Source organism: Phoxinus phoxinus (assembly GCF_949152265.1).
Source record: "Phoxinus phoxinus genome assembly, chromosome: 18".
NCBI lineage: Eukaryota > Metazoa > Chordata > Actinopteri > Cypriniformes > Leuciscidae > Phoxinus > Phoxinus phoxinus.
Window position 1 is genome coordinate 10,372,457 of NC_136893.1, and position 258,552 is coordinate 10,631,008.

A 258,552-nucleotide genomic window follows, 5' to 3' on the forward strand; every position below is an offset into this window, starting at 1 on the left:
TACCCGCCGCAGAATCACCCTGAACTGGGACATCATCCATTTGACTGATGGACAGACATGGGAAAACTGAGTATAACAGTTTATCTAGATTTATTTTTGTTACGATATTCCTTGGAAATGTTAGCCTAAATGTGCCGTTTCACGAAATTAAGTTGCATTCGTTCAAGTTTGTTCAGATGGTTGCATTAGTTTTATTAGCCTAGCCTACTGTATAGTAATGGTTACAGTTGTCTTTTGTGGCTTTTCATTAATAAAACACTGCTTAACTTTCGAAGACGAGGAGCTGTTCGAACGTTCATGGTTAGGCAAGTTATTAATTTCCATAAATTTCAGCAAATGTTTAAAGGAAGCATCAGGTTCTTTAGCATATTTATTTTTTACCATGTATTGAGATAGACTGGGCTCAAGATCCTAAAAATAGATGTACAGTTTTGCATTGCAGTTTACTGTTTAAAAATATGTTTGCTCATTTGGTAAGAACAAGAGTTCTTTACACATGCGAAGATGCATTGTCTTTAAAGATGTTTTGTAAATTGAATATACATGTTTGGTGTAATATTCCTGCAGTTTGAAAATATTTTTATATGTAAATGTTCACAACCTGTTCGAAATTTTCACTGATAAAATTCAGATAACTGGTCTTACAAGTCTCGTTTATTTTAATTCACTAATTAGCCTACATTTTGTCAAACTTAATTAAGGAAAAAACATTTATTTGTAGCACGAGAGTACAAACTTATTTGTTTGATTTGAAAATAATATATAATATATGTGTAAATGCTGTTTGTACATTGCAAATAATACATTATAATGACAATTTGCTAGATAATCTAAATTATGGAGTAAGATCATAATTCTATTAATTCCATAACACACTTTGTAGCTAAATGGCTCCCCCTTCTGGCCTTTGACACATTATCTGTAACCTATATGTTTCCATAATAACAGTTCATATACCGTTTTCACTGCTTGTGCGTAGATTTAATCTAAATACTTTTTATTATGTGAAAATAATTATTGATATTGATACAGTAAAAGGCAGCTTCTCTTGACATGCTTGAATAGCCTACATTTATTGGGTTTTCATGCAGGAAAAGGCATGAGATATTGTAGTTGACATAGCCTAACTCATATATGTGTCCATTCTATGGTATTATGCTGATATTAGTCCATTGAACCCAGTGGACCACCAAATGACTAATTTGGTTAGTCATTTGATGTGCAAGACATGAGCACGTTTACATGCACACCAGTACGCTGATAATTCGCAAATATCAGCTTATTGAAATAAGTTTTCTCCGTATACATGCAAACCAGTAACCTGAGAAAACCGCGTTTACATGACTTTATTAATAAAACAGGTAATGCCCCTGTGTGACGCCAAAACAGTAATTTGCGTATCTGACTCCCGAGTATTTCATTTAATGTCGGTTGTGATGTTTGCAACAAAAGTCGGTTGTAGCTTGCAAGTGCAACATCACATGTCAGCGGGAAACTCTCAGCTCATATTCCACTCATGCAGTAACAGATGCAGCGACTAAACCACTTCTGCTGCCAGAGATGAGAGCACGTTTTTATCATTTTCTGGGTCATGAAAGAGTCTGCGTTTGTGAAATATTTCCTTCTTCCTTTCCTACAAAACGCTCGCTCTGTCTGGATGTGTTTAAATCTGATCTAAGGATGCGTTTCTGTCACGTAGGCTATTACACATGCGCACTTCAGAAAGCAGGTTTTGAGTTTACATCATGCCGTGCGATATCGGAGTAAGAGGCCAACAACTACCTTTTGTCGACCGGTTTATGCTTAACTAAGCCGTTTATGACCTTACTCCGATAAAAGAAAACGGCTACCGCGTCTACATGACAACGTGCGTTGTCTGCTTATTGAGCATATAATACCATCATTTTATCTTCACATAAAACGTCAGATTCAAGCTGCTGCTTTGGTTGAACAAAGTAGATAATTTGTTGTAGTGAAAGACGGAGTGTCAGAATCCCAAGGATAGAAAAGGCTCTGAAACATGTTGCCATGGTGAGGAAAGACTTGTTACTTTAACAGCTACATTTGAAAGAGTTTGATGCTTTGTAAGTGGACTATAGCTACTGGACCATGGTCTGAGAAGCAGCCAAGCAGTGTGTCCATCCATAATTTCCCTTAAAGGCATCTGAGGCCTCTTTCTACAGCTATATTTGATTAGTTCAGAGGCTGTAATGACATTGTATGTGTTTGGTTCCCCCATCACCTCCAGTAACTTCCCTGCGGTGATCGGTTGTCTGGCAGAGAGGTGTACTTTGGCCTGCAATGACTGGTGGGTGGGCAGGGGGGTGAAGGTGGGCGGATGTGGGCACAGGGGTCTTTGGGCTTTATTTCACTCAGAGTTTCTGTTCTGCACACACACTTCCTGTTTTCACAAGCTGGGAGCTCAATGGTGCCGTGCATTTTAGAACGTTGTTATCATCACAGCACCACCACAGTCAGCTTTTAGATGTCTGAAAAGACCTATAAATGTCTGTGCAGATTATTAAACGGCATGTGGCTAATTACCTGCAGTTCTATGTCCTAGATTCAATAGTGTTTTGATAAATGGACTAGAGATTGTACTCTATTTGGATGCTAAGATATTGTTTTTCATATAAATGCATTACAAATCTTTATCATTTGGGGGTTTATCACACTGTTTTGTTAGGGCGCCACTTTTAATATTTATTTGATGCAAGTTTGTTTTCAAAGCCTTTTACTAGGCATCTGCTTTGTGAAAAAAGACATGCTTATTTTTGACTGAATGACTGGTGCTTTTTAAGTGACTTCCCCATGGACCCATAATCGTAATTCGCTGTCAGTGGCATCCAGAATTAGAGCTTCCTTACTCTCTGATATGAAGACACGTCTGACCGGTTTTTATTTAAAAATGAGGAAACAATAGGTTAAATTATTCAGCGCGTGACTTACAGCATTTACACATCATCACGTGATAATTGGTGTCGAATAACATTAGTAAAACATGCTCTGAGTCTGCACGACACAATTTACATTTGGCTTATGGACGGAGTCGCTGCTCGCGTGACAACGCCTACAATGAAAGACTGACTGTATCATGGGCCAATAGCATTCGAGTATGGGCTGAGATTAAACATTTAATTGGTTGAGCTACTAATGATTACGCCCCCTTCAGTCTCTAAACAAGACTCGGCCCTGAACCAAAGTTCGGATGTATATGAATTGAAACCTGATTGAAACGTGAACGACTCTGTTTTTGGCGAATCGGTTGAGTGAATGATTCAGTGACTCACTCATAACAGTTGTCCACTCCCCCTACTGGCGTAAATTGTATTGCAGAAAAGATTACCAAACGAATCAGTGAATGAATCTTTTTGGTGAACCGATTCAAACGTTTCTATTGGACTGCACATGATATACAATTTTTGGACTGGGTTTTAGTTTGTTTTGAATATCTCATGTATACATTTAATTATAAATATTGGTTTTCAAACGAAAACAAGAGACGGGTTTCAATCGAATGCAGCGTGTCGCGCGCGTGGAAACCATACTGTAAAAAATGGAAACAGACCTCAGAAGATGAGGAAGCCAGACTGTGATGTTCTGAGGAACAGAGTTAGGGACCGTTACGATTGTTTCAATTTTTTGTGAAAAGTGAAAACATTTATTATGTAGCCTATGCATGAAAGTTCATTCAAAATTATCATTTTTTTAATGTAAAGAAGGAAATGCTAATTTAGGTCGTAAATCACTAAAACGTTTTTGATGTTACTGTGCTTTCTCCCAACACACTGAATGAAGGATTTGTATGACACGCAGACATTATTTATTATCAGTATTATGCCGTGCATGACAACAAGGAGAGAGAGAGAGAGAGAGAGAGAGAGAGAGGGTGGGGGGAAGCAAGAGAGCGCGAGAAAGAGGAAGAGAGAGAGAGAGAGACACTACAACAACTATGCCGATGATCCCTACGAGTTAGGAACGCGCTGCTCAACGCGCACTGCAGACGGCCACTTTACCACCTCCAATCACTAAAGAATTATCAACACTTCTGCTGTCATTTCGCGCCTCAAATACTGGCGTCTTGACCGAAATTCACGCCCCGGCAGGATATCAATTTTCAATGTCAAAGTAAAGGAGCATCGCTGATTCTGAAGATGGAGAAATGAACCACCGGTGACGCTTAAAGGTAAGTTCACGCTGTCATATTTTGTCTCATGTTTCCCATCACGAGAGTATGAAAAGAGGCTTATTCGTGGTGGCTTAAGCAAAGATGTGTTGACACCTGCCATTTTAAAATGGATCGTAAATAATGGGATTTAATTGTCGCTACGACTTTATACTCGGCATATATTATCGACAGACTCATAGTGCAAAATAGAGTGTAAAATTTGTGAAATTGCTATGTAGATGTGAGATGATGTGCGCCACGTTTCTCGGATATTGGCCCTCCGGCCGGCTTTGTAACCCTAGACAGTCTGACAATTCATCACAGAGCTGCAGTGTGTGCTACAGACACATGCACAGCATTCATTACATATCGATTCATATAATATCTCATGTGAGGAACATCATGCCTCTGTTTATGATTACATGCATTTGAAATCTGCTTTACGTTTACTTTTTATTTTTGCTCATATAAACTAATTTATGCAAATAAAGGAACTGTCTGCATTTACAAAAGATTAATACTGTTTACTTTGACTGGATTGAGTATATACTATAGTATGCACTATAGTTTTCTTTTCCTTAAGCAGGTCATTGGGTTCATACATACCACGTTACAGCTGGTATTTAGCATATAAATATCGTTTAAAAATATAATATGTTGTGTGAGAAGAGAAAAAGTATAAATATACCACTAATTAAGACATTATAAACTTTACATTTGTATAACATGAGCCTCAAAAATAATATATTCAAAATAAAATGTGAGTCTCATATGCTGCTTATTTAAATATTTTGTAATGCAGTATATTTATACTTCTTCTCTTTTCACAGTTTATTAATTTTATTTCTTGCGGTATAGTGTTACAACAATTTGATAAATTGAAGTTGTAGTGATCATAGAAACAATTCCTTGCCATTACACTTTATTTATTTAAAATTATTCAGTTATTTACTCTTTTACTTTCGCATTGGATTGCTACTAACCATGATAAAGTGATATTAAACATTAGGCTATATAATATATTTTTAGTGAGCTTGTGCTACAAATTTACAAGCAAAGTGTCTTAATAATTATTTATTATGCAGCATATGTTACACGCTTTCTCTTCTCACTGAATATTAATGGAACGTCTTGAGGTCACTCCCTGCCTCTCTGCAACTGGTTCAGTGGGTTGTAACAGCTAGTAAACGTTTCATGCATGTTCTTTCAGTTTTTTCTGACTTGATCTGTGGTAAAGTGCCTATCTGTGTTCAGCAGTAGATGAGTTTCCTGCACCATGCCGCCGGGGGTCTACGGCATGCAGGATGTGTGGGAGATGGAGGGTCGGCAACAGGTCAGCATGGAGTTCCTCCTCCCCACTGGGATCTACCTCAACTTTCCCGTAGCATGCAGTGACACCATTAGTGCCATCAAGAAGGTGAGGAGACCTTCTTACCAAATGTAAACACTAAAAATGCAAGTTTGTAGACATGGACGTAATAGAACATGGGTAGCTGACAAATAACATGGTAACATTGCTAAAAAAGCAAAGGACAAAAAAGACCACCACAAATGTGCTCCGTACAAGTTTACAATAGATTAAATAACATTCTTCATTAAAAAAATCATTACATTCGCCCTAAAGCTCCTTGGCAAGTTCATGAGAGAAATGTCCGATTTGTGAATTAATCTTTTCAATTAATCAGTTGATTCGGTTCACAAATGGATTCGTTCATGAGGGTGAGTAAATGTTGAATAGACAACTTCTTTAAAGGGGTGGTTGAGTATGATTTCACTTTTCTAACTTTAGTTAGTGTGAAATGTTGCTGTTTGAGCATAAACAACATCTGCAAAGTTACAACATTCAAAGCAATGGAAGATATTTGCTTTTAAAGAAAAGGACTATAACAAACGGTTGGTAGGGACTACTCGACATTCCTCCCAGGTTAGTGACATCACCAACCCTAAAATTTACATAAACCCCGCCCCCGGGAACACGGAGTCCATGTTGAGAAGAGGAAAAGTTGTTGTATAAGAGTACATTTGTGAGTCAGCTCAAACTTTAGCATCCATCTTTTCTAGGGCTGTAACGATTTACGATATTAAACCGAAATCGCGACACTCAGATCCACGAACCTGTGTCGCGGTATGAGAAGGCAGATTGCGATCGACACACCCCTTCCCAGACTTATCTTTCTCGTCCAGAATAGATCCTAGGGCTGTGACGGGGTCTTTTACATATTAGGTATGGGAATTTCAAGCAAAAATAATATTCGAAGATCGCTGGGTATCATTTGATTATTATTCAAAAATCGCACCTCTCCCCCACACGCACACACACGCGCGCGCGAGCACACACACACACACACAAGCAAACACCAGAGTAAGTGTGCAAAGCGCGCGGTGTTTGCTTGTATGTGTGTGTGTGTGTGTGTGTGTGTGTGTGTGTGTGTGTGTGTGTGTGGCACCGGCGCGCGCGTGAACTGGAGCTCACCTCATAAACGAATCGAAACTTAGAAAGCTTGAAATACTTTTACTTGATTTAACGTTAATTCAAAACATAAAGAAATGGCGGCTTAGGCTAATTCGTAGGAAGTGTGCATTTCTCTATATAGGCGCGTTCACTTTGTGGCAAGCGTTATTCCTGCGCTTGAGATGCGGGTCATGCGGAATAGGCAATATATTATTTGTGGTTTACAGCACAGACAGTAAGCCTCGGTTACCTCAGAAGAATTTTTAACATGCTCGAATCATCTCCACAATGGAGTATAGTTCTGTTTGTTTTTCAAAAGTATTTTGTTACAAGAAAACAGAGTTATAGCTTTAGCTATTTATTTATTTATTTGGCTTTTAAAATCCTCCCTCCTCGCAAGAATCTCGGTTTGTATCGAATCGTGGGTCAGAAATCGGGATACGAACCGAATCATGGGTTTGCTGTATCGTTACAGCCCTAATCTTTTCACTTGCAATAGAAAGTCAGTCTGTGTGCATCTTACAACAGTTCCTATACGAGCGATTTATAGATTATCATGTCAGAATATCCTAGTTGAAGATAGTTAACTCCACATCAGCAACATAACTCTGGGGACATCAGAGATGTATTATACATCTTGTGAAAAGGGCATTTACCCCCCCCCCCCCCCCCCACCTTAATAAGAGGTCATAAAACTGCACCCGTAATAGTTAAAGTAATACATATTAATAAAAAAAAAGTAAAATGCTGTTTAAATACTTTTAGTTAGTTTTAGTGTAACATGTCACTTTGCAGGATATTATAAGAACACAAAAGTATGAAGTTTGAACAAATGAGTTGGCACACAATAATATAGGCCTAATCAATATGCTTTGTAAAACATAAGTCACTACTGACAAGTTGTCATTTATCTGCTTAACAGACTATTTCTGTGTTGGTTACTGCTGGTTTAGCTGTGGACCACTATAGGCATGATGTTCGCCATCCTAAAATGCATGTTTGTTCTTGTGAAGCTGGTTGACTAAGGACGTCTTACTGGTTAAGCTGGTCAGGAAGCCTACCAGCATACACAGCATATGCTGCTATTAGATGCTCTGCAATAAAACTAAATGAACCGACTGCATTCAGACCCATTGAACTCATTAAAGTCTTGATTTGTGTCCTTAGATGGTGTGGAAGAATGCCAAGATCGAGCCTCTGTTCAGTGCCCTAAGTGATCCGGATGCCTACGTCTTTACCTGCATCAACATGACCGCAGAGCGGGAGGAGCTGGAAGACGAGCAGCGTCGCCTGTGTGACGTCCGGCCGTTCTTGCCAATTCTCAGGCTGGTGGCACGGGAAGGAGACAGAGTGGAGAAGCTCATCACCACCCAGATCAGTCTGCTTATAGGGAAAGGTTTGTGTCACACTGGTCCTCATCTGACCTCAGAGCTGTACGGGCGTCTCACAATGAAAGCAGCTTTGACTTTACTCAGTAGCACTGCAGCAGAATGATGTGGCTTTGGCAGCTGTCCAGCAGTTAAGAAGAATTCGTGTTTCTTTAAACTTGATTTGAAACTGATTTGAAACGTCTGGTTTCTAAAGATCTCCTGATCTCGATCATTTCCCTGTTTATATTTTCTTACCTTGGGTGGTTTTGTTAATGAATTTAAGAATAAGGACGTGTCACACAGTCTTTCGTGTTTCCTTCTGCCTTCTTGGACTTAGCGCCATCAAAAAATATGGGTATTTTCTCCTCTCTTTTATAAGTCATTTTATAAGCCCTTTTTTTTCTACAACACTTTCAGAACAGATTTGCAGCCCATTTTTATTTTTGTCACAGAGAGGTCTCACTCTATGGTAGTTTTATTATTTGTTGCAATTACTTTCGGAATTCAAAATCAAACGGTGACAGCACAGTTTTAGCATTCTGACTTTATTCTAACTAGCTAAAAACCTTGTCTCCACAGGTCATCATGAATTTGACTCCCAAAAGAACCACGAGGTGAATGAATTCCGAACAAAAATGAGGACGTTTTGTGAAGAGCGTGCTCAGGTGCGCCAGATGTTGCCATGGTATCAGTGGATGGAGTACAACTTCCCATGTGACTTGGAGCCATGCTCTATAGTGGCGCAATCTGGGAAATCACGCAGTGTTAAAAAGATCCTTGTCAATGTGAAGTTTGAGGGCAGTGAGGTGAGTGTAGTCATATTTTACAATTTTATATTTTATAATTATTTAATGCTACAATTTAACCTTTGGATAATTCATTACTTCAGTATAATTCTATTTAGCTTCTTTCTATTTGTGTTGATAATGTAAAATTGAGCATGTTATGTAGCCTTTGACAATTTAATCCTCGCATGCAAAACATGCAAAAGTCTAATTTTAGACTGACATATTTTCTGCCTTTGATTTCACAAATCGTAACAGTCAGGAGACATTTGACACGGTGATGATGTCACTGCAGCATCTGCAGGCACACATGGGTCTCACTGACCCAGTTTTCCAGAGTGAGACCTTTGATAGTATTTATATGTGTTGTGTTGCCTGTCAATCCCCCACCCACTCAACGTGAATGTTATGTACCTATGATCTTTAACTTTGTAATGAGTCTGAACTGAAGCGTGCAAAAAAAAAAACTCCAGCAACACTTGTTTTTATAATGCATGGCATGGATCAAAAGCCAGACTGTTTCGACATCGCATTTGCAGAGAAAAACAATTGCTTTATGAGTAATTAATCGTACTATTGTGAGTGCACTTCACACTATCCACACCAATGATTATGAGGGAGTTTTCTTCGTTTTTACTATATCTAGAACATGTTTTTTCCAAGTTTTTTGAACCAAGGACCGCTTTCATAACACAAACTGTTCACAAACCCCAGAGAAGTCACTGTTACCATGGAAATGAGGATCATGGCAACCATGACCACCCACTCCCGTCAAAACATATAGTCTCCCCACACTCTCAATCAACTTGGCAGTCCTGCATTCTCAGTTTTTTTGTATATTAAAGGGATAGTTCACCCAAAAATAAAAATTCTGGAAAATAATTTACTCAGCCTCAAGTTGTTCTAAACCTGTATGAGTTTCTTTCTTCTGTTGAACAAAAGAAGCTATTTTGAAGAATGTTGGTAACCAGACAGTTGATGTACCCTATTGACTGCCAACTATGGAAGTCAATGGGGCTAATCAACTGTTTGATTAACGACATTCTTCAAAATAGCTTCTTTTGTTCCACAGAAGAAAGAAACTCATACAGGTTTAGAACAACTTGAGCCTGAGTAAATTATTTGCATTATTATTTTATATTGCTGGAACGGACGCTCACTTGAATCACTTTTCAGGGAGTTTTCTGAGAAATGCTGAACTTGAGTATAACTTCTAATTGAATGGATTTCATATTTTAATTTGTAGGAGAGCTTCGTTCTCCAGCAAGATCCACATGACCTGCCGATGGTTCTGAAACGGAACGCCCTGAGAAAGAAGTCCACTGTGTTTCGATCAGCAAAGCAGGAGAAGCCAGAGGACTACACTCTTCAGGTTAACGGGAGATTGGAGTTCATTTATGGAACATATCCACTCTGCCAGTTTAAAGTAAGTCTTTGAAAATCAGCATCTTCTCGACCTTTACAGTATTGTCTTTAAAATTGTCTACATTCTTGATTAATTTAGTATATGCGCTTCTATGCAGATGCAAATTAGCCCCGCCTCCAGTCAATCACACGAGCTCAGAGATCCACACATTGCGTGATTGTCAAGTCAAGTCACCTTAATTTATATAGCGCTTTTAACAGTATGGATTGTTTCAAAGCAGCTTAACAGTGATAATAGAAATTAGCGTAACAGTGAAGTTGCGAAGATCATTAGTCATTCACTTAGGGGCCGCTAACACGACACCGTTCTAACAGAAAACCCTTAACGCTTAATCCGCACAAAAAGTGCCTGGTGTCTCGAGAACGCACTCGCTGAAATGGGTGGCAAGGTAGTTTGTGACATCAGAGACACCAGTGATTTGGAAATGTTTTTGAGACTGTTATTGGTTCTCTGCAGTTTAAAGCTAAAATACTCAGCAGTGGTGTTGAGTTATGAATTTGCACATGGTTTGTCTTAAATCATAATAAAAAAACACCACATAGACATATAAACAACATTAAAAGCTTGATTTTAACCACAGGGGGACTTTAAGGAAGAACATAGCAAGTTGGTATTAAGCTCTCTGTAAAGTAATGCGCAGTCATATAATATGGCGCTTACCCTCAGTGATCCAATAGCAGCCTTCAAATACGATAACAGATGCTGTTTAAATGCTCTGAATTTCTTTTTATTCATCATTCTAACTTTTTTTGCCTCATGTAACTGATGGGGAAAAAAAAGATGATTCCATTAAATACAATACTACTCAATCATGAATAACATAATAGGTATGTGATGGGGACCCGAGTGGTCACTAAGGAGAATCACACCATGATGTAAGAACGGGAACGATTTTGTAGTCCAAAAAGGTGTTTATTCAAGCAGATGAATATGGTTAAACAAAAACAGATTATCTATTCAAACAGTCTAAAAACTAGAACTACTGTGTACTAAAACAATACAAACTCTCCTCTGCATCTAGGACATAGTTTCGGTGCGCTCAGACAACGCTTCAATAACCTAGTTTAAATCTCTAATACCATGATCCGTCCTTCAATCCTCCCTTCCACTAATGACGGCTGACCCGCTTGATAATTCGAACATACCATTTTCTTAAAATTAACCCTTGCCTCACCATATGATTAATAAATAGATACACAAGATGATTAAGAACAAGAGTTAAAACTAATAAATAAATACTATAAACAAGACGGATAAAACATTTCCATAAATAGCTAAAATAAGCACTCCCATGTAGTTCGTACTTTATTTAAGGCCACGCCCCCTCAGCTAAAACATTAAATAAAACTGCAAACCCCACGTAATTGTTATAAAATGCACAGGAACAGTAAGCACACAGTAAAACAGTGATGGAAGACACCTTCCAGGTATTTAAAGAACATTCAGAAACTGTATTTGAAATGAATAAGTATCACTATCAATATATATACTGATACAAAAATATAAGAAATTACATTTATTTATTTTGACTGATTTTATTTGACATGCTCAACACGGACCGGTTCGTGTTGAAGAGCCGTTAACAAAGTTATCTATTCCCATAATGTTCTTTCTCTTAAATATAAGTGAGTGTAAATGTCAGCGTTATCTATATGACTAAAGAATTGAAGTCTGTCGGGTAAAACAAGAGCTTATTGATGCAGTTCCGTCAGTCTGCTATTTTATTCTAACCGTTACTCTTGATAGGAGGCTTCCATAAATATCTAGTTATACGCTTAAACTGAGTTTAATGGTGCTACTCAAAAATATTTCGTAATGTGTAAGTTGTAAGTTGCGTAAGTAGCAGCCGGCCCCAGACGAGCAGATATAACCCAGCTCTCAGATGTCTGCTTCATGTCTTTTTATATCTTGCCTTATTGATTTGCAAGTTTTATTTCATTTTGCTGCAATGTAAAGAGGCCTTGATTTGAATTCATCGTAGAACTTCACGGCTCTGAAACCGTTGTTGATTTAGAAACTGCTTGTACCTACAAAGATGAGTCATACATCTCTACCAGCCTTCAAAACATCAACTACGTTGAGGATAATGTGATTTCAGCTGCATTACGCAGGATCTGACGATGATTAGTCGAGGAGTACTGGATCTGGTCCAGTCTTTATTAGTCTACATTTTGGAAAACAGGAACTGATAAAACCATCTGTACCTCGGCTGCCATTTCAGTCGCTTTCCATCTATGTGTATGTTTGCTTTACCTCATTCAGTTTTGGGGAGTTTTTGTCATTATTTTGATTGTGAAAGTGGAGAGATGACAAGAAATTATGGGCAGAAGATGGATTTAGGGCACGATTTGTACCTGTGTTTCCCATAACACAGTGTCTTGAGCAAATGAGCTCTTTTTTTCTTTATTTTATGGTCTCTTCTTCTTTTTTTTCTCACACAGTATATTTTCACATGTTTGCACGGAGGTCTTACACCACATCTGACTGTGGTGCATCATTCAGCCATCATCAAGTACCAGGAAGAACAGGGTGGCCTCAATAATCAGGTGTCCAGAAGCCGTGCTCAGTCCAAACCGCCCCCGCTGCCTCTGAAAAGGGTGAGATGGCACTTTTACACCGGAACACGATCTGTTATTAACAGGGGAACTACTTGTCACGTTTCTTCTTGTTAGCTTGTGTTGTAGACTTCAACCTCTGTGAACTCGATTTGCTGTGCGACATACTTGAAATCATTTACCCATGGTCAATTTTTGGCCATTTGTGACCCCTTCATGGAAGTGGTTTGAATTAATGAGATAGAGCATAAATGTTTATCTGTCCTAGTTGTATAAGCTTCTGGAATTTAAAAAGAAACAATGTAAATAATTAAATGTTGCAAAACTGAATATTTCATCAGCAAGACAATAAATAGCTCAGCTGTTTTTAAAACATTTTCACACTAATATTGCAATTCGTAAGAATTTTTGATTTTGGTTATGAATTCATGCATTCATAAGTTTTCATATGATCTAACGCCCCACTGACGGCTAGATTTAGGTGTGGACCTTCATGTTTACGTTTTTTCAAAACTGTACGTTTTCATACACATTGCAACATACATATTCGAAATGCCATCTCGTAAAATAGTTACTTTTTCTTGTGAGAGCATGCTGACATTTTCAAACAATAAAGGACCATCATTTGACAAAATGCTTTGTTGCTAATTTCTGTCATGTTGTTTTGGGAACTATGGTTCTTTGTAGTGAATTAGTTAAATTGGGAGATTTCATTTAAATTTACTTAAAATTAAGTTGCCTTGCCTTGGTTGTAAAAATAAACTGTCGCATGTATTATTCAAGTTATGTATTTATAAAGATATTGCTCCCTAAAATAGCTTCAATATAGTTTACAATTTGTTAGCAGTTTGTAGTGAAGCTAACAATTTCAATTTGCTAACTTAAGTTTCAAATCAACTTCCTCAACACTACTAAGTACGTTTATCCTGTGGTTTGCCTGATGTATATGATATTTCGATATTAGATGAAAGAGTGATCCTGAACCAAATTCACCGCTTTTACATTCGCAACATTGGATTCATACACATGTTAGTTCCTCCTTCTTTTGGTTTTGTTTTCTCTGTAACTGTTAAGCATGCTGAAATGCATGCACAGACGTACCTCCCACACTAGCTTTTTAGTTTGCAATAAAAATATGCAGAAATGACAAAGAAAATATGTGTTTAAAATGTAAAAAGTACTGTGTATATTTTATTCTCAACAGCAAAACACATCTTCGCTGTGGTCTATCCAGGAGCCTTTCCATATATTCCTTCTACAGGGTAGCCGAGTGAATGCGGATGAGGGCATGAAGGTAAAACTGCTTGTTTGTTTGTTTGCATTTGTATATTGTTTGTGGGATGCGCATTATGTTGTTTAGCGTCTCAACTGTGGCAGGTAGTGAGGGGTGAAATCATGAATGCTGTGGTCATGTGACCCTGACCACACATTTCCCATAATTCATCAGAAGCGGTTAAGTGAAACATCAAAACAGGAAGTGGGGAGTGACTATCTGACTTTACGGCTCTCTCTCTTGGGCCTAGATTCTTAGAAAAGGCCAGCACTGTTGCTTATGTTCACCACTTGCATCTCCTTTTTGCTTGTCGGAGAAGTCAACAGACATACGACGGTTGTTTCTATTTTAAAATATTCATGAGAAAAGCATGTAGGCTGGTCAAAACAATTTTTTCAATCTAGCCTGTAGCACAATTATTGCAGTTGTGTACAATGTTAAATACATTTGCATAACAAAGCATTTTTCCATGCAAAAACCTGCATGTGTTGTAATTTGTTTTCAAAGAAAACTGTTTAATAAAGAATTTTTGGCTTTCATCAATGTAAGAATGAAAGTTCAGACTTTTGAATTGATGCGTATCAATATTTCTCTGCCGCTCAAGACATTGTGCTCCTTTTTTAGTATTCTGTTTGCTTTCTTCTCAGTATTTATTTTTCGCCAATTTTTGCTTGTCTCTTGCCAAAGAGCTCTGAATCGAGATTTGTTTTAGCACCTTTATAAGTTTTGTTCTCGGGCATATTCTCTGTTTCAGTCTTAAAGGAAGCATTCACGCATTTTATTTGTGCCCTGCTGTAGTAAGTGAAAACTGTGGTGGCTTTTAAACGCGGTTATGACTGAGCTAAATAAGGATAAGGATTGCGTTCTAAACTTCTGGGCTTCTGGTACAGATAAAGGAAAGTCACTTTTACTACCTATATTTCTTAGATTTTAATTTTTTATTTATTTAATTTTGTTAATTTTCTGTCAATGGGAATGCCGTTAAATAAAATGACTGTAAAGGACAAAATAATCCATAAAACAACAAAAATATAAAACTGAACAATTAATTGAATAAAATTAAAACGTGTGACAGCTTGACATGTGTGACCGCATTTATTATTTACTATGTAGTTGACAGTGTGATGACATTTTTTTTTTTTTGTGTGGTTATTTGTTTACCCAACATCTATATTAAAAATATGATCATTTTGTAAAGTTTAAGTTTGGATAGAGTTCACAAACGTTAAATTGTTATAAGTATAAATTATAGTTCATTTAAGAGGGTTTTGAACTTGTTTTTTCAAACAAACAAACAAACAAACGAAACCACTGCCAGAGAAAACATATTCCTTGTTGTGACAACTGAGCTGTGTAACAAGTGTCTCTCCCTAACTTGCTTTTCTTGCCAGACACTCATTTACTTCCTCATAACTCATTCATTCATACATTCCTTTCAAAAAAAATTTAAATAAAAGAAGTTCCCTTTCCTTAAAACTGTACTCTTTAAGGAGATTTGAAACTAATTTCCTGCTATGCAATCATTATCTTTCTCTCAGCTGGTGGTTCAGGCTGGCCTCTTCCATGGCAGTGAGCTCCTGTGCAAAGTGGTGACCAGTAATGAGGTCAGCGTTTGCTCTGAACCTGTATGGGACCAGAAATTAGTGTTCGACATCAACGTGAGTGACCTGCCTCGCATGAGCCGCCTCTGCTTTGCCCTCTATGGCGTCATCGAGAAGACCAAGAAGCGCCCTACCAAGAAGAAAAACAAAAGAGCGGTATGTTTGTTCATTTCAACAGAAAACGAGTCACTTAGCAACCAACAGGCTGACTGACGAGAGATGAGACACATAACAGATGCTATACTTGACATGCATGGATGCCGAACACGTTCCCAGTGAATGTTGTTTCCAAGTCAATTGCACATACACATCATTGCTAATATAATCAGATGCTGTGGTCCATTGCATTCTTAATGTGAGCAACCCAAGTTAAACATTAGGACAGAGCAGCTAGTTGATGTCAAATCAGAACTCATCAGCCCGTCTCTTCATGGCCTGTTCTCTGAAAGATAGCGTGCATTGTCAAAATTCCCAGGTGTCAAAGTGTGTGTGTGTGCGTGTGTGCGCGTGTGTTTGTGTGCATATGGTGGTGGGCTGCAGTGGCTCAACGCCAACGCATCCACTTCTGCTTTCAGTGTTACTTCTCTTTCAGCGAACTAGAGAAGAAGTCCACATGGGTGTAACACATGAAGAGAAAAAAGTCTCCTGTTATTATCGCATTGTACTGTTCTGACGGAAACAAATGTTTGACCATCTTGAATTTGAAATGTGTTATGTTTGGCTGATGAATCTTATGTAGGGTGACCACCATCAAACAAACCAAATCTGGGACATGTTACCAACACTAAAACATAACCTGATAACTGTTATATAATGTCTATTTAACTTAAAGGTGCTCTAAGCGATCTCGTGCGTTTTTTAGGCCAAAAATACCGCAAACATCTCCTCACTATCCGCTAGCTGCCTGTCCCCTGAACACACTGTAAAAAAACGCGGTCTCTGCAGAGAGCCCAAGCTCCACAAACAGCAGCAAAAACAAACTAAGCAATAAACTGTTCCAGCCAATAACCGACTAGAATGATGTGGGGTGGGGTTTGGGGGGTTATTGCGGGTATGAGGAGGAGGGAGGGTCTAGCTAGCCTCCGTTTTGTTTGATAATAATTCAAACATCAACAAGAGGTTACGCCAACCGAGATCGCTTAGAGCACCTTTAATAAAAACATTTGTATTATTCTGCCTTTCAGCTGATAAAAAATACTTTGTTCTTTAGTCCCTTCCAAAAAACACCATTACATAACAATGTAACATAACATGTCTTTATATTTTACGTGCCATTTCAATTCAACATCACTGAGCCCAAAAGCACCATACATCAAGCATCATGCAGATAACTATTTTTGAAACTATTTTTTAAAATCCAACAAAATAAATAATGAACAAATAAAATATAAAACAACATGAAATTAGTTAATTGACAATCTTATATATTAAACCAAAAACTTTCATATTTTTAGAAAGGATGGAAATTACTAAAGCAGGCAACAAGTTGATACATTTTGCCCAGTCTTTACTAAAATAACATTTTCTCTTTTTTTGTTGCCATTATGCCGCCTTGTAAAATTAGAATTTAGCGAATTAGCCTATCGATTTGTTTTCTGACAGGGATCACATGAACGAATCACCGCTCCACATTTAAATAATTTTTTTGTCAAAGACTACGCCTTGATTAGATTCAGAACGATGATCAAAACACAGATGGAGTAGATCGAGTCCAACAATCCTAAAGCTTCAGTCGTTTTCTCTTCATGTGTTACGCTTCATTTCATTTGGAAACATTAAGCAGTTTTGATTTACACGTTTGATGATTTACACGTTTGATGATCACGATTTTACATTTGAGTGAGCAATATTCTATGGCCCTGTCCCAAATGTTCCCAGGTGATTCTGTCAGTATAAATCAAGTGTACTTCAGTGCATTTTGAAGTATATTTATGAGAAGTACATAAAAAGTAGACTGAAAGTATACTTTCTTATGTTTAGTTTTAAAGAAGTATACTAATAGCACACTTGAATAAAATTATTTTTCATAAGGGATATTGATTTCAAAATTTAGATTCTTTTTACATTTTAATTATTTCTAGATTGTTACTGAATATTTACAATAATAATCCTTATTTTAAAATGTATTTGCTAAAGTTCAAACTTATCTACGTTATTTATAAATAATTTCTTCTGAATCATGTTTAAGATTTAATAACGTGTATTAATATATCCCGTCACTGTAGATTTAGGCGACATTTAATAGATATATTGATAATTGAATTGGAATTGATTGGAATTTTTTGCTAAATGTTGTTAAAATGGGCAGCTATTTGCAGCAAGCTTTTATTTATTTAACCATATTACTTTTACCTCTTATATTTGACTAAATTATTATTATAAATAATTATTAATATATTTCATAGCATTATATTGGCTCAACAATTTCATGATTTCTTAAGCGTTCACAAACCCCTTCTAACAATGTGAATGCAGAAATGTCCTTCTGCACAAGTAGCAGCTCTGAACTTGAAAACTGTACTACACTCACAGTCATACACAGGAAGTATTAGATTTGTGTTATCCGTATATTGGAAATCACTGCTGCTGACTGTTACTGGAATATTTGGTTAGTCAGTTAAATCACCTCCCACAGCTGAAATATTAGTGTACAGCATTGTTTAGATGACAACGTCACCTCTCCCACATTAAATGACTGTTGTGTTAAATGCAATGTCAATATGGTTAAAATACCTCCAAATGACTCCTTTTTCCACAGGACTGCCCGTTGGCCTGGGTTAACACGATGGTGTTTGACTACAAGGACCAGCTGAAGACTGGAGAATTTTCCCTGTCCACATGGCCATCAGCCCCAGGTACATCAATAAAAACAGTAGTTCATGTTATTTACAGCTACTTTTTTTGGTTTGACCTTAAGTCACTGAGATATTTTAGTGTATCTGCAGTACAGAGTCACAGGAGTGATAAACTAGTATTGCTGAGAGTTGTCCAAGTTCCCTTATTTTGAATAGTTAGGCCTATTTTTGATCTAGGGACCTAAGTTAAGGTCTAAACAGGTCAATCACTTTCATTTTCAGATGATAAAGGTGATTTGTTGAATCCTATGGACACTGTGGAGAAAAATCCAAACATTGACAGCACGGCTGGTCTCCTGATTCGCTTTCCCAACATCAGACCACACCCCCTTTATTATCCTCCAATCGAAAAGGTGATTTTTTTTTTTTTGTGGTTCTCCTTAATAGTTGTTCTTCTCATAATGTCGTATGATATATACGTACATTTATGAAAATAGTGTACAAATGCTCAGTCATTATCTGCCTATTATTTTCAGCTGAATGAACTGGGTCTGAATGGTGAAAAGGTTGTTGCTACTAAAGAAGAGGTGAGAAATAGCATTCATTGGTTTGTTAGAGGTGAATTATGCAGATCTATTATGAAAGGGAAATGGTTACTACATTAGAGCCTGTATGTTTGTCTACAACACTGTTAAGAGGAGTTGTGGTTTGCATTGAAAGCATTGAACTTTTCCAATGATTTGTTCATAGCGCTAGAGATGCTAAAACTAGTTTAGTAGTCTTTAATCTCCAAGGAAATTGACTTTTCTTTCAGCACATAAAACTGAGAGAGATCGTAGACAATAAAAACTACACAGAGTTCTTTGAGGATGAGAAGGAGCTTTTGTGGAAGTTACGTGGAGAAGTGAGGCAGCGATACCCTGAGAGCCTCTCCAAACTCCTCCTCATCACTAAGTGGAACAAACACGAGGACGTGGCTCAGGTAAGATGAACCACTGGTTCCTTGGGATATAATTCTTTATATTATATAAATTAATTTATAATTCTATAATTGTCATTTTCTCAGTCAAACAAGTATCCAAAAAAGAAAAAGAAAATAATTAATAATATAAAATAATATACAAATTTTTTTGGTTAAATTCTTTCGATTTGCTGCCTCAGGATTAATTTGCTAATTCTTTACCACCACCCAGAATGCTTGTTTTTCTAACTTTATGGATTGAGAGGCTGTTGTACACTCACTCTGCCTTTTTTTTTTTTTTTAAGATGGTTGGTTTGTTACGGAAATGGCACGAATTGCCCGCTCTACATGCTCTAGAACTTCTAGACTACAGTTTCCCTGACCCTCATGTCCGCTCCTTCACCATCCGCTGCCTCAGGAACTTACGGTGGGTGGCACTGCTTCTCTAATCATCACCTTCTCTTGAGAGCTTTAAAAACAGAGAGCATGTCTCTGTCTTGCATACATGCGAAAATCGAAGGAAAAAACATCTTTATTCATATTGCTTTTAACATTTGTAGAGGCATTCAAATGGCCCTTGCAGTAGGGATGTGACAGTGAGGACATTTTTCCACCGTTTAATCTACATGTGACAACACCGGTTATGCCGGTATCACCGGGGCGGGTTGGGGTTGTTTTGGAGTTTGGAGTTTTTGAATTCCAGTGGGGCCGTGCGCATTTTACTTTCACTTTCGAATTAGCGACAATTGCTTGAATGGTGTGTTTATTATTCTTTAGGATTATGTTTGCATTGTCAATTAGCTTTGAGTTTAAATCCACAATATTGCCAAATAGGTGCTTTTACATTTCACTTTGAAACTAAATCTTCCGCCATTGTCTTGTTAGTCAGCTGGCCTCACTTTCGTCACATGATAAATTAATTCTGACTCCTGCTGCTGATCTGTGCTGCTACTCTCGTTCTGCTCATGCTGAATTGAGCAGACACGTTAAGTTTTTATTTGTAGTGTCTGTTCTCTAACTGAACTAAATTATTTTTATACTATAAAAAAAATCTAAATGAGGGTGGGGGGCGGTGCCACGGTCGGCAAGTGATGTAATCGATGTGTGACTGAACAGTGTAGCACCGGTATCGCCGACTATCGCAGCCAAGCCTATCTTGCAGGTGTAAATTTTGCAATATTGTATTTATCATTTTTATAGTTCATTTTATTATTAATATACTGCCATAAAAGAAACGTTCTCTCACTTTCAACAGATTTTTTTCTTAACGTGTAAATATATGTATGAACACAAAAAAAGAGACATAAACTGAACAAATGTCAGATATTTGACTAACAGAAAATGAATAATGAGTCCCTGAACAGACCAGGGGCCAATATCAAAAGTAGCAGTCAGTATGTGGTGTGTTCACCAACTGCTTTCAGTACTACAGTGCATCTCATCCTCATGACATGGACTGCACCAGACCTGCTTTAAGATGTTATTCCAATCTTCCACCATGGCAAGTTCTGAGGGGACATGTGGGCTGCATCCGAAATCACATACTTCCCTACTATATAGTAGGCGAAAAACAGTATGTCACAAAAGAAGTATGTCCGAATTCACAGTACTCATAAAAGAGTAGGCAGAAAGTACCCGGATTACCTACTACTGAAGTGTGCATATGATGGACATTTTACTATCCCACAAGGCCACGAGTGAGGATTTGTGAATAACAGTGAAGCAACGTAACTGACGTAATAAGGGCAACATGGGTATGAGTGTGTGATTTCAGACACAGCCATGGTTTGGCACTGCAAGGGTGATCAGCTGTCCTTTCTGTCTCCACTGTTAGGTGACATTGCCGTTTAATGCTCTGTTCACATCTGCAGTCCTCATGCCTCCCTACAGCAGGACTATAGCATGTTCAAGCAGGTGGTCAGGAACCCTGGGCATCTTTATAAGGTCTTTCTCAGAATCAGTATAAGGGTCTCTTTAGTGTCCTAAGTCATTGGAACTGTGACATTAATACTGTTTATTTACTGTTGTCTTGTGAATTGAGCCGTGTCTTAATTTGATAATTAAGAGTTAACAGTGATTTATTTTCTGATTGTTAAATATGGCTTACATTTAAAATAAAATGTAATTACATCTCATGCATGTGTGTGTGTGTTTTTCTCAACAGTGATGATGAACTCTTTCAGTACCTCTTGCAACTGGTTCAGGTTCTGAAGTATGAATCCTACCTGGATTGCGACTTGACCTGTTTCTTGCTGGAGAGAGCCCTGGCCAACAAGAAAATAGGTCACTTCTTGTTTTGGCACCTCAGGTATACATCCACCTCCTTATAGTGCTCTACAGCGATGCGCCCCCATTCCTTTCTGTGTAATTTAGGCTTTGTTTTTGCTTTCTCTAAAGGTCAGAAATGCATGTGCCCTCAGTCAGCTTGAGATTTGGACTTATTCTGGAGGCTTACTGTCGCGGGTGCATCTATCACATTAAGATCTTGATGAAGCAGGTTTGTTGCACTTATTCCTTATGTGAAAAGCAAATTCATTTATCTAGCGCACGAGCTCTGACCAGATGTAAACAACTAAAACTTTTTATTCTCAGGGCACTTTTTGACACTTGGGACCCAAACTTAGCACTTGACTTGTTTTCTCAGTTACTCATTCTGGTAATTGTCACTTTGTGTTGTGCCTTTTCTTGTAAGAAACAGCGCCTGATCTTTCAAGCACATAAATATACATGTATAAAAATAGTAAGGGGTAGGGGTGCTACGTCTTTCTTCGCAGCAGCAGAATATATCTTCTTTGAATGTTTAATAATAGCCAAACCACTGGAAGGAAGGGGAACTGCACTTTGCTGCTCAAAGTTTGCAGCTGTTTTTACATACCTTCTCAAATATAGATTATCACACTTCTGTTAAATGCCAGATGCTTTAATTCAGTCATATGGATGTGTTCATATGGATTTGCATAGTATATACTTATTGTCTACTCCTTCTCCTATAGAACGAGGCTATGAATAAGATGAAGGCTCTCAATGACTTTGTGAAATCAGGCAGTCAGAAGGCGACCAGGATACAGACTACAGAGGACATGAAAGTGTGCATCAAACAGGACACGTACATGGAAGCGCTCTCTGAGGTCGTTTGCCCTCTCAACCCAGGCATCATGCTGTGTGAACTCTGGTACCATTCACGTTGTTCTCTATAAATATGTTGAATGTTAAAAATGAAAATGTAAGTCACTGCAATGAAGATATGATATGATGCTGGTATCTAGAATTATAAAATAACATTTTAATTTGATTATCATCATATTATTATCATCTGATTATTGTTACTGGGTTGTCTTAAGAGATTTTTAGAGGTTGTTGTGTCAGGTCTTGTAAATAAATGATAGTTCTCTTGTTAAAGGGATGGTTCACCCAAATTATTCTGTCATCATTTCCTTACACTCATATTTTTCTAAACCTGAAAGATTCTCTTTAACACAATAGAAGATATTTTGAAGAAGACCAGTTTCTGATCCACATTAAATATCTCCTTTTGTGTTCAACAGAAGAAAGAAACTTATATAGGTTTAGATTAGAACAATGAGGGTGAGTAAACGACGACAGAATACAAATTTTGAGTGAACTATCACTTTAACATGCCACAGATGGCGTGTGATTTAGCTATGTAGATTTAATGATAACACTCTTTCCAGGTAATCTCTCATTATGCATTTTTAAGATTTTATAGTTTGTTTCAGGTTTCTAAGCTGTAACTGAATCTGCGACATGATGTAATATTACTGATCATTTCAATCATTTTAATTCAGTAATGCAACTAAATGATCATATGCGTTGCATACAAGTCACGTACAAACAGCTACCAGAAAGCGAAGAGCCTATTTTGCAACCATGTGTGAATGTGTGCTGTTTCTTGATGCTAATCTTTTTTGTTTCAGCGCTGACAAGTGTAAGTTCATGGACTCAAAGATGAAACCTCTGTGGCTGATGTACAAGGACAAATATGAAACTGTGGGCATTATCTTCAAGAATGGAGACGGTATGGATATAGAGCCATGGTGCCTAATTTTTAGCTTGCATTCAAAGCACGCACATCATTTTTTAAAAATTCTTCTTGTTTTTGCTTTTGTAAATTGGTGATTGAAAAACACTTTGACCCTTTTCTCTGTTTTTTTAGATCTGAGGCAGGATATGCTAACCCTTCAGATGATTCAGCTGATGGATGTTCTATGGAAAGCGGAAGGTCTTGACCTCAGGTTTGTATAGTTAACTTTGTTTCAACTTCGTCAAGCTGATAAATTTGCATAAAATTGAGTGTTATACAATGTATAAGCACTTACTAAATATTTATTTATTTATTTATAAATAAAATGTTTAAAATATTTTATATATTTATATATATATATATATATCATTTGTAGACTTTGACATATTTTAGGCACTACACTGCATTACAATAAATACTTTCCATTAATGTTTATTTATTGGGTTTCAGAATGCTGCCTTACGGATGCCTGTCAACCGGGAATAAAACGGGTCTCATCGAGGTGGTGAAAAACTCGGACACTATTGCAAACATCCAGAGAAACAACAGCAACAGTGCAGCCACTGCTGCCTTCAATAAGGATGCTCTTCTCAACTGGCTCAAATCGAAGAACCCAGGGTGAGCAGCAAACCCTCTAACCTTACACCCTGCCACAGCCAGCGTGGTGTGATCGCTGCAACTATGCATATCGTAGTGACCAATTTAGCATAATTTGTGGAATTTGCAGGAGCCGTGCACGCCATTTTCTATTCTCATACCTCACTTAGAAGGTTAAACCTCTCTTGGCTCATTTGACCTTTAGGCTTATATGAAACTGTAGTGTAACATCAAATGCAGTTTGGTTGCAGAAGGTGCAGCATTGGAGTCAATTTACTGTGCATTCTGTTTCTACTGCAGGTGTTTTCCACCAAAGTGGCTTGATGTGCATATTGTTTTGAGATAATAACAGCTAAGGAGACAAGCTGAGCACTAAGATGAAACCACAAAGCTTATTGCATTGTGTAACAGTCTCATTTTGCAAGTCGTATATCTTGTAAGAATGTGGAAAAAAATGACCTTTTCTGGAATGCTCTGGTTTAGAGAAGTCTGAGTATTGGGGGTCTTTTTGGGGTCAAACTAACCTTTGGCATCAGCACTTACCGGTATTTATATAGTGTACTTGCGGACATGACTGACCTTTACATCATTTCTGTGATGTTTTAGTATTTAGGCAACTGACAACGCTACTGTTGGTAAGTGTATGTGGCTGACCAAAAAAACAGCAACTCTCTATGATGCATGCATGATTTTTTTCTAAAGTATGCTGTTTATACATGACCTCTTGAACTCCTGAAACTAGAGTGCGATAGGTTATAGACATTGATGGTTGTCTGAAACGGATATATATGCCCTGTGGACATATCCAGTTCTGTTCGCTGTTTGTCCTCTTACTGTAAATGTTATGCTATGTCATAAATAATTATTTCCATCAGAGTATGGGACATTTTTGTCTTTAAGAAACGAAGGGAGACATACGGAATAAAATGCATTATTTGATGAGCTTGAACTATTTACTGTATCTGTGTCTAGGGTACAAATATAACCCTAGACAGTAGACACCCTGTAAATGCTTCTTCTTCTTTTTTTCTCGCACATTTTTAATTTAAATTTATTGCATGATTTTCTTAAAATTTCATGACTACAGTAAAACCACAGGACATTGTGTTACTTGCATAATACTGCATAAGATGTGAGTCTTTGATGGCTTGATGAGGAATTTATTTACTTGCCAAATGACAATTGTCACTCTCCTTTGGTGTTCATTTCGGACACTGTCTGGGTTATCAAAGACCATTAAATGACTTTTTACTGATATGAGAAGGTCAAATTGAGAGTCTTACTAGTATGAATTCTTATGGAATCTGAGCTGATGTGGAAAGAGGGCTCAACAGGAAGACACATCACATATTCACTCGGCATATTTAACGTTGAATGTCTTGATTGAGTCATATAGTGAATTGAGCTAAAGACTTCTGTGACTCAGCATGTGCGTGCGTGCGCGCGCGCGCGCGCGTGTGTGTGTGTGGATATACATACAACAAATACACCTTATTTTTATAAATTATTACATTTATTTTACATACGTTTATGTTAGTTGATGATAGTAGTGAGTTGCTATGATATTAAAGTTTAATTATGTGTGTATGTTTAGGGGTAGGGTTATGGGATAGAATATAGTTTGTACAGTATATAAATAATGTTTATGGAAAACATGAAAACCCAATGTGTGTGTGTTAATTGGTTACCAAACAGGAAGGAAGAATTAATGAGAATGGGTTATGAATTAAAATATTATTATTTCTATATTTTTCAGGGATAAACTGGATCAAGCCATTGAGGAATTCACCCTCTCCTGCGCAGGCTACTGTGTAGCCACATATGTTCTGGGAATTGGGGACCGTCACAGTGACAATATCATGATCAGGGAAACGGGTCAGGTAAGAATGAACTCATTGCCTCACAAGTAGGGATGGGTGTATCGATATAAAGTTTCGACACTGACGTTGAGTATCGAAAGTATCAATACTTATAAAAATATTGATACTACAGTGGGGTGGGTTTTTGCCAGTGATTTAGTTTATTTGACAAGAAATTTAATGCGTACAATATGCATTGAATTGGACGAATAACCTATGTTAGTGAATAATTGTGTAGTAGATGCTGCAAGTCATAAGCAATCAATCACAGAGAGCGTCACTCACTGCCGACAATGCATTCCAACAGGGCTGTGTTTCCCAAAAGTTTCATAAGAAACCATTTATGCTTTTGGAAATTCCAACCCTGAACAATGCTTAACAGAAGACAGGAAAACATCATATGTTATTTCACAATAAACTAATTGAAATTGTAGCCTACATAGTTTGTTCAATTAAATTGTTTTAAATTTAATGTTAAAAGTTCATACTGATGTTCTATTCTGTAACTAATGTATAAATCATACACTGTCATAATAAAAATAAAAATTGCATTTTATGGGTGCAACAGCCTGTCACTGGCAGTCCCTTATGAAAATGAACCATTACTACAGTGACCATAGTTCAACTAGACCTATAATATTTTGTGTTTTTCCATGGTTACCACTACAAGTAAACATTTTAACCATGTGTAAACAAAAAATTTATTAATAAATTCCAATTAAGGCATATTAGAGGTTAAAATGCCTTTCAACTATAATATTAAGTGGGTATCATTACCCATTTTACTCTTAGTAATTCAGTAATTGAAGAAATGTGTAAATTTTAACGTTCAGTTTAGAGGTATCATATCGGCGATACTGGCCTTGAAAGTATCAGTATCGTATCGAAAACAAAATAAGTGGTATCGCCCATCCCTACTCCACGAGTGCTGTGTAATCATAAATTATATCACAAGATGGCACCAGCCGTCCATATGAGTGCTTAACATGGGTTGCACTTTTCATTCTATTTCACATAATCAGGGGTTGCTGCAATTTTATAATAGTCTTTTCATTTGGAATAAATCATTTTGTAAGTTATGAATGATATTTTTTTCTGTATTGTTTGCAGTTATTCCACATTGATTTTGGGCACTTTTTGGGGAACTTCAAGAGCAAATTCGGGATCAACAGGGAACGTGTGCCTTTCATTCTGACATATGACTTTGTCCATGTAATTCAGGAGGGACGGACCAACAACAGCGAGAAATTCGAACGGTCAGTGCATATGTTTTATAAACAACTCAAAAATAATATGTAAATATAGTATTTATCTTAGTATTTATAGTATTTATGTTCAACACCGGTGTAAAACTGTCACACAAAAATAAGCTTTGAGCGATTACATATATATGTAACCGGATAATAAATAGTAGGGTTTGTTGGAAAAGAGAATATGTAAAATTCAGAACTGAAAAAGAAGTGTTCATGTGTGCTTCTCTTTGCCAGGTTTCGTGATTGCTGCGAACAAGCCTACAAGATTCTTTGCCGGAATGGGACTCTTTTTGTGAATCTTTTTACCTTGATGAAAGCTGCAGGACTCCCTGAACTCAGTTCTTCCAAAGACATCCAGTATCTAAAGGTAAGAATTACCTCAGGACCGAAGGTTTATTGTTTATTACTCGTGAGATTGCTGATATTTGTTTCTCTAGTGCTTTACAAGCATGAAATATCAAATCTAAAGGGAGGACAACTATGGGACAATTTTATATATCAGATTTGTTATTGGAATAAGACTGAAACTAATTTATTATTGACACCCAGACAAACACACTCTCCATTCATTGCTTTGCCCCCAAAATAATGAACATGCAATGCAGCAGAAGCAATGGCTAACAGCTGGTTCATCATCACTCCTCCATCATGAGCGTATACTATTGCTGATTTGCTACAACTTGTTTTCTTTTAATCAGGACAGGTTTTATACTTCATTTTGGAACTGATTCATCATATTGATCAGAGCCTATGCACCTCAGAGTTTGAGTGAAAAAATTCACTCAAGCCAATTCACCTAAAAAAAAAAAAGAAAAGAAAAAAAAGAGGTGCATAAGCTCAGATCAATGAGACCTAAGATCAATCAGTGTCAAAAAGAAATAATCACCTGTGTGTATAAAAAGATCGAATCTAATATTTTGCTATAACATAGCATAAGGAGAGATTTGTAAGCAATTCTCTGAGCGGGAACACCACTAGTGTAGTAACACATTTTTGGGGGGGAAGTTGTAATACCCTGTGTGAGCAAAGTCAGTACGTTTTTAGTCTCGCGTAGCCAAGCCTTCAGACTGACGACAGAAGTTCTAGGGCCTGATGTATAAACGCGTTGTATGCTCAAAATGAGCCTAGAAATGTGTATGCAATTTTCCATGCACATATCGGGGATTTAAAAGATAAACTAGGCGTATATATGTACTCGCCGTATGGACACTTTAGACCGCGCGTATGCACTCTTTTACTGGAGTGAGCGAAGTAAACACAATGATTTAAACTCTTACATCTGATATTGCCTACACATATGCCACTCTCATTAATGGTGTCAAGCACTGAAATTTCATGAAATCATTATCCAGAAGTTACAAAAAAAATATATTAATTTAAATAGACTTATTTATAGTGGATGTGCTGCTTTTGAAAAAAAGTGGCATGATGTGTTTTAATGTTTTAACTTGCGAGGATTGCTTGGCGCATGATAATTCCGCTTTGAATTTTGTTCTAAATGGCAGAACATATTTTCACACTAATAATGATCAATGATGCGCACTTGACTCCGTATAAGCAGATATAGGGTTAGCAACATAGACGGTATAATGACAGACACCGAATGACTCGGTGATCGAGTGGTCCATTGGCCGGTTTGAATAAATCCGATGACACAGGACACTTGTACAACCTCTGCTGTTGGTGTCGTGCACAGACAGACAGTAGCCTAATGTTAACCATTTTCGTGCTCTTCCCAATATTATGAGAAATACCATTGTATTCAAAAGTTAGAATTTGAAGAAAACGGTAAGATATGCACGTTTTTTTTTTTAATGCTTTGTCAGTGAGTCAGACAATAATTTACACTCACTGTTTCCTTTAAAAATATATAAACATCTCAAAATATGTTTACCTTATAGGCAAAATTGCATAAATTTGATTTGCCTAAAGCAATTAAAAATACTATTTGGCCAGTGAGAATAACTCTTCCCCGAAACCTTTCTCTCAAATGTACTTTATACAATTTTGATATATTTTTCTAAAACAAAGCAAGGATAGGCAACTGAATGATTTTTAGCAGTGTAATGTGACGGCACATCCATATCTCTTTGTACCGTTAAACATGGTATCACTTGGATGGGAATATGCATGGAAATTATATGCAAATGATGCATAGAAAAAATAGGTGTTGTAAGCTATATGGCTATTTTGAGGAGGAGACAGGGTGGATCTTCTGCTGACTGGGTTTTATAAAGGGACTTTTGCGCAGATTCTGCCATACACATGGTTTTATACTTCTGAAAACTTTTGTGCGTATGCAAAATCAAACTTTAGGATGAAATCTACGTAAAGTTTTAAACATGTGGAATAATGAACATAACTAGGCAGATACAGAATATGTTCAGCACTGGTGAAATTCCACCTTCATTGTATCTTTGTTCTTACAGGACTCTTTGGCACTGGGTAAATCTGAGGAGGAAGCACTGAAGAACTTTAAAGTGAAATTTAATGAAGCTCTGAGAGAGAGCTGGAAGACCAAGGTGAACTGGATGATGCACACTTTTGCCAAAGATAACAGATAAACAGCGCTCGATCACAAAGCGCTGCGGGAGATCGACCGAAACCCTCTTGATGCTGAGTTTTGATTTAAACCGATGCAGCTTTGAACAGTATATATGTTGCACTGCTGTCTGGCATTCATTGCATTATATTGCCGTGCAAAAGCAAAATGCAGTAACTAAACCGAGTTATGAAATTGAGTTAAAAAAAAAAGGTCCTGCGTTTTGCTTTTGCAGGGAAGTACATACATCAACAGCTGTTTAGCGAATGTTTACATCTGTGACATAATAGTAAATGATGTTATACATTTGTTTTAGTGAGACCAACTGCTTGAAAAGAGATTAATTTCAGATAACACGTGGTATTTGCGACACAATGCACTGGGAATTGAAGCTACTAATTTAACAAACTGTTGGCGTGCCACTAATTTACCTTGCATTCTGTCACACTTGTGTACCTGCACAAAGAGCAAGCGAGATTAATGTATTTATAATTTCTAACTGTGTACAGCATAAAATAAGCGAGTTGTTCAGAAGAAGAAAGCACTTTGAGTGTTTTCATATCGTTTACATTTTCGTTTCAGGATTTTTGTTGCTTTGTTTACATGAACGTGTTTGGTTGTACATATTCTTTTGTGTATCATACGTATATTTACATTCCTTAAAACAGTATTTTTTCATTTGAATTGTTTGTATAATAGGAAAATTGTCCACGAGGAAAAAGCCTTTGTATAGTGGTGTACATGAGAAGACGTTTTGTATGTCAGTGTAGAAATGAGCCTTAAATATTTTGTATTTGTGGGGTATTCTGTGCCTTTGGGATGAGACACAAGCCATCTTAAAGACGTGTCCAAAGAGTGTGCTTTTTGTTCAGTGAAATGTATGCATTGTACTACTGTACTATAAATCAGGGCAAAAGTGGAATATTGTTGCTCTGTAGAAAATGATGCCTGGTAATTGCGTGCCTATTTTGAATATAGAGTCAGTCAAGCTTGTTTTCTCTTCCGGTTCCAGAATGCATCACCACAGTATTCTGAATCTACTGCTACCTGGGTTTTCTCATCTCATGCATAAATGTTGTTTGTTTTGAATCTTTAAATGTCCTCTAGAATGTGAATTTTTAAAGAAGCGATAAAAAGGCAAATCCATCTAATCTTTATATATATATAAAGTCCTAAAAAACACCAACTGCATACAGTTATAATAATGGAAGGAAGATTAGAGGACTGAAAAACAACTTTAACATAGAAGGAATCCATGAATGAATTTTAGCATTTGTTAAGGTATTGATTAGCATCTATCGGATTACTAACCGAGTACCTTTCATGCTATGGTCTTGTCCAAATCAATATTATTTTGTTTTTGATTATGTACCATGATCTTTAGCCACTTCACAGTGTGAAACTCTGGGATCTTGAATTTATTGGTTTACTAATGTGTTATTTCAGTTTTTAAACATGAAACATGCAAATTTTTTCCAAGATGATTTGAGTTATGAAAATGTGCTATTCATTCTCATTTTTGCCATAAATTATTGATTCTGAAACTGATTTGTGGGTTATTTTTTATTGAATTGTTTTTTATATTTTTATGAACGGAAGCAGTGAAAAGGATCCAGACTTTTGGTTGTCTTTCTATGTGCCGTCTGTGGCTGGGAAATAATAACTTGGGCCATTTTTTCTTTACAACGAGGCCCAATTTACCAGAATTCACTCTACTGAATTTCCAGAATTCATGTTAGTTTGGGACAGGAAGTCAAATTTGTCTGATCAGCATTTGAATGTTATTACTGTTAGTGTTATGGAAATATACACAGAGATGAAACGGAGATAAAAGGGGAACTGGAAGTTCATGAGTCCTCAGTCTTTATTGTGTAATGAATGAGGCTTTCCCAGTGTGAAGAGTACAGTAAACAAGACTGCTGGGAATCTCTCAGTAACTAAAGGCCACAAAAACACTGCTGATAGCAGTAAAAACAATGAATTCAGTGCAGTTCAAATGAAGGATTTTCTGTAATATGGCATTAGTATTTAATCCTGAGAAACATGAATCTTACTTGGGCTACTTAATGGCGTATTGAAAACGATTTTACATATCAACAAAGCTTTAATACAGTTGTAATACAGTAATTGTTAACTCTGGAACTGAAAGGGGTTCATTAGTACCTGTCATGTTCACACTGTCTAAACAACTGCAAACTACAAGTTATTGAATAGTAGTACTTCATTATTATGCCATCAACGAGGTAATATACTGTGTAAGGTGTATGTCAATCATAGGAATATATGATGAAACCGTAAAGTCCCATGTTTCCTTTTGTCCAGTATAAAGAGAACAGGATTCAATTGATAACATAATGACAGCTGTTGAATATAATCAAAAGAGTTTCAGAGTACATGAGATGACCACAACAGTGATTTTTAGATAAATCATACAAAAATTGAAAAAATAAAATGTTTTTTTTTTTTTAAAGTGGTAGGCTACCACAAAAAAAAATGTGTGCTATTTTATTTTATTTTTTACATATATTGTTAATAATCTGTCAGTTGAGGCAGAGTGTCATATGATGTTTTATTCCTCATTATAATATAAAATGCTATACTATTATGATTACGTATGAAACATTTGATATTTTATTAAAAAAAAATTACATTTATTGTTCACGTTCTCAGAATGTTAGGACTTTATAATATAATATACAGGATACTATTTCTTTTTTTTTCTTTTCTTTTCTTTTCTTTTCTTTTCTTTTCTTTTCTTTTCTTTTCTTTTCTTTTCTTTTCTTTTCTTTTCTTGCTCACTGATCTCTAGTCGGATATATCCAGTGTACGGCAGCGTCACAGCGCCCTCTGCTGGCGACAGTGGCGTCGCGCTCCGGCAGGAACTGATTCAGCAGCGGCGCGTTTACGCTCTCGAGTCACTCCAGCGCTACCGACTGTCGGGATGTGACCCCGGAACAGGACGCCTCCTTATACACAACACAGCTCTCAAATACAACAAAAACGACAGAATCCTGGACCAGGAGAGGTAAGCCATCAAAGCGGAGGTGTTTGAGTTGGATGTAAAAAAAAAATACGCCCAAAAACGAGGGGCGAATTGAAGCGGGTTGGCTGTTTTCTGTTGCTAGCGAGCTAATGTGTGTGTGTATGTGAATGGGAATTGTGGGAACTTCATTCAGGGCTTTGTTACAGCCCCACTGTCCGGTTTGCCTATTTAAACACCCCTTGTATCTTACGCACACTAACTTTTCTCCTTTAAACACCACAGTCGTAGATAAATGAAAGTCTGTTTGACTGACATTCTTAATTTTAAAGATATATGAACGATTTGTGCGCGGGTTTTGCCACAGGAAGGGTGAAGAGGACTGGAGTGATTCCAGTCCGCGAACTGTCTGCTGTAGTTCAGTGTTTGACCGATACTTAAAAAAACGAATTGTAATCTCATTTGCATATTAATGACGTCGTTTATTATCTATACACTTTGATATAATTTGTTTTTAATGGGGGGAAAAGTGCAACACTTTTATCCTGAGTTCTTGTGTTTGCTTGTATCTGTTTGATATTTATAGGTTTGTTTGATTATCTTAGACTCATAGTTCAGAAAGAATCTCAGCCACTTGTACCATTTTATCATGTCTTAGTGGCAATGATAGTCTATTTTTAGTCTTTCCACACCCTAAACTCATTGTGAATACAGAATACATCTGTCAGCTGCAGTGTGGCTCACAACTGGCAGTCTGCCTGTAGTGGGCACTTGAACTACGCCAGGCTTCGAGAGCTGACGGGACAGGGCAGGGCCAGCTACTTGTGAACTTGGAAGTGAAACAGTTTTTCTTCAGTCTTCACATTCTCCTGAGGGATTCTAGATCTTTGAATCCGAGAGAGATGGTTCCCCTCCTCTATGGTAAAGGGGGGGCAGGTGCGGCTCATGGACCGCTCAACCTCTGCGTCCCAAAGGGAGATCATCAGCTGCCTTTGAGCTACAAGCTTAGGCATGGACTCAGACCTCCTGCCAAGCCAAGCTTCAACACATTTTGTGTTGTTGTTGGGGAGCCCAGCCCCCCTGGTGTCGCTTGGCATCCCCCTACCCCCTCTCCTTTCTGTCCCGTCAGACACAACACAAGCTGGGTCTAATATGCCTTACAGGCCTGCTCCTACATGATCAAGGCCGGAATTCAGGCTTAAATCAGCCTTGTTGGCTGCAAATGTGGATTTTTTCTTTTGCAATTAGCAAAATCCTCTTTGGCTCACTTTCTTTGACTTTGAAGACAAAAGCTTTCGTTTTATCTATTAACAATCTCAGTCCTTTTTGGGAAATGTAATATTAATTTAAAAGAAGAAAAATGTGTGTGTGTGCGTGCGTGTGCGTAAAAAATAATAATATATATATTATTTGTTTTAATAATTGTGTATTAATTGCAGTTCTGAATTGAGTTATGAACTTCTACCTGGTTTAAATCTTCAATTCCAGACAATTTAGCCACACCCTATGAGGACAGGGCTGACTTTCTACCTTGAAATATAGCCCAGTGTTTGAGCCCATTTAGTTTAAGTTTTCCTTAATCGTATTATGGAGAGAATTGTCTTGTCATTTCACGTAGCTGTATGTTTCCGACAGCCGGTGCAGAAGTGATCCCAAAGGGAGCTTCCCACTGCAGTGGATTTTGTATTGTGATTCATGACAAGCGCTCTGGTGAATAACAACCATCTTGTGAAAGACTTATTCTAGACTGATTTAAATACGGAGATGATGCATTGGCAAAATAAGCTCTCACAATCTTCAGTATACGGTTTAAACCACTTCACACCTTGTCATAAAAAGTAAATTGTGATTTACTTAAAGTGATAGTTCACCCAAAAACTCAGAAAATTCTGTCATCGTTTACTCGCCCTCAAGTTGTTCCAAACCTGTATGAGTTTCTTTCTTCTGCTGAACACAAAAATAAGATATTTTGAAAAGTGTCGATAACCAGACAGTTGATGGGCACCATTGATTTCCATAGTATTTGTTCTTCTGCAGAATTCATAGCGGTTTGGAACAACTTGAGGGCGAGTAAATGATGACAGAATTTATTTCTTGGTGACCTATCCTTTTAAATGCGAATCGAAAAAAGGTTTAAAAACGTATTTTCTGTATGATTTTGAATATTCAGGGATTGCATTGCTGGGTCATGCATTGCTAATAAGTTATGACCTAGTTATTTGTCATCTGGCTGCCTCATCTCTATTGTTGTCAAATATAGTAGCTATTGTTTCCACACTGTAAATGTGAACGGCTGGTTTCCCATCATATCTGCTGGCAATAATCAACTCAAGCAAGACTTCAAAGAAAGTCTGTACTTTGGTTATATTGGCAAACAAATTTAGTTCCACCATATTTTCTGCTAAGATCACCTCTAACTGTCTTTTATTTTATTATAAGTTGAGGGAGATAAATATTAACAAAGTCAGGAGAGGTCTGGTTTTAATTATAACCTGACTTACTGGATGCTGATTGGCCCGGTTAGTTTTTGGTCATGTAAGTGTATTTCAGTTTGGTCAAGGGTTGGTGAGCCATAAAACAGATCTTACTAGAACAGTGCCCTCTGCTGCTTCACAATTATCTCAAATAAAACTGAAAAAATGTTGCTGGTCAGGATGACATGTTCACTGACAGAAGTTAAATTAGTTTCGGGGCTTGGCAGTTGATCCCATCCAATAATTCTTCAAACCAGCAAAGGTTATGTAACTTCATAAGATCCATAGAAAACCCCACTGTGGCCTGGGATCTGTATACTATGGAAAACCATTTGTGCCAATTGTGTTTTAGATTGGCCAACTGTTAACATTCTGGCTGCAAATACAGCAGTTTTTTGTATTATTATTTTTTCTTTTAACTCAGGAGTTGAAACTTTGATGTATTGAGGGCATCTTTTTTGATGAGCTGAATTAGTTCTGGTCAACATAAGGATTTTGATTGCTTTTCATTCATTACAAGGCTAAAAGTATATAGACCCAAACACCACAATTTCTATTTCTAAAATCAATTTCTAAACCATGTGCATTTGTAAAGGAGTTAGTCCTCCCTATCTTCCAGTCTTCTGGGAAGGCTTTCCACTCGATGTTGGAACACGGCTGCAGGGAATTGCTCCCATTTCAACACGAGCATCAATGATGTTTGACACACTGCTTTTTGCATACTATACAGTGGGGAATTGTGCATATTAAGATATTTCATTCTGACCTTATGCAAAAGATGTTTCTTGAGTTGAAGATGAATTTCTGATGCATGATTTCAAACGCATGTGATGTTCAAACAATTGAGGAATCTTTCTCTGCAAGCTGTTTGTGAGGATTCAAATGACTTGATGAGTCTATAAATAGAACTGCTATCTGGATTGTGGATCTCCTTCCAGAGCTTCTGCACCTTCCCTACATGGATAGTGGCAGGAGTCACTGATGAATTAGATCTTTTGCAGTATCGCTGCTTTGACTCAATGTTATGACCTTGCAGACCAGTGAGAACTCCCAGTGACCGTACCAAGACTAAAACACTTTGACTTTATCTGCTTTTCTCCATCTTGTAATTTGAATTAAGCCCCAATTAAACTGTGGGAAACCAAATGACACTAATTTGAGCCTCAGTGCAGCCTGGGTCATGACTGAACCAGAGGAGAGGTGTTCTATATTTAGCTGTCAGCCCAAAGGACCCGTCGTCACATGATTTGACATCTTCCACCGTGAAATCAGGCAAAGTCTAAAATGACATCTGGCGGCAATAAAACTGATTAGATTGTTGTTTTCGCTTGGATTCTTTGTGGAAAAAAGATTATATTTAGGTAACATGCTGCCTGTCATTTGATGAGGAGTGTGTGTGGAATGTTTTAGATGTTTTTTTATTATTAGTTGTTTTTATTATTATTAGTTATTCATATTAATTATGTCTTCTAGGGATATCTTGTAGAATTTCCTACATGATTCCTATATTTATTCTCATTTAAATGTGCAGAGTTTCCCCAAATATAGGTTTGAGATTAATGTGATAAAATGCCAGTGCTTAGTAAAAAATATTTTTTTTATGTTTATTAAATATTATTGGTATTATGAGTATAATTGTATTACTCTTGAGTTTGCCTAGAATATACCGGTACATTTTTTATTATTATAAATAAATAATTAATTAAAAAACAAAAGTTTATTAAAATGTAAAAAGAATATTACCAACAGACATATATTTTATACTCTGTACATCTTTAACATAGTCTGGGAAATTAATAACAGTTTTGGGAACCCCATGGCTAAAGCATGTAAAATTATAGATTGCAGCTTCATTGTGAACAGTTTATTTTTAAAGCAACTCGCAGAACGTTATAGGTTTGTAATATTGGTTATATGCATAAGATATAACTTATATCTGTAAGTAGCCTATGTATTTATATAGTCAGATTTCTGATGTTCTGCATCCATAACCTCTTCTTTTCCAAATGAGTTTTTCCTAAATGTAGCAACCATTTTATATTTTTAAGTCATCTTGTGTTGTGTCATGGCTTGATTAACAAAGGATTTTGATAATGGTTTTTACAGTCTGTCATCCACATATTTCATGAAATCTGCAGACTTGCTCAAACAAAACACCTGTTCCAGAGCTGAGGTGTGCTACAGATCTAAAGCCCTGAGAGATTATGGGGCATTTCTTAGAGATTCATACGTTGGAAGTCTTAGGAGGGTGAAGTAATGGTGCTGTTATGCACAGGCTTTTCTTGGGTGATTGCGGCAGAGTTGAGCTGCAGTGAGTCTGCCTGCTGTCTGGTTTCCAGCAGGAAGGACAGTCATGATCAAAAGCGAGAGAGAGAGAGAGTGAACGGTCTCCCCCTGAAGGTGTGCCTGGTGTCACAGAGCTGCCGAGCTGCCTCTCCGGTCCCTCTCCTGTCTTTCATCTGCGAGCACTCCTCATCCCCCCACGGCTGCCAGCGAGACGCAGCAGAATAAAGTGCATGCTTTATTGAATATGAAGCCCTTTTGATGGCACGGCCCTTTGGTGACTGATGAGTCTTTGACTGTAGTAGAGGAAACGTAGGTTAGATATTTCGCCAGCGTCACCCGTTTCTATACCAATTTCTGTCTTAATTGCTTTTCCCGGCTTACATTTAAGTGCCTTCAGAAATGTGAGCTGTTAACACGCCAGATTGGCCATGGGGAGGTACTGTCATTCTTAAAGTCAAGGCCAGACAAATGTATCTGTCGTGCAATGAAGGGTTGGAGGCAGCTTTTCAATGAAATATAGGCTAACCCCACATCAAACAAGCTGTCAACATGTATTAGAGGCTCTTTGTGGAGATAAGAGGGCGTGAGACATCACAGGCTCTGGATGTCGCCAAAGGATTCAATCCGACAGATTCACAAAACCCCAGAATACATTTGATGTCATTCATTTTGCTCTATTGTCAGTGCCAGTCTGAGATTTTTTTTTTTCTTCTTCTCCCACATGACATTGGTGTGAGATGCATTATCGCATTGATTATGGATAAGATGGTATGACCACAGACTGTCTCTTTGTCTATTGTGTTGTGATGCTTTTCCTGGAAAATAACATTTGAAATCGTTTTGAAAATTCACTGTTGCGCTTAAGCATGTGGCTTTTTCGTCTGTGATTGTTCTTTTTTTTTTTTTTTTGCTCAAGGTCCTTAAAATTGTTTCACACTGAGTGTAAGTTTGAAAATAGGTAATTAGGAAGTGAGCAAGACGAGGGAAAGCTGGGAGCACTGTTAGATCTTCCATTAAATATGCACGAGGGCCATTTATGAGGCTGTCAACCTGCTCCATGATCTGAAGTGCGTTCAGACTTCAGACACTGCCATTCTCCTTAATTAGAAGCTCTCTGCAAAGGTTATGATGGGTTTGATATTTAAGCCAGATATGTATGCCAGTTTGTACAGGTAGAAATGTTTTTTTCCTCTCTATAACTTATTGTTCCATTTAAATAAATGGTAACACTTTACAATAAGGTTTCATTTGTTAACATTAGTTAATGTATAACTAACTTGAACTAAACATTAGCAATACATATGTTACTGTATTTGTTAATCTTTGTTTATGTTAGTTCATAAAAAAATACAGCTGTTCATTGTTTGTTCATGCTACTACTTCACAAACAATAACATGAAATTAACCAACAATGAATGTTGTATAAGTGCAGTTCATTATTAGTTCATGTTAACTAATGTAGTTAGCTAATGTTACTAATCAAACTTTATTGTTAAGTGTTACCAAATAAATGTTATGGACATGTTCATTTTTAGATCTAATTTGCTTTTTTTTTGGCCCTCATGCATTATATTTTAGTATGAAACCCAAGCAGGAATGTATTCAACTCACGAGTTCTGAAAATAAATGTGAGGTATGAATAATTGAGTACTCTCTTGCTCTGTGTGCGGTTGCTCAGCAGTGCGTCAGGAGCAGGGGGGATGAACCGAGAGGAAGCCCCTGGCAAGTCTCCTGAGGAGATGTACATCCAGCAGAAGGTGCGGGTGCTGCTCATGCTCAAGAAAATGGGATCAAATGTAAGTGTCAGACCCATGAGAATAAGACATCTTCTGATGGTGCTTTAAAGACGACATGAAATAGCATTCGTTTTTTAACATAAGTAATGTGACATTTCTGAGTGAAAAAATGTTCTGTGAGAAATAATTAGAGCAAGACATGATTGTGTCTGAGGATTAAATTACATCATTAAGAAATAAGTAATTGGTTAATATTATTTTTCCCCCAGCTGCACAATCGTCGTTACGTTTTATTGACTATGAAAACTTTTCTTTCTTTAAAAAAAATCTGCTTTGATTGATTAATAATGCAAAATAAGCTGATTATTGTTTTCTTTAAAATATAGAAACCAGCAATTGGTGGTAATACGGTGATCGTTTCATTGTTCCTTTAAACTGATTTAGTTGCATTTTAAAACCTCTGAGTAGTTCTTAACCAGACACTGGCATGGGTTTTCATTGCCATATGTGAATCTGTTTTTTTGTCCCCACCCTTCCAGCTGACACCAAACGAGGAAGCATTTCTGCGGAATTATGCAGGCGTGGTGCATAGCCAGATGAGTCAGTTGCCACAGCACCCTATTGACCAGGGTAAGTCAACATTTACAGCCTGAACACTGCTGACCAAACCTATGACATCACACCTCCACCCTTTACCACTAACACTCTTATTACTAAGGTAGCATTGAAAGATTAGAAGAATTATTGTCTTTCCTTTCCTGCTTGTTTAGAGCATCATTTGAAATGGTGTTATTAAAATGTCTAACTACTAGGGTAAGGTGACTTTAGATCATGAATATATTAGATTTTATCTATCTATCTATCTATCTATCTCTCTCTCTCTCTCTCTCTCTCTCTCTCTCTCTCTCTCTCTCTCTCTCTCTCTCTCTCTCTATATATATATATATATATATATATATATATATATATATATATATATAGAGTGTATATATATATATATATACACAAAATTGGCAATATTTGTTTATATTGGGACAATGTGATGCTGTAGATTGGTCCACAAGGGGGCGCTAGCACAACATAAATATTTCAAGTAGTCAGTTTGAACCCTACAAATGATATTTTCCTGTTTTTAACTCTGATCAGTTGATCTAAAGTTATTGAGTGAGTTAACTTAACTGTTATATGCTATAGTGAGAATGACACTGTAATGTTCAGTCTTACTAAGATGCATTAACTGAGCACCTTGTCATAGTTCACATGCTCTGTAAAATGTGATGTTTTTGACAGGGGAAAATTTATTATATTGTAAATAACATTAACATGTGGTGCATAAAAGTGTGGCGCACACATTTTGTTTTGATTAAATATGCATATAAGCCTGGTTGTAAAGTGCTCGTTTTGGAAGGATCTTTATAAATAATGCAGTAGCACAAGATGGATGGATATAGATGTGTATTGTGCATCTGGGATTGTTTTTGCTCAAAATCCTTTTTAAGCAGATCTTTGTGTGTGTTTGCTCCACTGTTATGAAATCTTCCATCGTTGGTGAGTGATTTTAAGATGTGATGTGTTTCTAGATAGAATAGAAAAATGGAAACGGCAGCCCTAAGATGAAAGCGATCTCTGTCTATCAAATGCAGTCTAATGAGGCAGAGATGAAAGGGACTTAATGAACAACACGCAATGAAGAACAATAACCTTTGTTTAATGCACAGACGAGGGCCATCAGGAATATGTTAGGGGAGCTGCTCCAAGATTAGTCCGTTTCCATTAAGAGAAACTGACATCTCATTCTCTGGCGTAAGATCTGTGTGAACCCTTAAATAAAGCATGTGCTAAAAAGGATAGAGGTCTGCTGAATGTGTTTAGTAGTAGTGGTAATAATCACTTATTTTAGTTAAAAGTAAATGGATAATGTAGAATCTGAGGATTTGGCTAATAGACCTTATTCACAGCAGCGCCGTCTTTGATTTTTAACGGGAATGAAACCCACATCTCTTCAGTGGGTTGTACTGTTATTTAATGTGTTTTTGGATTGTAATGCTGCCGAATCACAGCAAAAACATCTTTCCAGGACATTTCAGTAAACCAACAACTCTGGACAACATGAGCTGTGGAAAATTATAAGTGATAGGAGCTTTTTTTATTGAATCTATCCCTCACAGCCTCGCTTTCATACCTTTCACGGCGCTGCTCTGAATGATGACTATGTTGTATTGGTGCATATAGATGGCACTTTAGTTCTACACACTCTCGCGCTAATGCTTTCTCTTTCACATCAGGCAAAATAGTGCCGCATCTCGGGGGACTGTACCACAGTTGGATGAATTATTTACGTATCCAGCTGTCTCAGAGGAGCGTGTGTTTGCGTCCAACACCTTGGAAAATGAGTCACCCAGTGACTAGTTTAGCTTTGCAGATATGGCTTAATTTGCTTCTGATAATGCTTACAAAAAAGAAATGCTATATGGCTTTTTATAAGTATGACTGATCTGTAAGCCTCAGATTTCTGGGGTAACTTAAAGGGCTGCTGTCTGTATGTTAATAAGAGTCGTATAAGGATGGGAGTTCATCTGTGATGGGCACAGTAACACGTTTGTGTGCAGACGAACATACTGAATAGACTCGGACCACTGATGCTGACCATTTCACTTTCTCAATGGCTATTGTTCTCACATGTGAATAAACACTTCTGTGTTAAATGTTTTTTCTTTTTCCTTTCTCTCTTTTTGAGAGAGAAATGTAATGTTTGGCATGATCGTGCTATTCTGAATGCGGTCAGTTTTGATCTCAGCTGGACAGGTTTGATTGATTATTTGACCATGAAGGTGGGATCCACACCATATAACATAAATACTTGTGGATAGTCTCCCAGAACTACCGTGCTCTCCGATTTTCTTCAGTTGTGTACAAACCTGGTATGTTTACTCCTCCTGATGCTCCAAACCTGTTATTTTCCCTGTTTACTAGTCTACGGATTAAACAAATTTGCATTTGGGACCATCTAATTGGCTAATTACCATAGACGCATATTCTAAATTTTGTACTGCAACTTTAATCTCATCTAAGGCCTTGAAGTTTAGAGGATGAAACTGGATGGTGGTGTCTGGGGGAGGATGATGGGCGTAGGAGAACTTTGAGAGTTCATGCAGCTCAAAGCTTTATACCATGCCAAGCAGACTCATTAACACGCCTGAAGAAATAGATGCAGCTAAAATAAAATGATCAGGCAACTCTTTATTTATGCAATAATTAGGCGAATATGTGCATTTGGTGCACTGTTCATACAATTTTTATTTTTGTAATAATTAACTTTTATGTGCAATTACAAAATATACATATTAGACGAGAGGTAACTTGATCCAAAAGAAGCACGAGTGTCAGGCCCGTCTCTGATTGATCCTCACCATTGGCTGAAAGCCGACAATGAGGCTGTGAGAGAGCCTACCGCCCCTTTTGTGGATGCCTTGGGAACTGAACAACAGAGTGAGTACAGTAGACAGTTTCCATGGCGATGGAATTGAGTGTGGAGCGGGGTGGACAAGGGCTTCGTGGTGGTGTGTGGATGAGGGAGTGGAACAGGCCTCATTAGGGGACCTTCAGTCAAGCCGGATTGTTAATTACAGACGGATGGTGTGAGAACATCACGCTCACTCATTTGGTCCTGTCTGTGCGACAAAGCGCTTGAAAGGAAGCTGCTCTTTTACGTCCTCCTTTACAAGCTTTTATTGTCTTTGTTGTGTAAGTGCCTGCCCTTTAAAGAAGAGTTCAAAGCTATGCATTAGTTAGTTGTGTGTTATCCATCTTTTAGACCGACACGGCCGAGTCAACAGTCTTTTGTCTTGTCTGCTGGTATAATCCTCAGACAGTATAATCCCAGACTGCACTGCATCAGTGGACTGATGCGACACAGAGAGCGCTCTTAAGACCCTTTATCACTAAACCAATGAGTCATTGCCCAAAACACACAGAAAACATCATTTTCTCATAGTGTGTGAGAATAAAACGCCATTTTTTATTTTATAGATTTGATGATGGTTTGAATTAATTATTAAATGCTACATTGCTAAAATTAAAGAGGGTAAAAAAAAAAAATTAAAACTATAAAGGTTTACATGGGTAATTTCCTCTCAGGCTCTGGTATTTTAAGCCTAGCCTAAATATGTCCATTTTTGTTCATTGTAACTACAATCGGTTTGTTTGCCAGCTGTGGAACAGTGTTTTTAGGTGGTCCACTAGCACAGCATAATAATGCAGTAGATGTTATTAAACAGCCCTGTCGCCGTCCTGCTGTTCACATCATTATCCTCTTCTGCTGTGGCAGATTGTGACCCGTTTCTAATTGCAGTAGTAATAGTCTAAATGTCTATTTCCCCCGATAAGCAAATTAATGAGCCACAGAGCCTGCTTTAAAGACATTACACTGGCATGTGGAAGAGAGAAAGTTGGGGGTTTATTATAATAATGTTTTATATATATATATATATATATATATATATATATAATAATTATTAAATAATCCTGTATATTTAATTTTAAACATATTTCTATAAATATACATATATTTACACGAATACACTATATATAGGTGTGCGTATATGCATGTACACACACACACACACACACACACACACACACACACACGAGTAAGAGGATCCCGCCTCGAACTAAGTTAACATACGGAAATGCTACTTAGTGAAATGGATAATCAGTTGATGTCATTTCTACAGACTCTGATTCATGGTTAACAGTACAGATAACTTTAGCAACATCCGAACATGGTGTTCTGTTCCTTTGTTGGCCTTCATGACCTTAGACACAGTTGTCTTTCTTGTCTCACAGCTATCACGAGAAGAGAATAAAGTTCAAACTGACAATTCTCTTTCTACAAAATAAAAATCTTAATTTATTTGGTTGCATGAGCTAATTAATTACGAAACAAGTACATATTTATTCTCTGGAAGCAGGGCTAAACACTGCTACTGCATTCCTGACATGGGTCAGACCCTCAGTCACCTCTACAGAGTACAGACATTGCCTGTAACAGAAATAAAAAACCCAAAACAAAAACACGATGATTTCCAATTAATTATACAATACTATTTGTGTGTGTTACTAAAGCTAATTTGACAGCTAGATCTCTAGCACTGAAATGGAAATGAAAGTTTAGAGGGATGTCTGGGAGCGTGGCTACATTTGAGTTTTTGTAGATGTAGAAGTGTCTTGCACGATCCACACAGAATGGTGTGGGGGTGTATGTGTGGTTGTGTGTCAGTCCCACACACTCACTGCTGGCCATGTGTAAGCACACTTCCTAATGGCCAGTAATGCCTGCTATCGCAGCTCCTCAGCGGTGATCTGAATGCCATCATCTTTAATGCCCTGTCTGGTGTCATCATTGTATTGCTATTATCAGATGATAGCTGACAGATTACTATAGCTGTTAAACAGGGAAGATTTAGGAAATAACCTCTAATCATACCGTGACTGATTTAAAGGTCCACATAGTAATGTAGTTTGTCAGTGTTTAATCCCATTGTAGAAATAGTTTATTATACTCTTTTTTTTTTTTATATATATATATATATATATATATATTTAGTGTATTTTTTTTTTTGAGTAATTGTTAGATTTAGATAATTTATAGTTTTTTACTTAATGTAGTTATTTCAGTTTTTTTAGTGTTTTTATTTTACATTGAGGGGCAACCCACACCATAAAACAGCTTTTATTATTATCTATTTACTGTGATTTTTTATTTTTTTTTATTGTATTCATTTCTAAAAAATTACTGATTGTGTCATTAAGTTCATAAAATTAGAGCTTGTTCGTCTAATGAGCGTGTTAGTCTAATGAAGCTGTACCTATCAGAGATTTCACCTTCACAATTAAAGCACTATCCCTTCAGTATCATAGACCACAGGTGTTTTGTGATATGATAATGGATTAGGGTGAGTGTATTCCTCCAGGATTGTGGTTGGAGGTTATACAGGGCAGTACTGGAGAGAGGCAGAGAGCTGCTGTTCGTTCATAGGTGTTTGCCGCCTGCCGGATTGTGATGCAATCTGAATCTGAGCTGTTGCTAGGCGACGGCTCATGAGGGTTCTGACGTCTGCGGCGCGTTGGCTTGTGATCCTGACACAGCGTGTGTCGCAGGGAGTGGCGCGAACATAACCAAGGCAGGCGGAAGATGGCATTTTCCTCCACTGTCTCTCCATCCTCCTTCCGCTTAAACGCACTTTCAGTTTAACTGTGAGGATATTGAGCAGCCTGTCAGTTGTTATAAAGCTTCGTCCTTGATCATGATCAGGCCGTTACGCAAGCGTTATGCAACTGTAAAGATGATACAGGATCAAAGACATGCTGTTGATGGTTAAGTAGTCTCAATACTCAGCATCAGTCTCATTTTCATCATCACAGTTTGGTTTTATTTGGATTGCATCACGTGTCTATACAGTGGAGTCTTTACACTTTACTATTTTTTGAGGTGTTACATTTTCTCTCCTATTTCAGCTTATTATGCGGAGACATTTCCCTGAAGAGTATAAACGCTGATTCTGTGACTATCATTCAAAACATTGCTCTTTTTATATTAAGAGTATTTGTTTTATTCTGCTGTAAGCTAAAGCATCAGAAAGACTGAAATTAGACCCGTTTTCAGTAGAAATAGACATCATACAACCTGTGAACAGGGTGTGAAGCTTCGGTTTTTTCAGGAAGGTGCTAACACTCGTCTGAAGCTGTCTGGTCTCACTGTGTGCTAATGTTTTAATCGGCCAATAACCACATAAAACAGACTTAGAAGTTGTCATATAATGCCTAGTTTTCTGTGCAATACTTTTTAGTATATATTTTTGTATAGTTAAGTTTGATAAAATATTGCCATGGAAATTCAAAGTAAAGAACATCACGAAAATACACAGACCTTTAGTTAGGTAAAATGGCACCTTTGATGTTGAATGCGTTTCTTCTGCTTTTTGAGAAGTCCTGCTCATTTGATATTGAGGAAGTGGAGTGTCTGATTTGTGGGCTAGAGTACATGAAAGGCAGAGGAAATTAACATGCCGATGTTCTGCTTTCTGCTTATTAAGCTTTAGCTTGGTCAGTCAAAACAGTTTAGAATAAAAAAAAGGTCCATCACTGGGTTGCAAAACAAATGATATTGGGCTACATCAGCCCTTCCTGTGCCGCAAACTGCCTTTGACCTTCAGACGTCCAGCTGACCTAAAATAATCTGGACAGAGCTCACGTTTTGCTGTTTATTTACTACTGTTTACACATTTGTGGTATTGTTATTAATCCATGTTCATCTAGGGACAGCTGGACCTACAAATCCTGTTTGCCCGGTTTGCAGGGGTTTGTTTTCCATCCCCGGGCGGGATCGTTAATTCAGGATTGGAATTGATTAGAGCCTTCCCTTGATAAGACATGGCCCGGACCTGACTGAAATCACAAACGCTCTCGTTGCTTCTTTAAAAGCCGCACAGACTTCCTGCTATCCGCCGGTGACATTTTGATGTCTTTAAAGGACATCTCTTGCAGTGTTTGTTTTGGCTCACACACGGGTCTCTCGTATTTCAGATATGGACAGTAGTAGATTTGGTTTATGGAGGCTTTTGTCGCATTTCTTATCGGTGCGGCACAGAAAATCCTAAGCAGTGGTTGGTAATGTGCGTCTCATGCCGCATGCTGCAAAAACAGATGCTGATTTGACCCTGACGTTAAGCTGTTGATGTGAACACAAACTGAGGTCTATATGTATCTGCTCTGTATTCACAATACACATGAATGTGATCTACTTTGACTCGTATGAGTGGGATCATCATTATGATATACTGTGAACATCCATCCCTACAGTTCTCCAGGGCAGAGATCAGGGCATCTGGAGTATGAATGTGTGAAATATTGCTTTGAGGTCACTGGGGTCAGTGCTGTTAAAAGAAGGCTTATCTTTACAGATTTCAGACTTTAGATACCTTGGCACTATTCGAAATACATGTACTGAATACATGACCCACACTGGGTACGGTTTTCCACAATACATTTACCGGTACATTTATGCATTTGGTAGACGCTTTTATCACATTCAAGGTATACATTTTCAGCAGTTCATGCGTTCATTGGGACTTGAACCCATGCTTAAATGCTCATATTTTTATCAATTTATTAGAATTACATTAATTAAAAAAAATTTACTTTGTGTAAAAAACATACAAAAAGCAGATGTGCATGTTTTACTATTTTAAACAAATAGCATGCAGTATTCAGTGTATACTGCACAGCCATACATTTTTTTGGGAATGTTTGTAAGGCATTGTCTGAGTTTAATCACACGCCACAGCCTGTTTGCTCTTCAGCCATTATAATAATGTTTGCTGCCATTGGACGAGCTCACGTAATTTGCTCCGATGTGAAGATTACATTTTCCTTGCCTAACAAAGCTGTTAGGATAATAGCCTGGAGAGTGGCTGTATACAGTGCTATGTGCAAAAAGTTTTAAAATAAGTATTCTTCTTATAGAATTATTTCATTTTTGACTGGAATTTCTTTATAAACGGTAGTTATTTTAATTCTGTAAATCTGTAATATTTATATAATTACTTCTAAAAAGAAAAGTATATATGAATGATATAGTTGTTTATTTTTTTGCATATAATCTGTGAAAATGGAATAATAACAGTTGAAGGCCGGTTGAACCCGGTTATCGTCCGTTGCAGATCCTAACTCTGGTTTTGATTGTTTTGTCCTTATCCCAGGAGCTGAGGACGTGGTGATGGCCTTCTCAAGATCAGAGACCGAGGACAGGAGACAGTGACCTCTCGCCATGCCGAGTCACTACAGCTGAACACAACACAACACTGTTGACTGATGGAGAGGGCGGAGCCTGAGACGGGAGAGGGGCGGGGCTCTGCTGCATGCCAGTTGCCCCACTTCCCTTCTCTTCCCCATTCCCCTCTTCCTCCTCACACTAACTGTTACACTATCGGGCCCTGCGGCCGCACTACCTGGTGACTTACAGCAAACCAGTCAGAAAGAGTCCTGGCGGGTAAATATTTGATTTGGGGGTTTTTAAGTTTTTTTTTCATTGTTTTTTTTTCATCATGCTTCCGTAAAACTGGCGTTTTCTATTTGTTCCCATGAGAGACTTAATGGACCAAGAGCTTCATTTGTCTGGTCAAACTACGAAAAAATATAAATCGCATTATGGGTTGTTATTACAGACAATTTTGTATGTAGTTTCTTGTTTTACTGTCTACAGGATCATGCAGGTAGATTTTCTTTGTTTGTTTACTTTATTATTTTCAGGTTTTTTAAATTGTTTATTAGTTGTTCACATCATAATTTCATCCAAATAACATTCATGTTGTTGTGGAGGATACCGAGGCCCATACACAAGCACACACTAGCAGAACGGTGTACACGAATTACCTGATGTTTCATGATCTATTTTTTCGATGTTTGGATTAATGTGAAATTTCATAGATTTTTGTACAGAACGTGAGAAAAAAAGTAGAAAAGTGAACGAGTTGTGCCAACTGTGTTTTTATGTAAAATATTTCTAAAGGTATCTAATGAATGTCTTAGGTCCTTATTTATTTTTTCAATGTCTTATTTCAAAATGTAGACAAACACAAACCCTTTTAAACTTCAATTCTGATTTGTAACCGCATGTTTTAATACGAATGAAACGATAATAACCACAAATTTATATGTCAAATGGAAATCTCAGCCTTAAGCGTCGTCACAAGATGTGCCGTTCTCGGACACGAGTATGCGGCACTGTATATCTGACTGTGATTCAGTGGTGCTAGCGAAACACGTTTTTAGTTATTCTAATTGAAGACGAAGATGAATATGAGCTTGTTTTAATTCCGAGGACGCTAAACGTCCCACGATAACTTAATTGAAAACCAAACTTTTTCAATTTGATTTTGTGTTTTGGCCTCTGACCTTTTTGGTAACATTAATTCATGTTCGGTATTTAATGCGTATTCATGTTTTGTTAACTTGCTTAACATAATTATTGTATCCTAGTGTTTTGAAATGACGCATGCCTGCATTGTGATCTACGGTGTATATGTTCAAGTAGCTCTGTAATGGTCACAAGAGCCTCAATGTACACCTCTTTTTAATCTGTGGACGTAAGTCCTTTTATGGAAATGGCTTTTATAGTTCTCGCTAATATCAGCAATAAGTATTTGAATGTGTTCAGTCATCAAGGCTACTTACCCACGTGACAGACGCATTATCTCACCAATGACAGGAACGTGCATCTGGTTGCTTTTAACTGTAAATCCTTGTTTTGTCTATGCATTGTTTCTTAACATCAGAATCATACAATCGTGTCTTACATGCGTTTCAGGTTGGGTTCGTTGCCTTTCAGCTTTGCAACCATATGAATGTCACTCTGGATTCTTGTTTAAATCATTGACTTCATTGCATGTTGTCCCTACTCGCTTGAGCTGTTAAACTATTTAATGTGAATTGCTTTTTTTAATTGTTTTAAATTCAATTGAATTTTTTTTTTTTTTTTTTTTTTTTTGCCGAATGGCCGTCGACCTCGTCCTTTGACTTAAATGCGTCCAAAATCTATACCAACTGAACCATTAAAGGAGTTGAAAACTGCCTGTTGTATTGAAAGTTTTTGCTTCCAGTGGCATTTATTCTGAAATCAAGTATGAAAGATTGTGTTGTGTGTTTCGACACTTCTGTCTGTGTGAGATAAGAACTAAAAGGGAAATCTCATAATAAGGGCATATTTTGCTCCACTTTATGGAAGTCTTTGGAATCTGCTCTGGGATCTGATAAGATACCAGTACAAGAAAAACAGCCAAGGACACAACAGATTATGGATGAGCAAAAATGTTTTAAATGTAAATACACATGCAGATAGTTATGCTATTTGATAAGTGATACGTTTCTTTAAAACAAACTCTAATAAAACTCAAATTTGATCTGCTCAATTAACCCTGTGATGCATGATGTCCACTAAATAATATATAGTATTGCAATATTCATCAATGTATTGCATGTTTTATTATTTGACAGGAACAAATGACTTGCTGTTGAATTAAAATGAAATTAAAGTTTCAGTTTGGTACTCGCTTTTCAATAATTAAATGGTTAATCAGGTTTTCATCAATCATTTGTTAATTTATTTAAAATGGCCACAGTATTGTCTATATATGGAATTGAAACACTGGCCAATATTGTGTTGGAGGTTTCAAGCCTATATATGCGCACCTGGTGGCCAAGCTTCACTGCTTCACACAGAGTGTGAAGGTTGAATTAGCAGAGCAATGGAGCAGCTGTACATAAAATATTGCAATCCACACAACATAATAAGAGACCTATCAGAGTTCATAAAAGGACAAATTGTTGGTGCGTGTCTCATCTGTGACCAGGACAGCAAGTCTTTGTGGTGTATCGAGAGCTATGGTATCCAGGGTAATGTATACCACCACGTAGGATGAACCACATACAACAGGAGTGACTGTCGACGCAAGAGGAGGCTGTCTGAAAGGGATATCTGGGCAACCTGAATTGTATTCAAAAAACATAAAACATGTTTTGCTCTGATGAGTCCACCTTCTCTGACTTTCCCACATCCGTGAGTTACAGTGTAGAGAAGCCCCAAAGAGGCTTAACACTCAGACTGTTGCGTGCCCAGAGTGAAGCACAGCGGTGGATCAGTGATGGTTTGGGCTAAGATATCATGGCATTCCCTACTTGAGCTTGATGCGTCACTGCCAAGGACTACCGAACCATTCTGGAGGACCATGTGCACCTAATGGTTCAAACATTGTACCATGAAAGGGGTGGCGTGAATCAGCATGATAATGCACAAATACACACAGCAAGACTTGTGAAAGAAAGGTTTGAGGAACATGAAAGTAGTTGAACATCTCCCATGGCCTGCACAGTGACCAGATCTAAATATTTTTTAGCCACTTTGGGCTATTTTGGAGGAGATGGTCAGAAAACGTTTTCCTCCACCAGCATCACATAGTGACCTGGGGCCTCATTTATAAAGCTTGCGTACGCACAAAACGGGGCTGAAAACATGCGTACGCCAGTTCCTGCGCAAAAGGTGGGATTTATAAAGAAAAACTTGACGTGAAAATATGCGCACCTCCACGCAAACTCTGACCCATGCGTACGCACATTTTGAAGACAAAGCAGTTTGGCGACACTGATGGTGAGTTGAGGAACTGACTGCGGATAAAGGGAATTAACCCTTTGCAAAATGGCAAAATTAAGTTTGACATATTTCAATATTTACAATATTTACAAGTTGCTCAAAGGTCCCGGTTACAACAAAAAATACAAACTAGAAAAAAAAGTTTGTTGAGACAAACTTTAAGTTGGCTTGAGAAAGCCGGACCAGAGAGTTTGAAGAAGTCTAAAGTAGTTTGATGTTTAAAGTAGGTTAAAGTTTGATATATAGATAGATTAGTAAGAAAGAAAGAAAGATATATAAGTTAGTTAGTTAGTTAGTTTGAAAGATAGATAGATAGATAGATAGATAGATAGATAGATAGATAGATAGATAGATAGATAGATAGATAGATAGATAGATAGATAGATAGATAGATTTAGAATGGTAGATTAATTAAGTCTAGGGCTTCAGGGAGTTTAGTTTTGAGTTTTTGGCTTGAAAACTGAAAGTCAAATCAGTTTGAAAAGATATAGCACACCAAGTCAGAACAGTCTGAAGGTCTGACCCGAGTTTGGAGTTTGTAGAGTTAAAGCTCTAGGTTGAACAGGTGAAAAATTTTGGGTCAGAAGAATAAGAAAAAGAATAATAATAATAATAAGTTTACATAGGATTTCAGTAAGTTGGCTTTCTCAAGCCAACTTAATAACATTAAATCACCATTATGGGTCCTAAAGATACATACATGCATGTTTAGTTTAAAGACATAAAAGGAACTATATGCTGAAAGTACGTAAATTCAATTTCTTTCACTTCCATTCTTAAATGGATGTAGGCCTATCACTCATTGTGATAAGGTGTAAATGATTAAATCTGATCGCAAACACAAACACAAATTTCCTTGCTCCTTTAATATATGCATGGCTAATGAGGTAATTTGCATTGTCTATATATGGTTGAATATGGGCGGAGAAAGGGCGGTAAATGATTTTTTTTGCGTGCGCAAATTATCAGGTAGGCTGTGATTTATAAAGTGAAAATTGCGTGCAGGTGTGCGTACGCACGGTTTTATAAATCTGATTTTTTTTTTGCGTACGCCATTTTTGGCTTTTGTGCGTACGTACACTTTTAGTAAGGTTCCTACGCACCGTTTTATAAATGAGGCCCCTGGCCAGTTCCAAGAGGAATGGCTCAAAATCGCTCTGGCCACTGTGAAGGATTGTATCTGTTATTCCCATTATAAATTGATGCTGTATTGGCCACATTTGTGATTCGTGAATCTTGTTTCCAAGTAATAACATTTGTGATTTGGTATTACAGTTAATTTGTCCTTGAGTGCATCGTATTGTATTTAGAAGCCGTAGGTGAAGGTACAGTATAAAGGCTGCTGCTAACTGCAGATTGTGAAATGTTTCCCCATTCTGATTACATGAATTCCCCATATAATAACCAACATCTGCTCAGTGCTTCTCCCGCCATCTTCCACAGATGGTCAAATCCTGTGATTTAGAGGAGGCTGGCTGTGGGAATGAAGCGCCAGCTGCTGTGGAATTTAAATGGGTATGCATCATCCTCAATTGGATCACCATTTTCAGAGCATGACACTGATACACAGCTCCATCACCTGACTAGATGAATGCGTTCCTATCCCAGATCCATTAGACGCAAAGTGGTTTACCTCTCTGTCCCTTTCCTTCTGCCTGACACTGTGTGTGCATCTCAGATCTGTGAAATATGAAGCCCTGAAACATAACTTGAATATTTATGTCTGTTTTAAAAGTTGGCTAATGGTTTGAAGGCACACTGTATACTCGGAATAGGCCCTATGCACAGCTTCACTACTTCCTGAACTTAAGCAGGGACCTTTGTTTCCTGTCTGCCAGGATTGGCCAAACTGATTAATCCAGGTGTGTCTGATTATTGTTGTTGGTCAGACACACCTGGATTAATCAGTTTGGCCAATCCTGGCAGACAGGAAACAAAGGTCCCTGCTTAAGTTCAGGAAGTAGTGAAGCTGTGCATAGGGCCTATAGTGCCCAGGCTTTTGGCCGACTTGAGAAACTGTCCTGAAACTGTCTGGGGAGATATGAGTGCAAAATGAAGGCACACAATAGTGTCTATATCCATCTTTGAACCTTTTAAAGAACTTTTAATGGAGCATTTCTCTGAGAAACTAACAAAAGAAGACCCATAGCCTAAGCAGCGTTTGATGCAAGTATAAAAACTCATTTTATATTCTTATAAGTATAAAACAAATTACTTTTAAAATGTGTTTAAGTATTAATGCTTACCTTTTGTTTTATTCTTTGCGACGGTAGGCTATACTCCATTATGTCCATTCACACAGATAAAAGTTGAAATAGGTTAATAATGTAGGCTACTACTCAGTATTTATTGAGGATCGTATTACTTCCGGCTCCGACCGGATCATTGAATCAAGTGGTCAAATTCACAAAATCATCAATGCTATATTTGTGAACCGGTTCATTAAAAAGAATCGGTTCAAACGAACAATTCGATTACTAATCGGACAACGACGTCTCGATTTCTTCACTTCTAAATTACAAGGAGGAACTGCACGAATTTATGAATTGTGTTGAAGAAAAAGTTAGATATTATGCTATGGAGTGTAGTGAAGTAAAAGTGAAGTTGTAAAAGTACAAACATTTTAGAAATCTACTTGAGGAAAAAAATTGCCTACTGTCAAATGCAAAAACTCGCCTGTCAGTGGTTCCTCCAGTAACCCCATCATAAAGGTAAATACTATTACTATACTATATTACTTTATTATTACATATAGTTGGATAAATATTATACATATAGTTGGACAACTAAATTGCAATCTAACAAGGTCAACATAAAAGTGTTCATCTTACCATTGGAAACTTATAGGCCATCACTGCAAAATGTCATATTATTAGAGCCAGGCCACTGCAAAATGTCATATTATCTGTCCACTGGCTAAGCTTATTTATTAATAAGCTTGCGTTGAGAGCAGGATTCAACATGTTAGCTGAATGATCTCCTTCTGGCAATAACGGCACCACTTAATTCAAAGACACTTTCAAACTATCTGAAAACGCTGACATGCTCAGACTACTCCAGACTCCGGCTAATATGTTAACCCTCATTTCCAGACAGTGCTAATATTAAAGCAATATCATGCTCTGCTCACAGAGTCAGTGTTGGGGAAAGTTAAGACTCAGGAGAAGAAAGTTCAACACTGGCTACGTCTAAAATCGCATGCTCTCTTGAGTTTATTCACAAATCTGTGATGCATAACTAAAGTGATTTTGCTTATATATGGTTGAATTTTAGCCACATAAAAGTAATGCGTTACTTTACTAGTTACTTGAAAAAGTAATCTGATTACGTAACACACGTTACTTGTAATGCATTTATAAGTAACAAAAGTAAACCACATCTGAAGCTTTCTGTGATGAGTTAAACATTGCTTCTTTCACTCTGTCTGTCCTCTTCCTGCACGCCTCTTCATTGTTTTCAGCCATATACTTTACAGATTTGGCTGATATTAATGAGTCATATGTGGGTGGAGAGCCACTGTATTTTCACTCTGAAGCTCCTGTCCTCAAACTGCTCTCTGTTTAAATGAGTAGCCAGAATTGAACCCATACTGATTAATCCTGTGTGCGTCTCATCTCACTCCACCAGAGAAGTCTACATTCATTTGTGCCGGATCACAAAGAGCACACTAGACTGACCATCTGCTGCATAACTTCTTTTCTTCAGTAATTAAAAGAAAAATTTACTGTTTTTACATAATCACTATGCTGAATTTAATCTATTTCAGTTATCAGTTTTATTTGTGTCATTCAAATCTAGTTAGAAAACTTAAAAGTTATAGAAATAATGATATTACAATAGACAATAGATTTATATTTTATATATTTTAAATTATTATTTTACATGGTTTATTTATCCTCATTCAGCAGCAACTGTGCACGTGATGTACAGACATGCTTTGAAACAGCTTTCCATTTTTTTTTTTTTTTTTTTGACAGTGACCAATTTAGAAATTGTCACAGAAGTGACGCACGCACACATGAGATCATGCCATTTCAGGCTCATTTTAGCACATCCTATTTATATACAGATAATATAAGCAGTTATATGAAGCATTCAGGATGGTATCCATCATTCCTGGTGTTTTCATAATGAGTCCTGTCCACCTATGGCCTGTCTCCTGTTTTTGCCATCAGGATGTCCTCCTACCTCCACTGGAGGTTTGAAATGTGCGTGGGAAAATATGCATTTAATTGAAAAATAGGAAAAACAGTGGACAGGAGATATATAGGAGAAGTTATTGCCCATATGGCCACATACAACAAAGTTTCCTTTGAAAAATCTCTTATGTGAGCAATAACAATTGATATTTGTCAGGGCCAGTAACATCTCATTTAGCTTGTCTCTGCAGTTGCCATAGATACAGCAGATTGCATGCTAATTATGCAGCAGTCAGGCTTGAGTTTTTTATTAACCTGAATTTTTGTTCCAGGAACTCCACAGAGACACACTTCGACACGATCAGCTCTGGTAATGCATGTTGACGGATGCAGCATAACAGGAGATATCCTCATTAATATGAGCTGATAGGAGTATATGTTAGATCACACATATTTACTGCTATTATAAGATCCAGTGTGTGCGTTACTAGGCAATCTTTATATAGTCTTGAGCATTTGGAGCTTCAGGCACATAAGAAGATCGTGTTATGCCATCAGTGTCTGTCAAGATGACTAAATGTAACCTGTGCTTTACATGGATTAAAATACTTGGTCGGATAAGCATGATAAGCACATCACAACTGCACTCAGAAATTGAGAGGTGGGATGTCTCTTTATGGGATCATGTTTCTTCTTTGTGGCTCCTTGAGGGACGAGTCGAGTCCGGAAGCTGTTTTTAAGAGAAACTTACGGCTGAAAGAAATCTTTCCTTAGGATGCAAGACGACAAAAAGCTGAATAGGAAGTTTCCATAGCAGTGTATCTGACCTGAAAGTTATTTATTGTTTAAAAATACACACACACACACACACACACACTTTTTTGGAAGGTGATGGAAAGTCAGATTTACTCTGCTAAAATTATATTACAATTTAAATAATTTTTATCTTATGCTTTATTTTGTAAATAAACACAATAAGAGCAGCATTTAGTCAATATTAAAAGTGTATTTTTTTTATGGCTTTATGTCCTCGATTTATTTATATCTGCATTAGTTGTATTGTATTTGTACACATAGCACTTATTTTCTTAGCAAATAACCATTTTGAACTGCTTTTTGCAAGGGTGTTAAAAAAGGTAGGTTTTTTTCAGAGAGGTTAGCAATACAAGCTAGCTTTGAAAGCATAAGATCCCACCCTCCCTTCAGAGCCTCTCCAAAAAATAAAACATCTTCTAAAACACATAAACACGTACAGCAAAACAGCAAAAGTGTCACAAGAAACAGCGTTAAACTAAGCACATAACTTATCATATTACAATAATAATGAACTTAAACAACTTAAAGAGTGACCTGTACCACCTGACTGCTTCAGGTTCATCTCGGCATTGATAGTGTTGTCCTTGAAATGCATAAATTCGAGTCACAAACTGCTCAGAGTATAACGTCATGGGTTTCTATCTCTTCCAAATTACAGTAATTATAAACGCAGCATAAGCTCGTTGTTTTGGTTCAGGAGGAACTGTAAAAGGCGGCTGCTGTTTCGGTTGTGGTGCTCGATGACTGACGTCTGTCTCTGCATAGCATGAAACATGCTGATAACCTTTACGATGTCTGCGCGAGCAGGGTCCGCGGAGGTATGAAAATGCATACGTTGACAGGCAGGTAGGCCATCGTATCATTGCATTCAGACCAAATGTAATTATTGGACGAACATTTTATGGTAGGCTACTACGCCTTCCACAGACAATATAGGCCAACTTGCTATCATTATGTGAAGAGACTTTCAACTAGCATAACAAAAAATATTTCTGGAACAAATCACCTACCCTGCCTTTAGATGTAAATAAACACAATAAGAGTCCAGCATTTGGTTTATGCTATAAAAATTAAATAAGAACTACAAGTAGATCGGAGCAGTTCAGAGTACTGGAAGTAGCTACTACCTTCTACCTTTATTTAGCAGATTTTGAATGTTATACAAGCGCAAGCCGTGATGTTTTCCGCGAGCGTTTTAGAATCTGCTGATAGTGCTGGAGTTTCTTTGATTTAGTGCTTTATTAAGTGGATTGTCAAAATGCATATTTCTAGCTCTAACTTTTAACTGACCACGGCGGAGCACAAGAACGCCTCTACCTCTGGTAGATTGACAGCGTGGTTACGACATGGATTTCAGTCGACTGAACTAGAATCAGCAACTCTGCTTTCAGTCAGGTATACATCACATTGGTCCAACAGGTCGAACTGACCTTAGATCAGCTGAGACAGTTAATTAGGCCTCCCTCTGGTGAGGGTATAGGACGGGCATGCAGTGACTCAGCAGACTCAGCACAGCCTGGCAAAGCATCCATCACTCCACAGGCAGCGAGCGCTGGGAAACCTGCTGTTCTTTTGACTCTTGGCTGATGATCTCCTGCTGGGCACAGCCACTGCTCTGCTGAACTCTGTCTGACAGCTTCCTCCAAAACGCTTTCTTGTTGCATTCCTGTGCCATAGATGTTTTTGGCATAGGACGAACACAGCCTCTTTGAATCCTTGTAGCGTGTCGATGGGTAAATAATCGATCCAGCTGGCCACGTGCACCTTCTCCTGAGTAAATAATGGTGCAGCTCTGCCTGTGCTGTTGACCATTAGTGGTGTTTTTTTCTTAGCCTTGCATTATGAGTCAAAGTTCAGAGAGTTTGTCTTGAAGGAAATGAGACAACCGCATTCTTTATTGTATCACCTTCGGGTTTTGGTGCAGTCCCAGTGTCCCAGTTAATATGTCCCAGTGTGCACTTTGCTGTTGCATAGAGGTAAATGGGTACAGCATCTCACCTGGGGGTTATTTGTGTCCTTTTGTACCACAGTTGTCCTTCCTGGCTATCCATTTGTTTTCTTTCCTTTCCACAATCCAGTAATTTCCCAGATGTTTAAAATCAATACATTTTTCCTGTTTCACTTAATAATGCAATCACACAATTAAAATAGGTTTCAATGAAAGCAATTGGCAATGATTTTTACATTTATGCAGGTGCTTTTATCTAAAGATACTTAGTCAAATATTAGTATGTATTTCCTGACAATCAAACATATGACCTTGGCATTGTTAGCTAGCTGTAAATGGAAACAAGCAGTTTAATTGCACCTTAAAATAAAATCTTTGCCTTTTCAAAATGTAACCACTATCTTTCACCAGTTCACACAGTCAGTCAACTGTTCTCCACTTCCTGTAGTCTGACACCTGCAGTAAAACCCCTTCAAGGGATGCTAGCGCATGACTTATGGGATCATTTTGAAACTGGTATGTTATGCTATGCTATTCTACACTACTGTGTACCACCATTGGATTGTGAATCATTTTTCATAGTACCCAGATCCACAGACACTAAACTTAAAATTAACCAGCAGCTGTTCCCATCTTATCCTATAGCAGATTCCCAAAATACTTCTGTGCTTGGTACAAGAGTGCAACTGGAGACTTTTTGAGACTGGGCTATTCTGGACAGGTCTGTTCACTCTGTGGCGGTGTGACAGCGGGAATAAGGGAATTGGAAATGATGACATCTTTATTAGAGCAGACTATTTGTGGTGAGTATTGGAAGATCCAAATAGGAAATGCACTAATAGTTTCATGTGTTTAGGAATGACAGCAGAATGTATAGTGGTAATACAAATTATAATAAAAATGAATATAAGAAGACTTTTGTGTGATTTTATAATAATTTATTGGAAATTAGATGTCTTATTAAAAATAAGTCTAATACTGTAAGTTAAAATCTGGATGTGATTTGGAGAGAATGACTTTGACAGCACATCTCTGCTGCTCTTCAGTGTGAGCTATAATGTTTCTGTTTTTTCCCTGGTAGGGAAATATCCTCTCACCCTGCGCTGTGCTGACAGCCTCAGATGAATCACCCCCGTTTATTCTGCTGATGCTGCAGGTATGCGAGAGCCAGGAATTTAATATGCGGCCGGTGGGAGAGAGGAACTACGGTGCTGGAGAGGATCAATAATTGAAAGGTCACATAGAGTGGCTGAACTGTTGTGTGTGTGTGAGCTATATGAGGAGCTCATTGTTTTTGTGTGTGTGTGTGTGTGTGGAACATGGAACACAATGTTCTTATTTGCTGTTCTTATAATGTAGAAAACTAGACATACGACAGATGGTGAGATATAATAATTTTAAATCAAATAAACAAACAATCAAATCTGATAAAATCTCTTAGGATTTTATTTATTCCTAACGCTCATATACAGAGGAAAATTTGCAGTGATGCTATTTTGTCTGGAGACTTAATGGAAACCTCAATTATGTTTAATTTAGTTATCAAATTATGTTTTTTTTAGTTGGAGTTCATATTTAAATCTCTGGCTTTTGATTGCAGATTTGGCACAGCTGAAACAGTTTCTGATATTCTTGAGATCTCTTCAGAAACGATAAATGAGACTCATTACTAGGGCTTTTCTCAGTAAAAACATCTGAAAGCACTTAAGACTCGCCATTTCATCTCACTAGAGGAGCAATTTAGAGACTGAAGAGATTTCATATAGAGTACCATTTAAAAGTTTGGGGTCAAAAAGATTTTAATTATTTAATTAATACTTTTATTCAGCAAGTGTGCATCAAATTGATCAAAGTGACAATAAATGCATTTATAATGTTGCAAAATGTTTCTTTTGAACTTCCTATTCATCAAAGAATCCTGAAGAAACATTTATCAAGATTTCCACAAAAATATTATGCAGCACAACTGTTTTCAGCATTAATAATATATAAGAAATGTTTCTTGAGCTGTAGATCATTAGAGAATGATTTCTGAAGGATCATGTGACACTCAATGAAGACTGGAGTCATGATGCTGAAAATTCAGCTTTGCATCACTGGAATAAAATACATTTTAAAATATATATAAAAAAGAAAATTAGACAAAAAATTTTTTAAATAATATTTCACAATATTACAATTTTGACTGCATTTTTTATTAAATTAAAGCAGCTCTGGTGAGCATAAGAAACTTTAAACATTACACATATTACTATGCACAACATTTTTAGCGTTATATGATTTTTGTAATTTTTTATTTTATTTACCTCTTTTAACCCTTTCTGCTTGGTTAGCAATCTTCTCAAACTAGTCTCTCTGTTTTCACCTCTCCACCCAATATAGTTATTAGGGATATTAATATTATTCTTCCTCTTCCTCAGTCTGCATGAAAGCCTTTAAAGAAGAAACTGGTCTTTTTGTATCACGGTGAAGCTTTTTAACAGAGCCAAATCTTTCGGTGTGTGTTCAGGCTTGCAGCTGATACGTCTAGAGGCTGAACTGAGCATCTCACCCGATTATACCGTGACCATCTTTACCGATAAAACCCTGGATATATCTTACTTCAATTATATTACGGTTTGCTAGCCATCAGGGAGAAGCCCCATATTGCTTCCACAGGAAACTGTAACAAATCCAGCCACCCCTAAAGATGACAGAGGTGTTTATCCACAGCTTCCTGTGTCTGGGCAGCAGCTTTTCTCATATATTTTCTGTAGATTTTTATAAAAGAGGAAATCTTGGTCATATAAGTCTATTGGTGCAGTTTTTATTTAGAGTAAAAAAAAAAAAAAATTCATCTGAACTTTTTATATTTTGATTACAATTCCTTGGCGGTTGGGGAAAACGCTACATGGGGGTGTCAATTGAGACACTGAACACGCAACTGTTACGCAACTGTTCAAAGGTTTGGGGTCAGTATGATTTTTGTGATAAAAAAATATATATTAATACTTGTATTCAGCAAGGACACTTTAAATTGATCAAAAGTGGTTGCAAAAGATTTATAGTTCAAATAATGCTGTTCTTCTTGAACTTTCTATTCATCAAAGAATCCTGATTAATAATAAGAAATGTTTCTTGATCAGAATATTAAAATGATTTCTGATGGATAATCTGACAGAATCTGCAAATGACCAAATTGAAAAGTTTAAAATGATTGATGAACCTACAATAATAGTGCTTAGACATTTTTTGGAAGTTGCATTCAATATTCACTTAACTCAGAAATGCTACATTTAAGACTGTAAGTGTGTACTATAGTTTTGTGCAAATGTTCTGGTACCATTCTGTGTGTTTCTGGTTTGTGCTGGTTTCATTCCAGAGTTGCAGTGACCCTTGCAGAGCTGCAGTTGCAGTAATGGGCTCTAACCCGTTAAGGGCTTAACCTCACTGTCTCTTGGGACGGTCGTCTGCAGGTGAGTGATGGGGGTCTGTGTGTGTGCGTGTCTGCGTGAGTTTGTGAAGGCGGAGACATTGCCCCTGATCGCTCTCTGTTGTGAGGCAGAAGGGCATGAAGGGGGCTTTTACTTCAAGGGCATGATACGGCATGTCAACATATCACTTTTGTGGGGGTCAGAGATCAGTGTCTTTTAAACTCAGTAGTCAGTTCTTTTTATAAGTAGTCTGCACTCATCAAATGCTTCTCATAAGGAAATTTCCTCCTGCAGTCTGCACAAAACTAATAAAATTAGTGATGGGAAGTTTAAGGATTTTGACTACTCTCTTAGTGTTTCTGGTTCATTCTTCTATTGAATAAAAAGAACTGCTTGTAACAGTCATTCGGTCGACAATCAGGTTGTGCTGTATTTAACTCAATAAGAAAAAGAACCAGCTCATGAGAGTTATTACACTGTAAAAAAATATGTTTTTACATGGCTTTAACTCATCTAAATAAGTTAATCAATGTTAAAAAAAAACAAGTTATACAAAATTCAACAAATTTTTAAGTCAGTTTAATGAAATTTTAAGTTGAAATGAAAGTTGATTGTACTTAAAAATGTAAGGCAGCAACTTTGTTTTTTACAGTGAGTTTACCAATCGTACTTCACTGATTTTGATTTGCTAAAAGATCTAACGAAAATTGAAGAGCGAATCGATGTGACATAATTTCGAACAAAATCAGGCCAAAACGAAGTCCGTTTCAGGAATTCAAAACAGCTATCCAGAAAAGTTATGGTAAACACCTTAGAGACATTTTTGTTTAGCTAAAAAGAACTGGCTCCTAAATGTGCGGCCACAAATTTTGGCGGCAAAAACGGTCCATATTGACAAGAAAGTCTGAAGCACAGCTCACACAATTTCTGCAAATTTGTGTGACAACCCTGGTGGAAAAAAAAAGTTAAGTATACTTGCAGCCAGACTGATTATCAGTATACTTCAAGTGTGTTAATGATTAGTTAACTCTGTGCCTAAAAAACTGTGGACTAAACAAACAACCCGCGCCAACAGTGTAAAAGTATTCCTTGGGAAAGCCGCAGACTTGGCAACACTGCATTAAAGGAACTGAACGGAATTAAATATCAATAGGATAAGATTAAACTTGGAGCGTTCAGATTTCAAGACAAACTGCTAGCTACCTTTAATACGTGAAGAAATTCATATTATAATTTGTCGGTTCAAATTTTCACTCACAATGCTGATGCAATATAATTTTCAATTGAAAAAACATGCATTAAATTTGATGAGATATGTTTAAAAGTAATGTCAGCCATTTTGGACCTCACCACATCGTTAAACTGACTGAGTAGTTGTGGATGTCCTTCGCATAATAAACAAGTCAGAGCACATATACAAGATATTAGAGCAGGTCTAATGTAGGTCATATTCCAGTTAGACTTTTCTCCAGGGAAAGCAATCTTTTTTTCTCCAGATATAAGCACAAGGCATTGAGATTTGTCCTAATAAGACCTTGTGGTTTTAAGACTACAGCTCCTGTCTTCAGTTCAGTTTGACTCTGACGCACTCTGTCTTGTCTCTGAGGACACCTCTGCCAGGCAACAGATGAAAATGTTCTTCACAGCAGAGTAGCAACACCTCAGAAGAGAAGATCTCAATAATTGACAGGCCTCTGACAGCTCTGTCTCGCAGGTTGTGAGTGTGTGACATGTTTGTACAAGATGAGCTGCAACAAAACCTTTGAAATGCTAACCTAAAATATGATATAGGTCTATTTGAGCATAATGGTTAAATCATCAATCAATTATATGTGTGTGTATATATATATATATATATATATATATATATATATATATATATATATAGCCTATACACTGACGTTCGAAAGTTTGGGATAAGATTTTTTATTGTTTTTAAAAGAAGACTAATGCTCGGCAAGGCTGCATTTATTTGATAAAAAAAAATTTATATTGTGAATCGCAGTATATATATATATATATATATATATATATATATATGCAATCACAATATATAGGGGCCAAAGCTTAGAAACAAAAGATCACAGGGTCACAAAAAAACCTTCATAAAAGTGGTCCATATGATTTCATTTTTTAAATTTAAGTTTTATGGGAGAAACAGACCAAGATTTAAGGTTAATCTTCACCTCCAGTGACTTCGTTAACTGGTGCCATGTACCAAGTCATTGTGTTGTTGAGTCATTGAGATCATATATACAGTACCTCAATTCTGTGAATGAATCGTTCAGAACAGTTTAGTGAGTTGGATCAACCAATTCAATGACAAGTTCTGATTCATTCACAAATTGGACGTTGCTATTAGTTATTTTGATGCAATTTTCATTTTTGAGTGATCTGCTCCTTTAAGGAGTAAATGACCTTGTGCAGCAGTACAGACAGTTGATTTGCATTTAGTGTGAAGATTGGAGTGAACGAATCATGAATACCCTCTGTTTAATATGCATGAAATAGAATTGAGGCAAAGCTAATGACATGAATCTACCACAATATGGACTCGTTTTAAGGACCAGCATCTTATCGCAAATTGCCATGATTTAAAGGTTCATAACTAAAGAGTCAAACTATAGAATACTAGAAAAGAACAGAATGACAAACTAAATGTCAAAACTTCAAAGGTGTGAACATTTGTTTGTCCCTATGAACCAGTGCATCAATCTTTTTTAATGTGTTATTTGAGAAGTCTCACTCCAGTTCTTCCTCTCTCCTTTGTTGGCGACCACACACAAGAGACGGAGAGCTGAAAGCCTATTACACACAAACACTTTCTGCGGGGCACTGTTATCTGTTTCCATGTCTCAAAGCTAGTTTTAAAGACACCCACAACTGAGTCTTTCTCCTCTTTTGTGGATTCAAAATCAGGGCAGATTCAAGAACAAACATAGTCTCACACTGGATTTCAAAAACAAAGAAAGTCTAGAGTTAGGGAGGAAAATTGTGCCTCTATTATAATAATCCAAAGAGAATTATTGCACAAAAGAGAATTTGAAACTGTATAAAGAATGAGAATACACTATAGCACTGACAATAATGCAGGAGTTTTCTCTCCTGTTTGCAAAAGAGAGGGAATAACTACTTCCAATTAGACCAATGGAACTTGGAAGTGTTTGTGGAAAACTAGTTTCAGACACAAGATGGTTAGATATACCCTATATATTTGCATTCATATAATTAGAGATTATAACATACACTACTATACTGTTCACAAGTTTGGGGTTGGCAATAATTTGTTTAATGTTTTTGAAAGAAGTGTCTCTTGCTCATCAAGAAAATAACTGTTTTCTATTTTATTATATTGTTTAAAATGTAATTTATTCCTGCGATGGCAAAGCTGAATTTTCAGCATCATTACTCCAGTCTTCAGTGTCACATGATCCTTTAGAAATCATAATATGGTGATTTGATGCTCGAGAATGATGTTGAAAACAGCTGTGCTGCTTCATATTTTTTGTTATATTATGATATATTTAGCATTTTTGCGGAATATAATTATTAGTCTTAAAAAAGGTCTTGACCCCAAACTTCTGAATGGTAGTGCATTAATATGAATTAACATTTAAACATAAACTGGATTTCACATATTCATATTTCAAAAGCCAACATGAATTGATGAAAGAGGATTTTCAATGAGATGGAACTTTGAGACGAAAAGGAAAGTCTTTTCAGAGTGAATTTTGTGAATGCGAAGACGATTTTTTTTTCTTTGGAATAATGTCCACCAATGGCTCGTGCAACATGGCTTGCAATTGTGGTTATATTAAGGCTAATTTTCAGATTTTCTGTCCAGTTACAGGTGAGAGATAATCTTTATGTTTTTTTTTTTACCCTGAGAAAAAAAAAAGAAGGGTTGGATATGGTGCTGTCAATTATCATCCTGATGTAAAGGTCAACTGATAGCAACTCTCTTTATTCGATTTATTTATCTCACTTAGAGTGAGACTGGACAATATCCAAAGGTCACTTCAAGACAGCTGCCTTTTTACATTGCAAAGCACTTCAAATCAGTCGTCTTGTGCATCTTGACAGCTTTAACATTGTGTTAACGTAAAATAGTACCTGTATTCTGTTAGCAATGCATGTTTTTTCGTCCTCAATCACAAAAGAGCTCAGGCCATGACTGCCTATTCTGCAGTCTGTTACTATTGGAAACAAGGAAATAAAGATAGAGGCTGAAGCTTGGTATAAAAGAAGAGCAGTGGCATATCATCACTCTACTGAATAGTTCTAAATCCCATCGCCTCTGAAGGGAAGGCTTAACCTGAGGAGATGGAGACTTCAAGTTCTTGCTCACTTTGAGGCAGGGACGCTAAATCAAGTTGGGAGAATTGAGTGATTTCAGTCTGAGTATGGTGTCTTTGATGTTTTTGATGTCTTGAAACGTTGCATGAGAAGTGCTGTGTTTCCTTGTACTCTCATGTGGGATGACTCACTGATGAAATGGCAGAGAGATGGGGAAAAAAACTAAAAAAAGGAAAAGAACAAACAGATCACCATGTGAACACAGCCACAGGTGGGCTCAGCGAGCAAACAGATCATTTCTTGAGCTCCAAATATCAGGAGGAAATGTCTCATTTTATCCCACTACCAAAAAAGAGACTGGTCTTTCCTTTTAATTTTGCAAACCTGTTATTTTGTGTGTATGTCTTTCTTGTGATGCAAAATGTTTTTTTTTTTTTTTTTTTTGCTTATTTGGGGAGTGAATCACAATCAAGTTAGCAAAATATCTATTGAACGAACACTGAACAGATTCGATGACTCATGCTAATCAACGTCTTTCACTTTCTCTAGATGATAGCAATCTATTACCTTCATCTGAATGTGTTTCAGGAAGTACAAAGGTGTCAAGCCCTGTGACCTTTGTTCCCTGTCTTATTTTGAATTGATGAACAGTTGATTCTTAACATGTTTAGGATGTGTTGAATGCAGAAACATTTACATTGTCTGCATATACATATATATATATATGGGTAGTTGAATTTATTTAAGAGACAAACTAAAGCTAGGGTTAAATTATTATTTTATTTTAATTATTCATTTTTTATTCCATTTAGAAATTAAAGAGAGTTGCAGTCAGTATATAATAGAGGGATGCTGCATCCTGAAATGCTTATAATTCAAAATGTGAGAATAGTGTGGGCAATGCCATTTAGGCAACCACACTGACGTAATATCATCATAAAATAACTATAATGAGTATAAAATGTATAGGCCTATAGCCATCAGCATCTGTGGAAGCGTCCTTAAATATATCTGACCTCTAACCTCTCATGAGACAATCCATTCCCAGACTTATACTTCTCCATCCCCCACCTTCTGTCTGCCTTGTCTCTGTGTGCTGAGATTTAATGTTCTTTATAAACATCCTTCAAAAAAAGGAACTCAAAACTCATTTCTAATATTTATACCGAAATGATTGGATTAAAAAAAGCATGCTGTACCTCATTCTTGGAGGAGAAAAAAAATCAAGGTTTGTACGTGTGATTTAGCAATGAGTTCCATTAAAGATATCAACAAACTGAAGAAATTCAGCCTCTGTCAGCTGATTTAATCTTTTTTAATAATAATTACTAAATAGCTTTATTACAATATTTTTTATCTTCGATCCATCACGTTCTATTCTTCAAAATCTTGTAATGTCTTCTGAATAAACAGGGTAGCTGGATCGTTCCTGATATACTCACCATTTTTAAAGATGGAAATCATATTAGCTTTCTTTTATCACAACAGCACAATTAAGTCAGCATGGGTGTGAATTATAAATAATTGTACAAACATTGTCATTTTTGTCATCTCCCAAGTGCTGATTCCCTAACAAAAACTGTTCCAAACAAAATATGTTTCCTTGCAGACTTGAAATTGGCAATCATTTTAAAGGTTTTCATGTGCCCCAAGTTACGTCACCATGCTGTTTACTAACAAGAACTAGCAAAAGCTTGGTCATATAATACTGCCTTGACAAGCTTTTTTTGGTACAAGATTAGCTAGAAACTAGCTAACAATATCTCTCACGTAGGTCTACAACTTCACATTTGACAACATGTAGACCTATTTATGATCTTTCCAGCATGTGAAATGTCATTATCACTGAAACATCCCCTCTTAGTATAAAATTATCCAACAGAAATCACTATGATAATGTAATTTATCAAGTTGACACCCTCATACAAGCTAACTCTATCATTGACACGAAACCCATAATAATCACGGTCGATTAAGCAGTATTGGTGAACACTGTGTTTTACACTTACAGACACACATCGCATCTTTTTGACTAATCCACACCCTCTCTCTGTCTTGATGCAAAGGGCAAAGCGGGCGGCCCGCACTCCCACAATAACAGTCGTGACGTCAGCCCGTCACCGCTCCCGTTGGATGCAGCAGCGGAGAGAGAGAGAGAGAGAGAGAGAGAGAGAGAGAGAGAGAGACTGAACGAACCGTGATTGAAAGAGAAGAGAGCTGAACGGCGGTGGCGGCAGCCATCTTAAAACTACCGCACTAATCCGAGATATACATCTTCTGGATATTTTTGTAACACTGAGCTGAATCAGATTTTATCCAGCTTGAGGAGATAGAATAACATTTTTTAAATCGTTCGCTGTTTTTATTACGAAGACGGGATGCGGATCCGTGGGGCAGTCGGTCTGCTTTTAGGACTATTATGCGCGGTGGAGGCAGCCAAAGGTAAGATTCAAGACCTATATTTTTAATGAAAATGTTTAAGTGTATCTCTTAAAAAATATTCTTTGGTATATGACCATAATTCAAATAATTTTAAAGGTTATTAATGTTCCTGTGAGTATCCTCGGTCAAGGTTTCTTGACAATGATCTGAAATAATCGCTCAATATCAGTGTGTGGATGTTGGGTCCGTACATCGCTGCTTATTAAAGATCAATCTCTAACGTTAGGCTACTCTAATTTTCCGTCATGAAAAGAAAAGATGTCATGAAATAATTGCCGTGGCCTGTCAGCTGTGAAATGTCCACTCTCCCTTACGGTTCCGCTTCACTTGACAGCTATTTTTGAGTGTCAATCCTTTAAAACAACGATCTTTTGTGCCAACACCCCGTGGCCAAGAAGACTTCAGCCTACAGCTATTTGTGTAACGTTATATCATCATAATCGGAGCATATTGCTTGCAAATCAAATCTGTGTGCTTGATTTTTACCCCATTCTCAAAGGCGGTTTGTGGCATTTTTATCCGATAACAAGTTGTTTGTGATTGAACTGTTATACCAATCAATCAGTTAGTGTGTCCGCATTGCAGATCCTTTGTGAAATACTATGTGGTCTAATTTTAAAAATTCATCTTTCTGGCTCACGCGCAGCTAAATATGACTGAAGGACATCGCTGCAGGTGCACGAGCAGACATTACAGCAATGACACGGCTTAATGTGCGAAACATTTGCTTGTGAAACGCTGCCTTTCAAGAAATATCCTGCCTTGCAGTTACCTGGTTCATTATTTTTAAAGATACAAGTGCGATTTTGCTGTGAAGGTGAACTTTAATATGCGGATCTTATGAAAGAAATTGACCATTTAAAAGAGCGATATTGTTTGACTGTATACAGTACACGGGTCAATGACGTCTCTAGTATTTTTAGTCCAGATCAAATAAGATATACAAAAATTGTTTACATGCTTTTATGATGACAAATTGTTTCATTTTCTTGATTTAAAAGTCCTTTTGACGTTTTGTTTGTGAGAGGCAATGTTTAAAATTGCCTGTTGTGTACACTTGAGTGTTCAAGGTGCTATAGGGAAGTACTTTAGTACATTTTGTTTTATGGTTACACCACTTGACATTTTAGTCATTAAGTCATTTTTTGTACAAAATGGTAAAAAATTAAATAATATACCAACACGATTAGCCTACTAATTATAAAACATCTAAGAGCCTGTCATGTTTATACATAGCTACTAGTGTGTGTGTGTGTGTGTGTGTGTGTTGATTAGCGATTAGCCTAGTTGATTAGTGGTTTTCAATTGGTTTTGCTTCCAAATCCATGTTTTACATTGGACATCAAGTGGCGACCCTACACAGTACCTCAGTTTTTGTAAAGAAAGATGTCCTTGCAATCAAACAACGAATCCATTATTATTTATAACCATGACTTTCATTGCACAACAATAGGGAAAATAGTAATAAAATAGTAAAATTATGTAAATGCTTAAACGCAACAGAAGTGTGCTTTACCAGACCCTGGGACCAATATTGTATTAGTATCATCCATATTACCAGTGGCTAGTGAGACTGAATTCAAATTCTGTTGAGCTTGATTGGACGCAAGGGCATTGATGTCAACAACAATTAATATCTTTCTTAGGCTATTTTTTTTTCTAAAAATTGATAAGCTTAATCACCCACAACCCTATCAGAGCAGACCTTGCCACTGTCTTTCCTTGCCACTGGTGTTTCCATGCTTTATCAAAAATGTTTTCAGGCTTATGTGTTTAAGTTGCTTTGGAGTCAAGATTAAAATGAATTTGTAGTTCCTAAAAAAAATATGCCTAAAGCACATATGATGATTACTATATTAAGGGACTAGTTTTTCATCACTGGGAAATTGTGATTGCTTGACACCCAAAAAATGTGTCACTATTCAGAGTGGCACATTCAGAGGCAAGCATTTTTTCTCTTATTAGTTTGTATTCACATATTTAAATGTCCACCTCCACAGATGATGGCTGGATCCGAAATCGCATACTTTCCTGCTATATAGGCTAGTGTGTGACCGAATTCACAGTACTCATAAAAGAGTAGGCAAAAAGTACTAGGATGACCTACTACTACCAGCGAGATGCTGAAGTGTGCGTAAAATGGACACTTTACTATATCCTACAAGGCCATTTGCCATTTGTGAATGGCAGTGAAGCGATTCAACTGAGGATGATAGGTCACATAATGACAACATGGTGAATGTAGTACATCCGAATTAAATTTAAACCTAAGACATTCATAAAGAACATACTTTTTTAGTACTCGCAAAGTAAGTATGCATTCAAAATAAGTACCTACTCAAGAGAGCATGCGATTTCGGACGCAGCCCATGTCTCACTTACAGTGTTTATTAGCCTTAAATAACTTTATTACCCTTGATGCATTTGGCAGGCTCTCTTTAGGCTTTGTTTAAACACCTGCTCACTTCCCTGCTGTTATCAGTTTAATGAAAACCCCACCTTCTCACTGGATTACACACCCCTGCAAACGGCCATGAGATGTCTAAGAAGAAGTAATATTGTGTTCTTTTAGTGGCTGCCATATATGTATTTTTCAAATTATTTCTACAATGTTGCTCCTATAGTGACAGTTGGTGATTTGATTGGTACAAACTTTAAGAAACAATTGCCAGAGAAGAATATCCATATCCATAGTAATAGATCCCTTAAGCAGTTCACAACATTTCAGATTGAAGGAGATCTTAAATAAACAGCTTGTTCGACTCTTGTGTCCACTGGTCAAATTGTTTTGCTTGTTTCAATCCTGTAGCAGAATGTCTTAATTTACAGATGGCTTGATGGATAATTTCTCAGGATTCTTCTCATAGGAACTAGAACACTTTTGAAGTGTTGGTTTTGCAGATAGATAGATAGACGTCCATTAGCAGCTCTCTGCTTCGATGTAAGCTTTGAAGGGCCCATTAATTCTAGGAACTGTGGGAAGAGAATTCACACAGCATAAGAGGATGGATAAAATAAGCTGAGCAGACTTTCTCTCAGGAGGAGGTAGTGGACTCATTGTTCCTGTGATGCAGGGAACACACAGGGACTGTTATTGATGCACGCTGTTAGAACTTAATTAATTTTATGCTTTTAGAGTTTATTTGAAGTGTTTTGAACGCATTTGGCTGATTAAATTGTTATTTTACTTTGTCATCATATCTGTTACAGACATTCTGGGTTGTTTTGTCGCCCCTTTATAGTTTCTTTTTCGTGTTTTCACACCCTCTGAATGCAGTTGTTTAATGGCTGAGAACCCAAAGTTTCATATGTTGTGGTATTTATTCATGGAATTTGTACTCTGGGAAACAAAGAGTCCCTTGGCCTGTGAGCTTAGAGCCGCGCGCCGCAATAAACGCGTCACAATGCGCCCACTGTTAGACGCAACTCAGAATTATTTGACTTATGCACCAATCTTGAATTCCAAGTACTTTCTAAGCATAACAGTTAACAAAGCATTGCTCATCTGTTTTTTAAAAAATGCTGCATTTTCACTTTTGGTTCAGCCAGTGTGGTGGAAATTCACTTAGACAATCAGCTCTTAGTCATCGTGGCGGCTGGGCAGTCGGTGGTAATTTCATTACCCTTGGCCCCTTTGCGAGCTGAATTGAGTCAGTGATCTGTCAAGAATAGGTCATTACGTACTAAATATAAGGTCTGGCCGGTTGACTGCTATTGTTGATCTTCCTAAAACAACATGCTGCTTTTGAAGTAAACAGACCAAATCATGTGTCTGTGTTTGTATATTTGTGCTCTACTGAGGGATGTTCAAAACATTTTCGAAATGGAAAGGTTGATAGCTTAAAAACTAGTAAAAGTTTCAGGAATCTGACCCCAGTTTGATGTGTTTCTTAGGGGGGACGTTAACATAAAGTCCTAACATTTTTTTATTAACGCTTGCGCTAAAATGCATATTTAAATTGTTAAACTTCTAATGAGCACACTACCATTCAAAAGTGTGGGGTCAGTAAGGGTTTTAAGAAAATACTGTGGTAAATAATAAAGCTGAATTTTCAGCAGCCATTACTCCATTCTTTATTATCAAATGATCCTTCAGAAATTATTAGGCTAACATTGTGATTTCTTGTTCAATAAGCATTTCTAATTATCAAGGTTGAAAACAGTTTGTGTTGCCTAATTTTTTTGTGTAAACCAATGCATGTTTTCAGGATTCTTTGATGAATAGAAAGTAAAAAAAAATAATAATTTGAAATCTTTTGTATCAAATGTCACTTTTAATCAAATTAATGTGTCCTTGCTAAATAAAAGTAATAATTTTTTTTATTTTTAAATCTTTCTGACCCTGCTACTGACTGATTATGATTATTATTATTATATACTCTCTGTGATGACATGATATAATATTATAGGCTTATATATTATTGTCATTTATTTTATATAAGGAAAAAAATATAAAAATTAAAAACTGGTTCTTTGACAACTATCGGTAGTCAATTGTAATTGGATGAAACGTTTGTCATTAATGCTCAATATTACCAGTGTCACTGTAAAAAAAAAAGTACAATCAACTAGGATGTTTAAGTCATTTCAACTTAAATTACATAAACTGACTTAAACAATGAGTTGACTCTTGTAACTTAACTTATTTTGATGAGTTAAAACAATTTATTGATCATATCATTTTTACAGTGGTGTTTAAAGATAAATCTTTTTCTTGGTCACTCAGGAAGAAACAGAACAAAAAGATAAATAACATTCTTCAGTGCGCTAAAACTGAGACCTTAATGTAAACCCAATTGAAAGCCATTTGGTCGGTAACCCTACCCATAACATCATTACCTGCTTACATTTCAGGTCAACTCAGTCTACGCGCTGAATGCTCTGAAGAGAGCCCATCCATTCAGTGTCTGTCAGGGTTTGTGCTTTTTGTTTAGGCTGATAAATGTGGCCCTCTTCTATTCAGTGCCTCATCGCGTCAGCACCAGTGCTCCATGGGAACAGGTAACCAGAGAGTAGGTGTTACCTGTGTATAGAGGTCTGTGCAGCCCGGCCTCCGGAGACATGAAAAGCAACCCTGTGTTCTATGGCTACGGCTCATTTTCACTCTCACTGGGCCTTTGTGTGCTCCATACTGAGCTGTGATTGAGCACCATTCACACCGCCCTGCCCCCACCCTCATTGAAAACGCCTGGGCCTTGTTGTGCTGTAGCGACTGCTCTGGTGGACTAACAGATACTTCCTTGAGTACACACTGTGACCTTCTGCTTTGGCTTGACTATGAACCCTACTGTGAGATATTTTGGTCAGTAGAGCCCAGAGATTTCCTCTACATTTGTCTACAGGGTCTTAAACTTCAATGAACAATCAATTCCCTGACTGTTAAGGCCCTTTTCAATAGGTAGTGGCTTTTTTAAATTAGTTTGCAAACATTTAAGTGTTGCTGACTTGCTGTCAACCAACTTGACCAACTAGAAATGATCCAGAATGCTGCAGCCCGTCTTGTCTTCAACGAGCCCAAAAGGGCCCACGTCACTCCTCTGTTCATCTCTCTGCACTGGCTACCACTCGCTGCTCGCATCAAGTTCAAGGCATTGACACTTGCTTACAGAACGACCACAGGCTCAGCTCCCTCGTACTTTCACTCGCTCCTACGAGTCTACATCCCTACCAGAAGCCTGCGATCGGTCAATGAGCGACGGCTCGTGGTACCATCACAGAGAGCTACAAAATCACTCTCCAGAACATTCTCATTCACGGTTCCATGCTGGTGGAATGGTCTCCCTTCCCTCGTCCGGAATGCAGAATCCCTGACTACATTCAAAAGACAACTGAAAACTCATCTCTTCCGTGAGCACTTGACATAAAAAAAAAAAAAAAAAAAAAAAAAAAAAAACTTTTATCCTCCCTTGTTTGGCTTATGCTACTCTGAGCAATGCCTGAACTTTGTATTTTGAGCACTTCTTGCGTTATTTTTGCCTCTTCACGATGACTCGCTTGCTGTAGTCCTCAGTTGTAAGTCGCTTTGGATAAAAGCGTCTGCTAAATGACTAAATGTAAATGTAAATGTAGAAACATGTTTAAGTCTATGTATTAATGCATTAATGCATTATTAATGCTGCTCGTTCTCCCAGCAGAAAATAACAATGATTAACATTATAAATATTTACTGGCTGAATCATTATGAAAGATCTGAGCATTATCTCTCTTGGTCGTCAAGTAATTTGGAACATTTTTATTGGTGAACATTTCATTGCATGGCTCCAGACTAAAATGACTGTAAATGTGATATTACAAAAATACAAATTTGTTACATTGACTTAATTTAGTCTGCATTGGTGACAGTAGGGAAAATCCATAAGCGGATTTGTCAGATATTGTCTTGTTCGAGACGTTTTAGTACGCAATGATGAAGCCCTGATGTCCGATTCGAGAACATAAGAGTAAGTAAGAGTAAGCGCTTTTAAGCGTTATTAAGCGTTTTCTATGGGAGGAAAACATTTAACGTGTAATTAAGGCAAACGCGTTGCATACATATTCTGGGTTCTTCTGCTTTTCTGTACAGTGTGCTTTATTAGTAGTGTGTGTACTGAGTTTGGTCTTTTAATATCACTGTCTTAGAACATTATTAAGCCACGCTAGCAATTTAGAACCTCCCTTAGGCTGCGGGTGTCGTGACATCATTGCGTACAAAGAAGTCCCTTTTCATTGGCTAGGCGTCAACCAATAAAACGACTCCTTTGCGCCCTCCCCCTGCCCTCCCCTTGCCCTCCTTTCACTCTAGCTGCCACTGAGTTTGCAAGTGCACAAGATAGTTTTGCATCACGGTAATATATTGCAAAAATAGTTGTCAAGGCGCGAAGATTTGAAACTGCAGTGACAGTTTTGAGAAGTTGCAAGTGCCTAATTGAGGTTGTACTGCGAAATTGTGAATGTGAATGAATGAATAAGTACAAATATGTACTTTAAAAAATCAAATATGCGCTTAAGTTTGTCTGTAACTGTCACTGTATTTTTGTGAATGGCATTTAACACATTTGTGACTACTTGTCTGCAACGTCAAATTCAGAATATGGGTTTGTGACTTGAATCTCAAAATTCAACTTTATTTTACAGGTTTTTACATTGGAGCTGTGACTGTAAATTTTAGCGTTCAAGTACGGATATTTATTGTACAAGTTCTCAAATTCACATCTATGCTCTCGAGTTTTGCTACTCTTTTACCTTCATAAGCTGCTTTATAGTAGAAAATGAAGTTTCTGATGAAACGAGACACTGACGCTGTTTTTCATATCTAATATGGTAAAGCTGCTTGATTTTAAGCAATCTATTGTATAAGGTGCTATATGAATAAACTTGATGTGGCTTTACTACTGTGCTGAATTGCAGAGCTCATGCAAACATATCAACTTTGCTATGATCAGATGGTTTTTTATGCTTTATTTTAAAAATGCTTGCTGTTTTCTCAATTTTTTTACAACAGAATTTTTTTTTTCTCAACAGAATACCCCAGATCACATATTTCGAACGTAGTTTTACCCCTAAGCGAAGAACGAAAAAGAATTTCGCCGTGAGTGTAGGGACCTTTAGCATTGTGATTGTCATGACCAATGAAATCTATAGAATCGGCTGCAGGGCGGAGTTTGCACTGAACTGGTTTGGGGAAAGTTTATATATTTTATTTATATATGAATTTGTATACTTAGTAGAATTTATGCAATTTATTATAATTCAATAATGTTCTAATCTTTTAACTAAAAAGTGGTTTGGTTTGAAAGCCATCTCATTTGTTCTGAAGACGTCGTATCAGTCGTTCAGTGATTTCCTAGCAGGCCTTTGTATTGACATCTTAGGATAGCCCATTGTCCTGCGTTTTTCACATGAGAACGGGGTCTGCTCAGCAAAGACGCCAAACCACGGCTACAAATTTGGAATGATTCTTCAAAAAGAAGCCGTTTATAAGTCTCTTTCAGGAGTAACTGCAAATCCATCAAGTGTGAAAGCCTATCAATTTTCAAGTCTGCCAAGGTGTAGATCAGTAGTTATCTTTTACTACCACTGATAGATAGTGCTGGGTATCGATTCAAATTTCAAGAATCGATTCGATTCCGATTCTCAAGATCTTGAATCGATTATCATTATTCGATTCGATTCTATTCGATTCGATCTGATCCAATCTTATATTTTTAAAATCAAAAGTTTTTATTGTTCATGAACAATCAAGTTTTTGTATTAAATAACATTCACAAACATACATTAATGTTGTAAAAAAATGTATTGTTCACTCAATGTATTGATGTTAGATAAGGCATTAATGTTAATGAATGGTATCTCAATGTAGTTACCAACTAAACAGGAGATAAAACGTGTTTTATTTGACTTGACTGTCCTTTTATTTAATCCAAAACTGCGTTCATATTTAAAAGGCCTTTTAAACTAGATACAACCGCACACGATACCACTTTAGGGGCTGTTCACATATCGCGTTTTATGCGCGTGCAAATTCAGTGAGAAGCAATTCAATGTATCTCAACAGGTCATGTGACAAAAACCAGCGGCCTTTCCGTAACAACATGGAGAGCTCGGCCGAACAGCTGATCATAGGTAGCTGTACAGGGCGGCTTTTTATTTCTCATCTCAATGAATATATCTAGTAGTAAAGCTAATGCAAGGGCTAGAAATCAATTAATTATTTAATGATACTTCCTCGTCATCATGGAGAGCGCAGTTTGCACCGCTTTCTCCTCTCTACAAGCGCGTGCTTTCCCTTTGCGTCTGTCGTTGCTATGCAACCATGAACAGAGGCGCGCTTAGAAAACGAATTTGCACGCGCAAAAAACGCGCTGTGAACGGCTCTTTCCTCCTTTCTGGTCAACAAGTGGATTCAGAGAAACCGCATTAGCAGCGCCGCCGGTCGCCGTGTCTCAGTGTGTTTATGGGGAAAATGTAGGCCTGTTATTAAATCGATCCTCTGAGTTACGGATCGATCTTTAGAAATTAATATGAAAATCGATTCAGAATTGGTGAATCGATTTTTTCAACACAGCACTATAGACCTTGAATTGTGAAGCAGCTGTGTGCTCTGTGAGAACTCGCAGCTCGCTTGCACTCGAGGTGAGAACGGAGGCGTCTGCGGTGATAATTGACAAAGGCTGCGGTAGATCGCAATCTGGGAGGGATCACTGTCACGAAAGGTTTCTGGGCCATACTGACCGGAAATAGCTGTCCCTTGTTAAACCGTTTAAATGTGCCGTATGCACAGGACACAGGAGGAAGCCCGTATTGAAGCTTTCTTTCAGACGATGTTTTGTTGCCATATACATGAGCATTCAAGCCGTTCTGTCTTAACAGATCTTGAGGGATTCTAGCAGATGGATGAACAAGCATGGCTGACACCGTAACCTTTGACCTCCCCTCATCAATCAAATCATAATGCGAGAAACACACATTCTCACACTGCTATTGTTTTGTAGGTCTGCAGGTTTAATTCAGATCTCCAAGAATATAATTTGGTCTCGCTCACCATTTTAAGAAGCCCATTCACCAATGCGTCCCCAACCCCCCCCCCCATGTCAAATAATGGGCAAAATTAGGCTGTACAAAGTATGTCGCGTAATTGCTTGTGGGTTACTGAGCTATCAGCAAATTAATTGCTTCCGTTTGCCATTGCTGAAGACTTAGCCCTGTAGAGTAATGTATGCGTCAATAATTACAGGAAAAAGTCTTGTTCACTTCCTTTGGAGTGCCACCATTCAACAGGGGATATTTGCAAATCTGCCACAACATCGATGTGATATAATTAAATTTAAGTTCAAACTTATATAACTGCAAAAGAACATTGATAGGCTTGTGTTTAATGATATGGAAGTAAACAACATATTTACTACTAAAGCTACTGTTTGTAATCTTTTCCATGCTTTCGTCAGTCACAATAATGTAATGTCTTTGAATTATATTTGAAGGCTTTTATTGACAAAAATGTAGAAATGCGTTTTATTGGGATAAATTAGTTGGTCAAATAAAATGTAATTCATTTGATTTAGTTATTAACCGAATACATTTTTATGCTTAATTACAATTATTTGAATTATCTTCTCTATGTGAACTATAACCATTTAAAGATTAATGTTCCTTCAAAAATCAATCTAATATTCTGATTGAGTGCTTTCTTATTATTATCAATGTTGAAAACAGTTGTGCTGCAGAACATTTTTGTGGAAACCATGATACATTTTTGTTTTCAGGATTCTTTGATGAATAGAAAGTTCAAAACACATTTTTAAATGTCTTTACTGTCACTTTTCAACTTAAAAAAAAAAAATCTTAATGGCCTCAAACTGTAGTTTGATCATTTAAAAATTAGTTATTAAAAAACAAATATCAGCTTTCACTTCATAATAATGTTTACAATAATTCAGATTTCCCTTTTCTTGTTCCAAACCAGAGAAATGGAAATCAGAAATGATCTACTGGTGCCGGTGTATTCTCATAGCCGTCTTGCTGTAAACTTTTGACTTAAGCATATGACACCACCGCACTTTGTTAAGTCTGTGACCTTGTAAGTGAATGAAACGGGAGCATCTCATTATGGGATTAGGTGTCAGTGGGTTTACATGATGGCTAACAGGATTGCATGCCAGGCATAGCACAATAGTGCCTGACCCGGACCCCCCCCCATCTGTGCTCGGCGTGTGCTGTCTGGACAAAGCCACTGCAATAATATTTATCATCGATCGGATAACGTAGCGATAGCTGCACATGGTCTGCGTCCCAGTCGGTCACGGTGACGCAATCTGACTGGATGGCTGTGCTGCATAAAGCATGTAAAAGACTGTGACTAGGCGATTCTATGCTTGCCAACTCCAATATGTAGCTTGGAATGTGCTTGGGATATAAAGCCGGCGGCTTGTTCCGGATGCCTCCGCCTCACTGAGACAGACAGGGTTGATTTAGCCCCTTTGACATACATGCAAAAAAGACACTCAAGAACTGGTTAGTCTGAAGGTCTTCTTCAGTATTAGTCTATGATCTCCTAATCTTGGCTGCTGCTATAGGAGGCAGCTTCAGGCCAACTGCGTTTCCTCCTCATTCGGGCTGCATCATTAGCCACTAATTTGTGCCTGCTAGCATTCAAAAGATTTGATTACGGCTAAATGGCTTAATTTGCGGATATTATCCAAATGACTGTAATCTGGAGAATGGATGGTGGCAAACGGTTAGTGCATGTCAAATACAAATATTGTTGTCTGCTATTGTGAAAAGTAGGCGCTCTTTCTCGAACAACATTTTCCGTTAAAGGTGAAGGGTGGAATTTCTCTGATACGATTCCATTGTCACCCAATGGAATGATATAATATTTATAATATATCATTATTTTTAATATAATTATTATATTATATTATTGTTCTTTCCTTTCTGTTCCAGTCTGCTATGGGCTTCAGACTTCAAATAAACATATTACTCTCTGATGTATCATCCTGAATGAAAATGTATTGAACTGTGATCTCTGCGCACATATTTACTCCACTGTGCTCAAGTGTCAGTGCTGCTCGAATGCACCAGTTACATAACATTGATTTGCATGGCTTTCATGTATAAAACACTATGCTGCCCGAGTGAACATCCTCTTCAAACATCGACAAAATTGAGTGCGTTTCCATCTATAGCCATCTGTAGCCTTTAACCACTTGTCTCGACACTACTCCTCTACTCTCTGACTGTTGTCATTTACGAAATCATACTCTTGGTGTGTTGTCATCATTTGTGGCCTATTTATCAAACAATTCTCCCGTTATACGAGGCGTTCGTTGTCACAGTTGCTTTGTGTTGTTGCTGTGCACTGATCTAAAGTGTTTCTATGCAAAATGGATGTTAAAAAAACGCCAACTGGCTTCCTGCCGTCCCAAACGGTTGCCTTGTGCCAGAGCTGCAGGGCGCTTGGAAATGATATCGACCACATCAGAGCTCGTTCAGTAATCAGATTCATTCTCCGCCAGCCTGGTTACCAGCCCTTCCTCTTTGAAAGACGCTCGTTTAGTTTAGTTTATTGCACACCAGACGTCAGTGTGGGCTTTTCAAACATAAGCTGTTTTTAATGGATCATTAAGGGCTTTAAAGAAGTTTAAAGAAGAAAATAATTGCAGTTTGATTGGCAAATGTGTTGTTGGTAAGAGAAGGAGTGATATGTGTACCATATGTTTTTTGAGTGTGTGTGTGTGGGAGTGTCGCCAGTGTTTAGCAGGTGTTTGGCTGCTGTGTGTTTAGTGGTTTTCTCTAGCTGGGATCGCTGCCATGACTGAATGCGCTCCAAGAGGTATCAAGGACCCTTATTGAGATGTTCCAAAACAAAGACTCATTCATTAAATAGTCTTGTTGTCCATAGAGCATCTTTATAATTCACACTTGGTTTGTGAACAGGTTCTTAGCGAGGAGTATCTCTTTTTTATGTTAATATGTGATGATAACCATGTTATCAGATTGTTTGTTCCATGGCAGAAGGGTTTGTGAGTACAAACAGTTCTTTGTCAGTGTAAACCCAGCTTAACCTCACTCCGCTACAAATGTCCCATGTTGCTGCTTTGATTTACTTTCTATTACTTAGTAGGGCTTTTTAAGGCGTTTTCAAATTGTTCAAATCTAAGCGGTTGTACTGAGGAACCCAAGCCATATCTAGGGACCACAATATAATAAGCTGTTTCTATCCAATTTGCTAATTAAATTCCTTCCAGAAAAATGTAATTATTGGAAAAAACGATTTGTGAATAAGACTACAGTATCTTATGTTCAAGAGAACAAAATCATCACTTCCAGGAAAACTGGCGCAAAATAGAAATGGAAGTTGTAGTCACTTGCAAGGTCTCGGTCTCATTTCTTAAATGTAATAAAGTACTTGCACTTTTGCTAGCAGTCGGTAGATGACAGGTTTGCCATCAAAAATTTCGTAATTGTATTCACATTTTGGTGTTTCCATTTGAAGATTCTTCATGCTCTATTTCAAAAAAATATTTTTTGATCACCAAGGCTGCACTTATTTGATTAAAAATGCTGTAAAAAATACAGTAAAAACATTAATATTGTGAAGTTTTCTACTGTGATATGTTTTAAAATGTAGTTTGTTCCTGTAACGGCAAAAACTGCATTTCCAGGACCAGCAGCCATTACTCTTCAGTGTCACAATTCTTCAGAAGTCATTAAAATATGCAGATTTTTAGTTTTATACCATAGTCTGTCTGAATATTATATTTAGATGTGCAAAGCCATTTAATGCGCAGGTAGTTCCAAGTAGGGCTTTGATTTTTGCCCAAAAATCATTTTCGAAGTTTGTTTGTTTATTAATATTAATATTCAAATATTTATTAATAATATTTTGACCATTAAATGCCTTCAGTAAGACCTATATTGGTATCAAACTTAAGTTGTATATGTTCTGTCCAACAGAGAGCAGTGTATCAGTCAATGTCAATAGGCAGGCAATGATGTTTTCAGAAGAAAAACATACTTTTTTCTTACTCATGATTTTTCCCTGTTTCTTTGGGAACCCAAAGTGGTGTCACACCCGTTGCTTTTCAAATTGTCAGGAGTGTAGATTTCGAACTCCTCGTCAAGCGTGATAACGTCACCTACAGGAGCCCAGATGACCAATAATAGCCTTGCTAATGAGCTCGCGATTCCCAACTTCACCAGGCGTGAAAAAGCCTCGGAATCTGAATTGAAAACAACGTTTACAAGCAAACACATTTACAAAAAAATAATGCCCAGGTTTGAATATTAAAGGCTGCCTAATATTCGTTCGAATATCATTATTTTTTTTAAATATTCAAATAACGAAGTTCGGAGTCAAAGCCCTAGTTCCAAGTCAGTTTAATTACTGTTCTATATTAATGTGCTACTTTGAAACACACACACATACGTCACTTGCTCACAGAGATCGGAGATCACGCTGCTCGCACAGAAACTTGTTGTCAACGCTGCCCTGCAAATTTTATCAATGAAAAATGAGCTTTGCTCTTTTTAACCTAATTAAACTCACAGCTTCGTTGCTAGAGGATCTTTCTCTCGCTCTCTCTCTCTCGATAGGCTAATTAATTCAAATAAATGTTATAATTCTGTCAAATAAATGTACCGTAGTCGTACCGCTGACGAAAATAACCGTAAACAATGTATGATGTTCTCGGCCTGTTTTTCCGTTATTAGTAGCATTATGTCCCAGCTTGCCCTTTGACCATGTGACTTACCTCGGCTCTTAAGGTTTTATAAACCTGGGATTTTAAAGCAGATTACCAGGGTAGTCTGGTCTGACAATCTGTCCAGAGACAACAAGCAGCAGCAGCAGCACTCTTGGGTCACGTGAATCCACTTTGCTAAGACGATTTATGAAGCAAATTTCACAGACCATACCAAACCTCTTTACACTGAATACATATACAGCGTTCGAATCATGTGTTTGTAGCATTGATAGACATGTACCATCGTTGGTTCCTGAACCATGCAGTTTTAAATCACAAATGTATCGCAGCAGAAAATTAACAGGGTATAGAAACATGAAAATGAAGCGACAGTTCTGTCAAGCATACTATTTTCCTGAAGGTGTGAAATTGGATGAGGCGTGTAATGTGAACGGAGGTGAGCATTATGGTGTTATTGCTGTGGAGGTTATATCCTTCAATTAGTGTCAGTGATCAGGCTTCTGCCTGCGGGGTGAGTCGTAAGACGCCGGTGCTGAGAAACCGCGGTGAAGCCAATAAATCATCCGTATTCGCTCCAGCAGCTGCACAAGGAGCAGGTTTTTTTCCAGACAGCAATTTTCTGTACAGTGTACAGTATAAGGGATAGGAGCTGTTAGCACTGTGGATGTTGAAGAGTTCACATGCACAAGAGTCATAGTCTTTTTTTTATTTATTTTTATGTGTTGGCTTGAGCGATGAGGTGTTTTTCTCAGTCAATGCATATTTTCTTATGCATACATTTATTCATTTAGCAGGTGGTTTTCATCCAAAATGATTTACAAATGAAGAGAAACACATTTTCCTGAAGGAGCTAACAATATGAGCAGTGCCATAGTAGTCCCAAAAATAGTGTAACATTGTAATGTCATCATTTTAATGCATCTATTCAAAAAATGGTTCAGAACAACATGAGAAAATTACAAAAATGTTAATATTTTTGGTGTGAATCCCTATTTCTTTAAGCAAAACGATTCCTCCATAAGGAGATCTAGTCCCTGACATGAAAAATAAGCGATGTTAATTTGAAATTGTGTACTGGGATTCTGTATTTTCCAGTTATTATTCAGTACCATGACAATCTATTATATAATCATGATTAAGGGTTAGTTAGGGGTAGGGCTGCACAATTAATCGAATTTTAATCACGATTACGATTTTGGCTTCCCATGATCAAATTCGCATGATCGTGCGATATTTTAAATGCGTCATTCTGTTCATAGAACGCTCCATATAAAAGCTTTTTTTTTTGTTGCAATCTAGCGCTGGCTCCATGACGAGCCAATAATCAGTTGTTACCTGCACTGCATAGGCTATTAGATGTAGAAACCAGAATGTTTTGCCGGACTGGACAAAAGCGAAGCGAACTGGGCGAGATGAGACACAGTGTGTCTGCGCGCGAGCGATAGTGCGCGAGAGACTTCAAATAACAATGACATGGCTACCTTCCAAATAAATCAATAATTTGACACAAAATATTGATTTAAAAACGATTGTATTGCTTCCGTGTCCATGACAACGCTCTGTTTTTCATGGCAACGGTGTGTTATCAAGAAATAACCGACTGCATTCTACATTAGAATTTAACCAAGCCATGTAATAATAGGTAATAATAATTATAACAGAAGATAATATCTCTAGTCTATCCTTATAATTATTATAAATACAATGTATATAAAATATAAATACAATATATTAATAAATTATTTATTTTTATTTATTCTGGAGATGCACTGAATTTTGGTGAATAAGAGGACCGATTTTATTTTGATGCACATATTTGTACATTAGCAGGAAATGTAGCACAATATGGATGCAAAAAGTAGTTATAATTAGCCTATGTGACAAATCAACAAATAATCGTGATAATTGTGATCTCAATATTGATCAAAATAATCGTGATTATCATTTTGGCCAAAATCGTGCAGCCCTAGTTAGGGGTTCACTGAAGAGCTATGGATTTTTAGCTTCGTTTTGAAAGGCGTGTTTCTTAACAGCTGATTCAGTCATACTGCCATGATGAGATGGACCCTAGTGTGGACGGCATCAGTCTGCTGAGCTCATTTCCTTTCCCTGCGGCCTCACGGTCAGGTCCCACACACAATGAGATCAGCACTGCAGGAGTATCCCCTTTCTCCCAGCAACTGCTGATGTACTCACATTTCGGATGCAGGCACTGATTAGCCGTTGAAGTGAGCAATCTGCCCTTCACATCAACCTCTGCGTCCAGACAGCGCTGCCGCTGCTGCAGTGCTTCTGCAGTCTGAAGCTAAAACACACCGCATCTGTCCGCTCTGCGTTCAGAGCTCAAAGCCTTCAGTCAACACTAATGAGCGGCTGAGCTTCTGCGTTCTCTCAGCCCGAACAAACAGAGGCGACAAATGCCACTGCTCACTACTGCTGCGCTATGTCATTGTGGGATTTTGCGCTCTGCCTTGAAGCTAGCATACAGTTGTGCTGACACACAGTCCATCCTTACAGAAAACTGAAATAATTAGTTGTTGTCTGGGTTTGGTTTTATTCAGCAATAAAATAAACTTCTAACTTCCTCTTTATTTCCCTCCCTCCCGCAGTAAATAAGCACAAGCCATGGATTGAGACCACGTATCATGGTATCGTAACGGAAAATGACGACAAGGTTCTCCTGGACCCTCCGCTGATAGCCTTGGATAAAGATGCCCCGTTGCGCTATGCAGGTAAGATCCTCCATCTTCTGGTCTCTCATGAGGCTGTCAGCCATTTTGCTTCCTCATGCTTTCCAAAGGATAGTTTACCTACAAAAAATTAATGTTCTGTCATCATTTCTTCCATAAAAAGGGATTTATTTTTAAACATACCGGTAACTGACATAAAATGAAATGTAAAACAAAATATTTTATTTTAACTGCCAAGTTTAGTGGAAGTTGAAGTACAAAAATAACTAAAACTACATAAACTAAAGCTAAAAACAAAACGTAGTAAAAACTAGGCCTATATAGACAAATAAATAAAAAAACTTTATACTAAAAATGATACTAAAATAACATTGCATTGTGACAGTTGTGGCGTCATTTTCATCATGACCAACAATTTTACCACTAATAAAGTTCTATAAATAAAAATGTATAAAAGCACACACAACTTAAATGAGCTCTAGTAGATTTTTGACCATCTATTTGAAACACCATTGGTTCTTGTATGTCATGTGACCAAACATCATCATTGACATTAAACCTTAAATTATACTTTTAATGCCACCACTTTTATAACCACTAAAATTCACCTTTTGCACAGAAGATACAAGTTTGGAACAACATGAGAGTGACTAATATTGACAGAATTTTCATTTTTGAGCATTTTGTTAATTCAAATGAGTCAAATGACTTGCGCTTAATGACTTAAGTGACTTAAATTAAAGTCTTTTGTGAATTGGTTTTGAATAATTTTTCTCAGGCTCTTGTTTTTTTTTTTTTGGTTTGGTAATGTATAAGCTTTCCTACTCCCTTATTGTCAATTATCTTTACTAAAATGTGTTAAACCTTAAAATAGCTTTATAACAAACCATAATTGCATTTTGAATAAAAGACCTAATATCATCAGCGTGCTGTTGAACTGTACTGATGTGATTGGTGAAGTCAGGTCTTGTTGGTAATTAGGTTTGTAGATTCTTGCAGACTCTAATGCTCTAGGTTAATGGGGCTGTTTGTTTCTCCATACTTCTTGCCTTTATATTTGCTCATGTCTCTAGACATTTACCAGTGTATATAGTAGGGCAAAACTAAAGAAACCAAAACATCGGGTTCTATTGATCTCTACAGAATCCAGAAGCGAGATAAGATAGCTTTCCCCTTATCATTTTCCCACCTATTGCAGATAGTCAGTTTGGAGAGCCAATTGAGGTGTTTTTAAGCATGTTGGCTCTCATATTTAATCAGTACAGAAGAAGATAGGCAGTCCATAAACCCATCACTTTTTAAATTGCTTCTCTCGTTTGCCGGGCAGATGGTTGCCAGACTTCTAGAGCTCTTCTGATATCAAGATCAATGAAATTTCTTCATACTCTGCTCTTTTCCTGTGAGAGGGAATGTGCAGCGTTGGCTCTGGCCATTTTTAATCACTTAGAGATTTACTTTGACCTCATTTCAAATCTCATTATGCAGTGTTCCATTGTAAATGCACTCCCTCCTTTCTCACAGTTTTAGTACCAGTCCTTGGTAGTCTCCTGGTGCCCCTGTGAATATGGGACACGGCTAGGGAACTGGCAGCAAACATTTGGGAGAAAGATTGGTCCACATGCACTAATGTGGTTTACCTTGAGTTATTTGTATATGTCAATGCGTTTAGGTCATTATTCACCGATAACCACCCCCTCATGCCGCAGAACCTCATAAATGTATAATTCCTCTGATAGTTCATAAGGAATCATTTCAGCATGCTTTGTTTGTAGGAGCCAGCAGTGAGAGAGCAGACATTTGGCACACTGATTATATTAAGAAGCTCTATGAAATTCACTTTGAAGCCGTCACATGGCTGTGTGGGTGACTGCTGCATTCTTCTTAGCTTCTCTGCCAATACCGGCCCGCTCAGGACATGGTGCCATGCTGACTAACTCACTTTACTCTGATCAGGAAGCTTGCCAGAAGCCATACAGAACTGTTGTGACCAGGGCTGCATTAACAATAGGGCTAGGCGAGCAAGTAGGGGGCCCGTGATTGGCTGTGAGTAGATTGACTGGCCATCGGGGGCACCTGAACTTTTCCCGGTGGGCCGATCGGCAAAACCCCACTGCGCCCCACATATTAGTTATTTAGTGGAGCACTTGGGGAAAGACCAAAAGCCAAGCTAAGAAACCGCTACCGGATTAAACCGCGCAAGCATTCAGCAGTTGAAACGCTGGCGAACTTGACGCTTTCGCCGCTCTATTGAAGAGATAACCAGCGCAAGTAATTTGACTCATTTGAATTCGACACAAGCGCAACGTGAAAGGGATATTTAAAGGCTCTGTGGGGAACCTAGATGAAACCAAATAATAATAACAATAATTTGTTACCTTTATATAGCGCTTTTTCTGGGACCTCAAAGCGCTTTCAATATGGAAGGGGGGAATCTCCTCAACTACCACCAATGTGCAGCATCCACCTGGATGATATGACGGCAGCCATATTGCGCCAGAACGCCCACCACACACCAGCTTATTGGTGGAGAGGAGACAGAGTGATGAAGCCAATCAGTATATGGGGATGATTAGTAGGACATGATGGACTGAGGCCAAGGGGCAAATTTGGCCAGGATGCTGGGGTTATACCCCTACTCTTTTTCGAAGAACATCCTGGGATTTTTAATGACCATAGAGAGTCAAGACCTCGGTTTAACGTCTCATCCGAAGGACGGTGCTCTTTGCCAGTATAGTGTGCTCTTTGACAGTATAGTGAAAAGCTTTCAGATCAAATAGCTTAATGTAAACTGAAGTGTCAAAGTAAACCGTAACTATAAACAACGGTAATTTACAAGCTTTTCAATACATACAGTAAAGTGCCACCACTATAAAAATGACCATGCAGTTACTAAAGTTCTTGAAATATGACATTATGTTATTTATTGTTAATGTTATGCTTTTAATGTGTTGTAGTCTGGAATATTTTTATATTTTATATATAGAGATACAATACATTATATGATTTTAAATGCTAATTATTCCTGTGGTAAAAAAATGTGTGGCACCCAAATAGGCTACTATGTAGAGGGCCCTAACAAAATGGAATTCATAGCAGAAGCATTTTGCCCCCAACATTTTAAATATCTGGGGAATTTTTGTCGAAGATTTAGATTTATTTACCGGTAGTTTAAATGAAAAATGTCTCTAAAGGGTACAGTATCCCATCAAGGGCAGCCATGCAGCATCATGATTGATGTTCTGCTGGCTTTTTATAAACCAGCATCGAATTCCACTGCAGACATGATGTACTCTATCGAGAGCTCTTACATTCCTATCAGTGGAGGACTATTCAGTGCCGGCTAGCTGTCAATTTCAATATATCCTCTGACTTGTTATAAGTTTCAGACTGCTAAAACTTAAATGCTTAGACAGTAATGAAGCAGAAGCTTATCAAATAAACAATTACGCCCCTGCACTAGTCTTGTTTCTCACGTCCCAGCTGTTACATCTTCATCGATTGAATGAAATGAATTGAATGAATCAATATTCATGTGTTTGCTTGTTGGGAAATGGAGGACTATTGAAGTTGGCACTTGTCATGCGGGCTGAAGCGCCAGTCTGGGTTTTAGGGGAAGTGTGGGGATGTACAGTCATTAAATCCCCAGAATGCACTGATGAGGCACAAAGTTTCCACCGCATGACTTGCTCTGAACAGCAGAATCCTAATGGAAAATCTATCTCTAATTGTAGGGGTAAAAATGGGGTGGACGGGTCCACCAGCAGAGGCCATCGATAGGGTCAAACTGGACCCTTAGCGGTCGGTCAACCAAGCAAAAAAAAATAAAAATTTTTTTTAAATGAAGTTGGCTAAGTTGAGTACCAGTCAGGTACCAATAAATAAATGATAGTACCAAAAGGAGAGTTTTTGGCTAACCCTTATTCTTTCACACGGTTGAATCATTCATGGTTTTAACCCTAACAGGGACTCTATGGCTATTTCCACCTGTGGTCAAGGCTGTTTTTTGTGTTTCTGTGACTGTTAATGTGGACTCATCCAAGTATATTGTTTTGTGCTGTATACAGTCATACTAGGACTCAGAATACCATCAGAATTGGTACAAATGTTGCCCTCCCTTTTATTATATTTTTTAATTATTTAATAAACTTGATTAAAGAATTTTTTATTTATTTGGTTGGTATTATGGTTCCTCTGGGAAAAAAATAATCAGCAGTATTATTTACGTACATATATCTTTTAAAATATTTTAATTATGATGCAGATGTATTGATGAATCTGAGTTTTGAGTCAATTCACTGAAATGGACAGTTTGAACTGATTCATGAACATGAATACCAACTCAGTTTAGAATCAGAGACGTTATTAAACCATATCTGTCCTGATGCTCTCATATAGAGGTTATGACGCTCTTCAGGAAACCTAATAGCCGAGTAAAAAGCACATTATAATCATTTATATATTCCAGTGCTGTTTAATTTTATATCCTAGCAAAATGATCATAAATATTCAATCTGTACCAGCGCAAAAAGTCAAATGAGGTATTTTGAGTCCTCGACTGCTTCTGTAACATCTGTATTCTTTTTCTTGTCTCTGTGTTTCTGTGCATCTCATTCTTTCTCTGACTGACCTGGGTTTATCTTTTCTCCCTTCTTGTAGAGAGTTTTGAGGTGACCTTCACCAAAGAAGGTGATGACGGGCTCTTTCTACTGCCTTGTAATCCGTTTTATTAACCCACTAACGCAAATACAAAATAAATCGGCACTTCACACGGAAACTCCTGTCATGCTCTTTTAATCTCTTCCCAGTTCTTCTTCTTTTGATTTTTGTTTTTCAGTTTTCTCTCACCTTTGAATTTGTTGGAAATGAAAATTTAGCAACTGGATGACAAGTGTGATGCGGGGATAACAAAATCTAGAAATATCTATGCATGAGACATCCATTGAAGTTTGCAGATCCTAACAGTGCTTCAGCTCCAAAACTGAATAAATAAAGGGAAATAATGCTCCAGATTCTCGGGGGGAACGCCAATCCGAAAGTCTTAAAAGTGTGTTTTTTGACAGATCCTGTATGTAAAGTAGCTTTTAAGGGTTCACTTCTAGCACAGCAGATCATAAATCAAAGAGACTGATGCTATACAGGTTAGTTCCTGCTGAGATTGTTAAAAGATGCAAACTCTCTGCTGTCCGGTCTGTGGTGTGGTTTGACCTCTAGTTTGACCCTCTCCTCCACTAATCTGAAATACACAGCATGGCAACTACTGCTGGTTGATGTGGATGTCAAGCAAATGGATATTTCTAACCCCAGCTCTCATCCAGCCTTTAAGTTTCACTGCCTCTGCTACTCTCTTTTGTTTTATTGTTTCATTGTTTCAGTTTTTTTTAAAGGTTTGAGAGAGACAACATTGCACAGGAAGACTTCTTTCTCACCAAAATCTAGTTTTAAGGGGAATTTAAACTCCAAACGAGGGTTCTTTTGTTTGTTTGTTTGTATATTTGCTTTGATTTGTGAACTTCTGATCGAACGCTGGATCCGTCATAAATCCTCCTCATCGCCCCATGATTAACTTAACATTTTAACCTTGCTTTCTTGTTTAAATGTGTTACTTTTAACCAAAAATTAACATTAAACACCTTTTAAGTACTTTTTTAAAAAATATGTTATTTGTATGTATTAAATACAACCGATATCTGTTTATTGGTTCATATCATTTCCTTCCTGTCCTTGTATTAAGTATTCCTGTGAAATGCCTGTCCACATTCTGGGTTTCTTACTGCATGACTGGATGCAATGTGATCAAATGGCACCTTTTAACTCTCCCCTTCCACTTCCTAAAAACTCACCCCATCCCACAGTGCTTCTGGCTTCCTCCACAGACACCTTCACCTCCCACCTCCCCTCAGTGTTTAGATCCCTTTTGGCTGCCAAACCAACTTTGGCTGTTCTTATTTGAGTGTGGCGTGTTATTAGTTTCGTTGTGGGTTTCTTTTATCTCATGAACGGCAGCTGGCGCTTCGACTCACGGGTGGGCTTGACTAAACACACGTGTGCCCTTTGCAGGGGAGATCTGCGGCTTCAGGATTCACGGGCAGAACGTGCCGTTCGAGGCAGTGGTGTTGGATAAATCCACCGGAGAGGGCGTGATCCGGGCCAAGGATAAACTGGATTGTGAGCTACAAAAGGAGCACACCTTCACCATCCAGGCCTACGACTGTGGAGAGGGACCTGAGGGCGACAACATGAAGAAATCTCACAAGTGCGTATATTGTTTGGTTACACTTATTAATAAAAATGGAGAGTACAGGAAATGATGGGGGAATGAGCCAGAATTGAGTCAGAATGTTCCACATAAGCATCTTAGTTGTTTCAACGTGTCTAAACATATTCTAACACTAAGCTTACGCTACTTTTCCAAAGTTATGAATGGGTAAGATTTATTTAATGCTTTTGATTCTATTTGGCTCACAAAGGCTGCCGTTATCTAATGAAAAAACAGTAATATTGTGATATATTATATCAAATATTCTATTTGAATAATTTAACATGTAGTTTATTCCTGTTGCAAATCTGAATTTTAATCATCATTATTCTAGTCTTTAGTGTCACATGATCTTTCAGAAATCTTCTAATATGATGATTTAGTGCTATAAAACAGTTGTGCTGCTTAATATTTTTGTGGAAAAAATACTTTTTTTCCAGGATTTTTTTGAAGATTAAAAATAACAGAATTTCTGAAATATATTTGGTAACATTTTAAATGTCTTTACTGTCACTTTTGATACATTTAACACATTTAACGCAAAAAGACTCCAAATTTTGAATGGTAGTGTATGCTTTATTTATACATGAGAACGAACAAATAATTAATGAATTTTCATAAATCAAAACACTGTGGGTAAGTCAGCTATAAGTACATTTTTACATTAGTTGCCTACAAGATTAGCCATACACAACAACTTAATATTAATAAAATTCAGCACTGCAAAATGAAACAATTAATCAAAATTAATGAATCTTTTTTCCCCCCGAAAATTAAAGGCTAGAAACTTACCTAGAATGCATTAGACCCATGCGTTTCAATTTATCTTGCTTTTAATTTTATTTCGTTTTTACTTTTGGCTTTCAGTAGTCAGAGACCCCATTTGAAATGTCACATTCTTAGGATATCATGTTTCCCATATTACATCACACTGTGAATGACTGAATCCCATCAGATCATTCCTAAATAAATCATCCATCTGCTCAAGACCTGCATCACTGTCGTGCCTATTCCCTCTTGTCCGATTCTAGTTTATAATTCACGCTTTGATTTCCCCCAGGGCTACCGTCCACATCCGAGTGAATGACGTAAACGAGTACTCTCCGGTGTTCAAAGAGAAGTCCTACAAAACCACAGTGATCGAGGGCAAAAAGTACGACAGCATCCTGAAGGTGGAGGCCGTGGATGCTGACTGCTCTTTCCAGTTCAGTCAGATCTGCAGTTATGAAATTGTCACCCCCGATGTGCCCTTTTCCATTGACAAGGATGGTAAGTGCTGCCAGTCCAAATCTCCTGCCAAAACTCCAGCTTATAGACCTTACAGTGATATTGACTTCTAAGTCATTGTTATTCATGTGCCTATAAAAATTGATTTGTGCAAAGCAGGCATTTTAGTATCTGATGTCAGCCAACTGTCACCTTGAGATGTCCCCAGAACTAAAGCATGATCATTTCGGTTTGTCTTGCCTAGCATGTGAGATCATTGCTCGTCATTTTTCTTATAAACAGGCAACATCAAGAACACAGAGAAGCTGAACTACAGCAAGGACCGCATGTACAAACTCACAGTGACTGCGTACGACTGTGGTAAAAACCGAGCATCTGAGGACGTCCTTGTCAAAATCAACATCAAGCCCACCTGCAAACCAAGCTGGCAAGGTATCAAAGATGTCTGGGATCTTTTGTCCCTCAAACACAGCTGTATTTTGTTGTTTAAAGCTAGAACACTCAGCTATGCATGTCCATTTGGGAGCAGATGCAAGTACACAACTTTGTGCTTTGTTTCTTAAGCACCAAATTAGCATATTTGAATGATTTCTGAAGGATCATGTGACACTGAAGATTGCTGAAAATTCAGCCTGGCATCACAGGAATAAATTACATTTTACAAAATATATTAAAATATATAACAGTTATTTTAAATTGCAATGGTATTTGACAATCTTACCATTTTACTGTACTTTTGATGAACATAACGTCTTTCTAAACATTAAATAATCCTACCACTTCAAACTTTTGTACAGAAGTGTATATTAGGGCTGTCAATCACTAAAAATAATAATTTAATTAATTGTAAATGATATGAAAAATAAAAATAATTGCACTTGATCAGTATTTGCTGAGAAAAGCCCACAATGATTCAAAGATGGTGTGTTAAGCTAAAAAGTCAAAATGGTATTTATGGACGGGCCATGGGATTTATTATTTTTTATAGCCCTATTAATCACATTAAATTAGTGTCTAAATTGACACCCCTAGTATATGGAATGTTATAAAATAATAATAATAATAAATGATCTTTTTTGGTGTTTGATGTTGTTTTATGTTAACTAATGCAAACTTATACACCTTTTAATGTTAAAAATGTTTTAATATATGTACTAAATATTATATATCGAATGTTTTTCATGCTTTGTGTAATTTTAGCGTGTACACTGTACAGCCTTATTGCAAAGGGTTACCGAATACTCTTTGTGGGTCTGTTTTTGAATGGCACATTTTCTGTCTGTCCGATCCTGATAGGATTTAATAAGAGGATTGAATATGAGCCTGGCACAGGAAGCCTAGCCCTGTTCCCCAGCATGCACCTGGAAACCTGTGAGGAGCCAATCACCTCCATTCAGGCCAGCATCATGCTGGAGACTAATCACATCGGCAAGGGCTGCGACCGAGACACTTACTCCGAAAAATCTTTACACAAGCTCTGCGGTGAGTCCAGACATACTTATTATAATAGAGTTACGTTGACATCAAGATCATCAAATGTGCTTTATATAATTTTGAGTTAAGCAACTAAATTGTAAACTGTTTAAAACAAATTTACATAATCATATTACCTGCATAATCCCATAGGCACATGCTGAACCATAACAAGCAATAATTTGGAATCCTCTGAGTAACTGTTTGTGTGTTCATCCAGGTGCCAGCACTGGCACTGTGGAGCTGCTGCCTGCTCCCAGCACCTCTGCCAACTGGACCGTAGGCTTGCCCACTGACAACGGGCACGACAGCGACCAGGTGTTTGAGTTCAACGGCACCCAGGCCATCAAGGTCCCGGAGGGTGTGGTGAGCACCACCCTGAAGGAGCCCTTCACCATCTCAGTGTGGATGAGACATGGACCTGGAAGCAGGGAGAAAGAGACCATCCTCTGCAACTCTGACAAGACCGGTAATGACATTCACACAGGAAAAAAGCTCACAAGACTGAGAGGGTGATGATGGCTTTAATGTTTTTGTGTCCTCATCATCTTCAGTAGGCCCGTCAAAATCATCATGTTAACGCATGCAATTAATTCACTGTGTTAGTAACGCTGTTAACACATTTATTTAACTCTTTTCCCGCCAATGACGGAAATTTCCGCCATCTATGAGAAAACGCTTTCCGGACGGAAATTTCCAGCTTTCCGTGTTTCACTGTTATACAATAGGGGGCGATGTTACTCATCTTCTGAAAGAGTACTGAATCTTCTGATAAAAACACAGGAGAAAAAGAAGCAGAAACATGAGATATCATATGTAAGCAGATGCATATGTAAAATAACGCGATCATAAATATTAAACGGCATATAAATCAAAACTGCTTAATGTTAACGGATGAAATGTCGACCTATAGGACTGCTATAGGACTGTGAAGCTTTGTGGGTGTTGATGGACTCCATCTATGTTTTGATCATCGCTCTGAATCTGATCCAGACGCTTTTTGCTCAAAATGTTGCTTTATAAAAAAAAATCATGGAACTTACCTATGTACAAATGTTGATTAAAAAAAGAAAACCTAAAGCTAAAATACTTTCTTTTTTTTCTTTTTTTTCAAAGCAGAGGATCTGTTCTTTCTTTTGACATATTGCATGTTCAGATATTCATACAACAAAATATTCTGGGGCCCATGAAAATTTAGTGAAAATAATAAAAAATGCTGGCGGTGGCTGGCAATCATTTTTCAAAAACACTGACAGGTAAAGAGTTAATTTTGACATTATGACTGATAAAATTATGCAGTCTCCCCTATTTTATTGTGACTTTTAGTTTTGATTATACATTTTTTTATTCTTTATTATTATTATAAATATTATAAGTTTATTATTGTTGTTATAATTTATCTATTTATATAATTTATAAATATGTATTAAAAAAAAAAATTCTGGCATTTTATGTGGTATCCGAAGAAATAGTCACTTTTGAATTATATGGTGTAATTCATGTTCACACATATTATGATATTAGTGTCATCCACACAAATTGCTGACCACAATAATCATATTTATTATTTTGTTTTCCTTCCTTTAAAAATCATTTATTGCATTAACTAAAAAAAAAAAAAAAAACATATCTTATTTGGGAATATGTAATATGTAATTATATTAATTGGTTTTATGGTAGTGTCCTTGGAAAAATATCACTGGAGTAGCATCTCATAACATTTTTGAGGGTTGCTTGTAGTTGGTCTGTGAATTGGGAATCTCACACCATGATCTCACTCTCTGGTCATTGAAGCAAAATTGCCTGCGCTAGAAAAAGCTCATCTGCTGGGACTTATGTAAGGCTGATTACATCACAGTTATGCCCCCGTTTATGGGAAGTTGCTTTATTGTTTGCTGGGAGAGTGAGCAATCCGTGGACAGTGCAGCACAGTTTAAATTAAATCTGTGTGTGAAACTCACAAAATATTGTAACGTGCAATCTGTCATGTGATAAACAAGCATATTAACATGAATTATCATCGACAGAAGTGTGATTTTCATTCCTGTATATGTGTCTTCTGCAGAAATGAATAGGCACCACTATTCTCTGTACGTACACAACTGTCGTCTTGTGCTGCTGCTGCGTCAGGAGCCCACCGAGTCCGAGAACTACAAACCGGCTGAATTCCACTGGAAACTCGATCAAGTGAGTCAACTTGAGTCCTTTCAGAAGCACTCCGTTTTGAAAGACGCCCTTGTGTTTCTAAACGCTATGTTTAGCCTGCTAGATCAGCTCATGTGTTAAATTAGGGCATAAACATACTTAAATAAAACTGTTGCCCCACAAAATGCTCCATCCAAATGGTCCATGCGGCATGAAAATAGAAAAACTGCTGGCTTACACAGAATTAAATATGCATTTATTAGAAGAACAAATATGACCTCAGAGGATATAGATGTAGAAGCATGCATTTTAAACCGAAAGATTTAGCTTTTATCAACCATTGTCAACATTTCATTGCTTTCAGGATTGTCTACTTAATGTTGAATACTTTAGACTAGGATTTGTTTCAAAGAGTTAGGACAAATACAGTTATTTTTGGGAGGTATAACATATATTATAATTGTATATTGTAATATTTAATTTTCTTACCCAGTAAAAGTGCATCGTTGTACTTGAAGCTACTTAAATTGAACTAAGGCCTAATTCTGGCTTAATCTAATCCCTGTCTGTGAACCCAGGCCTAAAAATCCTTACTGTTTGTGGCTTTAGCAAGGTTAACTTGGGGTTTCTTCTCTCAATGTAAAGAACCATTTCAAGTTCTTCTGAATTCATTTGCACTGGTGCAATCTGTAGTTAAACCGAGGCCCTGATCCAGTCTCTCTCCTCCCAGGTGTGCGATAAAGAATGGCATCACTACGTGTTGAACATCGAGTTCCCAGCAGTGACTTTGTTTGTGGATGGTGCCACCTTTGAGCCGTTCCTGGTCACGGAGGATTACCCTCTGCATGCCTCCAAGATCGAAACCCAGCTCACCATCGGCGCCTGCTGGCAAGGTACACTCACTAATGATCTATTGATTCTCCCCACACACAATGATGTAACCTTAGGTTTAGACTTGACAGCTGCAGTTGAAATGTAAGCATGCTTTATTAGCAAGTAGTTTTGCAATTTGTAGAGTTGCCTATTTTATAACCCCAGTCATAGATGTAATTTAAAATCTTTTTACTAATGCCATGGATTAAATGATCTTAAAGACCTCATTAAATCAAACAGAGTTTTGTTGCTGTTAAATCAAATACATTTTTATTGAATAATAATAAAATTAATATTGATAATAACAACAATAATTGTAGTATTAATATTATATACTACTAACTATATGAATCCATTATTAAATACTACTAATATTTGTATTAATATTAACAATAGTAATTTAATTATTGTTATGATTATAATAATACTAATTATTATTATGAATTATTATTATTATTATCATGATTTAATAACAACCACAATCATCATCATGATTAAATAATAAAGATTATTATTAATATTATTATTAAACCATGATTAGTATTCAATCATCATCATACAAATAATTGTTAGTAGTAAAATTATAGATTTAAAAAAAAAAAATACATTTAATAAATTGAATTAAGTAAATACTTAAGTTATTTACATTTTTTTTAGTTTCTGGAAAATGGACAATAATCATTATTACATATATTGTGTGTGTGTGTGTGTGTGTGTGTGTGTGTGTGTGTGTGTGTGTGTGTGTGTGTGTGTGTGTGTGTGTGTGTGTGTGTGTGTGTGTGTGTGTGTGTGTGTGTGTGTGTGTGTGTGTGTGTGTGTGTGTGTGTGTGTGTGTGTGTGTGTGTGTATATATATATATTAAAAATATGTAATTATAACATACAATTTATTTATTTTAAAATACTTTACAAATGTTTGTTCAATAAAATGCACTCTAGAATACGAACCGTTTCATGGGGTCTTTAATGCATGACAATATGTATCAAGTGACTTTCTTTCCCTTGACTATATTGAGCCCTGGTCTTTCCCTGCTCTTCTGTCTTGCCTCCACAGACCTCTCAGGACATGACAATGATACTGAGACACTCTCAGAGCCTTTGACAGGTTGCCCAAGTCTTTCCTGATCACCCCAATATATCAACACGCACGTCTATTAACGGCCTGTGCATATACGGTTCTTCTGCAGCGTGACATATGGCTGCGGGAGGACCGTATGTGCTCAGCTGCAGTCTGCAACGGCGTAACATATGTAGCATGATGCGATTGAGTCGAGAGACGCCATGTCATAAACCCTGCCTCTGTGTTGTTCTTCATTTTGTTTTCTTAATTCATCAACCCAGCTCCATCTCATTTCAGTTTGCCTGCAGATCTGGAGAAGTACACACAGCAGACACACAATATATCACAAGCAAAACAAGTCCAACTGACCTTAGGGATCTGCATGTTTTTATGATAAACCAGAGGGTTTGGCTGCATTCCTTGCTGCGGTTTGCAGGGTTATTTATGCCAGTGGTATCAGTGCAGCACAGTGTCTCATTTCTCACTGTGTGACCTTGCTGCCTCTGCTTTACAGCATTACTCAGTCATATTATTGCTCCCGCATCCCTGTGTCCTTCAGACGCAGTCATAGTAGAAGAGGACATTATATGCAGCTAGAAACACACCAGTGTCGTTTTCATCTTAAAGGGACAGCTCACCCAAAAATGAAAATTCTGTTGTTTCAAACTGAAAATGTGGTTTCAAACGTATATCAAACAAATATATATTTATTTTGTAGAACACAAAAGTAACATTTTAAATCATTTTTACGCATACAAAAACATCTGTCAAGCTCTAACTAGGAAAAGTGGCTCATTTAAATAAAAAAACAATGCATTTTCATTATTAGTTATTGCGTTGGGTACGAACTAAGCTCGTCGCAGCATTTTGAATTTTGGATGTGAATTGAGAGCTAATTGTGAACTTTGAAGATAATATTATAATATACGTTTTTTTTTATTAATTTATTGTAAATTGTATTATAAAAAACATTTAATATACACTATAGTTAAAAAGTTTGAGGTCAGTAAAGCATTTTTAAAATTCAATTAATACTTTACAGCAAAGACATAATTTAACCAAAGAACTCTATTCCAAATAAATGCTGTTCTTTTAAACTTTCTTTTCATTAAAGAATCCTGATTTTTCTTTTTTCTTTTTACTGTTTCCACTAAAAATGATGCAGAACAACTTTTCAACATTGATGATAATACGAAATGTTACTTTTATGATGAGTTTTTGTCTTTTTGGAGCTTAACAGATGTGCTCACTATTAACTGCCATTCTATAGAAGTAGCAGCGCAAGGTTTTTCAATAAATTCTACCTGTATGTTCCATAAATAATTATCGCATACCACATTTGGAACAACACAATGACTACATTTTCTTTTGGGTCACCTATTCCTTAAATGTTGATATCAAGAAGGTAGTTCAAAACACACATTCCCTGCCAAAACCATTTAGAAATATGCAAATATGTGTAGAGTTATTCAATCATGTTGCCTCATTTTTAATGTGCCTCTTTGTGCTCGTTCCCATTCATTTGCCTTTTTTTTTTTCTCCCACCAAGAGTTGCATGAGGCTACAGGCCTAAATTAGGTCATCCATCATCCTGTGTGACACACTGGACGGCACCGGCACAGAACACATAACATGCATGAGCATCAGTCACACTGCCTGTGCACACTAAGCATGTTTGAGTTTAGCAGAGCATTTGTTTGGTATCTAACAGGTTCTGTCCCCCTCCGGGTTTGTATAGGTGGCAGCGCCCGCATGACTCAGTACTTCCGGGGCAACCTGGCTGGACTCATGATCCGCTCCGGCAAACTGGAAAACAAGAAGGTTATTGACTGCCTGTACACCTGCAAGGAAGGTCTTGACGTGCAGCTTCCAGAGGAAGTGGCCTCTGCTGTGAAGGTGAGTGGTTGTAAACTTTGAAGAACTCAAATCAAAGAATTGTTTGCTTCTTTTGGGCTGTGTAGATGAAGGTTTGAAGAGTCTGATGATCATGACACTTTGTGCATTTATAATCTTTGTGAAATTACTCTTGTGACTCATGGGTGTTCTGTAGTGTTATTTAAGTATATTATTTGTATACTATTATAGCATTTATTACTGTTTTGAATTAGCTTATTTTCAGTTTTAGTCATTTTATGACCCTGGATCACAAAACCAGTCACAAGGGTAAATTTTCTGAAATTGAGATTTATACATCATCTGAGAGTTGAATAAATAAGCTTTCCGTTGATGTATGGTTAGTTAGGATAGGACAATATTTGTCCGAGATGCAACTATTTGAAAATCTGTAATCTGAGGGTGCAAAAAAATCGAAACATTGAGAAAATCGCCTTTAAAGTTGTCCGTTTATGTTCGCGATTTGCTGCATCCACATTTACGGTAGGAAGTTTACTAAATATCTTCATGGAACTTGATCTTTAATTAATATTCGAATGATTTTTGGCATAAAAGAAAAATGAAAAATTTTGACCCATAGCTACAATGTATTTTTTGCTATTGCCACAAATATACCTGTGCGACATGTGACTGGTTTTGTGGTCCAGGGTCACATATTTGCTTTTAGCAGATCAAAGCTGGGCGATAATATAATTTATAGTTTGTGGCAATACAAGCAATCAAGCAGTTGAGATGTGCTATATAGTTAGTATATAAATCCTTCTACACAAGTGTACTGTATGTATATGGATAACGTTGGACATGGTTATATACCCAACTTTATATAAAGAGCTGGTCAGTAATATAGCTACATTTTGCGACAAATGGTTATATACCCAACTTTATATAAAGAGCTGGTCAGTAATAGATAAATTTAGTGACAAAATCCCGGAGATTTGGGATTTGCTATGTAGTTTATATCGCTTTACATGAGTGTATGGTATGTATGTGAATATATATATATATATACCGGTACATACTACATATAAATGCGTGTTTTTGTGTTTCTTTTTATTTTAGTTTTAGTAATTCTAGTATTCTAGTAATATCTGGTATCTAGTATTCTAGTAATTTTTAAGTTTACGCTTTTCCGTCTTATATTTATTTGAATTCAACTTACTTTCAATGACTGAAAATGAATTTTAAGAGTTTTAATTTGAGTTAACAATGACAGCACTGGTGCCCTGATGGATATATGTTTCTCTGTCCCTCTCTAGGTGGAGTTTAACCCCAACCAGTCCTCTCTGAGCCTGGAGGGAGATGACATTGAGAGCTTTGAGAAGGTCATGCAGCACATCTCGTACCTGAACTCCCGGCAGTTCCCCACCCCAGGAATCCGTCATCTGCGTGTCACCACCACTGTCAAGTTAGTTTCCGTGATTTCAATTCAGCTGCATTACCTAGCTAGCCCCACCCACTTTGAAATATTATTGGTCCAAAATAACTAGCAAAACAGAAAAGCTCATAATAAAGGAGAAGTGATCTTGTCATACTTCTTTTAGTGCAGTCGTAATGGTGAGTGCATTATGATTGATCTACTTCGTCATTCTATAGATGCTTCAATGAGGAGACGTGCATCTCCGTGCCTGACTCTGAAGGCTACGTGATGGTCCTCCAGCCAGAGGAGCCAAAGATCAGCCTCAGTGGGATTGATCATTTTGCCCGTGGAGCAGCTGAATTTGAGAGCACGGAGGGTGTTACGCTCTTCCCTGAGCTGCGTATCGTCAGTACCATCACTCGCGAGGTGGAGGTGGAAGCTGAGACCGAAACCGAGGGGGAGGATGATCCCACAGGTACGCTGGGAATGTGAGATTCACATATTTTACTGAGAAAGCTGGAGAGAGAGGAAATGGATCATAAAAGGGGGGTGGGGGGAAGTTGTAGGATAACTATAAGAAAACAGATTGACCGGGAATAGTTTGCAAGAGGTATTACTTGAAAGGACAGTTCAACTTAAAATGTAAGTCAAAGCAAAATGGGCTTCAATTACATGTTTAAATAAATGGACATGGAAAAGTGATTAAAGTGTTTCTTGGAGTAACATTTTGGAAGTTAATGCTTAACTTAGTGCTAGGCATACTGATGTTGTCACCTGTATGAGTCTATATAATGGATTCTGGGATGAAATGTGTAGCTTATGCTTTAGGAAAATAAAGTCCAAGAGGTTTCCTCTTAGCTCATGGTTTTTATTTCAAGATTTAGTGCATTGCAAGTATGGAGAGACGGTAAATGGATGGTGAAAAAGAAAGAAAGTTGTAGGGTTAGCACCATAAAATCCCCATTGACTGCAAGAGAAATGACTTACAGTGACAGTTCACCCATATTATATTCAAAACCTGTATGACATTTGTGATTTAAGCTAGAAAGAATGTTATACTGACTTGGAACAACATATTAAATGGAAATGCAAATGGTTAAACTGTTTCTTGGAGTACTCATTCTGATTCTGGGATGAACTGTCGAGATTATGCTTTAGGAAAAGACAGTCTAAGAGGTTTTATCTTGGCTCGTGTTTTTATTTGACATTTTAGTGCATTGTAAGTATTTCTTACAGGTTACTTTATTCCTCCTAATCAATATTTGCCATAGAATTGCATGGTGGACTTATTCTGAACATTCGAGTCTTTCCAAGATTAAATTCAATCAAATGGAGAGGCTCTGATCTAACTCACTGACGGATGGCTTTTTATTTTTGGCAGTGCAAGAGACGGTGGTATCTGAGGAGATCATGCATAACTTGGACACGTGTGAGGTGACTGTAGTGGGAGATGATCTGAATGGAGATCATGAGAGTTTAGAGGTGGATCTGGCCCAAATCCAGCAGAGAACTCTGGAGATGAGCTCTTCTAACGTGGGCATGGTCATCACAGGTACTCATCTACATCAACAAACAACTGCTATATAGTTGCACACGTCTTGTATTATATTTTTCTGAGTTTCGTTCACAGTAGTTTATATTCAGGATCTGGCTGATCTAGCTTCTATATTGTATTCTTAACAACACATGGTTAAAGTCTGACTCTGTCCACAGGGGTTAACACCATGGCGAACTATGAACAGGTCCTGCACCTGATCCGCTACAGGAACTGGCACACAGAAGCCTTGTTCGACAGGAAGTTTAAACTTGTATGCTCTGAACTCAATGGCCGTTACATCAGCAATGATTTTAAAGTCGAGGTATGGCTGAACGCACACTGTCCTCTATGTTATCATTTATTACATCCAAAATACTACAGTACCTACAGTTATGTCTAAGACACACACACACACACACACACACACACACACACACACACACACACACACACACACACACACACACACACACACACACACACACACACACACACACACACACACACACACACAACCTTATAGAAATTTGGGGTCAGTAAGATTTTTTACATTTTAATTTAAAAAGACATTAACATTTTTATGAAAAATGTGTATTGGATGTATTAAAAGTATGTATGAATTTGATCAAAAGACATTAAAATGTTACACAAGATTTCTATTTCAAATTGCCTAAAGGCTTTTCCCTTGAACGTACTATTCATCAAAGAATATAGAAAAAAAATTCAGGTTCCACAAAAATATTAAAAAAGCACAGGCTTTTCAACATTGATAATAATAAAAAAAATTACTTGAGCACCATATCAACATCTACGAATGATTTCTGAAGGATCATGTGACACTGAAGACTGGAATAAACGTTGCCGAAAACTCAAAATATTTCTGTTTTTACTGTGTTTTTTGATCAAATAAATGGAGCCCTGGCAAGCATAAGAGACTTCTTTAGAAAACATTTAAAAAATCTTACAGACTCCAAACTTTTGAATGGTAGTGTATATATTGAATTCATTAAATATAATTTATATAAAGTTTTTAAATAACTAGTAAAAGTATATATTTTTTATGATTAATTAAAGAGATTTGTTTTTATTTTATATATAGTTTTCACTATACACAGTTTTATTACATATATATATATATATATATAAATCCTAAAAGTCATTGATTACTTTTTAAGGGTACTGTAAATACAAAAATGCTATGAATAAGGCTATATAAAAATAAGCCAAATAAGGATTTGCAAAGACCTACTCTGTAGCAAGTTGTATTGTACTCTACTGTGCAGATGGCAGTTATGTGACCGTCTTAATCTTTTATGTAATCAGGTCAACGTGATCCATACAGCAAACCCAATGGATCATGCTAACAATGCTATGGTACAACCTCAGTTCATCAACCAAGTACAGCACGCTTCAGTGGACCTGTCTGGACACAACCTGATGAACACACACCAGGCCTCAGGTATTCCTTCTCCTCCCCTCCTCTGATCCATCTGTTCAGATTCTCTTGGAGATAAAGACGTTCATCTCTCACAGTATCTCTCCTAGATTATTGCACTAATCTCTCATTAAAGATAATCCAGATTTGGTAATCAAACGAATAATCTGTTTAATGTCAAGCTCAAAACTGAATTCAGTTTCTTTCCACGAGTTTTTCCTCAGCTTAAAGTCAATTTAAAAAGTAGGACGGTTATGGGGCGCTGTGTACTTAGCCCGTTTTTAATGGCGCGCTTTTAGGGATTATATATGAGTGCTGTCTACAACATCTGGACAGCCGGCGAGGGGCACCTCAGACAACCTTTTTTTGTTGTTTTTTTCACCCTAAATACCCAATACTAATGTCCCTCCACTCTTCACAGTTGTCCCCAGTGCTGCCACCATCGTTATTGTTGTATGTGTGAGCTTCCTGGTGTTTATGATCATCCTGGGAGTGTTCCGTATCCGTGCTGCCCACCAGAGCACAATGAGGGACCAGGAAAGTGGCAAAGAGAATGAGATGGACTGGGATGACTCGGCCCTCACCATCACCGTCAACCCAATGGAGGTGAGTTCTTAAAACAGCGCTCTTAGGGCACTCATACATAGTTAATGCAGCAGAGGGCTGAACCCATCAAAAACTCATTGCACTGTTGTAAAAATACACTGTTATAACCTCCTCCTCCTCCTCCTCCTCCTCCTCCTCCTGTACATTTGTCCACTAATAGGGATTTTCTATTTATTGAACTATTTGCAGTATGGTTATTGAAAGAAGTATTAAAGAACTATTAAACCAGACAATTGCATAGATATTAAACTCCAATATAGAGACTAGGGATGAAATAAACCATCTATTTTTGCAAACATGCCTTATATAGTGTGTGTGTGTGTGCGTGCGTGCGTGTGTGTGGTGTCAAGTAATTCTATTTTTATATATTTGTGTGCGTGTACATACACATTCACAGACACACAAACACAAATATATAAAAATAGAATTACTTGACACAATAAAATATATATATACTATACACACACACACACACACACACACACACACACACACACATATATAAAAATAGAATTACTTGACACACACATGCAGTTCAGGAATGCAGCGTGTGCTAGATCTACTTAATTTGCATTCACATAATTTATATTTTAAAATAATATTATTTCACTCACTAACGTAAAAAGGATTAGATATTTTATCTGTTTATCTGCATGTCATGTGACCATTAGCCAACATCAGAGAACTGTGCACATGCAAATGTGTTGTTAAATTATTAAAATATGACATTCAAATCTCAGGGGGTAAATATTTTATGTCTAGGGGGTTCCGCTGACAATAAAAGTTTGGCAACCCCTGCTCTAAAAAAAAAGAATTTGATTCCTCATGAGTCAATTCATTTGAATAAAACTACAGACATCGATTATGCAGTTTAAAGAACCTCCAATCGTCTTTTCCTCTTAGACTTACGAGGACCAGCACAGCAGCGAAGAGGAAGGAGATGAGGAAGAGGAAGAGAGCGAGGACGGAGAGGAGGAAGACGACATCACCAGCGCGGAGTCAGACAGCAGTGAAGATGAGGGAGGCGAGCAGGAAGACCAGCAGGGTTCGAGCAGACAGCAGCAGCTGGAGTGGGACGACTCGACCCTCAACTACTGATCCTCCCAAACACACAGTACACACTACTTTAAGATCACACACACTCACACACAATGACAAATCCACCCCTGCACAGTCACATCCCTCTGCCAATAGGGATGCCCATGTTCCCCTTACCTAAGGAGCCATGCGTAAAAACGCTGAAAACTAAACGATTATACCATATATGTACAATATAGATGCAAATATATCCGGTGTCTGTCGTGACAGGTGTTGCAGTCCGCTTCATTTCCACCCGCCGAGGCTTCCCTACCGACATCTTATCGTGGTGGTATTCAGTGTAGTATAGTATCACAGGTATCTCAACACAAGTTCCTAATTTATTGAATCTTTTTCTGTCCTTTCCGAGGGAAATCCCGGCACACATTTGCATTTGTGTTCGGACACATCCCTGCACTTTTACTTTCAAGTTGAGCTCCGAGAATGATTTAATGTATATTCCTTGCACCTGACGTTTTAGGGGTATTTGCTCGGGAAATTTAGAGGAAAAACTCTTTGATGCTTTCCGATCACTTTTTTTTCTTTTCTTTTTCCTCTTTATATTGCATGGCAAGATTTGCAATCATTGGTATGGAAGAATACAACTGCTTTTTGATATTTTGTAAATAAGATGAAACCATGTAATTAGTCAATGTGTTAGTGAAAGCCTAACCAACGGTCAGACACAGTACCTGCTGTAGAATATTTGTCAGATGCTCTTAGCATGTTTCAGAAACTTTTGGTAAATCTCATGCTCGTACAAAAGACGTCCGCTTCATAGACAGAAACCCATGACAGAGGCCGAGGTTTCCGTGGCAAAGTGTCATTCATTTTGTCTTTTCTCTTGGAGGTGGGTGTGCATCTTTTTGTTCCGTTCCGTTATGTTTCGTACTGTAGGTTGGGCGTGGAGTTGGTTCAGTGCTTCGGCTTTACATATGCTAATTCTAGCTGGGCTTGCAATGGTACAAATACTACACCAAGGCTTCAATGTTTTTAAATCCGTGATGTTTTGGGGACTAATAATCACATTCAGGTGATACAGTTGTTTTTTTCCCGCGTGGTACTGTATGTTGTACAGTTTAGGCACACTGCAGTTATTTAAGCCATTCTTAAGTGATAGTGCTTGTTTTTTCTGTAATAAATAGAGACCAATTGGAATCACAGTATGCACTCTAATGACCCAGTCTGAATAACATTTAGGAGTGAAATGACATGGAAAATGGGTGCGCTGGTGATTATCGACAATGTAAGCATTGCAACGTCAATTGCGTACTGTTTTAACAGACCTCTGTTGCTAAAACACTGGCGTAAGGTTTTTATTTTGCAAAATCAGGGTTACCCTACATTATTCTTGTCATTTTGAGGCCCCTAAAAGCATTAAGAGGGCTAATCTGCCTATCACAACGCATTGAAAGAAATGAATTTCAACTCTTAAAGCGTAAAATATTTTTGCAGTATGGTCGGTAGATTTTATTGTACATGGAACTGTACTGTAGAGTTGTGTAAAGATATTTGTTTACATTTGGTAAACTTTTATTCCTTTTTGGTGACGCTATCAATCTACTCCAGATTTGCAGGTCATTTCTCCTCGTAGTTGCTCTCAGATCCATGTCATAGTTTCGTTTTCTTACTTTTCTTACTGTGATTGGACATTTCGGGGACGCACCTTCGAAAATGGTCAGTTATCGGGGAAAATAATATTCTGTTCCCGTTGGGCTTGAAAAAGAATGTTAATTATTTAGGAGATTGTATATTGTTTAGTAAAGACGGACGTGAAGCTTTAGGGTACTTCATTCAGACCTCCTTTTTTTTTTTTCGTTTACATGCATGACTATTCTCAGTTTAAGGCCTAAGCTACAAGGCTTTGTTGTGATTGGTGGTATGAATATAATTTTATGTTATGTCAGAAAAGGTACAAATGCGGGAAGTTGTCAAGAAGGTCTATTTTTGTGACCCATGAAAGGGCGATGGGAGAATTTTTTTTTTTTTTTTTTTTTAGGTTTTAGTTTTTGTTAAATGTTTTGGTCATCAGGTCCCCCTCAAAATTGACAGGACCTTTTAAAGAGAGGTCCAGATTTCAGCTGGTGGAGTTGGGAGTGCCTTTTGCCTATCACAGCGCATTAATAACACAACTAACCAAACACTCATCCATGCCATTTTAGTTGTTGCAATTTTCTCATTTTATAATTATTTAATATTAGATTTCGTACAGGTATGGGGAAGTTGGTTTTATTTCATTTTCTGTTATGATAGGGATCAACAGCTAGTTTTATCAAGAGTGGGCGTTTTAATTGTCCAGCATAGATGTCTTGTGTTCATGTTGATGTGTAGAGAAAATACTGTAGGTCCATACTGTATCATCAATGAATATTGTACTAAATAATGTTTGAGGAACTTCCACTTCGAAAAGATGTACATTATTATAGGCAGCATATGTGGGTATGAGTTTAACAATATGTGTATAGTGAAAGGTGATCTTGAAGTGTATCTCCTGATGAGGGCAGCATGAAATTCACAAGAATCCGATACATAATGATTTCTCACACAAATGTAATAGTCTCTCACAGTGTATTCTCAACATACAATCATTTTGAAAATGTTTGATCGAAATGTTTGACCATTCCATGAGACCAAATTTAGTATAATCAATGTTTGTACTGAAAATCGCACAATTGTTTGTATCTTCCCTCCTTTCCCCTGATGCAAATATTCATCCGCAGTTTTTCAAGGGAAAATCATGTGAAATGTATTTCAAGCGATGTGTTTTTGTCATGTGGTTTTGACGATTTTAAGACACTGGCGACAGAAACTTTCCATAATCAATAACCTGAGTCTGTGCTGAGTGTGAATGGCTGCAGATGGTGAGTATGTAACAGAGCATTGTCTTTGCATGTATAACACAGATATAAACATTTCCTGTAACTGGCACATGATACTGGCGTAGAGGGGTCAGGAGACTGGTAATACTACTGAATCAAAGATTATCTGTCACAGATTTGCAGCCTTCAGTGGTCGTTGTTCACATTTTGAATTTTATTTTTTTGCTCTAGAAATGAAAATTGGGGATGTTGTAGAACTGTTGGATGCTGCCTTCCAGCTCATTCACTTTTCTATTATTCAGAGGAATAATTATAGTGAAGTTGATGCTTGCTCATGAACAAAATAAAGGATGAGATGGGAATAAAGTTGTGTTGGAGTTCAGATTATTTCATTTGATAATTGTTTGCTACACACAATTTCTGTCTATGCCCACTTTTACCTTATAGCACAAAAATAAATCATCAATAAATCGGTGTATATGTATGTGCAGTGTGGAGAACAAGTATTTGATACACTGCCGATTTTGCAGGTTTTCTACTTACAAAGCATGTAGAGGTCTGTAATTTTTATCATAGGTACACTTCAACTGTGAGAGACTAAGAGAGTCTAAAACAAAAATCCAGAAAATCACATTGTATGATTTTTAAATAATTAAGTTGCATTTTATTGCTTGACATAAGTATTTGATCACCTACTAACCAGTAAGAATTCCGGCTCTCACAGACCTGTTAGTTTTTCTTTAAGAAGCCCTCCTGTTCTCCACTCATTACCTGTATTAACTGCACCTGTTTGAACTCGTTACCTGTATAAAAGACACCTGTCCACACACTCAATCTAACAGACTCCAACCTCTCCACAATGGCCAAGACCAGAGAGCTGTGTAAGGACATCAGGGATAAAACTGTAGTCCTGCACAAGGCTGGGATGGACTACAGGACAATCGGCAAGCAGCTTGGTGAGAAGGCAACAACTGTTGGCGCAATTATTAGAAAATGGAAGAAGTTCAAGATGACGGTCAATCTCCCTCGGTCTGGGGCACCATGCAAGATCTCACCTCGTGGGGCATCAATGACCATGAGGAAGGTGAGGGATCAGCCCAGAACTACACGGCAGGACCTGGTCAATGACCTGAAGAGAGCACAGTCTCAAAGAAAACCATTAGTAACACATAACGCCGTCATGGATTAAAATCCTGCAGCGCACGCAAGGTCCCCCTGCTCAAGCCAGCGAATGTCCAGGCCCGTCTGAAGTTTGCCGATGGTCCAGAGGAGGAATGGGAGAAGGTCATGTGGTCTGATGAGACAAAAATAAGAGCTTTTTGGTCTAAACACCACTCGCCGTGTTTGGAGGAAGAAGGATGATGAGTACAACCCCAAGAACACCATCCCAACCGTGAAGCATGGAGGTGGAAACATCATTATTTGGGGATGCTTTTCTGCAAAGGGGACAGGACGACTGCACCGTATTGAGGGGAGGATGGATGGGGCCATGTATCGCGAGATCTTGGCCAACAACCTCCTTCCCTCAGTAAGAGCATTGAAGATGGGTCGTGGCTGGGTCGTCCAGCATGACGGTGACCCGAAACACACAGCCAGGCCAGTGGCTCCGTAAGAAGCATCTCAAGGTCCTGCCAGTCTCCAGACCTGAACTCAATAGAAAATCTTTGGAGGGAGCTGAAAGTATGTATTCTGAAAACTATTCTGTACCAAATATTAAGTTCTGCTTTTCTGATGTATCAAATACTTATCTCATGCAACAAAATGCAAATTAATTACTTAAAAATCATACAATGTGATTTTCTGGATTTTTGTTTTAGATTCCGTCACTCAGTTGAAGTGTAGGCTACCTATGATACAAATTACAGACTTCTACATGCTTTGTAAGTGGGAAAACCTGCTAAATCGGCAGTGTATCAAGTGTATAAATTTTTTGTTTTTTTTGTTTATTTGATACACTGCCGATTGTGCCGATATATATACTGTGCCGATATAAATATATATATACTATTTAATTTGATGACGTAATCTTTATATATTATTTATATAGTATTGCATTCAACTTTTAGTCGTCCGTGTTACAGAGTTTAAAAGCAGCATTAAAAATACATCATATTAACCCTCTACCATCTTCATACTTTAAAGTTTGAAGAAAATATAAATAGATATGTTTCCTTACCCAAAGGGTGTTTAATCATTCACCATGATGTTTCCCAGGGGATTTCATCTTTCAAGATGAAGGTGAATTACAGACCAAAGTAATGCTGCCACCTAGTGCTTGAAAACTGAAAAATATTCATATCTACTACCATTTATACAACTTTTCAATGCTGCCTAAAGGTCGAGAGCAGAAGGCCCAGTCCCAAATAGCACACTTCATATGCACTTACAGTCTTTTGGACATACAATGGCCGCCATGTGCACGTGACTGTGAACTGTGAAGTCCACGAGACCGTAGAGCAGGGTTCCTCAAATCCGGCCCTGGAGGGCTACTACCCTGCAGAGTTTAGTTCCAACCCTAAATCAAACACACCTGAACAAGCTAGTAAAGTGATGCATCCAAAATCGCATGCTTCCCTACTATATAGTAGGCAAAACAGTATGAGACAAAGAAGTTTGTCTGAATTCACAGTACTCATAAAAGAGTAGACTAAAGTACCCAATGACCTACTACTTCCGGCGAGATTCTGAAGCGAGCATACGATGGACACTTTACAATCCCATGAGGCCACGGGAGAGGATTTATGAATGCTAGTGAAGCGATGTAACTGATGCCGGTAGGTCACATGATAATGACAACATGGCGAATGTAGTATGTCCATATTACATTCATACTATAGACCATGCTTATTTAGCTGTCTTGAAGTAATCATTCATTAAAAATAAGTTGCTACTCAAGAGAGTATGTGATTTCGGACACAGTCACCGTCTTCAGAGACTTCAGCCCTCCAGAGCTGGATTTGAGGAATGCCATAGGGTGTCCCATTTGTCATTATAGGTTTCAGAAGGGTGCTCATAAGCTATACACACCCTTGATGCACAATTTTTATGTGTTCATCAAGTGTTTAGGGTGCCCGTTAAGGACAGCTAAATAGTTAAATGAAAAGTTTGACAGTGTGTTTTTATTTTATGTTAAATGGGCAGTGTGGAATTTTATAAAAAGTCCATAAATATTTACATATTAAATGATTTTCCAAAGATCACAATCCATTTAGTAATGGAATTCAAAGCCGTTTTTGACTCCTTTTCCAACCCACTACAATATGCAATGTAATAAAATAAGACAGTAGGTAATAAGACACTTGTTGTAAATACAGAAAAGGGAAAACACTGACAACTTTTTAGATGTTGATCGCCAAATATATTCAAAATACAGAATATTTACAAAAATAACACTGGTTAAAAAAGTAATGACAAACGAAAATTAAAATGTATAGTAATTACAGTGTTACTATCAAATATTAGTTCCAAAAGGCTTATTGGCAGACAACTTGATAATAAGATTCATAAATTACATTACAGAGGGTTACAAATTAATCAAGACCATTTTGAATAAAGGCAAACTTACCTCTCTGTATTCAGAAAATAAGAGCTATTCTAAAATGCGCTTTCATGTGTAAATGTTTACAACATTTCACTGAAAATGTAAACACTTTTTTTCACTGTACCCAAATAAGAATGTACGATCAAACATAAAATGTATACGGTGTATACAATACAAATAACTTTCGTGATGACTCCCGACATAGGTACTTTAGGTTAAGTGTCCAGATGATGTCATGTCACAAATTCTGTTCCTTAGTGTAGAAATTGCAACCACTGTTAAAAACAAATATAAAAACACACAAAAACTGTAAAACTCACAGAGAGCATTTAGGCCACGCTCACAAAAAAATTAAATCCTAGTAAACCAGACTTATGTATGGGTCTTCCCAACCCCAGAACTGGCCAATGCCATTATCTTATCTTCGGATCCTGGAAAGGAAAGATACATTTGACTGTTAAAAAAGGTCATTCTTAAGCATAAGTTGCTTTAATAGTAATAGTTGGTTGATTCTCATCTTACCCAGGCTTGCAGTCACCTTCTCAAAGTGGCTCAGAGTGGCACTAGCATTTGTAGCAAGAAATGCTTCATCCTCTGTTGTGAGCTGCACATTCACACAAGTTACAGGTATAAGAAATGTTTTAACACGCGAGTCTTGAAATAGATGCATGTCTGCAGGAAAGCATTTGTGTGTCAATAATAACCCTCTCACCTTCTCGCCAAGTTTTCTCAGAGCCGTGAGGATCTCCAATTTCTGCTGAGTGTACACATCTCGAGGGAGCTTGCCAACCATCACATCACGGTCCATCTGAATTCACAGTGTCATATCAACATATTAACACTAGTCTTTTGTATAGGTATTTATATATTTGAAAAATGTCAGTATTAAAAATGTTAATCACCTCAGCCAGTCTCGTTCTCAGTTGCCCTGGCTGCTTTTTAGCAAACAGCCGAATAACTTCAGGTGTCTTGAATGCCTGACTGATGGCAGCTTGGATCGCCTGATAAATATTTGCTGTCATAAATGATCTCAGCATACATAATTAGTCAGTCTAGATGACTTTTTACAGTAATAAAAACTGTCAAATATTCATACCTACAATTTATAAATCTTTTCAATACTGCCTAATGGTTCAGAGCAGTTTAATATTAACATATACAGTATGCTAATAATACAATAACACTTATTACCAGCTGCATTCCCCCCAATTCATCAACTAGTGTCATATTCCCAGACATCAACTTCTTCAATGACTCATTGAACTCGCTCAACTGTTCCAGTGTCTCTTTTTTGGTTTCTTCGTATTCCTCTTCTTCAAGCTCTTCTCTGCAATTAAAAAAAAAAAAAATAATTCTGTGCATGAAACTGAATGTGCTATAGAGAACTGGTGGGATGTCATTACCTGCACTCCTCTAAATCCTGGAGCTGTTGCATTAACCGGTCCAACTGTTCTTCCATGTTTTGTCTCAGTTTGGTTGTTTCTGATTTCCCCCGAGAAGCCATTCTTTATCTTTTTAAATAAATAACAGGCAAATATCACATTTTCAGCACCATCTATTAATAAAGAACAAGACATGTCCTTCTGTTACTACATATGAGAATGTCACACCTGTTATGAGCTGCTATCAAAATAGTTCTGATCTGATCAGTATTAGTATACAGTGTTGGCTGTATCAAGGTAAATATGGTTATTTAAGCTTGGTTTACCATCTTAAAAGGTCTAGTATCCCATTCATGAAATATATCACATTATTTTGCTTTATTCTATCTCTCTCTCTCTCTGCGCAGTTAGCTTAGCTTGCACTATATAAACAGAAAAAAATACGAACTGTGAGTCCTAACGGCGTGGTTTTAAAGTAGTAATTCTCACCCGTACTTTTTTCTTCAATAAAAGTCCTACTGATAAAGACAAAATTACAATAGGATATGTTTAAGTGCCTAAATCCAGTTTTGTTGCTAAGGTGTGGCTTGCTAGCACTATTATCTTCAATAGGAAAACCAATGGTTTTTCTGCGTAAACGCTGCGCAGAGTTGATTATCACGAACACAATACTAACTCATAGGAATTGCGCATGTCTGTTTACTCTACATAGACTGTAAAATAAGAAAATGTCTACAAGCGCATTGATAATTTGTCCCACACTGCTGTTTTAGTTGTCAAAACAATGGGAATGTTCGATTATTTTCAAGAACGTTCTGTTTGTCGGTCTTGCTGTTTGTCTAGAGCTTGTCTGTCGGTTAAATAAAGTCGGCGAAGTTGTTTTACTGGAGTTTAACCACTGCACTCAGCTAAATAGGAAGCTCGAGACTAGTGTGTTGAATTGGTAAGAAATAACGCAATATGGTGGCATATTATTACGCATATTTGTGGAATGGTGGTTTATTGTATAGAGTATCTTTCTTAAATCTTAAGGCGAGGGTCCTTTTAATGTTTCTTCTTTCCTTGTTCCCTGTGCAGAAATTACTAACGTTATAGCCATAATGCTAACGTTACCTCTTACTACATACACTTTTGAAACAGGAAATGTGGTTGTGATTTACCTTTAGGTAAGGTGACGAATAAATAGTTGTAATAAATGATATTTATATTCAGTGCTATGCATAAGTTTAGACACCCATGCTAAAGTTGACTAAAAAGAGGAATAAAAAATCATCTTTTGGAAATTGAACTCAATGCCTTAATTTAAAAAAATAGGAAAAATCCAACCTTTAAGGACACCAATTTTCTTTGTGAATGAATAATGTATCGTAAATAAATAAATGTTCTTCCTTAAAATACAGGGTGCATACGTTTGGACACCCCTATGTTAAATTCCCATAGAGGCAGGCAGATTTTTATTTTTAAGGGCCAGTTACTATATGGATCCAGGATACTCTGCATCCTGATAAAGTTCCCTTGGCCTTTGGAATTAAAATATCCCCACATCATCACACACCCTTCACCATACCTGGAGATTGGCATGGAGTACTTTCCATAAGATCATCTCTCAATGCAAATCAAACCAGCTGTTAGGCTAACTGAAATAAAACCATGCCAATCTCTAGGTATGGTGAAGGGTGTGTGATGATGTGGGGATATTTTAATTCCAAAGGCCAAGGGAACTTTATCAGGATGCAGAGTATCCTGGATCCATATAGTAACTGGCCTTTAAAAATAAAAATCTGCCTGCCTCTATGGGAATTTAACATAGGGGTGTCCAAACTTATGCACCCTGTGATTTAAGGAAGAACATTTATTTATTTACGATACATTATTCATTCACAAAGAAAATTGGTGTCCTTAAAGGTTGGATTTTTCCTATTTTTTTAAATTAAGGCATTAAGTTCAATTTCCAAAAGATGATTTTTTATTCCTCTTTTTAGTCAACTTTAGCATGGGTGTCTAAACTTATGCATAGCACTGTATATATATATATATATATATATATATATATATATATATATATATATATATATATATATAATTTATTAATAGTTGTAATAAATTATATATATATATATTATTTATTACAGCTATTTATTCATCACCTTACTTAAAGGTAAATCACTACCACATTTCCTGTTTCAAAAGTATACAAAATTATATATTAATTCATATTGCATTGTCTGATTTCAGAAAGGATTTCTATCTACAGTGGATTTCTTTTTCGGCGGACAGCATATTCCATATAATCAATGGCACCACAAGAGAAAACCAAACTGGTGCTACTGGCATGCGGGTCCTTCAACCCCATCACAAACATGCACCTGCGTATGTTCGAACTGGCTCGGGATCACCTTGAAGACACTGGTACGGTTTAAATAAAAAATATATTAATGTGACAATAGGCCTATATTATTTTTTTTAAATTCACCTGTTTTTGTTATCACTCATCGCATTTTTTTGTGTGATAAACGTTATACATAATTAGCATATATCTTATTATTTTTGTATTTCTTTGTTGACTTAGGAAGATACAGAGTGGTGAAAGGCATACTCTCTCCAGTTGGAGATAGCTATAAAAAGAAAGGTTTGATTGGAGCCCGTCATCGGTTAGAGATGGCTAGATTGGCCACGGAGAACTCTGATTGGATCACAGTGAATGACTGGGAGAGTCAGCAGTCGGAGTGGGTGGAGACAGCCAAAGTAGTTCGGTGGGAAAATCTTAAGATCATGTGCTTTTAGAGAATTACATTTTTTTGACGTAAAAGATAAATCTGTCACACCCTTTCTGTTTTGCACCTATTGTAGTACTTTCTATCTTTGCATAAGTTCCATGCCACATCTGATAATGTCATCTTGTGTGGTTGGACGTCATATTTGATGTGCTGCTACGTCAAAATGATCAACGTTTTATGCAGTCTATTGACATTAAATCAGATCATTTGGATCTTTTTTAGGCACCATCATGCAGAACTAATTTCCAGCGAGGACAATGACAATGATGACGTGGACACAGTGAGGTGTGGGAAGAGGAGAAAGCTGGAGCAAAATAAAAGCATCTGTCAGAGTTCTTATATTAACACAAATGCAGGTATGGAAAATAATCCACAGCAATCTTTCAAAGGATAAATGTTCCTATTGCTCAGTGCACTTAAAAGGGTGTGTACCTTAGAATGTCACCCTGTCACTATGTTACCTGACAACACCTGATGTACCCTCAGGAACAGGGTATAGTGAGTTATATAATAGTGTTTACACTATTCAACACTGTTCCAAAGAATTCCTCTACACGTGGATCACGTTTGTGAGAACTGAAGCAACGTGTCAAGAGGAACTGTCAAATGCTTGTTGTTTTAAAAAAAAATCTTACCTCAAACATTGGAACTGCAGTGTAACTTTTAGCTAAAATATACAGTAATTTATTATGCTGAGACATTCTAGTATGTTCTACATACTATGTCTTCATGTTTTAATAATAGTTAGTTACAGAACAGCCTAACCATACCATAATTACCTTATGGGGCTTTTGGAAAGGAGCACATATTTCAAACGAATCATGACTTTTAAGATCTGTTATAATTACAGCTGTCAAAATCACTAATGATGTGTATTATTCTCATAAATGTATATTTTAGACACCCCTCAACTGAAGTTTCTATGTGGTGCTGATGTGCTGGAGTCATTTGGTGTCCCCAATCTTTGGAAGCCAGAGGACATTGAGGAGATTGTGGGACAGTACGGTGTGGTGTGCATCACAAGATGCGGCAGTGACGCTGAGAAGTTTATTAATCAGTCTGATGTGCTGTACGAACACCGAAAGAACATCCATGTTGTTCGAGAATGGGTGACCAACGAGATCTCTGCTACCCATGTGCGCCGTGCCCTGCGCAGAGGACAGAGCGTGCGCTACTTGCTGCCCGACCCTGTGGTGCGGTATATCCGGGATCACAGTCTGTATAGCGCTGAGAGCGAGCAGAAGAATGCGGATGTCATCCTCGCCCCTCTTCAGAGATACACCAGCACTAACTAGACTGATGTCCTGCTGCTTTTGAGCTAGACTCTTGTTCTGTTTGATGGAAGGCTGGTGTGTTACACATAACGCGTGATCGACACTTGATTATAGTGCTTTTTGCTCTCTTGAACACATTTGGCTAGTGAGCATTTTGCATTTGATCAGGAGTTATTCAGCATGGTCAATAATGTATGATGAATTTTGTGAAATATTATTTGATTTGAATATGTTTGAATGTTTTTAAATTTTAGAACAGGAACTGTGTACGTTTTGACCAATTATATACCTCTAGATTATACAAAAATTATTTAAATATTTAGAACAATAAATGCTGTGCCATAACCAGTTTATAATTCTTATTTGCTCTTTTTTTATTTTAAAAAATCTATAATCTGTTATAGAAAAAATTATTGCATAACATGTGTTGAGGGTCATTAGAGAAGGTTGCGCTAGAATTCATGTGGCAATGCCACATGTGCTTAAGGACACTTATTTGACAAGTGAGAACATTTGCCTAAGCATTTAAACATTCAACTTTAAAAAAAAAAATTTATCTGAGAGTTTTCGGTGTTGAGATCTTGACATGTCTCATAGTAAACATGTAGAGGTACCGCAATTTGACAGTGAAGTGCTCTTGCATGTTTTTTTCTTTTCTTTTTTTTTTGTAACAGAACAAGTATGATCTTAATCTGGAGACCTTTTTTTACATCAGTGCTAATATATGAAAACCCTATCTTATACCACACATATACTGCAGAAATGTGGGAATTCCCCGCCAGGAAAAACGTGATTACTACAGAAATTCCTTTTAGTTGATTTTCGGCCATGCATAGTAAAGTTGTTTTATTTTCTGTTAAGAATAAGATCATATCTGCATCTACATTCACCCTCAGGCACATGTCTTGTCCTCGTGATCTGGTAAGATTTAGAAATAGTAAACATTAAAACGACTTGAGTTTCCCTGGTTCTTTCACTGATTGTGTCTGTCACTTTGATTGATTAGGTACATTTGCATATAATCAAAACATCGTAGCATTACGTAACACTCCCTTTCAAGTCACATTTTGATACCATGTAGTTTTGTTTATTGTGATCAGATTTGTTCAATCGATCGTGGTTTTTAAATGATGTCTAAAATGATTGTGTACAATAAATTAATAAATAATAGGCTACTTTTTAAGTGCATTTATTTCATCCACATAATGCCGCTTGATTAAATTTTAATTAACACCTATTCATCATCACATGCTCAAAATAGTACGTTTAGTCTCCATAGCCTATTTATCGTCTTCCTTTAAGAAATTCACAGTAACTTGACGTCCGTAATTTATGTTTTTTTTTTCCTGTGGCGCTCATGTGATTATGATGTCGTATATTTGTCATTTGACATGGAAAAATGTTTTTGTTGCAAAGAATTATTTCCACAAGACACAAGGAAGACAATGCAAGTGAACTTAACGAGAGTAAAGTTGATTGCATTGTGAACATTAATATTTTTAATGTAAAAAAATATATAATTTTTCAAACATATGTTCAAGAGTTTGCCTTTTATATAGCCAAACTAAACGTATGAACAGGTATTATTGTGATCATGTTTTTTTTGTGTTTTTTTTTGGGCAAACTATTAGCACACAAACACACCGGCCAGACACGTTTTTCTTTACGTAAGTAAGGCATGATGAGGTACAGCCTGAACTGAAGTGTGAAGAAACAAAGACATGCAAACTAGAAAGAAGGACCGCCCAATCAGCTCACAGCACATAAAATAGTTGGAATCTCATACCTTGCACCTTGATTTCCACTGGTATAGTTTGCAGACGTTTAACACAATGCCTGTAAGCCTCTGTGGTACATGGGACATGGTCAGCAATGTCAACTTTGAGGGATTCATGATTGCTTTAGGTAAGATTGGATTATTTTTCCTGTTAAAATGGATGATTGCTCTTATGTTCCTTAAATTGACATAGCTAATATACTATATAAATTGCAATATATTATATTATATTAATTATACAGTGTGTAAAGCATTCCCATTTGTATTTAATGTATGTCAAGAGTAATAGATCCTAAACTTTGTCCTCTCACAGGGATCGGCCTGTACACCCGTAAGATCGCCCTTAAGCTAAAACTTCGCAAAGTAATCGAGCAGGCGGGGGATCGATATGTTGTGAAGACTATCAGCACTTTCAGAAACTACACTTTCTCCTTCAGAGTCAATGAGGACTTTCAAGAGTTCACCAAGGGAATGGATGACAGACACTGCAAGGTAGGCCTATTACAAAATTGTATTATCATTTTAAAACGAATCTATCTATCTATCTATCTATCTATCTATCTATCTATCTATCTATCTATCTATCTATCTATCTATCTATCTATCTATCTATCTATCTATATATATATCTATCTATCTATCATCACACTTTATTTTAAGGTGTCCTTGTTACAGTGTAATTACACAAATAAGTACATTAATTAACATGTAGGCATACTAGGGGGTTATGTTTAGGATTAGGGTTTGGTTTAGGGATAGTTGTTTGGAATTATGTATAATTTACTGTTAGTTTATTTAATTTTTTACTAGTAAGTAGCCTAGTAGTTTATTTATTGTCTTTATTTTTATGTTTCTGACATTTCATTGTAGAAGAAAATGTTACAGCACCGGAACACCGACGTCCCACTTTCATCATTATTTCTAGTCTGTTTGATACAAATATTTGCTCAGCACACAATATGGGGGAAACACTTAATGCACTGTTTGAAACTTAAACATATCTATTTGTCTAGTCTCTGGTGGCCTGGGAGGGGAACAAGTTGGTGTGTATTCAAAAGGGTGAGAAGAAGAACAGAGGTTGGCGACACTGGATCGAGGATGACAAACTCCATTTGGTAAGTGTGAAATTAAACATCTTACACTATAAACTTCTGCATTAAACATTTATGAGCTGATTTCATTCATTAACCGACTAATAATCCGACCTCTCAACCTTTTACAGGAGTTGCACTGTGAAGATCAAGTCTGCAAGCAAGTTTTCAAACGGGTTATCTGAGGCACGCGGTGACGTTTACTATACTTGAAAATGTGCAATGTTGTACACAAAGTTGTTCACACATCTAAGTCATATGAGGCGAGAGCAAGAACCAAGAGTTTCAACTTGTGCCTCAAAACCTGACTAATCAATATCAAGCAGCGAGAGGCTTGCAGACTGAGGCAGGATGTCTAGGAGCATGATTTATAGTGCCACTAGAGGGCGCAATAAGACCACGAACAGAGCGAACTCGGGTCAACAGCAGTTTAGGCACAGGAGACACTCGCTGCATGTTGTCAATAGTTGTGCCACCATTGCCTAATCATGTTTACATGTACAAGAGACACATTCACAAACATTTAGCAATGTGTAATGTACTTCTGTTTTTCTTGCAAGCCATAATCATTGTTTCACAAGAATATGAATAATCAAGGCCGGGCCATGCTTAATTTTTAATACATTTTTTTAAACGTTTTGTAAAACTGATTTTTGTTATTTTTTATATAAAAGCTTGTTAAGCTTTATTTTTTGTTTATGTAATGACACCTAAATATACACACTTTTGTTCATTAAATTACTTAAACACATTGTTCAATTCTGTTACTTGAAAGTCATTTATTGTGCAATAAAATCTGAAACAAGTTAATAATATACATCTTTGTGTGTTATTTTCCACTATATGTTGTAATGTCTCTATCATGAAAAATTGCAATCAACAACAAATAATAATCAAATCATCATCAATTCAATCAACGGAAAATATTATTATTCAGTATTACTTTAAACAGATTATAATAGGTACTTTGTGTACACAATGCTGAGTAATCTTTCTGGTTTATGGCGTCTCATCTTGGGGATGATCAGTCAACAAACTAATCAGAATGATGATCAACTTTGTAAGTTTGTAAAGAAAAATATCAAATATATGTAGAGAATAATAATTACATCTCGTAAGTCCAAATGATACAATATATATTTGTTTAGTTATTTTTTGTTCAAATGTGAATATAATTGCTGTCATGATTAATCATTTTTAAGATATATAATAACTATTTGCGTTTCCATCCATTTAACCCAATTAGACTTGGTATTGAAGAAAACAAGTCTCTTGAGATTGGTTTTGAAGAAAACAAGTCTCTTGAGGTCGCCTTAGCAGTGAAATCAGTTTCCTGAACTGCCGCAGCCTGGAATGTGTCGATTTCACGTCACGTGATTCCAGATCCAAAATGGCCGCGTCGGTGTTTTGACGAATAATACTTTTGTGTTTGTTTCATTCTTAAAAGAAACCGAAGATAACTCTTCCCGATCGTAAAAAATCAGCCACGCGCGCTTGAATTTTTAATATAAAGATCTGAATAAGACAATCACAGCTTATTGATATTTGTTTTATGGTTCAGACTATGCACTTTTGGTGTTTATAAGGAAGCTAGCTGACTGGCTAGCAACATCATTAAGGTGAAAATTAAAAGAAAGGCAATGGAGCAGCTCAGTCCTGAAGAGGTAAGGCTATTTTCACACATTTTAGTGTAATTCCAGTCGAAACCGCTCATGTGATGTCAGGACTGTAATGTTTTTGTGTTTTATTAAAGGCTTATTGACTTGTCATTGTCACCTTTTTCAATCGCAGTAATGATGGGATAAGCTAACAGGACACAGGCTAATCAACAGCTCAGTAACGTTATATCCAGATCAAACGTGTTTCGCTCAGAAATATGAGGCTAAATGTCAAATCGTAATTTCTAGCCACTTAAGTGCCGATATAGACGTGGAATTAAACGAGAATAAGGTTATTTCCAGTCAGCTCGCTAGCTAGTGATACATGCAATAAACTAGATCTGACACAAGCTTAGACAATCTGCTTTTTTCTTCTTATTTTTCAATTTGACAATTAAAATATCACCCTTAACGTTTTTAGTCGCTGGGGAGCTTGTAACCAGTTGACAAGTTAAGATTTCTTTTGTGAAGCTTTTCTTCACTGGGAATCCAAAATGGCTGAAAGACTGTCGTGCGAAGAAATAGAATCATTTTGTACCAGATATTTGATAAATGTAAGTTTTTTAATTTAAAGTCGTGATAAAATATGTAATTATAGAGGTTAACTTTGCCAAATGTATGCATTTGGTTAAATGGTATCTGGTTTAGAAACTGAAATCATGCGCAACAAGCTATTGTCAGGCGTCAGGTCGGTATATTTATAATGGGGGAAACTATTGAAGCATAAAACCTTTGGTTTAACTTGAAGAAAAACCTAGTATATTAGGATAATTTGGTGTTTCAAGTGCATATTAACCAAATAGAGCTCTTTGTTCCAGGTTTTGGATAGTGCTATTTGGCATTGGTTGTTGTTGCTGTATGACACTGGTGTGCATTTCAGTCAATGCTTTGTGTTTTGTTGTTCTGCTGTAAATTAAGACCAAACTCGGCCCAGCTATGACCTGAAAAACACCTTAAACCATCCTAAGCAGGTTTGCTGGTCTCCCAGTCAGGTCAGACTGGTTTTCAAGGGGTTTAGGCACTTTTTGAACTGGTCATGCTGGGAGTAGGTTGGAGTTAGCTTAAATAATAATAATAATAATAATTCAAATAGATTAAAAAGATTTATTCTCTAAAATTGTTCTTACATTGTTAAATCATACTAAAATAGATGTCAACCATTTACCATTCATTTTCAAAATAAGTTGCTGTATTGATTAATAATTTAATTTATTCTGTATTTTAGCTCACATAAATATGAAACGGTATAGGCTAATTTTCAAAAGCAGTATGTCTGTGAACTGAGATGCATCATCTTTAACTGGCTCTTACCTTTTTTCAATCTTGATCCATTCAGTTATGTATGTCTTTGCCATTTCATTTCACTGACTATTTGCTGTAGAAGCTGAGGCCTTTAGTTTGCCTTCTCCTGCTCGTATGACTCACTCCACTGTGTAGTGATGATTCTTCACTGCTGAAAATACTGGTGATGCTTTAGCACGTTAAAAACGTACTGCTGTTTGCCTCAAAAGCATGTGTGGAACGGAATTCCCTCTTTGCTTTTAAAGATATGCCCTTGTGCTGTTATACCAACTAAAAGCAGTTGAGGTCAGATTTCAAACTTTTGCTCATTATTGATCTGTAATTAGATGACATTTTAATTACTCTTGTCTTGTTTAGATCCGTAGAAGGCGGCTGGCTCGGTTAGCCGGAGGACCGACATCACAGCCCAGCACCCCCTTGACATCCCCACAGAGAGAGACTCCTCCAGGACCCTTGCCAGGGCCATCTGGGGCTTCATCGCAGCCTGTCCCACCAGCTCCATCTCACTCTCTCGGCCTAAATGCCCAAATGGTCACCCCTGCCACTTCTCCTATGGGGGCCTCTGGTAAGTGCTATGGTGACTTTATCATTCGAAAAGGACTGTGGATAAAGATCCATCCAAAATTGTAATTATTAGATTATATAAGAAATTAAAACTTATTCAGCAAGGTTGCATTAAATATTGATCAAAAGTGACAGTAAAAAGTTGTATAATGTTACAGAATATTTTTTATAAATGGTGTTCTTTTGAACTTTCTAGTCTAGTATTATTGTTTACACAAAAAATATTAAGCAGCACAACTGTTTTCAACATTGATAATATTAATAAATATTAAATATTTCTTGAGCCCCAAATCAGCATATTATAATAATTTCTTAAGAATCATGTGACACTGAAGACTGCAGTAATGATGCTGAAAATTCAGTTTTGAAATCAGATGAATAAATTACATTTAAAAATATATTCACATAGAAAACTGTATTTTTGTTTAAATAAATGCATCCTTGATGAGCATACAAGGCTTCTTAAAAAAAACAGACACCAAACTTTTCAATTGTAGTGTATATTTGAGGGAACCAAAAAGTTTATAGACTTGCTATGTTTCCATTATTTTCATTTCAGAAAAGGCAAAGCAGATTGTTTACTTTCAGATACAGCTTTTTCAGTTAAGAGGAATTTTAAGGCATAAATTACGATTCTATGGTGCATCATCTGACAATAAATGGATCAATAAATGCAATCTTATACAGAATTATCCACAAATCTAGGTTTCACCTCTGCAGCATCTAATGTCATTCCTCTCAATATTATTAAGGGTAAATTTTGGGTGTTTTATGGACACAGTGCTTTTGAGCTGATATGCGAGTTGTATCTGATTTATTATAATAACATTTTACTGAGACTTTAATCTTTTCTTAGTGTAAAATGTTGATTCTAAGGGACCTATGTAACGTTAATAGCATAGAGGATCCAAGTGGCCTATTTGTAATCCTGTGTGGATGAAGCTTTAATGCCCAAGTTATATAGCATTAGTTGTTAGTACACTTGTGATTTAATCAATGGCCTTTTTTAAAATATTTTTTTTATCACTGCTGATAATATCAAGGAAAGTGATTTCTGCCTACTGTATCTTGCTGTGGAGAAATTGCACAGTCATGGAGGTGGGCTCAGCCTTGGCCAGGGTTTAACTGAGGGCACATAGACAGGCAAGGCTGATGGTGGCTTTTTGTTCTCATGGTGCCATGATTTCTTTTTTTGAAGTGTCTGTTAGCGTACCATGTTACCAGTGTTTATGTTCCTCTTTAGTTTCATTTTTCACAGAGTAAGGACCTTTGGGCTCTTAGTGTGTTTACACCTGGCAGGTTTGGTTCGATTGAAACAAACTCTGCGATTTCTCTGTTAGTGCGGTTCATTTGAATAAGTGTGAACGCTGCCATTCAAACCCAAGGTGCGCACCAAACAACCGAGACCGCTGAAAAGACGGGTCTCAGTATGCTTCCAAACTAACTCTTGTGCGTTTATACTGAAATATGAAAGCAACACGGACAACATACAGAGGCAAAATATGAAAGCAACACTCAAGCATACCTGTTTTTTCTCGTCATAGTCATGATGTTTTTCATCACAGTTTGGTACACGCATCAGAACCGCAGGAGATCTTCATTTGTGTGTGACAGAGGGATTCCTGCCGCGGTTTTGACTCCATTACATATTTTATAAGCTCTTCACAAGTTGTCAGCTCCATCATATGTACGCACATACAGCGAGTGCATTTAGCCCAGTTCCCTTGCAAAATATTGGTCATAAAAGCTGTTTAAAAAAAATATATCTTTAGGTTTGGTGTTAAAAATGACAGCGTGAACGCTAAGCGAATCAGGACTAAATGTATCATTTTCTTTTTGGTCCGGACTAAAAGAACCAAGAGAACCAAACTACAAGTGTGAACACACCATTAGTGTCTATGCTGTTAGCACACACTTCTGTAAATTCAGTCTGGATTATGTTTCTGTATTTAGACAGATAACGTCAACGTCACATGCAAATTGAGCTGTATTGGATTATTTGTTTCTCATTTTACCATAGATACATTTTTGTTTGTATCACACAGCAGATCAAACCGTATTTGTGTTTTTTCACTGTTCATTGATCTACTGTTCAGTTAAAATGTATTTCTGTTAAAGCCTTTATGTTTCCATGTTTAATTAACACGGAGCCTCGCTGGACAGAAATAGGAAAGTGAATGTGTTTTGTGCTGGTGTGTGTTGTCATTGGAAACAGCTGTCTTGTGTCCACTACCACACATTATTCAGAGTTGCATGAAAAGCTGTTATAGCACAAGCCCGCTCTCTGTTGTAGCTTCTTTTTGGAATGTACAGCATAGAGATGCAATCAATCATAAGACAGAAACCAGGTCCATTGCATCTGCTGCTCCATTAATATACTTTCTGGTTAGGTTTGTCGTTTACCTCTAACCCCAAATATTAAGTGACTGGAGGTAATTCACACCAAATCGGTTGACACACAGACAATTTGTTTTTGTTAATTATTTCTGCCTTTCATTATTTGGTGTTTTGTAAATATTATATGTCTGACAATGTCCAGCATTCAAAATGTAACCAACATTAATGATTCCATTGTAATAATAATAGCATTTAAAATTTTGACTGGTTCTTTTTATTATTATTTTTTACATTCATTCACATGACTCATTGTGCCTTCCTGCATCTCTTTATCCATTTTACCCGCATTAACACCACAGAGACTGGTGTTAGTCCATTTACACAAGGTAGAGTTCTTGCCTTAAAGCTTGATTAAAAGTAAAACAGAAGGCACATTTATAATTTTGTTGAAAATGGTCAGTGTAGCAATGTAGGAAGCAAAGCTCACACAGAAGTCACTTTCAACCCAAGCATCTCTCTGGTGGTTAACGCGGCAAATTTGCTTGACAAACCTGAGCCTGATACAAAATCTTTGTGAGGAAATCTTTTTGAAATTCCTATTGAAATGACCCAAAAATGGCAAATGTGATCACGCGTTTATATAACTCTCATAATACTCTTTAGATCTAACCACACACCCAGATTAATTTAATTGGTCCATTGTTTTAAAATGTACATTGATACACTGTGGTGCACTGGTATATGCTTCAAGAAGTGCAAATGTAGTTCTTGTCTTTGTTCTCTGATTCTATACTTGTGTTTCCACACCATGGAAGATATGGTGATTTGTAGACAGCCATTTTCATTGTATGAAATCGAATGTTTGACTGTTCAAGATTATGCTTCTTGGTTGAACTTCAACTATGCGGTTTGGTTTCCAGCCATGAAAGTTTTAGAACGTTTTTTGAGCTTGATTGCAGCTTAGCCATTTTTTTCTCTCTCCCATGACACAATCAACAGGTTTGTACTCAAACACAGTGCTTCCTTTTGTGCTCTCCATTACTATAGGGGTTGCTTACCGCAGCCAGAGCAGCGAAGGCGTCAGCTCTCTCTCCAGCTCTCCATCTAACAGCCTGGAGACACAGTCCCAATCCCTGTCCCGCTCTCAGAGCATGGACATTGACACAGCCTCCTGCGAGAAGAGGTGAGAGACAGTCTTGAACCTTTGTCCTCTCTGAACTCCTAATCAAAGATACAGCATGACGTAAGAGCTCAAACTGAGATTGTACTGGAGATGAAGTATTGTATCTCCCTCGCTGAGTGCCCGAGACCTTTTCAAACTGCAGAATCTCTCTACTGTTGGATTGCAAATGCTCCATTTCTCTTTTGTACTACAGCCACATAATCCCTCAAGTGCATATAAAGATGAATACATACAGCTGGAAATTTTACTCATTAAGTTAACCCTTTTGATATCATTAGTTGCATAGTTTTTGTGTCTTCCATTTTGTAACATGCAGTGCTAAAGTTATATTGTTTGGCATTTGAGGATTTGAACTGCTACTTGAGCTGGATTTAATCTTTGTGGTCTTCAGCATGTCCCAAGTAGATGTGGACTCAGGAATTGAGAATATGGAGGTGGAAGACAGTGATCGCAGAGAGAAAAGGAACCTGGCTGAAAAGGTAACCAGTAAGCCATTACTTATTATCATGTAATGGCCAATAACTGATAAGTGGCAGATATTAAAATGTTAAACTATTTAGTCTAAATAAATTAATAGTTAAAAAAACTCATAATTTTAAATGCCATAAGTGAATTAAGTCATCACAACATTTTAATGTACAGTAGGAAAAATTTAAATTTTCTCATTATGGATATTTATATCATTTTGAGATTTGCTAAAAGTTACATTTAACATTGGTGTTTTTAAAAATGTACTTGCAAATTGAGAGTACAGCAGATTGGCTGTAACCATTTTAATTTAAGATTTTGGAATATTGTATGACAACTGATATGATACCAATATATAGTGCATGCCTAGAAATATAAAGATCTAAAGCAGTGGTTGCTTTAGATCTCCTCAACTAGAGGACAAACTTTCAAGTGTGCTGCACGATGACTTAAAAGTATTCAAATGAGTGAACCACTGATCTGATGTGTTTGTAACTAACAAGTTGTGCTGAATTAATACTTGCAGGATTCCTCATCCAATCCTGATGTCTCTGAAGAGCAGGCTTTGCAGCTCATCTGTAAGATCTTGCGTGTTTCCTGGAAGGACCAGGACCGTGATGTCATCTTCCTCCCTTCACTTGCTGCTGAATTCCAGAAGAACCCTATGGATGGTATGAACCGAGAGCGACGGAGGGTGTAAGACAAAGAGTTCTGCTTCTTTTTCTCTAATTGATTTGCATTTTCGTGCTTTCTTCTAGTTTACTCTGACTTCAAAGACCTGATCGGACAAATTTTAATGGAAGCTCTCATGATGTCCACCCGTTCACGTGACTGTAACCCATTCGCCAGCTTGACCGCCACATCTCAGCCAATTACCACTGCCAGATCCCCAGACCGTCACTTGACTCTCATCCCACCCTCCAGCCAGAGCGGCAGTCCCATGATGCCCTGTGCTGGTTCATTTGGTGCCAGCTCTCTTTCCAGGCAAGTGTGACATCTCTAAAATGAATAATGTACCCCCCTAAATGTCCACCTACACCCCTTTGTCTCACATCCTTGATTTCTCTTTAAATTTCCTACTATTTTCTGTGTTTCCTCCTTCATTTTCATCCATGTCTTTGTTGTTTTCAGTCTTTACGGTTGTAGCCCAAACCCACTAGCTCTGAACTCTGCCAGATTGGGTGCTCCATCTGTCCCACTGGCTCCTGCAGCCACCCTTCCAGTTCCCCTCAGTCCTCCAGTCTCTCGCCCTCCTGCCAGCCTTCCGTCTCCCTCTCCATCCGTCCCTTTGCCCACCTCCCAGAGATACAGGCCCTACTCCCTTAGCTCATCCATCCCCATAAGCCCAAGCCCCAGATCTGCTCCATCTGGAACACTTACGCCCCCTTCAACTTCAGGTATCCCCTCCAGCCCTTCCCCCAGACACCATAACAACCAAAGCTCCATGCCTTTACCCTTCCCCGCTGGCTCCCCCAACACTGTGGCCAGACGGACTGCACTTGCCGCCCGGATGCCCTCTAGGTACCTTTTTCACCCTGTTAGATGTGAAGTTACATTGACTTTGATTTAGATTTAGCCTATTAGTCTGCTTTTTCACACACCAGGTAACCAAAGCACTAATAAGCTGATAATCATTTTCATTTATGGGCAATAACAATAAGTGGCAGATATTAAAATGTTATAATATTTTGCTAAAATAAACTAATAATAAAAACTAAAGTAAAATCATCATTTTAACTGGCATAAGTGAATTAAGGCATCACTACTTTTTTTTATACAATATGAAAAATCAATATTCATTTTAAGATTGGCTTAAAATTACTTTTAACAGTGTTATTTAATTATAGGTGTTTTTTAAAAATGTACTTTATAGCTTGTATAGCAGGTAATCTGTGTAAAAATAGAGAAAATGAGCATCCACAATATCAGCTGATTTTGGAACCGTTAGATGAGAAGTTGCATCTGTTTGCTTTTTTACACACCAGGTAACCAAAGCACCAATAAGTCGATAATTATTTTTTCTTGTTATGAGCAATAACAGAGAAGTGGCAGATATTAAAATGTTTGTCAAAATAAATGAATAGTAAAAAAACGAAATACATTTTTTAAATTGCCACAAGCAAATTAATGCATTACATTTTGATGTGCAATATGAAAATCGATTTGAAGACTTGCTAATAATGACGTTTAACTGTTTTTTTCAATTACAGGGATTTCATAAAATGTACTTTATAACTTGTTTAACAGGTAATCTACATGTAAAAGTAGAGATGTAAATGTAAATATCCACGCTATTAGAGCACCCTATTAGATGTGAAGTTGCATCGACTTTGTGTTTTCATTCAGTCTATCTATCTGCTTTCATTCACACTCTGTGGCGGCACCAGCCCTTTCTCCCTCCTCTTCTTCGCCCTGTCCGACTTGCCTCAGGACAGCAGTGATGAAGAGCTGGAGGAAGAGGAAGAGGAGGATTTTTCAGGGGTTCAGTTTGGGTCCAGGTATCAGTGCCAAAGTGTGTTGCATGCTTCAGCGTGCTGCCTGGCCACTAACAACAGCCCGCTGTGCCCGATGTTGGCACTGGAAGGGCAAAAAGAGAGACACACCAAATAGTGGAGTTGAAACATGTGATGATTGATGTCATCAGGTTGACCAAATCAGCATTTCTCTTGCTTTTCTTTGCTGTCAGCTTGAAATTGTGTCCATTGCACAATAATTTTTTAGGCCCATTCAGCTCACAGCAGAAATGTGAGCCAGAAGACCTTTAAATTTCCACACAGATTGTCGGGCATTCAGATTATGCTAGCTGACTGTATAACAGAACTAATGAGAGCCAGATGCCTGCTGTGGAGTGTTGTCTCACCCTAGAGTTCACTAATACATGCCGTCTCATGACCAAAGACCTGCGGGGGGAGCACAGATATCAGAGGCCTGCTTTTGTTGATCTCATGTCATACGTTTTTAGTGTCATTTACATATGGTATTAACATCCATCTTAAGGGATCCAATGACAAATGGTCAGCGCTAAATATAGGTGTAAACTGAGTCCAAAACATTTTGTGTTCCAATTACTCAAATCACATTGGTAGGTAGTTTGAAATGCATGTGACCACATAATATTGGTACGTTTCATGGGAAACCTTGAAATATCAGGGATTTGATATTTTTTTCTTTTTCTTTCCTTTTTCCCTCTTAAGCCAGGAAAAGTGGATTTATTTATTTTTTGTTGGAAATATCTATAGTAAATGTAAAATACATGTAGGTTTGCGTTTCAATTTTAGACTAATTGTACTTGTCCTTATGGATACTTTTGTACATGTAGTACATAAACTACTGGTGAAAATGTTGGGGTCAATTTTTTTTCTCTTATTCTCACTGAGGCTTTATTTATTGGATCAAAAATAATGTATTTTAAAATGTAATTTATTCCTGTGATGCAAAGCTGAATTTTCAGCATTTGGTACTCAAAGAACATTTCTTCTTATTATCAATGTGGAGAATTCAAAATAATAGCATTTACCGGTATTTTAAATTGAAAGATTTTGTCACAATGTAAAAGTCTTTATCACTTTTGATCAATTTAAGGTGTCATTGTTGAATAAATGTATTAATCATTTATTAAAAAAAAAAAAACGATTGACCCCAAACTATTGAATCGTAGGGTAAAACGGGGTAAGATATGATTTATCAGGCTCTGATCACCAAACACTGCTTGCGTTGTGGGGTAAAGTTTGTTCTAACCATTGCTTGAAATAGAGATAAACCTTCATTTATATCTGATGTCATAGCTGTTCTAAAGATACTCATTTTGAAAGGTTGGTGGCTAGAGAAAAAGGGAAACATTTAATTATGAAAGACATCTCTCTGGGTGGCTAAAGCAATGTGGTTTTGGTTATTTACTCAGTTTGGGTTTTTCCCAGAAGGTTAATCTACAGCTCTTTTATTGAAGGGAGTGTTTATTTCTTATAACGTTCTCTTTCTCCCTCTAGCCTGGGTGCATCCGGAGGGGGGATGACTAGTGACTCAGGTAGTGACCGCTTTACCATAGAGTCCTGTAAAGAGACTGAGATGCTCAACTACCTCATCGAGCGTTTTGACAGTGTGGGAATGGAAGAGAGGAAGGCCCCAAAGGTAGTTATGCACACATCTCTACAGCATTATTTCTGAATTCAGTTCCCAGGTGTCGCATCAGAACACAGGCATCAGGCATCAGAATTATGTTCTGGTATAACAAGAGTTACAAGGAAATACACCAGCATTTAGCGCCTCATCAGAACACATTTGCCATTAGGTCAGATGAGAAGTGGAGGTGTTGAAAATGTGAAAGCGAAAGACAAAACATGTCTTGTCAAGCCTAGGGTAATTCCCTCTGGTGTGATTCTTTCATGTTGTGTTCTGTCGTTGTATCACCGTATACACTAGACATGCATGTCAAAAGTAATTTGCTCCTATTTTAATCAATTTAGCTGTCTACACTAAAAGCGTTTCAGCACTTTGCTTCACAAACCACCTCTTTCAGTTTCTATCTGTCTGTCTGAAATTAAATGTGCTTAAAATTGAATTAAAATGCTAAATTTGATATTACACTGTGGGTGTAAATGAATAGGCTTGGACTTGGTGCTGATAATCCAATGTACAGGACAATGGTGACACCAGAATAAAAATATTCATGATTCTGAAAAAACTGAATTAATTTAGACGAATATGCTTGCACTCTGTTACTGCCCTGATATATTTAAAATAATGTAGGCCACTTTTTACACAAATATTCCCCCATTGCATTATATTCAACACTATATGTAATGTTAGTACTGACAATAAAACAGATTTTTTTTTCTCACATTGTGGGTGAACTATCCAACATACATATTGTAGCATTTTTGTATTGCGATATATTATGACACGATATATTGTTTCACCCATACTAATTTATCAATCTTTTGTTTCTAATCATATATATTTGCAGTTTTGTAACAAAATAAGAATAATTTTATAGCAAGTTCATTTTTATCAGTAAAGCTCAGGTGATCAGTTTCTACTAGTAAACATTCTGAGATGACGTGCAGCAGCGACAGCTTCACGTCGTTGCATCACAAACACATCATGGGTCATTTCCTGTGTAGATACAGTGTATGCTCTTCTGTTTCAGATCTGCAGCCAACCAGCTGTCAGTCAGCTGCTTAGCAACATTCGTTCCCAGTGCATTTCCCATGCTGCACTTGTGCTTCAAGGTGCCCTCACACAGCCCAGGTCAGTAACAGCAGCCTTTTTCAGTGCACTCTGTTTCTTGAAGGTGTTTTCTCACTAGAGCGCTTAGTGTAGATTTGACCTTTGGAATTCAGTTTATTGTAGCTCACCTCTTTAAAAAGCACGGACTTGATCCGTGACCCTCTACCAATGACATAATTTGGCTCATAAAACATTTCTAATAGCTTCCTGTCTATGCGTGGTTTCATTTTGTATGTGTTCAACTTTGACTGATTTCTGGTGCTTTCTCCTCCAAACTCATTGTTTAACTCATGTAGTAAATGTCAACTGCTGCTATTACAATGCTGATGAAGCAAACATACTGTGTGAAAAGAGACCTGGGGAGAAGGAGAGCAGAATCAAGCTCCAGTTTAAACCAAGTGTGAAAATGAGTTTGTTGCATGATGTGCTCTGTCAGTTTTAATTCACACAAGCATAATACATTTTAAATGAGATTGCCATCTCCTCCCTTATCTCTATGCTCCCAAATAGGGCCCCTCTACAGGCATCCCTGCTGGTTCCCTACATGCTGTGCCGGAACCTTCCGTACGGCTTCATCCAGGAGTTGGTGCGCATGACTCACCAGGAGGAGGAGGTGTTCAAACAGGTGGGAGTTGCAGCAGATTATGGAGACAGCTGCATCATTTTACTTTTGAAGCTTAAGAGGCCTTTATTATTGATGGCAAACTCATAGTGATGTTACACATATTTTCAAATGTTTCATCTGTTTGTTTTTAGTGAAAACGGCTAAGTATTTAAAAATAAATAATTTTTAATTCACGTTAGGTTTAGTGATTCCTGTGTGCACACTTTAGACATTGCATTAGATTAAAAAACATCAAACCAACTTGCATTTATTTAAATGAATGAAAATGCACACTTTAGAAGCAAAACATGTTTTTTTTTTTGAATGTTAGAATATTGTCTCACTACTGTTCAAAAGTTTGGGATATATATATATATTAGAATAAATTCCTACTGGCCCCAAACTTTTGAACAGTAGTGAGACAATATTCTAACATTATTGTTAGAATCTTAGCTGAAAAAAGTGACCGTAAAGACAAGACATTTATTATGCAAAGATATTCAGTTAACATAAATTCAGTTAACATAACAGGAATAAATCACTTTTTCAAATATATAAAAATAGAAAACTCTTATTTGAAATTGTGATAATATTTCACAATATACAGTTTTTTGTATTGTAAATAGTACTGTATTTTTGGTCAAATGAATGATGCCTTGGTAAAAGCATAAGAGACATGTTCAAAAACATTAGTGGTAGTGAAAAAAGTAGTGTATACTTTTCAAAATGAATTCTCTGTGCTTGTCAAATGAGGAACCACACCTGTGGTTGCTCTGCAAGGGCAGCTGAACTTGAGGGGAACTGACTTCATGCATCGACTAAAAATCACCTTGTTTTCAGCTGGTTGAAAGTTTATCTTAAATGTCTAGGAAGTCAATTTAGCTCAAAGAAAAGGTATGGCACTTTTGTCTTGAATGATCAATGTTGTTGTTCTTTCAGATCTTTGTTCCCATTCTTCAAGGGCTTGTTTTAGCTGTAAAAGAGTGTTCTTTTGACAGTGACAACTTCAAGTTTCCTCTGATGGTAAGAGAGCACTTGTTCTTTTAAAATCTTAATAACTGTATTATCAGGCATATGAGGACCAAACAAGCTCCCTTGATTTTAGGGCTGCACCAGAGTTTTATCGATTCGTTGTTGCAGCCCTACTTGATTTATATATTAACACTGTTCGATATCTCTGACCTTCCAGGCATGTTTCACACAGTAAACTGCCCTGCTGAATCTGTGTTTCTTGTCTATGACGTTATTATGATATTATATTGTTTTACAGGCTTTGGCCGAGCTCTGTGAAATCAAGTTCGGGAAGACTCACCCTATATGCAATTTGGTAGGTTTTGTAGGAGCTTTCGAACTCAAGCCAGTCAGGTTATGCAGTTCACTTTTAATATTGTCTCTCTGTGTGTATTTTTAGATCACCTCTCTGCCATTGTGGTGTCCTGACCCTCTCAGTCCTGGGACAGGAAGAGAAATTCAAAGACTATCCTTCCTCGGAGCGTTCTTCAGTCTTTCTGTGTTTGCTGAGGATGACGTAAGGCATTTCACTCAGTTATTTAAAACAAATAAGAATGATACAATGTGTAGCAGTGATGAATAATGATTGTTTATTTTTATGTCCGTTTTGCTGTTCTTTAGACTAAAGTGGGAGACAAGTTCTTCTCTGGCCCTGCCATCACTGTAGAGAACACCCGTGTGGTCAGCCAGTCACTGCAGCATTATCTGGAGTCTGCCAGGGTGAATGACCATCATATCACATACTCATAGATTTTTAATGAGCTGCTATAATATTGGGGGGATATTCTTTTTATAGAGCAGAGGTGAAAGTGGACGCTTCAGTTTTTGGTCTTTCTTATATGATTATAAAAAGTATAATTTCATATGAATGAGGTGAGATTAAGAATGTGCATTTATTGTTAAGTTGTAACTGTTAGATAATAATTTAGCATTGGGTAACATGACCCTCATATCTAAGGAGTAAATTTCCCCCAGCTGACATTAGATTTTCACAGAATTTATAATGAAATATTTAGAATTCATTTGGAATATTTCCATTAAAATATTACATACCATTTTCTCCAGAAATAATTTGCACCAGGTTAAAAATTGGATTGTGGACAGAAAAGAAACCCCAGAAAAGTTGCATTGCTGTATAAATTGGAACTTATTTCTTTAATACCGGTAAATAAAACGAAAAATGTACAAACATTATAAACACCATAAACATGTATTTTAGTTCCACAGCAATTTAACGTGTTCAAAACAGAAAAGGAATGAAAAATATAAGTATAAACAAACATAATTTGACTATGAGGGTAAAATTCTAAATCAAATAATCTTTGAAAAATCCACTCATTTAGTGGTGAGTAATGTATCTAATTCATGGAATTATTTTGTAATTAAATATAAAATTGTTCAGTAATTATTCCCTCCAAATAATAATAATATTACATTGACATAAAACATTTGTGTGCGCTGATGTTGCTTCTCCAGGGAGATCTGTTTAAAATCCTGCACAACATCTTATTAAATGGAGAGACAAGGGAAGCGGCTTTGAGCTACATGGCAGCTCTGGTTAATCGCAATGTGAAAAAGGCTCAGATGCAGGTATGTTTGCTCAAATTTTTCAAAACACATTCATCTTTAACACATTAATACCACATTATATGATTATTTTCTCCCCCTCTCTTTCTTTAGACCGATGACAAACTGGTGTCCACAGACGGCTTCATGATGAACTTCCTGTGGGTGCTGCAGCAGCTCAGTATGAAGATCAAGCTGGACACAGTGGATTCGCTCTACATCTTCCACCCCAAGTGTCGGCTGAACCTCGGCCGTGAAGAGACCCGGCTCAATGCCACGATGGAGGACCTGAAGAGCTGGCTCACCGAGCTGCGTGAGTGTGGGCTCTGTTCTGGAACAGACAAATCGCTTTAGACGCTCAGTTTGAATTCAGACAACCCATTTACCGTTCCTCCAATTCCTCCACAGATGAAGACCCGTCCAAGTTTTCAGAGCCCAAGTTCCCTACAGAGTGCTTCTTCTTAACGCTACACGCACATCATCTGTCCATCCTCCCTTGCTGCCGGCGCTACATACGGAGACTGAGGGCCATCAGGGATCTGAACAGGTGCTTTGCACAGATTCAGTCCTAAAAACAAACTATTTGTTAGCAAAATCATTTAGGGTAATAGTCCACTGTGAAGTGCGCACTAGTGCAAAAGGGTATGTGAAGGGCACATCACGGCTGCGGAAATGGTGTTTATAAGCTCTTAATTATAAAAGGACGGATGGACCTCAGCCTCGTAAACTTCACGGCCAAGAGACCACAAGTTTTGTTGTACTTTTATTATATTGCGTCACTTTGGTCATTTTACGGTAGTGCTTTTTACATTTTCAAGTGTGTAATGTCGCTGTTTGAGCAAGAAAAAGGCCTGCAAAGATTCAAAGCACAAAGTCTACTCCAAAGGGACTTATTCTCTATAGCAGTGCGCACTGTTTCTGAACTCCCTGAAATGACTCCATCTGTAGGCTTGAGTTTTCTTCCAGAACGTACATCATATTATTCCTCATTTAAATAATTTACGCCCAAGGCATATTTAAAAAATGGGGCAAGGCCTGGTTGAGTTCTGCTAGTAGTGTGGCAAAACTCGTGGTTATTGTAACATTTCTGATACGCGCTCGAAGCGGTTGACCAGTCCCAACACACTGGTTCAGCTGACCAATCAGAGCTCACTGTGCTTTTCGGAAGGAGGGGCTTAAAAATGACAGCGACTATACAGAGTTACTGACAAAATGGGAAGAGAAGTGCTGCAACAGTGTAAAATGTGATAAATAATGGGTTTTTTTTTTACATTTAAATATGAAAACCTATTCTAGTAGATAAAAATAAAATATAAACCAAGACTTTGTAAAAAAAAAAGAAGCATACTATGGCTTCTAAGTTAAATTTTAATCTAAAAGATTGATGTGAATAAGGTGATTCTCAAAGTGGAAAATGTTGCTGCTTTCCTCATTGCTTATGTCAGATAGCCTGATCATGTATGTGACTCTTTGTTGTCATAGTTTGTGAAAAAGCCCTTAATCTCTCTGATGAGACGGGCTAATCCTGTCCTATGCCTCTTGCAGAAGGTGTTTTCTTGCAGTCCTATTGTAGAGCAGATCTTAAGTCATCTTATGCCCACAATGTCAAAAATATCAGCTCCTGTGCTAGTGCTGCATCAGTGGCAGTGTTTCAAGTCCTTCACATTTTAGATATAAAGCTCTGGAGTAGGCTGCTCACATTGTGTATTGGCCTCATGATGCCTGGCAGATCAGAACCACGGTGACCCCTGCTGTCAGCAGCAGGTACAACAGTTAGATGGCCAATAATACTCTCTGTGGAGTTTTTCTTTTTTTCTTTAAGCTGTCAGACAAGGTAATTTACACAAGGCTGAATATGTGTGTGTGTTTTAAAGAACTGTGGAAGAGCTGAAGAACAGTGAAAACCAGTGGAAGGATTCCCCGTTGGCTAGTCGTCATCGGGAGATGCTGAAGAGGTGTAAAACACAACTGAAGGTGTGTGCTGTTGTCTTTATTAACAAAAAAATAACATTTATAAAATAGTTTTTTAAAACGCTTGGGAGCAAAAAGTCATACATTCATTGGTGCAGGAAGTGTACAGTATAATTATTTTTCAGTATACAGTATTTTTTTATGAAAATAATTTACGATTCCATTATTGCTTATATTAGTAAGATCCCTGTCCTGTGCCATATGGTACTTAAATGTACCTACTCTATCTTTTTAAAGTTTTGGGTCAGTAAGTTTTCCCCACAAAGAAATGAATACCTTTCTTCAGCAAGGTCACATTAAACTGATCAAGTAAATGCCGTTCTTTTGAACTTTTTATTCTTCAAAGAATCCTGTATCACTGTTTCCACAAAAAAGAAGACTGGAGTAATGACTGCTGAAAATTCAGCTTTGCCATCACAGGAATAAATAACATTTTGAAATAGACTAAATGTATCTTGTTATCATATTTTACAATATTGCTGTTTTACTGCATTTTTTATCTAATAAATGCAGCCTTGGTGAGCAGAAGAGACTTCTAAACCATTAAAAAAAATCTTCTAAACCTCAATTTTGAATGCTAGAGTGCATTTACTGTTACATTCTCAGAATTCAAACATTTCCATTTAGCAGATTTTGCCGTGTTCTAAAAGGAAACAAGCAAGTTGTTCTCATTGTTAAATGAATACTTAATATAACTTGACTTTAAATATGTACTTTGTTTACAAATATGTATTAGAGTAGGAGCGTAAATATTTGAATCGGTTGTCTCATTGTCTTTGATGACAGAAACTGGTGCGCTCTAAAGCCTGCGCAGACGCAGGGCTGCTGGACGAGAACCTGCTGCGCAGATGTCTTCAGTTCTTCAGTATGGTCATCCAGCTCATCTTGCGTATGGTGGAGCCTGCGTACCCACAGTCAGTTCACCGCTTACATTCTTTCATCAAAGTTGTAGTCGAGATGTTGTGTTCTGATTTTCTTGTTGTCTTTTATAACCTCACAGCGTAACCCTGCCTCTGAACCCAGATATCCCCAAAAACTTTGCAGCACTGCCAGAGTTTTACATTGAAGATGTGGCTGAGTTCTTGCTTTTTATTGTGCAGTAAGTCTTACGAGAGTGCTGCAATGTGCACATCATAGTATTAGAATCCCAAATTGAGATACATTTATTGTTTTAGTGAAATTTAACTTTTTCCCTATTTGTTTCCCAGGTACTTTCCACAGGTTCTCTATGAGCCGTGCACTGAAGACATTGTGACCTTCCTGGTGGTCTTCCTTTGCAGTCAGAATTACATAAAGAACCCATACTTGATTGCCAAACTGGTGGAGGTGCTGTTCGTTACCAACCCAGCGGTGCAGCCGCGCACTCAGCGTTTCTTTGAGATGATGGAGAGCCACCCGCTGTCTGTCAATCAGCTTGTGCCCGCCCTCATGAAGTTCTACACAGGTGAAAGGGTGTCTGAAATTCGTCTTCAGGTCTATTCTGAGCGTTTCGATTTTATGCTAATTGATTGTTTCTCCCCAGATGTGGAGCACACTGGAGCCACAAGTGAGTTCTACGACAAGTTCACCATCCGTTACCACATCAGCACCATATTCAAAAGCCTGTGGCAAAACATTAACCACCAAGGCACCTTCCTGGAGGAGTTCAAGTGAGTCCAATGTTTAGTTTTGAGTGAAATTTGAAATGGTAATAAACCGATATATCATCCAGGCTGATTAAAGGATAATTCCGGTATTTAACACCTTGAGTCTATTTTGTAGTTTGTTTTGGATGAACAAGAGTGGTGGACAACATTTTTTTGACAATGGTTCCTCTCTCAAGTTTTTGACTATAATAGAATTGGCCATGGACCCATTTAACATTGGAGTCAATGGGCATGTCCGAAAAAACAGCCAATAATGTTCGTTTACAAAACTGTTAAACTCACCGAGTGGTTAGTGGTGTTCGTTGATGATTATAAACAATATATCATCGCAATATATGATTCCAATCCATTTATTTTGCTATAGTGGAACTATTTTTTCAGACACTTCACAACTGTGTAACTTCCGCTCAATATTTGAATCTGAAGCGTTAGCACACTCCCGACCACTTCATGGCGATAACTGATGTTTATGTCTCGCGGGACACTCACGGTCACAGTCGAGTTCAACTTCATATTACAAGTAACAATTAATGAAGGTTTTGTTTGTTTATTTCGCTTACTCTCCCGGAGCACAGTTGCTCTGCTCGCTAGCCTTAGGAGAAACGGAAGCGAGCAAAAAGACTACATCGACCAAATGTAAACAGCCCCCTTTCCGTTTCCGGTAGCGCATTTATATTAACGAGCACTCAGTCCTTCAACAGAATTCAATGGGATTTTACAAAATGACGAATAAAACACGACAGAAACTGTATTTCGCAACACTTTTTGTTTCTGGAACATCAACGAACACCACTAATCACTCGGTGAGTTGCACAGTTTTGAAAACTAATGTTAAAGGTTGTTTTAATGACATTTTCGGACATGCCCATTGACTCCAATGTTAAATGGGTCCATGGCCAATTCTTTTATAGTCAAAAACTCGAGAGAGGAACCATTGTCAAAAAAATGTTGTCCACCACTCTTGTTCATCCAAAACAAACTACAATATAGACTCAAGGTGTTAAATACCGGAATTATCCTTTAAGTGACTGAAATTTGATAATGGTGGGAAAAAATAAAAAAATTTGTAAATTTGTTGCATTCAAATTTTTTATTAATGTATTTAATTAATATATTTTCCCTCTCTCATTCATTCTACAGCTCTGGTAAACAGTTTGTACGCTACATCAACATGCTAATTAACGATACAACTTTTCTGCTGGACGAGAGTTTGGAGTCTTTGAAACGCATCCATGAGATTCAGGAGGAGATGAAGAATAAAGAGCAATGGGACCAGCTGCCCAGGGTCAGCACATATCACAACTTGACCAATAGTTAACTTACCCATCCTTTTGAATGCATTATGTATGCATTATGTATAATAGATATAATACACTATTATGTCACGGAAAAACAAAACATTAGCTTTAAGGATAAAAGGATGAGGAGTGAGCTTTAAAGTGAATGGATGTTCCGAAGTGTTTCTACTTCTCCAGTTCCAATCAGATCTAATTGAATGTGAAATGTTCTGGTCCTCAGGAGCAGCAGCAGAGCCGTCAGTCCCAGCTCACTCAGGATGAGAGAGTATCACGATCCTACCTGGCTTTAGCCACAGAGACCGTGGATATGTTCCATATCCTCACCAAACAAGTCCAAAAGCCCTTCCTCAGGCCTGTAAGTAAAGAAACATGTTGCACTTAAAAACACACTCTGTGACATTATTATCAGGGGTGCACATAACTGGTACGCAGGTACACATGCGCGACAAAAATCAGGAATGCGTAATGCCACTTGTGTTACTACGCGCCTTTGCGTACTTTAAGGGTAACTGTCGCCAAAATGCAACATAGGCAGTGTTCATTTAATTTTTTCACGTTTTAAATGACGACCACGTCAACGAATAAAAACTAGACGGAAATTAGGGAGGGACGATTGGGGAAGAGATCCAGTCGTGCTGATCTACCCAGCGCACACGAGTTGGCATGCGCTTGATGCATGTCTCAAATCGTTAAAAAACGCCTGGGATAAAGAGAAGAGCAGACATGGATAGATCTGAATAAGAGAGACGACGCGAAAGAGAGCTTTATTCGGTATGCTTTTCTTTGCGAACACACACACACGCGCGCGACCCGAAGCGTGCAGTCCTGCACATATAGACAGCGCGCTGCGCGCAAGGACTGAATTGAGCTCTCTTTCGCATCTGAATGGACAAATACACACAACATTATGTCTAAATGTCATTTTTGGAGAGCATTCACGTAATCACAGTCGGTTATGTCTTTACCGTACAGTGCATCAGTGCAATTGGATCTGCATTCTGCACACTTGGTCTTAAAGTGACAGTGTGTAATAAACCTAATGCCTTCTGTACACTTAATATTGATCAAATAACAAAATAAAAAGAGAAAATTCACTGCTGTTTAATATCTTTAATAAGGATTCATTAGATTTAATTTATACAAATAAATATATCTGAACAATCAAATAATACTTTAAATAAATCTTTTCCAAAGGTGTTTTCTATCATTTTAGGTCATTTTTTTTTTCACGCTGATGTAAATTTAAGTGTTAGTTTTTTTAATTAATTTGGTTTTAGTTAGTTATTTTATGCTATAAAAACGGGAATGTGACGTCATGATTGACAGCTGTGGCCACGCTACATTATGGGGTGAGTACCAAACACCATCTCCTGGTCCTCACCTGAGTAACTCACTGAAAAAGTTATGTGCACCCCTGATTATTATCATGGCATATACACTAAACATTCAAATGTTTGGGGTCGGTACGATTTTTATGCTCTTCATGGTTGCATTTATTTGGTCAATTTGTATATTTATTTGATCAATATATTTGTATTATATTATATTACTATATAAAACAGTTTTGTTACATTTTAGAATGCAGTTTATTCATGTGATGTCAAAGCTGAATTTTCAGCACCTTTACTCCAGTCTTCAGTGTCACATGATCCTTCAGAAAACATTCTAATATGCCGATTTTGTGCTTAAAGATTTCTTATTATTATCAATGTGGAAAACAATTTGGGTGAACGTGATTTCACCAAGTACATCAACATCTTTGTTGATCCTGGAACAACATTCCAATCAACCAATCAGATTTGAGGGACAATTTTACAGTTAATGTCGTTTAGGCTTACAACCAGGGTTAGGTATTATTTACCCATCATTTCCCTCTGAATATAGTGATAACTTATGGGCAGGACTTAATTTTTGGAAAGGCATGTTGTTATGGGATCTACAAAATTGACCCAGAAACATGTCTGACTTGGCAAAATCACAGTGACCAAAACAGTTGTGCTGCTTTATATTTTTGTGGAAACTTTGATATATTTTTGATTACCCGTAATAGAAAGTTTAAAAGAATAGTCATTATTTTAAAATTATTTGTAACATTTTAAATGTATTTAATGTCACCTTTTGATCAATTTAATGTGTCTTTGCTGAATAAAATTAGTAATTTCTTTCAGGAAAAACAACAACTTTCTTATCCCAAACTTTTGAACGGCTAAAGAGCTTTAGAGGCAGTTTAATTAACGCATCTAAGCAGGACAGTTGAAGAAACATGTCTTGAGGAAATTTTAGCAGACAACAAACAGATTTGCATTAGGAAGCTCCTAAAAAGTGGTAAAGTAGAGCATAACAAAATCTATTTAGGTTTGCTTGTTAGGAAAAAGCGTGAGGATTGTAATCTGCTGCTTGCCTGTAAATGAATCTCCTGCGCTCTGCTCTCTGCAGGTATTTATAGTCTTCAGGGAAAATTGAGCTGCTGCCTGGGTCAGAACATTGAGTTTATTCAGGAGATTTGAGAAAGGACACTTCTAATTAAACTAATAAATAAATACTGCATCATAGGGTCTGTTTACAATGCACAAAAAATGATATCATTTCTTGTTGGGAATATGACTGATGTGTATTATATTGTATTGAACAGGAACTGGGTCCTCGTCTGGCTGCCATGTTGAATTATAACCTGCAGCAGCTATGTGGGCCTAAATGTCGAGACCTAAAAGTGGAAAACCCAGAGAAATACGGTTTTGAGCCAAAGAAGCTCCTGGATCAGCTCACTGATATCTACCTGCAGCTGGACTGTGCCCGATTTGCTAAAGCCATTGCCGATGACCAGGTCTGTATTTACTCACTAAAATTCTTTTAACTGTATTTCAAGACAAATAGTGTATAACTCCAATTTATTTATTTTTTTGCTCATTTTCAGCGGTCATACAGCAGGGAGCTCTTTGAGGAAGTCATTTCCAAAATGAGAAAGGCGGGCATAAAGTCCACCATTGCTATTGAGAAATTCAAACTTCTTTTGGAGAAGGTGGAGGAGATAGTAGCTCGCAATTCTCAGTCTGAGATGGATTACAGCGACGCCCCAGATGAGTTTAAAGGTGAGGGTCATCAAGTCTTTAGCTACATCATACTTTGAATCATTCACTACTGTTTAAAAGTTTGGGGTCCGTTGTAAATGTTTTTGAAAGAAGTATCTTAGGCTCCCCAAGACTGCATTTATTTGATCAAAATACAGTAAAACGATAATATAATATTATGTTTTGAAATGCAACTTTTCAGCATCATTAATCCAGTCTTCAGTGGCACATGATCCTTCAGAAATCATTCTGATTTAAAGTGTTTCTTTTTATCATCAATGTTGAAAATGGTTGTGCTGCTTATTTTTGTGGAAACCAGGAAACCTTTTTTTCATACTTCTTTGATGAATAGAAAGTTTAGCATTTAATTGAAACATTATATATGCATTTACTGTCACTCTTGATCAATTGCAATGAATCCTTGTATAATAAATGTAAAAATTTCTTTAAAAAAAAAAAATCTTACTGACCCCAAACATTTGAACAGCAACAGATTTACTAGTCGATTGGAGTTAGTAAATAACAGTGTGCTCCTACCTGAACAGACCCGCTGATGGACACTCTTATGACTGATCCCGTGCAACTTCCCTCTGGCAACATCATGGACCGATCCATCATTCTGCGACACCTCCTGAACTCTCCCACCGACCCCTTTAACAGACAGCCTCTCACAGAGAGCATGCTGGAACCAGGTACCAAGCACACACCACTTTTCAAAGATTGCTTCTTTCAGTCCTGCTGCCAAATGCACTCTGTGGCTTGACTTTTCTTAATTGTTAGACTTTATAATGCTGACTCTGTATTTTTCCCCCTCTCTCCACAGTCCCAGAGCTGAAGGAGCGTATCCAGGCCTGGATGAGAGAGAAGCAGAGTGGTCGCTTTTGAGTTTTCTCAGTGAGCCAAGCTTGCCCCTCAGTATAAATGTTTTTATCACGCTGGAAGTAAACTGAAGAGAAACAGAAAAAAAAGATGACAGCACCCAAATTGTTTTTGCCTCCCTTTATCCTCTTTATGGAGCCACTGTCTGAAAGGCTCATGATTCTAAATTGAAACATAATAAAGTTTAGACTTTTGAAACATTTTGATTTTGAATTTGTATGTCTGCATACATACCAAGCTGAAAGGACACACATTCTCACTCAAAACCGGATATATAAAGACATTATGTTGTTTTCATTGACTTCACATATACATTTGAATGGTTCTGACAGTAAACACTGAGGGTTCATGTTTGTGAGATATTTGGAAGAATGTTGTCAAGTAACACCAGTATTTCCATTTTTACACTCAATAAACATCGGCTGTAGACATACAGTTTACGGTTCAGTCCCTAACCTGACGTTTATTTGATATGGTTGGAGAAGTACAGCATATTTTTAATAAATTAACAAGCTCTAGACTGTCTTGTAGAAAATACAATAGATGTTGGTGTAAATTGATGAAGCATCAGATGGTGACTGACTCTGTATTTGAATTTTGTTGGTTTGCACAGAAATCTCATGTGTACAACAATTTGACTACAAGCTGAAGCAGAGCTGAAACCCTGGATCAAATAAGAGAATGTGAAGCTGTGTTGTAGCATGATCATCATAAAAATGCCAGTATATCATGTTTTTTTTTTTTTTGTTCTGTTCACCAACATTTGTTTTGGATCATAAAGGGTCATCATCTCTTGTTAGTAATGTTAACCCCAGTTGTTGGATTTCAGCATAAATTAAAGAGTTTTTCCAGTGACTTAAAAGGGTTTATCTGTACAGGAATTTGCTTCCTTTGTTACAAAATTCTTTTGAACTGTAATAAATGGTAATGCACACACAATGATAGCCATTGCACTATTTTTTTTACTTGTCCTCTTAAATTCATCATCCACTCCCCCGTCCCCCTTTATTTTTATTTTTTTTATTTTTTTTACAAAACATTTGAAAATAAGTTATTAAATTGTTTCATGGATGACACTGGCTGTTGATTTAGAATAATTGAGATACTTTTATAGTTTTGGTCTCCCTTCAATTTTAAAGTGTTAGTACTTTTTTAGTTTAATTTTTAGTTTAGTTTTAGTTATTTTAGTATATCAAATTTAACTAAATGAAAACGAGAAATACTGAAAAACTATTTTTTTGTTACTTGAAATAAAGAAAACTAACTGAAAATTTAAGTTTTTTTATTTTATTTCAGTTAATATTTATTTTGAGTAGAAAATTTTGTTTTTATGGTATAGTTTAACAGGAATAACCATGGGCACAATTTTAGTCTGGCCACATAAAATAAAATACATAGTTGTCAATCAGCGGGAGAAAACATTTTAAGTGTGGTATATGAGGAAGCAGCTTCTATTTTGATGAATTGCTCACCTTTATGAGAGGATTCAAGTCTCATGACTATTTTAGAAAATAATGGGTGTAATCACATAATAGGGGAGCAATTTATGATTATAAACTGTTATTTTAATTAATTTTTCCAATAGCTATCCCTGTTTTATCCGTGTTTCTGCTAGGCGGCGCCCTTCACTTTTGTGTAGTATGATGCCACGCCACAGCGGATCGTAAGCGACCCTGCAGTATTGCGTCACAGCTGCCCAGCCCACCTCAGTTTTTCCAGCGTTCTCATTGGCTACACGACGCATTGCTCACACAATATTCAGTTCTAATTGGCCAGACGGTATGTCATTCACGATGTTGACACGGCAGTTGACGTAATCATTTCAGTAAATCAAGGCATTCATCCATACCTAATCCTGCTAGAGGAACGGTCCAACGACACCAGCATCAGCCTAATAAAAACATCATCTTGCGCGGTGCTGGAGAATGAAACGGAGCTATAATGGGTGTATATAACAAAAAAGGAACTATTAAGAACTTAACCGTCAGTCTTTGATTTTTTTTGCTGCTGGTTGTAGACGTCATTGGAGAATTGGCACCGTGCAGGATTTCTATGGTGTTCTAGTCGTCTCTACGTGTGGATATAAAGCGGTAAGTCTTGTCTTTTGTCTAAGATGATTGTAATACTTATACATTTGCGTTTGAGTATACATTGCCCGAGTTGCGTTTAGGAATGCGAATGAATGTTTTGCTTTTTGCTTTTTTTGCAGCTGATTGCTTTAGTGCAACTTAATAGTGATATTATATTATTTATATTTAGACATAGAATAGAAATAAATGTTCAAATGACAAACCCATTTGAGGATTATGCAAATAAAGTCACCGAGTTCATAGAAAGAAGTCCGATTAGTGATGGGAAGTTCGGCACATTTCCACGAATCGGTTCTTTCGAACAGTAACGTTACCGGCTCAAAACTGATTCACTGATCCGTATCCTTGTTTCACTCCAAATGCTCGTACTGTCACCTCAATCGTCGGTTATCAGCATCGCGGATTAGGTGGGGAAAAAACGATTTTCCGTTGAATAAGTCAGTCCATGAGTTGTTGACTCCAGAACCTCTCGGGCCTATTGTATTAGTGACAGCAGTTCATTCCGGTTGGGGAACCGGTTCCCAGCAAGATCCGAATCAAAAGAACGATTTGTTCTCAAATCGGACATCGTACCGTACGATCCTAAAGGAAGCCAATTCATAATGTTACAATGTCATACTTGATTTAGTGCTTTTTAGAACAAATAAATGGTTTGATTAGATTTATATCTGTGGTGCATCATTCTGACTTAGTGGCATTCGCCGGATATGCTGTTGCTAGTCGCCCATCAATATCTCCGTAATCACTGAGTGAAGTCGGTGTATCCTTGAACGATAAACGTTTTTAATGTGTTGTGTTGTTTTAGTACCATACAATTCTATAAGAGTGTACCGAAAGATATTTTTTTTGTCTTATTATTCGTCCCTGATGTAGACATACTTCTGTTTTCCCCGGCAGATTGATTTTCATGGGCGTATGCCTTTAATTCAGTGAATGGCTACAAGGGCAAGGATGAAAACATCCTCTTTTTGGTGTCATGTGCTTGAACAGCAGACTGTTCATTTTTCAGTCACACTCAAGAGATTTGAACTTCAAAAATAATTGCTGCATTGTCAGATTCGTCGTAATCCACAGCCGGTCGATAAAACCAATACTAAATAACAAATGTCACGCCCATAATTGATACTTGATTTTTAAAAGGAAATAGACTGGGGTTGTTATGTGTCGGTGCTTGTTGTTTTGATATGTCATGACGGTATTCAGATGTTTACTTGTGTAGTGAGCGTGTGAACACACACAGGCCCAGCCCTGCTGCTGCTGCAGGCGAGCGGCCGCCATGTTTATGAGTCCGTGAAGGAACCATCTAATATTCCTGATAATCTACATCTGTGTGTGTGTGTGCTGGATATCTTCCTGCATACTGTGGTATTACCTTTGCCCACCGGATATTTAATAGGATAAATGGGTTGTTGACATATAACAGGCAGGTCCATGAACATTTTTATATTCAGATTTAAGATTTTGGGTTAATATTTACATAAGGGAAAGGGAAAGTTTATGTCTTGGTCGTTTTTCATCATTGGAATTATCATAAGCATTCCCACAGCCATGAAATAAACTCTACAAATATTAGGAATGGTTTTACAAGTTAATTCCATGTTTTACCCCTTAAAGCCTGCCATATGAAATAATATGTATTTTTTTTAAACGGAACAGTTTCTTGAACCTTTTTGACATAATACAAAAGAAAATCTAAAAAAACAGTTTGCATATGTTTTCTGTTTAGTATGCATTTTTTGGCCTTTTATGGCTTTTACGGCCCATATAGTATGATATAATGAGAATATCTTGCTGACACTCAAAAATATGCTATTTGGTGCAGAATGTGTTTATTTATTTAGGCCTATATGGCAAAAAAGTAAGATGAAATTCTGATAGCTTGTAATGTAAATCAGTCAAATTTTCAATGAAAACAGTATAGCAGACTACTTGCATAAACTGCATAAAGGTATCTATCAGTCGTCACCCTATATCTCCCAAATATATGTTTTAATAAGATAATATTTAAATGCTTAAATATTATAAAACATAATGCAATGCAATACAATCATGATTGCGAGATAATTTGCAAGTACAAATAAATGTTCAGTTCATTTTAAAATTATAATATAAAAATTAATATAAAAGTTGCTTTTAAATTTACTTTATAAAATATTAAACTCCAAAAGATGTGACATATTTAGAATACTAAAAGGCCTTCTACTTGCTAAAAATATTTAGAGGCCTTAGAAATTCATGTATCAATGGAGTTATGGAGTTAAAGTCATTGACATTTATTCTTTATACTGCTTATTGGGAGAATAAAAATAATCCCTAATCTAATTTAAAGTAAACAGAAGTTAATAAAAAAGTTATGAAAAATCATTAGTCAAAATCTGTGGATTTTTTTTATGTTTGCTTTTGGCATCCAGCAATTTAAGAAAATCTTCTCAAATGCCTTAACCTCTCATATGTCATTATCATTGCATAAATGATGTTATGGTGCCTTCTGATCTATTTAGAAGTCTTGTTTACTCAATGCAATCTAATGAGATAATTCTGGATAACGTCTGTGAAATGTGTTCTTGTACCTTTAACCTAATATCTGTAGCACTGGAATAAACAGCATCATTTTGTTTCTTTTTACAGGAGAACATTTTGTGGGATTGAATCACAACAACTTCAACCATGTCTGGCTCAGTGAAAGTGGCTGTCAGAGTGCGACCCTTCAACACAAGGGAGACCAACAAGGACTCAAAATGCATTATACAAATGCAAGGGAACTCCACCAGTAAGTATATACTTGTCTCTATGGCTCTCATACTTTGTTTGAATTGTAAGCTTCTCGTATTTGGTCACATGCCTCCAGACAAGGTGGCTGTAGTATATGCTTTTGGCTTTAGCCAAATGAGATGTTCAGAGTTAGATAGCGTTCAAGTTTTATTGGAAATCTGCAACCTGAGTGAGTGAAAAGGAAGAATAGAAGTGGAAATGATATTCTGTTTGATCTTGAAGGAAAGAAGAGCCTCTCTGTGTGAAATCCCCTTCCTTTGGAAAAATGAGAGGACTCAAAGAAGTTCTGCCTTAGGGACTTTAGTGTGTTGAGGTGCTGAGTGTGAAGATATTGTGTGGCTTGAACCCGCAGCTCGGGTCTCTTGTTCATCAGTTTTTGCATTAGTTTAGTGTTAGAGGAAGAGAGAGCCAGAGAAAGGAAATGAAGTTGATGTTATCGCCCGTGTTTCGGGGGTTATCGTTATTACACCCTAATGAAGAAGAACACCTGACCACACATCAAGAATTCATGGACCCTTTGATATAAAAATAGTTTCAGGGCAATATTTGAACTTAAGAGTTTTACATATTATGATAATACTATTTGACTCATTTGTAGAAGATAAATGTAAAAAAAAAAATCAGTCCTTGTGCATTGTGAGTGTAACTTGGCATACTGTATTAGCTGATTTTTGGACAACATATGGGTTGTTAACGTCCATTTGCGAGCAGTGAGTCATCGTGCTCACTGAGATGTGATTCATCGAGCTGTTTTGAACAAGGTATCATTGAACACAGAAATGGTGGTGTGCTTATTCTTAAGATGCATTAAGAAAGAAAATATGGACCTATGTAACCTTTTAAGTTGAAATGACAGCATGTCAGTGATAAATTACCCAGCGAGGGTTTTTATATATTATAGGGAAAGATGACAATTGACACTTGTATAGGTTTTAACTATAGATGGATATCCATTCACGTAATTCAATTCACTAGCTTTTGGTTCTGATTTCGATTATGATTAATTTGTCTATTTTAGTAATAATTAAGGTCAGTAATAAATAATCCAGGTCTACACTTTGTTTATATTCAAGTTTATACACTTTATCTTCATTAAAATGAACTGGTTCATAAGAGTAATTTGGTCGCCGAGGTGTAATAAACACTGGCTCTTGGGTTTTGTAGAATCAATTAAACTTGTTCAAAATAAGATTGAGATAAATTGGAAAATCAATATTTACCCAGCTAGCCTATAGTTTTAACTTCATGAAGCTTCAAATCTCATGAAGGAGGATGCATTGGACTCTGTTAAAGGGGTCATGACATGGATTTTTATATTATTAATATTTTGATGCGTTCCTTGAGGTTCACTTATAATGTTATTTTTTTGCACAAAAAAAACAAAGATATGTATGCAGAAAAAATATTACTTTATTGCAAGTGAGTGTTTTGAAAACATTATCCATGTCATCTTCATTTATATAGCGCTTTTACCAATGATCAATAATCATCCATGTAAAACCGTAATTTACAGACAAAGCGTTATGAAATTGTTTAATTTTGGATGATACCGATAGATAGCCGTTACTACTTTATATTTGAAAGCCGATAACCGATATATTGTCCAATAAATCTAAATCTAAATGTATATAATTTTTGAGAGCCTGATTACAAAAACAAAAGTCTAACCATTAAAAGCCATTTTAATTAAACCATATTGTGGATGAAAATTAAAGATAAAAGTGCTAATTATTATTAATGATGCATCAATGTTTTTGAATATACTACATAAACAATATTACAACTTATATGCACAAAATAACGCAAATGCACAAGTGAAGTTAAACTAAGTTACGTGCTAGTCAGAATATTGTTGTGGATTCGCTCTTCCGTAAACGCGCTGAAACACGGCAACTAAACCCAAAGAGTTCACAATGTTTTATTACAATAGTGTTCTCTTTATAATGTTATGTAGCCTATATGACAGACACAATCATAGTGATTCATGTTGTGCATTGCTTTTCGAGCTGTGTGCGCTGAAGCTGAAGAGCTGAATAAACACTGGTAAACTGAAGACCTTTGCTAGAGGCTTATTTAACCCAACGAACCACATATGAGATTATTCAGATATTTATTAAAAATGTACATATTACAACTAATATCTGAACAAAATGACGCAAATGCACAAGTGAACTTGAACTAAGTTCCAGTCGAACTTCAATTCAACAACTTCAATACAACTGTAATAAATTCACAACGTTTTATTACAATAGTGTTCTTTCTCTTTATAATTTTATGTAATATGACAGTTCCAGAGTTCCAGTCATAGTTATTCATATTGTAATGTTAATTAATTCTTAACCAAAGGGATCCTATATGAGAGAAATCTGATATTTTTACACAAAATAAACATATTACAACTTGCAATTGCACAAACCAAAAGGCTGCAAATACACAATCGAGGTTGACTGTACTAGTAATTTATTGGCTTTAATTATTCAGCCATCCTGAATAGTTAGGCTGTGAGAGAGACGCTTTTGTCATATCAAACATGTTCTTCATTTACATAATCATTATTGGCCTAAACCCCACGGTAAACAAAGAGGTCCATAGGAGGTACAAGGTCACCTGAGAGAAGGCCACAGTTGCACAGGAAGTAGAGCTCAGAGACTGCAGTCACAATGCACTCTAGCACATATGTGCAGACTGCGTACTGAAACCGGAGCGTGAGGTTGGCATTCGGCCCACCCCCTTCATTAGGACACTACTGCAGATGGTATGCTGGGAATGTTGTCTTATACAGTGCTGAGCCGCCAGGGTCAAGGTGGATGCTCGTGGCAAATACACACAGCAAGAAGCAGAAAGTCCTTAATGTTTGGTCTCTAGTGATTCGTTTGCTCTGAGATGTGGTAACCATGGTGATGTCCACTGCTTAGACTGCATCTTTAAGATGAATGTTTGTCTGGACCGTTTGTTTACCTTGTACTATGGTTTGACTGTGTTTCTATGAATATGCTCTATCCATTCAGATTGAAGCAGATATAAAGTAAATCTGAAAGAGTATCAAAGACAAGGGCGAATATATATATTCCCGTTTACTTCGACCATATTTACTTTCTTAATACACATCCTGGCCTTTTTGCAATTAAACCATTACTATTCTTCTTATCACTGTATCTGCTTCAGGGATGTCTGTTTCTAGAGGAATGTGTGGGCTTTTGCTTGAGTGAAGTATAAATATGGTCTTTGGAAGTTGAATGTTGCTATTCATGTGTGTTTTTTTTTTTGTGTGTGTTATATCTGAAAGAAGAGATATTAAGCTTTGGGTTGTATGGAGATTAAACCTTTCTCTCTCACATCGCTCTTGAGAGATCTTGGCCTCTTGCACTGAATCTATTGTTATTGTGACCTTTTCCTTTATGATGGGAAAACGGTTGAGGAAATGAAAACTCATCTCTCTTTTTTTTCATCTTCAGAGTGGTGTCGTGGAGGATTTAAAGGGATAGCCTAGTTCACCCAAACATTTTAATTTTCATCACTTACTCACTCTCAAGTTGTTCCAAACCTTTATCAGTTTAATTCTTCTGTTGAGCACAAAATAAGATTTTTATTAAATATATTTTGGTATTGGTAACCACTAACCAGACAGTTGACAGTAACCATTGACTTCCATAGTGTTTTTTTCCTACCATGGAAGTGAAAGGCTACTGTTAACTGTCATGTTACCAACATTCTTGAAAATATCTTTATCTTTAACTTTTTTTTATTTTATTTTTTTTAAACTTTTTTTCTGCTGTGGAACATCAATTATATTTTGAGAAATGTTTTTTTATTCATACAATGGAAGTCAATGTGCTATAATAATTTTTGTTAAATTTTCATTTCGAGTATTGATCGGTATCAAAAATTATTGGGGGGGAGGCGTGTCCATCATGGCGATAATGAAAATACTTTAATTAAAACACTGTTATGAAAATTAATGTTGACAAATAAAAATAAATATAACATGATGAAATATGTCTATCAAAAATGAAAATATGACTAGAACAATAACGCTAGATTATTATCACATCACTGTTTTTGGAAAAATTTACATCTAAAAGAAAAAACTGCATGAGGTGAAGCTAAAGAGAGATTGAACACCAGTTAACTGAAGCCCATTCTATATGACACATGAGATTAATCAGATATCGTTGATGCATAACATAAACGTAAGTTAACATTACAACTCGTATCTGCAAGTTGTGAAAACCTCATTCTATAACCAAACTCACATTTTCAGGACTCACAACTGCTTTCTCAAAAAAACAGTGCTGTGTGAACGGAACCGGACTGGACAACTAGTTGTCTTTCACGTAATGCAGTCTGAGAGAGACGCTCTGCACTGCACACACTCGTTTCTACCGTGTGTTGCAGGTTTTCGTGTGTGGTTTCGCTTTCGGTAAATTACAGTCACTGTTCTCCACCGGAGCTGCTCCCATCAGTCTTGTGTTCTATGTGCGACTCAAATGCTCCACTCTCCACCCAGATATAAAAACTGCTGTCGGTTCATGAAGGTTTGATGTATGAACTCGCTGCTAGATTGGAATTTCGTGTCAAAAGACACTTCAGTTTTATGGACGTTGCCATCTTTGATATTGCTGGTCACTGGCGCTATGCTTACTGATAGAGAATCAGGCTTGACTCCCATTGCACGTTCATACAGACAGTTATTCGAGACGCTACTGTGAGTTGCTGTGTGAGCATTTCCAGATTCACATCTGTAAATAAATCCGGATGTCAATTTCAAAAACTAACAGTGTGAACGTAGCCTTTTAGAGGCTTGTGGATGGGAACATTTGACCAATAAGTAACCAACCAAAATGGTCTAGCAACCACATTAGCAACAGTACTAGCTGCATGCATACTTTGGAAATTCTGTTAGTATATAAAATGGCGTTCTGTAGCTAATGCTACTCTGACCTCTTATTTTAGACTGTTTCATCTCTGCTAATGAGATGGTAGATGGAGTCATCCTGACAGCAGGCCCTTGGGGACCGCCATCACAGACACAGGAGGGAAAGAGTTGTCTGTAAAAGCTTTGCACACTGAAATTGAGAGACAGAAAAGCTTTTATTGATTGAGATGGAGAAAGAGAAAGGTGAAGGGAATTCATAGAGTGATGTGTTTCTGACACTTGGAAGGTCATCTTGCTCTCGGGCTTTAAGTGCAGACAGAAACGATTGACCTGATTACGGATGTAATCCCGTGAGCGTACCTGAGGTCACCAGACTCCTGCATTAATCCCAGTGACCATTGCAGGTGCACGGGAGTGTAAACTCAAAATGCCACTTCTCACCTGGCAGATTAGAGCTGCACCCGCCACTCAACCCGGTAGATGGATTTCTCAGTTTGGAGAATTTTGGTGATTCTAATTACAATCAGAAGATGATCTACTTACATTTTATTTTAAGATATTGTCATAAAATATTAATTGAGCGACATTTCAGATGTATGCTATTTTTGCATGTATTAGTTGTATAGATCTTGGTTGGAGAATTGTTTTATGTGTGGATGTTTTTTAAATTTTTTTATAAATCTTTAAATCATCTAAGTATATAATCTTTCCTCTAGGACTGTGTGATGGTGTAAGGTAGGCCTGTTGCCATTATTACATAGCCTAATTGCCCTTCTCAACCCTTCTAATCATCATGATTTGATATAACCATGATTATTATATGCACTTTAAATTACAATCATATATTTCTTTCCAAAATAAGGGAATTTTAAGCAAAAATTGAAATTATGAAAATATAGACATTTAATGTGCATTGATTTTATGCCTTTATTTCCAGACTGCTAAAGTAGTGTGTTATATGGGAGTGCTCGCCTTAATATTTGAAATATTTTATAGCCTATGTCATTCTGTCTCCTTTTGTCAGCCAATATGTCATTATCATGAGGACAGCTCTATGCTCTAATCTAAGGTTTGATTTTGTAATGATGTAGTTTAATCCAGGAATGTGGCTTCAGTTTTTCTCTTAGTACTTGGCAGTTCTGCTTTTTCTGCAATGCCTCATTTCTGCCCTTCTTGTCAGCTGGTTTCCATTTAGCTTCCTTTTTTGGTTCCTGTGATGCTTGAAAAACAAAACAAAAAAAGGTTAGTTGTAGAACAGCTGTTGCAAACCATCACCGGTATACCTCAATCTTTTACCAGCCGCCAAGTTGCTGGCTGACGTCTTATTACATTGGTCTCCTTTATCACTCCCCATCTGTAACTCTTAGTGTGTGGTTGTGTGTGTGTGTGGTTGTGTGTGTGTGTGTGGTTGTGTCGTGTGTAATACTCTCAAGTTATTTTTCAACTGATGAATAACTAACCCTAACTGATTTACTGCAGGCCAAAAATAAGACCTCGCTAATAGCATAAGTTGGGGCTCTCTGACCAGCTGTAGAAATGAACAGGCTCATAAACGCTTAAAGACCACCGCAGCATGTGAATATATGAAATATGAGTGATGATCCGAAATATGAGAGTCGGCCCACATTCATATTCATTTAAAACACTCATATATTTGTCATCACAGATTTACCGTTTCTCATAAACTCTTCTGTTTCTAAAGTACATTGTTTTGCAATATATTCACAAAGAGTTTGACATTAGCATGTTGCTATGCTAATGCTGCAATACTCTGATACGCATTAAAAAAAATAGCACACTTAAATATTTGGTATTTTAGATTACACTAACTATTAATCTATACTTTTCAGTGAATGAACTATAACTATTAATCATTTCCCTTCCCTGAGCTAGTTGCCAAATTGTTTTGGCAGTGACATCAATTTTGTGCTTCATGAAGTTTGCTGTTTTAGTATTTTTGGATTATTTTTTCACATGTTTCTATGGTATACTGGAAAACTATATTATTTTCAAAGGATTTTATTGGCAAAAACTTTCAATATATGCAAAGAATCATTATTTACAGTGTTGATCCTTCATAACCTCTGCAATTCGCTCTGGCATGCATCAGCATCTGGGCCAAATCCTGACTGATGTCGATCCATTCTTTCGTTATTAGTGCTCAGAGTTGTGGACTTCTGCTTGTCCACTCGCCTTTTGAGGATTGACCACAGGTTCTCTACGGGATTAAGATCCAGGGATTTGTCTGGCCATGGATCCAAAATTTTAATGAAATGATTTCAGAGCCACTTGATTCTTGCCTTGTGACACAGTGCTCCGTCATGCTGGAAAATGCACAGATCATCACAGAATTGCTCCTGTATCATTGTGAGAAGTTGCTCTTGCAGGTTTGGATGGATGCAGGACACATGGATGGTCTCAGGATGCTTCACTGCTGGCACGACACAGGACTCATGGTAGCGTGTCCCAAACAGTCAGAAGCGGCCTTCATCAGAGAAAATAACTTTGCACCATTTTCTGCTGTCTAATCCTTGCTCTTCCTGCAGAATTTCAGTCTGTCCTTGATGTTTTTGCTCTAAAGCCTGGCACATACCAAGCTGATGTCAAAGAACTAGCGGTGACGAAAGCTGGCTGTGAGTCGGCCAAAAATCTGGACTTCTGACCACTGTCAACTAGCACGTGTGTTCTGTGCCTGTGTGTTAGAATATCAGTGTCCATATCAGCAGATATCAATAGGTATTTTCGTCATTCAAAAAAAGGAAACTGAAACTAGAACTGTAGATATACAAACCGTGAACAAGTCAGCCCTTGGTTACCATTTTGAATGTCAGTCATGCTGATCACTTTCTTGATTCCAGTCGGCTCTTGCTGTTATGAAAATGTTTACGCATTGGAATGCTCAGGCAAGATGAAGTGAAGTTATAACAGCCTGTGCTATCTTGGCTTCCTTGCTTGCTTTCATCACTTTCACTTTTATTCTTGTGCACTGACGCTAAGCTGAACAGCCAATCAGAGTTCTCTCTCACCACCTCGGATTCAATCTGGCTGAATCGGCCCTAAAAAAAACAGATGGCGTCCAACTAGAGCCAACAGACGCTCAAAAAAGGCCAGACATTGCCCGACGGCCGACTGCTGGTGTGTCATGGGTTTAAAATGCTATGTTTATTATGGAAAATTTTTATAGATTTCATAAATTTTGCAGATGAATTTCCTTGTAAATGCAGTTTTGTTATCATCTAAAGATAATCTATTTACACAGGACATTTGCTTGTACAGGGAAGCCGGGTGTTTGCTGTGCCAGTCTGGTCTGTAATTACCCATATAGCAGGGTTGATCTGCTGGAGTGGTGCAGGATGAGATGAGCCGGGGGGTTCGTCACGTGCATGAGAATGTGAGAGAGCATCACCGGGTCATGCTTGGAATGGTAGAGTTTTTTTTTTTTTTTTTTTTTTTTTTTTTTTTTTTTTTTTTTTTTTTTTGCTATAAAGACATGGATTCATAGACCGCATCTGCAAAGGAGATGAAATTAGGCCAAAACAGTTCTCCATCCACGTCACATGACTGAGAGTCATGTTTTCATGTTTCCTCCTCCTTGTGGAAGTTAAGGACAAGCGGTTATATCACCTCATGCTCACAATTAATCTTATTGATGTAAAATGACATTCCACTTCCTGGACTGTCTGCAGTGAGGTAGAAAAACAGCAGTTTTTATTTCTTATTCTGCTCCAGTGAATCTTAAAGTCAACATGAAACTACATTCACTACTCCTTTTTACTTATTTAATGTGACACATTTCTGAATGAAATGCAATATTCAGTGAGAACAGGATTGATTTAATTTTATCCATCAAATTATTTATTATTTAGATTATGAAAAGTGCTACTTAAAATATTGTACACTACCGTTTAAAAAAATTGGGGTCAGTTTTTTATTTTATTATTGTTTGTGAAAGAAATTCTTTTTTTTTAATGCAACAGGGAGAGATGCATTAAAATGATTAAAACTATCAATAATATAATTTTACACTGTTACAAAAGATTTTTATTTTTAAAATAAATGTTTGTTTTTTTTACTTTCTACTTATCAAAAATATCACTCATTCCACCACATTGATAATAATAAGAAACGTTTCCTGAGCACCAAAGCAGCATATTAGAATTATTTCAGATCATGTAACACTGAAGACTGGAGTAATGATGCTGAAAGTTCAGTTATGACATCAGGATAACTTACATTTTAAAATATCAAAACATAAAAAAACTAAAAAGTATTTTAGTTGTAAATTAATAGTATTTATTTAATAATATTGCTGTTTTCTACTTTGTTTTTGATTAAATAAATGCTGTCTTGATGAGCATAAAATGCTTCTTTCAAAAACATAAAAAAATCTTTCTGACCTCAAACTTTTGAAAGGTAAATTATAAAGCACAAAAAATACAAAACAACAGTGACTCATATTTTTATTTTTATTTTTTTATTTATTAATAATTTGTATGTAATAATTCATCATAATAATTAATCATTATTGGTCATTAATAAAATGACCAATAACCTTAACCGTCATCAGAGAACCGTGAACATGCAAATGTTTTGTTACTTTCTTTTTTTATTATAATTTTTTTTTATTATTCATTCAAAATCTCAGGGGGTAATTCTTGTTAATATTTGAGGTCAAAGGAGTTCGACTGACAAAACATTTGTGAATCCCTGCTCTAATACCTTTTCTTTGTCTCCTTTGCTTTACCCATTCTCTCACTTTGCTACTATCGTTCACTACCATCTCTCTCCGTCTCTCTCTCCAATGCTGGTTTCTGTCTTAGAATCCCAGTGAACTGGGAACTGAATGTGAGAGTGGCAGCAGATAGAGCTTTGTAGTCCAGGCACGGCTAATCATGGCCACTACTTTTATTCATTCTGTATTATTCATGGCAATGAAAAGCAGAATTTAGTTGAAAAACATTGAGTCTGTCCTGGCCGCCAGTCATTTGGCATGCTGTACCTGTGGTCTGGACTCTGTCTGGAGATGGAGGCCTGATCTGCACTCACATCGGAAATTGCGGTATCACATGCTTTCAATGCCCTTCAGCCAACCTTGAGTTTACAAAGAAATGTGTTTAATTAATCACATCCGCTGTTCCTTAGAAGTTATAATGGTGTTATTAGTCATCTAGGATTAGGCATCGGGTCTGTTGGTAGCATTAACTCATGGTGCGAAGAGTGCTGACTCAAACTCGCAGTCCATTGAATTCTACAGACCAAAAACCACTGCATCTAACAGTGTTGTCGTCCAAATGCCGAGGCTGTTTAGTGGGCAGGATGGTGAACAGCTCTTTTAAAATTCACTTCATTTTTTTTCTGTAGGTCTGTGATGGGAGGAGTTTAAGGATCTCTCAGTTCATATCAGGCCAAAGTCATCATGGTGTTGGTGTAGACACAAAGAGACGAGCAAAGTGCAAACCCAAAGCCCAATGAACAAAAACATGTGGGCTCAGAGTTCTTCTGTTTCTCTGTCTTTGCTCCTTGTCTTTCTCTAGGCCTAAAGATTGATCATTATTGTGCTATGAGTGGAATTCATGTTCTGAAATGAAGCAATCAAGAGGCTGTGCATGGCAATGATTTTACCAGTCAAGAGTCTTGTTAACTACAATGTGAGTGGTTATAACAATTTATAGTAGTGCACACATCCTTCTGTAACTTAGTTATTGCTTTTATGAAGAGGCAGCAACAAAAGACATTTTCAATAATGTAATTTATAATAATAATTAATGTACCAATAATAACAATACTTTATTACAAATATTTTTAATATAACATTATTAATAGGTTACTTTTTATTTATTTAATAATTTTTAAATATTATTTAACTATTTTAAGTTAATGTTCTTCCTATTAGCAGTAATGATAATAATACAAATATTCATTGTTAATATTTATTTCATTTAATGTTTATATAACAATATTGTTGAGCCATTCAAAAGATGAGGTACTATCAAACTCTGCAGTCTTTATTAGTCAGCCTATATTTAGCTGGGTGATCTGTAAAATGAGTTCAGCTTCCTGGACTTTCCCGTTTCCACTGGCCTGGTGATTTTATAAGGAGTGGAACGTGTCTGCTGGTCCTGACTGAAACTGAAGAGGTGTCACACTCTCTCTCTGGCCCTGCACTCAAATAATATGCTGCTCTGAACCTGATGCTGTTTTCTCTGGTGTACAGTATGTTTGTGTATGCTTCTAAGCACATTATAGTCACACTGTATGTACGGTGCTGACATGAACTTGGCTGTGCTTCAGGAATTCAGAATAAGAATAGTTTGCAAATCATAAAAGTATCCACCATACACAATCTACTTGATGCAAAGAAATTCTGCATTTTCAACTTTCAATTTACCTTTATTGCTGGTATGTTCTTGCCACATACACGTACGTATATATACGTTTGCCTTTGTGTACATACTGTAGCACGTGTCCCTTGACAATTTGCAGAGTGTAGTGTGTCAGGAAGGTCTGAGTTCAGAAATCTGCCCATTCCTTCCTTTCGCTGAGGTGCTGTCAGTATGTGAGGCAGCACTTGCCATCTGGTGCTACAGAAATAGACGGGGCACTCCGGATGACATCTTGGCAGCTGGGCAGAGCTTCACTTTTCTAGTGATTTCTATCTCGCATCTCCCTTATTTCACTTATATCCAGTGCTGGAGATAATAGTCTTGTGCAGTGCTCTCGTTCAGTCCTCACCGAACCACCTCTTTCCTGTCTGCTGTAATCAAACATGATGGAATCTCATAAATCAAACATTTCGAGTCCAGAAAAGCAGTCCTGTTAAATCTGACAGTTTGTACAGTCAGGCACGAATAACTTTTTTATTCTCACCTGTCACCAAGGCTGCAGTTATTTGATAAAAAAATAAATATTGTGAAATGTTAGTACAATTTTAAAATAACTATTTTAAATATTATTTATTTATTTATTTATGTTATGGCAACGCTTAATTTACAGCATCATTACTCCAGTCTTCAATGTCACATGATCCTTCAGAAATCATTCTAATGTGCTGATTTGATGCTCAATAAATATATATTATCAATGCTGAAAACAGTTGTGCTGCTTAATATTTTTGTGGAAAATGTGATACTATTTGATATAAAATAACTTGTAGCATGGTGTATATAGAGTCATACCATCCAGCCCCATGCTCACCTTAATCTCTACCTAAAAAAAGAGTCAAGTAATTTCATTGTGGTAGGTCTCTGAATAAGTTCATAGGCCTCTATAAAGTCATAACAGATGACCTCATGTTTTGTACAGGGCCTGGTGTTCTCTGGCGGCGGTGCTTGAGCTCAGTATTGTTCTTCAGCCTTCCTGTTTTCATTCTCTTTCAGTAGCCGACATGAAAACTGTGTGGACGGCATGCTGAGGCTCCACTGAGACTTCTCAAAAGCAGTAACTGAGCCCAACACCGCTCAGAAACAAGAGGATGAGCTTAAAGCTCTGTCTGTATCCTGAAATGCCCTTCCATAAACTATCCGATATTGTTAGATGTCAAACAGCCGTACAATGTTTATGAGGAACTTTCAGTGATAGATGGAAGTCACACTTTTTTTTTTTGTGCACCACAACATCTCTGCACTGGTGTTTTCCATTGCTCAGTGCAATATTGCATTGATATACTAATACTCTATTCTCTTATTGTTTCGAAAGGGTCATTGGTTTAACCTTCTAATCCACATGTTAGTAAATAATAGCAGTATCACTTTTCTAGTAATGGTAAAAAGAGAAGAGTGACAAACTCCTCAAGAGTTTGTGGGCACAGCCCGTGTGGTTCAAGCTGCTGAACACCCTTGGCATTTGCTAGTTTCATGATGATTTGTGGTTGCTTTTGATCTTCAGCACCTGTGAGAAGAAAGCGGAGCCTGTGTTTTGCTCTCTGCTGCCTCAACAGGCTGATGGGTGTTCAGTTCATAGTCCAGTTTAAGCTTTCCTCTTTAGGATACAGCAGTGTACAGCAGATCTGTGTTCACAGATGCCATTCTGGGTGTAAATCTTGGCTGGTGGATATTTGTTTTGCCATCGTTATGTTGGACTTGGGTATTTTCTGTTGTGCACTGTACAACAAAAATCGGCTAATTGTAAAAACCTGGCAATGGGTTTTAAATCCAATGGTTAATCAATAGAACAGAAACTGTTCTGGAACCAAACGTTTTTTTGCAAGCAGCTAAAATGTACTTTCCTCTGCAACTTTTGGTACTCCTGAGGATATATTTCAGATGTTTTTTTGTTTGTCTTATAATAATGCCTTTTAAAACCACTGCAGGCTGTAGGCGGTGGATATTGATTTGCCTCTGGACTAAAGAGCAAAGTCTCATGGGGTCCAGAGCAGGAGACACATATTCCACCGCATTAGGCCAGGCATGCCAGCGACTCTCAGGTCATCTCACACTATTTGAAATAAGCCCAGGTTTAACATCACAGTCTGAAAGTTGATACGCTTTGAGCAGACAGATGGGTTTTTCATTCTTTCCTCTAAGCTTTTCCTGTGCACATGCAGGTCAGCTGGTGTAGTCTGCTAACTCATTTAAAATCCCTCCTGCTTGAGTTTCCTACAGCGATGAAAGCCATTAGTCTTCTTCGTGCATCTGTACCCAGGCTTCCTAGCAGGAAGACCAACATGTGTGTGTGTGTGTGTGTGTGTTATTGCTGTGCCAACCTCATTCACCCCTGAGTTGCTTTGTCAATTGGCTGCAGAAATTGAGCATTTGCATAATTGTTTCTCTCTGGAATATCCTGCCGAACCAGTGTTGTATTTGTGTGTGCAAGTGAGTTAAACGTCCAATCAGACTTTGTTTTTGATGATCACATGACATTAAGCTGGTCTCAGCTGAAGAGGACTGGGGATTGGGGTCAGGACATTGTTTGGGAGGAGTGAAAAGCACGTTTAGTTTTGTATTTGCATAATGACCGGCTCTCCGTTGGCTGGCGGTTTGTGGTCTGCTCAAGTGTTTTATCTAAACATAATTGTGTGAGTTGAGAGGCTGTTTTGAGAGGTTATTCACTCAATTCAGCCACCTCAGTAGCAATTAGCCTCATGTTAGCTTCAAACTGTCATTCACAGACAGCTTTGAGGAGATGGGCCTGGCTAGCTACACTACCCTTGGCCAGTGAATACTGTTCATTTTCATATTTGAACATATAAAACAAACTATTTGGGTTAAAAATAATTCTAACTTTTATAGTATGGTACACCCTATTCAACAGTATGATACATTTTGAATATAGTATACTGAAGCCCTGATACAAACAAGAAGGTTGTCAGCTAATTTCAGTAATGTAATAAAATGTCCACTCTGACAGCTCTATCCCAGGGCACTTTTACCGGCAGGCAATTCCCACAGCGAAGTGTTTCTCCCTTTTTACATTATTTTTAATGTTTTGATTTTAAAACTTAAACGTACACATTTTAAATATGGCCGCGTAAACCAGAAGTTGCGACCGACTTTACTTTTAAAGATTGAAGCAGAATATTAAATAGAGGTCAGGGCTGTTTTTTCCAAGTCATCAGAGGTGGAATACCATTCCAGAAGGGAAGGAAATTCTCAGATTTTGACTAAAGACTATGAAGACAGACATTTTTTTTTGTGGATTTACTTGCACAAACTAACCACTCACCATAAGACTAAATGTGCACTAACAAACTAAATGCGGTCAAATTGATTTCATGCAGACTTTAAATGTCTTTTAAATTTCTAGTAATTTCATATTTATTCTTTTTAGCCCATTTTACTCTTACTATACTATTAGTTAGTATAGAACGAGTATCAGTTATTGTGTACATAAAGAACATTTGCATGTATAGCATACACTATGTATAGCTACATGTTTTGTTTGTTTGAACAGCTTGCTCAGTTCACTGTTCATATATAGAATCTTCTCAGGCCTAATGTCTGGCTTAATGTCTAATTTACAAATCCTAATGCTTTCATTTGAAGCCTTTTACATGTTCAGCCAGATTTAAGGGATTTCAAACATGAATATGTGAATTTTTAACAGTGAAATGGCATTACAATTGTCACTTAATTTGGGTTTGATATTTCAAGCTTCAAATTGTAAACAGCACACGTCTTTGAGGGGGAGGTACAAAATTAAATTGTATAACGCAGATGATGATTCTGTATCCCACGGTTCAGTGTGGTGGTCGTCATGGTAACAGGCATTAACTTTTGCTATGGCTTGCGTGAGCAGTGTTGACGTATGAGACATGAATGGCAAGAGATAATTTGAACTCTTTGTGTTTTCATTGCCCATCTAAATTTTAGGGATTTTAATACATAACAGGAAGTGCTTATATAGGCTTTGAATGAAAAATCCTTTCTCATTTATGCTAATTGAAATATCAGAATGAAACCTCTCTGTGTCACAAAATATAGTAGAGGCTCTAGAATGATACAAACAGGTGTGAGTGACCCACACATGTGCGTATGTGAGCAAGGCCAGGCTTGCCGGTTTTCCATCTGTCTTTCGGCCCCTGTGCTGATCTTCCCATCTCATCAGTGTTCTGATATGACGGGTGAACAAGCACAGTGCATGATGGGAGAGGCATTTATAGTCCCTCTGTGTGTTTTGTTCCAGGAAAGAGGCGCAGAAAGACTGTGGTAATGTAAATCCCTGTGTGTCCACTGCTCCAGTTTCCAGTTGGCCTTAGGTCAGAAGTTTAATCACTCTTTATTTAGCTTCTCTTTCTTCTGAATGACACAGGCCTGTCCTCGACACATTGACCATGCGAGGATGCAGGGCACGAGAGAAGGAGCAACCTGGGAACGTATCAGTTATCTTTCCGAAGAGCCACACAACTAACCATCTTTCTGAGAGAGAGGGCACTTTAATCAAATGTACTACCGACTCTGGCTGTATGTGTTTTCGGACACCGCTAAGGAGTGACATGTAATTATGGTGATATTCAGATACTCGCCAGCAAAATCATTACAGATAGTGCTGTATATAGATTCATTATACACTTTCTAGTCTAGTTTTCAACTGATATCTTGCAGAGAGAAGAGGCTCAGTATTCAGCCCAGCCCTCTCATTTCCACTGAATAATAGATGAAGACTGAGATTAGCTAGTGTCCCATAGGTGCTGCTGGTGATTTACTCATTGCAGGGGGCTCAAACGTCCTCGTCTGCAGAGAGAACCTTGTGCTTAATTAGACCGTTGACTTTTTATGTATAATCCGCACCTCTTTCCCTTCTCTCTTCTATCCATGCGCACTTTGAAGTGGAAAAAACACCACATTTCTCTATTTCTGGGCTGATCCGTCACTTTTGTTACAGCGGGAGCAGGAAAGGTTGTTGTAATGTTGTTGTTTGGATTGTTGCTATGACAGCAGCATATGCATCCCATTTGTCAGTCACCCCTTTTTTTTCCGCCCACCTAGCCAACTGACCCCGCCACCCTGCGCTCTGCTGGTGGAATGTGTTTGTCTGGATCGAATCAAGGCTTGAACTCGCTCGGGGGCCGTGCCGGGTTCTCCGAGTCAGTCGAGGGGACTGCAGCAGCTGGCTCTCTGATACCTATAAATATCCTACAGTAGATTCCTGTGGCCCTGCAGACTTTTGAGCTGCTCACTCCCAGGCTTAGCGTTCTGATGGTGTGGAGTTGTTGAGATGAGGGTCTGGCTGAATATTTAGGACACGCCAAATACCAAACGAGCCTGTAGATTCCTGTTTATTAAGACTGCAAGGATATGTAGCAACCTGCTGAGAGCGAATGGATAGTATGTGAGATATCTGTCAAAGGAAACAGGAAAAGTTCAATTGTATTTCAACTGTGAGAAATGTGAAGAATTGTGGGTAGTCACATGCAACAGGTGGACCTGCTGATCCCACACAAAGACATTTGAGTCATCAGTTTTTTTTTACACAGGCCCCACTGGATTGAATGTGTCATCTCTCAATTGTTGAAAATAAAAATACCTCCCAAACACATGGTTTACAATGGTTGTGGAGTAGTTACAGTATGCACATGTGACTCTTTTATTTATCATTTGACAGACATTTCATTCTATCAGAGGAATTCATGGAAATTTTAAATGTTGGTTTACATACGGTGGTGATTTATGGTTCACAGGCTGTTTTATGTGAATTGAGTACACGTTTTTATATTCAGTCAATACATTTCTATCATGCAAAAATTATTCAATTCAACATTTTTATTTTAATGAGTTATACATTTGTTTAAATTTTTACATTGCAAATGATATTATCGCCATAACTATTAAATGAAAAGTATATCAGACAGCCATCTTGTCACCTTTCACTCTAGATATTGGTGTCATCATTGGGTATTGAAACAACCCATATTGTTCAACCACTAGGTGTTTTGTGTGAAAAACTGAATACTGATGAATTTTCCTGTCTTTTTCAGCTATTTTGAACCCCAAGAATCCAAAAGAAGGACCCAAATCCTTCAGCTTCGACTACTCGTACTGGTCTCACACCTCGGTAAGTCTCATTTTCTCTCTCTTTTTGCTTTTTCTGCTGAGCTGCCTCAGTGGACAATAAAATGTGCATGTGGTCAGATTTACTGCTGTAATTAATCATCCTCCAAAAAAGTCTGTATCATTGTCTTTTGTTCCCTTTTCTTAATTTCTGTGCTAGCCGGACGACCCCAGCTTTGCGTCACAGAGCCTTGTGTTCAATGACATCGGAAAAGAGATGTTGCAGCATGCTTTTGAGGGATATAACGTCTGCATTTTCGCCTACGGCCAGACCGGAGCTGGCAAGTCCTACACCATGATGGGAAAGCAAGAGGAAGGACAGGAAGGCATTATTCCTCTGGTACGCATGTAATATCACAGCATATGTATCACCTTAATGGATCCAGAGTAAAAGACATGCTTAAGAGCTCAGCAGCGACTGAGATGTTTCTGATCTCAAAGCAGACATTGCCAGAAGACATTAAGGCATTAGCTCTCCGTCTAGCACGTCCAGCAGTTATTTGTGCTCCGTATCGATCGCTCTCTCTTTCCTCCCTAATGTGCTCTTTTGTCCCCCTCCCAGCTCTGTGAAGATCTCTTTGAGAAAATCAATGACAATAACAATGAGGAGATCTCGTACTCGGTGGAGGTGAGCAGCAGACACACCATGACTCCTTAGTCCATTCCTGTGACTAACTTCACATGCTCTCCTTAATCTGTTGAAATGCTTTCTTTGCTGTGTTACCTAAAAGCATTAAGCTCAATAGAGGGGGGTTATGGGTTTGATCTGAGCCCACTCAAGTATTCAATAACTGAGAGTAAAACATGTTCAGCTACAAACAAATTGGCAGTGGTATTAAATATCCTGTAAAATATTTGCTCTGACGCTTTTTAATTTTGGTATGATTCATAATTGTTTGCAAAAAATATACTGAAGTCAATTGAATGCGTTCGGATCTGAAATGAATTGTGGATCTGGGTTTGGTTAATATGCATGCATATACTGTATAACATTATAAATGACTTTACTGTCACATATGATCAACTTAATGTGTCCTGTCTTTGCTGAATAAAAGTATTGATTTCGTTAAAAAATATATTACTGACCTCTTTTGTACGATAGAGTATCTTGTGAGTTTAGTTTTTTTGGATTTTCTTTTTTAAGGCAATGAATTTTGCTGAGTAGATTAATACAGAAATGTATATTCTTTTCTCAGGTTATATATTATATCTAATTGTTATATGCTCATTGTAGGTGGCTTATATGGAGATATACTGTGAGCGAGTGAGGGACCTGCTAAACCCTAAGAACAAAGGGAACCTACGTGTCAGGGAACATCCTCTACTTGGGCCTTATGTGGAAGATCTCTCGAAACTGGCCGTTACCTCTTACACAGACATAGCTGACCTCATGGATGCTGGTAACAAAGCTAGGTGAGAGAAACATCCTATATGTTGTTTACTCAAATCACTATTTTGTGTAGACAATGTTATTTTTCAGTTTGTATGCTCATACTGATTTTGAAGGATAGAGGTTGGACTTTTTGTCAAGGGGGGAAATGGAAAAACTGTTGTTGTAATGTTTCCTCCAGTGATACTCTGACAGTCATATGTAAAATGTGACTCTTGGGAAGGAGTAACACGCTTTTAATCCTGCCATGCTGATTACCAAGGTTTATTTGTGGATAATGTGACATGTAAAGCCTATTCCTCACGAGAGCATCCCACCCTGTGCCATATTTGGCACATTAGATGTGCTGATGTCTAATTCCTGCACTTACTAGCACTTTCCAGGATTATGCTCTCACTCTCTAGTGATAAGCATACAGAGCTGTACATGAACTTCCACCTTCTTCAGGCCAAAGATAAAGAGACAAAGCCTTGCCTATAATAGAATGAGGATTAGGGGTTGAACGACTTCAGATTTTCTGATATCAACATTTATGTGATTAAAGTTGAGATGACGTCGTTGACTAATCGCTGATGATGTCATTAATGAACAGATGCAGGTTGGCTTGTGCACAGCTAATGGCATATGACACAGCGCTGCCCACAAGGCTATTGCTCTTACATAACAGCTTTTTATCAGTTATTTTGTGTTATATTTCTCACAGATTTCTGCTTTTTCTATAAAGTTGCACAGTAAAGATGACATATTTATGCGTTATTGAGAGCGAGATTGTATTGGAATTAATTCTACCTGGCAGCGTTTCTCTATTAATAGTGAAGCTGTGGGTTTTAGTTACTAAGAAATATATGCTAGAAGTTATTGATAAATCAAAGAACAGTGTTGACAATGCATTTCTTTGCTACTGAATGATTCTGTGTGTGAGCTACTGTCTGTATGTGTGTGTGTTACAATGTAGCAGTGCATTAGTTAAAAAGTGCATTCACCCGATCATTTTTGAGCATCCAGATGGTATAAACATATCTTGTGGAGCGCTCTCAGGGTATGCATTTATTTGACATTTTAACTGTTGGAAACGGAGCGTAAAGTGGACTTCAAAGATTTCTTATCCTGTTGCGCCCTCTATAGGCCATGATCAGCGACTAGTCGATGTCAAGCTTAAAGCGCCATGGCAGAAAATTAAAGTCAACAAGTCTGTGCAACCCCTTATGTGGATAGTAGTACCATATTAATGTACTATTTCATTTGTACTTTTAATGTGGGAGGGACAATGGAAGATAGCCTTTTAACTTTTATAAGGATTTTTATTATTTTTTTGTGTAGTGCATATTTTGTTTGTTTTCTTTGAGATCAGGGTTCAAACTTTATTATTGTATTTTTTAAAATAATTTGAAAATAATAATACATTACTAAATATGAATAATAATAATTAATAAAAATATATATTTTAATTATTATTCTTTATTATGTTTTATACTTCACTTTTATTAAATTAATTAAACATTTTCCCCACAAAATTACTTTGAGTTCAGGGTTTACTCTAGTTTTGATGTGATATGCAGCTTGACACAGATGTTAAAAATAAGGTCAAGAAATGTACGATTCGATAGACCATCACCTTAAATACTTAAATTCACTTGGGAAAAGTCAGTTACTAATAAATTGATTGGGAAAATACCATAACATTATTTAATATCCACACATTTCTGGTGTAGCTTTACTATTTGTTTCACTCTAATATGTATATTTATTTTATACTTTTATTTATATGCATATTTAGTATGTGACGCTTGTGGCACTCATTTTGACCCTCTGTGTCCTCAGGACTGTTGCCGCCACAAACATGAACGAGACGAGCAGCCGGTCTCACGCCGTCTTCACTATCGTTTTCACCCAGAGGAAGTACGACAGCGAGACAGACCTGTCCACAGAGAAGGTTGGATACTTTACACCCATTCACAGCCATTATGACATTTCACAGAGCTCAGAATAGTCCTGCAACACAAAGTCAGAAAATCCTGAACCAAGCAGAAAGGAAAACTGAGAGAAAGAGACCCGTCCCACTCGTCCTGTTTGTGGGGCTCATTGTGTAATTGCTGCAGACACAAAGACAGCTCTATGAGGTCCACGGACACAATAGCTATTGTACAGAGCTACTACATTAGATTCACTGCACAGGTCTCACCCCAGCCCTCGCTCTAATATTACTCATCCAGCACGACAAAATGAAAAGATAACCCAAGCATTCATTAGCACAATTAGTTTTGCATGCATGCACCAATGTTTTTACTACAGTACCCTAAAATGATTGGATGATTGAACTGTTTAGCAATGATTATTGGAACACATGATCTACAAATGCTTTCTGAATCAGTTTGATTTGAATCATCAGATTGATTCATTTGGACGTCGCTATATCAGAAATGTGTATATACTTCTATTCCTAATAATAGACAAAAATCATTGGACAGCATGAAAAAATAGACTCCCACATACATAGTATGCCAGACTAAAGACATTTCTTTTGTGTTTTATTTTAGTGTGTGTTTATCAGTCTGAAAGTATCTGTTTTGTCTTGTTTCAGGTCAGCAAAATCAGCCTGGTGGATCTGGCAGGAAGTGAGCGTGCTGACTCAACAGGGGCTAAAGGAACCAGACTGAAGGTACAGACTAATTTTATAGCCTCTCTAGAGTTCCACCACCACCTGCCATATGAAAAATGACTGTGCTCTCCTCCACACTCCTCAAATATTCCAGGAATGTAACACGTACGGAATGTACGTCACAGTGCATTTAAGGTCTTGTTTGTTTTAAGGGCAATGTATTCAATTTGATTTAATCAGTTTATTATTATTCTTTTTTTAAATACCTGTTTGTGCTTTCGTAGGAGGGAGCAAACATCAATAAATCTCTAACTACACTAGGAAAAGTTATTTCGGCCCTGGCTGAGGTGGTGAGTAGTATTCATAATTCTTGTCTCTCTCTCTGCCTGTTTGCCTGCCTGTTTTCAGTACTGTAACTCTGTTTGCTGTGTGTCTCTCTCCTGGCAATGCTTCCCTTCTCAGGATAACTGTACCAGCAAGGTAATCTTTCCCTGTGGTCACTAACCACTGAACCATTTCTATCTAAACCTATCCACCTTTACCCATGTAACCTTTTGTCTTAATGGTGTTCTGTCTTGATGTCTCATACATCAAGTAATTTCCTAAAGCCCTTTATTATTATAGCAGTAACTGTATATTTGTGCTACATTCCAACATGTTTTACTGGCTGTTTTGAAACAGAGCAAGAAAAAAAAGAAGACAGACTTCATTCCTTACCGAGACTCAGTGTTGACATGGCTGCTAAGAGAGAATTTAGGTATGTATAGGGGCTTTCACACCAGAGGAATCTTTTCATATTTCCTATAACTGATAGAAGTACCGGTACCCACTTTTTGGCATGTTCGCGCCACAGGAAATGGGAACAATTTAGTTCTAGGAAGGCCCTTTGTGGGGACTAAATGAGCTCCTATTTCAGAGTAGGGTCTAACCCAGCACTTTAGAAACTACCAGTGACGTAAGTATACATTGATTGGCCGAACGCATGCGTAACACTGGAAACAGGCATTTAAAATATATATATATACAGTATATGATTTTTATTTTATTTGTTTTTTGTTTTGTTTTTTATTCCACTAAATATTGTTATCTATATTCAACTGATTGATATAAAGTTTTCTCATAAGATGCCAAGTTTCCAACCAATAGCTATCAAATAAAACCCTTTCAACCTTATGTGTTTTGCTGTTAACGCTGTATTAAATTATTGCAGATATTTGAACCCACTCTATAGAGTTTTTCTATGCTCCTTTATTTTATATAGTCTGTTGAACTCGTTAGCCCATCTTACCTCAATACTCAAGTCAAAATTGCATTACTTAATGTTTCTAATTGTTTGCATAATTGTGCTCATTAACCAGGAGGGAACTCAAGGACTGCTATGGTGGCCGCCCTGAGCCCTGCTGACATTAACTATGATGAAACTCTCAGCACACTCCGGTAAGAATTCACACCTACTTACCTTCAAACAATGTGACTTCCACCCTTAGATCCTGATTGTGATAAGATGGCTTTCTTGCTCTAGATAATAACACTCTTGTGATATCAATGGCTGTTTGGATCATTGTCTTTGTTTGCTCATTCAAAGATATGCGGACAGAGCCAAGCAAATCAAGTGCAACGCCGTCATCAACGAGGACCCCAACAACAAACTGGTGCGGGAGCTTAAGGACGAGGTGACACGGCTGAGAGACCTGCTCCGTGCTCAGGGCCTCGGGGACATCCTGGACAGTAAGTCGAGGCACAGCGCACCCCAATGGCCACTGACATACATGCCCAATTGCCAGACAAATGGGAGGTCACTTACTGCGCTCACAAGGGGCGAATTCTTTAGCTCTGATCTAATGCCGCAGTCTTGACAAGCTTGCATTGTCTTCATGTTGTTCCTTCTATGTCTTCATTTAACCATTCATCAACATGCGATGGAGATTAGCATTAGTATGGACATATGATGGTTAGAAACAGACAATGATGTTTTCCAGCACAACATGTCCAGTTTAACCACTCATAACATACCAATTATGTTAAGTCAAGTGTTTCCCTCTCATGTTTGTCTTCACAATATTTTGTCTAGTCAAATCTAACTGCCTCCGTCAATCATTCCTCTACTAGTCCTCTCAACTCTGACTTCTCAACCTTCTCCTGTTCTTCCTGCTTCCCTTCAGTCGAGCCAATGGGGGATGATTGCCTTGGAAGTGGAATCAAATGTGTGTATACGCGTGACGGGGCCACATCCTTTCGCTCTCCCCTCTCGCTACTAATAGCTTATTCATCGCTTCTGGAATACAAACCTATCGGCTTTGCATGCCTCAGTTTTTTTTATCACAAGGAATCCCAGACAAACGAGATAAATACGGGAAGGATTGGATGGGTTAGCATGCCACTAGCAGGCTTTATGCTTGCTCTTAGCTTGCTCTTAGCTTAATTTGATAGACTGTCTGGCATGATGCAGTCTTAATGGCAGGCTTTCCTCCAAATAAGCCCAAACCCCACACACAGCACGATAGATCTGATAGACTGCATCTGGAAGCACTTAAAGGGATAGTTCACCCCAAAATGAACATTTTGTTATCATTAAATCTCTATTTTCTTTTGTGAAACACAAGAATGTCTTATATTTCGTTTCCATATAAGGAAAGGTGATTTATACTTATTTATTCGAATTATAATAACAAAAGGCAGCATAACGAATCATAAAAGTAGTCCATATGAGCCATACAACTATACCTTGTGTGATAAACAGACCAGTGTTTTTTTTTTTTGCATTTTAATTTACTTCAGCAAAATTGTATATAATGTAAATATCCACATAATTAAATGTTATATATATTGTCAAAATTAATAGACAAATTTAACTAAGAAGTAAAATTGTATATAATTTTCGGATGCTTTCAATTGAAAATCAACATGAAACTGCTTCTCAGCTCTTTATATTTCCATAATCTGACAAATTTTTAATTTTATAATTAAACATAAACTAATAAATGAATGTTGAAATATAAGGTATTTTGTTTGGTTCCATTGGGTTTCCCACCGGTTTTAATTTAAACTTATTGAGGTTTAGGCTTATATTAACTTAATGAGTTCAAAATGGTTGACTTCCTTAAAAAAATCTATTGTATGACATTCTGCTTAACATTTAAAGCTGAAAGTCATACGGTTTTGAATGATATGGGTGAATAAATGAAAAGATACAGAATTTATTTTTAGGTGAAATATCTCTTTAATGTCAATCCTTTAATCTGATCATTGGTTTTAATTGGAATCTCGGTTTTTTTTGTCTTTTGTTTTTTCCCTAGTGAGGTTTTATTGTGATTTAACTGTTCATTGCAGGTCACGATATTGACGATGTTAGAACACTACCACTGGAACTGCTATTCTGCAAATGTAATATGATCAAACATGCACCTTTTCTCTGATAGATCATTGCTTCAGTTTGTGAACTTAGTAGTGTAAGATACCATAGCATTATGTAGTATCGCTTTAGTTCAAGTGCGTCTGTGCCCTCTCCCATCCCTGTTCTCTGTATCCTCTTACACAAGCTCTGCATACCTTTTAAAAAGCTGCAGAACCGAATCAGAGCTCATGTGGCTATTTGCTTTTCTATCTGTCTGGGAGTTCTTGATATACGCAGAGAGATGCACGCGCACTGTGCTTTCTACCTCTACAACCATATGGTGCTGGGAAAGTGAACATTTTAACTTGACTGAAATGCTTGCCGTGGTCTGTGTGCTAGCGGCCTCAATCGCATCATCTGAACGCATGAACGGTAATGTAATGCAGTGCTGCTACTCCGCCATGTTGGCCTAGTTGCTTCAGGAGAGTCTTTTCAGATAAATGAAGTGGGGAAAAAATCCAATAGCGTGAATACACAGCAGAAAGCTCGACTGAACTGTGGTAAAGCTCCCTGGGAGAGGTTTTTAAAATGCACACTCCCCTCCCAGTCACCGTAGATGTACCAAAATTATGTTTTGAAGAGCTTTGTGGCTGCCAGACATTGACAGCATCATGACTTTAAGAATGATGTGCCGCGTGGAAAACACATTTTATAGCTTGTATAGCTGCATGTTATGATAAAACCACCCCCAAGCCCCCCTCTCCTGGTTTGTGACCTTTATGCACCCCCCCCCCTCCCCCCACCCCAACCCATAACTCTTCTCTCCTATCTGAGAAGTCAGTTTTCACCCAGGTCAAAATCAAGTCTAATTTTAAAAAAAAGAGAAAGATTAATCACATTAATGTGCTTGTAAGATCGGCTGCACTGTTCTAAGGTCATGTTTTTTATTATTATTATTATTATGATATATTATACATATATTGCAACAGTGTATAAAATATGAATATCCTATAATTTTTTTTAAGGTCCCATATTGTCAAAACTGAAATTTCCTGTTTTTTTTCATGATAACAGAGGTCTAGGGGCTATGAAACTACCGTATAAGTTTTAAAACAGTCAATCCACAGACAAATGCACACAGCCTGCATAAAGTAGCTGTGCCTTTTCACAAGCCGTTGTGACTTCCGTATAAATGTGATGTCAGAACTACTGTCACCACCCCTACCAATGGTGGGTCACTCAGAAAACAACAGGCCAATCAGAAGAGAGGCTCATGATTATTAAGTAGACAGGCCAAAATCGACCTGTTCTTGGCTGAGAAAGGTGCTGTAAAATATATATTGTGATGTTTTTGGTTCTTATACCGCACATGTGTATTCTTAAGGACATCAAAACCTAAAATAAAACTTCAGAAAGGTGTACAATATGGGACCTTTAATATTAAAATATTCTATACTGAAATTTGTTATTTTTATTTTATACTTCAAAATGTACAAATATTATATACTATATACTGTGGTCAAAATGAATATTCTTAAAACAGGACAAATTTACCTTAGCAAAATTGTGTATAAAATTAAGATTCCCGGGAATGTATCTTGAATGGAAAATCAGCCTGAAACTGCAATCTGATGCTTTTCAAATAAAATATAATAAAAGCATATAAAAGAAAATGTATAAAAGGAAATCATGAATGTTGGATTGAAGTGTATTTTGTCTTGTTCCATTGTGTTTTAATGTTTCATTTCTTTTTAAGCTAAATTGAGAGAGAGAGAAAATTGCCAATGGAACAAGACACAATACAGTTAAATTCCAGATACATTCTCTAAAACAGGTTTTAATATCTTGTTTTAAGGACGTTATTGCTGGACAAGAAGGCTCTGATTATGAATTGGATTTTTAAAGTATTGGGAATATATGTGTTCACTTTCTATTGAACAACCTGAGGTGAAAACTGTGCATCTGACTGGCGTGTTTGTTGTAATCCTTTGATGTGAACTGTGTGTCTCACATTGGTCTTTCCTCCTCTTTGTCCTTTTTCTTCCTTTCTTTGTCTGTCTGTCTCTTGTACTCTCTCTTACATTTCTGTCTCCACCACTTTTGCTTCTTCCTCTTTGCGTCGTCTGTCTCTCCTCTGTGGCTCAGACCTGAAAGATATACACAACAATAAGCATAGATACTTGCTTGCCTCAGAGAACCAACGGCCTGGCCATTTCTCCACAGCACCTATGGGCTGCCTGACAGCCTCTCCGTCCTCAGGCTCTCTGTGCAGCCAGGCAGGGTTGCAGTCCGTTTCAAGCATCCAGGAGCGCATCATGTCCACGCCGGGTGGAGAAGAGGCCATCGAGAGGCTGAAGGTACACAGACAAGCATTTTCGAAAAACAAAAGAAGGGTCAAGGGCTTAAGTTAATAACCATTTCCTGGCGTCAAAGAGGTTTCCTCTTAAATGAATCGCAACTAATTAGGTAACAATGTGTAATGGGATAAGGGGGTGCTTCAGGCACCTGGTGACCTTTTATATTCGAAATGCTCTACTCATATGATTTGCATGTTCTCATACATATGTATACTCTACTCTGGATCACCATGGTAACCTGAGAGGTATTTCAAGGACTTCATCTTTGTTGTTCTGCTTTCATTCTGACAGATTTGTCTTAATGAATGATATCTGACATGCCAGCTGTCTGTAAAGAGCTATGACATGTGGGTTGTTTCAGTTGCATCCGGCAAAAACAAAACAGGACAATCTTACGCATAGAAAATGTCAGAAACTGTCATTAGCGGTGTTCAGCCTTATATGTTCTTTGTATTGACCCTTATTCACAAAGCAATCTGGTGATTCGCACAGACATAAATTAATTTAGGTATAGGGGGGCGCATTCCCTTCAAAAATAAAACTAGTCCACTGCGTCTTTAGCGGCTCTGATGTCGGGAGTACATGAAGACTTGTTATGTTCACTCTTACGTCCAACAACAAAACTCCTGAGTTGCTTACGAGACATTCTTGTCGCTACAGTTGCTCCGGCCGGAAACTATTTTTATACGGAAGAGTCCGTCAGCAGTCGTGGGTGGGGCCTGTACAAAGTGACGTCACTTTGCACAGATTCTGCGAACAGAATTCACTTGTTCTAAGACACTAATTATGATATATAATAGGAGTGGGTGGATTTTTATCATTATAGGGTGGTTGTGAACACTCTGCCGACACACATTTATGTTCAAACACCATGTAAAAGTGAATTTTGCATATGTCCCCTTTCAATTTTTATTTAAAAAGTTAAATATTAATATAAATATTACATGTATAAAAAAAGATGAGATGTAGACTAGACTAAGATTACATGTAAAATAAAATTCTTTATATTATTATTACTACTTTATATTATATTATATTATATTATTTGAGGGAGTGAAAAGATTGTCTTGTCATACTTTCCCACCCACCAGTGGTTTGAAACCATTCACTGAGACTGAATGTGAATGTGTGAGATAGTAAGGGAGGAAAAGAGAGGGAAAGTATACGTGGCTACAGCTTCCAGGCAATAGTTTCCATGGTTACGGCAAGTGGCTCGCACTAGTGACGTCAACCTCCGACGCAGTTCGTCAGGAAATCAGACAGAAATAGACCAGTTCTTTTGTATTAGCCAAAAATATTGATCTATGATAAAAAGTGAGAGCAGCCTTTCCCTCAATTATTAACATAATCAGATAGCAGTCAGTTTGGAGCTCATCACTTCATGATTTCTGTGATTTGCCCTGCATACAACCCATTTCTTACTTGAAAATATACATTACCGGTCAATTTTTTTTAAAGTCCTTGTGCTCATCAAGGCTGCATTTATTTGATAAAAATACAGTAAACAGTAATGTTGTGAAATATTAGAATGACTTCTGAAAATGATTTTTTAGACAATGACTGCTGAAAATGTAGCTTTGTCATCACAGGAATACATTATAAAATTTAAAATAACTTTTTTTATTCAAACATATTATATATTTCACAATATTACTGTTTTATTTAATTTCAAGTAAATTAAGCCTTGGTAAGACTTCTTTCAAAAACAAAAAATCTTAATTATTCCAAACTTATGATCTGTAGTGTATATGCAGATCTAATATAATGATAATCCAGTTTTCCTAGTCCCCTGTAGTGATCTGGGTTTCTTAGAAGCATCAGATCACAGGTTTGAAGAAGCCACAGTGTTACTTTCTGAACAGATGGCAGGGGTGTTAACCCTTTAGGAAGGATCTAGGGGAGCTTCCTGTACCTCAGGCCAGATGGTTCTTGTCTTTCTTCCAGCCAAGGACAATGAGGGACAGACACAATAGAATAAAAATGTGTGTAGTAGGGCTTCCCGTAGATAACTGCCTTTACTGCTCTTGACCCTTTGTACACAGGCGTATTGCCTAGATTTTCCCTTTTAGCCATAGGACCCTGAAATTTATGGTCTTCCCACATCTTATGTCTGATTTAACACACAGCAAGATGTGCTCACGGCGCTGAATAGCAGAATAAGCTTTAAGCTTCTTAGTATTACGCACAGGTCAGACAGGTCATGATGGCAAATGTGTGGAAATGGTGACCTGGTGCTAATTATAGTATTATAGAATAATTAATTATATTAAATTATTATAGATTATATAAATTATACACATAGAAAAAAAAATGGTAACACTTAACAATAAGGTCTCATTTGTTAATATTAGTTAATGCATTAACTAACATAAACTAACAATGATCAATATATTTGTGCAGCATTTATTAACCTTTGTTAATAATAATGTTCATGTTAGTTCACAGTGCATTACCTAATGTTAATAGATACAACTTTAGATTTTAATAATGTTTTAGTATATGTTGAGAATAATATTAACTATGATTAATAAATAAAAGTATTATGCAATTTTTAAATATAATAAAAAACAAATGTTTCTTGAACACCAAATCAGTTTAGTATTAGAATTATTTCTGAAGGATCGTGTGATCTGAAGACTGGAGTAATCACTGCTGAAAATTCAGATTTGACATCACAGAAATAAATAGGTTTTTAAAATGCATTAAAATAGAAAACTATTATTTAAAATTGTACTAATATTACTATTTTACTGTATGCTTTAATAATAAATGTAGCCTTGGTGACCATAAAAGACTTCTTTCAAAAACATTAGATTCTAAGCTTTTTAACAATATTTTCATGGCAGCAATATTTAGGCATTTCAGACCCTGTTTTATACCTCCCAGCATAAACTTCCAAATGATCCTTTAAAATATGCTGACCCTCTTTGTCTGCGGTCCTGTAGGAGTCGGAGAAGATCATAGCCGAGCTGAATGAGACCTGGGAGGAGAAGCTGAGGAAGACTGAGGCCATCCGTATGGAGAGGTCAGTGAGGGCTTGGGTGCCATCTGGCTCCCTTCCTATTGTCCCTGTGCCCATACCCTTTATGCTCGTGAGGAGTGTCTGCTATGTGCCCGCGTGCTCAGCTGGTGCGAGTCTGTACCAGACTCAAGTAGCTGTCAAATCGCACACTGACCTCAACACTAACATGTGATTCAAGTATCAAAGATACATGTTCCAGATGTCTTTGTTGCTAACTAAAAAGGTTATAGAAATGTGTTGATTTGTAATATCTATGACGTTTTCCTGCCCTCCCCTCAGAGAGGCGCTGCTGGCAGAGATGGGAGTGGCCATACGGGAGGATGGGGGAACCCTGGGTGTCTTCTCTCCTAAAAAGGTACAACTCCTTATCATTAATCACCATTACTGTCTCTACCAGTCAGCTCCTTCTCATGTCTGGGCCTTTCTTTCTTCGTATTTCATCATCCATCATTCTCCGTCCATTCTTTTTTTTTTTCTCTTTTCTCTTGTTTTGCTTGTCTCTTGCAATGGAATCCTATTAGCTTGGTCCTGATAGACCAACGTCACTGTCTATTGAAGACTTTAGTGTTTATTCTTCTAATCAGGTTTGTAAAATTCAAGGTTTTTTTACGTGAACCGCTGTAAAATCCCTACTGTAGCCTACTGAGTTCCTGTAGCAATTGTGGATTACTGAATAGTTAATATTTTCCCACATCACACCTCATTTTATTGACCATAGGAAATAGAAATGGATGTACATCCATCAGCATGCTGTAGTGTTTTCAAGAACGAATGACTCTCATGAGTCTAATCAAATCAGTTATTTTCATAAATAGGATAAACCGTTTTCAGATTTAGTAGTCGAATACTTCAGAGCTGTTATTGATTTAAGGTTAGACTGGATGTTTTTCACTTGCAAAAAGTACTTCCAGAAAACACATCTCATTGTCTTTTTAGTGTTCCTCCCTGAAACACATTAACACAGTTAGCCTGTCTCTAGAACAATGCCTCTGTAATTTTTTTTATTTGTCTACTTATTCATGTTTTCATTCAGTTTCTCTCCTTTTCTCCCTCTATGACATCTCTCTGTCATTTTGGCTATCCAATAGCTTTTCGTTGAAAGGCCATGTGAACTCTATACTGACTTTAATGGGGTGTTTTCACCCAAAAAGGTTGGTTGTGTAGCAGTAGATAATGTTGTGCAGTAGTTTAGTTATTTACTTCATAGAGGCTAATGTAGTAAATTATCAGCCTTTGAAGAAGCCAAATTGTATGACTTTCCTATTCATTATAATTATTGAGATGGCATTTAATCTCATTATTTCACTTTTTAATTAGCCTGTGAATATAACTGTACTGTAGCTGTAGTGACATCAGGCACTCCTGTCTGTTTGACCTATCTGCCATTCTCATTGACCCCGTTTCCCTACAGACCCCTCACCTGGTGAACCTGAATGAGGATCCTTTGATGTCAGAATGTTTGCTCTATTATATCAAAGATGGAATAACAAGGTATGAAATCACTTCCATAACTGTCAGAAGTGTCTTAGCTGTCTGGATGTTGCACTGAGGCATCTTATGATTGCTACATATCCAACCAGTCAAGGGTCCTACAAAGGACACAATGTTGTTTACTGCTTTGATGTTATTATCCTTTGGCTAGCGTTATGATATGATCACGTTCTTATACATGCAAATGCTTTAAACTATTCAAACGCAACAAGACAAAAGAGAACGCGCTTCCGCTGTCTGTGAATTTCCTGTCTATGACACATACACGTGATGCACAGAAAGACGCCACTGATTAATCTATATTTAATTTATAATTTATGCAGTGGAGACTGTTTGATAACTTCATTCAAATTCTGTAGATTTCACAGGGCGCATGTAGATTACGTTTATTATTGGTTTATGTGAGGATTGTTTTAAGTTCACGTAAATTAAAAGTTCAGTAGCTGTATTAGTATCAGTGATACTGGCCTTCATTCATAAAAATATACCACTGAACAAGTATTTAAAATATACTGTTTTTATGTTGTTTCTACAGTAATTTGATTAACTGTGAAATTATTACGTTACAAAAACGTAAGTGTTTTTAATCGCAATTAATCACGATTAATCACAGAAAAATGTGTGATTTAATCTAGTTGATTTTTTTTATCGATTGACAGCACATACATATATATATAGCACTGTGATACTATATATATCACAGTGGGCAGGCTACTCAGTGACTAAAAATATTTTGGTAACACTTTACAATAAGGTTCGTTAGTTAACATTAGTTAACTACATTAGTTACCATGAACTAATAATGAACTGTACGTATACAGCATTTATTAATCCTGGTTCATGTTAATTTCAACATTTACTAATACTTTATTAAAATCTTGTTAACATTAGTTAATGCACTATGAACTAACATGATCACACTATGAACAGCTGTATTTCTATTAACTAACGTTAACAAATATTAACAAATACAGTAACAAATGTATTGCTCATGGTTAGATAATGTTAGTTAATACATTAACTAATGAACCTTATTGTAAAGTGTTACCAATATTTTAAATATCTAGAGAATAATTTTTTGAGAGGGAATCTCATTGTTCCAAAATCCTGTACATTTAACATACAATGTTTTAATTGACTAGAAATGTGTCACATCTAGCAGCAGTTTCATGTTTACTGTGAGAATATTTGCTTGTCGCTAAACTTGTTGCTTCGCAACTTGTTACAATGCTGCAATGTAATGTTGGAGTATCCCTGTGGTAATTAAAATGAATGTCTTTGTTTTGACAGGGTGGGACAGGCAGACGCAGAAAGAAGACAGGATATTGTTCTGAGCGGAGCGCACATCAAGGAGGAGCACTGTATCTTCCGCAGTGAGAGGAATGCCAACGGAAATGGTAAGTGTTCACTTACATCTTTAGATCCATTTATCTGTGTTCAATTCACATGCCAACAGTAAAACACTTTTACATTGGACATGATCAGCTCAGTGCAAATTAACTTTTGTCAAAGATAATTTCCTCTTCTGTATATCCGAGTACTTTGTTTATTACGCTTTTACTCAATGGAAATCTGAAATTGCTGCTGGAGGTAGTGAATTGTCTTCTGTTCCTACAGTGATTGTCACTTTGGAGCCATGTGAGGGATCTGAAACATATGTGAATGGAAAACGTGTGAATTCTGCAGTCCAGCTGCGCTCAGGTGAGCCACTGACAGTTGTCTGCACAGTACAGTTCTTAAGCTCTGGTTTAATCTGATTGTTTGTAGTCATATGAAAACTATTGTGAATTTTCTTTATTAATTACTTGTGAATGTGTGAGTTTATTAGCCACTGTAAGTAAGTAACTAGAATAATAACAAAATGCAGTGAAAACGTTGAAACTAGTGTGTTTATGATTACGATAATACATTAAAATAATCTGATCGCAAATACCAATTTGCAACATCAAGCAGCAGAACGGACTGTTTTTATGCAGCTCAAATAACTAGAAGTGGCTAACACCGAATGCCTTGCACATTTCAAGTTGAAAAAGGTGGATAATACATGCACAAAATTAGTTTATTGGCCTGTATATTGTTTCAATGTGTACATACTTGCTCATTCCTCAGGTAACCGCATTATCATGGGTAAGAACCACGTTTTCCGGTTTAACCATCCTGAGCAGGCCCGCGCTGAGCGTGAGAAGACCCCGACAGCAGAGACCCCCGTAGAGCCAGTGGACTGGACCTTTGCCCAAAGAGAACTGCTGGAGAAACAGGGTATCGACATGAAGCAAGAGATGGAGAAGAGGTACGTAAGCAATAATAATCATGGGATGTTGTTAAAGACAACTCCAAGTTTAATACAAGAATTATATTGGTTATATGAAATAATTTTGACTCAACCCTTTAGGCACTTACAATGAAAATACACAGACAAAAGGTTCTCTAATTTCTAGTTAACACATGTATGGAAACACATTTTGAATGTTTATTGCCTTGCCCTTGTACTTCCATTGTAAGTGCCTTACTGTAATATATGTAATATATATATATATATAGTATATTAAATTAAAGATGAGTTGAAATAATTTGCTGTCAATTGAACTAGTATTCAAGCTCGCAAAATTCCTTTGAGGGAAGTGTGGATTCCAGCTTATGCGTAGTTTAGGGTTGGATCTAGCCAACCAAAGCCGGAGGCCACCCAGCAGCTACAGAAGACAAAATCTACATTTTGTGAAGTTTAAGCTCTTGGCATGGAATGTGAGCACATATGAATTGGATTATTGTAAGAAGGATTTTTAGGATTATGTTGCGGAAAGGAAATGCACTGAGCGTAAGAAAGAGCAGCTTTTTGATGCAGTGGTCTTGCACTGTATTATATCAGGCTTACAGAAATGGAGATCCTATACAAAAAAGAGAAGGAGGAAGCGGACCAGCTACTTGAGCAACAGAGACTGGTAAGGCTGAATCTCTTTGATAATTCTTGTTTCTTCTGTTGTTTATCAGAGGACCCTTACTTTCATTTCAATTAGACCTTTATTTTCCTTCAAAATTTTGTCAGGAACTTTCTTTAGACTGTGGGGAGAGATTTTTGATGAACCGAGTAAAATGGGCCCCTACTTTTCTACATGCTCTGCTGAAGTCCAAACAGCACTAATTCTGCACTCTTAGCTCTGACACCTTGAGACTTTTGTGTGTATGTGTGTGAGAGAGAAACACTTTTCCCAGTGCATGGCTGAACCTCTTTGCATGGTAACTCAATCCACTCTGTCTGGATTGAGATAGCAGATGGCCCATTGCTGATATGGACTGATTTACATATTCAGTTTGATACAGCAAGAATTTCTTATTCAAAAATTCACTTCTCTCTCATAGATTTGAGATGTAACTTTGCAAAATGGCATCAACAGAAGAATACCAATCTGGCTTTTAATTAGTATCTAGTATTTAATTAGTTTTTAGTATTTAATTACCGTAGTTACATTTTTATGAATTCCATTGTTATATAAGGCATTGGTTTGCCATGCACCAGTTAAAGACCCCATGAAATCAATGAGAAAATAAATGATTTGTCTAAAGTGATTGCCATCATAGAGAGTCCTTGACATCATACTATGCTTTTCAAGCCTTTTCATGGAGTCTTTAAGTTCAATTGGTGTAAAAACAAAGTCCCTTTCTTTGGTTTATTCTAAATGCTGCTTTTGCATGTTTTTTTGTAGCATGTTTAACAGATTAATTTACAGGGTACTTAGTACCTCATTTAGTATTTGTTTGCTGGGCAGTGTTTTTAAGCTGTTCGAGCTCGAGTTAGCATTTGATTTACCAAAATCGATTTAGTTTTGTCTGAGTTTGTTGGTTTTCTCAATGCAATTGCTGATGTTTCCAATGCATTGTTGCCATAACCCAAGATTTCTGCTGTAGTTGATGAAGGCTAGTGACAATGTGGTTTCTCATTACATCTGTAGCCTTGAGTTCTACACGTCTGTGTCTGGCCAGACACAGAGGGCATGCTATAACACAGCTATCCATGTTGGGGGTCTTAATGATGACAAGCTCTCCAATGCTCTGATGGTCTCATCCATATAATCTTATATACAGAATGACACAGATATCCCACACTGCACTGATTACACAATCACGATTACATGGTCGCCAGCTGCCTCCTCTGTTATTTGACTGTGATTTTTGTATTGTCTTTTTTTACTTGACCTGGAAAATGAGAAACTGCATTTTCTCTCAACTAACCTCTTAACTGTAGTGGATGAAATCTATGCTTTTAACCTCCTCAGAGCCTGTCATTTCTCTTTTTCCTTTTATGTACTGACCTGTAATAAACACGCAAGAGTCTAACCAACTGCTAGAGCTAGAAAAACTCTAAAACCAAATCTTCTCTATCAAGGACTTCATATGAGGGAATGAAACAAAACTCATCTTTGCTGCATGCCACTGAAGCATGTTTGGGGTGCAACTTTCAAGAGCTCTAATTGAAGAGGATTCCATACATTTTAACTTGACAAAAAGAAAGAAATCAGCGCAAAAAAAAAAAAAAAAAAAAAGCAGATCACAACATCTATTCCTTTTCGTTGACATTTTTCTCATAATCATGACAGTCATGCCTTGCATTTGATTTTTATATAGTGATATGCAACTTGGGAATAACTGACTTGAATTTGTATCTACACACTGTACATCTAAAAAATAACAGTGGCACACCATTCTTAGAAAGCTTGAGTCAAATGCATCTGCAAGTACACAAAATGCCCTCTAAAATATTCATATCTGTAGTCAACTTGCAGTCTACAAAAATGTGCTTTGTCTTGCAGTTTTGATTGTGTTAGTTAGAAATCATCAAGTAAGTTGATAATTTTTCTCAGCTTAATGAATTAAGTTGTAACTTTCTCTGCACCCATTTAGCTGTTCCCCTTTTGCATATCACAACACTGTCCATTCTTTACAGAAAACATTCCTTTTATTTTCGATACCCCATTTTAATTTTCCCATTTTGTTTTTCGCACTCTTTGGTTTGTTTCCTGTTTTGTTCTCTTAAGGATGGAGACTCTGATAGTGGTGATGACTCTGATAAGAGGTCATGCGAGGAGAGCTGGAGACTCATCACTTCTCTACGGGAGAAACTTCCTCCCAGCAAGCTCCAAAGCATAGTCAAAAAGTGTGGCTTACCCAGCAGCGGTAAAATACGAGAACCTATCAAAATGTACCAGATCCCTCAGCGTCGTCGTCTTACAAAGGACTCCAAATGGGTGACCATCTCTGATCTGAAGATCCAGGCAGTCAAAGAAATTTGCTACGAGGTGGCACTGAATGATTTCCGTCACACTCGTCAAGAGATTGAGGCTCTAGCCATAGTAAAAATGAAGGAGCTTTGTGCCACCTACAACAAGAAAGACCCGAACGAACGAGATTCTTGGAGAGCAGTAGCTCGAGATGTTTGGGATACTGTAGGGGTTGGGGATGAACGAATTGAAGATGTCATAACCAATGGACGAGGCGTGACTGACATGGATGACCTAAAGGTGCACATTGACAAACTCGAAGACATCTTGCAAGAGGTAAAAAAGCAGAACAACATGAAGGATGAAGAGATTCAAGCTCTCAGGAATAAGATGTTGAAGATGGAGCGAGTGATCCCGCTGATTTCCAATGAGTCGCCAGAGAAAACCTCTCGCAGTGGACCCATGAGGGGCCGCAGTTCCAGCGAGGGTAAAGCTCCTGAGGAGAGGCCCTACTCTGAACAGTCAGACGAGCAGCTGTCTAGGATGGCGGATGATGATTCTTCATTCCGACGTGGACATATGAGGTGGATGCGACAAGAGCAGGTACGCCTCAAGAACCTCCAGCAACAGGAGATTTCCAAGCAGCTCCGACGACAAAATGGACCCCATCGTTTCATCCCACCCGAAGACCGCAAGCTGCGCTTCCCCTTCAAGAGTAACCCTAAGCATCGCAACTCCTGGACCCCTGGCACTCATATCATTATAACAGATGAACAGGTGATTGAGATGAAAGTACCCAAAGAAGTGGTCCAGGAAGAGGACTACTCTGAGGAGGTCGCAGAGCCCAGAGAACAAGTGGGACCAACCATCCAGACGTATCCTACTCTTCCTAGTCCCATGGGTCAACGTAGAAGCAAAGATCTAGAGCAGGGCCCGAGTCATAGACATAATCAAAGCCACAAACTCAATGAGCGAGGCCGTAGTAACTCCTTCAACAGCAGCCAGCGAGCCTCGGACTCTACGGAGACCCTCAACTCTGGTAACAGGAAGCCGCCTCACCCCCAACTGGCCTATTACCAGCCACGCTACAACCAAAACCAGCATCATTATCCACAACATCAGCATCCACAGTTCTGTCATTACAATACTGATGCCAGCAACAACTACCAACAGTACCCACCCAATCAGCAGCCGAGCCACCACAACAATTTTTGCACCCCACCCCGTATGCGTAGGCAAATGTCTGCCCCCAATTTGAAGGGCAGTCGAGAAACCACAGTGTGACATTGGAAGCAGGGCATAGGTTCATGTACAGAACTAGTTGACACTACAAATCACACATCACAGACTCATCAAAGCATTGGACAGCTTGTCCTTAAACTGTTTTATGGCACTTGTTTTAAAGAATTTAATGTTATTTTCGTTTGTGGATCCAAATTGCAATGATCTCCCTGGAGAAAACCACATGAACACCTTGCATCAACAATTTGATCCCCCATCGATGTTAACTATGCATATAGGTTAATAGTCTAGCAATAAGAGTGCTGGTTAAAAGTGTCCAAGTCACAAAACATCTCAGAACGATGTTCTTGAGCCTTGATTATTGCAAAAAAAGAAAGAAAAAAATGCTTGTTTTGTTAAAGTATTGGAAACGATAAGTTTTAGGAGAGTCACCCTTTAGTTCTTGGCTGTAGTTTTAACTTTTTTTTTAACTTTAGTATATTTTGGAGATGCCATCATGTTTTTGAGAAGTACTTTAACACTGATTTGCCTCAGTTTACCTCTGTTTTGCTGCTGGTGACCGTCTGAATAGATCTTTGCATTGAACATACAACCACTACACTGCAACATTTCATACTGTCCAATGAGAACCTTGAACCTTGAGTGTTTTTTACTTGAATTTTGAGTTTTTGGAATTACAATTCAGTCATACTTGTGCATTGAAGGTGCATAGGTAACATGTTCAGTAAATGCTGGAAGGTTAGTAGCCAACTTTTTAATCCTCTTGAATGTTTATAAACACATGTTGGAGATTATGTTTTTACTGTTGCATATTATGCAAGTTGTTTTATTTCAAGAAGTTTCGGGTCCCTGGTTTGATATTCCCCATTAAATAGTTTAAATATGAGAGGTGGCAGCAAAGGCCTTTCTCTAGATGCCTTATGCATGAGTAAAAGATTATGAAGAAGTGCTTTTAAAGTTAAGTGCCTTATTAACTCACTGATGCATCATTAACAGATTGCATTTATCTCCTTGTACTTGGCACCTGAAAGTAAGTACTGTAATAGCAATATATGAAGAAAACTGAATAATTTTTACTGAATTCCTATCACTCTTATTGTGAAAGATATCGACGCTGCCCCGTACATTTGACCAAAAAAAACAAAAAAACAACTGCCATTTTATAAAGTTTGGTTCTGCCTTATTTGAGTACAAACCACTCTGCACTAAACATCCATATCCACAGAGGTAATGTTTTTGTGTAAGAGCGTGCTTTGCAACTATTGTTTCTCGAACTGTCTGCTGCACTCTGGTCCTCAATAGGGGGGGACAGTCTGTTCCCACGGGATAGTCAGTGTTCTAGAACACTCAGCCATTCTTGAGCTCCACACAAGATCTCAACATGATTAGAATCACATTTATTTCCGGGTGTCTGCTGCGTGGTAAGCGAGCCCACAGAAAGCACCAGAGACATGCCATGGAAAGGACCTCTAACAGGATGGTTTCCATAGTTTCCAAGGCACATTTTGAAACTAGTAGCATGTTTTTAGCGACGGGAAACCATTAAAAGCCAAATAAAATTAGCCGGATAGGTGTATAATGCACTGCTTTTTGTTTAATTTTCTCGCTTAATTTTACAGCTTTTATATGTAATGTCACTGAACACTTCTCACTTTTATTAAATTTACCACTGATTTTTTTCTTTCTAACTAAATAGTAATTACTTTCACGTAGGTTTAATGTAGTTGTACACCCTTGCACTTAAGCCACTGTGATTTCCCTGCTTAAGCCTTGATATAATTATGCACTGGTGTGCCTCAGCACCCAAGTGCATCCCATTACCAGCTGCGTATTACCAAAGCACATGTTCCGAAATCCTCTTCGTGTCATCTCCTCTGGCCAGAGCAAAGAGTTAGCCAACTAGCTCAGAAGTCCATGCTTTTCAGCATTGCTTCATAAGAATAAAGGACTTGAATGCTTTTGTTGCCAGAATTACTGCCTTATTTCTATTGAAACCCCTTGGTTTTGGTATAGTAAGTAATGCATATTGTATAAAACACAACTGGTTTCTCAAATCATGCCTAAAGAAGCAAGATTCTAGTTTAAATGTGTAATTTTTTTCTGAAAAATGTGGTGCTCTTTGCTGTTTGAGTATCCAGACACCAATGTTGTCAGTTTGGGGTGGGGATATCCATTTTGCTGTGTTATCCAGATGGGGGGAGTGTTTGAAAACCGTCATGATATATATATATATATATTTTTTAAATCCGTGTAGTGCAGCAGAAATGACACGCTTCACCTTTCAGTGTAGCACAGCAATGAAAGTATAAGTCACTTCTCGAAAATCTTCTATTTGAATGACTATCAAGACATGCCAATTCCCTGCTCCAATAAAGAATGTTATGCTAACATTAATGTACGGTGCTGCCAGCTACTCTTAACTACCACAAGAGGAGCTAAGAAAAAGTATACATTCAAACGGACAATGTATTTTACCTGTGCAACATATGATCTTCAGTACTCTAAGACGTGTTGATGGTTTACTAATATTGCTATTACCTTGAACTGTGCTGAATATCAAGATTTCAAACAATGACTGAAATAAAGCGAACCAGTTTGAAATTCAGTGACTGTTGCTCTGACCTAAATGTTTTCATCTTTACAAACATTACAGCATATGCTTTATATAGCAATCACATTTAGATGCGTATTTATCACGATCATTTCATTATATTACAGCTCTTAGGAGATTATTTTTTTATTTTTTTACTTAATCTCCTGGTCAATTATTTTATCCACCTGGTGTAAATACATTTTCAGCTGTTTGACACTGCCTTTTCAGATAGAACATTCTCATTTGTTATAAAACTATGTGGGATAACTAAATCTTGCTTAAATGTCAGGAAAATGTTACCTATAATCACATTTTAGTGAAACTTTCAGTTTTCAGTTACTATTGTATATATCGAAGCTTTTTCTACTTGAGCCACCTCACAATGACTTGTGCACAGGGAAGCATCACTTTTATTTTCAGAACATGCTATATCCATTTAAATATAAATGGATGGGTCTTCATTGTATATTTCATTGTATATATTGTGTGCAAAATTAGTGCTGTTTAGTTTAACTTCAGCTTAAGCCATTACAAATGTAATTTAAGACGTTTTTTAACTATTCCACTGTCGTGAACAAGCCAAATGGCACACAGTTGTTAAATCAACAGCGTAACCGTGTAACTTTTATCTCTCCAAGGTTCAGTAAGTGTCTGTAGTGCTGATAAGATCGTGTTTGCTGTCCTCTCTCTTCATCGCATTTTCTCAAAGGTATATGAGAGTAAATTGCAAGAGCTGCAGAAACAGGTAGAGACCCGCTCATTGGCTGCGGATACACCTGATGAGGAGGAAGAAGAGGAGGAAGAGGATGAAGGTAGTGTATTTTGAGAAATCAGAATTTTGACTATTTTAATATTAGTGTTAAGCTACATTGTGGCATGAAATGCACTCCATTGTCAAAAGACGTTAATTTGCAGTGTACTAGGACTGTGTAAGTAGGATAAGTTCCTAGATCAACACCACTTGGATCACATTTCTGTCAGTCCTAACTCTTATCTATAACATCAACCCAACCAAAACTACCTCTACAATCAGAGGAAAATGCATGCAAATACATGATAGGTTGATAAGCCCCTACATCCTTCCCAATCCCTGTTGTCTGATGGATTGAATGTTGTTCCAGGAGCAATAAGGATATCCTGCTTGGCAAAATCACAACCATCTGTATGTATGCTGTGCCATGTTTGACTATTGTTCCTTTATTGCAGTGCCCTGGACCCAGCATGAGTACGAGCTGGCCCAGTGGGCTTTCAGGAAATGGAGATACCACCAGTTCACCTCCCTCAGAGACCAGCTGTGGGGCAATGCTGTATACCTCAAAGAAGCCAATGCCATCAGTGTGGAGCTCAAGAAAAAGGTACAGCACATACATGACAGGTGTAATGTGAAAACGTGTCAGTCATTAAAACATTTAATTATGTTTAACTTGGCATGGCGTGAAATAATGAAAAAACTGCAAGACTCGGTGGAGCATCTAAAAGATCTGTCTATTGCAGTGTTTCTCAGCCAGGAGGTCTCACCACACTTACGTTACGCAAGATAAGATTTTTAGTCAAAACTTTGAGTCAAAAAGGTTCAGAAACACTGGGTTATTGCATTTATATATATCTATGACTGCTTCCGGTGTGAATGGCCCCTAAAACAGACCAGTGACATAAACTGTTCATAAAAATTAGCTTGTCATTGTGATGGCAACTTACCAGTCCATTCAGCTATATTTAATATATTTGCAGACAAATCTCTGTTGCTTTACTTATTACCCATGTGCCAGCGTTCAACAGTTGGCTCATTAATGCTAAAAAGAGCACACATTTACAGTTTCATCCATTCTTTTTGTCACCTGCTCTACTTTTGTTTATGTCTCCTTTTTTTTCAGTTCTTACATGTTTAACCTCATAAAGACCCCTGTAGAAAGATTTCTCTTCTAGTTTATCATGCGCTCTTTGTATTTATAGCTTCAGTGGGGACAGGGGTGATTTTTTTTTTATTTTTTTTTTATTTTTTTTTATTTTTTTTTACATTAGCAGTTGTAAATCTTATGCTATGTTTTGCTTTGTTGCATTACTTCACTCTCCACTTAGCAGATGTCAAAAATTAGGCCTGAACCTTCAATCTTACAGTCATCAACTCACATCTTTCACCCTTGTTGATGACCTTTCTTCTATCTATTTGTAGGTCCAGTTCCAGTTTGTCTTGCTCACGGACACCCTCTACTCTCCGCTGCCCCCGGAGCTGCTGCCTCCAGAACCGGAGAAAGAGCACGACACTAGGCCTTTCCCTCGAACTGTGGTGGCTGTGGAGGTTCAGGACTTGAAGAATGGAGCCACTCACTACTGGTCCCTAGAGAAGCTCAAGTAAGCTTCAGGCTGCCAACCACCCTGTGAAATACAAAGTTTTGCTAACAGAAGTCTTTTAGTTCTTGTGCAATTATTATTTGGAACCAATCCGTTTAGAAATCCCAAAGCTCTGTTTTAATTTTTTTTAGAACTTTACTTGTTTGTTTTTTTGTGATATTTAGAGTGTAATTGTTTCTCAGCATGACATTTATAACAGAACATTTGTATGGCTCCTCACAAAACCCATGTTCGGGTAGAAATTAATATACTGGGAACAAAGGAGTTATGTCATTCAAAGAACTGACCATTTTGCATCATGACATCAACGTTATATGCATAATGGCTTATTTTAATAGTTCAACCAATGTATTTTTATTTATGTAGTTCATATTAAGTTTAATTCTCTGAAACAAGTCTCTATTGTGCCAAATTTTCATTACTGTGCCAAGCGTCAAATAAGAGGATCCCAAATTACTTTTGGGCCAATGTCAAGATGACGATTCTGTTTGAGAAAAAAAACACATTTTCTTTGTAGATGACACTAGCACCTCTACATGCTGGCATTACCTAATGTTCCCATGTAAACCAATTACCAGTCAAAAAGGCTTTAATGTAGAAAGTGTAATATAGTTAATTAGATTTTTTTTTTAAAGTGAACACTATTTGCTAGCATCAGGTGTTGATTTGTCATGATCTTCCAGGCAGAGGCTGGACCAGATGCGAGAGATGTATGACCGTGCAGGCGAGATGGCCTCATCCAATCAGGGAGAGGATGGGGAGGGTGCTTTGACCGGCAGTGACCCGTTCTATGACCGCTTCCATTGGTTCAAGCTGGTTGGGAGGTACGCTAATCACTTAACCTTGTTCCTGTAACTTGAGATATGGTTGAGCATGTTAACAGAGATCAATTCTTTGTAGGGGTGTAACGGATCTTAGATCTTAGTAGAGTGAAAGCTTATTATTTGCACATGTTTTTAAGCAATTTCAATTTAAACATTAAAGTGATTTTAAATTCAGGGGCAAGAACAGGCGAAGGTGAACTAATTTCAAATTAGTTTTGAGCTCACACTCAAACGCGGTTCGGTTGCACCACCCTAAGGGCGGGCTTAATTTCAAACACAGATTTCAGCCCTCTTTCTCGCCTACTTGCGCTTAAATGGACACACACAAAAAATTATCTCAAAATACTCATCAACACAGTAATTGATGTCTTAAATGAACGTAAATAGTTGAGAAGAAACCACATCTTTATCAGTACATTGGATACGTGTATTGGGTATTAAAGTGACAGCAGCCTATGAATACCTGCTGCTGTCTGTGTCATTAATGTTAATCAAACAACAAAGCACAAAACTGTTTCTAACAGTTTTTTTTTTCAGCCACGTTCAGACTGATAGCTGAGGACATGGCAGAGAGAACAAATATGTTTCAGTTTTATATAAGATAACAAGTGTTATCTTTTTTTAATATAGGGATGTTGGAAAGGGTAGTTTATGCCTGTGACGTGTTTGTGTCTGTCTCTGTTAAACAGAATGCTTTATTACAGTATTTATTTTTTATATTTATATCATGCATTATCTCAGGACAGTGCAATACTCCTATATGGAGGTCATTGTCTTTAATGTGTTTGTTTGTTGTAGGCTTATACTGTTCTTCGTTTACTGTACCTTCGCAATGTCTATTTATGTGTAGTTTTGTTAGTTGTTCTTTTATGTTGACTTTTTAATGTTGACTCAATGAGCTTTGCTACAACAATTCCTATGTACTTGTACTAGATATACTGGTACAAATGGCAAAATAAAACTTCAACTCAAAGATTAATCTATATTTGATTTACAGCAAGGTTACAACTGTCACCCCCCCCTCCATTTTTCCCCCTGCTGATCCGAAAAATGATCCGATCCGTGATTCAAAAACCATATGATCTGAGTTTTGTGATCCGTTGCACCCCTAATTCTTAGTATTATGTCCTGCAAATGTGCCTACAGAAGTTTTTTTTAAAAGCCCTGAAATTTAGTTGAATTCTTTACCAACAGTTTACATTTTGTCTTAGTTAAAATGGTGTGTGTGTGTGTGTGTGTGTGTGAGAGAGAGAGGGAATGTGTTTGTGTGTGTGTGTAAGAGAGAGAGGCTCTTCATATTTAAATCATCCTTTTTATTCAAATTATTTTTTTGTGTTTGATTTGCATTATTTTCATAATCATTATGTGCTTGTTTTGCTGTGTGCTGGTGTAGTGTTTTACTTTTTACATGTACTGTTTTCATCCATTTATTATTATTGTTAAACATTAACAACACCTTCATTTCATATGTAGATTGTTTTTTTGTTGCTTTGTGCACATTATATACATTGTAGAATTTGTTTAAAATTCATTTGGGATTTTGTTTTTCATTTTTTCATGTTTTATTTCCATAATTAAGATTAGAACAGTTTCTATGATCTCTTTTTAAGATTTAAATGCTTATTCATGCAATTAATTATTCATGTACCTGCAATGTCTATTGTTTTCTATTTCATGTCTTAAGTCAAGGCCCTTAAATGTAGGTCATAAACTGTTGTTGTGCCTGCATCCTACCCACGCACCTTTTTTTAGCTCTCCTATTTTCCACGGCTGTGTGAACGAGCATCTGGCCGACCGCACACCCTCTCCCACCTTCTCCACTAGTGATTCTGAGATTACCGAGCTGGCTGATGAACGGCAGAGCGAGATGGAGGACTTCATGGATGATGAGGCTTTCGTGGATGACACCAGCTCAGATGCTGGGACCGAGGAGGGCTCTGACATCTTCAGTGATGGGCAGGACCCCTTCTATGACCGTTCCCCATGGTTCATCCTGGTGGGCAGGTTGGTGGTGGCCACTGCTCGGGGGAAGCCTGGCAAATGAGGGCTGGACGGAGACGGAGAGAGTTGTGTGGCTCAGTGTGCAGCTGTTGATTGGGGTCCATGATCTAAAGAAAATGTATATACATTGAAAATGAAATAAACTGAATGACCTAGTCGTGCGAGAGAAACGGCTCACACGGCTATACCAGATACCTCCTCCAGTTCTCCACAGCCTAGATTTAACCTCCATCTGTCTGGTTTGGTGTAACATTAGTGCTCTAAACATTAGCACACATTTGTTTGTTTTCATCCATTGTATTTATTTTAATCGGGCTGTCAATCGATTTAAATGTGTTAAAGTATTCAGTTTCTTTTTTAAGGCAAGAAAACTGATCAAACTGCTTCAAAATGCACTGCAAAGAAACGCAAATGTACGATAATTCAATAATACAGCCACTTTCCTAGCACTTTAATAATCTTACATATGCACAGTTTCTTCCTGCTGCATTTGTGTTTTGCTGGGGTTCACATTAACATTTTTATGAATGACGTGTTTTACTTGTGGTTAATATTGCACACTTAAATTTCACCCTACAAGAATGCAAATGAAACATTGTTAAACATCCCTCCTGGGTTTATAAATAAATTATCCGTAAAGAATGTCTTTCTCCATTGACTGAGACACTTAAACACTGAATGTTTAGGTCAGTTTTTATAAAAGTCACACAAAAACTGTAAAATGTTATCACGTCAAATTTCATAAATAAATGTGCTAATGGCTTTAAAAATAATTGTACATTTAAAACACTTTTTTTTATTATTAATCACACCCTTTAACACATTAATCTTTTGATTTACAGCCCTAATTTCTTCATTTTTTTGTAACTTATTTATTATGTTTATATATATATATTTGTTTTCATTTCTTTTTGGTTTCATTTTTATCTGTATTCTTTTTTTTTCCTTTAATTTGAAAAATCATTCAGTGTACTGATAAACTGTTATTTATCAGTCAGTTGTACGAGAGAGAAGGATAGAGGAGGATGGCAACATAGTCTGGATGGATGCAGAGGCACAAATGGACCTGCGTCATCGTGACTTCACTGATGCGCTACAGTGATAGCTCTCCTCCATCTTGGCCTTGAGGCTGCCCACGGGGGGAGGAGGAGCTCTCTGACTGCAAACAGCTCCTGAAATTCAGACTATGTGTGCCCCCTAGCCTCGAAAATATAAAATATTCTGAAACGATCTCTCTTGCAATAAGCCAATGCATATTTTTTGTTTTATGTGACCGTACAACATAATGAATGTTTATGTTCTTGTTTTTTCTTTGGCATTAAATTTCAAGGTCTGAGGGTTTGTTTTCTGTCTTTGTTATTTAGTGTGATGTTCAGTGTCAGCTCTTAGTAAAAGTGTCTGACACATCATATCCATTATTCTCCTATGCTGTTAATCAGGGTAATGGAGATGAACCTGTGGCCCTGCAGTGAAAGGAATTCACTGTGGGTAACACTGCTAAGCTGTGCATCTCCTGTACCCTCCATACTAATACATTTGTTTTTTTAAGGATGTTCTGAACGTGTGTGTGCATAAGACAGTCAGGCAGCGACAGCTCTCAGGGCGGTACTATAATTGCTGTTCTTTTTCCTCCAGAGCTTTCGTGTACCTGAGTAACCTGCTGTACCCTGTTCCTCTGGTGCATCGTGTTGCTATAGTAACAGAGAAGGGAGATGTGCGAGGATTCCTGCGAGTGGGGGTCCAAGCCATCGCTGGTGAGCGCTCTATATTAATGAATTAATTAAGATTCTGCTTAGATTTGATTAAGCACAGTTGATATCAATCTGATGTGCTTTCTAAACATTAATTTACTTGATTACGGTAAGTTTTTCAATAGATCTTTGACACGTTTTTCCTTATTCTTTGGTATTTGTGTTTTTGTAGCAGACGAAGAGGCTCCTGATTATGGATCCGGTGTGCGTCAGTCGGGGACTGCTAAAATTTCCTTTGACAACGAGTATTTTAAAAAGGTACAAGCCAGTCCAGCAGTTTAGTTTTCCTGTTATTTTAACATGAGTGGATGTATACAAGGAAAATATCAATAATTTGTCCAAATATCTCCCCACAAATGTCAAATACTCATACAGAAGAGGATATAGACCCAATATAGTGGCTGCAGGAAAGGAAGTCCCACCTTCCTAAAAGTGTCAGTCACTCACTATATTGAGCAATCATCTGGTCTGTTCATTCTAGAATGTAACACTAACCCTAACCCAAGATGCTAAAAAAGAATGTTTATTTAGCATTCATTGAACTGAACAAGCAAAATGTATATGATTTTATTGCTTATTTTGTGTATGTTTTTGCCAAGTAAGCTGAACAAACAGTTTTAAATATTACAGGCTCAGCATATTCAAGTAGATAGGAGCTGTATCTTCATGCCTAGAAGATTACCAAGATGGCAACTCTATGATCCTAAGTTTTTTTAATGGGATACATACTGTATAATATTTACAGTACATGTGTGTATATTATATTTAGTGCTGTTCAAATTAATTGCATGCTGTAACACATTAACTTTGACAGCACGAATTATATTATATTATGTAAGGAACAATTAACTCCAGGCCATTCAATTATTAGAAAATAAAGCACACCTGAGGTGGTAATGCTGCCACGACGCCAAGCGGAGTTACACCTCGGTTGTGCTTTTCTAATAATTCAGTGGACTGGAGTCAATTATTCCGCTTATACTACGGTTAGCACACCTCAAAACATTGTTCAGATGTTGTTTCAAGGCAATTGTCAGGTTGTTGTCCTTAAAACGCTCTTGTGTGTAGAACTAATCTCATCCCAATCCTCCATGGCTAATTCCAAAACATATAGAGCTCGTAATAGCAGACTAATCCAGTTATTAATGCAGTTATGAGAGAGATAGAGAGAGAGAGAGATTCGGCAGCACGGTCTCTAATAGCGGAACTGTACGTTTATCTGCTTCAAGAACAGCGCCGTTATTACATCGCTAGTGAGAAATGTCATGTAGCCTTTAAGTTGCTAAACTATTTTAATGATAAAATCGTCAAAGCAGCACCATGTTTCTGTGCAAGTGTGTGTCCATGCTGAATGTGTGCATTTGAGTGGGAGAAAGAGATTATGTGCTTTCCATACACAAAGCGTAATTTTGTGGCAAAAAACATGGAAATAATTTGTCATTTTTATCTTACTGTTTACTATATTTATTTGCTTGGTCAGTGTCGTTGTGGGTTTTGGTTCTTTTGTTGGCTGTAAGGACTGTAAAGTGATATGGATATTTTGAGGCCTGTTTTTCACAAAAAGACTATTCATGTCTAAATTGATACTAAGAGATTGAATTTCAAACTGATACCCAGTTGAAGTTTAAAAATTGATCGTCTCAAGATTGAGATTTGTACTAGTTTGTACAAGGTTTGAGTTGTTTATGCTTGCTTATACTGAGAGACATTTTGATGATCGCTGCCTTTTTTTTTTCTTTTCTTTTTTCTTCTCTTTTACTCACCATCCAGAGTGATTTCTCCCCTGTGGTGATGACCCGCTCTGGCCTCTCTTTGGAAGAGCTGCGTATTGTGGAAGGTCAAGGTCAAAGTTCAGAGGTCATCACCCCTTCAGAGGAGATGAACAGAATAAATGACATGGGTGAGTGTGGATACACAGGCCAGCTGGCAACCCCTGAGCTCTATACAAAACCGTTCAGTCTGAGTGAAAAGAAATGCTTACACATCCAGACGATGCTGTTGTTTTCGGGTATGTCACATTTGATTTACACTGCATCAGTGTTCAGAAAGCTTTAGGACCAAATAGATTATTCTAGCAGGTTTTAACAGGTCAATATAAGTAGACCATGGAAAAAGATTTACAGATGTTGTTTATTAAAGGAATCGTTCACCCAAAAATTAAAATTAGTCCATGATTTACTCACCCTGAAGCCATCCTCTGTGTATAGGACATTCTTCTTTCAGACGAATACAATCGGAGTTATGTTAAAGAATGTCCTGTCTCCTCCAAGCTTTATAATGAGAGTGAATGGCTGGAGAAAATTTGAAGACCAAAAAAGTGCATCCATCCATGATAAAAAGTAATCCATTTGGCTCCAGGGGTTAATAAAGTCCTTCTGAAGTGAAGCCATGGGTTTGTGTAAAAAATACCCATATTTAAAACTTTATAAACTATAATCACTAGCTTCTGACAGACGGCCGTATGCATCGATTTATGGTGGAAGACTAACCCCTGACCCGACGCACAGTGTAATGATGAATGCGGAAGCTCAGAGGAAAGAGCAAACCAAAACAGTTCGCGAATTAGCCATTTTGAAGAGAAATGTTGGAGGATTTCTATATAATGGAAGAGGAGCTTCAGTTTGTTGCACAGCCCTGGCTATTTGTTTAAACCATGAGAGGCGTCTAAAGCCGTGTGCACACTGTAACAAGCCCCTTTACGATTGTTACTGTTCAGACTGTACGAACATGATCCTCACTGTAAGCCATGTCACACTGTAAGATCTAAGTTGTCATTGATGTCAGACTGTAAGACAGTCAAGACGCGTTAAAAACGGGCGCACGCAAGAAAACTCAGTTTTACATCGATGAGTTTTACATCATCAATCAATGACACATTCGGTGATGTGAGCTGCATTACACGCGGGAAACGGTGGCTAAAAATAAATCTCTAACGTTAATTTTGGTCAAGGCTTGTCTTGAAAAATGAAGACAATTTGACGGTGGTCGTAGGAGAAGTCACACTGCAGGACTGTGAGTCAAATCTTCTGACACTGACAGAATTTGGTCTGAGGTAAAAGTTGATCGCAACTGTCATTAATCGGCTGTTGGTGAACATGTCAAACTAACGATCAAAGACTTCAGCCTAGGATCAGAGGAATCTTTTAGGATATGCTAAATTTGTCCCAGACGGCCAAATCGTGGCCAAAATCGCACAGTGTGCACCCGGCTTAAGCTTACCATACTCCTACATCTTACGTCATACATGCACCACGGGTTAACCTTGTGGCACAAGTCGTCTTGCATAGTATGTGTACGGTCGTCTGGCGGAAGCTAGTTATTTTAGATTATAAAGTTATAAATATGCGTATTTTTCTTACAAAAACCCATGGCTTCGCTTCAGAAGGCCTTTATTAAATCCCCCAGAGCCGTGTGGAGTATTTTTATCATGGATGGATGCACTTTTTTGGGCTTAAAATTTTCTCCTGCCATTCACTCCCATAATAAAGCTTGGAAGAGCCAGGACATTTTTTTGATAAAACTCCGATTGTATTCGTCTGAAAGAAGAATGTCATATACACCTAGGATGGCTTCAGGGTGAGTAAATCATGGGCTAATTTTCATTTTTGGGTGAACTAACCCTTTAAAACATCAAATTATATCAAATAACTATCAACCTGCATTTTTTGCAGTATATATTTATTTTTATAGAATTAGATTATTCTGCACTGTAGAAATAGTAGTAGTAAAAAAACTATTTCGCATTAACTCTGTTATAGATCCATTTACATAAAACAGTCTAATATTATGTATATTTAGTATATTTACACATGTGTTTTGTGTCTAAAAGACCTGAAGCTGGACACAAAACTGAGTGATGGTTTGGCAGAGCATCTGGAAGTGGGTAGTATTTTCACTTTCCGCGTCACCGTTCTGCAGGCGAGCAGCATCCCGCCCGAGTACGCAGACATCTTCTGCCAGTTCAAGTGAGTCAGCCTGTCTCCATAGCAACCCTTCTTTCCTGTCTCATTGGTCTTTATTCAAACAGAGAGCACACACACACACACCTTCACATAAATCACGCAAACGCACAGTCACGCTTCTCTCAGTAATCCTGTCTCATGCTGCCAACAGCTTCCTCCATCGTCACGATGAGGCTTTCAGCACAGAGCCGCTGAAGAACACAGGCAAAGGTGCCCCGCTGGGCTTTTACCACGTACAGAATGTAAGTGTTGAATGCAGCGAGAGGGATGAGGTTTTAAGGAGGAAAATTAAAATTATGATTGTATAAACACCCCTGAGTTGTTAATAGAGAGTACTCATTCAAATATTTCATCACGCTAGATGCTTATAATGAATTATGCTTCATTATTTAAGCATACTATCTATTTGCCTACTATCTTTAGGCAAATATGAATGTGTTGAATCAATGAACTTATTTATGCGGTTTTCACATCCAGATCTCAGTGGAGGTGACAGAGTCCTTTATTGAGTACATAAAGACCAAGCCAGTTGTGTTTGAAGTGTTTGGCCATTACCAACAGCACCCACTGCACATTCATGGACAGGAACTTGTCAGGTAACAACCTGTTTTTTGATAAATATTATCTTACGTTTATGTTTTAAGTGCATTTCAGGGACGTAAACAGAAACACATTGATGGTGACTTCACAAAAGGAATTACATTTTAGAATTGTCAAATATCAAATTTATTTTAGCTTCTATGGTTTCTACAGTGCTGTAAGAGTTGAGTTTGTCATATTAGTGTTATTTTAACATTATTTATATAAAATTATTGTATTTATTAATATGTTGAATTCGCTTTTATTTTAGTTTACAATTTTCAGTAGTTGTTTACGTTTTTTTATTAGTATTATATTACCTTTATTTAAATTTTTTATTTTTTTGCCTGAAGTCAATATTATTTCCCTTTGTCATTGACAGCATGCTGGTGATTTGTTTTTAACCTAGAATATTCTTCTACTTAGATTATTACAATGAATATGCTGATTAAATAATTACAAATATTTTATATTTGTTTATAGTAGCAGGAAATAAATGTTCCTACAATCCTAACTGTGTGGTTATGCCCTTGGTGCATTGATTAAAGCATACCGATTTATTCTAGTTTTTCTTTTGCATGTCTGATTGAATTTTCTGCGTCTCTTGTAGCCCTTCTCAGCCATCCAGAAAGTACTACCCTCCACCTATGCCTCTATCTAAACCAGGTATGACTACAACTGCTATATAACTCAAAAATGACATCTTCATTTGTCTTCATGAAGAACATTTCATTATTCATTAAGTCAGCTTGAAGGGTCTTAAATTTGCATAAGTAACAATAAAGCAATTCCTTAAATAATCCTCGCCCAGAGCGTGTATGCTCCTCTATCTCCCCTCTAATTATTAGTGTAATTCATTACAAGATTCATTAAACAAGGAGCTACCTCAGTTCACAATGATGCTGTAATCTCTGGCTCTTTCATTTGATACGGTTATCTCCTCTCAAAAGGGCTCTGGATCCCATTTATGCGGCAAGTCAGTTTGAAAGACGAAGCTGTCAGCCGTTCCTGTCCAGACTGTTGTTTTTTGTTTTTTTGATAAAGAACAAATTTCCCTTTGCGACTGAAAATAAAACAAAGGCTGCAGCCTTGAAGTGTCATCCATCCTGACGGCGTATTGATCGTCACCCCAAGCTCTAAGTCTTTTATATCTGTGATATGAATCTAGAGGTACTACAGATAATTGGAAAAGCTGTGGTGCTCTTTGTGATTTATAGATTGTAGATGTAGTGTGTTTTTAAAACCTAAGTGTATGTAAACCGATATGTAAAAAATAGTCATACATATACAATCTCGTTCAAAGAACTGTTAAGATCGTTTCAAATTCTCCAGGTGCCATTCAGGCATTTTTCAATGCCTTATACAGTTATTATACAGATGCAAGGTGTATATATAGGGATTGGACAAAACAAATGTGAACACCTGGGAAATGGGTGATATTTCTTTATTAAGGTGTTTCATCAGAATCTGCCTTTTAAAATAGCTTCCAATCTTCTTAGAATTGATTCGTGCAACTTTTTCAATTGCTTCAGAGATGTTTGAAGGAGGGATTCTGCTTCTCACTCTAATATTTTGAATATTACGCAATAATATTTAATATACATTTAATAATATAATTCATGCATTTAAATGTGGCTTAAGTGTCCATATACTTTTTGGGGCCCCTACATTCTTTCGAATGCCCATTTCTCACATGTAACTCCATCTTTATCTTTGTCGTTTCAATCCACATCCTCCCCACTCCCTCCTGGGCTGTCCACCCAGACCATGCACGTAAGATTGAGTTGATCAGGTACCTGATGAGCGAGTACGTGCACGGCCAAGTGTTGGACACAATCTCGGAGCATGCAAACGCATTGGCTTCCACGGCCGTCGCCAGTCTAGAGGAAGGGGTAGATGAGCTGTCCCACTTCCCCTTCCTCGCTACACCCAACAGCCCCATTCTCAGAGTGCCCAAACACGACGGTTGGTACAAAGCCTCAGAGGCGCAGAGTAGTTCAGATCAATAGAGTTTGGGTCTGTGCTGTGCTTTAATGTCCTGTGACCCTAGTGTAGCCCATCATCCCTACCCAATGACAGAATCCCAGTAGATGTTCTTTTAAATGTAGATATTCCTAATGCCGAAGATAAGCTATAAAAGCTTTTCTTTGAGCTGCTGTGTTTTTAAGTGTCACTCTCTTTTATTTTTCTTTACTCCAGTGACAGCTGCTTCGTGTTTCCTTTTGTTACTTTAAAGCTGTACTGCTAATTAAATCTTGTTAGGTGTTTTCCATATTCTCTTGCTAGCTTCCCTCAAGATTTTTTTTTTATTCACAAATGACGAAACGTTCACATCGTGTTTTTCCTCCATCTCTGTGCATAAGATTTCCTGCAGCTTTTCCCCAGCACGATTGACACCCACTAAAAAATAGAGCGCTGAAGGAAATGGAGTGCCACCCCTTAGTTGAGGTTTTAGGAGCACATCAGCTGTATTGATTTTCCCGATGTAGTATAGAGTTTCTTATGGCTGATTTTCCAAAGTCTACATAATGACCCTCCTTTAAGCTGATGCTTTGTGTTTTCTCACATTACGTGACTCATGCTCATATTGTTTATCTGTCATGTTCAGCATTTTTTTTTTTATAGAACTTGGCCTTTTTAGTGAAAAAAGGCTAGTTTTAATACACCTATATTTCACTAACCTTGCAGTGCCAGCAACCAAACTGAACACCATTACTAAGTCCAACCTGGGTCAGTGTGTGAGCAAGTATGACCTGGTGGCTTGGTTCGAGATCAGTGAACTGGAGCCCACTGGAGAGTAAGTGAACCATTCTGATATCTACATACAGGCCCACATTTCTGGTTAAAATGGTTTTACTCGGTTGTCTCAGTAAGCAGCATTTATAGAGAATTTGTATAATTAAAAATGTTGCTCTAAAGGCTGTTTGCACATATAAATGATGTGTTGTTTATTGTAGGTATATCCCAGCAGTAGTTGATCACACAGGAGGTCTTCCCTGTCATGGCACGTACCTTTTGCACCAGGTATTTATTCAGGCTTTCACTAATATGAGTAGAAATATTTGCTCTTACAATGATTCGGTTACTATTCTTCTTTTAGTGTCAGTTTGCTTTAGTTTGATTTGTTTTATATATGTATATATAGAGGGCCAAAAATGAACACTCACCAAGCACTTGTAAAAATGAGCGTTGGCGAGTATATGAAACGGTGTCAATCGCCAGTTGGCCGGTAACATATTTTAGAATTCTAACAATGCAATATTGTGAGAACATGAATCGCGATATTTAACGGGCCAGTGCTGCATCGTCCAAAGCGTGCGCCTTAGAAAAGCCGTGTCTCAGACAGTGTGTGAATACTGAATTAAGATCCGTTTGATGTCTTGTGCTTAAACGGACAAATTCATCCAAAACTGTCTCTGGTAAACATGGTAATCTTGCTGCTGTCTGTGTTTTTAATGTGAATCAAACGACAAAGGACAAAGAAAAAAATCACTCGCTGCTCTTGACTGAATAACTTTGGATTCTTTAATAAGGATTGATCTGCGTTTAATTTATGACGTGTTGTAATAACGTGTTTATTATGAATGTAATAAATAACGTGTTATTTTACATTTCATTACTTGATTACATTTATGTTTCTGAGAAAAGTCAATTTTCACTGGTATCTAAAATGGTGTCATAACTGTCTGTTTTTGCAAAAATAGTTTCATGGCTGGTATAAAATATTTATGGGCAGTCAATTTTCTTAAGTCACTAACCATTGGCAGTTGTGGCAAAAATGTGTAGGCCCTGTATATATATTTTTAGTTTTAGGTTATATATATATATGCATAATAAATTGGATATTATTATAGCAATTATTATTGAATTTTGATTTCTGTTATCAATAATACATTTTCATAGATGTCTGCATTGCGATGCACTCTGGTCTTGTGTTCTTCTGTTTCCACGTTCTATTAATATTAAATTCTTTCTGCATTTGCAGTCAGGAAATCTGTAAGTTTGCCTAAGGATCAAGTTCATTGTCCTTAGCCAAGGACGTATAAATGATTCAAATTGAGATTGCTTTTAGTAACCTGTGTTGCTTGTGTTTTCAGGGCATCCAACGTAGAATAACAGTCACTCTTATCCATGAGAAGGGCAGTGAGCTGCACTGGAAGGACGTCAGAGAGCTGGTTGTTGGTCAGTACAAATTTTGTTTCTGAAATCTTAAATTGAACATATAATTGTTATTAGCACAGCTGTAATGCTGTATTGACCAATCAGTAGCCAGGACCGTAAAACATCAGTTTTATAAAGTGTATTGCAAAGGCTACAGCCATCTGACATCGGATCTTTGTGCCCGTTGCAGGTCGAATCAGGAATAAGCCAGAAGTGGATGATTCAGCTGCAGACGCAGTCCTGTCTCTCAACATTATCTCAGCTAAAAACTTAAAATCTTCCCACAACTCCAGCAGGTATGCCGTGTTCGCTCTCCACATTTGACGACCTAAGGACCTTTTCCCAGTAAAGGGCCTATTAAATCAAGTATTAAGCTCATTTATCTGTCTGCAGTCAGTGGCAGGTCTGCAAAAGGTCTGCAAATGCTCTACTCACCTAATGCAAATGCATCTACCTAACTGCTTAGAATTCAGGAGAGCATGTTGAACATGAGTCACCGCTGGGAAAAATCCTGCAGGGATCAAGAGAGCCATCTAGTGGACCAAAAGAAAAACAGCAATTTAACCAATAAGCACAGTGTAGCCCTGTACAGCTCTATTTATTTTGAGAATCTGCATGTTGTGTTCTTTTAATGATGCCAGTTTGCTTTATTCTCTCGTTTGCTCATTTATTTCCTTTGCCTGTTTAATCTGAATGCTGCTTTTTGTCTTTTGATTTGTAAATATTTCTGTTGCCTGACTGTTTCTGCTTGTTTTGTCTCTCTTTATGTTCTTGTCCTTTTCCTGCTGCGGTTGGACTCTTGGTTTTGCTCAGCCTTTGTATTGATAGCGATATTGCTAGGTATCAGAACCACCTGATCATAAAGCATTTTTTACCATCAAAGTGCTTTATGAGATGTTTGTGATCTGTAGGCGTAACAGTAGCAGACCTGTGTACTGCATCTGTGTCAGTGTTTCTCTCATTCTACATAATAGTATGAATTAAGGTGAAGTATTACTGTTGAATGTGCAAAGAAAAAACAACTATTTAAAAAATGTGCTATATTTAAATGCAAAATCAAAATTGTATTTGATTGGACCTGACCCATTTAAACTTGAAATATGGAAATTAGACATCACATTATTTAATTTAAATACATTTGCATATTAAGTGATTTAGACTCCACATATGTTTAAATGTAATCAACAACAGACCAAAACTCAAACCCTTTTGTCATATGGTTATTTTTATGTAATATTTGCTCATGTGCATGTACTGTAAATGAACATACATTTCCCCTTTTTTAAGATAAAATGTCTCCATTAAATTGGAAAAATGTATATATAATATGAGATTTATTATGTTTTCTTTGTCATTCAAAGAAAATAAACCTTTATTTAATAAAATGTATTTTTTATATATATATAAATATAATATAAAATGTGTATATATGTTTGTTTTTTTCATTGCTTTTGCATGTAGTATCTCACCTTAAAACTATTAAATAGATGAGCTTTTGCCACCACATATCTTTAAAAAAAACAAACAAACAAACATCTGAATGAACGTAGATCTGACATTTCATTTGATTATATTCTACATTCACTGTATTATTACATTTGGCTTGTTAGCAGCTGAATTCTGAAATGATGAGTCTAGATACAGACGCAGACAAGCCTTTGTGCATCTATGTGCCATTTAAACAATGAAATAAGAACAAGAAAGGGAGGGGAGGGAGTGGAGATAAAGATACAAGGATACTTGAGGATGAGTCACCTGTGTGAATCTCATTCTCTGTCTCCATGTGTCCTTTCATATAAATCGTGTGTCTTTGCTTATAGTCTTCACAGTGCTGTAGCTCTGAGTCACACACACGCACACTGCTTCCGCACAGGTTACTTCAAGCTCACTGCAGATCACTATTAATCTAGCACCTGTAACACTGGTGTTGTGTTGATCACTATGTGACTCGAATGCATCAACTGTATTTGGGCACAGAGATCTCCCAACAGCGTGTGATACAGCTGTCATTACACCTCATTTTTTCACAGTGAGATTGTCTGTCTGTTAGCACCATCTGTGAGCTGATAGTTTGCAGGCAGAATAGCTAATATATTTATTGTAGAAGCCTGATGCTTCACTGTCAAATGCGCAGTTAAAAGTCAACATGAAATCAAAATTGAACCTATTTTCTTACATTTTACTAATACACATTTTTGGCCTTATTGGGAATAATTCATTGGTGCATGTTAAATTAAGAGAGATTTTTTATTATTTTGATAATCGTTCAGGTACGATACTGTTCAAAAGTTTGGGGTCAGTAAGATTATTTTTTAAATATATTTTTGAAAGAAGTCTATGTTCACCAAGGCTGCATTTATTTGATCAAAAATACAGTAAAAACAAATAATTGTGAAATATTATTACAATTGAAATTAACTGTTTTCAATTGTAATATATTTTAAAATGTCATTTATTCCTGCGATGCAAAGCTCTAATTTTTTGCATCATTACTCCAGTCTTCAGTGTCACATGATCCTTCAGAAATCTGCTAATATGCTGATTTGTTGCTTAACAAATTGTTTGTAACCAAATCCTTAGTGTCACTTTTGATTTATTTATTTTTAAATGCATCCTTGCTGAATAAAAGTATAATTTTCTATTATAAAAAAATACTGGCCTCAAATGTTTTGAATGGTAGTGTAAATGTAATGACTTTTCATGATCTTCTAGTCTATTCCCATTTTTTATGTTATTGTATATTCTGTTTCACTCAGAAATGTAAAATTGGTTGTGAATGTCATTTCATGTTGTCTTTAAGCACATCCACACACGCTCCAAAGAAATAGTGAATAGCATAATTAATCACTTAAGCACCAGGTAATATCCTTCCATGGATTCATATTGTGTCTATATCCTTAAATCCAATGTATTTTTCCTTTCTCAGGACATTCTACCGGTTCGAGGCTGTCTGGGACAGTTCCCTGCACAACTCTCTCCTGTTGAACCGCGTCACTCCCTACGGAGAGAAGATTTACATGACCCTGTCAGCCTATCTGGAGGTCAGCCTTCACTCTTTTAAAGGACTAGTTCTTTAGAAGCAGGTTTTACAGCATTGACGTGTGCTAACCACTTCTCTGCAGCTTGATCACTGCATCCAGCCTGCCATCATTACCAAGGACATCTGCATGGTCTTCTACTCCAGAGATGCTAAGATCTCTCCTCCACGCTCCCTGAGGAATCTGTTCGGCAGCGGTTACTCCAAAACCCCCGACTGGTAGAAAACATTTTTTATTTTATTTCTTTAACCACAAAAAAACTCATGTTTCTGATGGTTAGTTGACTTAAAATACTTTTAAGAGATATCCTGCATTGCGACATGCTGTACTCAAACTAAAACTATTTTAAAGTGCATTTTAGCTAATTTTATCAGATTTTTCCTAATTTCTGAAAGACTACATGGAATATTAATATGTTAATAATACAAATTAAATGACTAGTTACAGGACAACACTCCCTTACACATTCAAATAAATGTTAAACAGAAATCATGATTTTGATCAAAGAAAATATTGATGGACATCTTAAACATCTTGTAATTAAAGTCTTGAAATGTGTGTCCGTAAATTTGCCATGTGTTTAGAAACTTTGCTAACACTGTTTTCTGATGTTTTTCCATAACAGTAATAAAGTGACAGGAATATATGAGCTGAGCTTGTGCAAAATAGCTGACACAGGAAGCCCAGGTGAGATTTTCCTAAAATTATTATTATTATTATTATTTTATTTTTTTAACATAAAAAAAATGCATTCAATTGATCAAAAGTCACAAGAAAGACATTTATAATGTTATTAAAGATTTCTATTTAAAATAAATGCTGTTCTTTTGAACCTTCTATTTGTAAAAATGTATCACGTTTCCACAAAAATATTAAGCAGCACAACATTGTGCAGCACAACATTGATAATAAAAAAAATTCTTGAGCATCAAATCAGTATATTAGAATGATTTCTGAAGGATCATGTGACACTGAAGACTGGAATAATGATGCTGAAAATTCAGCTTTGCATCACAGGAATAAATTACATTTTAAAATATAATAAAATAGAAAACAGTTGATTTTAATTGTGATAATATTTCGCAATATTAGTTTTTACTGTATTTTAGTTTAAGCAAATGCAGACTTGGTGAGAGTTCTTTCAAAAGCATTAGAAAAATCTTACTGATCCCAAACCTTTGAATGGTATTGTAAATTATTTATAAAGAATATAAATAAAATGGATATTACAAATAATTAATAAATATATATGATTTCAACTTCCACAGTTTTGTACCAAAATTTAGCAAGATCATTTTTCTATTTGGCATTAATGATTCTGCATATTGATATAATAGGCCTGCTATATTAATCAACTTCATTGTTGTTTTTCAGGGATGCAGCGGCGGAGGCGGAAGGTTCTGGACACGTCTGTGGCGTATGTGCGTGGAGAGGAAAACCTGGCAGGCTGGAGACCCAGAGGAGACAGTCTGATCCTGGAGCACCAGTGGGAGCTGGAGAAACTCGAGCAGTTGCATGAGGTGAGGATAGAAGACTGTGTTTATCTGTAATATCCCACAGGCAGTTGTGATCTCCAGACCCTGATGTCCATTTCTGTTTTTGTCAGGTGGAGAAGACCCGTCACCTGCTGCTGCTCCGTGAGAAACTGGGTGAGACGCCTCCCCCTAAATCCCTGAGCGAGTCTCTGTCTCCCAGTCTGAGCTGCGGCACCCTCAGCACCTCCACCAGCATCTCCTCCCAGATCTCCTCCACCACCTATGAGAGCGCCATCACGCCCAGTGAGAGCAGCGGATACGACTCTACAGACATCGAGAGCTTGGTAGACCGCGAGAAGGAGCTGGCCACTAAGGTAAAAGTCCCTACAAGTACTACTTTAATAATATTTTAATATATGATTCTTTATTAAATCCTTAAATACTGTGTTCTATACTTGATATGTCTGGTTTACCATACATTATATTACCATTTTCATTCAAATCTGTTGCATTTTAGGTGCATTTTATAGGTATATGTGTTCCCTACGTGCGTGCTGCCTGGATTGCGCCATTTTTATGTGACATCATATAGCTGCCATTAGAGTTCCCATTTCATGTGACTTTCTATTACACTTTTCCAAGTAGAATCTTGGAAATTCCAAATTAATCTTAGGCTCTTATATAGACCTACAATTCATCCATTCAAAAATTTGGGGTTAGTAATAAAAAATATATATTTTTGATTATGCTTACCAAGGCTGCATTTTATTTATGGATAAATAATACAGTAAAACAGTGATATTGTTGTGACATATTAAAAAAGACTGTTTTCAATTTTAATATATTTTAAAATGCAATTTATTCCTGTGATGCAAAGCTGAATTTCAGCATCATTAATCCAGTCTTCAGTCACATGATCATTTAGAAATTATTCTAATATACTGATTTGATGCTCAAGAAACATTTCTTATCATCAATTTTGAGAACATTTGTGCTGCTTAATTCAGGATTCCATTGATTATATTCTTTGAAAATAAAATTTCAAAACCATTTATTTGTAATATAATTAAGGCATCCTTACTAAAAAAAAAAAAAAAGTTCTTTAATTCTCACTGACCCCAAACATTTGAATGGAAGTGTACATTGGAGTACGTCATTTAGAAGGAATGTGTGTTTATGTCTTTTGATTTCATTTGCAGTGCCTCCGTCTCCTGACGCACACTTTCAACAGTGAATACCAGATGTGCAACAGCATCAGTGACTGCAAGGTAACCTGGACTTAAACAGTGAAAAACTTGTTGAATGAACTGGAACGAATCAAATTGAATGAACTGTTTTCTGTCTCTTTCAGCTGTCAGATATCTCTCCTATGGGCCGTGATCCATCCGTCACTAGTTTCAGCAGTGCTACTCTCACACCCTCCTCCACCTGCCCCTCTCTGTCAGACTCTCGGTACAGTTCAGACGTTAAAGCACAAACGATACATTCCAAATACAGTCTTCTAAAAGTGAAGTATCCTAAAACCATCTGTCTTGTCCAGGACCCCTGAAGCTAACTCTCGTGCCACCAGCCCCTCATGCTCAGATTATGAGAACTTCCCCATGGTGCCCATTCTGGAAACATCCTACCTGGCCCGTGCCGGCAAACACGAATTCCTCAACCTTCTGCCTGATATTGAGGAAATGAGACCTGGGTGAGAGTTTTGACATACCTGACACATTTATTTTTGCGTTTAGTCCATTCTCGCAAGGATCAATGTGAATTTGTGCACTTAAATCATTCAGGCTGTGTTATGTGACAGTCAAATGAGGCAGCAGAGACGTTCCTGTAAAGAAATATGCTGGTCTGACATGTCTTTCTGTGTTCACTAAGGTCTGTGGTATCAAAGAAGGGATTCCTCAGTTTCATGGAGCCCCGCTCCAACTCTTGGGTGAAGCACTTTGTGGTGGTACGTCGGCCATACGTGTTCATCTACAACAACGACAAGGACCCGGTTGAGAGAGGAGTGCTGAATTTATCCACTGCCCAGGTGGAGTACAGCGAAGACCAGCAGGCCATGCTCAAGGTAAAGCCTCATTCACTTTTTGGAAACCAACTGTTGTCATGTAAAATATGTCATCTGAACGCTTAATTATTGCTTTTTGATGGCTTGCAGACACCCAATACATTCGCAGTGTGCACCAAGCACAGAGGGATCCTCCTCCAGGCCAACAACGACAAAGACATGAATGACTGGCTCTACGCCTTTAACCCACTCCTAGCAGGAACGATAAGGTACACTTCCCAACCTTTGCCAGAAAAGAAGAAAATATTTTTATACAAAGTGTTTGGTACGATTACCTATAGTTAATCCAGTCTAGTGTGTCCTCAAAGGAATGTCTTTACATTGGGTAAAAAAAATATCAAACTAAGGCCCTGTTATTAAGATGTGTTTTGGCCGATTGGATCACAAGTAATCGAGGGAGACACATTCCCATTTGCACCTTTTGACCACTTTCGACCACTTCTGTCCAGATTTCTCCAAGGGGAGGGTCTATGGGTGGTTAAATAATGTATGGGCTTTTCCAGATCTTTCGTTCTAATGGACAAAATAATCTCACGCAATATATGTGAACGTGACCGCAGATGACGGAAAAACATTCGGATAGCAGAAGCTTTCGCTCTAAGACCAGTCCTAACACTGTGAGTGCGTGTTAGAAATCAGGAATGGTTTTTTTTTGGTCTTCCAACCAAACTTGGGTCTTCTTAAGTCCTGTCTGCTAGCGCACTTCTCATAATGTTTACGCATTAGGTCAGTAGGGAGAGAGTAGGCAGTCTTTTGTGGCTGTTCGAGCGCGTTCGACCACATGAGCGTCTACACTACCTCTAGAAATCGTTTAAACCTGTACTTAGCATCGTCCACCTGACTCTTTCCATGTTCCCCTACAGGTCAAAGCTGGCGAGGAGACGGTCCGGCCTGATGAAGAACTGAACAAGCGCGCATACATGCAAAGATAGTGCTCTTTTCTCTCTGTCTACCTTTACAACGTACCAAGTGTGTTAACACTTCTAAATCTTTGTGGTTCTTGACGGTTTCCTCTTGTATGTAGACCTGTGGCTCTGTTCTCCTCTCCAGCCAATGAACTTTGAGTTCCTGAACACCAACTCCCTCTCCTCTCCTCCCCCCTCTCTATTGTGTTATTGATTGGATTAATTCTGTCTTAAGTTTTTGTTCTTTGTCATAACTGAACCTCCTTCAAGTAGCATGTTGTAATAGTCTATTTGTGTGTGCACGAATCTTCAGGGCAGGTTCTGCTTTCACTTGAGTTACTCTCGTCTGTGAAGATCATTCTTACAGTGTTGTCTGCCAGGAAAATCTTACCCATGTGGCAACAGCCACAACCCTCAGGAGAAAGTTGGCTTGCTTAAAAAAACAATAATAATAATAAAATATATTATAATGTATTATAATATAAAATATTCCATATTTAATGATCAACTTTCTCTGATAGAAGATATACAAAAACAAATCGCTTTGCTCCAGATATTGCTGAAAAAAAAGAAAACGATTTTTAGATGGACCAACGCACTTCTTGAAGACTTCTTAATTTTCAAAACGAGACAAAAATGGACCCCTAAACTGAATGTTATTGCAGTATTGACTTATTGGATCATTGGATCTTGCTCAATCGAAGCAAGCCATCGTGATGTTGACCATGTACATACAGCCGTTTACTCGCCCAGCCTGTTGTAATGTATTTGCTTGACATTTAATTCCACATATCAAGGACGTAAAACATACCATTAACAAAGTACAGTATGTAATCATAAGACATATAATACCAAGGAAAGATGATCTCTCACATATCGGTAGCCTACAGGAGTATTCTGCTCGATTTAAACGATTTTCCTCAGTAGATTAGGCTAAAAAAAATGGTGCAAAAGAATTACCTTAGACACAGAACACCTAACAGAATGAATCCATTTGTACATAACGTTCAGGATTACTGTGCATAACGCTATCCATGGGGTTTCTACCCTTACTGTATTACTAAAACACCATTTTCAGGGCTGTTTTAGCATGAAAGATCTGACGGTTTGGCCTCTTCTAAAGACCAAACGGTTGAGTGTGGTACTGATTTAATTGGTTACGGTTTCCAAATGATGGATTCAATTATTTTGCGCTGTTTCTAGAGGAATCTCAAGTCAGCAGGATCATAAAACCAGTCTTTTTTCATCACTTTTTAACATTATTGAACATTTACCACGTATCTCTACTGATTATCTTAACTTATTTTTATTAACACGTGATCAGTGTTTTACATTATACAATGAAAGGCAAGAAAGGCACTTTTCCTCATTTTTATTCAGCTGTTCTCATTTACCAAGCTGTCTCATTTACCATTTGACACTAAAACAGTTTCATCACTGTCAGTAGAAATTGGGCCATTTATGCAGTTCACTGCAGTGCAGTGTGCAGTTGCAGTGAGAGAAAAGGGATGGTATGTGTTCTGCTTTTTTTTTTATTGTTTTTGTTCTGAAAATCTTTGCTCTGTACGTTTGAAGACTTGCAGTCAAAGCACAAGTGCTGAAGTTACCAGTGATTCAGTTTGATGGAAGTTTCAGGCGACACAACCGTCCTCTGGTCAGACAACCAGCAGGAATTATTGTCACAGGAAGACTGGTCACTGTCATTCCTTAGGAAGTCAATATTCTTGCTGCTCATATTTTCACAGGAAACGCATGAAAATGGCTCGGAAAGTCAAGTCCTTGGGTCAGCCAGCCCGTAGGCCTCATCTGAGCTGTTGGATTGTTACGGCATTTGTGAAAATATTGAAAATGAATATTCAGATCTGGCACATAGAGTGCGTAATGAGCACTGAAGGATAGCTTTTATATAATTACATGAGGTGATGTTACGAATATTTGCCAGGGCAAAGGTTTTTGACCTTTTTTTTTTTTTTTTAACCATCTTTGTTGAGTGGCTTGGTTGACTAATGTGATATTCATAATGAATTTCATTAACTGTATTTATTGTTTTGCAATGTATATATTAGTTTGCAGCTCTTTGCACATAATGTGTTTATACAACTAACAACAGAACAAATAAAGCTTGAACTATGTTGTTGTTTTCTCAAATGGAAACCAAATGATTTTAGGTTGTGGTGTTTTACTCATTGAAGTGGACTTTGAATGTACCTTGAGTTTCACAAGAAAATGCATGAATTATCTGACGAAAGAAGAAAATATCTTAATTAGGGACTGACATGTTGCTGTGCTTCTTAGTTCTTGAAATAGGAATTTGACCATGTTATAAGGGCACTTCTTCACATTTAGCTTAGATACGGAGGGCAGAGTTGTGACGAGGCCCGTTCATTTTCATTTCTAACATCAGGGAATATATTTTCTAGAAATATAACATTATGTTTGGCTTTTCCTGATGCATTGACCTCTTTGTTTTTGTGCTCACTCATGCATTTTTCCCATGCTGCCTTTGAAGCAACCCTGGCTTTACTGTATCACCCTTATCAGAAGCCTAATGTTTCCAGATGAACATCATTCCCTCTCATTGTGATGAAACAACAGAAAACAGTTCAGCCATTTTCATTAACACTGTACATTATTTGTCAGATTGGCTTCATTTTCATACTTATTTTGTAAATATTTCATGTTGTATGGAACTTGGATTAAAATGTAAATATGTCTTCTGTATTTGTAATAATTATAATCCATTCGCTGTATAGCCTAGACGTGTAATGCATATATCTTAATTCTGTGTATGGTAATCTTGCACCATTGACCTGTTTAGTGAATGAGGTAGAAAAATAAAATTACAACCAGTGCATTAGACGGAGAATGGATCTCGTTTTGTGTCTATCTTTCCTCAATACTTTGCATTAAATATTTATTTTTTATCTTGTCTACATTAGTGTCTTAGTTTCAAAGGCCATTATTTAGTTTAAGTAACATTTCACATGTTTCACAATATTTACCATTAGATTTCTACTCAAATGAAGATAATTTTAATGAGATCAACTGAAACTTTCCCAAAAGTTTATTTTTGTCAAGTTAAAGGTGGGGTATGTGATTTGCAAAACGGCCGGTAGATTTTGAAAATACACAACTCAAATGGTCCTACCTTCTTTCCTTTGACTCCACCAATTCAAAGAACATGGACCAATCAATGGTACGACCGATTGATTGACACACTTACTGTCCAATGATTCTAGGTGGTCTTGGAAATGACTGGCTGGTGTTTTTTGAGTCCTGCCTGCTCCACAGATGATTAAATTGCTTAATTTTTATTTCAGTGCTTCTAACTCAGTGGCTGTAAGTGGGTTAGGAATAGGATTTTAAGAGATTTTGAAAAAATGGCCAAAAAAGAGAATTACATACCCTACCTTTAAAAAAGAGATCATAAAAATAATCCATATGAATTGAGTGGTTTAGTAGTCCACATTTTTTTAAGAGACTTGATCACTTTATATGATGATCAGATTGAATTTAGGCTTTTATTCACATTGATATAAACATTGATCGGCAAACATAAACAGAAGCTGAGCCTGACATGCGAGAACAAACCGGTTCTTGTGGAAGCTCAAAAGTGCTGCTTAACACTAGAATGAACCTCATTGGTTTTCACACATCAAGCAAACATGCTTGACCTTCCATTTACCACAATTGTCAGTTGATGAATGTTTATATGTGAATAAAATCCTAAATTAAATCTGTTCATCATATAAAGCGATTGTGTCTCTTCAGAAAATATTGACTAAACCACTCAATTTGTATGAAATAGTTTTACGATTATGAACTTTTTGAACTGTTAGTGGTAGTTGCGTAGCTGTCAATGGAGGGACAGAAATTACCCATTTATTTTATTTAAAATATATTTGTGTTCCGAAGATGAACGACAGGTTTGGAACAACATGAAAGTGAGTAACTAACTGATAACAGAATTTTCATTTTTAGGTTAACTATTCCTTTAAGGTGCAAAAAAAGCTTGTTTCATTAAATAATTGACAAAAGCATCTAACAAATACTAAGCAAGGAGTTGAGCACATCAAAACAAAAAATTTACACGTTCTGTGAAGTGTGATTGTATCATGCCTAAAATGCTAAATCATGCATAGGCCTACTTATAGCCTAATTGGCCAATTTTACATTTGCATAAATAAAGTAACATAGTTTTTAACATGGCAATTTTTATAAAATGAAGAAAAAAGCCTATTTAACTTTTTTACGTATTAATATAACCAAAACATTAGCTATTTAATAAAGTTGATCTACAAGCTTCTCAAAAATGTAACTCATTATAATACCTATTAGTCATTACTAACTTATTAGTACTAACCTTAAAAAGGAACAATTATTTAATTTGGCGGTTTAATATGCAGTATTTTCACAATTAAACGTTTAAAACAATTAAACGCATAATGTTTCGCAATTCAGAAGTCGTTATCTGTAAGTGTAGTAATCGACTTAATAATTAATCAATTTGATGAAATTTGATACACACATCACTATAGTGTTGCAACTTTGCCCTACAAAGTCAAACGTCAGCCTCAGAGTTGATCACAGAAAATCTATTTCTCCATTTACTTTCAAGCCAAATGTTCGTATGTTCGGCTTGTCAGTTTCGTCTGACACAGACGGGGAGGAGGGACAGAACCAGACAGCCAATGAACAGCCTCTAATCTCTGCTCAGAGAGCCTCCGCCAATCACAGATGGAGATTCGGATGACGCCACGGCCACTGTCATCTGTCAGGCGTGTTCATTGGGAGTTGGTGTAGTGCTTCTGCTCAGGCCGTGAATGAGGAAGTTCATCAGAGACGGAGCTGCAGTAGTGAAATCCCAGATCGAAAGTGTCATTTTAAGACAGAACCAACCTTCAACCATGGCTCAGTAAGTATGAATTTTGCGTTTAAACCAATTAGTAATATGACATTGAATTTCTGTAGCACCTTAGTCTGTTTATATTACAATTATATGTGATATAATGTGATTTGTGTAAGTTAAGTTATTGACATTTTCAGCATTCATTCGATCTATACTAATCTATCTAACGTTAATATTAAGCACTTTTTCCGACACAGACTTAATGTTGAAATCTCTTATATGGCCATACAACCAGATTGACATTTGTCATAATCACCTATTTAAAGAAGTTTGCAGTCTGTAATAAAATATTATTGTTTTTCTTCTCATAATCCCTATATTATTGACTCCACAGAGCAGATATTGCTCTCATTGGTCTGGCTGTGATGGGTCAGAATCTGGTCCTGAACATGAATGACCATGGATTTGTGGTAAGTCACCATTGCGGTTACATTTCTCCATTTTCTTGCGTAACCCATGGTTCACATCGTGTTTAAAGTGTTATTATAACTATTGTCGTTCCTCAGGTCTGTGCGTTTAACAGGACCGTCTCCAAGGTCCATGACTTTTTAAACAATGAAGCCAAAGGCACTAAGGTGATCGGTGCCGAGTCCCTTGAAGACATGGTGTCTAAACTCAAAAAACCTCGTCGCATCATCCTCCTCGTCAAGGCAGGACAGGCTGTCGATGACTTCATCGATAAACTGGTAAATGTCACCATGAATCGACAGGCCTAGTTTGCTTTGTCACCCTGCTAAAGTGATCAAGTAACCCACTTTTTTTTATATTGTAGGTTCCTCTTCTTGAACCTGGTGACATCATTATTGATGGTGGAAATTCAGAGTACAGAGATACAACGGTGAGTTTGTCAATTCAAAACGAGACCGATTAGAGTTTGTGATTATATGAGGAGATGCAGTATTTGATCAAAATGTTCATGCTCCTCACATACAGAGACGTTGTAAGAGCTTGAAGGAGAAGAATCTTCTGTTCGTGGGGAGTGGAGTGAGTGGGGGAGAAGAAGGGGCGCGTTATGGACCCTCACTGATGCCTGGAGGACATAAGGATGCCTGGTGAGGACAAGCATGTATTAAAAAAGTTCTCCTAAAAATAATTAATAATCTTGATAACATATACTCTACTGTTCAAAGATTTGGGGTATTATGCTGACAAAAGATAAAAACAGTAATATTGTGAAATAGTATTACAATTTAAAATGACTGTTTTCTATTTGGATATATTTTGAAATATAATTTATTCCTGTGATGGCAAAGCTGAAGTTTCTCCAGCCTTCAGTGTCACATGATCCTTCAGAAATCATTCTAATATGCTGATCTGGTGCTCAAGACACATTTCTTCTTATTATAAAAAAATATGTAAAAAAAAAGTTGTTCATGTTACTTTAAAGCATCCTTGCTGAATAAAATAATTTCTTAAATAAAAAAAACGCACTGGTTGACATTTATGTAATCGATTTTTTATTTGATTCCTTCAGGCCACACATAAAAGAGATTTTTCAGAGCATTGCCGCCAAGGTGGGCACAGGAGAGCCGTGCTGCGACTGGGTGAGTTTTAGTTATCAGTTGATGTGCATTTATACAAGCTGTGAATGCACTTTTTCCAAACTCTCTGTCTTCTGATATTCCTGTAGGTTGGAGATGAAGGAGCGGGGCATTTTGTTAAAATGGTCCATAATGGTATTGAATATGGTGATATGCAGCTGATCTGTGAGGCTTATCACCTGATGAAGGATGTGCTGTGTATGGACCATGACGAAATGGCTCAGGTTAGTCATCAAACTCCTTTAATTACTACACTTTTTGTAATATAGAAGAACAGTCCCTGATGTTGTAATTCTTTAATTCCCCTCTCTATTGTCCCTTTTTTATTTCCCCCTTCCTTGTTTCTCTTGTATTTTGAAATACACCTCACCCTGTTCCTTCTAAAGGGCTGTTATGGTCTACTTCCTCTTGAGATTAAATTAGTTTGTGTCTGGTTTTGCCCACCAGGCCTTCGATCAGTGGAATAAGACAGAGCTGGACTCTTTCCTCATTGAAATCACTGCCAACATCCTGAAGTTTAAGGATGCAGACGGCACTCACCTGCTGCCCAAAATCAAAGACAGCGCCGGGCAGAAAGGCACAGGGAAATGGACGGCCATCTCAGCTTTGGAATACGGCACGCCTGTCACATTGATCGGTAAGATGAACTCTTGCGTAACTTCGCCAGGTATGGGTGTGTTCTGCTGTTATTTACACACAGAGGGAGAGAGCCACTTGGCCTCTTAAGAACATGTTGAATGAAGCGTCTCTATAAGCAGCTTTGCTGTTCACCTCTTCAGCTCATGTGACATAAGTGGGATTTTCTGGTCTCTCCTGTCCTGTGGCTTTTGGTGTAGGGCTCAATAATTGCCAGTAAAGTGCAAAAAAGTGTGCCAGGGTTCATTGCCACATTCATACATATTTCTATACATGTTTATGCCCTATAAACTTAATCATTTGGTTATCTAGCATGTGACTATATTTTTAATTTGCAAGAATGATTTGTAATAGTCAAGTCTCATTTATTTATTTAGCAGCACATTTCATAGTGCACATTGTTTCAAAACAGCTTTACACAGAGGTTAGCAGGTCTAGATCAGTAATAATGTTTTCTATAGCGCCTTTAAAAAGTAAATTTAACATTTAATGCAAAAAAAAAGAAGATATATATATATATATATGTGTGTGTATGTATGTATTAGCAGATGCAAAAATGCATTCTTAATAATAAACTTAACATTTAAAAATATATATATTTCCAGCAGATACCTAAAAGTAAAAACTATCCTAAACCTTTTAAATTCAGAAATATTGTCATGGACCAGCAGATTTTTCTTTTATCATGGAGATCTGTGGTTTGGAAATTTGAAATATGATGCTACTTTAGGATTGAGCAATAGCAGTTGAACAATACTTTACATTATGCATTGTGTTTTTATAAAGCTGTTTTGAAAAGTAATAAACTATACAAATAAACTTGACTTGACATGTATTTGTAAGATCAGGACATGGGCTTGTATATTTAGTGTCAGTAAAATGCTTGTGTGGCCAACAAAAGGCTGTTTGTGCAGCGCTGAAGCGTGAGAGAGTAGATATGATTTGTATGCTTGTAGAGAAGGGTTTTCGTCTCTCAATAGTCTGCATTCCAGTGCTGAGTTCACCATGACTGGCTGTTTTCCACTTTTTTTTCCCCTTCCTCCACTCGCCTCTTCCCACACTTGTTGGCCTTGGGTTGGGTGATATAAAACACAAAGTCATGCTGCTTCCAGTCTCTTGTGTTTGTAGATGTGGTAAGATCTGCCTATGACTCATTACACCAGTGTCAACTGTGCCAGGGCCTGGTACCAGATACTGTATGAAGCAATTATACATTGTGACTGGTGTTTCCTGAAGGCATGCTGAATAATGGCTTATTATAACTAGTCACAGAGAACCTTACCTGACAAAGACATTTTTATTTTTTAAAAAGATATGACGTTTGCATATTGGAAATAAAAATAAGTTTTTAAGACCTTTAACATTTTTTTTGCATTCACATTATTGTAACTGATAATGGGATAATCGCTTTTTTTATTTTTATTATTAAAAATATATATTTTTTAGATTTCTTGAGCAGCAAATCAGCTGATTTCAGAAGGATCATGTGACACCGAATGTTTTTATCAAATAAATGCAGCTTTTGTGAGCATAAGATTTTTTTCCAAAAACATAAAATCTTACTGAAAATCTTTTGAACCTGGTTTTTGTATTTTATTAATAATAATATTATATTTATTAATCATTTAGATTAGTTGGTTTTTGATACATTTTATCAATAGACTAATAATAATAGAGAGATAAATCTGTGTACATTATAGATATACTTTTTCTAATTGCACAATTTGTTTCTATGTTTCCTCATATGTTCTCTGACATGGTCTAATGGTGATTGTAATTGACTGATGTGAGCAGAGATGCAGTGTGTCACTGGAGCTGTGTCTGTCACTCACAGGGGAAGCCGTCTTCGCCAGATGTCTGTCCTCTCTGAAGGATGAGAGGGTTCAGGCCAGTAAGAGCCTCTCCGGCCCCCAGGGTGTCAAGTTCACCGGAAACAAGACACAGTTTCTGGAAGATATTAGAAAGGTGGGATAGACTTACAATATAGATGATTTATATCCAAGTTTTACGTAATCATATTTATATTTAAATGTAAATAAGTTGATGTTTTTAGTGGAGGGTTGTTTTAATTTGATGGATATTTATTGTTGTTTCTTTTTTCAGGCTTTGTACGCCTCAAAGATCATTTCGTATGCTCAAGGCTTCATGCTGCTCCGACAGGCTGCAATAGAGTTTGGCTGGTCTCTTAACTACGGTGCTATTGCCCTGATGTGGAGAGGCGGTTGCATCATCCGCAGGTGTGCAGCCTTTGCTCACTATGATTTAAAAAAAAACATTCATAAGATTATATGCTATATTCAGATTGCTTATTAAGAAAGGCAGTGTCTGCTGAAATACTCAACGATGAAATCATTTGAAACTTCATCTTTTCTTCACCCGGTGAATGTTGCAACTAAATACTAGGAAGTGGTGATAATGTTTCATGTGAAAACTTCCACATGCACAGAAATGAGGAAACTGTTTGATTCTACAATATCTTAACCGTAGATTAGCTATGAATAACGGCTATGAATCTTACATTGGCAGTGTTTTCTTGGGAGAGATCAAGGAAGCGTTTGACCGGAACTCAGAGCTGCAGAGTTTGCTGCTGGATAACTTCTTCAGTAAGGCTGTGCAGGACTGTCAGGTACAGGAAGTGACCACAAATTGCTCCTTTTCCTGTAATAGTGCCGCTAAAGGCATGGATAAGAGAAATCAGTGGCACTTGCAGCCATAAGCCAGACTGCTTACATTAATGGATATATGAAAAGTGTCCCTAAAAACTAATGTGCAAAAACTATGTCCACTTAGTGCCCTCCAAATACAAACACACAAACCACACAGTCCAAATGGATCTGAAAACGTTTACTCCACCTGGACTGACAAATTATTTCATTCATTTATTCATACGGGCACAATTGCGCTAAAGCATGCATTATTTAAAATTAATATACCGTATGATTATTACTACATGAAAGCCAAATACAAACAGTGTGTTTACCAGGGTTTCAATGCAGCATGGAATTTTATTAGTAAATTTAAAGTATAGCAAGCATTATTATAGATAGCAGCAATTATTTTGAAAATAAAATTTTAGAAATTAATGTATTCAGTGACAATATTATTTTCAAACTTATGAGTTTCAAATATTCAAAATGTATGCAGTCAGCGAAAGTGTGAAAGCAAATCAAACGTAATCCTGTAGTTTAGCATAGTTTTAATAAAATGCTGCTCTTGAACTTGTCAGGGTTTGGTGCTAATTGATTTGTTTGAACTACAGCTACAATATTCCAACTATTATTTGGCAACATAACATCACATAGTCAGAATGTAAAATACATGTTAAATATGGTCTTAAAAATCTACAAAGAGCTTTGGAGATGTCATTTGAAATGGTAAATGTGTAGAAATCCAGGTTTACCTTGAAAACTAATCTAAAGACTGGTACTACAAACATGTAGAATGTGTTTTTAGTATATAAACGTGGGCTGTGTTTTGCAGGACTCGTGGCGTAGGGTAGTAAGTACAGGTGTGCAGCAGGGGATCCCAATGCCGTGTTTCACCACCGCCCTGTCCTTCTACGACGGTTACAGGCACAACATGCTCCCAGCAAACCTGCTGCAGGTAAGCCTCTCTAGCCAGCCATGTGGGAGATCACCGGGAGAACTCATGGACATTTATGGGAATAGCCATTTGAAGCCCTTAGTATTCATATGGTGGGGTTAATCATTTATTTCTTTTTAAATAGAATAAAAATAAGTTTAAAAAATATTATTTGAACGCTTAAGCATTTGTTCTCTCTCAGTATTTATCATTGGATGAGCTAATATCACCTCCAACATTGTGTCACTATTCAGGCACAGAGAGACTACTTCGGTGCGCATACGTATGAGCTGCTATCAAACCCTGGGAAGTTCATCCACACTAACTGGACTGGCCACGGAGGGAAAGTGTCCTCATCTTCCTACAACGCCTAAAATGACGAGTCGTGTTCGGTTCAACAGCCAAGAACATCATCTCCTCTTGATGAAGGACCAGAGCAGCGGATCACATTCCTCCTGAAGAGCTGACGTTCAGCCCACAGTAGTTCAAATACACATTTCTATTTATATTAAATCAGTGAATACACTATTTGTAAGCTTTTTTCTTGTAGTTTTAATGTCCACTGTCGCAAACACAAAATATTTGAGTCGAGAGTGTCGTTTCTGAGATTCTTCCTGCTGTAGACCGGTCATGCTTCGCCCCCAGAGTTCACAGCGTTAACCCTGGATTATGGGTAACTATTGCACTGCATTAGGCTAAATAAAGATTTCAATCCCTTTTTAATTAGCTTTTGTCTTCTTCACTCACATGCTGTCTACCGCAAACAAGATTTACTCTTGCTATTTTTAACAGTAAATACTAGATTTGTAACTTGTTTATTTGTATGTTCTATCAATTCGACACCAGGAGAGGGCAGGTTTTTTTTTTTTTTTTTGCAGTAATGAGCTTGTTTACGTTAGTAATGGGCTCAGCTGAGTGATTATGATAACAGCCCAGATATAACATACACAATGTACAATGTTTTTACCTGCTAACAGACAGTTGGAATTAATATTTATAAATTCCAGTGTAAAATGGTCTCGCATAGTATTTTATCTCATATTTCTTGTCTACTAAATATGACAAGATAAAATATATATGTAAATATCTTGAAAGGTCTTGACACTATCCTGAGGAGCAAGTGGCATTTGAGATTTTTAACATTAAAGCCAAGATACTTAAACCACATGCAAAAATAAATCCAGTATTTTAGTGCTGCCGAAGTTAACGCACTAACTGGTATCATTTAAAAACATTTAACACTGTTACATTTCTCAGCACAGTCTAGTGTTATTGCTTTTCATGTTTACTGCAGGCAGGTTGTTAAGGTTTCAAGTTCAAGTTTTCATTTAGTTTTTGTTCATAATAATAACACTGAAACTGTTCAGATTTACAGTACATCATATTATACTGGCAGTGTACACAATTACAGATTGTCTGGTTCTTGTGAAATCTAACAGTTGTGTAGCACAAATATCGATAGTACATTTTTACCATAATGCTTTCTGATATGTAAGCTATGTTTATTGCTGAAGCAAAGAAAGATTAATAAATGGGATTATAAAGGCTGTATATAAGCATTTGCTCCTGGTTTAGTCACACTGGCTACACATCTCCACCCTGTTTAAAGATCAAAGATCTGAATATGACCAATGACGTCACTCCTATATGAAGGTTTTCCAATGGTCCAGCTATTTAAGAAAGCTTGTTATATAGCTCTACTCAACAAAGTACTGGTGAAACGTGCAACATTTTAATGTAGTTTGAAATGCTACAAGAACGGCAGAACGAATAAATGGCAGGTAAATGCTGCTGACTCATCATGGTGAATGAGGTGATTCAGCACATGGAGAGCCAGGACAGGAAGTGAACCCCATCCTTTGACCCGTCTGCTGGTTAATTATGCATCAGCAGCAGTGGGGAGGAGTCGGATTACGCATTAAGTCCGACACAAACACGAGATGCTGCAGTTTGAACTGACAAATACCAAAGAGCAACACTTCCTTTAAGAGCTGATGTATGTATATAAGCAAGCATGATTCATCTTTATGCATGATTACGGTTGTGTTAAGGTGACTTCAGGGTGCCTTTTAGAGCATGTGAAGATTGTATTTGTTGATATATATCATACAGGAATTATGAAATAAATGACTGAACATTTGATAAGGATATTTATCCTACAAGGATATAAAATAGTCCAGTAATTAGTTTACTTAAAACATGCTAATTTGCCCTCTTAGTTACCAATAACCTAATTTAGACTACATTAGGATATTTCCTAATGGCTTTCCTATCCTGTACTGTATTAGTATCTTTTTTTTTGAAGGCTCCTTTGTAAAACATGACAATGGGAGCTGCGTGGGACAATCGTGGAGCGGATGAGAGAAGCATGTTTATTATGCGGATGCTGCTGAGCCTGTTTCCTCTGGTCCTTGTGGTCTGGAATGGTGAGGCGTTACCTGTACCAGACAAACTATCACAAACCAATGAGGTGAGTCTCTAATTTTAAGCAAAATATTACAGGCAGAGCTATTGTTGCATTTGTATCTGTGGATTTCAATTACAATGCATATTTTTAAAGGCCTTTTTTTCTCAAGCAAACTACAAAAAAGTTTCCAGGCTTATTTTTATATCTTGAGGGTTTTTACATAGGTTTGTTCATATTTCATTCACCTGATTTATATATATATAAAAAAAAATTTGGCTGCTGACAGTATTTTCTGAGTGATGAAAGAGATATCTTTTATGAAATTCACAGATATCTGAAAAGTTAAAACATTTAACTCTGATGTCAACAAAATGAAATAAGAATTCTGATCCTGTTATCCGATGATAATTTAATGCAAATCCGTGCATTTTTAATTAGATAATGATTTGCGTATTTATAAAACATTTCAGAAAACTTGTAATATTAAACAATTATTAATCATCTGGAGAAATAAGGTTGGTAGCTATTAGTTAGTTTTACCCTATTCACCCGTGTTGATTTTGGGGTGTAAATCAAATTCATGTTGTCATATTTGTTGCCATTTCCTAAGATCTATATCATAAGCTAAAAATAACTGTGCTGCAGTGTTTTAATACTGTTAATGCTGTAAAAATCAATATAGCAGTGGTCTAATATTCAAGCCCTCAGAAATGTCTCTTATTTTCTAGATACTTACCAAAGACCAAAAGGACTTGTTGAAGATGATGATGACAGATATGGCAGAGCTGAACCTCACTAGTAAAGAACTAGCTGATATTGACCCTGATTTTCTGAATGGCACTCTGGGAGAGAATTCTGTTGTTGAACAGCCAATCCCTAAAGATAAATCTCCATGCAAGCTCTTCTTCTGGAAGACCTTCTCCTCATGTTAAAACTGGAAAACAGAACATATACTGATGATACGCCTGTTGAAATCTACAGTCCTGCCTTTACAGTTTGTCAATATAATCATACATTGTATTTAAATCAATATGTATCCATTGGCTTGATGTTCCTGTATTGTATTTTTTTGCCTGAAGACATTTACAGTGTTAAACAGCTTGTTTGAATTAACAGCAATCTTCAAATAATACAGTAGTCTTTTGCATGTACACTTTATACTGTTTGACATCCAAGTCCAAAGAAACGTGTAATAAAAGTTCTACAAATCTCTTCTTGTCAATCCTATAACTTTAAAACACCCTCAAAATAATGACTAGCATTATGCTACGCCATTATAGCTTAGCTAACGAACATCAAGTGTAGTTTTGGCACCACCTAATGTAAACTTAAGGAAACTTCTTGTAAGTAGATGTGGCCTGTTGATCTGGTGTAACCCAGTCACAATTAAAACCTGTCTGACAAAGACAGGTTAAGTTCAATTGACAGCATTAATACTCGATTATTCAAAAATATCGTTGCCTCAGTTTAAAAATAGAAAGACACTTACAATAGTAGTAAACAAAGCCCAAAACAGGACTCACCTGTAGGCTGCATGACTATGATCATTCGCCTAGGGATACAGAGTAGTCCCATCAAAAATGGCTTGTTTTCAACTTTATAACTAAAAAAAAAAAAGTTCACTAAAGATTTTAAGTCGTTTGACACAAACAGAGATTTTTACATTGCAGCTTTAAAAACATGTCAGCAACATTAGCTGTCAAACAAATGACACTTTAAAATGTATTTCTTTAAACCTTAGTAAATTAATTAATTAAAATTTAGTAAGAAAATGTATTGTTTCTATATAATAGTTATTCACTTTCTGAGGAGAAACTACCAGCTGTTTTTCCTCACTGTGATACATCCACAAACAGCAAAACTACTTAGTATGTTTGCAATGAACTAAAACAGTAAAAATAAAAACATTAAAGGAGCAGTTTTACACTTCAAAACGTACATGGAATGTTTACAATTACACAACTTTTCAGGTAAAAATAAAAACAGATACAATTCCTCGGTGTATGTTTATTATGCATTTTGAAAAAAAATGGAAATCCTGCAAGTGATTCAAGTCATTGATAACACAAACCTCATTCACAAAATCCTATCTGTTCAACCACAACAGGTCACTGTATGGAAAAAAGGCCTTTTCAACTAAGTAAACTATTTACAGTGGGACAGATCATGTAAAAGCAATCAAACAGAAGGACTCAAGATCAATAACTGCATTGACGTCTTGCGTACAAGCGCTGGAAATACACAAGCATGGATATCAAGTCATTTGTGATAGGACTGATCCTTGAACGCATTGGTTTAACTCTGCTTTTAGATTGCCTTGAACTGTCTTTAGTCATGCACTCCAGCCAATTGGGAATTGTCCATTGAAATTTCAATAAGGATTCCAGGGAAATATGGTTACAGTGAAGTGACGTAGTCCCTTTTCAGGTTAAAGGCATACAGCAGCAGTCTCCACAGATGGACTGTGTGAACTTCAGTCTTCAGATCTCCCATTATAGACTTCACTCAGGGTTCTGAGGTAAACCTGGGCCCGCCGAGTCCAACGTTCCTATACATGCGAATTAAATAAGTGTTTGCAATTCAATTAATGTCTTCAATCAAATAAGCCACTATCAAAATAACTAGTCAAATTATTATTTTTTTTATTTGAGTTCCCTTAGATTCACAAAACATATAAAAAGCATTCAAAACACATAACAAAAGAAACCTCTTCTTGAAGCATTCTTCACTTTCATCATCAATACATCACCCCAGTTAAGCTCACGCTCACCCTCATTCACCGCCCACTCCCAGAGCCCCGCCCACAGACAGCATCACATCACGCTCACACATATGAGTTAAGTAACAGCGAGATAGAACACACACCATACACAGCATTCACATCAAATTAAGCAAGAACACAAATATTTAGTAGATCACTTAAACATTCCACTACATATATCTTTTTTTTGGGGTTATTTTTTTTTTAATATATATATATATGATTGCAATATAAGAAAGGGAGGAAGGTAGACAGAACAAGAGGGACGGAAGAATGTAAATGAATGTCCTTCTGATGGTCCTACAGAAAAAAAAACACTCGCTGCCTCTGTTCACACTCGCTCACACAGGTTCTTCTCACAGCCATCACGTCGCTTTTCGGCATCGCACACTTGCGTTCAAGTTCTCTCTCTCTCAGTGCGTTCGCTCATTCAGTCTCACTCGTGGCGCACCAACAATCCATCACCATTTCACTCTCAGCTCTCAAAAAAGCGGACAGATTTCATCCATGAAAAGGGGGAAAAAAAGACAACACCCACCGTCTAACACAGTATATGCAGAGTGAAGCTGTGCTCTTTGATGGCAAAGCATTTACACATGGGAAGAAGGGAACTGATACTGAGATCTCTCGAACATTGCGGCCAACGAGGGGCTTCCTCCCGGGAAATTGGAAAAGAGGTGATGAACTGTAGAAGAGATTTATGAAGGCTTGACCATAAAAAACGTTGAGGGAAAAAAAAACTGCAGAGAACAACTCAAATTGCTTTCCACATGGAGCATCTTTAAATGTACTGAATGCTCAGATATGTGGTTTTACTGAAAATCAAATACATTTTATCCATAAGGGAAAAAAATCTTATAGTGTTCATTACACTCCTAACAATTGCAACCACTAAATGAATCTTAAAGAGCAATCATCATATGTATACGAAGAACATTCAGAGTTTTACAAAATCAAAGGCAAATATGTAAGGGACATAATATCTGACTAAACTTTCTTCTCTCAAAATACTTACCAAACAACCTAGATATTAGGATACTTCATGACTGAATTCAAATCCCTCTACATTCCCCAGCTGGACTTTGTCTCCATGCTAGATCCAAAGCCAGAGTTGAACCCAGTGCCTGTGGCCGTATTAGTGCCCGCCCCCCACCCGAGACTAGCTGAGCTGCCAGTGTTGTAGTTATTGCTGCTTGGGTTATAACTCTGGTTCTGATCTCTACTAACACTGTTCTGCCCGCTAGGAGTGGTGCCGGAGGCAGGTGTCTGATTCTGCTGATTGGCCAGCATTCCCATCATGCCCCAGCTACTCTGCAGAGCTGCCTGAGCAGCTGCCATCATGGCTGGATTCAGGCTAAGGGCCCCAAAATTCACATTACTGTTTGGACTGCGACTACTACCAAAGCCCTGCCCCCCAAACCCCCCAAATCGCCCACGATCCATCATTTGCCTACTATTATTGTGCTTAGGCTCAGCGTTGGAGATGTGCACACTGGTTCCTTTGATGATCAGGTCCTCACCGCACAGAGACTGGGCAACCTGGAGTGGAGGGGAGTGGGATCCGTTAAAATGAGCAGAGAACGAAAGCAAGCCAAATCACGAGACTGAAACAGATAAGAGACTGACCTGATCATCTGCAAAGGTGACGAAGGCAAAAGCTCGGAAAGGTTTGGGGATGAACACGTCTGTGACTTCGCCATACTGCATAAAAAACTGTCTAAGCTCATCGGTTGTCATGTCCTCTGTGCAGCGGCCAACAAACACTTTCCTGCTTCTCATAGGCTCATCAGGGCCAGCCTGTTCCAGGAAATACTAAATCATTTAATAGAAAACAGGGAATATTCATGCAGTGTTCAGAACGACAAGCGCATATCAATACATTTGAAAGATAAAATGTGTATGTTCAAATTTAAATCTGAAATAGCTTAATACTTCTAAACACAAATAATTTTAACTATGTGTGGTATTACGTGACTTAAGTGTTGTAGACATACCTTTGAGTTGGGGAGTTTGCAGTCGCACCATCTTCCATCGATCATATGCCGTTGGGACATGGCTTTTACTTGTGTTTCGTATTCTGTAAATCTCACAAAGCCAAATCCTTTGGAATTTCCAGTTTTTGTATCTCTCTTCACCTGAGGAAAAAAGGTAACGCTTAGTGTCACAGCTTTTATTTCACATACAGAATGTGTGATGCATGACTAACATTTAGGTAAGAGTGAACCCAATTCTCTCATTAATTGCTCACTTTCATGTCTTTCAAAACCTGTATGACTCTCATCCTTTCATGGAACTCCAAGGAGTTATTTATTGTCAAATTCTGAACGGCTTTTTCCATACAATGAAAGGCTATTTTCATTGTGTTTTTGTAAAACAGCCTAAAAACTTGGCAGTCACCATCCTCCAAATGCTACTTTCCGCTCCACAGATGAAAACTCATCATAACGGTTTGGAACGACATGACGGTGAGTAAATTTTAGTTTTTTTTGTTTAGGGTGAACTATCCTTTTAGGTTTGTTCATACTAACCTGCACCATGATCACCTCTCCAAAAGTGCCGAAGTAATCTTTCAGGTCTTGCTCTGTTGTTTTCCACGGCAACCCAAGCACAATCAAATCTGATGTCTTCTGCACACCTCTCTTGATCTTCACAGCCGATGCAGCATCCATTTCATCCATCTTCCTCTTGTTATCTGAAAAGTGCATTCGTTTAATGAAAATCAAATAGATCGAATTAACATTTACATCAAAATGCATTATATGTCCTTGCAATCAAATAAGCACAATATTAACAAGGTCTGATCATACCTTTTGGATAATTAACCACGTACACCAGATTGGCCCAGTCTGATTCGGGTGCATGAAGAACCCCCTCCACTAGTCGGACCCCTCTCATGCACTGAGACACGGGGCTACGGTATCGAAGGCCGCAAGCACCGGGAAACTGCGCGGCAACGGTTGAGAGCAGCACGGTGCCGTCCTCCTCGGACGGGATCTCCATCGGCTCCTCGTTCTCATCCTCCGCGACGCGAATATAGCACTCAGTCATGATTACACCGAGAGCTAAGCTAAGAGCTTCCGACCAAACCAATAATTCAGCTATAAGGCAACTAACTTAAGTTAACCAAGCTGAAACCGAAACTAGTAAACCGGAAAGACTTCAAAAGTAAACACAAACACAAATTTGTTGGCAACAAGTGTTATGTCTATTGTTTGCGTGCGACTGTAGTCAATGAATGCGGGGTGCCATTAGCTATGCTAAGCTATTTGCTAACCGCGCGCACGTTAGAAATGAATGGCGCGCCGCACCCGGTTTCCGCTAACTTCAACGCTTTGCAAATACCTACTCATCGACTGTGCGTGCTTATCTGCAGATTGCGATTAAAACAAGCGATTTAAAGTAATAAAAATAAAGAAAACGAGTGGACCAATGCATCCAGTTGCTGTTCCGACCCCCAAAACTGATAAAATGGCCACCCAAGATGCGTCACTGAAGGAATGACATCATCAGTTTGGGCCGTCTCATCACAGCACATGGAGGGGTTTGTAAATGTACGATGTTAACTTTTTTTAACGCATAACATAATTTGTGATATATTGTGTCAGAAGGTGTGATTATGTCTTGTTTTGTTTATGATTATGATGTGCCGGTGGGGTTCTAATTTCCATTTAAAACGACAGAAATAAAGTAAAATATGCAAGAATCCACTGTAATGTTGAAAGCTTCTCATATCTTATCTTACAGGTTCGTTACATCAGACCCAGAACAGACAAAAGCACTGTAAAACAATAGATTTAAGACAAATGTCTGTTAAATTAACAGTAAAGTGTGCAACCAAGGTGTTATATATATATATATATATATATATATATATATATATATATATATATGCATGTTGTATTTAGAATGTTATTATATTGTATGATTATATTGTCTGTATTGTAAAACTATCACATAGTGGACAGGATTCGTCAATCGTCACACAATGTGTACATCAACAATGATATAATCAATAACAGTTAACAGGCAAACATGCAATTTTATAGCAAAATCACAATTAGGCTACTCAATGATTACCTTGCCCCAATCTTGATAACAACTGTTAACTTATGAAGTGTAGACATTTTATTTGGAAACTATAAAGCATCATGTTAGGCATAATAAGTGAATGAAAGGATGGAAGACATTTTTTATTGCTGTGCAGGTGCAGGTTCCCCTCCTTCCATTGCTTCTCTCACTCTTGTGCATGTTATATAATTTTATGATGAAATGAGTCCGCCTTCCTTGCTCTCACTCACTTGTAACCTAAAAAGACAAACACAGCTGACTTGTAAGCAGTATAAAATACTCTGTCCTTATGAACCAACACACAATGAATGAACCATGTTGCTGATGCTCACAAGGGTTTTACTTATTACAGTGTAAGTAACTGTATGCTTATGCTTTAAGTATTTTCTCCTGTAATATTACTAAAATTGATATTGTTGTCTTTTTGCTTCACACAGACACTTCATTTTGCCCATACGGGGAAATGTTTTGCGGCTTCAGAAGAGAGACTGGGTAGGCAGCCCATCTGCAAGCATGACAGGTACATTCTTTTTGTAGTATGTTATAGTCTTTGCACTGAAGTAAAAGAATCAAGTAATGACTGATTTTCATTTTCCTAGAGGGCGATGTGGAATGTTTCTCTGAGTACATGGAACTTTGGATCCATAGAATGAGAATTGAGGGATTGAGGCTTTGGCTTTCTGGAATATTAAGGATTCAAGGTGAGATTTATGCATGGACATTGAATTACTGAATTTAAAGGGATAGTTCACCCAAAAATGAAACTTTTGTCATTACTTAACTCACCCTCATGTTGTTCCAAACCTGTATAGATTTATTTCTTCTGTTGAACACAAAAGAAGATATTTGATAACCGAACAGTTGACAGCACACATTGACTTCCATAGTAGGAAAAAAATACTATGGAAGTCAATGGGTGCGTCAACTCTCTGGTTATCAAATATCTTCTTTTGTGTTCAACAGAAGAAAGAAACTCATACACGTTTAGAACAACATGAGGGTGAGTAAATTATGACAACATTTTTGTGTGAACTATCCCTTTAACATAAGAGAAGAAATTAAACTGATCATTAATGAACAATTTTTCACATGTAAATAATATAAAGGTTTCTGGGAAAAAACCTGATGGTATCCACATTACATATTTGACATTTTGATATAATTATTTTGTCATTACCTGATGTTGGATAGGACACTCAAATATATAAAATTAAATAATTAAAATATATATATAATGAAATGTGAATTTCTCACTTGGGGGATAAATTAAGTTTATCTAATAGAAATATAGAAATATATTAAAGTAATAATATTATATGAAAACAAACTTATATGTTAACTAAAACTTTAGAAACATTATAGACTTTTCATAAATATACTACTTTTTATACTTAATATAATGATATAAAGTTACTTTAAGAGTTCCATGTCACACAGTAACACAGACAGTGTAAGGTGTGAGTATGACCAGCAATAAAAACATTTAATGAAAAATGTAAATTGCATTTTAGGTAAATGTATTTCAAAATATGTTCTGTGTACTAGTTTTATAAATCTCTTGCTCTTTCCAGTGGGTCTGGTGTCCATGGAATATCTAAACCATAAGCTGTCTTCATGTGGGTTTGCCCTACACCGAGATCTGGACAAGAACTATATCTTCAGAGTCATGTACAGTGGATGTTTTGTCCAGTTAGAGGTCAGAAAATGTCCCTGTTTGTCACTAAAACATGTTGTGTTGCAGATATAAATATGTCCCTTTTATATCACTGCATGACAGAATAACATTTGGTGGTGATATTTTAGCATGGCAGTTATGTGATTGTGCTGAACCTGCTGAAGAGAGTAAGTCGTTTTGGAGGCAGGACTCAAAAGTTTATGATGAAGTGTCCAGCGGTGTTAGCGCCTCCTAACAGAGAGTACATCCAGTGTGATTCAGACTTCATTCAGGTAAGAATATGTGATTTCCTCTCTTGCTCTCTCTCTTTTCATTTTTTCAAAGCTCTTTTTTGTGTGTTCAAGGTAACCAGAGAGATCCCTATGGATAACTGGAGCAATGAGGTAATTTATAATAAATGTTAATGTGTGATGTCTCGAAGAGATGAATGAATCTAATGTGGAATATTTCTGATGTGATTTTTCGACTCAGCTCGACTGGTCTCTGGCCTTGAGAGGGAGTCTGGTGGTGGCTTTGGAGGATTCCAGTCTTATTCAAGTAAATGTTGAAATGCACAAACCAAACATAACAGTTCAAGGGAGGAGGGGCACCGTCTTAAGTCCTGTGCAGGTAAGACTGCTGTCAGATTGTGGCTGTGAGAATTTGTAATAGCTTAGTAACGAAGCAATATTTTTTTTAATACAATTTATTGTAAATATTTAATATTCGTGCACCCCTGTCCTCCCCCCAAACACCATCCACCCTTCAAAAGTTGATTTTTAAAAATCTTAGTGTGAGACGAGTGCATATTCTAATATAAATTGATACTGTGTCTAATGTGTCTGTTTTTGACAAATGGTCAACTTTAATCAACTCATTAAAATTCACTTTTATGCTCACATGTCTGCATTTATTTGATCAAAATACAGTAAAATCTTTGTGAAATATTATTACAGTTTAAAATAACTATTTTCTATTTGAATATTTTTTTTAAATGTCATTTATGCCTGTGATGCAAAGCTGAATATTCAGCATCATTATTCCAGTCTTCAGTGTTACATGATTCTTCAGAAATCATTATAATATGCTGATTTGCTGCTCAATAAACATTTCTTTTAAAATCAACGTTGAAAACTGTTGTGCTACTTAATATATTCTATTTTAAAAATATTTATTTTTCATTTAAAAGTCTTTACTCCCACTTTTGATCAATGCACTGCATCCTTACTGAATAACAAAAAAAAATTACAGACCACACAGTTTTGAACATTTGTGTGTGTATATATATATATATATCAGACATTCCAAAAACGTCATTATTTTCAATTTGAGGAGTTTTTTTTGTCACTTTCGTTTGCTTTTTTTGTTGTTGCCCCCAGCCTTTGTAACTTTCCGACATTGCTTGAACTAGTAGTGTGCCGCCTAGTGGTTTGTAAGTGAATGGCATATTTTTGGTCACTGAATGCTTATTTTGATCCTTTGTGCTTTAGTTGAGTCAAAAGCAGGGCTGGAAATGAAAGTGGGAGTGAATTCCAAAGTTCAAAATGTCTATTATCCACGTAATAATAAAAATGCTACGCAAAGTTCATTCATAAATATATATATATGATATGTGATATAAATATGTGAATTTCAGCATTTCAACCACTGGTCAAAAGTAGCCAAACTGGCTAAAGAATTGACTATAAACCTCTTATTTAATCCACCGTGTGCTTCAAACAATTCAACAGCAGGTGTTTTTTTTGGTTTTTTTTGCATTTAAAGTATCCTAATCTTTTAGGTTTTCAAATCTGAAGGACATTTCTTACCTCTCAAACTGGTCAGTGGCCATTATGCCTACAGCATGGAGGCGACCTGCCCAAATGGTTTGTTACTAAGGTCATATTATAGCATTTAACTTCTTTATTTTGCAATATTTCTATTCTGCCATTCTTCATGTTTCTTTCAGTGAACCAGTTGTCATCTGAGGACACGGTGCTGCATGTCTATAAACGGCGCATGGGCTTGACCAAGAGAGGTGGATATCAAAATGAGACCCTGTCAGTTAGCAATGTGATTGTGGAACAGACCGACACATTCACCTGGTCAGAGACGTGTGACTTTGTGCAGCTTGTCATTCCCACATCACACATTCAACAGAAAAAGGTCAGTAGTGAATAACTTTATACATATACACTACCATTAAAGTTTTTTTTTTTAAATAAAGGCATACCTCTTTTCAGCAATGTTACATTAAATTGATCAACAAAGTACAGTATATTAAGATATCTCAAATGTCACAAAAGGTTTCTATTTCAAATAAATTGTGTTCTTTTTTACTTTAAATTATTTGCATATTAAGCAAAACTCCAGTTTTCAACTCTAATAATAATAAGAAATGTTTATTGAGCAGCAAATCAATATATTAGAATGATTTCTGAAGGATCATGTGACACTGAAGACTGAAAATTCAGCTTTGCCATCACAAGAATAAATTACATTTTAAAATACATACAGTTTTTAAATTAAAGAGTTTTGAAGCTTTGAAATAAGGATCTCTACATTTTCAATTTAATTTAAAAATATTTTTTATTTATCACTTGTAATTGGGACAGTACTGTAATTATGTATTTTTTAGGAGTGCAGTGGTCAGGAAGGTGAGACACTTCAGCAAAATTTCTACAAGATAGACGCGGTTCTCACCTTTAAAGAGACAAATCACAAAATGCACTGGACCATGGAAAACACCTCACCATGTTCAGGTTAGTGTCGGTTCAAAAAGTTCCTTAGTCACTTCTTTTTATGTTCAGGTTAGTGTCTCGTAGACCGCTTGAATCCTCAATCAGGATTTCAAAACTAAAAATTGATACAAATGTATTTCAGAGATGTTAAAATCACATTCGATGCATGATGAACCAAAAGAAGCCAATTTCACAACGCATTCTCCTGAGGGGATTACAGGTGAGCCAGAAGCTCCTGTTGATTCCAACAAAGAGTTTACTCCTTCCGTGCCACTAAAGACTACGTCTACAGCATCACAGACAGCAACCAGCATAACATTGGTACCAACCCAACAAATCCAAACAACTGAGGATCTTAGAACATCATCTCGTCTTTCACCATAAATGGAGATGATGGGAAAAAAAGCGACTGCAGCTAAACTTTACATCCTAGAGAACAACAGATCCCCCTCCAGAAGTTCATGCATCATTAACTGTGAGGGGCCGTAATGCACAACGGATGGAGATGCAGGTACCAACTGCACGTGTCAGTGATTTTCCATACTACACTATTACAATTGGTAGTCCATTAATCACAGCAGATGTAATCACAATTTGAAATACAGCTACACATTTAAGCGCCATTTTCACTCAGACTGGGATTTACAACACAACAGTCAAGTGGACCCATGCATCTTTTCCGTTGACAAGCAAAGTGCCATTGGAATCACATGCGGGGAATGATTACATCTAAGACTGTGTTGGTCATGCCAGTTAAAAACAAGCTACTGTCTTAGAACTCTCTCAGCGGTGTGTTTCCTCTCAGGAGTAAATGTGGAACAGCAATACATTTTGTATCTAGCAAAAAAAAAAGGGTTAATTGTCAAGTTGTTCACTAACTATCCCAGTCGCTTCCCTGAAAGACAGAAAGTGCCTGACAGTTTAGAAATTGCCATAATGTAGTATCTCAAGTACAGTTTCTGTAATGTTTTTGTATTATATGATTATTTAGGTGTATTTAGATCTATATCGATTGTTTATTTATAACGTGGCTCTTTGGAATACTTGATTCTAATTGGTCCGTCGCAGCATTCATCTGTCTAAAATGTCCTAATACTCAGGGTCGGCCATATATTGCTGCATATCATCTGATTATCTGGGTCGTGAGAACTCGGGTCCTCCCTCGAAATCGCTTTTCAATCAATAGTTATACTATGTACACAAAAGCCACATTCATTTAAAATATGTACAGTATACTGATATACTATATGCTGTGTAATAAAATTAATTGGACATAATGTTATTTCTTTTACTTGATAAACTTTTAATAAACAATAATTCAACATAATTACTTGGTTCTTTTAATAAGTGAAATATTTGTTCATTTAACACTCTTACGTACTGGCATTATTTTCATGTCTCTCATATCACACCGCAGACTCGCTCTCCCTTGTCTCTTACAAACGCAACTGGTGTTATCTTGCGTCTCAGTTATTGATTCTAGTAAAAATGACCTCAGATGACTTCTGTATTAATATGACTGTGATAATTGTTGCTTGGCCGAAGTTTAGTACATTGGTACACGGACTATTTTCTGTGCATTATACCTTACAAAAAGTAAATAAAACAAATAACATAATGTTATGACACATGATCTGGATTAATACACATTGTGTTTGTGGTCTGGATGTTTATGATGTGGACAAACACCAGAGCGTCAACATAAGAGCGTTTTCCTTCAAGGTTGTGATCTCTGTTGTAAACCTGTAATTTTACTGTACTATTTTGTCATTAGTTACACTCTGATGCTGGCTAGCAAGCTCACAGTGGCAGTATGTTGAACAGCCAGAAGAGGTCAGTGTTGTTCAGTGTTTGGCTTTTGCAAAACATTCCAGCTCACTTCAAGGCAATGATCATCACTGTGTGTAAAACTTTGCTAAATGTTGAGGTCAGTGTCAGTTGCTCTAAAATACACATATATATTTTTTTCATACGCATGAATGACGCTTTATGGCCATAATTTATTTTACTCATAAGACATTGATGTACATACTCAGATCCAGTGGAAAAACAACCTCAAATGTGAGGTTAGTTAATTTTCCTTTACTACGCAATTTCCCACGCTTGAATGAATTCAATTAGACGTTTGAAAGGGCAGGCCATTTTAATGTAACCCAGGCAAGATATTCTTCTAAATTCTGAGCATCTGGAGAAAAAAAAAAAAAGACCACTTATAAAATTTATTGTGATTACAGTTTTGATATTTGAGAAAACCAAAGAACACCCTTTCTCATCCTAATTGTGTTTGTGTCTGAAAATATGTCTTCTATATTAAATGACAAAACAAGAGCACATTTGTATGCATTAGATAATGTGTCCTCTAGAGCTTTGCACTGCGGCACGGTGTAATACTCACCCGGGGGTCAGAGGGGGGCCACGCCGCCAGGGTTTTCTTTGGCATCTGTTGCATGAACTTGTGAACAGGAAACACAATAACAGCACAAAGTACACCAACATCTCAAGTCTTTCATGTGGCTGTTTTGAGCCATTATGTTATTAGTGTAGGCTTAAAAATTCCTTTCATGTCCCCCTCCTTTTCTTTTTCATATGAGTTGCACATCTGTGAGATGTTTGAAACCACACACTGGTTAAATTCTGCATTACTTTCAGAGATGTTTTTAATTGTCATAATTGATAACGATATGAGTTAAACAGTCACACATTACCAAAACTTTGTTCTCGTATTTTTTTTTTTTAATTGAAGATTTATTTCAGCCCTCCTTTGGTTGAAACGTATATCACAATTTGTTCATTAAAACAAATTCTAAATCACATCAGTGAAAAAACAAAAACTGTAAACAAAATTGCTGCCTTAAACATCCAAGTTGTACTTAAAAATTGAAGTCAACTTAAATTATATTAAACTACCTTTAAAAATTAGTTAATTAATCTTGTATATCTTGTAGTTGGCTTAACTTATTTTGCAGAGTTAACGCAACGTAAAAATATATGTTGAAATAACTTATTGATCATATTATACAGTGTACAGTGAGATCCAAAAGTGAAAAAAAAACAGTGAACATTTTTTATTTTATTCAAAAAATATTATAAATATAATTTTAAAAAAAATTCTAATAACAAATATAGTAACAAACATTTATTATCTCTCAATTGACTTGACTTGAATGTGAGATTCTCTTATTAAAATAGAAAAATGCGAAATAGACTTTTGAACCACATTTTTATGAAATTTTTGAAACTATATATATATATTTAAATGCGGTTCAAATGACTTGGAACCTGCTATATATCATCCGTCGGTGTTACTATTTCTTGCTCAGGTTTGTAATAGCAGGCTTACAATTGCGGCTCAATTTGTTGAACTGATTCAGCAATGGGCTTTCCACAACAGGACAAAAGCTGGCAGAGGAAAGAGGCTCTTGGAAGGGAAGGGAAGGCTTTGGTGGTTACGCTCTGACTCTTTATCTTACTTGCTGGGCAATTACAGAATCATGGGTCAACCATGCATGTAACCACAGCTTCGTTGCACAGTAGCAGATGTACTCATGGCATTAGCTGGTAGGAGCGTGAAGGTAAACATAAACAGATGCAGCTGGTTGCTAGGGACACTCGCCAACTTGCGTGCCCTAATGATTCCCATGTGTGCGGGTGCATATCTGCAGCAGTGGGCAGAATGCAGGCATACGCTGTGTTTCAGCAGTGCCAGAGTTTCTCAATGGGAGATTTGTGAATGAGTTTAGCAGCAGTGGTTTTTGGGAGGGTGTTTCCCATTGGCATCGTGCCCCTCTTAGTAAGTTAAAGCTGATGAAGCAGTTTTCTTCATGTCTTCAATTTACCATTGATTATAATGTTTGGAAATGAATGGAAAAGCCCTTTTTTATTATTAGTGTGCCTCATGAATGGTATATATGCTTTCACATATTTTCCTTTTATCATTGTATAATGAAGATTACTGTTTGCAATTGTGCATTAGGCCTAATCTAAACTTCCCATTTGTGTGAATCATACAAAGCAATTTCAAAAATAGTCCAAGACATATAATGGGTACTTCATGACATGTTATTTTATCACATCGTTGTGGGGTCCTAAAAGTCTGAGACCACATTGAACATTTGAAATTACAAATCATATTTAAACCCTGAAAAAAAGGAATAATATTTAGAACAATATATATATAAGGATTTTGATTTAAGTAATATTAACAATTAAAAAATGATTGAAAATGAGAAAATGTATAATGTCAGTACTACAAAATATACAATGTTAAAAATAGAAAAATGCTCAACACAAGCATTTTCACTAGTGGTCTTAGACTTTTGAACCCACACTTTTTGAATTACCGTTTAATTTTTTAGAATGTTTTGGATTTTGACAGAAGATCTTCTGCTCACCAAGGCTGCATTTATTTGATAAAAAATGCATTAAAACCTGTAAAAATATTTTAATTTTGATTAAAATATATATACTATATTTTTTGGAATGTAATATATCCCTGTTATGGCAAAGCTGTATTTTCAGCATCATTACTTCTGTCTTCAGTGTCACATAACCTTTTTATTTTATTTTATTTTACATTTAAAACTTAAAATTAAAACTTAAAAATGATCCATAAGCTGCTTTTCTCAGTATAGGCACAGCGAACACAACAGCAAAATAAAATGTTTTTCAAAAGCAGCTACAGTATGTTGATTTATTAAAGGTCAAAGTTTATATTCGTGCAATACAGTCTTCTGTGTAATTCAGTGACAATATAGTTCTAAATATCCCGTGAAACGTATTCTCCATCTATTCACAGTTTTTCATTATCTTCACTAACTATGACAGCTATTCAGCAGTAAAGCGGGATAGACAGACTCACCCACCTGACAGGTTTAGTTCTGAGATTAAGATTGAATTGTGACACATATTAAACTGTCTTGTCCTGATCTTGTAAGCTAAAGTCCATTAAGCAGTTGATGTTTGCATTAGCTGCAGCGTTATATCTCACCGAGGCCTTGTTCTGGCGATCGTCAGTTTGAACTGGTTTGGTACGTGCCTGATGTCGTAGGAGGTCTCCTTTTGAACCGTGTCCAGGCCTGTAGCCCAGATGAGGGGTTGAGTTTTTGTGATATCCTGTGTGTGTTCACCATCTGATTACACACGGGGCCTAATTCGAGTGTGCGGTAATGACATCCAGGTTAAATAGACTTGCAAAGAGCTCAGCGGAAATAAAGCGAACGCTTTTTCTGACTGCTATTTTGATTAGAAAATGATTTCGCTTGCATCCACTGCTTCTGTTCGACTGGAATGAGTTGCTCCAGATCTCGGTGTCAAACTCCCCCACTCTCCCTCCCCTTCTCCCAGCATCCTCTTTTGCTGTGAAGCCCTCTGCCAACAGCCTGCGCCTCTCCTCTCTCTCTCATTAACCACAACTGTCAGATCCTCCAGATGATGAGCAATTAAACCAGATAATAAACGCTTGCCATCAATTCCTGTTTGTTTGTTGTTGTTGTTGTCATTGGCGGCAGGGGCTCCTCTCATGCCACCTTAGTGCTAACTAGTACTTCTGTAATGCACCACCGGTAGCAGAACCGCTCTCTCAGAGCCTTCTGCCAACACTAACAAAGCTCTAACTGCTCATTGTAAGGCACCAGATTGATAATAAGGCACACTGAATGTTAACAATTAGATCATAATCAGAGCCAGCACGCCAAGGCTGCTCTTTTATCCCCTGCTTGAAAGAATGGCAAACAAAGCTCTGTAAACTGCTAAGATAAAATATTACCTCTGAATAATCATGTCTCTCAGCTACCAAAAGCCACGTAAGCTGTACAGCGGCGCACGTACGACACGCTGGTAAAGACTCCTCTGTTTGCTCATGTATTAGAGCGATATGACGGTCTTGCTGCGTTTTACTAGCCATCTCTTCCTGGAAAAGAGGTTAAAGGTGGACTGTGTGATTTCTGAGCCATTAGCATCAGCAAACTGAATTTTATATATACACTACAGTTCAGAAGTGTGGGTCAGTAAGATTTTATTTGAAAGAAATGAATACTTTTATTCAGCAAAGATACATTAAATAATAAAAAATGACTAAAGACATTTATAATTGTATTATCTTTCTATTCATCATAGATTGTTACTCTTTCCACAATAATATTAAACATCCACTGTTTTTAACATTGATTATATAAGAAATGTTTATTGATCAGCATATTAGAATGATTTCTGAAGAATCGTGTGACACCGAAGACTGTAAAGGCTACTGCAAATTCAGATTTGTCATTACAGGAATAAATTGCATTTTAAAATATATGCAAATAGAAAACACACTGTAAAAAAAAAAAAAAAAACTTAAGTTCAGTTGCTGTCTAGGCAGCTGTAAAAATAAAAAGTTGGTTTAACTTTGTTTTTAACTTTTGGTTTAAAAGTTAAAATTTTGAGTTTGTTGTAATTAAATTATTAGACATTAGTTATCGAAGTTGATTTGACAAAAGATAAAAAGTTGTGATAACAAATCATGAAAATATATTTTTACAGTGTATATTTGGCTGGTTTTAGGTTTCTGGTCCTGCATTTCTGGACTAAAATGCATGTTTTAACTGAAAACAACGTGCACTGGTATATCCTAAAATATGTCAGTGCCATTGTTTTGCCTCAAGATGCACATCAGTTATGTTTTTTCTCAGGCACATTTTTAAAAGCTACTTACATGTCTCAATTTAACTAGGGCCTAATCCTGGCTTAATCTAAGCCCTGTCTGTAAAACCCGGCCTTGAAGTATAATCAACTTGGCTGTATAAGTCATTTCATCTTAAATTATATTAAACTAAAAAAAAAAAAGCTCAGTTGAATCTCATATAAATGAAAAAGAATTGTTTTTATGAGTTAAAATAACGTGAAAACATGTGTTGCCATGGCTTATTGATCATGTCATTTTTACAGCAGTTATTTTAAATCGTAATATTATTTTACAATATTACTGTTTTTACTGTATTTTAACTGTATTTATCAAATAAATGTAGCTTTAGATTGCAAATTTTGATTTAATAAAAACATATTTATTCATGTATTACTATTAATATTTTTTTCTGATTATATTTTTAGCTTTTTTGCTTTGAATGTGATTTTTCTTAAGCTTGGTTAGTTCACTTTAATGGATTACCTGCAATTACGTATATTTTGAAATAAAATAAAAACATAAAATGTTTTTTTTTAAACTAATATTTCTACTGTTACAAGCGTTATGTGATCGCTGATCCAGGTCACCAAAGGTTGGATTTATTTGGATTTGTCAACACGAAACCAATTTTGTATCCGATTTCGTTTAACTTGCTTCATGTGTCAGGCGCAAACAATCACAGCAATGTTTTAATATAAAGTCAAATGTCTTTCATTTATTTGTTACACTTTACACTTTTGTTGGCCATCAGGTCTAGGATTAGTTACTTTTTGTCTGTGTTACTGTTTAAATGTAGTGCGTTTGAAGTTCACGATTTCAACATGGTGCTTCAACCCTTGTCCTGTAGATCACAAATGAAATGCTCTGAATGGCTCTCACATTTTGAGCATGGGCCAAACATCTTGAACTTTGAAACTTCCTTGCTACAGAGCCCTAAAAACAGGTTTTTGTTATACTGTAAGTTTCTCGAAAGAATAACAAAACAATGTCCGTATACAGTATATCTGTCACAACACAGCGCAAGTCTGCCAGGAAAAAATATACTGGCTATTCACTTCAAGAAATAAGAAAAGAAGCAATCTGATTTCCCCTTCTCCATGGAAAAATATATTTGCCTCTTTGTTTTGAAATAGAATTTCCCTCAAAACACTTTGGAAACTAAACAAAATAGTCCATCATTAGATTTATTGTCTTTTCATCCTTTGTTTCTGCAGGCTGTTTGTGACTTTGCTATGGAAACGTAGGTATTATTTACTCTTGAGTCGGTTTACAATAACCTTCCCTTTCCTGACTAAACAACAAAGGAAATATCGGTTCAGGCGTCTCCCTGCTAACTTCATCTGGCAGATTCTGTGTCACTTTCAGTGTTTATACACAAACCCCAATAATGATGCATTTGAGGGTCTATTTTTGAGCTTGAGCTGATGAAACTCTTGAACCTATCCGCGAGCAGCCATCCTGTTTTGCCCACCTTCTGGAGTTTAGTGGAAACGGTGAATATAGATTTTACTAAAACACTTCTATTTAAAAGTACACTCAGCATCCTGGACATGAGGCGCACATTTGCGTCACAGTGAGTCAGTTAGTTGTCAGTGATTGGGACTATGGAATTTTCCATGGGGATTTGGGAAGAGATTGTTAATCTTGAGTGACAAAAGACCAATTTCCGCTGCAGTCTTGTGTATGAAGGGCTGATTTGAATAGATGTGGCATGGTGACCAAGAGGCAGGCTGGTTGTTTTGTGGGCTTATGGGGGATGGGCATGATGTTCCAGGGGACAGTATGTGCTGATAAATTCTAATGGCTGGAGATGCCCCTCTCTGACATGAGATGAGTCCGTGTGATGCCGCGTGGACGTCTGACAGCCACCCAAAGGGTCCCGTAGCCTCAGGAGCAGAGATTCAGAGCAAATGGAAAATTGTTTTGTTTCTTTAGACAGATCAGTGCCTGAAGAGTTTGGATACCAGTGAAAGCACTAGGTGATCTGAGTGATGTTTGCTGTCTAAATCTTAGTGAGGTCTGGAAAAGATGATTAGCTTGCTTGTTAGTGTCACATACTGTGTGCGAGTGCGAATACATATATATATATATAGGATTCATGACCACTATTGAAAATTTATTTCAATTTAATATAATAAAAAAATACAGTAAAAAAACAAAAACAAAACTGTATATATAGTACTGTGCACAAGTCTTGGACGCGCGTGTGAGTATTTTCACACACACACACACACAAACATTTTTTAAGCCAGTTATTTATATCTTTGCTGTAGTGTGTCGGTAGGAAATATCAGTTTACATTTTCAAACATTAATTTTGCCATTAATTGTAATAATCCAGTGAGATTTTTGTATGCATCTAATCTTACCATCATCGAGTCCATCTGGGATTGCATGAAGAAACAGGAAAAAAAGTGAGACTGACTAAATTCAGAAGAACTGGATTTAGTTTAAAAATGTATAAACATATAAACTTTTTTGTTTAAATATTAGAACATTTATATATAGGCCTATATATATATTTTTTTTTTAAATTCATAATTACTCTGTTCCTAATTCACATGATAATATTTTGGTCATGAGCTAAATGTATAATGACACAGACAAGATAAAACCAGAAGAGCATGTCATGAATGTACTTAATGGGTGAAAGTCCCCCAATAGATCATGTACAATTTACATCAAAAGTTACTTTAATAAGACCTTTTTTTTAAACGTACATTGAAATTCAATTAGAGTGTTGAAAGCATAACCAAAGCCACGAAAAATGAACTCATGGGGGTCCGCCCTAAGGCAAAACGGCCCATTAATTTACTACATTCTATGTTTATTCACATGTATTTGAATGTTACTGCACATTTCTGTGCTAATGCACTTAAGAAAGAAACCTTGTCAAAGCCTTACAAAGATGATTTTAAACAAGCTAGAGGACAGAGAGAGAGAATCTGTGATTTTGAAGGCACTATTAATAGTTCAATGAATTGCTTCACTTTGGTTGTAAACTCTTAAATGGCTCATCTTAATTAGAAGATTGTCTAATTTATTTATTTTTGGTTACATTTTTGCATCAATGGGTATGAATCTCTCCTTTGACTCGAGAACAAAACAAAGCGTGAGGTCTGGCATCCTCATCCTCTAAGAGAGGAGCTAATCAAAGCTTTAGTCATTAACAGCTGCAAAGTAAATATAAGTTTACCTGGAGGTCATTCCACTGCATCTGTTGAATTATGTAGCAATTACAGTGGATGGAAAGTTGTTGTTTGTGGGTTACAGTGTGCCAAGTAATGACAAGAGCAGGGCAGCCGTGTCAAAGAGGAAGACCCCCATTCCTGATTCAGATTTGGCAAGCTAATCATTTGAAGTATGCTTGTTAGGACGCTTAAAGTTTTACCATTAATTCAAGCAGCACCTCTGATCTCACTAATGCAAAATTTAGCATCCTGTACTGCTTTGTTGAGTCTGTCTGAAATTTTCATCACAAGCGTTTTATGAGGAGCAGGATGTCTAGAAATGATTTCCAGTTTTAAGAGTAAAATTAACATTAAAGGAAAATTATGGATTCAATACAAGTCAGGACCAAATGACAGAATTTATGGCTTAAAGGGGTGATAAAATGCCCTTTTCACAAGATGTAAAATAAATATCTGATGTCCCCAGAGTGTGTGTGTGTGTGTGAAGTTTTAGCACAAAGTACCCCACAGATATTTTTATATAGCATGTTAAAGTAGTCACTTTTTGAGGGTTTGCAAAAACGCACCGTTTTGTGCCTGGCCCTTTAAATGCAAATGAGCTGCTGCATAGGGCGGGGTTTTAAGAGCTCATGTGTGTTAGCAGCTGCGATTACCTCACGCAGACACACTAAAATGACAGAAACTGTTCTGCCTTTAATGTTAAAACGGAGTCAGACAAAGATGGAGAGACTCAAGAAGAAGTGACAACATGTAGAATGCAACAGGACGTCTCTGAATGGTTGGTTGATGAATTTATGTTGCTGATGTGGAGTTAACTATCTTCAATTAGGATATTCTGTCATGGTAATCTATAAATCGCTCGTATAGGAACTGTTGCGAGATGCACACAGAGTGACTTTCTATTGCATGTGAAAATATGGATGCTAAAGTTTGAGCTGACTAAAAAATTTACTCTTATACAACAACTTTTCCTCATCTCAACATGGACTGCGTGTTCCCGGGGGCGGGGCTTATGTACATTTTAGGGTTGGTGATGTCACTAACCCGGGAGGAATTTCGTGTAGTCCCTACCAGCCGTTTGTTGTAGTCCTTTTCTTTAAAAGCAAATATCTTCCTTTGCTTTGAACTTTGAGCGTTGTAACTTTGCAGATGTTGTTTATGCTCAAACAGCAACATTACACACTAACTAAAGTTAGAAAAGTGAAATCATACTCAACCACCGCTTTAATGTTGATTTATCACAAAAATGTATCACTTACAGTGGAAGTGGAATTTTTGGAGCATTTTTAAAAGTTCTTACATTAATTCTTATGTTAAAACTTTCAGCTTTAAGGCCCATTCACGCAAAGAACGATAACTATAGTGATATAGCGTCCAACGCACAATAACGTTCTGTGTGTTATTACACAGTTATGTCTTCTGCCGTTTAAATGCTTTGGTTTAAATGGGCAGATTCTGATTGGCTGTCAATGTTTTTATCTTTCATCAGCTAGAAAAAAAAACCTTTCTGAAAGTAATTCCAGCAGGATCGTTCTTTTGTGATTGTTATCGTTAAGTTGTGCCGTGGATTTCCCTATTCTCATAGAATTAGAAAGATGATTAAAACTTATCTTGTTTTCGTCTTTGGTGTGGGAGTTTAAATCATCATTTTTACAGTCCTTTTAGGTTTATGATACTGCTGTCATGGCAAAGTTACAAAATGTTGTGTGTGTTTTTTTTTGTTTAACTTGTACTAATCCTGGAATATTCCTTTAATGTACTTATGTTATGACTGCCTGCTCAGGAAGTCATGATAGCATTTTCTGTATTTGTAATAAAAACAACACATTCATTTTGACAAATCTTGCAAAAAAATGAAGAGGAACAATGTTGAGAGCCATAAATTACACAAGAGAGGCTGGAAAACAGGACAGAAGTTGTTAGATGTGAGAGATATGAATTATTGATTTAACAACTGTGTACGTGGTGCTGCTTTTCGTTGTTTCGGCATGCATTTGTCCATTTGCCTCGTGTTGCTAAATTTTTAAGTTTTTTTTTTTCCCTCAGATTTATGCCACTTCTGATTACAGAATTTACACCCGAATCACAACTGACAAGACTTGGTCGGCACATTACTGCAGAAATCACCTGGGCATTGAAAAAGTAACAAGTCATTTAAATATTAAATGCACTTTCTCGGAAAAGTGGCAAAATCTTTTGAATTAACAGAAAAGACGCGAGCCCCTAATTGCAAACGTTTTGATTTATTCATTCGTATTTAGAAAGCGCAGCACATTTCCTGCTCCTCTGCAAACACATGCATTTCCTCTTTCTATAATAAAGCAAGAGGAATCTCTAAGTGCCTGTTTTATTTATTTATCCTAAAACAGAAGGATTCTTCAAGCTTAATGTAGATTTTGCCATTCGGAGACGGAATAATGGATGGTGGCCTCATGTATTTTTAATGGCTGCATGTTGTGTGGCAGATAAACATGGTGTTTGAGATGTTTTCTCTCCGCTGAGCTGTGTATTCCCAAGATGTGGCTGTGCTCTATACACCGGGAAACCGCAGCCACAAAAAGGCCGTTTATACGACCAATAAAAAAATGACATTTTCAGTGCGTTTCTCTAAGTCACGTCTGAAAAAAGACATGAAATGTATCACTTCGTATCACAGGAACAATGCTTAAGATGCTCTAACCAATATCTGCTGTAATCTAGTCACTTTGCCTTGTTTTCCGGCCTTCAAGAGAACTTGCCCTAAGTCTCCCAGGATTTTACGTGTTTGCCGCGGGTTTCCAGTGAGGTCTCGTCTATTGTGCGCAGCTTAAAAATAGAGGCCGTTTTAATGAATGAAATAATTTTGGCCACTGAGACTAACTGCAGTCTTACTAATAATGTGTTTGGGCTCATTTTTAATAAGTCATCATAATTACGTGGAGGATTTGATTGGGCATCTGTGCCCAGGAAGATGAAATATGTTGTGTGGGCATGACGGTAAAGGATATTGCTTGCTGTTCATACATAATTGAGAGATCTTGAATGTCAGACCTGCGGGAGCAAATGCCGGAAAAAGCATTGGAGTTCACAGACATCAGGCGCATGGCAACCGCTGCACGCTGAATATCTGTACTGGAGGGGCATATGTCATAGATGAACTGCATGTCTCAAATCACAAGGGATGTTTGTTCATTATTGTCTTATACTTTTGCTTATAAACCCAAAGGAAAACTTTATTGCTCAAAGATTCAATTGAAATAGTTTTGAGCTATCGATTAGATAAATACACTGTTAGCAGTCATTGTAGCCTACTGTATAAAAGTTCATAACTAAGACTTCAAAGGAAATTTTGAGGAAATATTGCTTAACAACCTTCAGTGAGCAAGATAAAGATTGATTGATTATTGTCAATGAATGAAATGGTAGTATTGTGAAATTTGTTAAATGTTAACATTTACATTTTATTTACTAAAGTAAACTATTTTTCTTAATTACATTTATGGTAACACTTTACAACAAGGTTTCATTAGTTAACATGAACTAATAATGAACTTCTACAGCATTTATTTATCTTAGTTCATAATATTTTCAATATTTACTAATACATTATTACAACCAAAAGTTGTATTTGTTTACATTAGTTAATGCAGTGTGAACTAACATGAGCAATCAATGAACAGCTGTATTTACTTTATTTACCAGCTTATTAACAAATACAGTATCAAATGTATTGCTCATGGTTAGTTCATGTTACCGGTAGTTAATACATGAACTAAAACCTTATTGTAAAGTGTTACCACATTTGTTTATTAAATTGTATTTACTAATATTTTATTATTATTTTTCCCCCATAACATTTTGTAAAGCCATGGTCTTTGAAACACTGTTCAAAAGTTTGGGGTTAGTCAAAAAAAACCCAATCTGGTTCACCAAGGGAAACATTCAGTTTTCTGTATTTTAAAATGTAATTATTCCTGTGATGGCAAAGCTTCAGTGTCACATGATCGGGAAGTGATACCTTTTCAGTTTGCTTTTAGGATGAGATTTCAAAGGGAGTTATACATTTTCACATGAGCATTGGCAATCCTAGTGAACGATAGGGAGGAGCATTCTTCTCATTTTCTTGCCAGTCACAACACGATACACACGGCTGACAGTTCCTCTGTCATCACTCCTTCAACTCAGCTGACCTCTGTTTTCCAGCAGTTCATGTCCAGGATAGCGGTCAATCATCTTTCAGTTCTGGGTAACACGGCACATCTGTCTTGCCTTCGTTTCATGCATTATATATGACTATGTGAAATCATGATAAAGTCAGAGACTGTCGCTTTTCACTAGTTTCTGTTTGCCCGCAGTCTGATTTCATTGATCTTGCACGAAGCTTGAAATGCTCTGTTCTTGTAGTCGCCGACTCCATTTTTCATAAGCACTCTCTCTCTCTCCGTCTCACTCACAGGCCTCTTGCGCTTATGCGTCTTCTTGGAGGTCTCTGCTATGAGAGTCGTCCATAACACGAAAACCTGACTGTGTAACTCAATGAAATACGGGAGGTGACAGGATGCTATTTATTTCCTGTTGAGCCATAGTCTCCACTAAGATGAATGGAGGGACTGTCGTGCGAGCGAAGAGCCAGCTTTATTTTTCTGACGTTTTCGTGTTTAATGCGATATATATTTCATAGGAGCCATATTTGTGCTCTCTCCCCTTTTTGCATTTTCTTTTAAAGCTCAGATGCAGTTATTGATGCGCTGGCTTGAGTACATTATACTTTATTTGTTGGTAAGCACCATTTTTGCATATTGACAGTAACAAGCAAATGCATGTATGGAAATTCTAATATAAATTGACTGATGTTTAGAGGGCTGGTTTCTGCTCGCTAAGCTCTTCTGAGACTTATATACAGTTCTTTATTGCTAATCCCAGCAAGCAGCTTTAAAGACTCCAACTTTTGACTTTTATCTTGTATTACAGTAATGACATATGGCTCCTCTCTCTAATGCGTATAAAGCAATGGGGAGGGGGGGGGGGGGGGGGGGGAGCAACATGATGAAAAGGGAGCTAGTTCTATCTTGATATTTCGGAATGGGGCGGGTAATCTTTCTATAATGGCTTTAGCTTTATGATGTCACTATTTCATCGGGTTGGCACACCTTTTATGCAATTTTTGTATTCATGAGAAAATAAATACAAAGACAAACTAACTGGGCGGAACAAAAGGAAGACTCCATACTGTTGGATTTTTATATATATATATTGGAAATGACAGCCATATCACCTCAATATTCTGCGGAAAAATTAGCAAGTACCGTCCAGGTACTAATATTTTTTTTTTTTTAAGTAATCATATACTGTATAGGAATCTTATTTCACAACATTAAAGGCAGCATTGGCAACAATTTTTGATGAGAAAATTTTCATTACTATATTATTTGTACTTTTTAAAACCTTTTTTTTGTAATAAAAAAAAAGATTTCTAAGAATCAAAATGAACTGGGAAAAAAATGTGATAATATCTTAATATTAGGCAACATATTTTTGTAGAATTATTTTTTTCTTTTATAAATTTGAGTTTGGTGTGAATAATAATACTTTTCACACAATATTGAGGAGACATGCTGATGCAAAACTCCATACTGTTGTTTTTCCTGTACATTGGAAATTACAGTAGTTACCAGTATTATAAAAATGTGTACTACAGGGTGAATATCACAACAAAAAACAAGATTTCACTCAAAAAAACAAGATTTGAAGATTTAAAATGAGATTTTAAAAAGGGGGAATATGTGATAGCAAGTCAATAAAATGCAACATTGCAACACAATACAAATGTTTTTTTGATGTGTTAGTTTCTGTTAGTGTCCTTGTTACACGTTTCATGTATAATTTAATAATAACTATAAATTATGCATAATTACATGCAACTAACCCTAAACCAAACCCTAACCCTATAGTAAGTACATGTATAATTAAACTGTAACAGTGTAACTAAAACAAATCTTAATAATAAAACTGCTGTTTTCCTGATAAGACATTTACTAATGCTTTAAGTTCTTTCTTCATATACTAACATCATCGGTTCTAAGTATGTGCCTTTCATTAAGGCAGGTCATTTTATATGGTCAACTAATGGCAACTTGGACCTGAACTGAGTGGACAATAGCAGATACAGTTTGTTTTTGTAGTCCGTCTTGGTCTTCAGTTGGATCTTGAGTGTCTGTGACCTGTCTCGGTCTTCGTCCACCTCACCTTGTGAGTTACTGTCTCAGCTGACAAGGCTGTTCACATCACAGTCCTGACCTCAACATTACTGTACACAAGAGGACAGAAGCAGGCCCAGTGAAAGCTGTGAATCTTGACAAGCTGTCGGAGTTATACCAGACATAAGCAAATTTGAAGTTAACTGTTTTGTAGTTGTTTGCTTAGTAATTGTTTAGGATGGCTTTGAAATGACCAAAAGGAGTAGAAAGATTCTGTGAGGAAAAACTATTAAACTCTAGAAGACTCGCTTGAATCCTGTAGACTTTGAACAGTCTTTTTTTTTTTGAGTTTTGAAACCTTGGTTATTTTTGTCTTTTACTCCTTGTGTTTCCAATGCTCAAAGATTTTATAAGAAATTTTCATAGACAGCCTCAAACAGAATCAAGCTCTTTGAATCGGTTTAGATGATTTTAAAAGGAGAAAGAAGGCTACGACTCTGAGATTTATGGCTTCGCTGTCTTTCTCTGGATTGATGCTGAGCTTTTTCCGGCCCTTTTTGCTTTTACAGCATCTTGTATCCAGAGACATGGCATCAGCCCAGTAAAGGCCTGTTTAATGTTCAATACTCAATGTTAAGGACCAAAAAAAAACCCGATAAAAAATCCAATTTCGCTTTAGTTAAAGAACATTTGTTGTTGTCCATACGTCATTGGCGTGTTATTTGTTCTACGTATGTGCGAGGAGAAGCGCTCACAAATGAAATCTCAGAACGTAAGCAAGTATGAGATGTAAAAGCAATTGTGCAGTTTGCTTTTGTGAGCGTTCCCCCCCCCCCCCCCCCCCTCTCTTTCTCCGGGTTCATTTTAATTCATGGTATTGCTATGTAAATGAGAATGCTGGCTGAGAGCAAAGGAAGGTGAGTTATAAGGACAGGTGAAGCTACGGAAGGGCATCCGTTTTGATCGGTTGTTACGCCGCATCGCATTAAAGCTCTAATACAACCGGGCCTAACGCGAGCTTATCGTTTGAACAAACAAGACAACTGTGTCTTTGCCTCGGTTTCACATCCAGCGGAGCAGCGGCGTGCGATACGGGGCAGTAAAATGAGTGATGTTTGTAAAACGGGACAGTTGTGCCCAGTAAGCAAATTTACGTGGATGCTCTGGAGATTTTATGTGGCTCTTCATGAGTCTGGTGGCCTAATGCACCCTGACACTCTGTTTTGATATTATTACTACATTATACTGGCAATTTTTGAGTGAAAAAATACACTACTTAGAAAGTCGAAATTCATAAATAAATTTATGTCAAACTGCACTTAATATTGATTTTGTTAGTGTTCAGATTCAGTAATAAGGTAAAGGGTGCATGAATATTTAAATATGATCTTCATTTCTGCATCTCCTAATGGCCTGAGCTCTTCCACACTCAATTTAAACACAATTTAGAAACTATAATGTATTGAAAAATACAGGGATTTGGCAATAAATCATGAAGAGAATATCTCAGGCCTATTATAAGGTAGTTCAATATTGGCCCCCAGAGGGGCCCGCACAATTAGATTCCTGTTTTTAAGCTGCTCAATTATCCTCCTGCTCTCATTTCAAGGGACTTCTATACCTTTTAAAGCATTTAGCTTATAGAAACAACACAATGGTCTGGTATTAAAAAAATGTAAGGGGAGGCAAGGGAGTTGAGGGGGGAGGATATGGTCAATTGTGCCTGCGTGCATTTCTGGAGAGAAAATGGCATTTCCATAAGCAAAAATAATTTTCTTAATCAGTGTATTTTTGCTGGTTTTCTATTAAAAAACGATTACAAAACAGTAAAATAATAAAACCGAGAGTATCTGTTTACGGTTTGTTTATTTTAGTAAATCCCTTAGCATTTTTAAGCATAAACCGCATTTATAAAACCTCAGATTATTAAATATTTATTTATTTAACATTTCTCAAGTACATGTATCTTGTTTTAAGGATATTTTAAGGATTCAGATTAATTCATATTTATTTATTTAACATTTCTCAAGTAAATGTTTCTTGTTTTAAGGTTTCATTAAAATGTTTAATTTATTTTTGTTTTGTATTTATCATTTTATATTAAACACTTCTCAAGTATCTTGTTGAGAATTGTTATTTAGTTGTTTAGTTAGATAATTATTTTAAACAGGAATCCATCCATCCATCCATCCATCCATCCATACTTTTACTTAATTAGAATCTCTCCCATATAGTCTCTAAAATGGTTTGTAATATTGCCAAGGCGGGTGTCTTGAGAGATGTTGTGGTGTCTGGATACGATTGGGGATGAGGTGAAAGTAATGAGTGGTTTGAATGCTTCATCAGTGAGTATTGAGTCAAAGGAACGGCTCACACAATTGCTCAAGTAACAATCTTAGATGACACTTTCAAAAGGTCAGCTTAAGGAAAGCATCCTCATTTGTCCACGTGTCTGTAATGTCATCACATGTTGATGTATATAGCCTCAGCGCATCCTTTAAGCACATGCAGCCTTTATGTGAACCAAATGCTCTTTAGTGCACCAAACACTACAGGATTTTAAACAGTTCAGTATGTGCAGTCCTACCGCTGGCTCCATCCAGACCTCGACGGCTCTGTGTTTTACACCATCTCATATGAAACAGCTGATTCTGCTTCAGTTTTGGAAAAAAAGCCTTTGTGTACATTTATAACCCACATGGTTTCTATTCACAAAATCACACATTGTCATTCTCGCTTGTTGTCTAATAACAAAAGAGACTGCCTCAGCACTGCTGAGAGACATTTTGCCAACATATTTACATTCTCAGTGTCAATGTGAAATAAGGACATCAAACGGGAATGAATGGCAGCTGTCATATTCTCAGCATGCGGTCATATCATCTTATGCCACTGCAATGACTGTCACGTGTATTGCAAAAGTATGAACTTTTCTGCCACTTTTAAAATATCTTATAGTAATAATAAATCATCAGGTCATCAGGTTTGGAATGACACAGGGGTGAATAAATCATGATATAATTTTAATTATGCTAACTTTCCCTTTAATGCGGTCGTTCTGCTACAACAGAATTGAAAATGTCAGTATAGTATTTCTGGTGCTTTTGATTTCATACAGTTTTCACATTTAGCATCATATAACTGGTGATTTTATTTAAAGGAGCATGATATACTGCGTTTATCCTAAAATATATGTTCTGGGGTCTGTGTGATGTATTAGCTGTGTGACTGGGGTGGTCAGTGATTAGTATAGAGTGTATTATGTAAAGGTGGCCCGGCTCTGGTGGCTAATGGCCTGGCTGTCTACATAAGTTATGGATGTACCCTTTTGAGCAGAGGGGTCGCACATAAAGGACCACCTTTTTAATTCACAGTCACCCACGGTCATGCTAAATGGCTGATACTGGAATTGAAATCCTAGTTTATACCCATACACACACTCTTTGTTCCAAATATAGCCATTAACTTTGATGGCTGAAAAGAGGCACATTTTCTACCCTCTTTGTTTCACAAGGTTAAACATGTTCTATGTCGGCTCTAGTATGTGCCTTATGAATATACCACTTTTATATCAATTGTGTAAATGGGTGTACACAATTAGTATATCATGGTGACATGTAAAGCTGTCATTATTTGCTTTGTATGGAAATACTTTAAAATGTATCCTTTTGTGTTCCAGCAGTTAAACTGAGTACTGGGGCTTTTAAGGGAAAAAAGGACTCAAACACAGCATAAAAGTATCATAAAAGCTGTTCATATGTATGCACTATAGTATTCCATGTCTCCTAAAGTCATATAGCTGTGCGATAAACATGGTTGTTGGTGCGGTTATGTTCATTTGAATCATGCATTAGAATGCTTCATTCTTAAAGGGATAGTTCACCCAAAAATGAAAATTGTCATCATTTACTCACCCTCACCCTGGTAATCAGACAATTGACAGCCATTGACGCCCATAGTAGGGAAAAAATATATACTATGGAAGTCGATGGCTACCGTCAAC

At 37.2% G+C, this 258,552-nt stretch overlaps 12 protein-coding genes and 1 long non-coding RNA gene across 36 annotated transcripts in view; 11 read left to right on the forward strand and 2 right to left on the reverse strand.

Annotated features, from left to right (window-relative positions):
• foxl2l (forkhead box L2-like) overlaps nt 1–641 on the forward strand; it is a 1,461-nt gene extending 820 nt beyond the window's left edge. The window contains exon 2 of the mRNA XM_079588974.1: nt 1–641. This exon is cut by the window's left edge and continues 97 nt beyond it. The gene's annotated coding sequence lies outside the window, so the exon portion shown is untranslated.
• Nucleotides 642–3,856: 3,215 nt separating this feature from the next.
• Nucleotides 3,857–31,223, forward strand: pik3cd (phosphatidylinositol-4,5-bisphosphate 3-kinase, catalytic subunit delta). 2 transcript variants are annotated; one of them, XM_079588357.1, is made up of 23 exons: nt 3,857–4,186; nt 5,423–5,585; nt 7,788–8,016; nt 8,570–8,796; nt 10,022–10,201; nt 12,643–12,798; nt 13,961–14,050; nt 15,568–15,786; nt 18,389–18,485; nt 18,708–18,838; nt 18,962–19,012; nt 19,240–19,407; nt 19,692–19,813; nt 21,551–21,694; nt 21,784–21,883; nt 22,380–22,558; nt 23,322–23,422; nt 23,561–23,639; nt 23,879–24,046; nt 25,782–25,905; nt 26,995–27,140; nt 27,372–27,504; nt 29,567–31,223. In XM_079588357.1, the coding sequence occupies exons 2-23, from the start codon at nt 5,445–5,447 to the stop codon at nt 29,699–29,701; spliced, it is 3,120 nt and encodes a 1,039-aa protein (XP_079444483.1). In that variant the 5' UTR covers nt 3,857–4,186; nt 5,423–5,444; the 3' UTR covers nt 29,702–31,223. The 2 variants fall into 2 exon arrangements, with proteins under 2 accessions (XP_079444483.1, XP_079444484.1); XM_079588358.1 differs by having other exon boundaries at nt 3,858–4,186; nt 5,426–5,585.
• A 1,279-nt stretch (nt 31,224–32,502) lies between these two features.
• ctnnbip1 (catenin, beta interacting protein 1) lies at nt 32,503–49,783 on the forward strand. The gene is made up of 4 exons (XM_079589339.1): nt 32,503–32,704; nt 39,098–39,215; nt 39,695–39,785; nt 47,915–49,783. Exons 2-4 carry the CDS (start codon nt 39,120–39,122, stop codon nt 47,971–47,973), a joined length of 246 nt encoding a protein of 81 aa, XP_079445465.1. The 5' UTR covers nt 32,503–32,704; nt 39,098–39,119; the 3' UTR covers nt 47,974–49,783.
• Nucleotides 49,784–56,870: 7,087 nt separating this feature from the next.
• On the forward strand, nt 56,871–59,551 carry LOC306986150. The gene is made up of 3 exons (XR_013794919.1): nt 56,871–58,779; nt 58,909–59,066; nt 59,345–59,551. It is a non-coding gene; the product is annotated as an uncharacterized lncRNA (long non-coding RNA).
• Nucleotides 59,552–68,092: 8,541 nt separating this feature from the next.
• On the forward strand, nt 68,093–109,404 carry clstn1 (calsyntenin 1). Of its 4 annotated transcripts, XM_079587710.1 has the most exons (19): nt 68,176–68,414; nt 85,207–85,329; nt 89,944–89,973; nt 91,345–91,540; nt 92,604–92,812; nt 93,053–93,202; nt 94,067–94,252; nt 94,464–94,712; nt 96,309–96,430; nt 97,119–97,281; nt 98,315–98,365; nt 100,059–100,216; nt 101,470–101,618; nt 101,807–102,045; nt 102,952–103,122; nt 103,284–103,429; nt 104,431–104,566; nt 104,964–105,148; nt 106,052–109,404. In XM_079587710.1, the coding sequence occupies exons 1-19, from the start codon at nt 68,351–68,353 to the stop codon at nt 106,244–106,246; spliced, it is 2,922 nt and encodes a 973-aa protein (XP_079443836.1). In that variant the 5' UTR covers nt 68,176–68,350; the 3' UTR covers nt 106,247–109,404. The 4 variants fall into 4 exon arrangements, with proteins under 4 accessions (XP_079443839.1, XP_079443837.1, XP_079443836.1 ...); XM_079587711.1 differs by lacking the exon at nt 89,944–89,973 and having other exon boundaries at nt 68,133–68,414; XM_079587712.1 differs by lacking the exon at nt 98,315–98,365.
• A 3,532-nt stretch (nt 109,405–112,936) lies between these two features.
• Nucleotides 112,937–124,060, reverse strand: lzic (leucine zipper and CTNNBIP1 domain containing). 5 transcript variants are annotated; one of them, XM_079587339.1, is made up of 7 exons: nt 123,856–124,060; nt 113,989–114,096; nt 113,777–113,912; nt 113,488–113,586; nt 113,298–113,393; nt 113,108–113,189; nt 112,937–113,016 (listed from the first exon to the last, which is right to left on the reverse strand). In XM_079587339.1, exons 2-7 carry the CDS (start codon nt 114,087–114,089, stop codon nt 112,958–112,960), a joined length of 573 nt encoding a protein of 190 aa, XP_079443465.1. In that variant the 5' UTR covers nt 114,090–114,096; nt 123,856–124,060; the 3' UTR covers nt 112,937–112,957. The 5 variants fall into 5 exon arrangements, with proteins under 5 accessions (XP_079443465.1, XP_079443462.1, XP_079443463.1 ...); XM_079587336.1 differs by lacking the exon at nt 123,856–124,060 and adding an exon at nt 114,457–114,640; XM_079587337.1 differs by lacking the exon at nt 123,856–124,060 and adding an exon at nt 114,463–114,598.
• LOC306986017 (nicotinamide/nicotinic acid mononucleotide adenylyltransferase 1-like) lies at nt 114,669–121,702 on the forward strand. Its single transcript, XM_079588849.1, has 9 exons — nt 114,669–114,910; nt 116,203–116,376; nt 116,537–116,720; nt 116,967–117,100; nt 117,645–118,036; nt 119,791–119,923; nt 120,109–120,287; nt 120,809–120,910; nt 121,018–121,702. The coding sequence occupies exons 2-9, from the start codon at nt 116,262–116,264 to the stop codon at nt 121,069–121,071; spliced, it is 1,293 nt and encodes a 430-aa protein (XP_079444975.1). The 5' UTR covers nt 114,669–114,910; nt 116,203–116,261; the 3' UTR covers nt 121,072–121,702.
• ube4b (ubiquitination factor E4B, UFD2 homolog) lies at nt 122,173–146,606 on the forward strand. 2 transcript variants are annotated; one of them, XM_079587334.1, is made up of 29 exons: nt 122,237–122,550; nt 124,204–124,411; nt 127,795–127,930; nt 128,322–128,409; nt 128,925–129,069; nt 129,157–129,382; nt 129,530–129,919; nt 130,786–130,896; nt 132,385–132,526; nt 133,545–133,645; nt 134,135–134,249; nt 135,168–135,251; nt 135,499–135,555; nt 135,640–135,756; nt 135,861–135,959; nt 136,716–136,829; nt 136,920–137,118; nt 137,214–137,352; nt 138,680–138,779; nt 139,563–139,690; nt 139,777–139,875; nt 139,985–140,220; nt 140,299–140,425; nt 141,563–141,707; nt 141,941–142,075; nt 144,353–144,544; nt 144,635–144,809; nt 145,334–145,480; nt 145,612–146,606. In XM_079587334.1, the coding sequence occupies exons 1-29, from the start codon at nt 122,527–122,529 to the stop codon at nt 145,671–145,673; spliced, it is 4,041 nt and encodes a 1,346-aa protein (XP_079443460.1). In that variant the 5' UTR covers nt 122,237–122,526; the 3' UTR covers nt 145,674–146,606. The 2 variants fall into 2 exon arrangements, with proteins under 2 accessions (XP_079443461.1, XP_079443460.1); XM_079587335.1 differs by lacking the exons at nt 129,530–129,919; nt 130,786–130,896 and having other exon boundaries at nt 122,173–122,550.
• An 874-nt stretch (nt 146,607–147,480) lies between these two features.
• On the forward strand, nt 147,481–217,101 carry kif1b (kinesin family member 1B). 8 transcript variants are annotated; one of them, XM_079587598.1, is made up of 53 exons: nt 147,481–147,757; nt 150,386–150,527; nt 167,818–167,894; nt 168,051–168,230; nt 168,453–168,518; nt 169,125–169,303; nt 171,102–171,213; nt 171,862–171,939; nt 172,164–172,229; nt 172,342–172,359; nt 172,561–172,636; nt 173,238–173,316; nt 173,465–173,607; nt 174,042–174,083; nt 177,359–177,570; nt 180,516–180,595; nt 180,872–180,947; nt 181,114–181,176; nt 181,681–181,743; nt 182,004–182,083; nt 183,374–183,480; nt 183,701–183,784; nt 184,193–184,373; nt 184,950–185,022; nt 191,841–191,943; nt 192,338–192,486; nt 193,305–193,483; nt 194,167–194,307; nt 196,060–196,311; nt 197,944–198,062; nt 198,232–198,317; nt 199,830–199,959; nt 201,889–202,024; nt 202,173–202,263; nt 202,499–202,617; nt 203,211–203,266; nt 204,365–204,565; nt 205,289–205,397; nt 205,558–205,624; nt 206,698–206,782; nt 206,952–207,057; nt 207,575–207,601; nt 209,688–209,802; nt 209,884–210,017; nt 210,425–210,486; nt 211,174–211,319; nt 211,406–211,648; nt 212,474–212,542; nt 212,626–212,726; nt 212,815–212,967; nt 213,147–213,339; nt 213,430–213,548; nt 214,203–217,101. In XM_079587598.1, exons 2-53 carry the CDS (start codon nt 150,425–150,427, stop codon nt 214,243–214,245), a joined length of 5,772 nt encoding a protein of 1,923 aa, XP_079443724.1. In that variant the 5' UTR covers nt 147,481–147,757; nt 150,386–150,424; the 3' UTR covers nt 214,246–217,101. The 8 variants fall into 8 exon arrangements, with proteins under 8 accessions (XP_079443724.1, XP_079443725.1, XP_079443726.1 ...); XM_079587599.1 differs by having other exon boundaries at nt 177,437–177,570; XM_079587600.1 differs by lacking the exon at nt 174,042–174,083 and having other exon boundaries at nt 177,437–177,570.
• Nucleotides 217,102–218,862: 1,761 nt separating this feature from the next.
• pgd (phosphogluconate dehydrogenase) lies at nt 218,863–225,635 on the forward strand. The gene is made up of 13 exons (XM_079587905.1): nt 218,863–219,159; nt 219,488–219,563; nt 219,660–219,839; nt 219,926–219,991; nt 220,087–220,205; nt 220,628–220,697; nt 220,784–220,918; nt 221,142–221,331; nt 223,165–223,295; nt 223,434–223,567; nt 223,857–223,956; nt 224,811–224,933; nt 225,167–225,635. Exons 1-13 carry the CDS (start codon nt 219,068–219,070, stop codon nt 225,284–225,286), a joined length of 1,536 nt encoding a protein of 511 aa, XP_079444031.1. The 5' UTR covers nt 218,863–219,067; the 3' UTR covers nt 225,287–225,635.
• Nucleotides 225,636–226,812: 1,177 nt separating this feature from the next.
• Nucleotides 226,813–228,269, forward strand: sst6.2 (somatostatin 6.2). 2 transcript variants are annotated; one of them, XM_079587914.1, is made up of 3 exons: nt 226,813–226,908; nt 227,218–227,382; nt 228,048–228,269. In XM_079587914.1, exons 2-3 carry the CDS (start codon nt 227,233–227,235, stop codon nt 228,249–228,251), a joined length of 354 nt encoding a protein of 117 aa, XP_079444040.1. In that variant the 5' UTR covers nt 226,813–226,908; nt 227,218–227,232; the 3' UTR covers nt 228,252–228,269. The 2 variants fall into 2 exon arrangements, with proteins under 2 accessions (XP_079444040.1, XP_079444041.1); XM_079587915.1 differs by lacking the exon at nt 226,813–226,908 and having other exon boundaries at nt 227,110–227,382.
• Nucleotides 228,270–228,386: 117 nt separating this feature from the next.
• Nucleotides 228,387–233,611, reverse strand: tardbpa (TAR DNA binding protein a). 6 transcript variants are annotated; one of them, XM_079587911.1, is made up of 7 exons: nt 232,888–233,611; nt 232,609–232,772; nt 232,075–232,215; nt 231,707–231,892; nt 231,535–231,619; nt 230,619–230,765; nt 228,387–229,867 (listed from the first exon to the last, which is right to left on the reverse strand). In XM_079587911.1, the coding sequence occupies exons 1-6, from the start codon at nt 233,126–233,128 to the stop codon at nt 230,671–230,673; spliced, it is 912 nt and encodes a 303-aa protein (XP_079444037.1). In that variant the 5' UTR covers nt 233,129–233,611; the 3' UTR covers nt 228,387–229,867; nt 230,619–230,670. The 6 variants fall into 6 exon arrangements, with proteins under 6 accessions (XP_079444037.1, XP_079444039.1, XP_079444035.1 ...); XM_079587913.1 differs by having other exon boundaries at nt 228,903–229,867; nt 231,707–231,877; nt 232,888–233,603; XM_079587909.1 differs by having other exon boundaries at nt 228,903–229,867; nt 231,096–231,619; nt 232,888–233,558.
• Nucleotides 232,928–239,847, forward strand: ciroz (ciliated left-right organizer protein containing ZP-N domains). Of its 2 annotated transcripts, none has more exons than XM_079587907.1 (11): nt 232,928–233,631; nt 234,586–234,668; nt 234,748–234,849; nt 235,720–235,844; nt 235,952–236,095; nt 236,168–236,206; nt 236,295–236,432; nt 237,583–237,667; nt 237,751–237,947; nt 238,420–238,543; nt 238,665–239,847. In XM_079587907.1, exons 2-11 carry the CDS (start codon nt 234,662–234,664, stop codon nt 238,904–238,906), a joined length of 1,203 nt encoding a protein of 400 aa, XP_079444033.1. In that variant the 5' UTR covers nt 232,928–233,631; nt 234,586–234,661; the 3' UTR covers nt 238,907–239,847. The 2 variants fall into 2 exon arrangements, with proteins under 2 accessions (XP_079444033.1, XP_079444032.1); XM_079587906.1 differs by lacking the exon at nt 232,928–233,631 and adding an exon at nt 234,346–234,501.
• Nucleotides 239,848–258,552: the final 18,705 nt, after the last annotated feature.

Bases quoted from the DNA above. Each gene is read 5' to 3' on its own strand.
- tardbpa (XM_079587909.1), bottom strand. From the start codon at position 233,128: ATGACTGAGTGCTATATTCGCGTCGCGGAGGATGAGAACGAGGAGCCG. The intron at 232,216-232,608 runs GTTAGTATGAAC...TTTTTTCCTCAG, and splicing joins GAGAGGTGATCATGGTGCAG to GTGAAGAGAGATACAAAAAC. The intron at 231,893-232,074 runs GTATGTCTACAA...TAAATGATTTAG, and splicing joins GCAAACTCCCCAACTCAAAG to TATTTCCTGGAACAGGCTGG.
- sst6.2 (XM_079587914.1), top strand. From the start codon at position 227,233: ATGACAATGGGAGCTGCGTGGGACAATCGTGGAGCGGATGAGAGAAGC. The intron at 227,383-228,047 runs GTGAGTCTCTAA...CTTATTTTCTAG, and splicing joins AACTATCACAAACCAATGAG to ATACTTACCAAAGACCAAAA.
- lzic (XM_079587339.1), bottom strand. From the start codon at position 114,089: ATGGCTTCTCGGGGGAAATCAGAAACAACCAAACTGAGACAAAACATG. The intron at 113,913-113,988 runs GTAATGACATCC...TTTTAATTGCAG, and splicing joins CAGGATTTAGAGGAGTGCAG to AGAAGAGCTTGAAGAAGAGG. The intron at 113,394-113,487 runs GTGATTAACATT...CTGTGAATTCAG, and splicing joins TGAGAACGAGACTGGCTGAG to ATGGACCGTGATGTGATGGT.
- pik3cd (XM_079588357.1), top strand. From the start codon at position 5,445: ATGCCGCCGGGGGTCTACGGCATGCAGGATGTGTGGGAGATGGAGGGT. The intron at 21,695-21,783 runs GTATACATCCAC...CTTTCTCTAAAG, and splicing joins TTCTTGTTTTGGCACCTCAG to GTCAGAAATGCATGTGCCCT. The intron at 22,559-23,321 runs GTACCATTCACG...TTTTTGTTTCAG, and splicing joins ATCATGCTGTGTGAACTCTG to CGCTGACAAGTGTAAGTTCA.
- ube4b (XM_079587334.1), top strand. From the start codon at position 122,527: ATGGAGCAGCTCAGTCCTGAAGAG. The intron at 122,551-124,203 runs GTAAGGCTATTT...TGTCTTGTTTAG, and splicing joins AGCAGCTCAGTCCTGAAGAG to ATCCGTAGAAGGCGGCTGGC. The intron at 138,780-139,562 runs GTGTGTGCTGTT...CTTTGATGACAG, and splicing joins GGTGTAAAACACAACTGAAG to AAACTGGTGCGCTCTAAAGC.
- clstn1 (XM_079587710.1), top strand. From the start codon at position 68,351: ATGCGGATCCGTGGGGCAGTCGGTCTGCTTTTAGGACTATTATGCGCG. The intron at 89,974-91,344 runs GTGATGACGGGC...TGCCCTTTGCAG, and splicing joins GGTGACCTTCACCAAAGAAG to GGGAGATCTGCGGCTTCAGG. The intron at 94,253-94,463 runs GTGAGTCCAGAC...GTGTTCATCCAG, and splicing joins ATCTTTACACAAGCTCTGCG to GTGCCAGCACTGGCACTGTG.
- pgd (XM_079587905.1), top strand. From the start codon at position 219,068: ATGAGGAAGTTCATCAGAGACGGAGCTGCAGTAGTGAAATCCCAGATC. The intron at 219,564-219,659 runs GTAAGTCACCAT...GTCGTTCCTCAG, and splicing joins TGAATGACCATGGATTTGTG to GTCTGTGCGTTTAACAGGAC. The intron at 220,919-221,141 runs GTTAGTCATCAA...TTTGCCCACCAG, and splicing joins ACCATGACGAAATGGCTCAG to GCCTTCGATCAGTGGAATAA.
- ciroz (XM_079587906.1), top strand. From the start codon at position 234,464: ATGTTGCTGATGCTCACAAGGGTTTTACTTATTACAGT. The intron at 237,668-237,750 runs GTTTGTTACTAA...TGTTTCTTTCAG, and splicing joins GGAGGCGACCTGCCCAAATG to TGAACCAGTTGTCATCTGAG. The intron at 237,948-238,419 runs GTCAGTAGTGAA...TGTATTTTTTAG, and splicing joins CACACATTCAACAGAAAAAG to GAGTGCAGTGGTCAGGAAGG.
- kif1b (XM_079587598.1), top strand. From the start codon at position 150,425: ATGTCTGGCTCAGTGAAAGTGGCTGTCAGAGTGCGACCCTTCAACACA. The intron at 205,625-206,697 runs GTATTTATTCAG...TTGTGTTTTCAG, and splicing joins GCACGTACCTTTTGCACCAG to GGCATCCAACGTAGAATAAC. The intron at 211,649-212,473 runs GTAAAAGTCCCT...TTTCATTTGCAG, and splicing joins AGAAGGAGCTGGCCACTAAG to TGCCTCCGTCTCCTGACGCA.
- LOC306986017 (XM_079588849.1), top strand. From the start codon at position 116,262: ATGGCACCACAAGAGAAAACCAAACTGGTGCTACTGGCATGCGGGTCC. The intron at 116,377-116,536 runs GTACGGTTTAAA...TTGTTGACTTAG, and splicing joins GGATCACCTTGAAGACACTG to GAAGATACAGAGTGGTGAAA. The intron at 118,037-119,790 runs TAGACTGATGTC...CACATAAAATAG, and splicing joins AGAGATACACCAGCACTAAC to TTGGAATCTCATACCTTGCA.
- ctnnbip1 (XM_079589339.1), top strand. From the start codon at position 39,120: ATGAACCGAGAGGAAGCCCCTGGCAAGTCTCCTGAGGAGATGTACATC. The intron at 39,216-39,694 runs GTAAGTGTCAGA...CCACCCTTCCAG, and splicing joins TCAAGAAAATGGGATCAAAT to CTGACACCAAACGAGGAAGC. The intron at 39,786-47,914 runs GTAAGTCAACAT...TCCTTATCCCAG, and splicing joins ACAGCACCCTATTGACCAGG to GAGCTGAGGACGTGGTGATG.